This window comes from Thunnus maccoyii, chromosome 12, assembly GCF_910596095.1.
Source record: "Thunnus maccoyii chromosome 12, fThuMac1.1, whole genome shotgun sequence".
Classification (NCBI taxonomy): domain Eukaryota; kingdom Metazoa; phylum Chordata; class Actinopteri; order Scombriformes; family Scombridae; genus Thunnus; species Thunnus maccoyii.
The window spans coordinates 15,449,312-15,711,170 of NC_056544.1; the positions used below are offsets into that span (position 1 = coordinate 15,449,312).

General features: G+C 39.4%; 19 protein-coding genes, 1 long non-coding RNA gene, 1 other non-coding gene and 1 pseudogene across 49 annotated transcripts; 11 read left to right on the forward strand and 11 right to left on the reverse strand.

Annotated features, from left to right (window-relative positions):
- Positions 1-1,649: 1,649 nt before the first annotated feature.
- Positions 1,650-6,816, reverse strand: aire (autoimmune regulator). Its single transcript, XM_042428206.1, has 12 exons — positions 6,670-6,816; positions 6,164-6,338; positions 5,473-5,619; positions 4,997-5,212; positions 4,606-4,730; positions 4,355-4,476; positions 4,080-4,149; positions 3,633-3,743; positions 3,400-3,521; positions 2,736-2,814; positions 2,534-2,632; positions 1,650-1,819 (listed from the first exon to the last, which is right to left on the reverse strand). Exons 1-12 carry the CDS (start codon positions 6,814-6,816, stop codon positions 1,736-1,738), a joined length of 1,497 nt encoding a protein of 498 aa, XP_042284140.1. The 3' UTR covers positions 1,650-1,735.
- A 2,025-nt stretch (positions 6,817-8,841) lies between these two features.
- rab6bb (RAB6B, member RAS oncogene family b) lies at positions 8,842-15,391 on the reverse strand. Of its 2 annotated transcripts, none has more exons than XM_042429112.1 (8): positions 15,240-15,391; positions 13,297-13,355; positions 12,569-12,622; positions 11,997-12,102; positions 11,711-11,822; positions 11,455-11,548; positions 10,314-10,380; positions 8,842-9,924 (listed from the first exon to the last, which is right to left on the reverse strand). In XM_042429112.1, the coding sequence occupies exons 1-8, from the start codon at positions 15,307-15,309 to the stop codon at positions 9,860-9,862; spliced, it is 627 nt and encodes a 208-aa protein (XP_042285046.1). In that variant the 5' UTR covers positions 15,310-15,391; the 3' UTR covers positions 8,842-9,859. The 2 variants fall into 2 exon arrangements, with proteins under 2 accessions (XP_042285046.1, XP_042285047.1); XM_042429113.1 differs by lacking the exon at positions 15,240-15,391 and adding an exon at positions 14,394-14,464.
- Positions 15,392-16,443: 1,052 nt separating this feature from the next.
- On the reverse strand, positions 16,444-28,698 carry espnlb (espin like b). The gene is made up of 6 exons (XM_042428207.1): positions 28,579-28,698; positions 23,801-23,972; positions 23,447-23,565; positions 18,553-18,732; positions 17,671-18,048; positions 16,444-17,562 (listed from the first exon to the last, which is right to left on the reverse strand). The coding sequence occupies exons 1-6, from the start codon at positions 28,696-28,698 to the stop codon at positions 16,444-16,446; spliced, it is 2,088 nt and encodes a 695-aa protein (XP_042284141.1).
- A 2,692-nt stretch (positions 28,699-31,390) lies between these two features.
- On the reverse strand, positions 31,391-56,894 carry kif1ab (kinesin family member 1Ab). Of its 2 annotated transcripts, XM_042429055.1 has the most exons (48): positions 56,545-56,894; positions 55,201-55,377; positions 52,692-52,765; positions 52,222-52,401; positions 51,961-52,029; positions 51,601-51,779; positions 51,340-51,451; positions 50,992-51,069; positions 50,789-50,854; positions 50,682-50,699; positions 50,501-50,579; positions 50,327-50,405; positions 49,802-49,944; positions 48,321-48,451; positions 48,078-48,157; positions 47,406-47,481; positions 47,198-47,277; positions 46,991-47,097; positions 46,754-46,837; positions 46,296-46,476; positions 46,052-46,124; positions 45,840-45,930; positions 43,952-44,100; positions 43,041-43,219; positions 42,122-42,259; positions 41,875-41,993; positions 41,642-41,727; positions 41,268-41,403; positions 40,955-41,138; positions 40,524-40,614; positions 40,215-40,333; positions 40,064-40,119; positions 39,569-39,677; positions 39,359-39,425; positions 39,016-39,100; positions 38,802-38,907; positions 38,444-38,467; positions 38,175-38,289; positions 37,891-38,024; positions 37,691-37,752; positions 37,449-37,594; positions 36,981-37,172; positions 36,775-36,846; positions 35,256-35,365; positions 34,141-34,260; positions 33,767-33,959; positions 33,533-33,651; positions 31,391-32,759 (listed from the first exon to the last, which is right to left on the reverse strand). In XM_042429055.1, exons 2-48 carry the CDS (start codon positions 55,304-55,306, stop codon positions 32,693-32,695), a joined length of 5,064 nt encoding a protein of 1,687 aa, XP_042284989.1. In that variant the 5' UTR covers positions 55,307-55,377; positions 56,545-56,894; the 3' UTR covers positions 31,391-32,692. The 2 variants fall into 2 exon arrangements, with proteins under 2 accessions (XP_042284989.1, XP_042284990.1); XM_042429056.1 differs by lacking the exon at positions 38,444-38,467.
- Positions 56,895-62,695: 5,801 nt separating this feature from the next.
- On the forward strand, positions 62,696-67,033 carry agxtb (alanine--glyoxylate and serine--pyruvate aminotransferase b). Of its 3 annotated transcripts, none has more exons than XM_042429304.1 (11): positions 62,696-63,156; positions 63,606-63,798; positions 63,965-64,029; positions 64,200-64,300; positions 64,407-64,477; positions 64,565-64,649; positions 64,752-64,850; positions 65,044-65,113; positions 65,758-65,853; positions 66,064-66,192; positions 66,682-67,033. In XM_042429304.1, exons 1-11 carry the CDS (start codon positions 62,881-62,883, stop codon positions 66,787-66,789), a joined length of 1,293 nt encoding a protein of 430 aa, XP_042285238.1. In that variant the 5' UTR covers positions 62,696-62,880; the 3' UTR covers positions 66,790-67,033. The 3 variants fall into 3 exon arrangements, with proteins under 3 accessions (XP_042285238.1, XP_042285241.1, XP_042285239.1); XM_042429307.1 differs by lacking the exon at positions 62,696-63,156 and adding an exon at positions 63,205-63,275; XM_042429305.1 differs by lacking the exon at positions 62,696-63,156 and adding an exon at positions 63,434-63,519.
- A 403-nt stretch (positions 67,034-67,436) lies between these two features.
- Positions 67,437-72,052, forward strand: thap4 (THAP domain containing 4). Of its 5 annotated transcripts, none has more exons than XM_042429162.1 (6): positions 67,437-67,521; positions 68,385-68,520; positions 69,657-69,715; positions 70,205-70,342; positions 70,864-70,967; positions 71,175-72,052. In XM_042429162.1, exons 4-6 carry the CDS (start codon positions 70,258-70,260, stop codon positions 71,289-71,291), a joined length of 306 nt encoding a protein of 101 aa, XP_042285096.1. In that variant the 5' UTR covers positions 67,437-67,521; positions 68,385-68,520; positions 69,657-69,715; positions 70,205-70,257; the 3' UTR covers positions 71,292-72,052. The 5 variants fall into 5 exon arrangements, with proteins under 5 accessions (XP_042285096.1, XP_042285095.1, XP_042285094.1 ...); XM_042429161.1 differs by having other exon boundaries at positions 67,444-67,617; XM_042429160.1 differs by having other exon boundaries at positions 67,444-68,520.
- A 311-nt stretch (positions 72,053-72,363) lies between these two features.
- bokb (BCL2 family apoptosis regulator BOK b) lies at positions 72,364-82,269 on the reverse strand. Of its 3 annotated transcripts, none has more exons than XM_042429421.1 (6): positions 81,996-82,269; positions 81,711-81,867; positions 81,140-81,481; positions 79,519-79,647; positions 75,574-75,737; positions 72,364-73,551 (listed from the first exon to the last, which is right to left on the reverse strand). In XM_042429421.1, the coding sequence occupies exons 3-6, from the start codon at positions 81,360-81,362 to the stop codon at positions 73,426-73,428; spliced, it is 642 nt and encodes a 213-aa protein (XP_042285355.1). In that variant the 5' UTR covers positions 81,363-81,481; positions 81,711-81,867; positions 81,996-82,269; the 3' UTR covers positions 72,364-73,425. The 3 variants fall into 3 exon arrangements, with proteins under 3 accessions (XP_042285355.1, XP_042285353.1, XP_042285354.1); XM_042429419.1 differs by having other exon boundaries at positions 81,711-81,906; XM_042429420.1 differs by lacking the exon at positions 81,711-81,867.
- Positions 82,270-87,970: 5,701 nt separating this feature from the next.
- Positions 87,971-91,848, forward strand: elovl1a (ELOVL fatty acid elongase 1a). 2 transcript variants are annotated; one of them, XM_042429418.1, is made up of 9 exons: positions 87,971-88,306; positions 88,959-89,036; positions 89,125-89,231; positions 89,438-89,628; positions 89,750-89,830; positions 90,057-90,113; positions 90,203-90,308; positions 90,551-90,690; positions 90,777-91,848. In XM_042429418.1, the coding sequence occupies exons 3-9, from the start codon at positions 89,171-89,173 to the stop codon at positions 91,083-91,085; spliced, it is 945 nt and encodes a 314-aa protein (XP_042285352.1). In that variant the 5' UTR covers positions 87,971-88,306; positions 88,959-89,036; positions 89,125-89,170; the 3' UTR covers positions 91,086-91,848. The 2 variants fall into 2 exon arrangements, with proteins under 2 accessions (XP_042285352.1, XP_042285351.1); XM_042429417.1 differs by lacking the exon at positions 88,959-89,036.
- A 994-nt stretch (positions 91,849-92,842) lies between these two features.
- On the reverse strand, positions 92,843-96,585 carry cdc20 (cell division cycle 20 homolog). Its single transcript, XM_042430022.1, has 11 exons — positions 96,480-96,585; positions 95,845-96,046; positions 95,575-95,717; positions 95,367-95,463; positions 95,158-95,283; positions 94,747-94,943; positions 94,546-94,640; positions 94,195-94,432; positions 93,867-93,992; positions 93,635-93,752; positions 92,843-93,511 (listed from the first exon to the last, which is right to left on the reverse strand). Exons 2-11 carry the CDS (start codon positions 96,023-96,025, stop codon positions 93,339-93,341), a joined length of 1,494 nt encoding a protein of 497 aa, XP_042285956.1. The 5' UTR covers positions 96,026-96,046; positions 96,480-96,585; the 3' UTR covers positions 92,843-93,338.
- Positions 96,586-104,766: 8,181 nt separating this feature from the next.
- LOC121907931 lies at positions 104,767-110,060 on the reverse strand. 4 transcript variants are annotated; one of them, XM_042427494.1, is made up of 6 exons: positions 109,943-110,060; positions 106,838-107,014; positions 106,450-106,707; positions 106,121-106,219; positions 105,853-105,870; positions 104,767-105,447 (listed from the first exon to the last, which is right to left on the reverse strand). In XM_042427494.1, exons 1-6 carry the CDS (start codon positions 109,956-109,958, stop codon positions 105,395-105,397), a joined length of 621 nt encoding a protein of 206 aa, XP_042283428.1. In that variant the 5' UTR covers positions 109,959-110,060; the 3' UTR covers positions 104,767-105,394. The 4 variants fall into 4 exon arrangements, with proteins under 4 accessions (XP_042283428.1, XP_042283427.1, XP_042283426.1 ...); XM_042427493.1 differs by having other exon boundaries at positions 106,838-107,020; XM_042427492.1 differs by lacking the exon at positions 109,943-110,060 and adding an exon at positions 108,059-108,391.
- A 3,040-nt stretch (positions 110,061-113,100) lies between these two features.
- LOC121908296 lies at positions 113,101-116,343 on the reverse strand (annotated as a pseudogene).
- Positions 116,344-118,047: 1,704 nt separating this feature from the next.
- On the forward strand, positions 118,048-122,745 carry LOC121908779. Of its 2 annotated transcripts, none has more exons than XM_042429054.1 (6): positions 118,048-118,342; positions 119,434-119,613; positions 119,744-120,001; positions 120,232-120,330; positions 120,596-120,613; positions 121,967-122,745. In XM_042429054.1, exons 1-6 carry the CDS (start codon positions 118,276-118,278, stop codon positions 122,050-122,052), a joined length of 708 nt encoding a protein of 235 aa, XP_042284988.1. In that variant the 5' UTR covers positions 118,048-118,275; the 3' UTR covers positions 122,053-122,745. The 2 variants fall into 2 exon arrangements, 1 of the variants encoding a protein (XP_042284988.1); XR_006099314.1 differs by lacking the exon at positions 118,048-118,342 and adding an exon at positions 118,506-118,558.
- A 3,954-nt stretch (positions 122,746-126,699) lies between these two features.
- On the forward strand, positions 126,700-134,214 carry ppp1r7 (protein phosphatase 1, regulatory (inhibitor) subunit 7). Its single transcript, XM_042429620.1, has 10 exons — positions 126,700-126,790; positions 127,530-127,625; positions 127,891-127,946; positions 128,877-128,942; positions 129,153-129,283; positions 129,578-129,740; positions 129,914-130,030; positions 130,136-130,240; positions 130,378-130,464; positions 131,771-134,214. The coding sequence occupies exons 1-10, from the start codon at positions 126,751-126,753 to the stop codon at positions 131,945-131,947; spliced, it is 1,038 nt and encodes a 345-aa protein (XP_042285554.1). The 5' UTR covers positions 126,700-126,750; the 3' UTR covers positions 131,948-134,214.
- A 1,328-nt stretch (positions 134,215-135,542) lies between these two features.
- LOC121909178 (stonustoxin subunit beta-like) lies at positions 135,543-137,520 on the reverse strand. The gene is made up of 3 exons (XM_042429621.1): positions 136,806-137,520; positions 136,440-136,486; positions 135,543-136,287 (listed from the first exon to the last, which is right to left on the reverse strand). The coding sequence occupies exons 1-3, from the start codon at positions 137,000-137,002 to the stop codon at positions 136,025-136,027; spliced, it is 507 nt and encodes a 168-aa protein (XP_042285555.1). The 5' UTR covers positions 137,003-137,520; the 3' UTR covers positions 135,543-136,024.
- A 4,779-nt stretch (positions 137,521-142,299) lies between these two features.
- LOC121908963 lies at positions 142,300-146,350 on the reverse strand. 5 transcript variants are annotated; one of them, XR_006099336.1, is made up of 4 exons: positions 146,125-146,350; positions 143,843-146,003; positions 143,452-143,538; positions 142,300-142,342 (listed from the first exon to the last, which is right to left on the reverse strand). It is a non-coding gene; the product is annotated as an uncharacterized LOC121908963 (long non-coding RNA). The 5 variants fall into 5 exon arrangements; XR_006099335.1 differs by having other exon boundaries at positions 143,843-145,671; positions 145,943-146,350; XR_006099337.1 differs by having other exon boundaries at positions 143,843-144,228; positions 145,541-146,350.
- An 8,056-nt stretch (positions 146,351-154,406) lies between these two features.
- On the forward strand, positions 154,407-163,260 carry ubxn7 (UBX domain protein 7). Its single transcript, XM_042429662.1, has 11 exons — positions 154,407-154,513; positions 156,933-157,086; positions 157,442-157,506; positions 157,630-157,695; positions 158,340-158,452; positions 158,904-159,050; positions 159,340-159,430; positions 159,763-159,893; positions 160,448-160,952; positions 161,929-162,008; positions 162,149-163,260. Exons 1-11 carry the CDS (start codon positions 154,408-154,410, stop codon positions 162,308-162,310), a joined length of 1,620 nt encoding a protein of 539 aa, XP_042285596.1. The 5' UTR covers position 154,407; the 3' UTR covers positions 162,311-163,260.
- Positions 163,261-170,831: 7,571 nt separating this feature from the next.
- Positions 170,832-179,533, forward strand: tfa (transferrin-a). The gene is made up of 17 exons (XM_042429489.1): positions 170,832-171,027; positions 171,114-171,262; positions 171,987-172,089; positions 172,559-172,750; positions 173,345-173,474; positions 173,615-173,670; positions 174,495-174,658; positions 174,819-174,972; positions 175,073-175,236; positions 175,342-175,438; positions 175,540-175,569; positions 176,185-176,343; positions 176,999-177,149; positions 177,879-177,946; positions 178,063-178,244; positions 178,855-179,047; positions 179,174-179,533. The coding sequence occupies exons 1-17, from the start codon at positions 170,988-170,990 to the stop codon at positions 179,218-179,220; spliced, it is 2,079 nt and encodes a 692-aa protein (XP_042285423.1). The 5' UTR covers positions 170,832-170,987; the 3' UTR covers positions 179,221-179,533.
- A 4,237-nt stretch (positions 179,534-183,770) lies between these two features.
- eif4g1a (eukaryotic translation initiation factor 4 gamma, 1a) lies at positions 183,771-205,606 on the forward strand. Of its 6 annotated transcripts, none has more exons than XM_042427783.1 (32): positions 183,771-184,229; positions 186,196-186,322; positions 186,424-186,510; positions 186,737-186,769; positions 187,468-187,488; positions 187,821-188,000; positions 190,156-190,255; positions 192,464-192,615; positions 192,868-192,960; positions 194,394-194,469; positions 194,560-195,513; positions 195,605-195,693; positions 195,869-196,043; positions 196,883-197,016; positions 197,376-197,495; positions 197,635-198,027; positions 198,293-198,439; positions 198,550-198,786; positions 198,944-199,048; positions 199,271-199,567; positions 199,721-199,838; positions 199,926-200,028; positions 200,142-200,479; positions 200,635-200,759; positions 200,904-201,076; positions 201,188-201,313; positions 201,733-201,814; positions 201,935-202,033; positions 202,178-202,318; positions 202,444-202,525; positions 202,802-202,942; positions 205,154-205,606. In XM_042427783.1, the coding sequence occupies exons 2-32, from the start codon at positions 186,248-186,250 to the stop codon at positions 205,333-205,335; spliced, it is 5,178 nt and encodes a 1,725-aa protein (XP_042283717.1). In that variant the 5' UTR covers positions 183,771-184,229; positions 186,196-186,247; the 3' UTR covers positions 205,336-205,606. The 6 variants fall into 6 exon arrangements, with proteins under 6 accessions (XP_042283717.1, XP_042283720.1, XP_042283719.1 ...); XM_042427786.1 differs by having other exon boundaries at positions 200,638-200,759; XM_042427785.1 differs by having other exon boundaries at positions 186,200-186,322.
- LOC121909507 lies at positions 198,083-198,159 on the forward strand. The gene has a single exon (XR_006099465.1). It is a non-coding gene; the product is annotated as a small nucleolar RNA SNORD66 (small nucleolar RNA).
- A 2,557-nt stretch (positions 205,607-208,163) lies between the features above and the next one.
- Positions 208,164-214,391, forward strand: fam131a (family with sequence similarity 131 member A). Of its 3 annotated transcripts, none has more exons than XM_042427792.1 (5): positions 208,164-208,392; positions 211,256-211,367; positions 211,455-211,637; positions 213,042-213,176; positions 213,327-214,391. In XM_042427792.1, exons 2-5 carry the CDS (start codon positions 211,277-211,279, stop codon positions 213,899-213,901), a joined length of 984 nt encoding a protein of 327 aa, XP_042283726.1. In that variant the 5' UTR covers positions 208,164-208,392; positions 211,256-211,276; the 3' UTR covers positions 213,902-214,391. The 3 variants fall into 3 exon arrangements, with proteins under 3 accessions (XP_042283726.1, XP_042283723.1, XP_042283724.1); XM_042427789.1 differs by lacking the exon at positions 208,164-208,392 and adding an exon at positions 210,509-210,947 and having other exon boundaries at positions 211,253-211,367; XM_042427790.1 differs by lacking the exon at positions 208,164-208,392 and adding an exon at positions 210,510-210,947.
- A 3,614-nt stretch (positions 214,392-218,005) lies between these two features.
- On the reverse strand, positions 218,006-257,799 carry clcn2a (chloride channel, voltage-sensitive 2a). Of its 3 annotated transcripts, XM_042428595.1 has the most exons (25): positions 257,496-257,799; positions 241,076-241,244; positions 234,990-235,121; positions 233,693-233,821; positions 233,142-233,275; positions 232,693-232,773; positions 231,042-231,065; positions 230,411-230,489; positions 229,559-229,684; positions 229,134-229,218; positions 228,655-228,756; positions 228,228-228,312; positions 227,242-227,397; positions 227,079-227,148; positions 226,874-226,984; positions 226,085-226,298; positions 225,732-225,865; positions 224,558-224,793; positions 224,078-224,189; positions 223,898-223,944; positions 221,541-221,609; positions 220,387-220,425; positions 220,163-220,267; positions 219,220-219,306; positions 218,006-219,077 (listed from the first exon to the last, which is right to left on the reverse strand). In XM_042428595.1, exons 1-25 carry the CDS (start codon positions 257,544-257,546, stop codon positions 218,562-218,564), a joined length of 3,093 nt encoding a protein of 1,030 aa, XP_042284529.1. In that variant the 5' UTR covers positions 257,547-257,799; the 3' UTR covers positions 218,006-218,561. The 3 variants fall into 3 exon arrangements, with proteins under 3 accessions (XP_042284529.1, XP_042284528.1, XP_042284527.1); XM_042428594.1 differs by lacking the exons at positions 231,042-231,065; positions 232,693-232,773; positions 233,142-233,275; ... (2 more) ...; positions 241,076-241,244; positions 257,496-257,799 and having other exon boundaries at positions 228,228-228,330; positions 230,411-230,580; XM_042428593.1 differs by lacking the exons at positions 231,042-231,065; positions 232,693-232,773; positions 233,142-233,275; ... (2 more) ...; positions 241,076-241,244; positions 257,496-257,799 and having other exon boundaries at positions 224,543-224,793; positions 228,228-228,330; positions 230,411-230,580.
- Positions 241,813-244,441, forward strand: LOC121908520 (zona pellucida sperm-binding protein 4-like). The gene is made up of 8 exons (XM_042428597.1): positions 241,813-242,142; positions 242,244-242,431; positions 242,899-242,996; positions 243,085-243,242; positions 243,322-243,514; positions 243,615-243,762; positions 243,859-243,934; positions 244,222-244,441. The coding sequence occupies exons 1-8, from the start codon at positions 241,866-241,868 to the stop codon at positions 244,371-244,373; spliced, it is 1,290 nt and encodes a 429-aa protein (XP_042284531.1). The 5' UTR covers positions 241,813-241,865; the 3' UTR covers positions 244,374-244,441.
- Positions 257,800-261,859: the final 4,060 nt, after the last annotated feature.

Sequence of the window (261,859 nt, forward strand, 5' to 3'; positions counted from 1 at the left end):
ATTTAGAAAGTGGATTCATAAATAAACACACACACACACAGACACACACATACACAGACACACACACACACACACACACACACACACACACACATGCACGGATACACACTCTGGAGCGAACATGTTTCACATCCTCTGTTTTGGGCCTGTAGGAGCAGGGAGCCATGGCAACCAAATACCGAGGGGAGAAAAATCTGTGTGCTGCCTGGCGGAGCTCCATCCCTCTGGCAGTCATGCTAAAACTCCTGAATCCCATGACAAAAACAACATTCCACATCTAAGTGATAGTCTTCAAGGAATTCCTGTTAAACAGAGGCATTTCTCAGTGTGCATACCTCATCGTATTGAAACCATCTGCGCTAACGTGTGAATGTGAATTCTTCACCAGATCTGCACAGAGAGAGACAACGAGAAAACTGTCTTCATGTACACATGTGGAAGTTTGCATCGTCTCTATTATATCACTCAACATATGTGCATGTGTGTGTTTATTTGCCATGAATGAAACACTGATCTTGTCCAACATTCATGTGTTTATGGCGGGTTTACAGCCAAACTCTGCTCTGATCTGAGCTGTTAACCAGATAGTCTTACTTCGCTTTCCCTGAAGGTATAAACACATTCACACACACATAAAAACACATTTATCTCCATGTCTTGTACAATATGGCCCCAAAACACAAGTTTTCCTCTTTTAAAACAGGTGATTAGTGTGAGGATAAGTGACAGAAAAACCTGGAGTTGTTTCACCTTTGTAATGTCCTTTGTTATGTAAAAGCAGCCTCATAAAAAGTAGGCACAAGCATTACAGCAAGGCTGGATTACCAACTGGGCAAAGTGGGCAGTTGCCTCAAGGCCACAGACCCTCACAGGCGCCAAAATCCCCAAGTTCACTGCATTAGTTGGTTCTGATTAATTGCAAATTTGTACCATAGTATGATATCAACTGTGTCTTGTAGAGGGCATGGTGTCAGAATGTCAATTTATTATTTTAGTTTATACATTGCTCACATGGTGCATATTCTTCAATAAAATTGTGTTTTATAACAAACTAACACAAATTTAGTAGCCTATTATTCCAACACAGGAGTGCTGGTTGCACTGGACTCAATAGGAACTGAGAGGCGACATACACGCCGCACAGAGGGCAGGAGGATTAGTCCATAACATGTCAATCAGGCATGCATTACAGTACAATTTACACTGCTTGATATAATCAAAAAACATAGTTTTTTTTTTATTTGGAGATACTGAGGTATGTGCACCCTAAACTGCTCCTGTGTGCTGCTAGAAATGCAGCTAAGAAACTGGAAGAAGTAGTGAACATTTTATATTACTCATGTATGCATGAGTTCACTCATTTCAATTCAAACCAATCCAAGTTTTGCTTTTTGTGCCACAAAGGTATATTTTAGTGTAAAAGCCTCTGTGACAAAATGGAGACTGTGAATATTGACTTCTTGACTTCCTTGTTTGTACATGAACTGACAACCACCTCAGTACTCTTTATTTGAAAGCTGTTGTTTGAAAATGAGAAATAGTTGCACTCAAAATACAAAAATATTAATACACATAATAAAAAGTCTCATCTAAAATCAACCACTAGATGGTTACTTCAGGTTAAGCAGAAAACAAGCAAACAATCCCCACTAGAATCACTTTAATTAGCTCTGTTCATTTCATCAGTGTCACTTTACAATATTACTTCATGCATGAATGCGGGCACCATCTTCAATCACTGGTAGCATCCTTGAGAGTCTGGAAGAGGCCGAGAGATGTTGTGGAAGGCCCACTGCAAGATGCCATCGATGGAGGCCTGCTAAGGAACAAAGAACAGAAAAAAAAAAATCACACATGCACGCACACAGTCGACACAAAAGGCCGAGCCCTTGGTGACATCATTTGGTAAACATGCGTGTGATGTCATGTACAACAATGATATCATATAACAACAATCTTTAGTAGTTTATTACTGCAGTTATCAAGTGATCTGAGATTATGTATTCAATTTTGGAGAGAATCTTCATTTTTTTGGCTATTCTGTCAGGACACTAACTTTTCCTCTGTGTAAATTCAGCAGAAGTCAACTGAAAAGTGCAGCCCAGTAATAAGTAGAAGTAATATTTCTATCTTACTTTATGTTATGTATTTAACATTTGCAAATGAAAGTATAAAGATCCTTATAATCATAAATGTCCACCTCGTTGAGAGTTTCTCGTTCTTTGACGGCAAAATCCTTTTCACAACCAGTACCAACGTGCTGTGAAACACACATAGCACATACAAAATAAATACAAACATACACTACAATACGATGAAGTTAAACATCACTGGCAGAAAAGACAAACTAGACTGCATCACAAAAAATAACACAATGACATATCGCCCCCCATCACTTGTTTTGTCCTCTACGCTGCATTTCACCATGACAACTCATCTCGATCTATGTGATAAGAAGTGCAGTCATCTTGTGTCCGACATGCTTCATTTAGATCACATTGACATCTGCGGTATGTAACTGAGCCCCACTCACATCTCCCAGGATGGAGTCCAGGTCATCTTTATGGAAGATGGGCTCAGCGATGGAGGAGCTCTGTTCGTGACTGTGTGTGTTTTGAACCACCGGGGCGAGCTGAAAGAACACACACACAAACAAACACACACAGGAGATGTAAAAACTCAATCATATACACATAATCTATTCAAATTTGTTGTGTGCACATGTGCAGACACACCTGTAAACCTCTGGATTCAGCCTCCTTCTCTGCAGAGCCTCCCCAGGGCCTGGAGCAGGACCAGCAGATGGATCTCCCTCTAGCAAACAGGAACACTGTGAGTGAGTCTTTTCTGTGGTGTATAATGTTACAGTCAATCAATATCTGATCCCCAAACACTTTTACAGATTACAGAGGAAGAGATGCAGACCCTTAGAGAGACAAACCTAAATTAATTATTCTTGCTGTGGGATGTAGCATTTTATATCATGTGACACCTATAAAACATTGAAAAAACAGCAAACATTTGAGGTAATGATTTCTAATAAAATGAATTATTGTACAGAAGCATGCAGGAATAAGGTTGAATAAATGGTGCAACAATAGATGGAGCTTTCATTTGTCGTCTGTATCTCTGGTAACATTTGGTAAAAGTCATTGATCCTCATTTACAATATACATTATACTGCATACCCTGCTGCAGGCGGTCCATTTAAAGTCCATTAGGCACCATTAGCTGGATAATGGTCGTCGTAAGCACACACCCTTAGTGCACATTGTTGATCAATACTAACATCAAGAGCAATCCACAGGAAGTTCTTTGCCAAGAGGGAAGTACGTTCACATTTTGTGATGTATAGACATTGAGGCTAAAATTAGAGTTTGAGATAAGTAGATGTCTTACTTGGAGAAGTGGCAGTGTACATGGTAGCACTTCAAACACTGGAGGCAGTGAGTCAGGTCTACTCCTCCAAGGTGACAAACAGCACATACCTCCCTCACGCTGACCAGCTCTCCACCTGAGCACTGGCAACACGTTTTATACATTTTAGCAGACAAAACAATAGAAAAAAAGAGTAGAAATAACTGAGGGAGAGGATGTCATTCAAACAGAATTGATGGCAAAATGAAGTCTACCTGGTTTCTGCCACTGGTGAGAGAAGAGGACGACAGTGAGGAGAAGAAGGAGACGTCTATGATGGAGTTACTGGAGCTCGTGTTTGTCTGCTGAGGCTGAGGAATGAGTGGCTGTCATATAAAATATTATAATTATGGTCAATATTAAAACTTGTAGAGCATCAATGTCATCTAAGACCCTACAGAAGTTATACAGAAGGCAGGACTGATGAAATTTTATTGCACAACCGTGAAACATCAGCCATTTATACTGAAAACATGACAATTACTGGAAATGCGAGGGGTTTTTCAGGAAGCAGATGATCCATAGACACTCATTAAGTCATGAATCAATCACTATGATCAAAATACCAATTATAATCTAACAATACATTTATTAAAAAAGATTTGTCAATATGTTCAGTCTATTAAAATGTTCTTACTATTGATTTTCCTCCAGATACTTACTTGTAAAGGCTGTTGGGCTCTCTCTTTTTTCACTACGTTGCCACGGCACCACTCACACTGCCATGAGCCACTGCAGATTAAAAAAACTTCATGTGACATTGAAGCTTTTTTTCAGAGCAAGAGGTGAAAAAAGACACCCTTAAACCCACAAACTGTAATATATTGAGACAGATACAATGCAGATAGATAGATAGATAGATAGATAGATAGATAGATAGATAGGTAGATAGATAGATAGATAGATAGATAGATAGATAGATCTTTGGATTTGGCACCTTGGTATAGATATGAGTGGAGGGTCCAGGCAGGTCAGATGAAAAGCTTGAGGACAACCATCACAACATATCAACTCCCCTCCATCCTTACACACCGCACACTCGTCATCATTATAGTGAACCTACACACACACACACACACACACACACACATACATATACAGTACATATGATATACGAAAACAAATACACAAAGTCAGACATAAGCTATGTGACTATGGTTAGGATTGAGTGGATGCTGGGACCTCTACCTCTGTGTTTGTCTCCCCCTTGTGGCGAAATATGGTCCTGGCAGCTTTGGGTGCTCCATTCATGTCTTCTGATGTACCACATGAATAAACCTCCCCTCCAACTTTAATGCACTTTCTGGTATCCCCTGAAGAATGACAAAGATTTTTAAAGGAATTTGCATGAAGAGTAATCGCTATTATACTCGAACATTCAGTGCTGAGAAAAAAAATGTCAATACAGTGGCACATCTCAGGTCTGTTTTTGGCCAAATTTAACAATTTAACAAAGAAATACAGCTTGTTTTTTCTCAGTTAGTGTTTCAATAGTGTTTAATTAAAAAAAATCATATTCAGTTTTATCAAAGTTTGTGACCACAGACTCAGGAATGCAGATATTAAGCCAGTGGCTTACCATCTGATCCAAACACCTGCTTGATATGGATCTTCTCTCTGGATTCATGGCTGACTGGCGGCTCACTGGAGGATGACAGGGTGACTCCTCGCTGGACTGAGGAAGACATTGCCGCACCTGAGGCAGAATTTTGGTTCGATTTGTAATTACTATTTCCAGATGGTAACTGCAGGGCTGGAGCTTCACTCTTCACTCTGTACAGCTTCACTTTACTTCCTGGAGGAAACACAGAAAAACACAATTTACTGTCTTCTTTTTCTACAGATGGTCAGGCTACTTGTTCATGAATGCACAACTACATGCTTGTAAAAGTAATTGTTGCACTGCCTCCAAAAGAAATAGTTAAAAAGTTTAATTTCATTCTCATTGGCCACCAGGAAGTGAAATTTGTTTTTCTTTTTTCTTTCTTTTCTTTCTGTTTTTTAATCTATATTGTTGGAAAGCAGAGTCAAAGCAGATGTATTATGAGAGAAAACCTGGTCCGTCACTTGTCTTGGCATGATACTGCGTATGTTGATCATTGGAGTTTGTCCCTCTGTCCTCGTGGCTCCTCTTCTTGCTGTGAGGTGTTTTGTGACCTCCGGAGGATTTCTTCTCACTTCGGGAACCTGCAGCATCCCTTTCTATCAGCAATGATACATAATAATAAAGATTCAACTTAACATACAAATCATTCTGAATGTCCTAAATAGTTGTAGATGGATTAGTCTGCATTTGGGCACAACCATGGAGTTAAGGTTTTACTGCTGAAAAGCTGAAGCTAAAAAAAGATCTATCTAAACAAGGCTGACAGAAGGAAGATGGAGCAAAAACTTGTAAAAGCTTGTTTCTTTTCCCAACCAAATTACAGACTGCTTGAAACAATTTGAATTAAATATTCATGATTGTTCAGAAAAGTAACATATTTAAAGTAACAGAAATTGTTTGTATTGTATTGTCCGTTCGTGAGCTTATCTCACAGTAAACTCATGTGTCAAGTTTGGGTTCACTTGACTTTAGAAGCAGGTTTGTTTTGGTCGATTTGGTTGAAAAAAAGGGAATATGTGCAGTAAACTACTCAAAGTTTTGAGTAAAGTTCTGCTATATACGGTTCAGTCAATGATTAAACAGAAAGACATTTAAAAGTTTGACAGATATTTTGATGAAACGTCCTTGAACATCACGTACTAGAACGCAGGTTAGTGAGCAGCATCTGCAGCTTGGGGTAGCTGTCCAGGTTGTAGTCTTTGGTCAAGTTGCTCCAGAAGGCCTGCACGGTGGATCTGCTCTGCTCCAAGACCCAGGACAGGAGGGAGTACATGGCCTTGTGGATCCCTTCTCTGCCCTCCTTCTCCCGAGTGTCCTACAGATCCACACAAACAGAAAGAGGTTTATAACTCATATAAAAATCCAAATAAAACCATGTTGTGCATATCAGGGTTATACTGAGATGAGCAAACTGCCTTCAGTTGGCACAATTCTTGATAATAAAAATATACATTTCTTTGAGGGCTACAAAGGATTAATGAAGGAAGCTGATCATACTAAAAAGATTTCATTGCCTCAATGTTTTGTATGGATGCTTGTAAAGAAAAATGAGAAATCAGTAAAACTATTTTCATACAGTAACTTAAACTGATCAAACACGAAGTTCTTACTTCAGTTGAGATTTCCAAAGTGTTTCTGTGACTCACCTTGAGCAGTTGCTCAGTGATGATGTTTTTGTCTGCCAAACCATAGACAAGAGGGAAAGGGTCGTCTACAGCCATCGCAATGTCGGTACGTAACTCCTTCAGCAGGGAGCGAAGGTTTGTGTCTCTAAAAGCCTCCACTCTGGACATGATCCACTTTGAGAGTAAATGAGATCCAAAAAGACGAGGACCTGAGATCATACAAGTGGTATTTTGGACGGAAGAGGTGTGTCCTTCACAAAGAAGGAAATATTGTACAGGTGCATCATTTTATATTGACTGGGTATGTGGGATATCTTGAGTCATTTGTGTGTAAAAAATCTTGTTTCACATGATCCAGTGATTCCGCTTTTAACGGAAGCACACCAACACATTCACATTCGCACAAAGTCATACTAAAAGTGGAGTTCAGCTGTGGTGCTAATAATTTTCACTGGCTTGTAGCTACACACAGTGAAGGTTTCACACTTGAGGAAACCCAAGCGAGGCCACCACAACACCTCTTGTCTCTGTGGAGTTCATCTGTCCAGTATTAACTGCCTCTGTCCGTCTGTTGACCCCTGGGGGGATCAAATGACGTGGTGTCTGTCCAGGGGAATACCTGTCCTCTTACATCAGGAGAGCTGAGTGTAAGCGAACTGACACGCAGCGTCACAGTGACAGTTTTCTTCTTAAAAGGTTCTTTCCAACTCAACTTCCCCTTACCTATCAGGTTTTCAGACACTGACTCACCACAGGGAGCTCACAGGATTGGTGTGATAATTACAACTTTACAATAGAAAAGAGGAAATTAACACAGTAAACAATTGATTGATTGAATGACTGCGATGCTCTCAGGAACTGAGAATTGCTGTAACTGTATCACTTTTTTCTAATTAAGTAAAGGGTTCAATGAGGAACCACAGAGTTCCCAAATCAAATAATATTTTGCCTCAAAATGGCTCAATGTTAGATTTGTACAGAACATAGACCCTTTTATGTTCCTATGCTTTTTGACTTATAACTTCTGGAGAGATGAGCTACAGTACAGTGCCTCTGCATTCCCATTTTATGCCAACCTCGGTTGTTAGCACTCTTTTTGATTTAGATATCTGTCTTGCATTTTAATAGAATAGTTTTGGGAAATATGCTTATTAGCTCTCTTGCCAAGAGTTAGACAAGACGATGGATACCACTCTAATTAATGTCTGTCCATTCAACACTGAGTCAGGAGATGGTTAGCTTAGTTTAACACAAACACTGAAGAAAATCTGCCTTCCAGCACCTTTAAAGCTCACTAATTAAAAAGTTATATCTTATCTGTTTAATCAATATAAAAGCCAGAGTTTAAAAACAAGTTGTGGTTTTACAAGAGTTATGCATAGACTATTTCTATTTCTTGGTTGTGAGACTTTTTAGCAACCAACTGAGACTGCAGGATTTTGGACAGACATTAATTCTTGGCAAGAAAGTGAAAATCCAAAATATTTAACTATTCCTTTAACCATTTTTTTTAGCCTGAGCATTTCAACATATAGTATTATATGTGTGTGAAACACATTATGCTCTAGTGTTGGTTAGATGTCTGTAAAATGTATGCCTCATTGATCTAATTGATAACACTGATCGACACCTTGGTGGATCACAAAGCAGCATAATATGGGGAACAACTCCATGCGTATGCCTTCTCTTAGGTTTTAGGAAATATATTTAAGCAGCTTGGCCAATGAATAATGAACCAAAATTAAATTTTAAATATTAGCAGTTATGTTACTTTCCAGTATTTTATATTTGAATACAAAACAACGTGTTCTGCTTGTAATTCACAAAAAGAGCAAGGACAACTTTAGTTGTTTTTTGGAACAGATGGAATATTTTTATCCAGATGGTTAGAAGAAGAAATCCTTCAGAACAGCGGTGAATGTTGTTCAGTGAACCTGCTGGGTTTTTCAAAAATTAATGAGCTTTTTTTTTTTTCAGAAAATTGCTTAACTCTGTGACTCAGGTATAATTCTAATTCATGAGAGGCACAAACTGGAGCTAACCAAAACCTTTTTCTGTTTCAGTTTCTCGGTTTTTAAATGCCACAGGGATGTAAACCTTTGTATGAGGAGTAACATTCTTTATATTAAACCAGTAAAACCAGAGATAAAATGCAAGATAGCATTAAATAGAGTAGACCATTTTGCTACCAGGTAAATGTTGATGGTTAGGAGAGTGAAGCCCTTTAATCTGTAATTTATTAATCATTAAACATTATTACATTATTCATACTGGTGAACAAGGACCACTTCTACAGAGGGACGTTCACAACATACATATTACATATTATATACAGTGCAGTGCATTACAGTGGATCGTTATATGTGTATTACCGGGATGGAGGGATGGGAACATTGGAGGCAGAGAGGGAGAGAGGGAGAGAAGGAGAGGGGGGGAGAAGGAGAGGAGTGGTTGGAAGGAGGGGGAGTTGTGAGAGTAAGTTGTCTTTTTATTACTTCTTTTTTTTTAACCACAGTACAGTTTGTTCTATAAAAGTTAAACCCATAGAGAGAGAGAGTGCCACATTTTCACAGCTACTGTTAGGTGAACCTACTGGAAGTTGAACCTTGTGGGAATATCAAATGAGATAACGTTCGTCATGAGATGCTATAGAGAGATGCTATAAAACATTCTAAGATAGTCAACCTCCTTCCAGAGTGGGAAGACCCTGGAGGGCAGGCCAAAGGTCAAAGGTCAAAGATCAGATCAGCGTGCATGCGTGCTGCAGACATTCAAACATGGTTCGGCCATTTAGAAAAATGGCTGACCACCCCACACTATTTCTCCTTCTATGTTTAGGCATCGTTTTTGGTGCTTTCCCTTTTTATATATAAAAAATACAAAACATAACAGCGAAAAGAACTCCGTTGGTTGTCCCATTTTTCTCCCTTTTTCATTTTTCCAAAACTGTTTTTTGTTCGTTTTCGTTTCGACGTTTGTTTGTTTTTTGTTTTTTTTTGGTTCTTCCCTTCTCTCCTCCAGTCAGTTACATATTGACAAAGTATACAATATTTTACAACTGAACAAGACTGAAAGATAACATTTGATTTGTCCAATCAGATACAAGGCCCGGATGCTATATCCAATTAGAGAAGTCAACTGGAAGCTAACCAGTAGTAAGCAACACAACAAGCCTATGGTGTGAAGGGAGCTGTCCAATCGCAGCTCTGCATTAACATGAGCACCCGCCTTCGGGGACAGTCGGCTCTGCTGGTTTGTCGAGCTTGATGTCAATCACTGGGAGTTGTTCGGTTAAGGAAGAGGGTAAATATTATGATCTGACTATTCTACAAAACATAAATCTCATTTCATATTTTTGCGTCAATTAATTCACCTTTATCAATAAATTATTAAACATGCTCTATCACACATTCTCAGCATGTGTCACTTCCCAGACAACCACTATGTGGTGCTGCACCAGTACATCCACACAACCATCCTGGCTTGGTGCATTTCTTCTCTATTAAGCAAAAAAGATTAATTGGCTGATGCCTGAGTAGACAGTCAGTAGGCTGGGCTGTCTGTTTGTACTAGTGCCAACAACCACTAAGAGATTAAAAATAAGCTGCCTATTTCTCGTCTGTTTGGCTCTCGGCACAGTGAGTCACAGCGGCTGTAAAGGATACTGCCTTCAGGATTTGCATCGTCCAAGCTTTCCATTCCAGGAAGGGCTGCTGCAACCCGACGAAACAGCTAGAAGATGAGAAGAGAGGAGGGAGAGGACAGCAAGAGTAAAAAATGCAAAAATATGTATTTCATATGTCCTGTATAGACTACAGAATATCATGTGTGTTTTATGTACACAGTAAATTGTTTTATCTATGATGGGTGTAATTTTGTACCATGTGATCTCCTAATTGCAGGTGGAGCTGTCATTTTTTTGCATGTTCATGTTTGCCTGATGCAGACTTTGAATGTCGTAATGTTGCATCATTAAATTTTTGAGCAGTGAAGGAAGAATTCAGATACTTTACTTATGTAAAAGTAGCAATACTACCAAGTAAAAGTATGACAGTGTTATCTACAAAATGTATTTAAAGTATCAAAGGTAAAAGTATGCAATGCAGGAAAATGTTTTACACAATTATTTATTATATTATTTGATTATTATAATGTGTAAGTAGCACTTTACAGTTGGAATAGGTAGAGGTGCCACTAATTTTAACTATTTTATTTTAACTATCTGTAACAAATCATCATTTTGAACGTAAAATCTCCATCTGTGAAATAAATAATAACTTAAGCTGTCAGATAAATGTAGTGGAGTAAACAGTACAATATTCCCTCTGAATTGTAATGGAATATAAGTAGTAATATAATGTGGAATTACATGGAAATACTTATGTAAAGTACAAGTACCTCCAATTTTTACCTAAGTGCAGTATTTGAGTAACTGTGATTAGTTACAAGACGCCCCTGCAGCCTGCAGTTAGGACGTATACTACATTACCATAATTGCAATGTCAGAGCTTTGACTGATGCCAAATGAGGCAAAAATGCCAAAAAAAATCTTAAAAATGTACTTAGTCATTTTCCAGCTCTGCACTTTGTCAGCATGCAATGTTGAGTCCTTTTTATGCAACTTTTGTTCTACACATGTACCTAACTTGGGTTGGATGTGATCACTGTTACACATATTTAGAGATAGAAATTTTATTGATTCACTTTGGTCGCTCAATCACCTTGGAGAAACACAAAAATGTCAGAGAATCTGAGAGCAACTGAAGCCCACAATGCCGTGAAATATGGTGAAACTGCAGGAATCACCTGTTTGACATTGCAGCCTGTCTTGGCACTGGTCTCGATGAACATGACGTTCAGTTCTTTGGCTCTCTGCTCTCCTTCCTCGATCGTGATTTGCCTACAGGAAAATTGAGCCAGACTCAGCATCTCGACATTAAAAATGCTAATTTATTCTAGACTGACTTGTTTCATTTACTGTAACAAGACCACATTAACTGTAGCTATATCTTACAGTCAGCTATAAACTATGTCTATGCACCGTATGTCTATACATTCTCACCTTTTCTCCTCCAGATCTGTCTTGTTACCGACTAGCATGATTATGACATCACTTCCTCTCTCTGTCCTGACATCATCAATCCATTTGCAGGTCTGCTGGAAGGAGTTCACATCTGCAGAGGCCAGACATTAACTTTATATCCAGTGTTTTCTTTTAACCATTTTGTGCCTCTTTACTGCACTTTTACTGTATTTTAGGCAGAAAACTGGTAAACAGATCAACACAGCACATACATGGATACATAGATACAATACATTCATGCATATACAAGCAGGTTTCTGCTCACTTGTAATGTCGTAGACGACCACAGCTACTGTAGAGTCTCGTATGTAACTAGGAATGAGGCTCCTGAAACGCTCCTGTCCTGCAGTATCCCACAGCTGCAGCCTTACCTGCATTTGTGCACAAAAACACACACCTTCACCATCTGTTTCAATATCGTACTACACACTCACACACACATACATACGGATGTAAGGCCCTGTAAACACACTACCAGAAGGATAAGCCAGTATCAGCTTGTGTGCAGGCTGGCAGAGAGAGAGTATAATATCCTGACAAAGAAATAGTATTAATACTAGCTAAAGTAGATGATCCAGGGAAAGGCTATGACTTCTTAGGGCTAGAAAAGCCAGAGCACCAAGCTATTACTAGCAGAAATAACCTTTGGATAATCATGTTAGGCTGTGAAGAGAGCAGTAATTAAGCAAATCAAATCAAGGATTAGTCAAAACAGGGTTGAAATTGGGACATTCCTTACTCAGGATTTTGACTAGCAAAAAAGACACAAGTATACTATAATTCATCTCTACATGTGAATCTACATGAGGATTTTAAATGACAATCAAGGCTCCCTACTGTTCGGTCTTCCAGGTACATTGTCTTTGATAGGAAGTCAATTCCAATGGTCGCCTGTGGTAGAGAAACAATAAAAGAGGGGGAAAAAATAATCAGTAGAGTCCAGACCTTAAAAGCTAAATGTCTCTCTGCGCCATCAGTTGTTACCATCAGTGTTTAAGAGATGAAAAATTTAAAAAGCTGTTAAGAAAAAAAAAGGCAATAAGCACAGAAATTGAATCAGACTGAAAAACTAATTTCATTTGTATTGCCCTCAGGGCTCAGTCAGTCAGACTCGTTACCTAACTACTGCGAAAGGCAAGAGAAAGAATAATATATATTCTCTATTTAAGATCCTAATATCACTATACTAACATCTTCTTTTGCGCTGACAACATTCGAATTAGGACATCATTTATGCAAACGTGTTTTACATGGACCCTGACTGTAATTTTTGGCCCAAAAACACTCATTGTAACATTATTCAGTTGTTAATCAGTCACTATTATACCATAGAAGGCTTAACATGTTGTACAGTGTGATTAATCTCATTATTCCTTTTATTCAGACATTGGAGACAGTCGAGTTTTAATAAAATATGGCTTCAATCAAGGACAAGTGGTAATAGAGACTCCCCCATTGCTTCTCAAGCACATTTATTGAATATATTTGTATTCATGCATTACATTATTCTAAATATCTTTATGTCTTCTGATTTTTTTGGGTTCTGGATCTGGTCTGAGTCTCACCTGATATGTGTTGTCGAAACTGTCATACATGAATCTAGTGATGAGAGATGTTTTCCCCACTGGAACAGAGCACACAGATGTTGATTAATTAGTTTTAGTTCAGATTGTTAGACAATCTCCAAACACACAAATAAACAATCGTATGTTAATTCAACATAATGATACGGTATATACATATGTGTCACAGAATGACAGTAAAGAACAGACAAGATCATGCTATCCAACATTCGTCCACTGCTGCTGTAAACATCACTATCAAACTGATCAAAAATCAAATCAAAATCAAAAAGATGAAGGAAAATATCAATAGGAAGATCTAAAAATCCACAGTGATGTCTTCAAATGTCTTGTTTCATCTAAAAAAAAACACCCAAATCCCAAAAGATATTTAAATGATACAAATGATACAAAAGAAAAGCAAATCATCTCATGAAATCAGTGAATTTTGACAGTTCTGGTTGATTTAAACAAATGAATCATTTCAGTCATTAAATGTGTTATTGATCAAGTAATCAATCCTCCTTTATTCTTGGGAGCATGAGTAAGAAAAATGCTCTCACTGCACAACTGAGAAAACAGAGGTCTGGTCCAAAAATGATCCATTATTCAGCAAGACAGACATAAAATACATGATGATTTGAGATATTCAGCAGTTTTCAATAAGCCGGATTGGTGACTTCTCAGAGTATCAAGGTGAGTCTACAGCAGCAAGCCCCATTTTTTATTTACTTCCCACCCAGCACCATCTTTAGCACCATTTTATATCAGATCTACAACACAGGTGAGGACAGGACTTGTGAGGACAGACAGGCCCCGGGCTCTCGTGCAGACAGCAGTAGTTCTGAAGCCAAGCGATGGGCAGTGGCCACCACCAGGCCTCGATTCAGCACCATGGACAGCAACATTGCAGTACAGGCCACACAAACACACACAGGGAGGCTTTCACTGAGCCAACACACAGCCTTCTCACAAACACACACACACACACACACTCACACACGCACGCACACACAAGCATCACAATGTAAGACACAAGCACCAGTTTGTCACATTAGACCCTAATTATGTGCATTCTGCTCTTTGCGGTTGTATTTTACGGGATATGGGATCCTCTGCTGCCACTCTGGATGTCTGATGTCTGAACACGTATTCAGGCTGCTTTACAGCGCTAAACCATTATCGATCAGCACCTCCTGAATTTGTGCCATCACATCAAACCACAAACACAGCCATTCCCACAAAGAATAGATGGATTATTGAATATATAGTATAATGTTATGGCGCTGTCAAGACGTTTTTATTTGATTATTTATGGGACCGAACCGGAGACTGCGAGGTTCAGAAATGCTACAGACATCGCCAGCCTAGGGTGTGTCCCGAACTGACACATGGGGGACTGTTTATTATCTTCTCTCACGAAAAAAAGAGAAAACGAGTGGTGGAAAAAAGACAAGAGACACTGTCATGTAATGAAATAAAGGATTGTTCGTGTCAGAAATGAGCGATGTAAGTGTTATAAACGCGTTTTCTGAGGGCAGGCTGAGCATTATTTGTCGGTCACTGCAGCACATCAAAACATCCGAATTCATATCGCCTGCTATGATGCGAATTATGGCAATATGCGATAAAAGGATATGTGTTACAATGAGCATTCATTTTTGATTGATCATAATGGTCATTATGTTTAATCCGAGGGTGCAATTTATATATATTCGGGGTTTTTTTTTCCTTTTCTGTTTTTTTTCTCCCTCGGTTAATCAAATTTTCAGCCACAGATTGTGCCAAGAGCTACGTGGGCGTCAAATAACCCAAAGCCAGCCAGCACATCCTCTGGATTCAGTTGAAACTTTCAAAATCAACAAAGATTACATACATGGCCTTCAACATATACGCATGTTTGGCATCGGAGGAGGATAACTAAACCTCCCCAAGCTCTGACTCACCGCTCTGCTCTCCCAAAAATACGAGTTTAAATTTCCTCAGGGGGTTCCCCAAATCTCCTCCAGCTGACATGGTCGCAGATAAAGAGCTCAACTTGGATTATTTTATATGTTCTTATCGGTCGGCGGCTCCTCCGTTGTGGGTGCGCAGGGGATCCTCTTCTCCTCACAGACTGATGGGAATGCAGCTCAGCGTCCTCCTGTCAATTTATGGAGCTTCTGCGCCTGCGCGACCTCACCTATTTCAATCCTTCACCTTTCTATTGGACCTGAAACTAAATTCTGTTTTTTTATGATATAGATATTCGCTAATAAAAAAATATATGAATGTTTCGTTGAGGCAAACAAAATGTTTAAAAAGGTAAACTCAGTGGTGGAAATAACGAAGTACATTTACTGACATATTTACAATTTTGAGGTATTTGTACTTGAGAATTTTCATTTTATGCTACTTTATTCTTCTACTTAACTGCATTCCAATACATTTGTTTGAACATTTGTTTGCTGTAGTTACTTTATAGATTAAAATATTTCCTGTTAGATATATCATCATCTTCCAAAGTAAAATACATTGTTATAGATGAAAATTCCCACATATGAAGTAGTTCAAAATTGGAGCTGAAATTATTGTTAGTTTAATTGTTCGATCAAATTGTCGATCAACAAAACACAATTGTTCCTTGACCAACTGCAACATGACAATACTACTTATAGGTTTATCAATAATAATAATAGTCTGTTAATGTAGTAATATAACTAATATAAACCTGAAAGAGTATTTTTATTTTTGATACTTGAAGTACATTTTACTGCTCATACTGGGGTGTAAACAAACCACAAGAATCCTCTGAGATTTTCATCTTTTCTGTGACCCTGCTCTCAGATTACAAAAAAAATCCTCTCTGGTCACTGAAGCTACACACAGGCCTCTCTTGTGCACCTCGAGACCTGGGGAAGGGTGTGTGTGGGCAGACATGAGTTTAGGGTATTATAAGATCGAATGCATAAGTTAGAGGTTTTTGTGTGGTGATGAGTGGAATTTGAAAAAGACAAAACCTTTTTGAAAATAACTATCAATTCATTTTGCAATAATTCTACATCAATAATGCATTCTCAACAAAATTTTATTCAGCTCCTGTCCATTTGCCAAACTAAGCACACCAACATGTCATCATTTTCTGCAAAAATGTCAAATTTAACATTAAGACTAATGTTCAAAGTCAAACAGCTCTGCCTCCTTCTCTTTCCAGAAAGCAAAGCTGCGGTCAATATATTTACAAATGTCTTCATTGTTGAAACAGGCAACGTCTGTGTCACTACAACCCTCATCTGGAGTAGCAGTTTGAACTATAACCTTAGGTACAAGTCTGGAATCTGGCAACAGTGATGATGGCGATGATGATGGTGGACAGCGGCACAGTTTAGAGTCCCCAAAAAAGTGAACTTTGATGTCCTCGAAGCCATCACTCCACTGTCGCCTCCCGGCCTGGATTTCCTGGAGAACAGCCTTGTGGAAGTCCCGCACCTTCTCCCACGGGTAACTGCCGACATGGTCAAAAACTTCAAAGCAGAGGAGATGCCTCATCTTCCTCTCCTCAGACGACAATTCTTGCTCTAAGATGTGGAAGTATCCCAGCATGAATAGATCAAGGGTCAAGTTATCATGGGTCATTGCAACACCATCCACATCTGGCAGGAATTGCTCTGGGGAGTAGGTTACCTGAGGAGAAGGATTTTGCGAGGTGTTAGAGGAGGACAAACAAGATGTTTGTGCATCTTTGAGTTCTAGTTTATTCCTCCAAGAGTTTAGCATCTTGTCCACAGCACCTCGCTGTTGGCAGAACTGAAACATGGAGGTGATCCTCTGTTGAGGCGGTGCTGCTGTCACTGCCTCCTGTCCCTGTCTTTGCCTCGCTGCTCTCACTGAAATAGCATAAGCAGACTTCTTCCAGTGGCTCAGGAACAGCACTACAATACGCTCCTTCCTTAAGCTGGTAGTCTCCATCACAGGTACAAGTTTTTTAGGAGAATCATTGTGGCTAACCTCACAGCTGAGGCCTGTGTTGGCATTCTGGTTGTTTATTCCTGAAGCTCCGACCACTAATTGGTTCTTGAACCCCTGGCCTCCTTTCACAATTCCAGCAAAGGGATAAATACTTCCAATCTGACGTTCAAAGTTGGATCTGAGGTTTCTGACTGACACCCCAGACTGTTGGATCTCCCTCTCCACCCTTTCTCTCCGTGTTTTGCTGTAGCTGTTGCTCTCCAAACGATGGCTAAAAGCCGACGCCATCCCTATGTGAGGTATCCGACATCCACTAGAGGTCTCCCCGTGTACTGGCACCATCTCTTGGCCCTGTTGCACCAAACCCTGGCTTAGGTCAATTCCTAAGCTATCCCTTACCCCCTTCATCCCGTCCATCATGCCTTCCACTATGCTCCTCTCACCTCTTTCCTCTGTGGTTTGGTTCAGATTAGCCACCAGCACTGACATACTCTTGACAATCTCTGAGACACGACTGCACCACACTGGCAGGGTCAGACGACCTTCTGCATCCATCTGCTGTAGGACATCTTTGTTAAGAGAAATGTTTACAATAGGATCAGGTAAAATCGCTCTCAGTTCTTCGGTCAGCCTGGTCAGCTCCAGCTCATAGGCCTGGTAGCGCTTCTGCAGTGACACGTTCTCGATTTGTTGATGCAGGTACACCAGGTCATCTTCTGTTAGGAGCTCACCAAAGGGCCCCAAGACTGCATTATGGGCTTGGGAGTACTTCCATTCATCCACATCTGTGTAGCCATTAGGCATGTCCTGTTAGAGGGGAAAGTAGATTGTAGTGAACAGGCCTGAAACGTTTCATTTGGACAAAATCATCTAGGCCAGAGCATCATGTTTTTGCAAAAAAAGTATGTCTTGTAGAAGGAAGCAGGTTTCCTTTACAGTATCACTACTTTCTGTTTTGATTCACTACAACATGCACATTTTTAACCATGCTTGCTGTGTGGCTCTGTGGATGTCAATTTGACACTGTCAGCCAGTTAGTTGAAATCTTGTATACACATTCACGGCTCCCAGTGGAAGAATTAAGTGATTTTTCCTCCAGCACCATCATGATGGTGCACAGTTTCGGTTTTTAGTGAAATTGCCCCTCAGGATGAATTGTAATAACTTGTGATCACCTGAGTTATCCTCTAGTACCAGGTGAAATTTAATACTTTAGTTTATGACTAAATACTTGCAAAAGTAATGACACTCCCATCAGCCTCAGTTCTCATGTACTCTCATGTACAGTACAAATGTATAGCTGAGGATTACCTGTCTCCTTTGTTCCTCCTCATCCTGCAGTCTGACCTGCAGCTGCCGCACCATCACCTGTCGTTTCCACTCTGCTATGGGGCGACCAGCTTCATCGTGAGTGGGCACCAGGGAATCGATGTCAGCTAGGATCACATCGACGATTGGTACCTCCTCCAACATCTCCTCACTGTCAAGCCTCTGTCAGCATTCAACAATGTAAGACAGCCAGTCAATGCTGAGCTCTGCACCATGCCATTTTTTCAAGAATAACTTGATAATCATATCATACAAACCCCATAAGGCTTACAATTTTCTAATACTCTTTATGTCCTCTGAAGGATTACATGAATGATTATCAGCTATGCTAATATCATAACCCAAACACTATTGGCACCTAAAGGTCATGACAAAATGAGGCAGAATGATGCAAATGAAGCTCCACCCAATAACAACTTGAGCAGAGGCCTTTTAAGCCATTTTTTAAAAACCAAAAACACAAGAGCAAGATTGTCAGGAATTAATTAGAACAGTGTGTTTGTCTGTTCTAATGTAAGCTGCAAATTTAAGCATGCTCAGTTAACTGGCTTGCTACCTAACCTAGCATTATCATATTAACAATAGTAGCTCTGCAGCGTGTGCTGCTTTAGATTTAGTGATTACTAGGAAGGCTGAAACCTCAATGTTTTATGCTAAGCATAGATTTTACGAATTTGGTAATAAGCCAGGTCATCTCCTGGCCAAAGAGAGAAGGGAAATGAATATTATTCTATCCATTAAGGACAGTACAGGTAATACATACTAATACATCTCAAAATATTAATAGAATTCTGAAGAATTTTTACCAAAAAATGTACTCCTCCAAATGTATTGCTTCAGATGAAACAATGAATACTTTCCTGGATGAAATGAACCATGCCAGTATGTCTGGGGACCAGAGGGCCAGAGGGAGAACATCTGCAGGCCTGTTACAGAGGTCGAAGTTGTAAAGGCTATTTATTCATTGAAGGGAGGTAATGCACCTGGCCTGGATGGATTTTGCTCAGAGTACCAACATTCCTTTGATCAAGGTCATTTACCACCTTCTCTTAATATGGCTAGTATATCTGTTATACTTAAAAGGGCTAAGTATCTGATGAATGTGGCTTATACCACCCAGATAGCTTAATTGGGGTTGATAGCAAATTATTATCTAAGGTATTGGCCAAGAGACTAGAAAGTCTGCTACCAAATCTCATAAATCCAGATCAAACAGGATTTATCCACAATTGAATCTCGGCATCCAACGTCAGAAGGCTTATTAACATTATTCAGTTTGCTAAGCAGAGAGGAAGTAAGTTCCTTGCTGTAACGTTGGATGCCGATAAGGCCTTCAATAGGAAGGAATGGGGTTATTTGTTTAACGTCCTAAGGAAGTTTGGGCAGGGAGGTAATTTTTTGAGATGGATACAAATAATTTATTATGCACCAGTGGCTAGAGTAATTACTAATGGTCTAAAGTCTGAACCTTTCAGACACCAGACAAGGTTGCCTGCTTAGTCCACTATTATTCGCAATTGCTCTGGAACCTCTGGCTGCAGCTATCAGGCTGCATACTAAAGTTAAAGGAGTCACAATAGGCAACATTTTGCAAAAAATCGCCCTTTACACTGTTGATATTCTCTTATTCCTGTCATCACCTGAATTATCAATTCCAGCCATCTTATCTATTTTAGAAGAGTTTAGTACAAATATTGGGGTATAAGATGAATTTGGAAAAATCTAAAGCCATATTAATTGGCAATACCTCTGATGTCAAAATCATAGAGGGCTTTCTGTTCAGATTGACTAGGTTGGGATTAATTTATTTGGGTATAAAAGTTTCTCTGAACCTTAAAGATCTATGGAGATTAAAAAGAAAAGAATTTGACAACAATGGGTGGCCTGGGACTGCCTAATATTTTCTTTTATAATTGGGCATGCCATGCCTGATCATTATGGGGCTGGTTGCATTCATACCTTAGCTCAGACTTCTGTATACATTTCTGGGCATGCATACACTTCTCGCCTTGGGGCGTTCTTGTGAATATTACACAGAATATCCCTACAGAAATTAAGGCTAATTCAATGATTTATAATTCTTGTAAAACTTGGCAGAATATTACTCAGTTTACAGACAGAAAAGAATTTACATTTATGTTATCTCCGCCCTTGGGGCTTAAATCTTTGAGTACTGGAAAACTAAAGGTATCAAGATTGTAGGAGGAAATCTCATGACATTTTCTCAATTACAGGGGGTTTAATTTACCTAAGGTGCATTTCTTTGGATATTTGCAAATTCGCCATTTTATCAAAACACAAACTTTTCCATTATCTGATATTCTGAAATACAGTGCTATATAATCATTTCATTTGATCCAAAGAACCCTAAACATTTTATTTCTGTTTTTTATACATAGTTGTACACTGTCAACTCATTCTGTATGGACAATATTCAGTTCAAATGGGAGAAGGAATTGGACAATGTATACACAGAGGTTGACTGGAAAGAAGTTGTTGATTGTGTTAGAAGAATTTTCTATCTACATTTCACAATTTTAGAATTCTATAGCCAAAGAAGTTAAGAAAGAACCAGGCCTCTTTTTGTTGAATCTACCTGCTAAAAGTGCTCTGTTTAAATGGATTAAGGACACTCCTCCTACTGCCACAATGTGGTATAGAAAAGTCTTTAATGTGTTTCCGCATGAAAAAACTAAATCTGTACTCAAAGCAAATGTTCCGGAATTCATAAACTTGTGGAGGCCTTTCCTGGATCAGCTTTGTGTTGAAACGTACAATACACTAATGAAGGGACACTGAACTGTGACCAATGATGAACTGATGATGGGTCAAAAAACTAAAGTCTTCTAAGACAAGAATATACGGGATGGGGCTGGACTTTCCTGGATGGGTTTGTGCTGTGTTTTTTGTTGTTGTTGCTATTTTGTTGTTGTTTCCTTTTTTGTTGTTGGTGTTGTTGCCACCAACCCCCTGCCTCATGTGTATGTGAGTAACCCTTTTAGTGTTTTTTGTGCCTGTCAAGCAGCCTATATGGTCCCAAAGTTCAGCTGCTCCTTCCACTTCCTGGCTTCTTCCGTGATCCTGATTGGTGTGGCACCTAGTCCAGCGCTCTAATCCAGATGGTTTGATTGGGGAATTGAACCTATAAATGTCTGGCCAGCTTGTCAGGCCACCTGTGATTTGATGTGAGCAGCTCACCACTGTGTCTTTCGAACTGCCTTTACTAAAAAGTGTTGAATCTGTATAGGTTCCATTTCAATATTAATTGAAGTTCTAGTTAATTACCTGGGGACTGGGCCAGATAAAGTCTTTGCTGATTACTGATAACTCACACACTGAGCATCTTCAATGTTTAGACACACTAGGTGCAGGGGTGCTGTTTTGACTTTTTGGTCAAATAAGAGTTAGTGAGGTTTTATTTTTGTTTTGGTTTCTTTTAGATAAAGATAGGTGTAGCGCTTGTTTAAAGAGCCCTCTTTTGGTTATATTTGGTTATTGATTTGAACAGCACTCATGGGCCCTTTTCCTTTGTAATTTGTCTTGTGTTTTCGTATTCAGCAATCTAAGTTCTTTGTCAATAAATAAATGTATTTTACCAACTAAATCTGGTTTCATGTTGCTTCCCTTTCCCATAATGAGCTGGGTCATAACAATTATCATAAAAAAAACAATAGTAGCTCTGTCCTGCTTCTCATTTGATTTGTGGAAGTTTCCACTGCAGTAATTTGGTATACTAAGGTTTCATTATGTTTGCTAAAGTTATCGGTTATTCCTCATTCTCAAATCCCTTTTTCTTGTTAAAGTGAAACATTATGTTTTTGAAAATATGAATAATGGACAAAATCTAAAAAATGTTGCTTGTCCAAGTATGTTTGTCTGTTGTAAGCATCCAAACAGGGTTAGTTTAGAACATTTTTTACATTTTACCATTTGGCCTTTAGACACATGAGTCTAGCCGCAATCTTTTCATACTAAATCATGTATATAGTCATCAGGAGCATATCTCTTGCAGGGTTCTAGCTTTAAAACTGCTGGAGACATCAAAACTTCTAGTCCTCAACCATTTCTCAAAGTTAGCATTAAATAGCTAGCCTGCTAAAGCTAAAAACAAATCTGCCAGCAACACTCCTTTTTTAGCCGACAAACTAACTGAATTCTCATTGTACCGTAAACTGCATACAGCACATGTTGTGCTAGACTGGACAGCTCAGGCATAGCAGTAACTAATAGTAATTAGTAACAGTAACTATTAGGGGCGGTGCTAAGCAAATGGTAATTAGACTCACAAGTCAGTCTCTAAATGCTTTGCTCATAGAGACTGAGGACAATCTCCCAGGTTTTGTTGTTAAAACTGGGCAGAAACCATTTTAAAGAGTTTTTTAAAAAACCTGCATTGCAGAACTAATCCAAAGTCGTTGGGGTGTCCCTTCATATTGTGGCGGTGACATGCAATTCACTACAGAGGAGAATGGGGGGAGAACATCTTTTCCAGTAAGGCATGTCCTTGACAAAATGTAAGGGGTGAGGGTTTGTTAGCAGCCATTCTCGCCACCGTTCAAGCAACTACCATGCATTTAGTAATCCCCAGACTTCAGTAGACTGTCTGGTATCGTGAGACTAATGGTTAATCAGCCACAAACCTCTGCATGGGTGCACATGGTCTTTAAAACATAAGACACCCCATATTATGATGCAGTTTTTGTAGTTATGAGTATGTTACAAACTTAATACACAAAAAATCTGTTATCCATGTATGGCACACTTGTATGTAAACTGGCAACCTCAAGGCAATATCAGCTGTCTTTATTGTGTCAAAGTGATTTGTTTGCACCTTTTGCAGATTACTTTTTTGTCTTGAAGGCTGTAGCTGGCTCACCATTTGTCCAGTGAAGACTGCAGTGAAGCCGGCCTGCCTCAGTGACTTGATAGACTTCATCTGGGACATCAGAGTGAGATCCCTTTCTGGCGGCCTCAGATGGCTGAACGATGTCACCACTTTAAATATAATGTATCAACAAAAGTCAAAAGTCAAAACATTTATATTATAAACAAGTGAGTATTTCTCTGTTTAGACAGACAGTACCAGTTATGTTGGTTTACCTTCAGTTAAATTCACTCAGATGGACAGATGTGATCTTAGATCAAAAACTACATTTTCACTTTTCACCATCCACAACTTTGAGACATTGATACAATGTTGCACACTCTGGGCCCTCTCACTGTTAATCACCTGAGGAGGCCACCTGTACGTGCTGCATGGAGCCTGTTGTGTGTTTTTTTGAGGTGGCAGACAGAGTCTCAGCAGAGGAGGTCATTGCAGGAAGTGGGACAGGGTGGCGAGGCAGGGGGAGCACCTCCTTCACTGGCTGCTGGGAACACACATACAGCAGCTGTGAGCCATGCTTAAAGGGACAGTTCACACAAATCATACAGAAAACAATATAATTTCCTACCTACCACAAATAGTATATAGACATTGCTTTTGATTGTTGATGTTTTGTGATTTGGGTGATACAATCAGACTATAACAAAGTCTTTAGCTTTTATTGTTGTGTTGGATTAAAGAGTCAAGTCTAGACCTGCTCTATGTGAAAAGTGCTCTGAGATTACTTCTGTTGTGATTTGCGCTATATAAATAGAACTGACTTGACTTGATTGGTCACCTTGCTGTTCTCCATGTTGATTCTGCTCATTCACTGATGTTTCAAAGCAGCAGGAGCTCCTCTTTCTGAGAATGACAAGAATAAAACAATAGATACATATATATATATATATATATATATATATATGCGCAGAACCCTCAAACTCCCAGGCCTCTGATAGAGGACCCAAGCTTGAGGAAGACACACCACCACCCCCCCACCCCCCCACCCCCCATGGGAGGGGGTTGAGAGGGAGATTTTTTTTAAAAAATTTTTATAATTCTCATGTTGTCTGGCAGACGGTACAGGAGTCTGAAATGCAGGACCTCAAGGCTCAAAGACAGTTTCTACCCCCAGGCCATAAGGCTAATTAACACCTCCAAGTCCCTGCCCCCTCCCACATAACCAAACAAAGGACTTAATGCAACTTTGCACACACTGAGCAATTTGCACACATTTGAACAATATGCACACCTCGTTTGTCATTTTGCACATCCTTTTTATATTGTTCATAGCATAACTGTTATCATCTTGTCTTCCTCAGTGTGTATGGATGTACGTGAGTGGTGGGTGGATATGAATGCGTGGCTGTGTGTGTGTCTGTATATATTTGCCTACAAATACTTTTAAAATACTTTATTAAACTTAGTTACTAGTATATTTTAAATAGACTAATTGACAGCACTAGGTAGAGACATAGCAAACTGCAAACATTTATTTATTGTCTGTATATGACAATAAAACCTTTTGAATCCTTTGAATAACAACAACAACATACATGTAAAGTGAGCACCACCAGGAGAGCAATGAGACACAGAGCATCACCCAGCAGCATTACATAGCTACTGTATAAACGGTTTGAAAGTAATCTTCTAAGAGACTGAGACCCCCCTGATGACAAACACAAACACATGCTTAACGTAAAGAACACAGGCTATGGCTGCTCTTGGAGCAGAAACAACAAGTGGTGAAACAGGACCCTGGTCAGTGAATGCAGCGTATTGTATCCCACACGGAGTGCAGGAGAAAGTGTGTTAAAGTTTGGAGAGACATGATATCCTGCTTCAGGTAACATTACTGATTCACAGGATTTTTTCACAAGCTCCATGCCATTCAATAGCCAAGATACTACAAGGACAATTGCAATGTTTCACCCAATTAAATGTGAACCATAGCCCAAAAAGTCAGATGTCTTCTGAGTGGTAACTTTGTAAATGGTATACGCATAAAAATAATTACCACAATGTAGATAAACCTAATTTATTAAGTACACTAGTAATATCTTCAATTCACCTACAATTAGGGATAGCTTGCAATATATTTTATATATTTGTGTGCTTCTAATCCATTTATACCTCTTTATTCCACCTGTTACTGACAGTTATATGCAACATACTTGCAAGTAAGCCTATATAAGACATAAACACAGCATCACCTGTCAAATACATCACATAATTATGTTCATTTTGTTTACAATGCGTCATATGTGTATCTATGTATGTATTTTGGTATGTATGTTTCTCTAAATTCTAGGACTCCTAATTTTTCATTCAAACAAACTATAATTACAGCTTGCATTTACATTTCATTATAAATACATGCAATACTTACAATATGGTCACGCAGCACCAACAGTGTGACGGTAGATGAATGCTAAAAGGTTTCAAAAAACAAGGATCAGGCAGAAAACCCTGAAGCTGTTGTTTGTCTCTTTACTCTGGAGCAGCCAATAAACACCAAGGCCAAGGAGCAGCACCGCCTGGACCCAAACCTCAGATGGGGGGCCTTCTTACTGTGCATAATTAAAGAGGTGGGATAGGGTGACCTGCACCTGGAAGTATAGAACAGTAGCTCTGTGAATGTATGTAGGAGATAACGTACTGTAAGCTGATGTATGTGCACGCTTATGTACACCTTCTCACGTGCTCAAATGTGTGCGTTAGTGTGTTCACACTTACGACACAATACGACAGTCTCAAACCAAATGTGTGGCTTTGGAGTGATAAGGAGATTTTGTATTTGAAGTATAATTGTGCTTTAGAGGGTATAAATGGTAAAAATTTGGTTTGAAAATTGTGATGTAAAATGAGTAATACAGAGGTGAATAGAGAAGGACAAACATTGATCACATATAAACCAGACCTATTATACCAAATGTACTGTCTGTCATGAAGGGCATCACACTGCTGAATGGTTGGCTGTAACCCCAGTGCCTGACAGGAGGCAGCTGCCCCTCTCTCAGTGCACGGCCTTTGTATCAAGCCCAGTATTTCTGCCTCTGTTATTAGGGGATTAGTCTAACTGGCCTTCTGCAGCTGAGCACATGGTGAGTACATAATCAATAATGGAAGGCTGCACAAACGCAGCAGAACAACCTCACACAAGCGTGGCACATGTGTTCACCCTGAGCAAAAGTACAAAATGTTATGCAACAGACATGAGAGGACCATTATGTTACTTGTATTGGTAGAAAATTCATCCATTATGTTGCTCTGTCAGCAAAAACAGTCTAGTTGGGGTCATGTTTTATCAGACTTTTTTTCTTTGTTTATGCCAAGAGAAAGGTTAGATTTGGTGGCCCTGGACCGAATGAGCAAGACAGACAGAGAAAGTAAGCTTTATTTACAATGTATAGCATGAGAAACATAATGTGCTGCACAGAAGTAGTCAGTCAAGATAAATACATAATCAGATTTTTCTGCCTCCACCTGTAACAAAAAGACTACTTTAAAGTGACAATAGGGGGTTTTAGTTATGCTGCAGATATAGAAAAAAGTCAGAACAGAATTACATATATATATCTAAATCATGATTTAAGGAGAAGTGGCATTATTTCAAGATAGAGGGTATTAACAAAAAACACCACAGTTGATGAAAGTTTCATAAATATGACAGTAGTATATCAGGAAACTATCTAAAATGTGGAATTACAGATCCATACTTTCTGGGACTGATTTGGTTTGACATCATTTTGGTTATGTAAATTTCACGATACACTACAGGACAAATAGTATACTACAAGAGGTATGCAGGGAGCTAGATTGTTATTTTTTCATCAAATTTTTTCATGTTGGTTGATATACCTGTATATTTGGAAAATCAAAAGAAAAACTTTCAGAGACCAAGAGTCAAAATTAAACCATATTTCCCACCTTTAGCAACAATAACATCAATCTCTGCTTCGCCAATATTGAGACAAGAGTTATTTATTTAATTAGTGACTTATCAGTGCTCAGGATTCCAGGGTTATTAATAATTTGGATATATTCTTTGTGGGTGATGCAGCCCAGTGGCCCCATATACAAAGTGAACAGGGGACCAGAAATTGATCCCTGGGGAACTCCACACATGGTTTCAACCATTACAGAGACAAATTTCTCCAAAAATACAGAGAAATGTCCTCAGATTCTACAATTAAAAATACTTAGTAGATTTATTCCAGTATTTTTAGGCTCAATATGTTTACATTTGACTACTTTTAAGCCAATAAATGTAAAAAGGTAAAATATACAATATTTCCCCATCAGACTTTAATTTCCTGGCAGTACACAGAAGGGTTGAAAACTGCATTTAGATCTTCATGTTGGGAAAAAAATAATAACTAACAGTAACTATTGTGAGAAAAATCCATATAATTAAAAAAATTATATACGGGGGCGGGGGACTTTGACCCATGACCTAAGTATTTCAAAACCTTATCAATGCATCATGCAGACAACTGTGTGTTCTCATTGATAAGGAGGCATGAAAGCAGGATCGGGATTGAATGTAGGAATGCAATATCTTCGATATTGCATTAATATGGAAACTAAATTGACAGTTTAATATGATGCATATTGAGGAGACTAGAAATCTATAGCTGATAATAATCTTTAAGAAATATGACTGACACACTTGTAGCCAGTATTAACTATTTATGTATTATAGCATTTTTTTTCTTGTAGACGTCAATTTACAGTGTATCTGCAGTTTGGTATCTGCATATTGTCATTAGACAATATGGATGACAAGTACAACAAACTTGTAATTACCACAGAAATGCAAACATTGACTAGTGCATCTACCATAATATTAAGGTTCATGTTGTGCATCTCCTCAAGCCAAAAAAGATAAATGTGAACAACAAAAATTAAGAAAGACAACAAATAAACACACAACATGTTGCATAAGTTTCAACACTCATTTATTTATTCGCCTTATTTTTTTCTTGACAACTTTTGTTACGTGTCCACAGACATGGGAAAGAACTCCAGAACACTCAAAAGATAAACGTGAGCACTGAGATTAAGACTTCATCACAGGCTGGGACCTGTTTCTGCTTCTGTCAAGCAGCTTGGAGCAAGAGTGCAGACCTGGGGTCATCTACCTGGTCCACGTCAACCACCTCACCCACACTGAGCTGAAATGTGCAAAACCGATCCCTGATCAGCACTCTGAACTCTGGGGCGACTCTTGACACAGCAGCAGGCCAATTATTCTTATTCATCGTGGTATACTGAGGAAGAGAGTTAATATCATCTGTGTGATGAGACCCAACACAGAAATCTCCATTTATATACAAGACAGAGCCAAGAGGAAGGTTTCCAGTTAGTCATTACAAGGATCATGAATGACAATACTTTACAAGCAGCACTTCATGGGGGGAAAGCTGTTGTCATTAGCAAGCGGTAAGTCAGGAGAGAGGGACGGAGTACAGCAGAAGATAAGTGGACCTGCATGCTTCGATCCAGAGCTATGACGGTTAAAAAGCAGCCAAATATAAATAAACTCATTTACCTTTCAACAATTACTGGCCAGTGAACTAAAACTGCCTCACAAAGTGTTTTTTAACATGATACCCTTAAACTCTTAGGGTTGGAAGCATTGCAAGTCATCTGCATTTTGTAAACTAAAAAAAATCAATGCAATTTTGGTGCAGTGTTAGTTGTTTGATTGCTGAAGCAAAAATGGCACAGTTTCTCCTTCCTTCAGTACAGGACCATAACATTTTAAAACACAAACCAATCTTTTAAATACATTCTTAAAACATCATCTTATGAAATCATATTAAATAAAGATGCTTTGTGCAGTATGGACTTCAATAATAGTGCAATAGATTTTAAGAATTTTATAAATAAAACTTTCCATTTGTCCTTTGTTCCAGTAGGCAACATACAGTTTATATCTATGAGAATTTTACCAAACAAAGAAAAACTGATTATACCAAGATGACCCAAAACATTCAGAAATAACAAATGGTGTAATCCCTTTTAATTCATTCCTGACAGAGAAATATATAATTTCTTGTTTAAAAAATAACATTGGAAAATTTAACATGCCTAAATCAACAAAAATTTAACAAAGAAATAAAGTGAATACAATACACATTGTTACAAGCGTTTCCATTTAATATATGAAATGACAATTATTTAGCTGCTCAAAAGTGAATGAAATGTTTACATTGTGACATGAATTTTTTTGCCATTTTAAAATTAAATCACAACACAGAAATGAAGTGAAGTGTAGTTTTGTAGCTACATTGTGATTTGATTTTAATGTGGCATGGGCAATTCATGTCACAATGAAAAACAATTAATTCACTTATTAAAGACAAAAAGCTAAATAATTGTCATTTTAAAAATGTTCTTAATTTAATTATCACAGTAAATGCATACATAAAAAGAAAATACATATACCATGTATACATGTATATACATGTTTATTGTATTTCACTTTTTTTCTTTGTTTAATTTGTTTTAATTTGGGCATTTTAAATCTCCCAAACAAACACAACAAATCTAAAATTAAATGTAAAATACAACCTTCTTATTACTTTAGATTATTCAAAATTCACATCGGTCAGATTTTGAATGAAGTTTCACAGTTTTTGGCTACATTGCTCAACAGGTTGGCTGGCCTGTGGCATATAGAGTCCTCAGCACTTTCTGTTGACTGATTGTAGGTCAGATTTGATAAAAAGCTGATCACAACCAGTCAGACAGGAAACAGGAGGAAAACTGGAAAGACTGAATGGTTGACAGACCATGTCTTTGGTATAAGATGTAAAAAAAAAAAAAAAAAAAAAAAGAAGAAGAAGGTGTTCCTTTCAAGAATGGACAGAAACTAATATAATACAAACATGAAATTGTAATTCTAGCACTGACAAGATAAAGATTTTTGGGTTAAACTCACGTTCCACTGATAATTTTAAGACTGAAGTTTGGAGTCATCTTGGCACATTGCAGACAGACAAAAGCAACTAGAAACCATCATTGGACATAAAAGTCATAACAACACCAAGCTGATCATACTGTACTAGGTTCTGACACCAGCATCAGACTGTCAAATATCTAGCAGCTACAGTACAAAAGCTAAGAGGGGAATTGGCTTTTAAATGCAACATTTACAGTCAATGGTACAGTAGTGCTGTACTGTACTGTTACAGGCTATACCAACATACTATAGAGCATCATTGATAATATTCACTCTCCAAAACATTGACATTGATCATCAATATAAAAAAGATCCATAGCATCTACTATTACTCTACATAAAAGCTTCATCTTAGACACATGTAACTAATTTCTGTGTTGACATCACAGACAATGATAAATGAAAGACAGAAGGAAAAGAGGTGCAGAAAGGGAGGCACTAGCTGGTGCATGGACAACACACTTGCCCACTCAAAGCAACTGCCCTCAACAGATTACAGGTCCATTGTCAATTACAACATTGTCCTTTCTATTTAGCTACAAGAGGAGACTTAAATAGTCTAACTAACTTATTTAATGTAGCAACTCTGCTGGCCCATAACAGACAGAATAAGTGCTTATTTGATAAAAATTAGCAACCACATACAGTACAGTTGTCCTCCTGGTGTATTTACCATATAAAATATCTTCGGTCAATTTAGGCATATTGATTAGTTTAAAGGAATAGTTGTTATTTGCTTTCTTGCCATGAGGTAGATGAGAAGATCAACTGAAGCTGGAGCCAGCAGCTGGTTAGCTTAGCTTAGCATAAAGATTGGGACAGTCTGGAATCTGCACCTGGCCAAGAAATACTTCAGCACATAACCCTGTAAAATTGCAACTTCTCATTCTTACATTTTGTTTTTTAATAAACGTGTTAATTGGTGAGCTTTAGAGGTCTTGGTAGGTGGATTGTGTTGTTTTTGGACAAACCCAGGCTAGCTGTTTCTCCCTGTTTCCATTCTTTATGCTAAGCTAAGCTAACTAGCTGCTAGCTCCAGCTTCATATTCACCTTAGTATCAATCCTCTCCTCTAACTTTGAGCAAGAAAGCGAATAATAGTATTTCCAAAAATGACGAACTATTCTTTTAAAATCCTATTCTTCTCAGAAAATGTCAGCTAATACAACTGCACAGTGGAAAATGTTTTGCAACAGTTAAAACTAGAAAACATCACTTTGGTCAAAACAACTGAGTAAATGATACAAGACATTAACTCAATAAAGACAATAAAGTGCAATGCAACAAAACTGGTCAGTGGTCCCATCACAAATAAATAACAGTGCAGAGAACATACAAGAGCAACAATAAATATTATTATCCTTTATGGTAATATGCACGAGGGATTATGCAAAAAAAAAGAAAAGAAAAGAAAGCACATGCCCAAAACAAGGCAAGGACATTATCTCTCCTGTATTATTTTGCCTCAGTCTAGCCAACAGACTCAGTATTCAAAGATCCAGTTAAACAACTTTTAAAAAACTGACACAGAAACAACAACTTACCCTTTTGTCCTAACAAATCCCTCATGCTACTTCAGTGTTTTAAATGACAAGCAACAGCAATCTACCTGTTTGCTATCTGAAACTTCTGCAGGGAAACAAATACTCTATATGCTATAGAGCACCAAGCCATTCCAACCTAAGGTAATGTACAGTATATGAAGGATGTATGTGGTGCTGTCATCCCTGCACTTAACACACTTTTGCTCGAGATGTTTTCATTTCCCCCCGCACATGATGGCATTAATTAGAAATACATGATGGTTGGTTTACAGCTGGGACTTTTTTTCAGTGAAGATGAATAAACGAGGGGCCGATCACAAAGTAAACAGTTGTTTACATCTATCTTTTTTTACACAGGAACTTGTAGCCAAACAGGTTACAGCTCTACATGTACATGAAAACCTAAAACTAATCTGAACTAGTCCCAATGTCCAGCAGAGGTAAATTAATCAGCTGGTTTGGGTCGTTAGTTTGTCTCAATGTTTTCATCTAAAGGTCAGGAGGGATCACACCATGCAGGGTTCGAGGGAGCTACTGAGAGCAACTGCAAAAAGAGAAAAGGACAGCTTTGTTGGGTTTCAGGATGAGCGATCGAGTGATGTTTGGGACTGGGACGGTCATCATACAGGAAGTTATTTAAATGGTTTATGTATAAGTTTGTTTATGTGGCCTATGTTCAGTAGAGCAGGATGATGAGTGGAGCTTTTAGATTGTATTGTTTTGTTTGTTCATTGTTTTCCACCTCTCACATCCTCTGAGCAGACGGGACCGACTGCATGGACTGGACCGACTTTCTCCGGGAGAGCTTTGATCTGAGGAAATCAAAGGAAAAGTTACATAATTTCCAAATGATTTCCTGGGAAGTTTCCTGGGAAAAAAAACTTGTGTAAATTGGTACTAAATATAGAGAAAATAGAGACAATATTCTGAGACTATTATTTGAGTTTAGTTCATTGTGTTGAGAAGCAGTTGTTGATTTACAGAGAAATTTCTAGAGAAAGTACTACTAAAATCTTAATGACTGTGAAAATTGACTGAGATCCATTTAAATATATTTATATGCTGCACGGTTTATTGGCCATGTTTGATTAATGCCTTTCTTGTCTGTGGACAAATTCATTTTTGGATCTTCAGCTGGCCTGCTGACGAACTAATGTTTTTTTGTGATTTTTCCTTGTTCTTGTGAAATACTCGATAATTTCACCTCTCCTTCAAATGAAACAATCCTATATGAAAAATCACATCTCTTGTCCACACCAAGGCTATAACATGTGATGAGGAGTCACAGGAAGACACTGCTCTGTATTATGCTAATTGATTCATTGGAAATAAATTAATCACTGTCTCCATTTTCCAAATAATTAGTATCAAATTACACAGAAACAGCAGACCAGGGACCTTTCTAATAATTTACAATATTCAGTTTCTTTCTAGGAAAACATTATAACACTATGGAAACCAAAAAAGTTAAATTTTAAATGTAAGAGACCAACATAGATGGGCTCATCATGCCTTTTTTAACAGTTTTACATGATATTTTAGCTTGAATTGTCCCTCTTTATTACACACTGTTTCAACCACTCACCTAATGGTGCCGGCTAACAGAGGATTAAAAGCGTACAGCCAGTCATGCATCTCTTTATCATTGGTGGCCTGAAGCAGTATCCCGCGATGCTCAGTGCACACAGCAAACGTGTTGGGAGTCTAAAGACATGAAATACTCTAAGGTTACTTACTGTAAGTTCATTCTGGTTCATTGGGTTCATGTTTATTTACTTATTCAGAAGAGTTTTAATATTGAACTGAGACTGGGTCGTACCCGCAGTAAGGTCTGTTTGTCTTCACTGTATTCCACCTTTGCAGAGGACAGGTTGATGATGGCTCTCTCGACACTGTCCCTCTCGCTGCGGTACAGGTAGACGTAGGGCCTGCGCACTACCACGTAGCGCTTTACCCAGCCGCTGGTGTGGGGCTCCAGGAAGTGCAGGTAGCCCTTCTTTGATACAATGGGGCTGCAAACCATAATAAGAAAAGTGATGTGAGACAGCAACTAATAAAACCCGTCCACCGTCTTTGTTTAATTATGGATACAAGATGAAAAGGGTAAAATTAACTAAAGCCTTTATCTAAAGTGAATTAGTACAAGTAATCATCAGTCAGTGAAGTAATGAGTGTTGTGATGAGCAGCCTGACCTGACGCGAATCTCCTGTATGTCAGGAACAAAAGTGCATCCTCTGAGAGCTTTCTTTCTGTCCACTGGGCTGTATGGGTCCAGATCTGGTGTGGATGCTCCTGAACTGGGATCAGTGTGTCTACACAACATTAACAACAAGTTTTTATTGTGACAAGAATATACGAACGTACTGGGCCTGTTCACCTGCCACCCTTTTTTCAATTCAGAATGTCTAGAAATTAATGATACTACTTTAAGTAGTGATTTATCACATATAAAGTAGAGATTTTGTACTTCTGTACGTCTATTGTGCATTTAAGGCCATAATGTACATTATTTTGTGAATCAGGTAAGGCAAGTTACCGACAATTAACTAACCGAGAATAAGAACATTATATACTCAAGTACAATTTTGAGGTACTTGTATTTTAAGTATTTCCATTTTATGCTACTTTCACTTCTACTCTGCTACATTTATTTGACAACAATAATACTGTCAAGGATTAAACTACCCAGTAATATAGACAAGTAGTTGATCAGCTCCACACTGATTGCTGCTTACATTTTAACATATCAGCAATAACTATCCAATAATATGATAGAGATAATTATAAAACAGTGTGAAAGGGGCCAACTTGTGCAATGAGTTCTTTTACTTTTGATACTTTAAGTAGTACTTTAAGTATATTTTGTTCGGTAGTTTTACTTAAGAAATAATTTGATGAATTGTGAATTATTTTGGCACTGTGGTGCTGCTAGTTTTACTTACATAAAGAATTTGAATACATCTTGCACCACTGCCAGCTTCTCCTGTTTTGTTTGACACCACTCAAAAGTAATTCAGCCTGCATCAAATTCATAAAAACCATATTCGAAATATTTGCATTTCTAAACACCTACAGTATGAGGGCATCTTGAAAAAATCTTGACAGGGGCAACAACATTGTTTTTTCTAGTAAATATAAGCAAATGGAAGTTATGTTGCAGTATATTTGTGTCTAGTCACAGATTATAACTGATGCCAAATGTTCTTGACAATACAAGATATCTTTATTTATTCCGAAACTTGACAGACCAGCTGACTGTTTTAAACTGATACTGTGAGGAGTAACAGTATGTACAGTAGTTGCATACCTAATGTCATAGTGTCCTTCGACCAGTGAGGGGCAGGTGGAGGACGGAGTGAGCGTGCTCAGTCCAGAAGACGATGACTCTCTCATTAGCGATGCAGACATCTCAGAGAGCTAAAACAAACACACACACAGACACACACAGAGAAACACATTCACAACAAATCATGCACGTAGAAGCACACACAAGACAAGAAGGACAAATACATACACAGACAAAACATACCAGCAAACGATTAAGCACGAACAACACAGACATGCATTCAGAGAACACCTCAATCAGACAATTTGTCATTTTCTATACAGTAGAACCATCTCTGTACCATCGTAACACAATTCCTCATTATGTCTAAGAGCCCCTTGCTGGTTAACATGTTAAAGAGGACATGCAGGAGTAACATCAGGTTAGCAGAAGCCTTGCAGTCTCTACAGAGGGATGTGGTCAGGTAAGGAAGGAGGAGTAGCTAAATTATTTCAGGGGATAAAATATGGATGCATGAGTTTTGGAAGCCAGAATTAAGCGGCAGGCCTGAGCCAAACATTAACCAAAAATTAAAAACATTCTATCCATAATATCTCGTCAAGCTGGTTCAAACAAACTTAATATTATTTGTGTAAAGATTTATTTGTGAATCAGGGGTTCAACACTGTTGACCAAATTCAAATTCAGACTTTTTAAGACCATTTTAATGATAGAATGTAATTTTTTACTGTCGCACCGTGAAAAGAATAATGGAAAACCAGTAGGGACAATAAGTCCTACGATTATTTATTAAATACATAGAGTTACTTAAATATATATCATATTTTTGTCAGTATCTCACAGCTGTACATAGCAATAATTCCTAATAATATCATTAATCAATTACCATGACCTGGACCCAGATAAGTGGCAGAAAATTAATGGAGGCATTAACCAATAACAAAAATAATCAATTAATTTAAGCTAGCAAGCCTTACTTGTCCATTATGATTGAATGAGCTTCCTAGCCACTGTAGCTAGCAGTACTGACAGTGTTTGCTGCAGGTCTAATGGTGCTAACTGAAACTCCCCAAAAAATGATTAAACAGCTTCTTGACTTCTTCACAAACCACTGTTAAAACAATCCCACTTTTAATTTATAGATGTCTCCTGACAGCCCTATATTAACATTACTGTCTACGGCAGGCAAGAAAATATATTCAAAATTTAAGACTTTTTAAATACTTTCTAAGAGCTATTTTTGAGGGACCTGAATTCAGTGCTTTTAAAGATCTGCAGATACCCTGATAAAAACTGTTTAACTCGGGTCTGCTGAGTAGTTAAAAAGGTAGAACATATAAGGTGAAGATAATAAAAATCAGGTAGTGAAAATGTTAAAAGACAGACAGGAATCCGTTGTGAATAAATAAAATAACAATGAATGGATGCAGTGGCAGAGAGTAGGTGGAGTGCAGGGCTTCATTACTTTGTTATGGTTAAATAGCTCTAAAGGTTCAGAAGAATTAACGGGCCGGGTTAGAGGGCCTAGGCTGGGGCTCACCTTGCTCTCACTGGCACTGCTGCTCACCTGGCTGTACTCCCTGTTGAAGGTGTGCATCAGCAGACGCAGACACTGGAAGCAAGAAGAGTGAAAAACAGAAAGGCTTTTTTTAAACAATGCTGAAAGAAAAGCTTAAAATGACAGATAAGTTAAGACGAAAGCTGTGAAATTAAGAACTTGTGGAAGCGTCAAAGACAAGGAGTCACCTTTGCAGCCAGCTCCCTCTGCCTCTGGTTGGGGCTGTCAGGGGCTGGGCTGCTGCCAGGACTGTGACTGAGGATGGGACTCTTTGCAAAGTTGCTGATGTCGCCGCCGCTCTTGTAGAGCGCGTCCTGTCCTGCCTGCAGGGTCGCCTCCAGCTTCTCCCTCAGCAGCAGGTAGTGCCTGGTCTTCTCCACCTAAAACACAAGCAGACGTAAATTTTACTTCACTGGTTGTGGTCTGGAAAGACTTACAAGGTGTTTAATGGGACAAGCGACATTTCAAGTAGGTCGTACAGAAGATGATTTACAAGAGTATTTACAAAATTTTGTTTCTACATAAAGTAAATTGATATTAGGACACACAGTTGCAGAGTCATACCTGGTTTAACGCATTTGTGAGGCTAGTCAAACCCAAACTTATCTTTTCTAGGTGTCAGCTATCTTACGACCTCCTTCGATCTAAAAACTCACCTCCTGCAGTAAGCTGAGTTTCTCCAGCTCCCACTGGTGGTCAAGGATGAGGCTGTCGCTGCGAGGCCTCCATCCAGCCAAGTTCTCCTCTCCTCTGACGTACGCCACCGAGGTGTCCAGCACGCGCCTACGACGACGCTGCATGCCTGGAGGAGAGGATGAAAACAATCCACGTTTTTTAATCATAAAAAAACAAAACCTACTTTGTTTCTGATTGTTTTTATTGATTAACCTGATCTAACCTGGACTTCCATTGTCCGCCACATGGCAGAGAGTCACCTCATAGACTCCGGTGACACGGTTACTGAGAAGGAAAGGGACAAAATTTGCATTTGAGGGGGAAGTAACTGGTTCAACTAGCAATTTAACAAAAAAATACATTTTAGTCTTCTAATCAAGAATCAGTGTAAGATTCAGACTGTATGAATCCATTAATCTGTACCTCTCAGAGGGCCTGAGGCAACCAGTGCTGAAGAGGTTTCTGATAGAGCGGGAGGCCGGCAGCTTCGTGTCACGGGAGTAAAACACCATGCAGAAATCTTTGGTGATCACTGTCGGCTGAGTGCAGTTCTCCATCTAGTTAAAATATATAGAACATTAACAAATTATAATCCATAAGGGTAAAGCAAAGTGCCTAGTTACAAACTGCTTTCAGTTTTAAATAAATGTTCATTTTGATCATTGACAGGATGTTTTTTAAGAAGTCCACACAAAAAAATCTAGTACCTCTAGATAAGCAGAGAGGGTGATGTAGATCTTCTCCCCATAAGGAGTAACTCTGTTCAGAAGGAGAGAGTTGTGCATGGAGCTGTCCCATGCTGCCTCGAATCGGTAGAAAGTTCTGGCATGAGAAAAATAAACGTTATCATCTATCATCTGCATATCGTTGAAAGAAGAAAAGTGTGAACCTCATGAAAAGCCTGTGAGCAAAACTGACATTTTGTTAGCAGAAACAAATTGAAAGGATAAAAAAAAAAAAAAGATTGTCATTATACCTATGATCAACTCCCAAGGAGACGCTGCCATTAATGAAGAATAAAGAGAAACAGGACACGAGTTAGAAACTTTTAACTGTAAATGTTAAAAGTTTAAACTCAGCAAACTAAATTGATCCATGCAAACTTAAAAAGTGCATTGAAGCAAAATTATATTAGATTATAAAAGACATGTTGAAGCAATGTTAAAAAAATACCAAACAAAGCATCTAATCTGTTTAGATAATAGAAGTTTGTAAACAAATGAAAAGAGGAAAATATTATTGATGAGCTAAAATATGTCAAGAGGTAAATATAGAGAGAGAAAACAATAACATTTTAGAAATCAATTAATTATAAATCTGCCTAAAATGCATACTTGTCATCATGTTTTGGCCAGAAATATCCGGAGGACAGGATGTTGAGAGAAAGGATGTTGGGGTCTATGATGGTCTCATCAGCCTCAGGGGTGTTTCGAATGCGACCTGAGGTCAAACGAGTCATGATGAGATTGGTTTGGTTTTTGATTTCCGATTTCCTGCCACTAAAATCTGACAGACTAAAGATGCTTTTGACGTTTTCTCATTACTCACCAATAACCAGCTCCTTAACCTCTTTCCATTCAATATAATTTCCTGTTTCATGAGCGATGGTAACTGTGATCCTCCTCTGAATGCCCTGTGGAGTCCAGAAAAGGCAGAAAGTCGACTAGTTTGTTGGTGGTGAAGACAGGCTGAATACACATCATCAAGGAGAACAACAGCTTGGTTTTGCTTTAGTTTGGTTGTAATTTTTTTTCACGCTTTATGCTTTAGCACTACAATTTTGAAGAAATTTTAAATATACTGTATATATTTTAGTTTACGATATTGAAAAGAGAGTCTTTGAATACGTAATTAGGACACATGACGGTCATTATGTGAGATGTGGTCAGACCTGATGCAAGAGGAATGTGCCGTGGCAGGGCATCCCACCTCTGTGGTCAACAACAGCAGGGATGTAGCTAGAGACAAGAAAATAATCAGCACATTAAAAGTGAAAACTTCACCTTGTAGCTGATATGAACTGCCCTAAACAGTTTGTATTAAAAGGGTATTTTTTGTGTATGTGATCTACTGCAACACAATCCATAAAGATGCGACTCACTCTCCGTTTGCTTCCAGCTCGCAGATCTCAAAGAAGACCATGAGGTCGTATTTGGCGTGACAAGGTCCTGCGGTGGAACGAGTCAGAGTGCTGAGCTTGGTGGCCGGCACTGAGAGAACGAACAGAGAACAGATTAATGTGTGACAGACTGGAACAGTGTATATCAGACTGAACTGAGCTGAACAGAATATCAAATGATTCAATCATTCATCTTAAGCAAGGACCATTTGAACTGATGCTGAAATGATGAGTCGACTGACTGGCTGATCCTGACATTAATGGATGACAGATCTGAGTAATTTTTCAAGGGAAAATACAAGATTGTTCCAGCTTCTCAATCTGAGGATCAGCTTGCTTTTCTGCATTTAATATATTGTATATTGATTAACTTTAGGTTTTATGACTTTTAGGAGTCATAAACTTTATACACAACGGAATATATCACATATGATGATGCTCATGATGTTTTATGTACTTTTCGGCTCTGCTGCTAACCTGGTTTGGACAAGGGCATCACTCTGGGGAACTGCCTCCTGGTAGGTCTCAGTGGACTAAAAGATGAAGACACCAAACGTCAAGAAACTTTCTTTCCATCTAAAAATATATACTCATAGTTAACCATTAGCTGATTGAAAGTGCTTCTGACCTGATCAGGTCTTTGCAGAGAGGAGGGAAAGGCTGTTTCTGATAGTGGCCAAACACCTCGAAGACGATGGGCTGAGTCTTGATGTACTCAACAAAAGACTTGGTCACCTCCACCGTGATCTAACAGAAGAGAATCATCCAAACCTTCAGACAACATGTTGACAACTAGTTCATAACTAACCAATGTGACATAGAAACAGCGTTATCACAGTCATTAGCGATATTTAAAAATACGGTGGTAACAGATGTGTATGTAGAAATCAGTAATATTAACTGATAAATCGGACTGAATGTGTTGTTCAATTCTTACATTTTGTACATGGTAGAAGCCCAGCGGTGGTCCTCTGCCGGTGTTCTTCAGAGGCTCAGTGGAGAAAGCTTCATCATGGCGGTGGATGAAGCTGAAAAAAAAAGCACTTTATGTCACCTGAAAAGCTCAAGGTGACCAAATCATAAACATTTAAGATCAGTAAACATCTGAACACTGAAAATATAAATGTAGTTTGTAATTTTATTGCAGTCATTAAACTGTAAACTAGTGAGGACTCTTTCTGGTGTATAATGTGTCAAGATTATGGGTTTTTGGGTTGGGTTCACAGCATAGAGTGACATTGGTGAAAAAGACAGGGATGAAACCGACAGCATTTATGGCGTATACTGCACATTAATACTGAACAGACGGGATCAGTGTGTCAGACTGTGGTCAAGACACGCAGTGCTCCAGTGTTGCTGCTCACTCACTTGAACTGGCAGAAGATGTCGGCGTACTCGGCTGAGATGCTGGAGGCCTGTAAGACGGTGACTCTGAAGGTGAAGGTGCTGCCAATCTTCAGGTGGGACAGAGCCTTCTCTGGAGAGAGGTCCAGAGGAAGATCCAGACCCAGACCTAAACTCTTCACTGGGCTCTGGGGAGGCTCCTGGGTGGCTACACAGGACAGAGGACGTTTTTTTAGATGATTTCTTATGAAATTAAGACCTAATTTGAAGTGGCTTTGCATAGAGGGACAGATCATAAAGAATTTTAACACATAGTATAATTCCCGGTCCCCCTCACCTTCACAGGTGTTGTTGTTGACTTCATCTGCAGAGATTCCTATCTCCGTGTTCTGTCCTTCTCCCTCAACAATTCGCAGCTCCTCCTGGGAGGTGTTGGAGTGGGGGAGACCACCAGGACACGTCTCGGTCTGGAACTAGACATGAAATCAAGAGCTTAACCCTGCATTAACATTCAAGTGCAGGAAAAAGTTGCATCTAAGTTATGTATATAATGTAGAACCAAGTCACAAGTCCTTCTAAAAGATCAAATTCATATTCTGACTGTCATCTTTTTACCTCTGCAATTGTGTTTCAATGACAATTTACATTATCTGTAACTTCCATGAAGAAAGCAGTCAGAAAATACCAAAACAAATCACTATATATGAGCACCTTCTCAAACTGTTTGTCTTCAAATGAGATCTTGGCAGTGCCTGACTGCCTCACACCAGAACCATAATCAGGGGCCTCTTCATCAGCTGAAGAGAGACAAAACAGAGAACGAGATGTTGTCATCAATCATTTTCAAATACAAAACAACCTCAAAAAACAGCCTGAAGTCTCTTTTCAGAAAAGACATTCTTGAACAAACACTACAATGTTTTAAATTTTATTTTTAACCTCACCTGAGATGGCCTGCACAGCCACCCTGAGGAAGCCCTTCACCTCTCCCTTCTCACTGACGATGGCCACGCGATGTACCAGGGGCACCGGGTACAGCAGGTTACTCAGGTACACAAAAGCCCTGAGGAGAAGGAGGGAGGGGAGAGATGAGGCTTTTTCACTTTAACTGAGCCTTTATTGAGCAATAAAAGAGCAGGATTCAAATTAATTTTGGCTGCAGGAGGGAAAAAGTGTCTGCTGGTGACCGACCTGCCGACCAGACGGAACCAGGGGAAGCGGTCGTAGAAGGGGTCGCCTCCGGTCAGGGCGTGGTCGCAGTCCTCCACAGCGCTGCTGGGGAGCTCAGCAGCGCGGTCATACATTTCTCTCATCAGGTCCAGCCTCTGCCTGCAGGGGGCAGTATAAAAAGAACAAACATCCTGAGGGCCTGCTTGAGCAGTATTTGCTCAGAACAAAACAGGAGACAAAGGCAGAGCTGAAATAAAAAACAAGTTAGTAGTAGTAGCTACAAGAATATATTAAAAAAATTAAAATAAAAGTATCTGGTAGTAGACAGAAAGGTTGCTGTGGGGTGTGAAGGACAAACAGGAGCACGCTTTCATGGATTATTTTTAATCTGTATATAAACAGGACAACATGAATTGTAGTATTTCTGTAAAGCTTTGTGGATTATATTTTTTTTTCCAGGCTGGATTACAAGCTGAAGTTAACATATTCATATTACTTTTTTGTCTGACCAACAGTCAAAAACCCAAATATGTTGAGTTTACTATCATGGAAAACTAGAAACATTAGGAAACATTTGAGAAGCTGGTTCCAGTGAATTTTTTGGCATTTTTGCTTAAACGATTACTCGATTACTTACTTAATTTTCTGCCAATCATCTAATCATTTCAGCTCTAAAATACTACCATGTATAGTAAGGGTCAATAGGGGCCCAATAACAAACTTTTGCCCCGGGGCCCCATAGGAGTTTAGTCTGGCTATGTTTATTTTGCAAGTACTGTATCTATATTTGTACTTTTTATCTTATAGGTATCAATATTTTATAACCAGCAATGTATGATAAGAATATGAGATATGAAATGTTTTTATGGACAAACAACTAGAACCTTGACAATCAGCTTTAATCCACAAATCCACTTTCTTAATGACAAAACCAAAGTACCTGAGTTTCTCCAGAGTCCAGTAATGTGTGGCTCCGTTCTTTTGATCCTGTACTTCGACAGCTACGATGGTCCGAGGGAAAGGTCGTCTTTCCCTCTCTTTGGCCACGCTGGGAGGCAGCAGATCAGGAGGCAGTGGAGAGTACAGAGTGTCTGTCAACAGGACAAACTGGAACTGTACCTGTGGATGAAAACAACTCAAAACATCAGTAAGTGCTTGTTTAATGTCCCACTGTATCATATCTGCAATATCAAGTTAGGATTCTACTATTCTTAATTATTATTAATTATTATTTTAACAACAGCAGTAACATGTTGTTTGGAAATCTTTAGAATACATCTGACAGCATGCGAAAATTAATTCCTAATCCTTCAAAGAAGTGGCCTGATATAGTATTACTAGTCAAAATAAGTATTAACAGTCAAAATAATATCTCATCATATTTATATCCCTATTTACTAACTGGACTACACTCGATATAGAGCACTGTGCATTAGACTGCGATGACTCACGGAAATAAACCACTGTGGTGAGTCTAGACAATCAATGACTTTTCCAGAGACTCGCACTGATGCAAATCCAATTAAATTCACAACGGTCGACAGCTACCAGCAGACACTTCATATTCTGCACTCTGCTTCCAGTCTAGACTGAAGAGCAAAAACTCTTTATGAACTGGCATCACATTTAAATAAATTTGACTTTAAAAATTATTACTCTTAACTAGTGCAATGATTTTGGAGTGGGCTGACGCTGAGGTAAAACAAGCCAGATTTTAGTCAGTCAAATGAGCAAAGTGCATTGAACTAGATCTAGATTTAGTTAGAAAAATGTGTCTTCTGTTTCTTTTAATTAAGTCTAAAAGGAAATAAAATCTGTTAGAAATGCATTCATATTTTTATGTTTTCCCACCTTCTTCTTCAGCTCCACACTGATAGCATTGGCCTCCTTGAGGAAGATGGCATTGCCCCAAAGCAGATCCCTGAGCGAGGTGAACTGGTAGAAACGCCATTTTCTGAAAGCCCACAGAGCCAGCTCGGTCTCTCGCTTGGTCCACGGCACTGACAGGCAGGACAGACGATATGTGAATAAAACAGGATCAAATAAAGCTGTTAAGTGGAAGTCAATATCGACTTAAAGGATAAGTTCACAATTTTTCAAGTTTGTCTTAAAACAACAGTCAGGTTTCCATATAACAGTTAAAACAGGTGCAAAACAGGGGGTGCAATTGGTGGAGGTGGAGTGGGGGGGGGACAGAGGAGGATGGGTGCCTGCTGTCCTCCGCAGGGCGGGATCTCTTACTTTGGACTCAATGTATTTCTTTTTTTTTTCATGCTGATCTGTGATTGGCCATGCCACATAAAATGACGCTCCAAGGGAGGCTGTCCTCCCTTACCAATCAACAACCAGAATGCAATATTGACATCGAGTTGGTCCGATGATAGTTTCCAGATTTCATCTTCAATTCCCTCCACTGTAAGGCAGAGTAGCAGCAGTAGATAGCTCCTTGTGTTAGCCAATGCAACGGCTGGCTTGTTGTAGCAGCCTGAAGGACTCTTTATACATCCATGGAAGGACTGTTAAGGACTGTTGTTAAGCTAATGGGAGAAATTATCTGGATTGTGCAGTGCAGCAGCAGCAGGACGCTGCCGGGGAGGCTGGAGAGAGACGCAACCAGAGAAACAACCAGGAGAATTAGCTTGTTTGTCATTGTTGTTAATGATATCAGACTGTTAACTAACAAACAAGATGACCAACAGTCACAAATGGACGTTATGACATGAATACTTCATCTCCATGAAAGAAAGAAGAAGATGTCAGATAACAGCTTCTCTCTCTCTGTCTCTTTGATCGCTAATTTAATCTCTGATGGTTAAATGTCTCTCTGTGTGGCTGTTGTGTGAATTTCCCCCCTTTTTTTCGCTGATCCTAGTAATGATCTGATCCGTGACTCAAATCCATGATACGATCTGAAACCGTGAGTTTTGTGTTCATCTTAACACCCCTAGTGTTAACATGTCGGCTTTGTAGACTATATTTTGTATGTCATGCACATAGATCAGAGTGTGTAAGTCATGTATTTGATACATGCATTAATACTTTCTGATGTGAACCTATACTTTTATATCTGTGAATGTTTTTAGTGTTCAATCTTTCTAGTATTCAGCACTGATCTGAAAATATATAGGAAACACGTGTAAATGATGTGATATGTTGTCTGTTTTTGACAAGAACATAAATTTGTTGTCACAATAGAACAGTACTATAAATTTGAATTCACTTTGTTGGTAAAATGACACATTTGATCCACTCCATGGCTAAAATGAGCACTTTTTTGTTTAGAGACATTATGTATATGCTAAATGTCTTTAAAGAAGCAGCCTTTACACCACTCAAGCAAATTGTTTTATTGGCATATAAAATTGCCCCCCACCCCTCCGATTTCATCAGGTGGGACAATGATATAGTTTGATGCGGTTTGTTGTAAGATTCCATGTTGGTTATCCTCCTGTCCTCCCCATTTTTTTGAGTCACCAGCTGCCACTGCTTTAAAGGATATTGAATTGATTTGACTAATTTGGATGATGACAGCAAGAAAAACCTGTTTCAATGTTCATTTGGACTCCTGAAAGAAATGAAACCTAGAGTAAAGAAGATGTGTTTCAAGTGATCAGATCCCTCACTGGTCATAATCAGAAAAATAAATTGTATAATTGCGAATATAATCTAGTTGTAGCTTTGTTAAATACAAAAGATGAATGCTTGATAAGTCAGAAACAGTTAAATGTCACAGTATCACCTTCCTCTTCAGGTTCCTCTTCCTCCTCAGGTGACTCCAGATACCGAGAATCCACCTGCTTCTGAAGAGCCTCCAGTTTACTCTCATAGTCCTTAAAGAAAACATATAATCCAGATCAGGATTAGGGCACCTTTAATGGAACAATATATCAATGTCAAGACTGGAATGACATGTTTTTGAATCTGATGATATCAAATGGAGCATTAACTCACCAGCCTCTGCTGTTCTAGCAGGTTACTGGCTTCTTCTCTTTCTTTGCGGTACTGATCCTCAAGCTCCTGAAGCCTGAAAGGGATTCAACAAGACTTAATCCTAGTCAGTAGCAACATATTATGCTAATAACAACAATAATGATACTAATTATAACAGTAATCTTCAAAACAGAGTCCAAACTACAAATAAAGTATTACAATAACATCGATCATCCTCATTATTTTTATGTCGTCAGTCACACACCTCTGCTCCATCTCTTGCTTCATGTCGATGCCTTGTTTCTCCAGCAGCTCTCTCTGTGCAAACGCCCAGTCGACGGGCTCCACCGGAGTCTCGGCGCACGGCGTCCTCTCCCGCTCCAGCCGAGCCTGCTCCGGGTCGTTGAAGCGAAACACATGGCTCTTACCCATGATGATGCGGTTCCCTAAGAAAACATAAAAGTAAAAATGTCTTATCGTATCATGATGTTACACAGCCTTAAGGAGGACATAAAAGATGACATTAATTACAGATTACATCTTTATTATGATACATTTATGATTTAATTACTGACATTTTTTTATGTTTTCCAAGATGACTGAAATTCTTTGGTAGCATTTGCACTTGTTCCAACATTGTCATCTCCCAATACAGTTCTCTGTTTATTCTTCTAGGCACAATTGCTTTGTTTTCCACCTTTTTTATAAAAGCTGCACACATACCAGACCGCAGGACGATGGGCGTAGTCACTTTCTTTCCGTTGACGTACGTCTCTGACCCTTCACATGGCTCCAGGATGACACAGCCTGTTCCACAAAAGATTTATAAAACCGTTACAAATTAAATATATAATATAAACAGATGCTGGGTTTGATTTTTAATATATTTTAAACTTTAGTATATTTATTAAACATTTTAATTTCACATGCTAAGTCACAGAAAAAGCAGCCAGCTTTTACCTTCTCCCTGAGGACCTGTGGTGCTGCTGAAGGTGCAGTGTTCATCTTTGATAAAATGGCCGCTGAGAACAATGTCTTGGCGAGTCTTGGCATTTTCACGGCCAACCCTGACAGAAGATAAGGTAATTAAATTGAGACAAATCCCTTGAAACACAGACACACAGTATCTGAAGTGAATCTTAAAACTGAACACTTTGAAAAACTTACTTGGTGAGGCCATCTTTGATGTAATACAGCAGACACTCTGACATCAGCGGGTCCTCGTTCAGGTTCACCAGATGAGGAGTCTAAAAGGGTAAATTATGATGAACATGGCTGAGTATTTGTGTCAGTTTGGAGAGCTGGCAAGTGTTGTATATCTTTTAATGAGGTGTTTGAATGGTTTAAGTACGTGCAACAGCAATCAGCATCTTACCTTTTTCGGGGAGAAGACACCAACGGTGCCTCCATCTTCTCTCATGGCAACACCCATCTCAGCCAGCAGGGCCTCTCTGCAGAAACAGTCACACAGTTAGCATCATAACGTGTGTTCATACAGACAATATTAAGGTCAGAGCTGTAAAAAAGCAGGATTTGAAAATGTGAAGTGAGATGATTTTGACCTCATGGAATGATAACATAACACTGTATAGACTATTGATGGACTGCTAGTACTATGAAAAGTTACACGAATATGAACATGTACTGCATGTATCAACAGATAAGACATAGAATAATCTTTTCAGTCATTTCCAAAAAGAACACTGTCATGAAAATAATCCAGGTACAATGCACGGCAGGGTAGACAACTGAAGCCTTAAAATCTTCAAAGCAGTCCTGCAGTCCAACAATGTAATAAAACCTTGAAAAACTAAATTTATTGTAAGAGTCTAAGAGTCAAAAACAGTCCATTTGTCTTCATTTGGGTTGACTTACCCAAAAGTCAGGTTGTTAAATGGTTAAATATAATAATACACAATATAATAAAATAAGAACTGAGCATCCCTATTGCTATGTACATGAGGAGGTTGCGAGAATGAGAGTAGAGGTCAAGTCTTACATCTAAATCTAAATGCTGTAAAACCATGCATGAATATTTTTGACTGACCTCTCCATACGAATCGCCTCAGTGCGTCGCAGCTTCTCTTCCCAGGTCTCATTGAGCTCTGCGATGATTTTCTCTGTTTCCTGTTGGTCAAATACAGACACTTTGCTCATTCTCTTACTTACAAGGACCGCTCCCACCACATTTATCAACTTTCATCCCCACTCACCTTTATTTTGTTTCACTAACATATCCAGAACTCTACCTCGCCACAGTGAACATTTCACATCTCTACATCTCTCCTACCTTGAGCCTCTCAATGGCCTCTTCACTGGCTGGGCTGAAGATGCGATCATGGAGGTTGTTGATGGACCCGGCGCGGCTGGACAGGACCGAGAGCGAGGGGGAGGGGCTCATTCCCGTCATGGCATTGGTCACTGTGGAGAGATCACCCCCTTGATTGACAGCCTGGCGATTGTTCACAAAGTTCTTGTAATCGCACAGGTCTGCCAGAGAGAGAGGTGTCGTGTGGAAGAGAGCAAGAGAGAAAGAGGGGAGGAAGGACAGACGGAAGGTAGGAGCAGACGCCGGGTAATTGAGGAGAGACATCGGGGGATTGTGAGGTACACGCAGAGAAACGGATAAAAAAAGGAAACAAAATGGGGGAACGACAGGGAGGAGTACAAAAAAAGGAGAGAAAGCTCAAATAATGGATCAAAGAAGCAGAGCCATCGCAAACAGAGAGAAAAGAGCAACTTAAACAAAATGCCAAGGAGACGCTTTTTTTCTCAGACTACACAGACATACTCGACAAGCTCGCAAGCATGGTTATGAGAAAGAAAACTGAAAATATATACATCACTACAATGCATATAGACCAATTACAGGCTGAGGTTTTTTTTGATTTGGGGCATGTCCTCATGTCATGTCTGTGAGATGTTTAGCTTTTGGTTGCATGGCTCCTGGCAGTGCAGGCTACTTAGCTTCTGACTCAGCTTCAATTAACCCCACACACAGAGAACCAGGATGCAGAGAAAAGAGCTTCTCAGCAATCTAAAATGGCGTCCTCCCAGTCAGTCCTTTCTTCCATGATCACTAGTAAAGCAAAGTAAAACATTGCATGCTTTATGCCAACCCTGGCTTTGAATCTTTTTGTGCAATACAGAACAGAAACAAAGAGTCGAGCAGAACAGATTTTTAACGAGTTGCAAGATTCCAAACCAATTTAAAACTGTGTTATAACAATGAAATTATTTGGATGTTAAGCTTTTGTAATTAAAAAAAGAGAGAGAAAACATGGAAACCAGAACTAATGGGAAGAAAAAGGAGGCCATTTTGCAGAATTCCTGAGAAGAAGTAATGCATTACAGCAACAACGTCATGATTTTAGTGTTGCTCTAAATAATTATAATATATTTTCTATTTAATCTATGTTTTGTTTGACTTGACATATAGTCTCTTGGGCTTGTTAGTCAGGTCTCTGGTGTGGTGCAGGAGGAAGGCCAGCTCAGGATTCATTTCTATTAGTTTGCAAAGCGCAGGCTTGCAAGAGTTATACACACATTTCAAACCAGTGATGACCGGGCCGGGGCAGCGATACGCTGATAGGACAGAGGAGAGAAGAGACTGTGTGTGAGAGACACCCACACTTCAAGTTTTACTACCATCCTCTTTCCCGAATGTACAGAGAGAAAAACAAACCTGTACAAAAGCAGGTCTCAATGCAGGTTTGTCTGTGTAATTGTGTGTTTGCTTTTATATATGAGCATCTTCTATGTTTCACTCACTCTCTATGATGTCTCCCAGGCCCTGAGCGTACAGCAGGTCTTTGAGGCGAGCCACCTCCTCTTTCAGCTCACGCACCAGGCGGTTGTTGGGGTCCTCGTTGATCACAGCGTTACAGCGGATCTGTTTGGCACGATCAGCGTACCTGCAGGGACGGAAGCCACGGAGGTTAAGAAACAATTGAAAGCAATCCTCTGTCTCTCCATACAGTGACAGATTAAAGACAAGACTGTAAACTCCACATCTGAGAAGAGAATAGTACAGAAACAATGTTGTATGCATTTGATAAGATGCCACACAGTCATTGCAAAGACTGGAAAGAGTCCACTGTGCCACATATTGCCCATTTTCCTCAATAATATGTAAATTAATGCAGAAAAATGCTCCCAATTCTAATGAGCTCATCTTATCTACATGTTGAACCTTTGGTGTAAATGTGGCATTAACTTCAAAATGATGTTCCCTCCCCTCGAGAAACCTCATATTTAATGATCTTTAAAAAGAGAGGTCATTGACATTTTTCTCACCGGAGGGTACTGAGGGTTTCATCATAGTTAATGTCAGCAGGGCTGAGTGCAGCCACCATGGCTGTACGAGAGTTTCCTCCTAAAAACAGAAGATTAAACAATGCGTAAATTGTTGCGGAAAAGGACTTGATCTTGGTTTAAACAAAGGTTTATTATATTTCTTGTATTACAGACCTAAGTTCTCCCTCAGTAGCCAAGTCAGAACTGAATCTCTGTATGGAATGAAACTCTCCACCTTCTTCTTTTTCTTGTTCTGTAGACAAAAATAATGAAAGTTATTTGCGAATCGCCTCGGAAACAATATTGAATTAATCCTATTTGCTGTTTCAGATATGTGATAGATTGTTTTACAAACCTTGTTTGGTGCTGAGTCCTGTCAGGGTGAAAGAAAAATGCTGACATTTGTTATTTGAACAACAGGAAATAAGAATTGGCAGCAGTTTATTTTTGATGACAACTCACCAGTTCAGCTAGACCAGAAATAACTTTCCCCAGTGTGGTCAGAGATTTGTTGATGTTTGCTCCTTCCTGCATTACAAAGAAATAAACGTCAGTCATGTGAAGCATTGAAATATTCCTTAAAAAGAATCACTTTAAAAATATATTCCTCTCTCCCCTGTATGCAGAAATACCACAAACACTCAAAAACAACCGTCTCCGCTCACCTTCAGTCTGGTTCCTTTAGCTCCAGTTGAGTCGGCTCTTTCACTGCCAGCCAAGTCCACCAGACTGATCTTGCTGACCTGTGATAATACAGTATTTTCAAAAAAAAATTGCTCCGTATGAAAAATAATAAACACCCACCACAGCTAACACATTTCACCTGAAACTGCACTCGGAGGACTAGCGGTAAAGTGCTGGTTATCAATCAATACACCACAGATGGCCTCCACTCAGGTCATAAAAGCTGTAAAATCATTTCTGCCTCGTAACATCTCTCTTACAGCGGCGGCACTGCAACAAGGTAAACTACTTTTCTTATTGATTTGTTGAGCTGAGTTTGGTGTCTGAACCTTTTCTGATGTGTTGTCCGTATCCGCATCATGTTTCTTCTGTGTGAAGATGATGTTAAAGACAGCATGGGAGCGGCTGCTGGTCTCGTTCATGTTGGTAGCAGCCACAGTCCTGAAAAAAAAAATTCTGCTTTAGGTGCACAATGCTGATCAAAAATATTATGTCCATCTATCATTATCTGCTCTATCCATCCATAATTTATAATCTATCTATTGATCATGAGAGGAGTCCGTCATTAACGTTCAGTCTCGCTCTGTTACCTGGCCTTGTTTCCAGAGTCCATCAGATCCTGGATGTCATTGTAGGATGTGACGGCTAGTTTGGACAAATCCTCGACGTAGGGTCCCATCAGAGGGTGCTCTCTGACACGCAGGTTCCCTTTGTTCTTGGGGTTCAGCAGGTCACGCACGCGCTCGCAGTAGATTTCCATGTAGCTCACCTGGAGGAGGGCAAGAGGTGATTATCTAATTTTTTAAAGATTATAAGTATCTTATATGAATTATATATATTTTTTATCAGTCATAAAAGATTTTTAGAAGTTATTTGTTGGCCTTCTGTAATATCTGTTCACTGCAGCACCATCTGCTAGAGAAAGACTGCCAATGTAATGTTTCACTCACCTCCACAGAATAAGACATGCTGTTATCAATATTGCTGTCACTGATCTTGGTGAAAAGGTCCTCACAAAGCTAGAAAACATAAAAACAGATTGTTGTGGTCAAAATGTATTTGGATTACACTAAAATGCAAAATCTTTTGTCTTAGTTTATAGATATCTATTTTCTATAACTTCACTGTCTAGTTTATTGTATTCATTGATGAGTTCAATTGCTTTTAAAGTCATGTGTTTGGTTGTCAGTTGACACTCTATCCTATATTACCAGAGGTATGATCCCCTGCTGGTCCTTCTCCTGTCGTCCCATCATAGTGTAGCTTTTGCCTGCTCCTGTCTGTCCGTATGCAAATATGCACACATTGTAGCCTTCAAAGGCATGAAGCAGCATCTCCTCGCCGATGTCCTTGTACACCTGCATCTGGGTCGCATAGTTGATGTCCTCAGGCTGCAGATATGGAGGGAACGGAGTGGAAGTACAAAAAAAAAAAAGTTGGGAGAGACAGAAAGTCATCATTTTTAAATAATTTAACTGAAATAAACTGACCCAAAAAAAAGTTTGGACATCAAAAACACATTGGGTGCTCAAGCAAACACATTTTTACACCATGTAGTTGAATAAAAACAAATCAGATCAGCATTTCTCCTCAGTTATGGTTGAGAATTACTAACCTGACTAATAGTACATGTATTTAGTTGCTAAAAGCAGTAAAAACTGAATGATGCAGTGAAACTCACCGTGGTGTGTGACCAGTACGAAAAGTCAAAGTTGAAACTCTTGTTTTCTTTCGGCTGTTTGGGGTTCAGGATTGCTAAAACAGAGAAAAACAGATAAGTGCAAGTTAAAGGCGTCAAAATGATAATATTCACACTCAGACACTCTAATGTACATGATTTGATTCTAGTTTCCTCACTGTTAGCTCTCCATTAGGTGGAGGATGCCAAGGAGTGAAAATGTGAAAACATCTTTCAACACAAACAGGCTCTCTCACACAATTTGTCTCCTCACTCCTCGACCAAGCCATTACCATGTCCTAACACACACACACACACACGCACACACACACACACACACACACATCCAATTTAAATGACCACATTTTAAAAAAATGTTCCATCATGATCAGTTCAATCAAGCTGTGTCTTGTCATCTTGATTATCTAAAATTATTTTATGTGATTATTTCTAAAGAACTTATCCACAAAGTTCAGGCATCCTGGTGGACAAGTGGTCAAGATACAAACATATCTATAATCAGTATGACTAAACTAAAGCCTGTCCTACAGCTCAGTTTGTTTGTCGGTATCTATAAAGCAATGTACCACCATAAAAATGGTACAAAACGTCATCAACACAGAGAGAGGACAGACTATATTACAGTTAGTATCAATAGCAGCAATTTTAAATGCACCACTCATCCTTTTTAAAGAGAGGAGGGTGTAGCGCATGTGGAAAATGAAACAAGAACTGAGCATTAGCAGTCGCTTTTAGCTGTAAATTGAATCCACTGCATCTCCTCCTGTGGAAAAGTTCAACATAGCAGCAGCAACGTCCTGCTGATGTTTCTGGAAAGCCTGACAGAACAGGCACTCAAGCTGAACGACATAGTGTGACCATAATGCAGAAAAATATCTGAAGACAATCAGCGTTGGAAGCTGTGAGCACTCACATTCAGAGTCAATGAAGGTAATGAGTTGAAATAATGAAAGTTTGCATCTTTGGCTCTAATGAGATCATTAAAAACACCGACAGGCACAACGGGCTGAAATACTCGTCCCTTTCTCCTTCACTTGTATCAGCTGACTCTGTGTCTGGGTTCAACCAGAACAAGGAGGCCTTGTTGGTCCCTGCAGCTCCTATGATGAGAGAACAGAGCTGCAGCGGTCGCTACATCCTACACACACTGACAGGCTTCAGTCGCCAGGCTTGACTGAAGCTTTTGTTTCATTCCTTAGCTGCCAAGATGCTGCGTGCCTCCCTGCCCACTCTCTGGTTGCTGGAGGGCAAAGCTGCCTGAGAGACAAATAGCTGAGGCGAAATGCTAAACTTGCCTCAATGTAGGTCACAGGAATATGATCAAACCTGCATCAGAACAGCTTTTCACCTCTGTGTTTCACACTCTAAAATCATGAGTCATAAACAGGTCGACCATACATACAGCCATCATCTCATACACGACCTTACAGCCGTGTATCAATTATTTATATGAACATGTTGTGATTCAGGTTAGCAGACTGAAAAATCACCTCACTGGAGAACTTGTCAACAATTGTCATTTTCAGAATCTATTACAGATCAATTTAAGTTTAAGAATCGACAACAGAAAAAATCCCAATCATCTTTTTTACAATCCGAATGATAAAATGGTTTCTGTTATCTGTTTCCAATAATCAATAATCCCTTATTGGGAGTAAAGACAAAGAATCGTATCACTGCAATCCTTAAAAAAGGAAGCAACACATCACTGCAGTATTTTACACATTATATACAGTATGTATGGTTCATTGCATGTTTACATGTATCATATCACATTTCCTGATTCAGTCATCCAAATGTGCATTTTATTTTAAGTCTCTTTGTTTATATTTTTCTGTGATTTTAGTGTCTTTCAAATTATTCTTAAGGTATAAGGTTTTGCTGCTTTTAGTCCATTTTAGTCCAGCATCACTGAGTCAATGTCTTCTTTGATACGACCACTAGGGGCAGCAAACTTAAAAATGTTCAAATACTAGATATTGTGGTTTTAAATGAATTAGGAGAAATATTAAATATATTTACTGAAATTTTATCACAATAATAATAATACAGTTTATGTATATAGCACTTTTGTAACCACTGTTACAAAGTGATTTACACCCAGCAAACAACAAAAAGCAGAGATACACAAATAAAAAGGCAGAAACCTGTCAAGCAGACGGCAAGCATAAAAGACATAAAAATACGTTTTAAGAAGTGATTTAAAAGAAGAAAATGATTTGGTTAGTTTGAGCTCCTCAGGCAGACCATTTCAGAGTTTAGGTGCCATGACAGCAATCAATGTGCACCTCTTTTGCTCCCATTACAGTAAAAACAAAGTGTGCTGGTCAAAATGTGCAAAGCAGGATCCACATAATCTCTCAACACAATATGTAACATTTATTCACATCTTCATCCATCAATTAATTTATCTTTTACAGCCATACCATCAGAAAACAGTAGTCCAATCAAGTCAAATCATTTCTGAGGAAACATCTGGATTCATACTCACTTGTGGTGTTTCCTGACATCTGAATGATGCACTTGCTATCCTTCGCCATCTCTCTGGAGTTGAAGGGTCGGACCCTCACTGCCACTTTCACTGAAGCCCCCGCCATGTTACAGGTGGGTGTGGGAGCAAGCGAAGGAGCTGAAGATCTGTGTGGCTACACAGACACACGTCTGGCACCTGCACAGGTAGATGATGAGAAGGATTTAATACAGGACAGGCCTGACAGATGTTTTTGTTTTGCACTGTATATGAAGCACCTTATCATTACATCTTTATGCCATATATAGAATAAGGCTGAATATCTATATTATATCAAATTAACAGTGATAATTTCAGTTATGAATGGCTTGTTGTTGCTAAATATTTAAAACAGGGCCTTGAGGGGCTCAAACAGCTGACCCATTCTCCATTTTCAGGCCCAATAATTACAGTCAGTTTGGCTTCAGGCAAAGACTCGCAGCTCCTGAATCACGCTGAGTAAATGATGGACCATCTCTTGGCAGGAAGATCATCAGCATTCCTGTTATTATACAGTAAAATGGCTGCTTACTCTTTGCTGAGGCCTTGTGATAAACTGCATCTCCTCACTGCTTCACACCAAAACAAAAAAACACATTCCTGCTTATGGGCTACTTCAATTTTTTGCTGTGCTGTTGTTGTTGCTGCTTTTTTAGAATAATTTGCTGGTTTTGTTGGCATCTGTTTAGTTGTCTTCTATCTTTTTTCTGTGTTAACGATCATGCATGATGATTTTATAACGGTATGTTTGCTTCAGCACTGCGCAGCGCACATAACATCCATCTTCCCAACCTCAGCCGATGAAAAATACAATTCCTCTTGGACATCTTTATTAAAACTTATTCTCTACCCAGAATAAATGAGGCAAGGACACAAATCTGACATGACATCTGCGGTAAAGACTGTTAATATTTATATCCTAAGCCATGTAAATATTGTCTCCTCCATCTTCCTTTGCCTGCCGCACCTCAAAAACAGGCCGCGTAAACATGTACGGCACAGAAATCAAATCACCAAACACTGCGTCAGAAAGGAGGTCAGCACACATCATAAAAGCTTTAATTGCATTTAGGGCTTTTATCTAATTGATCTGGGGGACCGGGGGTGTAAATTTCTCGAAAGATGGATGGACAATTATTGACAGCAGAGACATCAAACATTAAAAGCCCCTGACGCATCGTCCGTATTTACCTGTCTAACATGTACAAAAGGCCTGAAAATCACAAACACAGACACAGACTGTCCTCCTCGAGGCGTGACACCCTTTGGCACCGATGCTGTGCCGTGAAAAACATCTCATCACGGAGCGGAGGAGCCGTATCTTACCTCAGCAGCTCAGACGCGACGACCGCAGAGGGTGAATCCTCTGCCCATTCACAACAGCGCCAGGATCCTCTCCGGTGCCTCCTTCTCGATTCTCCTCAGCAGCCTGTATGTTTTTTTGCCTTTCTCTGTCTTTGGTCAGCCTACAACATCCCCTCTTTGGGCGCATCCATACATGGAGAATCCGCCGGGGGAAGTCGAGAGGTGAGTCTGCCTGCGCTGGAGCGTTGAAACGCAGCGGTGCGTCAATGAGAGGAGAGTGGGAGACAGCAGGAGGGAGGAGCACCGGGAAAGATGTATAAACAGGAGGATGGGTGCGGGATGCTCCAGCGGCCCGCCGTCAGTCCGTCCGCCCGCCAGTCGGTCAGTCTGAAAATAGGGGAAATGGCGGTGCTGCTGTGCCAGGGATGCTGGGAGGCGGTGATGACATCAGCATCAGCATCATCAGCAGCGGCAGGCAGCCATGAGGCAGAGCGATGCAGTACAGAGAGGCACAGCACAGAGGAGGAGGAGGGGGGGGGGGGGGGGAGCAACAGGGGTATGTAATAGGCCTCAGACAGACAAATCATGGGTGATAATAACAGACTAGAGTAAGACATAAAGAGACCAGAAATGTGAGAGTCAGGAACCTGAGAGACAGTTGTGTTATTATTTCTTTCTTTATGAATTATGCTTAAATTGTGACTCTTGCTTTGTCAACATTACACTCAAGAAATGGCCATGCAATAAAGCAAATATGAATTTGAAAATTAAAAAGAGAAAGAGAGAGACCCATCACACCATAGTCACATGTTGATTGTTGGTTACATTAACTAATCTGCTTTTCTTAAGGGACAAACTCAAGATATATACAACTCACTTCTTTACAGCTAACTGAGTCTTTTGACTGTAGTTATGGAGGTCCATGATTTCCAATAATTTCTGGTGAAGTGTCCTGTAAAGAACTGTGTACAAATGTTGGGAAGACAGGAATCTCCCTAAAAGAAAAGCTTTACATAAACCCAAATAATTACTCACTCATTGTTCGTTTCATTAATGGTGACTCTGACTGTGGACAAATTTCACAATTTTGCATGTTCACCTGACTGCACATGGACTAACAGGCTCTAGGTTAAACCAGCATATATAACTGGAAGTGTACTGACTGAGCACTCAAGTACCAAATTACATACAGTAGGTGTCTCCAGGAAATGTCTTGGAAATTATAAGGAAGAGTTTCGTAAATTACAGATGTGTAAAGTGAGGCGGTATCCTGATGTGTGACTGTAGAGAGAAAAACAACTGACACAGTTAAAGTTAAATCACACAATCATGATTCCAGTTAGTTCATTATTTTCTACTATTAAAAACATTAAGGTTTGGTGGTTTCATCACTCTGCTGCTCCGATTTACTGTTCAGTCTCCCTTTATCAAAATGTGCTTCACTGTGCAGAATCATATATGTTCAGAGTTTGACACTTGATGGCTGGTACATTTAATGTGATAAGGATTGGATATCATTTTAAGAATTTTGAACACCTAAATTATTTTTTTCTATTTAAAAAAAACACATCAAACACAAATTATTTCAAGCGAGAGTATTTTTACACATCTTAAAACATGTCTGGAGGAGATCTTAAAATAAAAATCCACTACAAACTAAAAAAAAAATGTGGATGCTTATTTAAGAATTTGTTTTCCTTTTGAGAATTATAATCATAACCCAACATCTTAATCCTCCAAATAGAGCAACCATGTCTAAAGCATCTATAGTGACCACATGGGGAAACATTACTAGTGGTTAAACAGTTACTAATTAGTATGAGGAACTTTAGAGAATGAACTGCCATGATTGGAGTAAAAAATTTCTCTCCAAACTTGGTTACTATATAATAGATCATGGCCCAATCAGCCTTTTCCAAAACAGACTTTTTGACTTGTCATAGTGGCAAAAACACAGGTGTTATTAATAAAATATTAACGATGTTAACCATGAAAGTCATAACAGGGTGGCAGTGAGCCAGCATGCTAAATGCTGTTCAGCCATAATTAATTTTTATTTATTTTATTTGCACCAGTGTTTTTATTATTGTGACAAAATGTCTTCAGTGAAAAAGAACCTCAACCACTTTCATCTTAATTTCTATTTCAGAATTTCACATATAAAATGTTCAATTTTGTATGAAATATGTCTGATATATTAGATACTCAAATTTTCTTTCAAAAAATATATATAATTCTGTCATTTAAACTAGGATAAGATTGAGTGAACCTGGCCTATATCTATTTTTTCTGGTTTAAATGTCCATATGGCACCACAGTTGTTTGTTTTATGACTCCCCCTGAGGAGGAGCTTGTATGTACATCCGTCTCTCTCTCTTTTCCCTCCCCAGCTCCTCCTCCTGCTCTGTTTGGGCAGATTTGGAGTGTTCTGTCCAGTGCAAAGGCCAGTGAGAAGGTAAAACCAAGTCTCATTTATTTACCAGAGGTGTAATTATTTACCAAGTCAGACCAAGGCACCCTCTTCTGATCCTGATCTGATGACACAACAGTTTTTAAAGAAGCCAAAAGTATGAAATTCTCCACAATTACTAACAACAAGCAAAGAATAAACCTGACTTTTTCAGATTGAAAGGGAGGAAAAGCTTTTGTTTTCTAATCAGATTGTAAGAACATTAAAAATATCTGTAACATCACAGTAAAAATTTTGTGTAAATATTGACTGGAATTTGGAGTTTGGAGTTATTTTATGTTTGGTGCCATTATGACTCCTTTCAATCTTTAACATTTGTAAAAACACAGTTGCAATGATTTCTTCTACTTAATAACTTACATTCAAAAGGACAACTGGCTGACATTGATATTTATGATGTTGTGGTTGCAAAATACTTGGACGAAAACTGTCGTGTAAGGTCCATTTGACCCTGAACATAAAATGTAAGGAAACATCAAACTTTTGCATATTTCTTTTTACAGTAATCATAACACAATTATGCTCAGAACTCATTACTGACGGCAACTAAACTTGTGAATGCTTCCCTCTTACCAGAATGTTTTGTTTTGGGAATTACAAGCCACTACGATTCTTACATAACTGTTATCATGGCCTCTCTCCCTCTTGGCATGGACACACTTGGCACTAAAATGAACCTGGAGTGATCCGGTCACAGCAGAACAGCTGAAAATACAGACGTGAATGATGTGAAGCGCCCAAAACTGAACTGAACTGGGACACATTTAGATTTCATTCACAGGGTGTCAGAGAAGGACCACATAGCCTGAGTTCAGGATCATATTGTCAACTTTGTAGTGTTCTTTTATTATTGTAACAAATAAAAAACATTTGTATGGGAGCATGTGTCACTGTTGCTAGACCTTTGGGAGGGTAGTTACAGTTCTTTGAACTCTGGTGACTTTGTCAATAACACCAAAACAATGAAAGAGCTCATGTCAAACAACATGAACAAGATTTTGAGTTCCTATATATGTATATGTATACAGTTGAGCTCATAAGTTTACATATCCTGGCAGAATTTGTAAGATGTGTACCATTCTTTAAAGAAAACATGAGTGATCAGGCAAAACACGCCTTTTATTTTTAATGGGATTCAAATTAAATTATAAGGCATCACAGAATAGCACAATCATTAAACAAAACATAGCAATAAAGAAAATAATGAAATGGTTCCCATTCAAAAGTTCTTAATACTGTGTATTGCCCCCTTTAGCATCAATGATGGCTTGCAATCTTTTGTGATATTTGTGGATGAGACCCTTTATTTTCTCAGTTGGTAAAGCTGCCCATTCTTCTTGGCAAAAAGCCTCCAGGTCCCGTAAATTCTTGGGCTGTTTTATATGAACTGCATGTTTGAGATCTCCCCAAAGTGGCTCAATGATATTGAGGTCAGGAGACTGTGATGGCCACTCCAGAACCTTCACTTTTTTTTGATATAGCCACTGAAGGATCGACTTGGCCTTGTGTTTTGGATCATTGTCATGTTGGAAAGTCCAAGTGCGTCCCATGCGCAGCTCCCAGGCTGATGAATGCAAATTGTGCTCCAATATGTTGTGATAACATGCTGCATTCATCTTGTCATCAATTTTGGCTAAATTCCCTGTGCTGCTGTAGCTCACACACCCCTAAAACATCAGAGATCTACCTTCATGCTTCACAGTAGGGACAGAGTACTTTTCGTCATAAGTCCTTGTTGACTCCTCCCCAAACATAACATTTATGGTTGTGACCATAAAGTTCAATTTTGGTCTCATCACCCCAAATGACTTTGTTCCAGACGTTTTGTGGTTTGTCTAGGTGCTGTTTGGCATATTGTATTTGTATTTGGCATATTTTTTCTGGCAACTCGACCTTGCAGCCCATTTTTGTTCAAGTACCTCCTTATTGTGCATCTTGAAACAGACACACCATGTTTTTGCAGAGAAGCCTGTATTTCAGCTGAAATTGGTCTACCTAACCATGGCTTGGTATCAACAGAACCCCTACTTTTCCACTTCGTTATGAGAGTTTGAACACTACTGACTGGCACTTTTAAAACCTTTTTATATCCTTTTCCTGATTTATAAAGTTCAACTACCTTTTCTCGCAGGTCCTTTGACAGTTCTTTTGCTTTCCCCATGACTCAGTATCCAACAAATAATAATAATATTGTAATAATATATAATATAATATATAATATTTCATAAATTCTGCCAGGGTATGTAAACTTAAGAGCACAACTCTGTATACATATATAACAACCACTGTAATTCTCTATTTTAATTGTGAATACATGTGGATTTTTGTTCTGTTTTGTCTAAATTCACACTTTCCTCACGTATAAAATCAAACTTGTGACTTGTTTGATATTCAGTATGGAAAAAAGGAAAAAGGACGCTATTATAATTTTAACAGAACAAACTCTGATTTAACCTTTTTTAATGTACTGTATTGCATGGTTTTGCACACTACACAATAAAACGTGTGTGTGTATTGATGTGTTGATATGTGCGCACGTGTCTGCATGTGTGTATGGATGTGTGTGTGTGTGTGTTGTGTGTGAGGCTGTATATTTGCCTGTCCCCCTTCCTCCTCTGAGAGAGCAGATTGGCTCTCTGAGAGGAGACTCCTCTCTACAAACGCAATGCTGATGTGACTGCAGGGACACACAAAATCAACAAACCACTTGCCAGCTAACCTGAACCGGTTCTAAGCTGCCTGGTGCACGTCCTCAGTTTTCAACAAGAGTTCAACAGTCAAATGTTATGGATCAAAGCCAGAAATGATTCACAAAAACAGTCCCAGTGTATCCAAAATATAACAAAATTAACATGCACTTATGAGTCTTTGCAAGACAACATCTATTAAATTCAAATATTGGACCGAAAAAGATTAAGCACGTTTGTGTGTGACTTCGGGATTTGTTGTTAAGACAATGTTCTGGCTACATACTGTCTGGTATTTGTATGATTTGTATTGTTTGTGTAGGAGTGTCACATATAGTTTCATCCAACTGGGGAAAAAGGCCTTAAGAAACACACTCTGAGGGACAATTTGAGAACTTTCTAGCTTTGAAAAGTCTTAAAATATTAATGCTATTTGCAGGAGGTAACAAAAAATATAGAATATAATTAAAGCTGCAAGCAGCGATGAACGGGCCCTCGCAATCGAAGGTCTTCTGTCACGAGCATGTAGATGTCTTCAGGCCCGGGCTGTTTTCAGACAATGCAAGAAGGAGATAAACATCACTTCCTTTGTCCACTGTTTTGCCTGCTGCTGGGGCTGCTTCGCTGAAATTTCGTAGGGGGCGCTATTCAGTCAGTTTGCATCACTGATGGAATATTGTCATGTAGATGTGTTCAGGCCGGGAGCCTTATCAAACATTTAAAGTTTGGTGTAGACTGGAGCATGTACAATAAAGTTATAGCAACTTAATCTGTCATGGTGAAACATCAAATCTCAATGGTGCGAGGATGAGAATTTTCTGCAGGGTGAGACATGTCTGTCTTGCTCACACCTGTGTCATCAAAATTATGCAAGTTTTGGGCCCATTCACTTGAATTTCAATTAGAAACAAAACTCTTGATGAGTTTGTGTGTAAAACAAACTAATTACCTAATTTCATTAGGGTGAAGGCCCTAATAAAACTCAATATAAAGAACACATTAACTTTGCCTTTACTACAGTAAGGTGATATTACACCGTGCCCCAACCCTTTAGTCAAGTGACGCACACCGACCGTGGCCAACAGGTCAAAGACCTGTTTGTTTTAAATCTTCACCCAAAACTCCCACTCAGGCTCAGTCTCAGTCTGTCGGTTAGTGATCTGTCTCGGTGCAGGCTTCCCAGGAACCAGGACACCAGCCATGATGCAGCGGGCTTTGTTCAGCCGGAGCGCGCTGTTCGCTCAGCAGGCAGCAGCGGCCCTCGAGAGTCCCCTGGCCGCCAGGAGCGCGCCCCAACTACAGCGACTGGACCGCTCCATGTCCTCCGTCACCATCCCGCCGCCGGCATGCATGCTCCGGCCGCTAGAAGCGCCTTACCGATACCTGTTCGGACCGGGACCCTCAAACGTTCCTCCACGTATCTTAGCTGCAGGGTCCAAGCCGATAATTGGTCACCTGCACCCAGAAATGTATGAGGTAAATGTTTAGTTTGAGACTCAGACTGAGTGAGTTATATTCAAATTACTTTAAGGTGGAAACAACTTTTACTCAAGTAACAACTGCACTTGAGTTAAAGTTTGGAGGTGCAAACTTTGGTAGGTCAAAAACTTGGGATATAAAATCATTACTTTTATAGATTATATTATTATAAATATTGTATTTTTTCAATTTCCGGTATAATTGCTTGTGCTTGAGTGAAGGGTTTGAATACTCTTGGTTCTATCAGACTTTATCAACTGAAAGGGTTGCTGTGCTACACTAATTATTCATGCTAACCCCTTCATTTGCTACTTTTTAATATTTAATTTTAAATAGGCCTAGAGCTAATAGATATTTATGGTATGGATATAAAAAAAATAAAATGTTTTTTTAGAGTTTTTGCCGACAAATAAGTCAAAATCGTTGTTGTCACTTGTGTTTCTTAGATCATGAATGACATCAAGCGAGGGATCCAGTACGCTTTTCAGACAGAGAACAACATGACTATATCAATGAGTGGCTCTGGGCACGCGGCCATGGAGTGTGCCGTATTCAACACGGTGGAGCCCGGAGAGAGCGTGCTCGTCGCCATCAACGGAATATGGGGGGAGCGCGTCGCAGAAATTGCAGAAAGAATGGGTACGTCTTTACGCACGGTTTTACGCACGCACCCAGTGGATCTCCAAAGAGAATAAAATGACTATACTGATACAATATCTACGTATCTATTCATCTTTTAATTCATCCATCAATGTATTCGTTCATTTCTTTAAGTATTAAATCATGAATGGGTTTTTTTCTTTAGGTGCCAATGTACATAGAATGGTAAAAACACCTGGAGGATATTTCAGCAATAAGGAAATTGAACAGGTAGGCACAATGTTTCTGTACCAGCTCATAACTTCCTAAAGCTACTAAAATAAAAAAGTCAGCTCTAACTACTGTTGAACTATTAGGCCAATATATGACTGAAAAACTACTTAATATCAAGATCCTGACATCAATGTAATTAAACTCCTTCTTCTTACTCCTGTTTTTAGGCTGTAGCAAAACACAAGCCTGTCTTGTTTTTCCTCACACATGGAGAGTCCTCCGCCGGCCTCTGTCACCCAATCGATGGCATTGGAGACATCTGCAGAAAGTGAGTCTCCTACTGTATCTGCCTCAGAGCACACAAGACTTATTGCTACATGTAGTTACACAGCACAGTGTCACATTATTTCACACTATGTCTCATATCCCTCCAGACACAACTGCCTCTTCCTGGTCGACACAGTTGCATCACTCGGGGCAGCACCAATTTTTATGGACAAGCAAAGTAAGGCATTGATGAAAGATTAAATGGATTTGTCTGCCACTGTTTGCTTCTGTGTAATATAACCGGCCTCTTATTTTTTGCCACCAGATATTGACATCCTGTACACTGGCTCTCAGAAGGCTCTGAATGCTCCTCCTGGCACAGCACCCATCTCTTTTAATGACAGAGCATGGTAAGGAAGGACTGTGTGTGTGTTTCTGCATGCACATTTCCATAAATGGAGAACAAAAGATAAAAAAAACAATCTCTTTGTCTCTCTGTTACCCCCACACAGCCACAAGATGTTTAACAGGAAAACAAAACCAGTATCCTACCTCTTTGATATGACACATTTGTCCAACTACTGGGGTTGTGATGGCAAAACAGCCAGAGCGTAAGTTCACTATCTGATCTCATTCATGCAAGTGTGTATCATTATTCCCTTTGTAACCACCAAAACCATCATTTAACTGAGACTGTGACTCTGTTTTACTCCTCTGTGCTGTAAAGGTTCATAATTCAACAGCAAAAGGTTTTGGTACACTTGGTATAAAACTGTATTTAATCAAGTGTGGTTTGGTTTTTAGATACCACCACACTGGCCCAGTGTCTGGATTCTTCGCCTTGAGAGAGAGTCTGGCAATTCTTGCTGAGAAGGTAAAGGGACAGTTCACCACTGTTTGTAGTTACTTTACTGAAAGAAAAATCAGATTTTCTGGAATTTAAATCTTTATTCAGTTTGTCTTTAAAATTAATTCCATTTGAAATCCTTTGCTAAAGCTTTCTTTATGCCAGTACCTTATTGACACAATTGACATTTTGCAGCAGGGAGTTTGGCACTTTTAACAACCTGACACATTTATTTGATAAATTATGAACTGCACACTCACCACCCACTGCTGTTTGAGCAGATTACGTTTTTTTACATGTCCTACAGGAAGTGGTCTCTCTCTATTACTACTACCTAATGCCTTTATTCTGTAATGAGGTCAATTATACAAGGCAGGTCTGCTTTGACTTCTTTGTCTTGTGATATTTAGACTACAATTAATATGATTACAATCATCAAAATAGGTATTATTGTGCAAAATGTTTATCTTCTGATTTTTGCCTTAAATGAAGCCAATCACTCATATCAACATATCTCAAAAAGGAGGATAACAAGTTGCCGTTCTTTCCTCTTTTACCTCTTGTGAGTTGGCATTACTGTGTTGGCAGTTGTGAGTAGACAGGAACAGTCCTCCCCTCTTGAGTTTTTAACTAATTATTTTAGCTCAACATCAATCTTTGTCTCCCTCTAGGGGCTGGAGGAGTCCTGGAGGAAACACAAGGAGGTGGCAGCCTATCTTTACAGAGGACTGGAAGACTTGGGTCTAAAGCTCTTCGTCCCTGAGAGGGTGAGGAAGACAAACAAGAAAGCAATATGCTGTGTGACTGGAGTATTCAGGACATCAAGGATAAACAACACAGAACAAGAATATATATAAAAATAATTACTATTAGTTTGTAGCCCTGTATATCGTATATATCTAAGATTATAATGGGAGCATTCCTTACTGGTGTTGCCTTGTGTTGATCATAGACTGTTTTTCTGTAATGTTCTGCAGGATTTGAGGCTTCCCTCAGTTACCACCATTGCCATTCCTGACGGCTACGACTGGAGGGAGATGTTGGCCTACATCATGAAACACCACCAGATGGAGATGACTGGAGGCCTCGGCCCGTCTCTGGGCATGGTGAGTTAATGCGTGTATTTCAACACTGTACAGTGAACAAATGTATGCCTTTAACATTGGGGTCATAGTCATCAGCTGATCTTTGTGGTGAGTGACGGCGAGGGGGAGCAATCATTTATCTTTTCCCCTTTTTGAAATTCAGTTTCCCTTTTCCCTCAAATAAACACTTTACAAAGGGAAATACTCCTTTCTAAAATATATTGTGTTTCCATGAGGAACTGCAACAATTCACACATGGCCTTAAATTTAACCAATCTAACAAATATAGATATAATGTTCAGATTTATAGTTTAGAGCTCATTTCCTGGTACCTGAGATTGAGTTTCACACCAAATTAATCCAGACCAAATCAAATTAAATAGTTACTACAAGAGCAATGTCATCAATTTGGTGTTTTTACAGCTTTCTGAATCATCCTGCTGAGTCACTGCAGACCCAGTTTCACACACTACTCTGATATACTGCACTTTCTATCACTCTTTTCATTAGGTGATGCGGATCGGATTGATGGGATACAACTGCGAGAAGACTAATGCTGACATGGCACTACATGCCCTGGCAGACGCTCTCAAGAACTGCAAAAAGAGCAAGGCTTAAGAGACCAGATTCCCAGACCACTGATCATTCATTAGGGAATAAAAAATAAACAGTCAATGTCCCCAAGCGCAGGACATTTAGAGCAGTGCCTACATTTCAAGAATTTAGATGATATATCTGTGCTTTTGTCTGCAGATTTTGTAAAACACAGACCATGTGTTATTCCTTATATAAATAGGCTAGCTTTAAAATAAATAAGCAGATATTGTCATATGGTCCATTCTGAGTGCACTGAAAGATGTCAATAAAGTGTGCATTATTTTATCAAACACTTTGTCTGCCTCGTTGTGTTGTAACAGTACTAAATTGTTTCAGAAATAGCATGAAAAGTTTATCAATATTAGCCACAGTCACGTTAATTCACGGTTATTTTACATAGCTTTACAATCTAAACTACATTTCCCAGCATTCCCTATTGTGTCGGGCCGTCTATAAAAGTACGTCACACTAAATTGCCCTGTGATCATTTTGTTTTCTAGGATGGCGAAGTCATCACCCATCCTACCCTGCCTCTGATTGGCTTACCCTGATATTCTTACCCTAACTCTAACCAATCTCACTCCTCATGTCTAGTAATAGCCAATCAGAGGCAGAGTAGGGCGGGTCATGACTTCGCCATCCTAGAATAAAACAGTCAAGCCAGAAAGCCCCGCAGTTACAGACGCAGCAGCTCCATGCAGATCCATCGCCGTAGAAATATGCGTGCATTTTGAAATGCAGCGACATAAAATTGTATTTTAACGTTACTAATTCATTACGTTACTATTTGTCGCTGAAGTTATATCTAATGAGACGTCAGCTACTTTGAGTTTTAATGTTAACGTTTTGGTAACTCTACACAGTGGTTAAGTTTATGTTTTTAAGCTAACGTTAGCTAGCTACCATCAGTGAATAATGTCAGCCTGTCCTTTGAGTCAATGATCCTTTCTAGTACACTGGAAGCTAGTTTCAGCATGAATTCATGAATTTTATCAGTAGTTATGATATATCGGTAAAGATTTAACTCATTCACTGTTACATCTGGATGAAGAACTTTTAAAATGGCTTTTCTCTCAGCATCTCCCACAAATGCTGATAATCTATAATCATAATCTTTATTGAATTGCGTATTTCATTCATTAATACTTAATGAAAACCTACATTATTCCTACTTAATAATTAGCCCGGCATTAGACCAAATATATAGTACTCAGCTTTATACCTGTTAATAGCACTTATTCGAATTTGAATAAAAGAGAGATGATTATTATTATTATTTATTTGATCGGAGAGGGTTTAACTCCCTGCTTTTTCAAAATAGAAGAATTATTTTCTCCAGTGTTTGCAGATTCAAATACTTGGATTGTACTTCCAAATACTTGTCTGCAGCTTCTTTAAAGTATTAACATTAAATTCAATTTTATAAATATCAGATCTTAAAAGTCTATTATTAAAAGTTTATTTGAATGTATGAGGTTTTAATCTCAACACAAACATTTTATCTAACACTATGTATCCATCTACTGTCAAAAGTAGTCATAAATGCAAGATGCCACCTAACTGGTGAAATAATTGATAAAGAGAACGGTATTTATGCTGTTTTTAAATTGTGTCAGGGACACAGCATACCTGGTCATGTGCAGTTGAAAACCTGGGGCACAAATCACAACCTTCTGAACGCAGCAGGGGAGCATGACTGTTCCTCAGGAAAGGAGAGTGAGGAAGGCAGCGGTCCTGTACATCATCCAAAAGGTGCAATGTTGCAAGAAATTGTGTCGCACATTCAAGAGAAGAAGAAGTTTCCAACTATTCTTCCAGAAGATATTAAGCATCCAGTACTACACAGAGTGTACTCCAGGCACCTGGTCCCTGATGAAACCCTTTGTCAGAACTATGAGGGCACTGTACTGCTAGTGGCCCAGTAATCAGATCCTTTTCTTAAGTAAAAGTACCAATACAGCATGTAAAAATACTCCATTACAAGTAAAAGTCCTGCATGAAAAATCAAAAAGTACATAAGTATTAGCAGCAAAACGTACTGAAAGTATTAAAGTAAAAGTACTTATTTTGTCACTCTGACTGATATATTTTTATATATGATATCATTAGATTGTTAATAATAATAATCATAATCATAATCATAATCATAATAATAATAGTACTTCTTCCACCACTGACTTTGGAGGAATAATGTGTCAAAGTAAATGTTCTGTTAAAATATAAGTGTGTTGTTGTATAGACAAAATGAGATGTCATTGACAGTAAACTGATTATCTATGGATTGTTGACTGTTGGTTGTTACAAAACAAGACATTTGAGGACGTCTCCTTGGGCTTTGGGAAACAATTATCAGCATTTTTCACCATGTTTGGACATTATAAAAACAAAATGACTGATAGGTTAATTGAGAAAATAATCATTGGTTGCAGACCTAGTTTCTTCCATTTTTTCCCTGTTAAAGGGTTTTTTGGGGGAGTTTTTCCTTACTGGAAACAAAGGTCTAAGGATAGAAGATGTCTTGCTGTACAGATTGTAAAACCCCCTGAGGCAATGTGATCTGACATACTGGGCTGTACAAATAAAAACAACATTGACAAGTGTGCCATATAAGATAAAGTCATGTTTTGACAGATATTACCTGTCTTTAATGGCATATGACTGCTAAACAGCTCTCTAACATGATTGTAGGTATATTTGTACTCACTGAACATGTATTTACTTAAAATTATAAGCAAATCTCCTTTGACAGCACATTCTACATTCAGAGTTTTTTTTACATACAGTCCCTTTTATTACTTGGCGTGGATCAAAACCAAAATTTGAGCTACTGCCCTTCACTACCTCTAATGACTTATTCTCTTTTTGTGTTTTGTGTGTTTTACCTTTAGTGGAGTTGAACAGAGACGCTGCACTTCAGCCATGTTGGACAAGCAGTCATTAACGTCATGTAGGTTAACACTGGAGGAACGAGGCCAAATATCAGTAGATCTGATCTTTGCAGCAAAGGCAGTCCTTGGATGTTCTCCACTTGAACTTCTCTCCTATGGCTTAACTGTGTGAGATTTTGAAGTTGAAGGACTTTCTTATTTAACTCAGAGTCACATAAGATATTCTTACCCATAACAGCTTAAGTTTTGCTCACAAAAAAATTCTTCAATTTTATGGTAAATCTGTTTTACACAAAGGCACAGCAGAGACAAAAAGAGCAAGTATAAAAAATCTGAGACAAAACAGTCCAACAGTCAGAATAATTCAATACAATTTTAATACATTTCAGTAAATAATAAATAATGAAGAAAATACTGTAAGTGTCTCTGTGAGTTTCATGTTGACTGGTTATCACAAAGATGTTGCTGGTAGAGAGTAATGTTACATTTATTTATCTACATCTGTGTCTGGTGACGATTAAAAACTGTTCTTGTTTCTTGCCGTGTAGAAACTCTGTTGACAGTCTTCAACTGATTCCTCGCTGTGTTGACAGCAGAGTCTATGAAGCCACTGCACAGAGAGCGCAGCGTCACTCAAACACAGCCGGGAACCAGCAGAGTGGCGTTCATCATCGAACAGAACTCAGGTAGATATTACGTTTACGTCACTGGACATAACCCTGCTTTTATCATCAGGGCTCCTACATGTTGTGGAGTATCTGGAATATTTTTGCAGTTTTGAAATGATTATCAGAAGCTGGGAGTTTTTACAGTAGTATATGTACTCAATTTACAGCAGTAAACACTGTATTTTACAATGTGTTTTGCATTTATTATATGAGGTGTGACTGGCATTTATATTAGGACCATAGTGCAAACATATTCCACACAAAGACCCGACACGAGGCAGAAATGTAGATACCTGACAATCACACACATATCATGCAATTCATTATTTTGAAAGCTGAGTGTTTTAAAAAGATTTCAAATATAATTTTAGGGTTTTAAAGTAAGATATAAGCAAATAATTTCATTACCAGTATAAAATAAAACCTCCACAGTGTATATAATGTCCAAACAAGTATAAATGAACTGCTTTTTCACGCCTCACTTAATCAAACAGTGCAAACAAATAGTGTGTTGAGTCCCGGTGTGTGTTCTTGTGCAGGTCTGGTGGAGATTGAGGAGGGAGAGCTGACAGAGCAGCAGCTGAACCTGCAAAGCCAGACTGTGGCCAGAATCTCTTTTGCCAGGGAGCCACATGTACAGCAGGTATAACAGTGATGATCTGATGCTGAATCTTGCACAAATTGTCAATAATAGTTACTTATTTATTCACTAAAATCATTGAATCTTTATATTACTGTCCACAAAACACCACATAATATTAACAGGACTCCTCTCAGGAGGTTATTTTTATCAATAAAATAATTCACTGCTTTGAGGCAATGACCTCGCCTGCTCTCCTCCATCTTTCAGATTTCTCAAGCGTTTCATCTCCGACCAGATGGGAGGCTGGAGCAGACAGTTTCCATGGCAACAGACACCCAGCCACTGATGCAGCACTTGCACATCACCTACCGTTGGTCATCTTGACCCAAATAGGCTGGCAGGCTTCTGATACATACAGATACCTTGGACAAGATTGACAAATGTTGCTAAAAATGGCAAAACAGCTATACTGGTGGGAGATAAATGTTTAATTATTTAAATCAAGTTAAGTGTAACTAATAATAGAATAGAATAAATAATTATCTTCAAATAGATTAAATGCAGTAAAAACTGAAAGATGTTATTAACCAGGAAGTTTTGTTTGTATCTGAGCTGAGTCTCAGTTGTGCATTGTTTAAGCACTACAATGGATTTATGTTACAGTCAAATTTATTAAATTTCACATATTTACATTACATTGCTAAATTTGTGTAAAGGTGCTTGAATCGTGTTCATATTTATCATCATGATATTTAATATTTGAGTTATAAAGTTGATGAATTCACGTTAAGGACCGTGTCGTTTTATTTTTAATCTTCATAGCACTAAAATTGAAAGCAGAAGTACCTGCTGTTATTCTGTTTGGAGTGAGATTCATAGAGTTGCAGGGATTCGTTCTCACACTGGATGGCGTCATATGTAAGAGTATGATTTACGCCAGGAAATGTGACTTTTTGAGGTTTACAGAGTTTCTGTCATTTGTTTGGTTTACGACATAAGTATAAACTTTATTGGTTACATTAATGGATTACACGTAATTTAACCTCTTTTTTCTTTTGTTTTGTTGTTTTTTTCTCAAATCTTAAAAGGTTGTTTAACATTTTCTGTCCTGCTGGATTTTATGTTTCTTGTAAACTGCAATCAAGTCTTCCTTAATAAAATCAATTGCAATCAATCAAAATAAATTGCCTGTCAATGATGTTTTTGTGTATTTCAGGGCTACAGCATCTAATACTCGACTCTGCATCCTGCTGCATTTGTATTAATCTAATTCTTGAATGTGTTTCTCAGTTTTACACATAGCAACTTAATTTGTTCGTCACTGTTTTATTTTATTTACCCCAAAGGAAAAGTCCACTATTTTCAACTTTTAAGGGTTTGTCATAATCAAGTTGTCTGACGTTCATTCAGAAGGATAAAACATCAATAAAATCGACATTAATAATAAGTCAACAGGTGAAGATTTTGTTGCGTTTATTGTGGATTTTAAAAAACATTCAGACACACACATTTATAAATTAACACTGTGAAAGTGACAACCATCGGGCATACCAACACAACCGTTCTGAAGAGCCATCTTAGTGGTCGTCTTTATACTGCTGTGGCTTCAATTGTTAAAAGTCATAATCCAAATAAAAAAATAAAATCATAAATTAACTATTTACATATTAAAAAGTGAATCAATACCATCACAATCTGCACATACAGGATAAACCATTCCTCTGTCGTTAAGTTCTTTGGCCAAAAATGAACTGAAAGTCAACCCAACATTACTTAGTAAATCGTGTCTAAAATTGCAGCCAAGTTTTTGATAGTTCACAACATTTTGGATCATATTTGGACACTTTCTGTGCTTTGGTAAAGTACAGTAATATAGATTAAACCCATTAAGTGTAAGCAGTTGATACCACCTGGTATTGTTCTTAGGTGTAAACTCGCTCCTGAGTGAAATACATTTGCTTCTCCATCTGATGTCAGTCCTTTTCAGACTGAACTCCACCTTTATTTAGACAAAAACTCAGACCCAGCCAGCTGAGCAGATGCAGAGCATCAAATTTTATATCAAACGTACATAATAGCTCTCACTTCCATCACTCCTTTGGGTGTATTTGCTGAGACAAACACAAGCATTAAGCATCAGATGTTTATCTGAGGAGTGAACACCATCATACATTACAGTTACAACACTGGAGAGGGCTGACGCACTGCACTGGTGTATACAGTGTGGAAATATGTAGAAGAAGTGGAGTGATAAAGCTTGTTCCATTGCCATATATGCTCTTATGTATCACTGTGACAACTCTTTGGATGAAGGGTAATCACTCACAGACTCATCTGACACCAAGATAACACGAATATGATGCTGATGAAACATTCGCTGATGGCCCATTCAGCAACAAACCGATATCTGCTGGAAGTGTGACCATCTCCACTCCCTCTTTTATTGACAAGTCTGAGATTTCAATCTCGTATCAAACACGATGACGATGACTCCGGTGCTCTCCTGTGTCTCAGTTGTTCACGGTTCCTTCATGATGTAGACGTACATTGTGGTGAGGAAGTACTTCAGAGACTCTATGATGGAGGAGAGCCAGTTGTGTTCAGGGGTAAGATCCTTCTTCACCACACACTTTGTGATTTCCGCCTGGAAAAAGCAAATTGAGAAATATTTTTAAAATTACATTCCAATGAAGCTTTAAGTATTAAATATAATAAATACTTGACCAAACGCATTCCAGATATCATAAGCAGAAACCTCTCTCAAGGTTTTCAATTGGGTCCTCTGCTTAAAAAAAAAAAGTAGTGCAACAGCAATGTGTTTGTTTCCCCCAAAACAAATTCAGGAAAAGAGATCATGTGGTAAGAGTTTGCTCTCAAGTATGGAAGCTGAAACATGACTTACTGTCATTCTTAATTTGGTGTAAATATTGATGATTTATCAGGGAATAAATTGTATACATTTCTGTGATTTATTTGTGCATTTAATCTATAAATAAATCTACAGTTGGGCTACGTTCACATTACAGGCCTTAATGCTCAAATCCGATTTTTTAGTCAGATCCGACCGTTGAGGTACAGTTGAGGTCCTTATTTTTATTATAATTTATTTTTATTATAATTATAACTATTCTAATTACTATTAACTCTCCCTGCTCTTTCTTTTGTTTCTATCTGCAGATGTCTCTCGTTTTTTACTCTGTATTAAGTGTTTTGTCAGAGTGATTTCAGAGTCATTTGGCTTAACAATCAGCACGTCTACTTCTATTTATTTATGTGTATGTACTTTAATAAGATAAGTAATACTAACTTCTCTCTAAAGCAGGACTGGTCACAGGAGTGTGGTTGATCCTGCTCTCTTGTTAGTGATGTATACAGCTGAGCTGACTGGTGCACATGCTACCAATGTTAGCTAGCTGCAAGATCTTTTGCCTGGTTTGCTCAGCTGACTAATGTTTTGTGCTTTACAGGGAAGGTAACACCATTGAGCTCATTAACATACACACAACACATGAATACATTTGCAGAAATATCTAAATATATGTAACAAATGCATTATTTATTATAAATGATTCCCTGATAAATTACTAACATACCAACAACAATTACAACTTTCACTCGTTGACGTTCACATATGAAACAGAAATTAGCCAGTTACTAGGAGAAAGCCTGGGAGAAGAGAAAACAAGCCCTTTATCAGTTCATTTGTGATAGGCCAGATGTTTGACAGAGAAATAAAATAAAAACATAAAAAAAAAAACTAAACTAAAAATATTATATATATTAATTTTAGCATTTACATAATTATTCTTTATTGAATACAATATGTATGTATTTATTTATTTATTGAAAACTAAGTCATTTTTCATCTTCCACACAGAGTAAGGCATCACACAGAAATGTGTCAGCAATTTAGTCAGTAAATTAGTTGTAAAATAAGATAAAATGATTAAGACGTGAGGTTTTGCTCTCTTTTTTTTTTTTTTTTATAAACACCGGAGTTCCACATTTTTCCTATTTTTGGTTTGAAGAAACAAATACCAAGTATGCCTGACTGGCATTTATAAAACAAATCTATTTGAGTCAAGCATAACAAGACCTTATTAAGTCTTTTAACCAACAGAGGGCCACAGAATCAAATAATACCGCAGGAGATCTTTGTACCAGATCAGCCAACAGGAAGCTATTTTAGGAAGAGCACGACTGGGCCTTCCTGAGCAAGCTATCATCAGATTTCATGCAACTCCCCTCTAACTCCGGTTATCAGAACTTATGTAAGCAAACTGAGCTCTGATCCATCAACAAGATAAAGTATTCATCATGGCTCTGCATATTACCAGATTACTGCCATGTTAATCCCTAGATAAACAAGACGCAGGCAGTATTTTTACCCCTAATTGTCTCAAATATCCTCATGTTTAACTTCAAGTTCAAGTTTGTAATTTCAACGGTGAAAAATGCAGTCGAAATTAAATAATGTTTCTTATGGACCAGAATAAAACAAACACTGACCATAGGTCAGAAAAAACATGAAAAGCTTGAGACAAACTTTCATTCAGTCTTTGTCCAAAATGTCTCTTTGTAACACCAATCATGCTGCAACATCACAACGTCATATCACAGCCTTAAACAATCATTATTATCAGCACATATGGCAGTGGTCACTTACCCATCCTCCCCTTCTCTTCAGCCAGTGCACCAGGTACTTGCGGACAAACTGGCCCAGACTGTCCACTAAGATGTGAACTGTGCTCGGATGACCTTGTCTGACACAATCCACTGCAAGGGCTCCGGCTACTGCATACATGGATACCACCTTTCCCCATGTTATACCTACAGCACAAAAAACAGACATGTTTTATGTCCTTATTTATGCCTATCAGGCACTGCTGCTTGTTATTAGTGTAAAGTCAACAAAACATTACATCATAAAGCTTCAGCAATTCGAGCAGATATCGATTCTGTCTTGCAGTCACAGGGTACTTGTTTGATAAGTGAGAAACAAAAGTTACACTTCATCCGGAAGAGTTGAGCTTTAAGCCCCCATGGTAGCAGAATTTCCTGACCGGAATCGATAAAGTGTTATATTTATCCCACTATAAACACTCCTTTCCTGTTCTCATGGGTGCCAATTCCAGTCCATGCCAACCATTAATACCCAGTTGCACTATGGTTTCTGTTTCCTTAAAGTCTGTTATATATTCTGTGACCTGACACAGAGTATGTCGGTGGACCTTGTACTGCAATAAAAAGGCATTTAAGTCAACAAGCCGGCCCATTTGTGTTAAAGTAGCTGATAAGACATCTTACTTTCTTATGCGCCAGTAAAACAAAAAGGTCAGAGTGAGGCTGCCTTTGCCCCGAGAGATGGAAGAAACACTGATGCAGTTTCTCATGTGGGGAGTTCAAGAGGTTTAGGAAATGATTTTGCATTCAACACTCAGAGGGAATTGAGTCATGATGCTGGAAAAAAAAAAAAAAAAAAAAAAAAAAAAAAAACACAATTCTTTGTCCTTTTTCTACTTGAACTCATCTAAAAAGAGAGAAGAGCTGACCTTAAAACAATCTAGTTGGGTAATTAAGGGCAATTAAGGGCATCTGGCCATTTCTAGGTACAGTTTCCAGGGCAGCAGGGATTGTTAAAATGACTGCCATTGATGCACTGCAGGACGTAATGGCATTAGCCTGCTTTAGGTCAGCTTGCATTGTCATCGCTGTTCCTTAGAGCTGACCTACAGTGTCTGACTGCGGCTATAAGGGGATAGAGCTCTAGGCAAGCTTAAATGAGATAACTGTCCATGGAAGCTGTCAGACCACGTCATGTCTCACTCTCTACTGAGAGGCTGGCCAAGAATAGAGACAAGATTGTCAGGGATAAAGCTGGAGGAGAGGAGGGCGGAAAGAGAAAGAACAGAAGTAGGAGGCAGGATAAGATAGATGGAGGAGAGACGAGCCATGTTGATTTTACTGAAGTACAGATGGCCGTGTAACCGCCTCCAAAAAAATATGTGGTCATGATACATGCCGCAGTATGTATATACTCTTTAGGAACATTATCATTCCTTTGTGGTCATTAAATTCAAGTTAAGCACCTGAAGGCATGATAAGGAATGACAAAGACCTAAATTGGTAATTACAAAATTAATTCTGGACAGCAGGGAAAACAAGCGTACATGTGTTTTACTATTTATATCCAGTTTTTGACCCGTCCCAGAATGCTGGGGCAGCCCGGGTTCAGCAGTTTGTTATTCTTCAGGAGGAATCCCACGCCGTTTCCAAAAATTGCATCCTTGTGACGTCAAAACAAGAACAAGTTAAGCCAGAACACAGGCAGGAAAATTAAATCAAGCGAGCCTGTTTTTGATCTTTCCTGGAAATATGCCAGATTTGAGTCATTCATCACACTGTAGCCAGACTATTTAATCTATCCCAAAGGCTCATACAGAAGACATACAGTCACTCTTTATTTGGATACTTCCAAATGTCAATGCTGCTTGTGATGGCGTACAAAGCAGAGCTCTTGAACACAAGTTCAAGACCAACCCAAACAAGATCCAATGAAGACAAAAGTGTTCACCCAACAAGACTGAAGACGGATTTAACCAGAAATCATTTAAAACTTTTTTTACACTGTTTTATTATTCCCTCATTCCCTCAGGACAATCCTTCAGATTCAAAGCTGGAGTACGTTTGAAACAAACTAGTACAGTACATACAAGGTATCATCTAAACATGTGTTTAGATGATACCTACATAACAGGTAAATGTGTTTATAGCTAATCACAACAGTTACAATCTTAAAAGTCTGCCGTCATATAGAGGGGCGAGATGTGATGATTATTCAACTTTCAGACAGTCTCTCCTAAAGAGTCATTGTATTGCACTCTGCTGTGAAGTAACTGTGTAAAGAATGAAAAAAAAGAGAGCTTGAGAGAAAATTTCAAACCTGCTTACTTTCTCACCTCCACCAATCACTGTGTGCTTTGGAATGTTAAAGAAATTGACGGGACGCAGCCGCCGTCCAATTCCAACACCGGAAAGGTGTGTAGAGATGGTTTTATACACTGTTCAACTATTTGATAAACATTTTGTTTGACACATACTGACACCTTTAAGCTTGTCAGGAACATAAACCATACCACCGGTGTCGTCTACTCTGGGGTAGTGGGCATCGTGTTAAATGGAATTTGTTAACATAATTGCCAAAAAAATTCTGGCAATGAGTATGTGGCATATGTCTGATATCAGAACCACCACAGTAGAAACAACATCACCTTTCACAGACTGTAGCACAACAGGATTAATCTTTAAGATGCTCACGTCACACCTATTATCCATTGAAATAATCCCCATGCTACTTTATACTCTAAAAGGTTTTAGAACATCCAACAATGTCTACAAAGAACAATATGCCAAAACTCCTGACTGGACTTGGTCAAGAAGACACATAACCATAAGGCTGACACCAGTGGTGAAGACCAACTTCAAAGTACCTAAAAAGATCAAAGACATTGAGACCCGATTCATGACGAGAGTGGACAGAAGACAGACGGAAAAGGACACAGCCTGACCTCAAGACAAGCCACATTTTTGTAAAAGCACAATATCTGCATCCACAGTCAAGGTGCTTGTTCATTATGTGTGTGAATTTTATTTGAGTGAGATTCTGAAATGTCTCCGCTACATAATGCCCTCATAAATTCCCACAATGGAACCAAGAAAGTCGAGTCCATGGTATGTACACGACTTTCTGCTGACAATCCAACAATGCGATGCCTCACATTTTATAGATGCGAAACTTACGGTCGTGTAGTAACGTCACAAAATTATGAAAATTTATAAGTGTCCAAAAGCTCAGTTTACTGCTCACTATAGAGTAAACTACCGAGTGTCCATTATATACTGATACTATCTATCAAGCCAGTGGAGCCATTCTTGACACATTTTACGGTGTATTGATAACGAGGGAGAAGTGCATGAATGAACGAGGAAGTGATTTTAGGCACAGACCATGTTAATGATTCAAAGGTAATGACAGGCCATCAGCACCTTACAATCAGTTTCGCAGTCAACACTATGAGGAAATGACACATTATCACACAATTAGCAACTAGCTGCAAATCCAAAACAGCATCAGGCTGAAAAAAGGGGGATTTTATTTAAACCTGGTATTGTTTAGGCCTTAAAATGCCTCAAGTCAAACCAGACAGTACAGAAGGAATACACTTTTGTTCTAATAGTTCATAATCCAAACATCTCAAAACTGTAAAGTAATCAGTGTCGTCTGTTTAGGAAACCACAGAATGTCTAAACTTAGCTCTTCTGGATAAGTGTGGGAGCAATTATGTGTTTTGGATGAAGTTTCACTCCACCTACGTGTGATCTGCACCCACTCACTCTCAACTGAAAGCACCTCGCATCCAAAAGGACGTGATGGAAAACCGCAGAAGAACACCTGATTAATCACAGTAACTGCCTTCATCATCGCGGAAGTGTAAATGACTTCCTGAGCTGGCTGAAGACTACCTGTTTAGTTTCCAGCAGGACAGACTCTGGATCTCTTACAGCGTGATACATTTTCATCATCACCTTTAGGTTCAGAACAGCCGCATACCTGTTGAGAAGATCTCTGTTGCCACGCCAATAAAGGCATCCGAGACCATGTTCTCCATGGCAACAGAAATGTTGAGCTGCCGTGCCACGTTCCTGTACAGACTGGGCTGTATGCACTCCAGCTCGTCACCTAGGTAACAGAGGGAGAACGTACACAAAAAAAATAGAGAGAGGCAGGAAAAGTCTGTTAGGAAGATCACAGTTAATCTGAATGAATAAGACCAAAACACAGAGTCAGTTGAAACCAACTATTCAATCACTCTGGGTTATGAAAACAATCCAACTATTCAATCAACTAAAACAAGTGTCACTCAGATGTCACAGTTATAAGTAAAACATGTATTTCTCTACTGATTTCTCTAAAGAACAAACTGGACACTCATTAAGTCAAATAAATCCTCCAGATGTAATCACCTGGTTCAGGCAGTTCTCTCATACAAACACGTAATCCTCAACTCCCCATCTGCCCCAGTTTATTAAAATAGCTGGAAAAATATACACCTACAGTACAGCAGAAAATGATAAAGAAGTATTCAGTCTGGTTTCTGACGTGTATCAATTATCAGTTCCAACTCTGCTGAGTCATCACAGATCTCAAACCTCATATTATCTTAAAGTAATATTATCTCTCTGTCACAGGCTTCCAGTCCAAGTCACACAAGACAATGAAAATCTATCAACTGCTCCATGTTCACCATGTTAGATTACAGAACATTTCATTCACAGTGTGCAGGACTAGAAAGTCTTTCATTTTAACGTCTTGAAATCAAAACCTAGACCTGAAAAAAATAAATACAATAAACCTTCTTTTATTAATATGCATTTTTCGCTCTCATTAACCTTTTTCATTACTGGTAGGAATCAAATATGGAGTCTGTATTTTACCAAGTGGACCCTCCTCCTTTTTTATGGTATGTTGCAACAGTTGATACCTCCACCAAGATATCTCAAAAACATGTTGACATGTTTCAGTGAAATTTGGTGGAAAGTACAGCTGTGATTACTTTTTGGTGCTGATCTGGATCCAGAAACGTCCAGGATTTCTTCATATTGCAGGATGGAGTGAAAAAAAGAATTTTCTTGTGAACTACTGCATGTGATGAATCTGTTCCATGATTTCTATCACTATGTGCGTTTTAATTCAGATCCAGACGCAGATTGAAAAGGTCTAAATTATTTCTATGATCAAAAAATACATTTTGAGGGTTGTGCAGACACGGTGGAGATGTTTGCTCTTTGAGTTCTTTCTACTAAGAAATTCTGTGTTTAGGTTTTTTTTTTATGTAAGACTTTATGTAAAATATTAAGATTGAAATCATGATGAAGCCATGGCCCCATAGTTCACCCATGACTGTCAAAGATGGCAACTTACATGGTAAACTGGGGCAAATCAAAACCTAAAAGACATATAAGAATACATTGTAATGACCCTATACTCTCCTCAATTTATGAGGAAATGTCTCCACAAGATCAGGTTCAAAGTACAACAGAAGATGACAGCAAAGGCCTTGAATATGCGTACATGTTGCTAAAAGATGTCAATTTGCCAATTCAAGCCCCTTATTTTATCCATTTTGACGTTCACTAGTTTTCTATGGCTGTGTAGTTCAGATTTCTCTTACCGAGACAGAGAAGCACCAAAGACACCTCGGAGAGCGCCGCATTTGAAGGAGAGAGATTGAGTTCAGTTTTGGACCATCCCAACCCGTTCTGGTTGAGCCTGGAGAGGATGTAGTCTCTGCACAGCGCTTTGGACTGGGACACCAGCTCCTTCTCAGTCAAAGACCGATCAAACACATCCAGGACCTCTGCGGCAAACACAGAAGACCGCCGCAGGACCTCCATGTCCTCTTTGCAGGGGATCTGGGTCAGGGAGCGACTGACCTCTTCAGATCAGCTGTGCCTAAATGTGTCTCCTCTTTATCCCAGAGGAGCAAACTTTAACGCTGAAGGCAATATAGCAGCTGCGAGGATAATAAAAAGAAAACCCTCATTTAGAGACAGCCAGAGTTAATTGATTAGTCACAAAAACACATCAATACACCATTTGATCTTGAAATGAGACACTTAGAATCATCACAGTGGTGCAAAAAAATAAGCAGCTTGTTTGATTAAATTAATCATTTTTTTTACATCTACAGGAAATGTGGGTGTATACTCTCAATCAGGATCTAAATCAGACCAGAAACTTACATAAGAATATGATGGAGGCGTTATTGTTGTGAGTCACATGGTAGGGTGGTCCAGATATTGCTACACTTCTTGCATTATGCAAGCACTGATACCACAAGATGAGGGAAATATCTTGCCACTAGGACAGCAACAGCTCTATCTTCATTTGGGATCAAATCTATGAACCACACGAGGTTTCAGTGCAATCTTAGGTAACCTGATAAAAAATGGAACATTTGAATGTATGTGTTAAATTGTTTGATTGTCAATTAAGGCTGTTGCACACCAAGAACAAACCACGCTTACCTTCAACATTTTCATCCACACAGAGATGTCCTCGCAGTGACTTGTCCGATAATGGACCTCCAAGTCAGAAAACCTCTCAAACCAGCTCTCTGTGGTGCTTCCTAGCCAAAAAGAGTCCGACCTTCAGAGCAGCACAGCTCATCTAAACTAGTGCCACACAATCAGTAAGAAAACCACAGGGCGAAGTTCTGCCTCACGCCTCATTTCATAGTGCGGCTGATCCACTTGTTTCCTTGAAAAGCTCAAGCGGACTGAGCCGTGGGACGCAGTTAGAGGACGCCTACCTGTTGTTCCACCTTCCCATTGGCGCTCACTGGGTGCGTTGGATTTGTCGGCAGGAAAAGCCCGGAGGAGGAGTTTGACGCCTGCCTCACAGCCACTTAACAAGCCAACACTTAATACGGCAGACAATGGAAGACAAATCAACTGCATCTACATCTTCATTCACAATTTTCTGTTAATTAGCCTGCAGTGATACTCTGAAAGAACATGGTTTTCTTGTGCGTGTGAGCCAACAGTCAGTGATGACAGTTTTTTCTCACTGATGCAATCTCGTATGCGAGTAATTATAACGGGAGTTCCCGGTAGCTACAGGTGTGACCCTGCAGCTGATCTCCTGCCAAAGTTTATGTAAGTGTGCCTTCCTGAAGCCAGAAGTGGCACACCTTTAATCCCCAGCAGAGCTGATAAATATAGATGTCCTGCATTTACAGCGCTGACACAAAGCTCACTGGCCTTCATGGTGTTTCATGTATGAGATAGTCTTATTGTTTTATATATAAATTATATCAAAATACTGATAAATAAGTTATTATAAAGCTTATTTTCATTTATTTTTCAAGGATAGGCCTAATTGATTTCTCTTTCAGGGCTAATTCATTTATTTTTCAATGACTCCACTGGTTGTTGATGTTTTGAAAGGTTGTAGTGTCGAAATGTTTTATCATGTAATCCACAAAACGAAATAAACAAGGTCAGTCAGAGGAGACTAACATAAACAATGTCCCTGTTTAATAAGTCAGACGCTTTTCGGTTAATTTCTCTTTCACACACGTGTTTTTTTAGCTGCTATATCAATATTTGACAAGGAAAACATAAATCATAATGTGTCATATGCACATATTTTATCACAGCCTCACTCAGCTGTGTTAATGCAACAAACAGTGGAAAATTAATTAAATTAAAAATTAATCATAATTATTATGACTGGCCAGTGGAGAAAATTATTTTGTGCTATAAATTATGTTAACCTTATTTTATCATCTATACTAATTATATGGCTTATAGTTACATTAGGTATTTTTTATGTAGTTAACTGTTTGGCCACTGAGTGTCGCTGTTATTCATTTTGTGTTGTGACCATCACTTTATTCTCAGAAAGGTCAATAAGCGGGTTCATACAAAAAAAAAAAAGCAATATTGACTTGTGTGACAATTCATTCAAGATAGTTTCTCTCTTGGTTGATATTCGACTCCATAACAATATATAAATACAATTCAGTACACTATAATTTGCAGGTAGTGTTGATGATTAATAGTCTGATCCTTGCCATTAATATGACAGTGACAGGATTCATCAAAATTAAAGAAACAAATTAACCTGAAGTATTAACGCTGTTGTGTTACTAAGTGACACCTGCTTCTTCATGACCTTTTAGTCTTCCAGCAGCAGTGTCTGAAGTTGGGAAAACTAATTACAGAATGAAATCCTTGTTTTTGGACAAATATTCACACTGTAATTCAGTTCAATGTTAATCCTTCTCGGCCTGGTTTGTAACAAATCAATAATCTGTTTTATTTACTCTGCAACACTGGTAACAGACGTTCAACCTGGTTGTCTGCAAAGCATTTTGAACTACAGGTTTACTTTGGAAAAAGTGATAATGTTGTTGTTTCTTTTCTTGTGGAGCTACAATATATTTAAATAGACACCAGAAAGAGCAAAATAAAGTTGAATTATTGTTAACATTACTAACACCAACTTGTCCAAACTCGGGTGAATGAGTCTTACACTGAGAATAATGATTAGTAGATATAATAAGTAGACTAAAACCACTGAGGTTACACCTCTAATCTCTGTTTTTGGGATAATCCTTAAATCAAGGAATTGATACTTAATATTTAGGTATATCAAATGTCCGAAATAATAAGCTCAAATTCTGAGTGCAAAATCTAAGAACAAAAAAGCTAAAAACTGTGATGTTACCAAAAGAAAAAAAATCAAACCCTTTTTTTTCTGTCTTGGAGATGCTGGTGACCAGTTTCTGAACTGATTCTGTTAAAAACAGTCTGTTCAAGAAAGAAAATGTCACCCCCTGTTGACAATGATGAGTCAGTATTCACATTCATTTGTTCAGATGAGAAACCTGAATTTTCAAATATGGACACCGTTGTCTCTATGATCCAGCGTCATGCAGTTTTGTTATTTGTTAGTTTCTATGTACTAAACTTTGCTGTCGGGCAAAACCTAAGTCAGTCACAAGACCAAGAAGAACAGGGAGTGTGTTGTTGTAGTAATATGGCAGCTGTGAGAAACAGCTGACTATGCAGTTTGCCTGACTATAGAGACAATACATTCACATCCATTTTATGTCACTTCAACCTCCATCAGTCAGAATAATGACAAGTTTTAGTCACATTTTGTTCTTTTGCTCACAGTTTTAGTGACTAAACAGTAGAAACACATAGTAGAACTGTTACGTTAAATATATCAAGGTTCTGCACTTGTTGTTATTATAGATCCTTGACTGCACATGAATGACACTGCACATAAATGCAGCCAGCTTGAGAAGAAATGCTTCAGTGCAGCCTCTTCTTTGCAGAAACAACAGCTGCACTCCCCTCACACCCTTCAGAGGTCAATGGGTGAAACTGAGGTGTTAATTATATTAATGAGCTTGGTTTCTCTTCCATTTCAGATTTTGGTGACCTAAAGCAAATGAGACTTACAGCTACACCTTTAAGTGGCCACTGGTCAAGTTTTAGCCATACTCTTAATTTCAAAAAATCTAAATTGCATGACATACGCACACCAGATGCTGTTTTCCCTCCAGAATTAACTTTGTGACAAACTGTCTTTGATCTAACTTACAGTAAACCTCCTCATTAGTATAGGCAAATGTTTTTGACTAAATAAAACTCTTTAGTTTTTCCAATGAAAATGTACCTTTTTCATGTTTTTAGTTTGAATTTTGTGCAATAATCACAATTTTAATAATTTAATTTCTAGGATTTTCATGCCTGCACTTCATTGAAGGACCACCATGTGCTAAACTGTCAAACAACATGTAAACAGATGATGATGATCCCCCCCCCCCCCTCTCTCTCTCTCTCTCTCTCTCTCTCTCTGTCCTGCATGGATTCCTTTCATTTAATCTAACGAACAGTTGATGGAGGCGTAAATTTTTAGGTGCTATCACGGCCTCACGCCCTTCATGCTCGGGGAACAGGTAAAACCAGAGGCACAGGAGAGCTCGTCATAGTGGCAAGGGTTGAACTGGAACCCAGCCTCTTGTGCCGCAAAAATGGAAGGGATGGGCAACACAAAATGTGACGTTAGGTTTTGTGAATGTATGAGCATGGCTGAATTTACTTTTAGTTAAATTACTCAATCTTATGGGAGTGGTACAACTGTTAAATCTCTGTCCTTACACTGGTAAGAATAATGAATGTCTGAAATTCTGAATATGAAAAAGTCAAAACAGGGTTTTTTTTGGCGGGGTGGCATTTTAATAGACCGGTTTCCGAACTGATTCCATTAAAAGAAAGTGTGTCGAAGAAAGAAAATTTTACTCCCTTTTGACAATCACAAGTCAGTACTGACATGAATTTGTTCAGATTAGAAACCTGAACATTCAAATATGAACACTATCGTCTCCATCTCTAAGATGTCAACTCCAGATTATTCAAGACATTAGTGAGGGAGTAAAAGTAATGCAAGTTTTATATGTTTTTGCTCAGATAGTCTGTTAGCATGGAAATAATGATGCAAACTATTATACTTATACTTGTTAGAAAACTTTGCTAAACACACAAGGAATCCAGTTTCATATCATTACAAAACAACACAAAAGAGTGATGGACCAGATTTCAACAATGTCAGTGTCACTGAAAAGTGAATTTATGAGCTTTGGTGACCATGTCACTTGTGTTAGGCAATCTTAACTGCTATTTCATAAACAATCACACTGAGAAATGCATGTTCACATTCATGTTTAATGAGTCCATTCATTCATTTCAGCATCTCAAGCAGCCATGCTCGATCTCTCGCATCCAGAGGCATCTGCCCTGTCTTATTTTTCAAAATTGGCTAATTGAGGACAGCTAGCATCTCGAGGATGCTGTCTATTCTCCAGTTATTCAGTATAGCAGGGAGCTATGGTCCACAGACAACGTCATGCTGTTTTGTTAGTTGTTAGTCTCAATGTAATAGATTTTGGTATTGGGCAAAACCTAAACTTAAGTCAGTATTAAACAGTCACAAGACCGAGAAGAACAGGGACTGTGTTGTAGTGTTTAGTAATATGGCAGCTATGAGAAACAGCTGACCATGAAGTTTGCCTGACCATAGACACAATAACATCAATTCTCACATTCACATCCACTTTATGTCACTTCAACCTCCATCAGTCAGAATAATGACAAGTTTTGGTCATATTTTGTTCTTTTGCACACAGTTTTAGTGAATAAACAGCAGCAACACATGATAGAAGTGTAGATATATCGCTGTTCTATTACTGCCAATCACTTATAGATGCACTTGTTGTTATTTAACATCCTTGGCTGCACATGAATGATACTGTATATAGATGCGACCATCTTTGGAAGATATGCTTCATTGCAGCCTCCTCTCTGCAAAAACACACCCCTCACTCCCTTTAGAGGTCAGTGAGTGAAACTGGGATGTTAAATATGTTAACGAGCTCGGTTTCTCTGCCATATCAGATTATGGTGACATAAGGCAAGTCAGACAGAGAGCCACACCTAGAAGTGGTAATTTAGTGGCCACTGGTCAAGTTTTAGCCATTGTCTTAATTTCAAAAAGCAGTCATTTATTCTAACTTACATTAAACCTAAAAAAAAAAAAAAAAAAAAAGCACAATGTCACCTTGCATCAGTGTAGGCACATTTTTTAACTAAAATAAAACTGTCTCTTCAGTATTTTTAACTTTTCCAATGAAAATTTTCCATGTCATGTACAAGAATCACCTCTTTCATGGTTTAATTTCTAGGATTTTCCTGCCTGCACTTCATCATGTGTCAAACCCCATGCAGAGAGATGATGATGATCCTCCCTCTATCTCTCTCTATCTCTCTCACTCTCTCTCTCTCTCTCTCGTGCATAGATTCCTTTCATACCAGTCAACCTTTCTTTCTACCATTCAGATGGTGGAGCAGTACATTTGCAACTGCTCTCCAGGCCTCACGCCCTTCATCACCGGTGCTCGGGGAACAGGTAAAACTGGACTGGAACCCAGCCTCTTGTGCAGCAAAACTGGAAGGGATGGGCGACACAAAATGTGACGTTAGGTTTGTGAAAGTATGAAATCTGATTTCACCTTTAGCACATATCGTGTGTGTGTGTGTGTGTGTGTGTGTGTGTGTGTGTGTGTGTGTGTGTGTGTGTGTGTGTGTGTGTGTGTGTGTGTGTGGTTGAAATAACTTTAAGTGAAATTATTAAATCTTTTGAGATTGGTACAACTGTTAAAAATGTGTTTTGACACTGGAAAGACATTTTAGAGATTTTCAGTCTTTTTATTTCATTTTGGTTTCATCTTTCACATGTGGTTATTTTTTTATGCTTGTACGCTGATTAATTGATATTCTTTGTATAACAATGGGGCCATTCACTCCTGGGTCTTGGTTTCTTCAACCGGGGCCTGCAGCTCTCTGACCCCATCCCCTTCATCACCATTGATGAAACCGTCCAATCACAAACAGGCTAAGTGAGGATATGAAGGTGGAGCTTAGCATTGAAACAGGGTGTGGTCGTGAAACTAGCAAGGTCTGTAGTAGTGGCCTGGGGTTTAAATTGAGTGATCCTAGTGCCAAAGTTATCATTGCTGGCCTTTTACTTTTACTCATCTCTCATTTGCCTCCTCTCTCCCATCTCTCACTTGGGAGAGTTTCAGCTCTTCTTGGATTTTGTGTGTGTGTGAAAATATCTCGACATTACACATTGATCTCAGCCACAACCTAAGGAATAGCTTTGCATTTTTTCTGGTTTCCACCTGATCAGTCTGACCGATCTGTTGGATCCTCTGGATTGAGAGCTGCCTGCTCTGGCTGTGCAGCTGCTTTCCTCACAAACGGTGAGTGCTGTGCTCTGTGTGGTGAGTCACACTCAACACAACAGCTGATAATTTAACAGTTTCAGAGATGTTGCCATACTTGCTAAACTCATATCATTTGTGTGTGTTGTTGAGTGTAATGTTTATTGAATGAAAGGGCACATCTCTCTTGAATGCATTGTGGTTAGACAGGTGTGTTTTTTTTCCAGATACTCCTTTAGTTCGGTGGTAAAGTTAGCTTCTTCTGGATTAGGGGAGGGAAACATTAATCACTCTTAATCTTTAAACCTGTTCTTTGGGTTGTTTTGTAGTTTTATAGCCTGGAAAATCATGATCACCTCATATTTTGGTAGCTCAGGTGGTTTGTTAGTCTAGCTATATGGGCCAGGTTCTTTGCCTCACCTGTTCGACTTGCTCTGTAAGTCAGCAAGAGAGTATTTCATTGTTTTTAGACTGACAGCAGATTTCAGATGTTTCATAATCCCTCTTCAACATTGACATAAGGTGTCATTTTTAATACTGAAGCAGTGTTTTGTTTTTGACTAATAAAATACAATAATGAAGCTCAGTTTGTACTAGAATCACCATGATTTTGATCTCACATTAGGCTTTGAAAGGAGGTCCTAATGTAGATTTCCTCAACATGTTTTTTTTTTTTGTTGTTTTTTTAAAGGTTGTACCAAAGGGCACTCAGTGCTGTTTGATGAGCCGCTGCAGCTGTCTCCTGTTTATTCAGTCTGTGAGGAAGCAGGTGGACAGGTCGCTTTGTTGCTCACCTGCCCAGCCAGCCTCACTCCTGGCAGTTTCTGATTATTTGTCTTTACATATTTTTTGTTCAGGGGTTTGTAGAAGAAGAAGAAGAAGAAGAAGAATCAAACAGTCACCATGCTGCGAGAAGTTGTGTCAAACGTTTTAGAATTCTACAATTTTCTAGTATCAAGAACTGGTGAGTTTCATTTGTCTCCCTTACAGATTTATAATTAACACTTGATGTGTTTATCTCCAAGTAACCAGTGATCTATAGCAAATAAACTGATGTGTGGAGAAAAAAATTTGATTGAAAATGACACCACTAATCTGCTCAAAACTGTGGATAAACTGAATTTAAAGTGTATGTTACAGTGATGACAGAGATGAATGTGTGTTTTCCAGATGCCAGAGTCAAAGACTACCCACTGATGCAGAGTCCACTACAGATGACCGCCATCCTGTTGGGCTATGTCTTCTTCTCAGTGTATGCTGGACCTCGCCTGATGGCTAACCGCAAGCCCTTCCGTCTAAACTCAGCCATGATCATCTACAACCTGAGCATGGTTTTATTGAACGCCTACATAGTGTATGAGGTAAGAAAAATGATGACTCGGATCCCTCAAGAGATTTAGCAGTCGTGCTTCTCTACTTTTCATAAACCAAAGTGCTTGTGATGAAAATAACCGCCTCCTGCTGATGTCTTTTGGCACCTAGTTCATGATGTCTGGATGGGCTACTACCTATACATGGAGATGTGACCTTATTGACCTCTCGAGCAGCCCGCAGGCGCTTAGGGTAAGGCAGTAAATTACTCAGCATTTGTCAAGTCATCATTTTGCTCAGAGAGAGAGAGCACTTTTAAGAATTTAGTCATCCTGATGAAGCCTGAGAAGCATTTTTAGAGTACTTATGTTTACTTTTTCATCAGGAAATTAAAGATTAGTGTCCTCACCTCCTGACAACAGAACCACTGATATTTCACGGTTAAATATCTGACATTTTCTTCTTTTCCTTCCCCCAGATGGTTCGAGTGGCTTGGTTGTTTTATTTTTCAAAATACATCGAACTCCTCGACACAGTAAGGACATTTTCATCTTTTCCGGTGGCTTTTTCATTGTTTGACCTTTTTCGTGACATATCTTGTGTGTTATATTAACTTCTTTTCAGGTATTCTTTGTGCTGAGAAAGAAACAAAACCAGATCACATTTCTCCATGTATTCCATCACTCCTTCATGCCCTGGTCGTGGTGGTGGGGTGTCACCCTGACTCCTGGTGAGGTTTACTCTGCATAATATCCATGTAAAATACTTAATACATTACATACATACTTTAAGCATAAACAAAGTATTTTAGCTCCAGACGTGACTTGAAATCTTCAAAATTTATAGGTGATTCTTGACAGTCATTGCACCACTTCACATCCAAAAAAACTTAACAATAACTGTGGAGATTACTGTGCAGTTGTGTTTAAATGTCTTATGAAATATATAATTTCTTCTTTTTTTTCTCTCAAGCTGGAGGAATGGGCTCCTTCCATGCCATGGTGAATTCAACAGTCCACGTTATCATGTACTCTTACTACGGACTCTCTGCTGCAGGACCTCGCTTCCAGAAATACCTCTGGTGGAAGAAGTACATGACCGCCATCCAACTTGTATGTCCCCCTTTTTTACTACAGTTTTGAACCATTTGATATTTGTGCCGCCTTCATAAAAAACTATTTTCCCCGTTGTTTTACAGACGCAGTTTGTTCTAGTCTCTATTCACATCAGCCAGTACTACTTCATGGAAAAGTGTGACTACCAGGTTCCCATATGGATCCACCTCATCTGGATGTATGGTTGCTTCTTCTTCGTCCTCTTTTCCAACTTTTGGGTGCAGGCTTACATAAAGGGCAGACGGCTCCCTGCTGCAGTAGACAAGCCAAAACAGAATGGTTCAAGCAGCGAACCTATAACTGTGGTGGCCAACGGCAAACACCTGGAGAATGGAAACACGCACCACCACACTAATGGAAAAATCCTCCTGGGAAAAGTCAAGGAAATCTAACTCTGTGACTCTAAAAATGACAAGCAGGCATAAGAGGAGGCCACCTTGAATATGTTGGTCATCATATCCTGTAGCATATTGGAATGACTCAGATTTCACTATTCTACCCCTAAACTATCCGAGTCTCGTCTCAACTATAAGTCTCGTCTTTTTTTGAAAATATATGCACACTTCGTGGGATATAAATGGCATTTTTGTTATTTGCCAGTGATCTCTTCATGCCACATTGTGTTTGTTAGTTGTCAAAACTACTAACTGTGACACACACTGTATGAAGATTGGTGCTAATTTAGTCACTTATAGTATTCTTCAACTCAGGCTTCACCCACATGTTTAAACCGACACTGCTGTTTGACAGGCATGACCCTTGTTGCTTGGAAGTATCACACAGTTTCCACTGAAGAATAGCACATGTAAATAACTGCAAAGTTTATGCCAAAAAAAGAGTTTTCATTGTAAATGTCAAATATTTAGTTTTTTTCTGCTTTTATTTATCTTTTGAAATAAAACAAATTTTAGATAAAGGTCTCTGTCATTTGGAAAGTAGTTATAGTGTGCACTTTGTAAGAAATATACCACATCTAAGTTTTTCAATTTCAAGAATTTTGGAAAGGATTTTTTTTACTGTATATTACAGTATTGATGAATTTTGCAATTTTGCATAACAAGATAGTGACATACATGCAGCTGTGCGTGTTCATCCTTTTTTGTCCATTCTGAGTTTCATCATTTGTTGCAACACTGTATCGTGGTCTATTTTCTCAGCACACTGTGCGTGAAGTTAATAGAAATAGAGAAAGTTTACTTTCTATTAAATTTGGATTTAATAAAAAAGGTACATGGCTGTGTCTGAATTTCACTGCACAAATATGTGTGTGTATACACTGATTAACCGAACTAAAGTGTTAATGCTGTTATTGATAACGTGTGCATTGATGAGTTAGAAAATGTCACTGTGGAAGGATGTTCTAGTTTTAAATCTTTGATAGCCTTTTTCAAATTTAGATATTTAGGTGTATTCAGGAGTTGTTTATATTTTTCCTTTTAGCTAAATCTTCACGATCAACATGTTTCTGACTTAAACAGACAGAAAAGCCTACAATGTTTTGTTATAATCTCTATACCATGCAGATCTAAAGCCTCTGCTGGAAGACTAATTTTGTGAGTGAACATAAATGAGCATGTGTAGTTATTTCATGCTGTTTGAAGGAGTCGCTGGAGTGAAAACATGCATTGGACCAAATCTCTGTCCGTTCTAAATAACCTGCAAACTGATTATGTACTGATTACGTACTGATTACAAATGTTCAACGATATCCTTCCTTTTGCTTAAAATACTTTAGATCATGTCTGGTAGGTAATGAATGTAAATTTGGACCTGCAGAATGTATGTTTGTCTTGGTTACATCATAAAAACTGCATACATGCTGAGCAGTCAAAAGCATCTTATGTTTGTCACAGCCACAATTAGATGTTGAAGAAAGTAGTCAAGTGAGAAGATGTCATTTAACATTAAACTAGCTAACTGAACTGTTGAGCAGAGTGTTATTTTGGGTACCAATTTTTAAGAAAGAAAGCCTCATGTCCAGCAAATCTAGGGTCAAGTTTTAGGCTAGCGGGCTAAAACCAATTACTTGATCTGTCACCTCAAGACATTTCAACGAAAAAAATACAAATTAAGAAATGTGGAACTTGTCTTATCTCTTCAGTTTGCAACACTAAAATACAATAAAAGCCGATTAACTCTCAGAAGCAGATATAGTAAACAAATCATTTATTTCATAACCCAGTCCAATGTACGCAATACACCCTGATTATACAATAAAAGCTAACTGGAGGTCATAAATACATTTCAACAGGACTAGGTCAAAACCGTATGGCTGGCCCATGTATGAAACACTACAAGGCTTCTCATTTCAAACGACGGATAGAGGAAGTGATGACACTCAGCTGACAAATGATGTAACTTCACTCAGTCACAGACATTTGCGTTTATAGGGCTGGGCATGCTGTTGCGGTCCAGCCAAAAACAAAACTGCTTGAAAGCCAATAAACTACACTTGTACTTTAACCACTGTAGCAGACCTGTATACACAATTGATACCAACAACCCATTAAAACCACTAACATGAGCAGTTAGATGCCAGTTATGGCTAAAACGCTGGGTGGAAATCTTTATTGTGGATTAAATAAAAAACATTTGTACATAATTCACCATTGACCAAAAAACCTCAACAGCAAAGGCCAAGAAAATCATCTGATGGACTGATGAATGACACTGCTAGACACTGCCCTCTCTTTGGCCTTCTTCTTAACAGGGTCCACTTCGAAGCTCTTCCACAGACGAATTGTCTCATCTCCAGCAACAGTGGCGACAGTAGAGCCGTCTGGGCTCAGAGTCAAACTGAGAACTCTGTCTTCATGGCCTGAAATTAAAAAAAAAAAAAAAAAAAAAACAATGTTTAGACAAGCAAAAAAACATAAGAGCAGTTTCCAGTTCACTGGAGGAATGAAGTAGAACAGACCCAATCCACTAAACCGTTACGTACCATTGAGTTCTGTGACTTTGGTTAGAGAAGGGTACTTCCAGATAGTGACATTGTTGTGGGCATATCCATGAGCAGAAACCAGCTCCTTGTAGTTTGGTGCAAACACCAAGGAGGAGATCTGAAAAGCAAAGTTATGTTTAGTTTAAGAAAAGTCTTCACCACCAGGTTAAATAAAGTCTCTTAAAATCACTATTAACCACTGAAACTTTATGGTTTGGAACATTGTGTTTACCTGAGACTGAGTGTCAAGTGAGGTGATGCAGGAGCCGCTGTTTACATTCCAGATGCGGATGTGACGGTCACTAGTACCACCTCCAGATGCAAGGATGTTTGGCTGCCATGGACACCAGGCCAAAGCCTAGAATAATAGCAAAAAAAGAATGAGTCTCAAAACTTGACACATGCTGATAATTCATGAACTGTATTTATAGTTTATCCTGGTAGTTTAATATGCTTAATATAAGCAATGTCCAGGATATCCATATTGTCCTGGATATTTGGCAAGTTGTTAAATAGTTTATTCGAATTCTGTGTGCTAGTTTGAGTATGAAGCTGCTCACCTTGACAGCTCCTTGATGTTCACTCCAGCAGCGGACTGACTGGCTTTCGTTGCTGACGCTGCCCTCCTGCACGCGGGGCCATACACACACCAAGTTGTCATTGCCCCCGCTGGCCAGGTATCGCCCATCTGGGGACCACTTCAACCCACACACCTCCTGCGAGTGACCAGTCAGCGAAAAGATGTGATGGTCTGCCACCCTCACATCATGATGGTGGATATGTCCTGATCTGGAGCCACTGGGGGGGGTGGAAGGAGGAGAAGATATTACATTTGAGCTAAACAAAAGCAAAACACTGGAATTGTTAGTTTAAAAAAAAAAAAAAAAATCAGATGGAGGGAGCAACTGTACCTGGAAAGGATATGGTCATTCCAGCTCAGGCTACCAACTCTAGCAGTGTGGCTGGACATGCTGCGTAGACGCTTCAAATTCTCAACATCCCACAACTGAGGAAAATTTATTTAAAAAAAAAAAAAAAAAAAAAAATTGAAAGCAGTGTTTAAGGCTGTGTGTCGTTATGAAGTGAGGCAGGTGTGTTATTGGCACACTGACCTGAACTTTGCAGTCACTGGTGCCAATAGCAAGGTAGCTTCCTTCTTTGGTCCAGGACACTGAGCAGATGTAGTCCTCCTCAGAGTCCAGCTTCATGAGAAGAATGATGTCTCCTTGAGTGGCATCCCACAGGTACACACTGTTGTGAAGAGCAACAGCGAGAACATTTCGACTGCTCCAATCAAGCAGATTCAAATCTTGGGGAGAGAAAAGAGACCAAATAATTAGAGGTGTACAGGAATACAAGATCTATATCTATCTATCTATCTAGTATGAAAACTAATGTATTTATCATATTGGTCATAACCATCCTCAGTGGATTGCTGTGATTCTAAGACATGATTAGTTCCTGTTTTGACAAAATAAAAATACTAATGGTATTAGAAACAACCTCTAAAATGTACAACTTACAGAAATCATTTCGAAGCTGCGGAGCGTCCAAGATTCTGTCAGGAGTTGAAGATATATATCTTGTCTTTTTGGAGGAGGCTGGAGTTGTAACCTGACTGTAGAGGACTTTCAAGTTGTTCTGATATCCTGTAAATTAGACCATAAATTAAAAAAAAAAAACCCTCAGTTTCTATGTTCATACAGTATTGTTGGCACTCCAATGTTCTTACCTTCTGGAGCATTCAGTGGCTTCCCACCAAGATGCAAGATCTTTGCATCTTCAATGTTGTATCCATTCAGTGACATGGACCAGGCTTTCTGGCTTTCCTGAGAAAAAAAAAAAAGATGGTTTTAATAAAATGCTTTTAGTTTTAATAAGCTGATTAATTTATTTATTTATGAAGGTAGGTGTTTTGTATTAAAGTTCAAAATCCTCACTGATGTTCCTGCTGTGTTGTTTGTGTCCACTGGCTCATTCTCCTTTGTGAGCAGGAAACTTGCCACATCCATCTGTTTGCTGTTTCTGATGGGAATGAAACGGTCACCTCCCATCTTAGAGGGCGTTTGTTTTTTATTTTTGCCTAAAATATAAAGGGAGATCCTCAGTGGCTAACATTTCTTAAGATATAGTTACAAAGTGTTGTCCAAGAAGTCTGCTGCTGATCATTAACTAAGTAACACCGCATGAAGACAGTGTGTAGACATTACCTGGTGTTTTGGTGGGTGTTTTGGATGAACTCAGCGACACATTAGCACTTTTTCCAGGCGTCAGTGCGGTTGAGTTTGATGAGCTGGCTTTTCTCTGCCACCTCGCCATGGGAGCGTTTGTGATGGGCATATCCAGCTTCAAGATACTGTGGATGTCGTTCTCAAACCCAAACTGCGCCATCTTATTCAGGTTTCACACGACCTGAACAGCAAAGCACATTGAAAAAAATCTGATATGTTACAGTTGCTGGACAATATTTGTGATAAACTTGGTTTTAAGTCAAGAATGTGGCTTAAAAACGGGGTACTGTTAGTCGTTTGTTAGCTGGCATGCTAACTACGTGTTAACGTTAGCACCACGTTAGCCGCTGGTGTGAGACAGTTTAGTATAAGCATTCGTTTCATGTTAGCTAAACATACTTTACATTACATCCAATACAATATTACTAGCGTTAAATAATGAATGCAGCTGCCCTAACGTAGGTCAGAGTGTATGAGCACAAGTTAGCATTAATTTCACAGTATCAACCGCTTTAAAAGTTACAGCAATTACCGTCGAAAACTAAAAGAAGTCCCTCTGTCCTGAATCCTAAAAAATACTTATACAACTTCAAAAACAGACGAAATGGTCTCACCTCTTCAATAAAACGTGTCACACTGTTGCACTCCTGGCTTTTCTCTCTCCTTGCTTTGCTACAATTTTTTGAATTTCGTGACGATGACGCCAACACGGTTTAAATGCCAGAAAGCGCTGCGCCGATTGGTTCGTTCAAGGAGCTGCCGTTATCGCTATGGTTACGTTTACGAATGCGTTCATGTGATTGGTGGAAGGAACTTCCTGTCAGAGCAGCGGCTGAAAACAGGCCACTCTCAAAAAAAAGACCTATCGCCATCTGTTGGCCAAAAGGGGTTGTCAGAGCTTGATTTAGTTTTGTGAGATGCAAAATATTCCATAAAAACAAATTCGACTCAAAGTCCAGATGAAGTTTAAATGTAGTTTCTTCATTTTCAAATGTTAAATCCAGTTAAATCCATAAATCCACCTGATGGTTCGTTAGTATTTGCTTCCTGGGACACTGTGCCATCGTTTATGTTGTCACCACTACCTGTGGTCTACTCATCTGATGGGGGTCCCTAATGAAAAATCACATTTATAATACGTGTTTGTGGTGCACAGACGTTTATGGTGGTAAATGTATTTCAAAGCATTGAATATTCTTATTGTTCTTAAATTCATTCAGAAAATTCTGCCTTGAGTGCAATGCATCAGCATGAAAGCTATACTGCATGTTGCTGTGACAAAGAACTTGTGATGAGGGAGAGAGACGAAAGGTCTGCAATTCAATTTAGGGGTTTATTTCAAATCACGGCCACATTAGAACGTTATAACGTTTCCCCATGACTTTTCCACAGGCCTTCTCATGGAGCGGTAGACTTTTCCGTTAGACATGATTTAGCCCATGATGAGCCCCACTATTATGCTAGTATGTCATTGTTTTCTGCTCTTTCCATCATATTTACTTTTTCTTCAACCAGCACCTTATTTTTTTGCAATTTAACTTCAATTTCTTTCTAATTTCTTATAAACATGAGTAGAAATTGCCAAGTTATCCGAGTCAAATGTTTTGTAACCAGTGGGGTTTTAAGCTAACTAGTGCATTGCCCGTTCAAAATGTGCTTGTTCGGAACGATTTCTCAATACCTAGAGGGAAGAGTGCCCTTCCCCTATACACCTCTCATGCAAACTATGTAAAATACAATTTACCCATGTTCACTAAATGCCTCACACACAGGCTTTCAGTAAGTTCTATCATTTACCCATGTTCCCTAAACGCCTCACATGCAGAATATCTGGAGACTACAATTTTGAGTTGAGCTGAAGTTGATCAGATGAACTGTAGTGCCCGTTCAAAATGTACCTGAGACATCCTGTACTATGTCTTGAACATACATACAGAGTTCCCGTGCGTGAGGAACGGGAATAGAGTTTAGCACTCTAAACTTTTTCAATTCATTCTCTATGGTAGTTCTTATCACTACGGATGTAATCCCATCTCTGACCAGTGTGGGTTGCAATAGCAGTGTGGCACTGTCCGTATCTCCGCTCATTGACTCCTCGCACATAAGACGGAGAAGCAATGCTGTTTATGAGGTATTTTTTATATTTTTCTGAACGTACCTGAGACATCCAACACTAAGTCTTGAACGTACATGACAATTTCGTTCACACCACACAGTTCAATAGCAGAGTTTAAGTCTCTTAAACTTTTCAAGTTTAAGTGTAATCCCACCTCTGACCACAATGTGGGTTGCAATGGCAGAATGGCGCTGTCTGTATTTCTGTTCGTTGACTCCACGTGGAGAAGAAGAAGCAAATCATTGTTATTTATGAGGGTTTTTTTTAATGTGAATTTCTCGAGAACCACTCATCCAAACAACTTCACACATCAACATTGCACTTCCTCGTTTCCCCAGCAATCCACCTGCCAGGCATGAGGTAGATCGAATGAACGGTTCTCGAGATATGCGAAGGACAAACCCACGCACACACATAGATAACACAGACAGATAGACAGATGGATAGAGATTCCTTGCTTTAGTAGTGCAGTGCCCTTTCAAAACGTGCCTTTTACATGAACACACAATAGGCAAAAACATAAGAAAATCATAACAATTAACAGTATCCCAAATAAAAATGTATCCATAAGGAAGGAAGGTATTACATATCAAACAACAACACATCACAGTCACATTCATTGGATAACTGGACAAAATCCATTTTCATTTGCTGTTCACTTAAATAGCTTAGTCCAGAAGCAAAAACAAGCTTCTAAATTACTGCAGGCAGTGAACATATTTGTTTGTGTGTGTGTGTGTGTGTGTGTGTGTGTGTGTGTGTGTGTGTGTGTGTGTGTGTGCATGATTATTAATCAATAGAAGAACCAGTATTAAGTGCGACACATGTGGGTTAAAGTGCTTAAATGAATGTGGCCCAAAATCTAGATCACACACTTTGGGTTCATTCCAGTAAGCTGTTAGTAAAGGTTTGGCAAAGGTTTGGTTACATTCATGGAGTGACACTGTCCATACAGAGAAGCAAAACGGTTAAATCAGTTGTCCTTTTGTTTATGGGGGCTCTGCTGTGTTCGGGGGTAATGTATAATTGAGCCAATAACACCTGCAAAGAAATCAAAGAGCAAAAATTAGTCTTTAACAACAGGTCAATATAACTTTCACTGATTTGGGATCAAGCGTGTTGGATATCACTTCTAATTAACTTGTTTTTGTATCCATTAACTGAACTGTTTTGGATATTTGAACTGTCAATGGCTGACATGGCAACTGCAGTCATATTCAGTCATAATAAAGATGAGGGCATACAGTATCAGAGTCAATCAAGTTGTACACCTGGCACCTTACAAGTTAAAAGAACATAAACATGCTGTGTGTTTATTGTTCAGAGTTCCTTCAATATATTTTAATTTCTATCAATCCTCTTCTAAGATTGTTAACTGAGAAGTGTACAGAGACTAAAGAGAAAACATAGAGTGTTGTTTTCTTACCTCCAGGGTGCCGTATACCTAAGTAGAGAGTGAGATAAAGACAAAACACATGGCGCCATGAGTATGAGACTTCAAACCAAAATAATATGACATTACACATTTAAAAGTAAAGCCAAGTATTGCTGCATTTTATGAGTATGTGGATGATGAGCTAAAGATTAAACAGTTCCTACTTTTTGCTCACAGTATAAAGCACAAGACCATATTCCACTCTGCACAACTTGATTTATTATTATCCAAATAGAAAGTCAACATCTCATTTACTCACCCTGTCTATTGTAGAGGATGAAGTTGATTATAATAAGTCCGATAAAGATCAGCAGCGCCAAGAATGGGATCAGAAGCTGAAGCAAATTAAAATCTGGAACTAAGAAACATGCCAAAACTTGTAACCTGACCACAGCCACATTCAAGCATTTGTCTTCATTTTCAACCTTATTAATAGTCAAAAACTAGACAGCTACAGCTACAGATCCTGAATATCATAAATATAATAATCAATCAATCAGACTTTATTTGTACAGCACTTTTCATACAAATACAATGTAACACAAAGTGCTTTACACAATAATGCAATGCAATGAGGAAACACCAGTGGTAGGATAAAGGAATAATAATGAAATAAAATAATAAAACACTAAAAGAGAGTAGATGTGTTGAAGTAAGTAAAACCAAATAAAAAGTAGGTTATAAAAAGGAGAACAATCATAAAAAATAAATAAATAAATAAAATAGAATAAAAGGATATACCAAGTAGTATGTTATATGTTTCAGCCTGTTTTACTACTACTGTAGTTTTTATGGCTTTCAAATAAAATGGTTTTACGTTGTTTATGTGGCACTAGGTCCAACTATAAATGTTTGGTAGCACTGTGCATAGTGTATCTTTCATCTGTAATATAACTAGTCATTGCATTTGTCAAATAAATGCAGTGGAATACAAATTAGCATAATACAAATACACTGTGTTACCAGCTTGACCAGGTAAACTTTTAAAATCTAATACAATCAAATACAGAGGACCAACAACACTTGTTTTTCCTGTTACAGTCAGAGAGAAGCTTATTTACTTCTGTGGTGGTGTTGCACTGGTATGTTGGGAGATGTTTCCAATAAAATCCCCTTATGTTTGTAAATGGGGTGGATGATTATAATGCAGTCCAATAGAACACCATTAACTATATGGCCTCATATATAACCATAGAGTGGGTGTAACATCCCGTCTGACAGTGTCAACAAAAACTGAACACTGAGGCTAAAAGAAAAACAGGATTTACAGCAGGGCTATTTTACTGACATTGTACAGGTGTACACGATACTCTTCTTTATACTAATTCAGGTGTAAACTAACCTTTCCTGTCAAAGTAACGTCACAGCAGTAAAAGTATACAGTTATAGAGTTTTACTGCACTAGACTGAATGACAGGATATAAAATGCACTGTAAACTATGAACAGCAAGTTAACGTTAGCTGGTTTCTATAGTAACATCCATTCAAAGGCTACAGAAAGTCGTCCGTTTTCAGGTATTTTGTGTGTTGTTGTTGTTGTTATTGTTGTTTCAAAAATTTACGCTCAACTGCAATGCAAAGAGACAAGCTTCTTACCTACAGGGGTCGAGACAGCTCCTGACAAGCACAACATTAACACAAAAATGCCAGAGAGATGCATTTTTATTTCCAGCGTTACTTGTTTTCAGCTTCAAAATCCAGCAAGCGTTCAGCCGTCAAGGATGGACAAAACCGAAACGATGAGCAAGAGTAATTAGCAAGAGTAATTACCTAACTCCACCCTGCCTGTGCATCTCACATCCTTTCTGTTTCACTACAGTTTCTTGTCTTAAACTGACTCCACCGATTGGCTGATACAGGACTGGGAGGTCACCCTGACATTCTGAAAGTGTCTGTGTATTATGAACGAGTAGTGTTTTCTTTTAAGTCGCTTATTGCGTATATTATATTGGTAGTGGGGGTTTCCGGGGTTGTTTTTAAAGTGTAGTTGGGCCATTCCTGCAATTCGGTGCCATTTCAGCCTGGTTTAATTTCTAAAACAAATTAAAAATTGTATTATTTCATCTGAAGCAGGGCTTGTTAAACTATGAGAAAATGTAGCCTATTGGTCCAGCTCAGGATTTTATGGTCTAATGAGTTTGACCAAATTCTTTGCATGTGACAAAGGCCAAATGTCCACCCTTCTACAGGACATTCTCATCTTTATTGATAAGTGTTTTGAATGTGCAGTTGTATGCAAAAGTTTGGCCACCCCTTGACAAATAACATATTTTGGTGATTTTTTTTAATTGTAAAGATGTAAACACAGCCTGTCTAAGATATGGAGAAAAAAACACACACAATATTTTCACCAAACATTAATGCATAGTTACTTTTTATGACATAAATTGAAAATACATATATATATATAAAACAATGTGGCATGTGCACAAGTTTGGGCACCCTAAGAGTTCTTAAGTCTCAGATTCTTTTTACAAGGTCTCAGACCTTAATCGGCAGTTGTGTCAACAGTTGTCATTAGGAAATGTCAGTTGGTGCCAGTTTCAAAGCTTTACAATACTATGACTCTTCAAAACTTGTGCAAAAACTCAGCAACCATTGGTTCCTCTAAGCAGCTGTAAGCCCACAATGCAGAGGAAGGCTACAAGAAGATAGTTAAGTGTTGTCAGCTTGCAGTTTCCACAGTGTGAAATGTATTAAGAGATGGCAGTTTAGGGGAACTCTGGGGATCTGGAAGATAAAGAAAACTCTCAGAGAAAACTGCTCGTATGCTGGTCAGAAAGGCAAAACAAAACCCCCATTTGACTGCATAAAACCAGATTTAGCAGACTCAGGAGTGGTGGTGCACCGTTCCACTGTGCAGTGATGCTACAAACAAAACCTTCATGGAAGAATCAGTAGAAGAAAACTTTACCTGCATACTCAAAAAATCCAACATCAGAAGTTTGCAACAGAACATCTACAGAAGCTTGATGAGTTTTGGAAACAAGTGCTGCGGACTGATGAAGTTTAAATAAAACTCTCTGGCCACAATCAGCAAAGGTTTGGAGAGAAAAAGGAGCAGCACTTCATGAAAAGAACATCTTGCCATCTGTTAAGTATGGAGGTGGATCCATCATGCTTTGGGGTTGTGTTGCAGGTAGTGACACAGGAAACATTGCACAGGTGGAGGGACGAATGGATTCCATTAAATACCAGCAAATCCTGGAAGCAAACATCCCACCATCTGTAAAAAAGCTGAAGCTGAAAAAAAGGATGGTTTCTACAACAGGATAATGATCCTAAACATACCTCGAAATCCACCAAATACTACCTCAAGAGAAGCAAGCTGAAGGTTTTAGAATGGCCCTCACAGTCCCCTGACTTAAACATAATTGAAAATCTGTGGGTAGATCTTAAAAGAACAGTGCATGCAAGACAGCCCAATAATATTGCAGAACTAGAAGCCTTTTGCAAGGAAGAATGGGAGAAAATCCCAGATACAAAGATTGAGAGACTTTTAGATGACTATGAAAAGTGTTTGCAAGCTGTGATATCTACCTGTCTGTTATATTGTTGTTGTTATTATTGTTGCTGTTTTGCTTTTTTATTTTGACTTTTTGTTTTTAGTTTGTTTGATTCTAGTTCTCCTTCTTGTCTTGTCCTGTGTCGTATATGTCTTCATGTTGGTCACTTGTATTGCACTATAAACAATTTAAAAAATGTAAATGTTTTACATTTCTTACATAGTGAATTCAAATCTGTCAATTTAAGTGTAATACATTACCCTTGTTTTAATATTGCATAAGAAGAGTCTGTATCTATAATTACACTTCCTGGGTGGAGTATGTTTGGGTGGTGGTAATAGGCATTAGGCATTTCTTAATATCATAATCCACATCTGTTGCATGATGTGTTGACAGAGGTGCAATTTTGAAAAGGTTCAACCCACAAAAAATGTAACACTAAAGGTTTTCTGCACTGTGTGATTTAACAGAAAATGATTTCTTGTAAACTATATGACACAAAAATAAACAGACTTGTACAGAAAAAATACAAACACACCTTATAGCCTTAAAGGTGCTCAGCGGAATGATGAGAAATGCTTTCTCATTGATGACACTGCTTTCTCATTGATGACACAAGTGAACTGTAGTCAACATCAACAATATTAGCTAGTATTGCACTCTGTAGGGGGGCAGGAGAGAGACGAGGCACTCAGGAGTGTGCATAAACATCACATCATTTGGATTTTCCAAAATCATCCTGAGTCCTTTACATAGAAATCAGTCCACAGGCTGTAATAGGTGACTGAGAAAGTCAGGGAAGGTCTCATTTTTTAAGTTACGTTACAATCTGTTCACCCTACTTCACATAGCACCTTTAAGGCTGTGCTCCAACACCTCTGGGGGGATATGGTTTCTGACAAAAAAGAAAACTAAAGAAAGCAGCACTTACTTGAAAAAGCCTGGCTAGAATTAACATCAACTTTCACTTGAGGACCGAGCTGTTCCACTAACACAATTCAGCGGTGTCTAGTCAACGCTAATTCTAGCCAGGCCTGAATAATCTTGTAGTGCATGCATGCTCAGAGTACATAAGCAGCCCAGAACAGTTGATTGTCAAAAAGATACAATGTCGCAAAAAGAAGGGAAAACTAGAGCAGTGTTCTTCTCAGTAGTAGAACAAATCCTGCTGATGAAACTATATGAATATAAAGGAGTCATCACCAAAAAGCGCAATACTGCCACAGTTAACAAGAAAAATTAACAAACATAATCATCTATAGACTGACATGTATGAACAACAGCCGCCCCTCAGCAAACAATGAGCGTTAAGTTGTGAAAATAAAATAATGTTAGCACCATAAACAGACAAATGACACACTGATAACACTCAGCAGCTGAAAAGAGAACATTCAGTCTGTGACTAAATTAAAAAGATATTACATATATCTGATCCTTCATGTAATAGTGTCTTTAAGGTCTAGTTATGTGCTGGGAAAACAAGAGGATAAGGTGGCTGATGAATTTGTAAATCTGCTATTGTCATAAGGAGCAATCTTCCTTCACGTTAAGCCGTCTTATCAGTACTTTCTGAGGCAATATCCAAATACACTAAATAAAATGAGTAGGTAGTAGGAAAAATAGTTTGTATCAAGTCCACCAATTCAGATTAAAAGCTTTTTGACAAATTTTCCTCATTTCACTCACCACATAAGAAATTCCTTTTAATTTTCAGTTTGAGAGGTAGCCCTTCCCAAGCACCCCTTAACTTTCCAGAATAAAAGAAACAAAGTGAACAGCTGCTCTAATAATAGATTAAGGTAACCTTACACTAAGTGATAAATAAATGACAATATAACACAAAAAGTAATTAAAGTATTTTTAATTAAATATTTATGTACATTTTAGATGAACACACAATAAGAAAAAACACAAGACAATCACAATGAAATATTAATCCAAAAGGAAGGTATTACATATTAAACAACAACACACACAGTCACATTCATTGGATAACTGGACAAAATCCATTTTCTGTCTTAAATTAAATATTGTACTGAGTTTGCTTGAAACAGAATATTTCCATTGCACATTCACACTGTTTACTTAAATAGCTTAGTCCAGAAGTAATGCAAACGTCTGCCCTCACAGTTCTTAATTGTGCAAAAAGAAGCTTGTAAATTACTGCCAGCAGTGAACATATTTGCATGTGTGCGTATGCATTAATATTAAACAATAGAAGCACAAGTGTTAAGTGCAACACATGCAGGTTAAAGTGCTTAAAATAATGTGGCTAAAATCTAGACCACACACATTTGGTTCATTACAGTGAGCTGCTGGTAACACAGCAAAGGTTTGGTTACATTCATGGAGCGACACTGTTCATACAGAAGGAAAAGGGTTAAATCAGTGAGTGGTCATCCAACAGTAGTCATAAATTAGAGAGCTGCAATGTGAACCTGTTAATCAGTCCTAGCTTTGTCAGCCTTTTGTCTAGGGAGGCTCTGTCGTGTTCGCAGGGTAATGTATAATTGAGCCAATAACACCTGCAAAGAAATCAAAGAGCACAAATTAGTCTTTAACAACAGGCCAATATAACTTTCACTGATTTGGGATCAAGCGTGTTGGATATCACTTCTAATTAACTTGTTTTTGTATCCATTAACTGAACTGTTTTGGATTTTTGAACAGTCATCCCTGTGTCAATGGCTGACCTGGCAACTGCAGTCATATTCAGTCTAATAAAAATGAGGTCATACAGTATCAGAGTCAATCAAGTTGTACAAAATTACATGACTAGTACCTTACAAGTTAAAAGAACATAAACATGCTGTGGCTTTATTGTTCAGAGTTCCTTTAATATATTTTAATTTCTATCAATCCTCTTCTAAGATTGTTAACTGAGAAGTGTACAGAGACTAAAAAGAAAACACAGAGTGTTGTTTTCTTACCTCCAGGGTGCCGCATGCCTAAGTAGAGAATGAGATAAAGACAAAACACATGGCCCCATGAGTATGAGACTCCAAACCAAAATCATATGACATTACACATTTTAAAGTAAAGCCAAGTATTGCTGCATTTTATGAGTATGTGGATGATGAGCTAAAGATTAAATCATTCCCACTTTTTGCTCACAGTATACAGCACAAGACCATATTCCACTCTGTATGACTTGATTTATTATTATCCAAGTGGAAAGTAAACATCTCATTTACTCACCCTGTTTTTTGTAGAGGAAGAGGCTGATTATGATAAGTCCGATAAAGGCCAGCAGCGCCAAGACTGGGATCAGAAACCGGGGAAAATGAAAACCTGGAACTAGGAAAACATGCCAAAAATTGTAACCTGACCACAGCCACATTCAAGCATTTTTCTTCATTTTCAACCTTATTAATAGTCAAAACTATCAGACAGCTACAGCTACAGATCCTGAATAATATAAATATAATAATAATAATCAATCAATCAATCAATCAATCAGACTTTATTTGAACAGCACTTTTAATACAAATACACAAACAAACAACCTGTAGAAAGAATAAATATACCTGACTGATCCCCAGAAAGCCTTAATTCTCTCATCAGCTTGATGCATCCCTCCTGAAGGCGGATCCTCTCAGTCCTTGTGTGCTGCTCTTCCTGGTCCCACAGAGCTTTGAAGGCCAGTGCTTGTGTTAAGTGGGCTGTCCAGGTATCATTGTGATCCAGAGTCAGGTAGACCTCTCCATCATAGAGCATACGGTCAGTCCAGAGCAGCTGAGACCCCTCCAGTATGCACTCACGAGACCGAAGGACAGTGTGGTTTCCTAGGGAGTGAGATGAAGGCTATTTTTAAAATATTCAATAAAATATATTGAATAAAACATTTGACTGACCCTGAGATTTGATCAGGTTTGAGTCATGACATTCATTAATAGTACAGGATGATTTTCTTACTCAGTACTGCAATCTGGTTGAGACTTGTGAGTGTTGAAAGGAATGCATCAAGTGATATGGTCTGGATAATGCTGCTGACTTCCTTGCTTGTGCCAATAAAAGGGACTCCATTGAGAAGGACCTGCTCCACGACCCGCTGGTCCCCCACCACTCCCCACTGCTGAACCTGAATTATGACTGTATCTAAGGGGAGAAGATTGTGCTTATGTGGGAATGTTTTCAAGCAATGTAACAGGAGATGAGAAAAAGGTTCAAATGTAACTTGTAAAAAAACTCAAATCCTTAAATAAAAGTAGTAACAGGTCTGCCACAATGTTGAATTAGTCATTTGAAAATAGTCCTTCATTTAAATGTTTCTTTAGCAAACATGCATAAATAATAACTGTGAAATCAAAAGTAAAACCAATCATTCTGCTGAATAGTCCCTTTCAGTGTGATTAATTTTTAAGTTTTTCATATAAAATGGTTTAATGTTGTTTATTTGGCACTAGGTCCAACTATAAATGTTTGGTAGCACTGTGCATAGTGTATCTTTCATCTGTAATATAACTAGTCATTGCATTTGTCAAATAAATGCAGTGGAATACAAATTAGCATAATACAAATACACTGTGTTACCAGCTTGACCAGGTAAACTTTTAAAATCTAACGCAATCAAAAACAGTGGACCAACAATACTTGTTTGTCCTGTCACAGTCAGAGAGAAGCTGATTTACTTCTGTGGTGGTGTTGCACTGGTATGTTGGGAGATGTTTCCAATAAAATCCCCTTATGTTTGTAATTGGGGTGGATGATTATAATGCAGTCCAATACAATACTAGGCTATATGGCTAAAAACTGAACACTGAGGCTAAAAGAAAAACAGGAATTACAGCAGGGCTATTGTACTGACATTGTACAGGCGTACATGATACCCTTCAGGTGTAAATAACCTGTCCTGTGAAAGTAACTTACAGAAGTAAAAGTATACAGTCATAAAGTCTTACTGCAGCGGACTGAAAGACAGGATATAAAATAAACTGTAAACTATGAACAGCGGTAACCAAGCTAACGTTAGCTGGTTGCTATGGTAACGTCAGTTCGCAATCTATATAAAGTTGTCCTGCCGTTGACTTTACAGTCCATTTTCAGGTTTGTGTGTTATTATTATTATTATTATTATTATTATTATTATTATTATTATTATTGTCTTTAAGCTTCTTTAAGAGACAAGCTTCTTACCTACTGGGGTCGAGACAGCTCCTGACAAGTGGCACAACATTAACACAAAAATGCCAGAAAGATGCATTTTCGATTTCAAGCGTTACTTGTTCCCAGCTTCAAAATCCAGCAAGCGTTCAGCCGTCAAGGATAGACAAAAGGCTCCGGAGTTATAAATAGTCAGGATTGTTTTAAGACATTTAAGTGTAACTCGTGCACCAACTAATACATCCCGACAGACAGAGCCAAACAAGGGCAGTGACTTTCCTCCACTATGTCTGCGGATCTCACTTCGTTTCGCTTTCACTAGTTTCTTTTAAATGTTCAACGATTCGCCTCTGATTGGCTGCTGCAGCTGGCACGAGGACTGGGAAGTTACCCTCAGATCCTGTAAACAATCCGTTTATCGTAAACGAGTTGTTTTTCTGTAAAGTCGCTAACAAATATTGGTAGTGGGGGGGTTTTTGGGCTTGTTTCTACAGTGTAGTTGGATCATTCCTACAATTTGGTGCCATTTCAACCTGGTTTACTTTCTATCAAAAAAAAAAAATGTCCACGATTTTATTATTTCATCTGAAGCAGGGCTCGTTAAACTATAAGAAAAATGTATTGGTCCAGCTCAGGATTTTATGGTCTAATGATTTTGACCAAATTCTTTGCATGTGACAAAGGCCAAATGTCCACCCTTCTACAGGACATTCACTCATCTTTATTGATAAGTGTTTTGAATGTGCAGTTGTATGCAAAAGTTTGGCCACCCCTTGACAAATAACATATTTTGGTGATTTTTTTAAATTGTAAAGATGTAAACACAGCCTCTAAGATATGGAGAAAAAAAACACACACAATATTTTCACCAAACATTACTGCATAGTTACTTTTTATGACATAAATTGAAAATATATATATATATCATTGTGGCATTTGCACAAGTTTGGGCACCATATGAGTTCTTAAGTCTCAGATTCTTTTACAAGGTCTCAGACCTTAATCAGCTCGTTAGGCATAGCAACAACTGTCATCAGGAAATGTCAGCTGGTGCCAGTTTCAAAGCTTTACAAATACTCTGACTCTTCAAACCTTGTGCAAACACAGGTTCCTCTAAGCAGCTGTGTGAGACTGAAAATGAAAGTTACTGATGCCTACAATGCAGAGGAAGGCTGCAAGAAAATAGATAAGTGTTGTCAGCTTGCAGTTTTCACAGTGTGAAATGTATTAAGAGATGGCAGTTTAGGGGAACTGTGGAGGTCAAGAAAACTCTCAGAGAGAACTGCTCATATGCTGGTCAGAAACGCAAAACAAATTCCCCATTTGACTGCAAAAAACCTGCAGGAAGTGCATTCAGGTCTGACTCTGTCCCATAATGTCTTCCCCAGTTAATCAGCTCCCAGTCTGCCCATGTGTTGTGTCACCTGTTGTCTGATTACTTTAGTTCCTGTTTCATTTTGAAATGTTTTCTCCTTGTGTTTTGTTACCTTTACTTCCTGTGTTTTCAAAGCTTTACAAATACTCTGACTCTTCAAACCTTGTGCAAACACTCAGCAAACATAGGTTCCTCTAAGCAGCTGTGTGAGACTGAAAATGAAAGTTACTGATGCCCACAATGCAGAGGGAGGCTGCAAGAAAATAGATAAGTGTTGTCAGCTTGCAGTTTCCACAGTGTGAAATGTATTGAGAGATGTATTTTGTTACCTTTACTTCCTGTGTTTTCCCACCTTTGTTGATTGCCTCATGTGTTTCACCTGTGTCTTGTTTCACTCACCTGTGTTCAGTTTGCAATCAGACCCTGTGTATTTATTGTCCAGTTTTCTGTTGAGTCGTCTGTGGTTATTGTTAGTGTTCCCTGTTCGTGTTTCTCAGTGATTCGTGTTTATCATTAAATATTCTGCATCTGATCCTGCCTACCTGCTGTCTCCTGCATTTGGGTCCACCTGCTCCACTCAACACCCTGACAGAGTGAATTTGATGTCAATCCTGAGGTGTATAAGTGTGACTCTCACTCTCAATCATGGTGGTAATCTAATCCTGGACGGCCAGAAACAGTTTGGCCTCTGTGGTCTTGTACTGGCAGCCCTGCTCTTCGTGCTGCAGGGTTATAACGATGTGGCAAGACAGGTTGTGTATACAGCTGATGATGGAGGGGTCCACATTAGTCTGTACATACCAACGATAAGAGGGAGCCTCTTTTAAAGTTGTCATATTGACAGAAACATGCTAGTTATGTTTACAATTCAGTGAATACCATTATTACACAGCGGTTAAAACACAGATCCTTTAACTTGTAGTTCAGTTCACATTCGTGTCAGACATTAACAGTCTGTTAACTGTCAAACGTATTTTGGCCTTTAAAATTACTTGACTTTTACATGAGGGGAAGATCTAAACATGTCACTTAATAATGAAAGAATATTATGAATGAAATAATTAAGTAAAATGATCATGCTCTGCTGGGGTTTCAATCATTATCAGTAACAACATCATACAGAATGCTTGTCATTTTTCAAATATTTAACCAATGTCTATTGGGGCAGCTGTGGCTCAGGAGAGAGAGCGAGTCGTCCACTAATCAGAAGATCGGCAGTTCGATACCTCCAGTCCACATATCAAAGTGTGCTTGGGCAAGATACTAAACCCCAAATTACTCCCAATGGCTGTGTGCCTGGATGGCTGTGTGCTGTGTGCCCGGATGGATGGTGTGAACATGTGCGTGAATGATTAGATCCTACTGAAGCGCAGGTTGGCACCTTGCATGGCAGCCTCTGCCATCAGCGTGTGAATGGGTGAATGTGGCTTGTAGTGCAAAAGCGCTTTGTGTGGTTGGAAAACTAGGCTATATAAGTGCCTTCCATTTACCATTTATTGACAGAGTGAACAGTTCATTAGCTTTACCTGTACACTTACCACTTGTAATGCAATCCAATCCAATCCTGCAATAAATCCCATGACTGTGAAGTTTAAATTGATTTTAACTAATCTCTGTGGTAATTTCAAGGCTGCAATTTATCTCATTGATAACTCAGCATTGGCAGGAACGGACTGGGCCTTATTGGACAGCATGATAAAGTATAATAAATTGGTCTTTCCTCCCTCTTGACTTCCTATTCTCTCACAGATAGAATACACTGGAATATTATTACTCATAAACACCCCTCCCATTCAAAGTACAGATGAACAGGACATAAAATCTACATGTCCCATCTATAGTCAGCTGGCTTAATACCATCATTAAAAGTAAAAAAAAAAAAAACAATAAAACTGCACCCACACAATGTTATGTAACCCTGTACAATAGCTCTGCAATAAATCAACCTTTGTTAAAAACCGAAACGTTCAGTTTTTGATGCTGTGTCAGAGAAGTTTCGATTGACGTGCATGGTCATTTTCAAGTCATAAAAAGTACTGTAGTATTGCATTACAGTATAATGTAAGTTGTTCTTGTTACTTTCAATGGGGCCCCTTATAATAGAATATGTTTACATAAATTGAGATGGTAATGGTGAAATGAGAAATGGTCTTATAGCATAATCAAACCCAGATGGCTTGGATTGGTTTGTTCGTTACCAATCACAGATGTCCAATATAGTATATAATAAAAGACACATCACATGTAACGTTACTTATTAATTCAAACTCGTAAATATAGTGATTCTCCAAACAATATCACATCATCTCATTTTGTTGCTCCCCTATACTGAACACAGCTAGTTTAATCCACAATGATTTTTTTTTTCTTCCACATACTGTAATGGGAGAGGAAGAGACTATGATAAGCTGATTTTCTTAACAGTGGTAACAACTTACCTGGGTTTTCAGTAGGACCTGTTTTGTTCCTTACCTGAATGATGGGAGGATGCTAAGGAGAGAAGGGTGACCCAAAAATCAAACACTGTCTATCTTCAACTCAAACATCTTTCCACACACATTAGATTTGGTGGCCAGGATGATGTCAGAAAACCTTCAGGATGGAAGAACACACTTAATAAGGAAAAGTGGCAAGAGAGGTTACAGCACAGAAACAGTTGGGACAAATGAGAAAGTGTAAATTCGCTGTTGTTTGTTTGATTAAATTTTTCAATTCCTGTCTCAAAGGGGTTGCATTAATCAGATGCAGCTGCCTGCAATGTATTTCAGCAATCAGAGTATCAATAAAAAGCTTGTGTGGCTACTGGAGAGGAGAAATTAGTTAGATGCTTCCTTGCAGAAAAAGTGAAGTCTCTGTATGAATGTAGAATGTGAAGAGCTCTGCTGGTTTTACTTAAGTTACTCATGCTGCGATCAAAGGGATAAAAATCAGGGCAACACAATATTGACTTACCACACCGTCACAATTGAAAAAGAGCATGAAGCAGTTGCTTTATTGTAGTTTGCATTTGATTTGCATTTTGCTTTGTCATGGTGAGCCTACATGCCTACAGGTAATCAAATTAAATATGAATTAAAACTTTAATTACAGTTTTGAAATATTGGAATTTAATAGAACAAGGTAAACAGTACAGAGCAAAATGACACTGAAATCCTGAATTTACCAAAGCACTGATTCACTGGATCTATTACTGATAATTCATAAGGATTTTCTGAGAATAGGATTGAGGATCCATATAGAACATAAAATAGGGAAGAATGATTGACATAGATTGACAGACTTTGATTGTTCTCTGAAATGGGAATTGGGCCGAAGAAAAAGAAAAAAAAGTAAACAAAAAGGAAAATGCAATACACAGTTGGGCTGAATGCATAAAATGGACATCAACCCAATCCAAACAAACATGTGATACTGTGATGTGAAAATGCTGGTCTGCATGTTGATTATGCCCTTCAAGCAAATAATCAATTAACCCTGTGTACATCAACATGTTGTTAGTGTTGACAAATTAATTAATTAAGAACAATTTATACAGTTATAACCAACCACTTGACTATTGTAGGGCTGGAACTAATGATTATTGTCATTATCAACTAAGCAGATTATTCTTTTGATTAATGAGAGAAGAAATGACAGAAAACAGTGAAAATGAGTGTTAAAACATTCAAAAGTGACATCTTCAAATGTCTTGTTTTGTCCAACCAACAGTCCAAAAACCAAAGATAATCAGTTTACTATCATGTATGACAAAGAAAATGAGAACGATATTGGGGATGACTGGATCAGGATCAGAAATGTCAGAGGACTATCCAAGGGGCTTTTTATTTAGCTTTTATTTAACTGTCCTTGGTACCTTGTCTGTAACAGTTTCACCTCTTAGGGCTGTAGATTTGGCCAGGTGACCTTGCAGGGTTGGGCTAAGTTGGGTGAAAGCCTCCTGCAATTCTCTTTCTCCACCAATGAAGTTTGTACCTTGGTCTGAGATCAGTTCATAAGGGCAACCTCGGCAGCTATAGAGTTTGGCAGTCATATTTAAGTACAGTGCTCAAAAGGTCATGTATATCAATTTATGCATGCAGTACATGTATAGATTTGAGCAGTGCATGTATAATATAGGGAGAATCAAAGATCATGATTCCTTTATTTGTATGTAGTAACTGAAGAGAAAACTATCTGAAATGGAAAAGCACGAAAAAAATATACAACAATGGGAGTAATGTAGTTTCTTATGTCTGAGATCTAGTAAAAAAAAAAACAACTGAAAATTATGCATGCAGAGAGGTTGTTGTGTTTATGGTATCTTACTGCCATCTAGTGGACTATATATATGTACATCCAAAGCGCTTTCTTAGAAAGTTCCCATGCATGGTACAAGCTTTTATATTTTCCTTCAACAGCTGGTTTTCAGTTGCAAAGCATTTTGTTGTTTAGATTCTATTATTTCACATCATATATATTATTATGCACATTATTTTCCTTCTCAGATCTTTCAAATTGCAGCTCGTTTGGTATATTGGGGCAAAGCGATCATCATCTACCTACTGTGTGAGAACAACATCTACATGCTGTCTCCTCATGCCAACATCTGCCTGTGAGTAGCCATGATGTGAAGTAAGCCAGTTGGCTGTACTGGATAATGTAGCGCTAATGAACCACAGAGGGGCACAATGAGTAATGATCATTCTAGACCTCCAGCTACCTCTCTTCAGGAATCCCTGAGGAGAGGAGGTGGGGAGAGAAAGAGGGCAAGAAAAGGAGGACTCTAAACATCAGACAGGCTGTTTTTGTTTTGAGGGATGCAGAGCGTTCCAGACATCTGTGAAATCACTGAGAAAAGATGGAATGAGAAAAGGTACATTTCAGAGCAGATTTGTTTTTTCAGTGTAGGCATTGATAAATTGTGTCTTATTAATAAATGCTAAACCATAACTTCCCAGTTCAAATTTGCAGTTCAAATCAGTATCATCAAAATATGATGCCAAAATGTGTTGATACTTACAAAATGGATGAGAAATATTTTGTATGATTTCTGCGGATTAGAGTTTAGATTTTTGGAGGTTATTCAGCCATCTTAACTTTCTGAGAACTACAAAATTCTAAAAATATTAATGAACTTATTTCATCCCACTTGTGTAAGAAGTAGTGCATCCCAGCAAAGGAAATAGAAACTTCTCAAGTTTTTATACTCCCTAAATGGTGAAGTCCACAAAGGAAACAGATGGCAGAATAGTTTCAGGACTATTCCCAGTCTTTCTGCCTCCTTATTCATACTAATGCAGTGGTGCCCACTTGTTCCCCCTGGGACTATGCTACATCCTGGGGTTCTGTTGGATTTCTGTTGGGGTCCCTCTCCAGCCACACCTCTGGGTCTGAGGCAAGATCTCGACTGTCAAAACAGCGGAGTATATTCAGAGCCTGGCACAGCTTTGAAGGCCTGTTGCAGAGCTCTCTGTCTTTCAATTGTCAGGCTCCCACTTTGCGTCTGGCTGCTCTCAGCTGCCTCATGATGGACTGACCCTGCTGGGGCTCAAGAGAGCACAACAGCACAGCAGCACCCTCCCCTGTGCAACACAGCACACAATATGCATCAGTCAGCACGGCTCCACTCTGTCTCCTTCCTTTCACCCTATACCCACTGACAATAGAAAACACAAACACAAACCACTGTATAGGTTTAATGTCATATTAATGACATTAACAACACCTGGAGGTCATATTAAACCAAAAAAATGCATTATACTGTATATATTTTTCTGCTTGCAAGCATCTGTAGGCAAAAATGGCTAACTCCCAATGATCTCAACGTGGGACAGGTATTTCTACTTTACGTCACCCTGGGTGCTTTTACCTTGACTAGACACGTTCATACAGAGGTAGATGCCATAGACTGGATACACATAGATTGTGCCTGGCTTCATGAACATAGCTGTGTTCCTCTCTGTGCATTTTTGCCCTGCTGAGTGTGAAGCTTTGTCCTCTCCTCCGAGGTTGGCTTCAATCTCCTATTTGTCCTCTCAACTCAGTACCATCCTCACACCTGTGGACCAACACCTGTAGGGGCAAAGTACAAGACAGATTATCTTTTCACACAGCAGTCACATTTTAAGTAGATGGAGATGATTAGTCAATTAATTGATGAACATAAAATTGTTTGGCAACAATTTTGATAATTGTTTAATCAAAAACATTCACTGGTTAAAGCTTCTCATAGCCTCTGTAAATATCTTTTTTTTCTTAGTCCTCTGTAATAGTAAACTGAATATTCTCCTACAGTTCATTAAATCTGTGTGGTATTGTGGTACCAGCGCTGCATGCACGGTGAACTGCCGAGGGGAGACGAGCAAATAGGCAGCGCAAAGCGAGTTGTTGAGATGGTGTTTTTGTGGAAAATTAGACGTCTCAGAACCACGTCTGTTTCTGGAGTAAAGTTACTCCGCTAGCGAAGTGACTTTGGTGATTTTACCAACAAAAGCAAACTAAATAATTACTGTAAATGTGCTGCAATAACTGATTAATGTCTCAAATATAAATAAGTTATTTCAATTAAACATTCTCCGACCGAAATCGGCACGGAAAACAACATTTAATGTGGTTAAAGCATCTATACTGATCTATAAATGAATGTGTTACAGCATTCTTACAGTATCTGCTGTCCGCAGCTATTTTATACTGTATGAAACGCTTCTCCTACAGTTCATTAAATCCCTGCAGCATCTGAAGGCAGCAGGACAGCTATGTTGATAAATGTGCAGCCTCTGAGAAACTGCGACAGAGCACAGTGTCATTACACACGCTCGTTCACTGTGTTTACCTTCATTAAATCGGCTGAAAACGACGCCTGGAGCCAGATGCATAAATTACGCATATGCACAAAACCATACATACGCCATTCCCCGCACATAAACTGGTATTTATAAAAGCAGAATGTGCGCACCTTACGCATTCTTCAGACCAGGCGTTCACATGCTTGTGACATGTATTTTGCTGTTAATACTCCTTTTTATTTTATCAATAGTTGTGTCTCACTTTGTTACGTCGTTTAAGACGTGAGTGCCGCAAAATATGATTACATTTCTGAGATACCACTGTTGACGATGGTTTACAGGTCCATGTGATGAATTCACGATATGGACGCTGTCATTACGTGCGTAAACTGCACTTTTTATTTCCAGTTTGTTTCATTGACAGCTGTAGCTACAGACTGGTGGAGCAGGCATCATGTTATCATGTTGATATGAAAACCGCATCCATTTATGACTCATTATGGGAGAGGAAATGAGGCTTCCTGCTAACTTCTCGTCACTTACCATGTAATTTCCCGGGCAAGTTTCATCCACACCCAGGGATTTAAATGTCCTTACGTAAACTCTCACACGCTGCACGGACAAAATATACACACTGCCCCATTCCTTAAAAGGAGCTACGCCACCAAGAGTTTCCTAGGCAACGACACAGAGGTTAACTCACGTTTCGGAACAGCGCTGCACTACAGGCTCCCAAACGCTATTGATTTCCGAATGAATGAATAGTTATTATTATTATTGGCATTGAAAAAAATATTTTTTTGGCCTGGTGGGGGTTCCTCGTTGGCCACCACGCCTGTACAATTATAGGGGAAACATTGAACTTCCTCGTATGAATCAGGTCATATCTATATGCAATAAAAACAAATGTTTTTGCCCTTTGCTCATGGCATTTATGACAATCTTTTGTTTTTTGCATGTGTGTTTGGCAGGCAAGTTTCACTCACACTCCAGAGATTTAAATGTCTTCTACTTCATTGTATTAATTTGAATAAGAACAAGTCGAGAAATGGGTCTCTTTTAAAAATTAGCTCCTAGAGGGCATGTTGATCCAGCACTGCAGCACCTCATAACGGGTGAACTTACCTCTCTCAAGTGCACAGCTATGGAAGGCTTGTATTGTCATCCAAAGATGAAAAAATAACAATACAGTAATGTCATAATAGTATATCTTTAATTACACAGAAACCACAAGGTGTGTGCTGTTCTCCCAACATTACAGAACGTGACATGCCTTTTTATACTGAAGACAGGCTATGTGTTCGTGTTGCGTGACAAGCCTCATCCTGTTTTGTCAGGCTCTTTGGCACCCTCAAAACAAACGAAGAATGGGACATTTAACTTTGGACATATCCCAAATTTGAGTTGGCGTCTCTGCACTATGTGTGTGTGTGTGCGTGTGGTACACACAAACACATGTAAATGGGCGTCTCTGCATTAAGTGTGTGTGTGTGTGTGTGTGTGTGTGTGTGTGTGTGTGTGTGTGTGTGTGTGTGTGTGTGTGTGTGTGTGTGGTATTGGGTATTGGTAGTGGGTATATGACCCTCATTCCCCTACAGCATTTACAGATCGATGTACACATTTACAGTTCAATGTACACATTTACAGATCTCTATACACCTGCAAATTGAGTAAATAGAGATTTGGAGATTCTTTTACACATTTACAAATCTGATTACACACACATGGATTGAGATAGTTACACTACTCTCCAAAATATTTGCAGATAATTCTGCTACAATAATACCCCCATATATTTAACCCTGAGGATCTAAGGACCTCCCCGTCCTGCATCAGGAGGAGGCGTGTCTGTTAGACATTTAAATTTCACTAGTGAAAGAGAAACAAAGTGAGATACATAGGGAGAGAGGAGGGAAGTCACTGCTCTTGCTCGTCTGGTTGTATTCCCGTTTCGATTCTCGTTCGGGATGTATTAGTTGGTGCACGGGTTACACTTAAATGGCTTAAAACAATCCTGACTATTTATAAGTCCGGAGACTTTTGTCTATCCTTGACGGCTGAACCCTTGCTGGATTTTGAAGCTGGAAACAAGTAACGCTGGAAATAAGAAAATGCATCCTACTGGCATTTTTGTGTTAATGTTGTGCCACTTGTCAGGAGCTATCCCGGTTCCAGTAGGTAAGCTTGTCTCTTTGCATTGCAATTACTTACTTAAAGATTATAAATAATAATAAAAATAACACACAAATCTGAAAACGGACTGTAAAGTCAACAGCAGGACGACTTTATTTAGCCTTTGAACGGACGTAACCATAGAAACCAGCTAACATTAACTTGGTTACCGCTGTTCATAGTTCACAGTTTATTTTATATCCAGTCTTTCAGTCCGGTGCGGTAAGACTATAACTGTATACTTTTACTGCTGTAACGTTACTTTCACAAGACAGGTTATTTTACACATGAATTAGTATAAAGAAGAGTATCGTGTACACCGGTACAATGTCAGTAAAATAGCCCTGCTGTAAATCCTGTTTTTCTTTTAGCTTCAGTGTTCAGTTTTTGTTGACAGTGTCAGACAGGTTGTTACTTCCGAGTTATGGTTATTTATGAGGCCATATAGTTTTAATGGTGGTGTTGTATTGGACTGCATTATAATCATCCACCCCAATTACAAACATAAGGGGATTTTATTGGAAACATCTCACAACATACCAGTGCATCGCCACCACAGAAGTAAATCAACTTCTCTCTGACTGTGACAGGACAAACAAGTGTTGTTGGTCCACTGTTTTTGATTGCGTTAGATTTTAAAAGTTTACCTGGTCAAACTGGTAACACAGTGTATTTGTATTATGCTAATTTGTATTCCACTGCATTTATTTGACAAATGCAATGACTAGTTATATTACAGATGAAAGATACACTATGCACAGTGCTACCAAACATTTAAGTAGTTGTGACCTAGTGCCACATAAACAACATTAAACCATTTTATGTGAAAAACTTCAAAATTAATCACACTGAAAGGGACTATTCAGCAGGATGATTGGTTTTACTTTTGATTTCACAGTTATTATTTATGCATGTTTGCTAAAGAAACATTTAAATGAAGGACTATTTTCAAATGACTAATTCAACATTGTGGCAGAACTGTTACTACTTTTATTTAAGGATTTGAGTTTTTTAACAAGTTACATTTGAACCTTTTTCTCATTTCCTGTTACATTGCTTGAAAACATTCCCACATAAGCACAATCTTCTCCCCTTAGATACAGTCATAATTCAGGTTCAGCAGTGGGGAGTGGTGGGGGACCAGCGGGTCGTGGAGCAGGTCCTTCTCAATGGAGTCCCTTTTATTGGCAGAAGCAAGGAAGTCAGCATTATCCAGACCATATCACCTGATGCATTCCTTTCAACACTCACAAGTCTCAACCAGATTGCAGTACTGAGTAAGAAAATCATCCTGTACTATTAATGAATGTCATGACTCAAACCTGATCAAATCTCAGGGTCAGTCAAATGTTTTATTCAATATATTTTATTGAATATTTTAAAAATAGCCTTCATCTCACTCCCTAGGAAACCACACTGTCCTTTGGTCTCGTGAGTGCATACTGGAGGGGTCTCAGCTGCTCTGGACTGACCGTGTGCTCTATGATGGAGAGGTCTACCTGACTCTGGATCACAATGATACCTGGACAGCCCACTTAACACAAGCACTGGCCTTCAAAGCTCTGTGGGACCAGGAAGAGCAGCACACAAGGACTGAGAGGATCCGCCTTCAGGAGGGATGCATCAAGCTGATGAGAGAATTAAGGCTTTCTGGGGATCAGTCAGGTATATTTATTCTTTCTACAGGTTGTTTGTTTGTGTATTTGTATTAAAAGTGCTGTACAAATAAAGTCTGATTGATTGATTGATTGATTGATTATTATTATTATATTTATATTATTCAGGATCTGTAGCTGTAGCTGTCTGATAGTTTTGACTATTAATAAGGTTGAAAATGAAGAAAAATGCTTGAATGTGGCTGTGGTCCGGTTACAATTTTTGGCATGTTTTCCTAGTTCCAGGTTTTCATTTTCCCCGGTTTCTGATCCCAGTCTTGGCACTGCTGGCCTTTATCGGACTTATCATAATCAGCCTCTTCCTCTACAAAAAACAGGGTGAGTAAATGAGATGTTTCCTTTCCACTTGGATAATAATAAATCAAGTCATACAGAGTGGAATATGGTCTTGTGCTGTATACTGTGAGTAAAAAGTAGGAATGATTTAATCTTTAGCTCATCATCCACATACTCATAAAAGACAGCAATACTTGGCTTTATTTTAAAACATGTCATGTCACATGATTCTGGTATGGAGTCTCATACTCATGGGAAAATATAAAGCACAGTCATGTGTTTTGTCTTTATCTCACTCTCTGCTTAGGTATGCGGCACCCTGGAGGTAAGAAAACAACACTCCCTATGTTTTCTCTTTAGTCTCCGTACACTTCTCAGTTAAAGTCTGTGTAAAGGAAAATCAGAGATTTCCTTTGAAACACATTATACATGTTACAAAATAATTGTTGAAAACATGTGAAAAGACTGTGAACTATGTAGTACTGAAATGTGGAGTTACACCATTAAACTGTTTTTCACCGTTTCTGTGTTCAGGATTAGTTGGGCATGACTAAAACAGCTGCACCATGATGTAAATGGGTGACTAGAATGACCCCCTCCCCCCCAGCACTTTATAAGAACTAGAGCGCCTTGGCATCAGCTGGATGTGTAGTCTGTTGTTTGCTGATGGCAGCATGTAATACTTTCATTGCAAGCCTAGCATTAGCATCCTGAAGTTTGCTGCAGTCACAACAGTAGATGTAAACTCTCTGGGCAGGTAGAAAGGTCAACACTTAACTATGATATATTCTAGGTTAGCAGTGCCTCTCGATAATAGCATTGTCTGTGCACCAAGCTTTGTGAAGATAAATGCACAGTCCCCCCACTACAGACGTACTCCTGTGGCTGCTACATCCAGCCCCTCACCAGCGCTTTTTAAAGAAGCAAGTAATGTTTACACTGAACTTCATTGAAAAGAACAACAATTTAACATAACGATGATTGGTGGTGGATCACTTGTTAACTACTCATTTAAGTTACATTTACATTACTGAAGTGAATCCACATTTATCTACAAAATATGTGTCGAATTAAACAGTGGCTACTAGCGTTACTTTGTTTTTGAAATATCATCCATATTGCTTGTCTACGCCTATTTTAAATTGTTTTGTTTTTTTTAAGGCAGTTCGGCAGATGGGGGACACACCCCCAGCGTTTCAGAGCTCAGGATACTGCTTGTTTTTCCATGATTTTAAAACCTAATTTTATACACTTGGCATTTTTTTTAATCAGACAAATTTGGCTTGTTGGTGAATAACACATTTTTCTGTGATATGAAAAACTCAGAAGACATTTATTATTGCTTTACACAGACTTTAACAATCTTAGAAGATTGATAGAAATGAAAAGATATTAAAGGAACTCTGAACAATAAACCCTCAGCATGTGTATGTCCTTGTGACTTGTATGGGGCCAGTCATGTGATTTTGTCAAGCTGATTGACTGATACTGTGACTTTTTTATTATGACTGCAGTTGCCAGGTCAGCCATCGAAAGTTCAAAGATCCAAAATCACTTTAGATGATGAATACAAAGCAAGTTAATTAGAAGTAATATCCAACACATTTGATCACAGTTCAGTGACAGTTATCTTAAGCTGTTGTTAAAGACTAATTTGTGCCCTTTAATTACTTTACAGGTGTAATCGGCTCAGTTATACATTACCCTACAGACATGGCAGAAGTGCCTCCAGAGAAAAAAGGCAGTGGGTACCAGGCATTGTAATTCAACACCATGACTGATTAACAGGTTCACATTGCAGCTCTATAATTTATGACTAATGTTGGATGACCACTCAGTCAACCCTCTTCCTTCTGTATGGACATTATCACTCCATGAACATAACCAAACCATGACTCACTGTAATGAACCAAATGTGTGTGGTCTAGATTTTAGGCCACTTTATTTTATGCACTTTAACCTGCACATAACACTGGTGCTTCTATTGTTTAATATTCACACACACACAAACATGTTCACTGCCTGCAGTAATTTACAAGCTTCTTTTTGCACAATTAAGAATTGTGAGGGCCAACGTTTTCATAATTTCTTTAATTTATTTAAGTAAACAATATAGTGTTAATGTGCAATGGAAACATTCTGTTCTCAGTACAATATTTAATGCAAGTTAAGACTGAGAATGTCACAAATTGTCTCAATCTGTAGATAAAGCTCTTCTGAAATCAAGCATTTTGTTTTGTCACTGATAGACCAATCAGAGCGATAGTCTGCCAAACACTAGATTTTGTCCAGTTATCAAATGAGTGTGACTGATGTGTTGTTGTTTGATTTTTAATACCTTCCTTATGAATACATATTTCTTTGTGAGTCATTGTTTTGATTGTCTTATGTTTTTCTCTATTGTGTGTTAATGTAAAATGTACAAAAATGTTTAACTAAAGATACTGATATGGCTTGTTTGTGTTGTATGTCATTTTATTTTTCACGTAGTGTGAATTCACAGATCTGTCTACACATTCACAAATCTCAATGCAAATTAAATCTGCAAGCAGCGTTGGTCGGGACCTCGCACTCTGGTCCGTCAGGATCAGATCATTTTGCTTTTTACCCTGCACCACACCCGACGTGCACCATTGTGCACGTCGGGTGTGGTGCAGTCCAAGGGCTTCTGTCACAGGCATGTAGATATCTCCAGACCTGGGCTGACAGGTCTGACTTAACAAACATGATAAGTTTGGTGTGACCGGAGCATGTACAATAAAGTTATAGCAATTTCCTCTATCATGGCGAAACATCAAATCTCAACAGTGTGAGGATGACAATTTTCTGCAGGGTGAGACATGTCTGTCTTGCTCATCCCTGTGTCATCAAAATTATGCAAGTTTTGGGCCCATTCACTTTAATTTCAATTGAAAACTTTTGATGAGTTTGTGTGCAAAAGAAATTCAGTTCCTAATTTTCATCAAGTCTATTTTTAGAAAAGTAAAGACTTTTAACCCACAAGACCTGGTCAAAGTTTGATTGACATGTGTACTGTCAGGTGTGTAGAGACAATAAGTAACTGCAGCTGGACACAGAAAAATACTCATATATTTGAAGGGAGAGTGTGAGCGAACCTCTAGGTGCTCGGGCCTTAATAAAGGAAAAATTGCAGTACAGAGAGACAAAATTTAGTCATGATTTTATTTCTCTACTGCACTTCATCACTTAACAGTCACCCTCACTCCATTTTTTTCCCTTCCCCTCATAGGTCATCCCTACTACTGATTATAGATATAAGACCTACAATTATTGTAAAATAAATGATAATAACACCAAACTTCATACAAAGTTTGTATATAATGTACTGTAAGTATATAGACCTTTCTGCTATATCCTATAAAACTGAGCTACATTCAACTGTCACGCTCTTCCCCCGCCTTCTTCCCTCCTTCTCCCTGTCAGATTGAGAGCAGGATTTCAGAGCAGTCTTCAAGTGGAAATAACTTCATAAATCCCATGACTTTGGAAACTTTTGAAAGTGGTCTGACTTATAGTTTAGACATCAGACACCTCAGTTTGGCACAAAGTCCATGCCCAGAGATTGCCTCCCCATTGGTTTCCATTGTAAGGTGCGATGTGGCACTTCAACTTTCGGGGCATATAATATCCAAACCGTTCGAGTTATTACAAAGTTTTTAATAGCTTTTGTTCAGCATAGTGTGATAAGTCATGTATTAAAGTTTGAAGCCGATACCATTAACACCCTAGGAGGAGATAGCGTTTCTTGGGGGTCCAAAATTGGCGCAAAGTCGTTCTTTGATGGGCATATTGCGGACTTCCTGAATTGGATTAAAGGTTGGGCCTATAAGCATGATTTGCAACATCACAACTATTTTGGACGCCGATCCTGGTCCAGTATTCAACTTCCACAGGTGTGATGTGGAAACTTGAAGCCTCCAGTGTATAAAAACATTGAGAATGGTGTTTTCCATGAAGGAGGTGACATCTTGTGTGAAGAGTAGATGTAATTTTTAGAATTTCTAACCGGGTAATTGAACTTTTTTGTGGAAAAAACATATCAGACACAAATTACTATTCAAAGCAGAGTATTTTTTTTATATGTCTCATGTCTGGAGGGGATCTTTAAAGAAAATAAATATTTTCATAAATATTTTCATTACCTTGTGCAAATCTATTGCTCAGGATGAATTCATGAGGACAGAGACTGTCCACTTGGCTTCAACTTCAGTAATGTGTCAGAAACGTCCAGAAACTCCCTCAGAAGAGGGGGACTGGGTCAGGTTTAGAACGTCAGTTGCCATAGTAACTGACCAAGAGATAGTGTGTCAAGTCAGGGTTAACAAACTCAGCATTTCTGGAATAGGCCTCCACAATCTGTATGAGAACAGATCACCTCTGAAGTGTTTGGACAATATTACAAAAAAAAAAACTATCTACATGGTACTAAATAGTTGGTTATCTGACTTTACTCATTCGTTTACAGTATTATCTCTTCTGGAACAACTACAAATATTAAAGAACTTAAGGTACATTTGAGCTTGCTGTACAGTGACCATATTGTACTTCGTGGTATTTATTTTTAATTACATCCATACAATACTCGCATTATATTCCCATACAGAGCTGGTATTTATCTGTGCCTGCATAACATCCACACAAAAAGCCTATTCTGTTTTGGTTTTTTTTCTGTTAGGTATACTTTTGAAAAAAAGTTAAGAAGTGAATTTAACTGTTGTCTGGCTTGTCATTGATTCTGTGACACACAACTTTCAAAAATATTTAGCCATTCATCCAGTTAAGCTGGATTTTGTCGGCTATGTTACATCTTGGTAAGCAAAAAATGTGTGGTTCCACTTAGTGTCATCCTGGCTGACAAAGTCTGTTGTTTTTCATATGAACATTTTGTTTATCTCTATCTCTCAGTGAGCATATCTACACAATAGGTCAAGTATGAATTCTATGTTCCTGTTTATATCATACTTTAAAAGTTTATGTTATCAGAAACAAGTGACATATGTGCATATACTATGATTAGATATTTTGTACAAGTATCTTTCTGTGTCTGCTTTGTGAATGTGTGTTTACATAAAATGTTATGTTATCTTGTCTTATAACTAAAGGATAATGATTTGGGTACTGGTGTTGTCACAAGACTTTGAGACTAGGTGCCTCAATCTTATACAAGCACACTCTTAAAATGGAAGGTATGCGAGACAGATGGGAAGTGACTGTATAAACACTGTGCTGTGAGAGTGCAGGGTACTTCACGGAGAGATGGTATTTTGGGAGTAAGGCTGTTTTAAGCTTCATGTGATCCAATACAGCCAGCTTGCTGTGATATAAAGTAAAATTATTTAAACTGCACTTTTATAGGCTACGCTTTCATGTGTTTGTGTTCCTGCTTATTGTTTCTTATGTTTGTTTGTTCAGGTGTCTTGGATGCACATGTATTTTACAGTTCTTATAATCATAGTCTGACAACGCAGACAACAAGCAACACAATACAGGAAATTATGATGGACATTATGATAAAAGCATAATGATATGAGAATGATAATATTATTGCAATAAATAAACCAGTATAATTTCAGTATAACTTTAAGAGTTATATCAGTATATTTATTATTTTATTTGTTTATTTTGGTTATTGATGCATTAACAGGTAAACAGTATTTTGGATTTGAGCCACTTTATATAGTGTTTGATTGGTAGTTTGGAATCAGATCAGCTTTATTGGCCTAGTATGTTTCCGCATACAAGGAATTTGACCCCATTTTAGTGGCTCTCAATGTGCTGACACACAACAATCTTCAGAAAGACACACAAGGACAACAAGCCAAACAAAAATAATTAAACATAAACATATCACTATGATGTGTGTTTTATGGACGTTATTTGTATTCAAATGGGTGGGGAAAAAAATTCTGTAAACAAGATACAATTAGTGCAAATGTGTGAAGAGTACAAGGAGTACTAAAACAAATAATAAATGTTTTAAAAAAGTGATGAGTTACTATATATATATATATATTTATATATAGTAGGTGGTTATGTGTACAGTTTATACAGCCTGCTCAAATATACAGTAATGAATGAAATTTATACATGTTATTGCACATTTTGTATTTTAAACTAAATAAATGTATATAATTTCTAGGTACAGTGAGTATTACAGTAGAGTTACTGCACAGTGACTGAGTTAATGTGTCTGGTTGTTTTGGTATACAGTATTCATAAGTGATACTATTGTATTTGAGTACAGTGCTTGAGTACATGTACGTAGTTATTTTACTTATATATAAAACGTGTTTGTTATTAAATCTATATAACTACACAATATAATGTGTATACAGTTTGTTTGTTTTCAGCTCCTGTGACGTCAGCGCCCTCTTGTGTTCGACTGCGGCTAGTGCCTCCTCCTGATTGGCTGAGCGGTTGTCAGGAGTGTTTACAGGAAACATGGCTTCCCAGTCTATTGGAGATCTTCAAGAAATGGAAGGTGAGTACATTTGTAAAGATACAGCCTCGCCGCTGTTATATTAGCTGGGTAAACCGGCATTCACCCAGACAAACGTGTCTATTTTTCCATGAGCATAGCCGGCGACGCGTTCTCCTTGTTAATAAGCGGACATTCATGCTTGGCTTCGTAGCTAACAGGCTAACAACAAGACCCGTTAGCTAACGTTATTCAGCTATCTTAACGTCAACTCACGCTGTCCTGCTAATCGACACCTGGTTTCATTTTGTCCAGCTGCGTTGTGTAGTCTAGCGTGAATTGTCTGAAACTGTATTATTGTATATAACCTGTTTACAATTTTAGCTGGTAAACCTGTCTACTGTGGTCCAGTCAGCTACCGAGGCTAGCGAACATGGTTAGCAGTGTGTTGTTAGCTTGTGTGTGTCAATGTAAGTTAGCTAACCTTAAGCTTGCAAACTGTCTTTAAACTGGCATTCACAGCAATAAAATTAACTGATTTAATTCGGGAGGTAGGTGTAATATCAATTCGGCGCACTGCTGATCTAACTAATAGCCTTGGTTTGTGACAGCCCGCTGACAGCCAAACAGAGGGTAGATGCTCCACATGACTCCTCAGTGTGCGAGGAGGTGGAGCTGGGCCTTGTCTTTGCATCATATCACATGTGCCTCAGCTAAATGTGTCAGTCACTGACACTTAAATCAGATCACAGTTCTGCATCTTTGTGGTGAAATGCAACTCCTCTTTGCCTGCTGACTGTAGTGGACCGAAGGGGTGAGTCTGAGGAGTCTGGTGATGATGAGACCAGGAGGAAGAGTATCAATGGCGACGTGGACACCAATCAGCCTACTACCACAGGTACATCATCACATCCACATTCATGACACACATAAGGCGACACATGTTGTCATTGAGGCTACCAACTGTAATGTCACTTAAACATGAGCGATCATAAGTGTGAAACACAGCAATTAGTTTGTCTACATGACAACGTTACATAACTATCAATCTTCTCAACTGCTTTAAAACAAGCCTTTTTGTGTCGGTATCATGTTTATGAATATCTTGCTTTGGTTGCAATGTTCATATTAGTTTGTATGATTTGTTCTTGTTTTCAATCAAGGTAAAGAAGAGTCTCCTGTTGACATGGACACCATAACCTTGGACCCAGAGGAAGAAGTGAGCTACTGTCATTGAATGTTGTCAAGTTATATTGTTTTTAAGCAGAATTGAAACGATTTAATGATAAGTCAATCAAAAGAAAAATCAATCTGCAGCCATTATTTTTAAATTGACATAATCATTTAAGTCATTTATCATGCAAAAATCCCTAAACATTCTCTAGATCAGCTCACAAATGTGAGGATTTACCGCTTTTCTCTATATAATTTTAAATTGAATATCTTCAAGCTTTGGACTTTTGGTCAGACAAAACAAGCAATTTGAAGACATCTTCTGGGAATTTTTCTCTCTTTTTTTTCTTACAGATTAATCAATTAATTTAAAAAATAATCAACAAATTAAAAGTTAATGAAAATAATTGTTAATTGCAGCCCTACTTGTCAGTAAAATTACCTTCATCTCTAATGATTTGTTTTGGTTGAATGATTATAAAAGATTTGAGTTGTGTTTTAGGAAGGCAGCCTTTTTGTTCATGATACATTTTATCTGTAGAGTTTATACACAGAGTCAGTTTTTTGTTAGCAGTGCAGTTTTATATGTAAAAAGTTCCTTTCTTACAAATGATGTTTCACCACTGCAACAGTATTTTGCTGTGTTAACCTATGTGGGCTGGGCACTTGTATCTGCATTAAAGAATAAACAAGACTAGGTCAAACCCTAGTGTATGGCTGGACTGTATATGAAACGCTAGAGGGCCAAGGCAATCGAGTGCTGCCACTGGTATAACTTTAATATACCAGTGGTGTCCACCTTTTAACAATGGTGTAACTTCATCACTCATTCAACCAATGAAGTTACTCAGTCAGTCAGTCAGGGACAGACTTTACAGGTGTTTATAGAGCTGGACCAGCTGTTGTGATCCAGCCAACACTGATGACCACTACTTATAGACAGTATGTCACCTTACAGTGTCTGTTGTCTTTCTAGGATGTTGATCTTGTTCATTGTCGTATCGGAAAGATTGAAGGACTGGAGGTGCTACAGAAGGCTAAAGTAAGTAACTGGTTAACCTCAGCATTGTGCCAGTCTTTTCTCATCTGACATTTACTGTCCCTGACCTGAGAAGCACCAGATTCAGCTGCATATTGCTGGAAGATGCACAGAAAACCCCTTTCTCTAAGAAGAGTCTTTGATAAAATACAGCTAGTGGTATATCAGTTAATATCAATTAATTGCTTTCTTTTCATCCCTCTCTTTGTACAGACACTCTCCTTACGACAGAATCTCATCAAAAAGATAGAAAACCTTGACAGTTTGATCGCACTGCGGGAACTAGATCTCTATGACAACCAGATTCGCAAAGTGGAGAACCTGCGGCACCTCACAGAGTTGGAGTAAGTCGGAAGAAAACTGTATATGCTCTATTTGAACATCATTATTTTTTATGGCAATGTGCATTAAGTATTTATTAATGAAGGAAATAATTTGTCTTAATGTCTTAAAGACTGTATTGGCTCCACATATCACACAGATTCCATCAAGATCGGGTTCCTTATATCAGTCAAGTTGTTTATGATGACATCAATTTCTAGAGCATCAGTTGTATTTCTCATGAGGCATTATAGAAGAAAAAAACTGCTTTAAATACAATTTACACTAATAAGCACATTTGTTTGACTGAACCACAGGCAGCTCGACGTGTCCTTCAACCTCATAAGGAAGGTGGAGGGTTTAGAGCAGTTGACTCAGCTGAAGAAACTCTTTCTGCTTCACAACAAAATTAGCAGCATTGCCAACCTGGAACACCTCACAGGCTTGGAGATGCTGGAGCTGGGCTCGAACCGCATCCGGGTAGGACACAAAGGGTCTCTTGGGCAGTGGGAAATGTTGTTAAAACTTAGCAAATCTAAACGTGCTTCGGCAAAAATTATGGTGTAAAGTAAGACGTTATAGGGCATTAGTAGAATGTTTATGAAATTTTTTTGATGTTTATTTGTGACTCTTTGATTTTGTTGTGCTCACAGGTCATTGAGAACCTGGATACACTCACGTCTTTGCAAAGTTTATTCCTCGGCACCAATAAAATAACTATGCTTCAGAACCTGGAGGGTTTACACAATCTGACTGTTTTAAGCATTCAGGTATTCTCACACATGTCGTCTTCAGCACTTGATGGAATGGTAACCAAAAAAAGAGCCCTGTGTATTGAGATATTCCTAAATTATTTTCTGTGCATTTACTTTCAGAGTAACCGGATTACTAAAATTGAGGGTCTACAGAACCTCGTCAACCTGAGAGAGCTCTATCTGAGTCACAATGGCATTGAGGTCATCGAGGGCTTGGAAAACAATGTGAGTTGTAGAAATTCAACAGCTCGTTTCTGAAAGGACTGAACGCCAAACTGTTCATCATGTATTTTGTTAACTGTGAGAACACGTAACAACAAAGTTTGTTCTATACATTCAAACACTGTTGTTTTCCCTCCCAGAAAAAGCTTACAACCCTGGACATTGCAGCTAATCGAGTAAAGAAAATTGAAAACATCAGCCATCTGACAGAGTTGCAGGAGTTCTGGGTATGGTTATCAGTCTAATTTATAAAGTTAAACAAGAATGTTGCTCTGTTTTTATTATGTTTTCAATTATGCAATGTTGTTACAGAGGACGTAGAGCCTTACCAATAGACATTTTTCACAGCAGACTTTTTGACTTGACGCAGCAGAAAAAGCACAGGTTTAGCATGCACAATACAGAGCCCTGGAACAAATGGAAAGCAGTCATTATTAAATTAATTACACCTATGCTTGCCCTACCATGACATTTACAGTGCAACTAATACTTTAAAATAAATATATATCTAATTTGAGCAATCCAACTAAAACTAAATGACTAGTCTATTTGTCTGTGCAAGTTTTCACAAATAATTTCAGGTGACAGCTATTGAGAGTTCTTACGACAGCCGTTGGTGCTTCAACAAAGTTTGGTACAAAAACCTAGTGGGGCAGATCATTGTTAACACATGGAAAAGAAAATGGGAAACCATAAAAAGATCAAATGTACATTAAAATCAGTTATTGCTGTTTAATTCCTTTGTATTGTTAAGTTGATTTACAAATTCTACCACAACTTATTTAGGGTATGAATTATTGCGTTAAAATCTTGTGTCATTTCATCTACTTATTTATTACTTTGAAAGTGCAATATATGACAGTCAGCTCCACTAGATGTTGCAGTAGCACCAGCATCTCAAACCAAAACAAATGTGCACATCATTTTACTCAATAAAGTTGGCGGGAAAAATAACAAAGAACGCAGTCCCTGAACCAACAGCGCATGAAACTCAGATCAAACTGTCAAACTAGGAAGTGCTGATAAGATATGGATCAAGATTCTGTTACTTCCTGAAATGTTTTTAGAAACATATTTTAGTGTACTGTTAAGCTGTAAGGTGAGAAGGTTTGTGATGCGGCCGCCAACTTGGAAACGGACACAGAAGGACTCACTTGCACTAACATGCACACACAGCCAGACCGGCTATCAAAACAAAGAATAGAGAAGCTCGGCGTACAACACACATAGAGAGAGTGTGACTTCATTCTCTGCTCAGGTCACCATTACTTCACTACATCTTTACATAGCAAATAGTTGTTTGCTGACATCTAGTTGGGGCTGAATGTCGTGTATTGCAACTTTAACTACTCATTTGTGACGCCATTTTAATGTTAAATATTTATTGATTTATTCATTTGCAAAGTAACTTTAATCCTTCTTTTTATTCACTAATGAAACCTCAGTTAAGTTCAATTTAAGTTCCTAAATTTTGTGAACTAAAACCAATTGTGTTGTCTTACGTGATGTGTGATCTCTCACTCTCTCCCCCAGATGAATGACAATCAGATAGATAACTGGTCAGACCTTGATGAGTTGAAGAACGCCAAGTCTCTGGAGACGGTCTACCTGGAAAGAAACCCACTACAGAAGGATCCACAGTACCGGCGAAAGATCATGCTGGCACTGCCCAGCGTACGCCAGATCGATGCCACCTTCATCCGCTTCTAAACTGCAGTATATATATATACAATTCACCTGCCAACTTCACAATGTCCCCCTCTCGCCACCTTGCCTGTCCCACCTACAAATACAGAATTCATTTCAGAGCATATTGAACTCACCGAATCACATAGTCACTCCATAAACACAGATATACATTCCAACATTAAACTCACCCACGACTCACTCAACATACATGTATGCATGTATGCACTCACTCACTCACCTTGATCTATGCTATTGTGTGGAAGCTTATTTATTTATTAAGCTGGATATGAACTGTGAAAATGATATCAGAAACTACTCCCATTTCCTAATTTTTCCTCTTTTTTTTCCTTTATTGTTTTGCATGTTGGGTACAGTATGGAGACATCTATCTGTCATGTGCCCATCAGGAAAATAAGAAATAAGTCGTATTTATCACGGTTTTTGAAGATGAAATGCTATCATATGAGAGGAAAGAGTGGTATTCTTACCATTTTAGGTTTGTGAGTTAATTCCTTTGGTTGGATCTCACAAGTTACACAATGGGCAGCATGCATGTGGATAAAATTAAGAACAATTAAAACTCAACATTAAAGGGAAAATACATAATAAAATCTCATTTACATATTCTAATCCTCAGAATACTAATGCTGTAATTTGGTTTAATACGCTTCAAAACTCTCCGGAACCAGGTAACAAACTTTGCAGTCACAGAAACATCCGAAATGAACACGCAACTTTTTGACACCATGCGGGTTTAAATCAGTTCGGTGGCACTTTTTAAGGGAATCAAATCCTTTACAGCACAACCTGATGAATGCTTTTAATAAACTGGTATCATTATTGATGAAAGGCACATTTTGATGTCCAGCAGCCTTGTCTATTCCTCCTCCTCCTTCCAGATATTTTACAGCTCACAGGCCCATTTTCCAGTTAACAAGAGTGACCTCTGCAGTAAAATAAAGCTCATCAGAATGTAAAATCATTTAATGTGTCCATAAAGATGGTTTTGTAATCAGTGGTACATTACCCCCCTTTTTTTTGTTTTCACCCTGAATACATCACAAATCCAGCCTTGGTTCTCTTTTGACTTTAGGAAATGTGTTCACAATTTTATTTAAACAGATAACAGTAAATTGTAGGTTCTAAGTTTTTTTTTTTAAGTGAATTTCCTTCATGATGGCAGGACTGGTCTTATGTAGGTGTTGTTAATTAATGTAAGATAGATAGTTTATGCTTGTGCTGTTAGCACAGACAATTTTTAAACGCATTTTGAGATTTAAAAACGTCATGTGTATAGACTCAGCAGTGACACATTCATTATTTGGCCAAAAAAAATAAGTATTGATGTATATTTATAGGCTGCGTTCGCCATACAATTTCTTATGTCAACCACTCAGATGACCACCTTGATCAAAAACTGAGTGACCTATTCTTGTGGTCTCCTGTATATAATGCTCGAGTGCACTCGATTTACTCCCTGTTACAATCATTTATGTGAAACTAATCTCCCACCTCAGGGTTCAAAGGTCACTTGTGGATAAACTACAGAAGCATCTGATTTCAGTGCATTGCTGGTTGTAAAAAGTGTTAAACTAAATGCTTTCTGTGCAATATAAGAGACTGACCATTATCATCTAATCTAATTCCTGTCATCTGGATTTATATTGGAGCTTCAAATTTGTTAAATTGGCCCGTTAATAATATTGAATCTACGTTTGTAGACAAGAAAAAAACAGCATAACAGGTTTTGTATTTTAGAATAGGTTTCTTTAGCTGACAATTTGCTTTATTTCACAGGAATATAAAGCTGGTTTTAAATCAAATTGTTGATATTACTGGTCTTGACAATAACTCAAATGCAGGATGTTTATGAGCCCACATTAGAATATTTGCAAAACCGAAGGACTTTCTGCATTATTGATATGATTGTGATGTTATTTTATACTCCGCTGTAACTTAAGTCACCTTTTAAATTGGCCAGTTGGATCAGAAGTGTCACTTTGTGTATTTTTAAATATAGTTTGGTGATGTAGAAAGTCAGTACCATCATCACCATCCCTATGTAAAGTGAAATCTTTTTTTTCTTGTTTTGTTTATGCCAGGCAGCACTACAGATTTGTGTGAGATACAGTAATTAAGATAAATTGACCTTGAACAGTCGCAGAATGAGCAATTATTCTGATTGTTGGCTAATTGTTGTTATAACTGAGTCTTCAGGTTTTGGACTTGGTTGACGCTGTTTTGAAACTGAATGTATTATGCAAATAATAAAATTACACTACTGCTAAGTTCATGTGTATAATTTATAAGATACCTTATTTTGAAAGGCTGATACACATTACAGTTTTAAAACCAAATAGTCACATTGTCTTGATGTTAATGTTTTGTAAGAATGAATTCCTTTATTTGGTTCTTACAAAGTTGCACGAAACCGTAAAGGATTAACAAGAAAAGCAGAGAACAGGGGTACATAAATATACAAACTGAAGACAGGTTTTCAAGGTTATGTAGCTGTCTCAGTGGCTTTCTTTTTGTTAATGTCTCATCTCAGTCTTTAAGTGGTGTATGCTTGGTTTTCTTTGAGACTAGAGTTATGGATATAGTCCATAGTCCTCATAGACATATCTATAGGTCGTAAAGGAGAGGAGAAGGTAAAAAAAAAAGAAAGAGTGTAAAAAGAAGGAGAGTATAAGGGGGTACAAAAGAAAGTATAAGAGTAGGAGGTAAAAAGTAGAGTATAAGAGGAAGAGAGGAGGCGGTAAAAGTAGAGATGAGGAGAGTATAAGTGTCATTTAGGAGCCTCAACACATCTTTAGCTTCAATATTATCATTTGACTCACTTACAGGTCATTTGTCCTTGATATCATAACTGGACAAACACTTTAATGTGCTGATGATCATATTTAAGAGTGATTATTGATTAATGATCAGTACACTTATAATATATCTAATTTATGCATTAAATGTGGCGTATTACTCTTCATTAATGAAGCTTTGGCGCCCTCTGATGGTGAAAAGATAAACTGCATGCTATCAGTTTAATGAACACAGATGAGTGTTTTTAAATGATAAAAAATATTTAAGTATTGTTATTAGAATTGTACTAATGACTGCTGTTAACCACACTGACACCAACAGTGATGTCTTCAATACAAACTTTGATGCTTAATATTGATCTGGATGTAATTTGACTGTTAAAGTGACTCATAGAGAAACTCTCATGATCACTGCCCTCCAGTGGTAACAGTCAGTAACTACAACTCTCCACATAGAGCACTGTCAGTAATATTGATATTCAGACAGACATTATAACTCATTTACTGCATTATTTTGGCACTAATGTTCATCAGTCTGATTACGACACTATATATGTGAACATACATATTAAATTGCTACTAATACTGATGTCAACAGAGGAGTATGACATGCAGCAAAGTTCTGGACAAATCTAACCAGGGACATTTTGGTTACATGTTCTGCATCTGATGAGTCTGATGAGTTTCATTTGTTTATTCTGCTGTTACAAACTGTTGATATTACATACTGGTATGTACAGTATATATGTATATATATATATATATATATATATAGAGAGAGAGAGAGAGAGAGAGAGAGAGAGAGAGAGAGAGAGAGAGATCATATAACAACATGTACTGTATATGTACAGTATATGTGACTGAAAAACAAACTGCCACTCAGTCATGTGGAAACTATGTTGGGTTTAGATGTAACCTTTACACCCTGTGAAAGATCAGGTTTGTACTAATAACATGAGGAAGTTTCTCTAACAGGAGGAGACTCTAACCCTCCTACAGAGGACACAGAGACAGTGAACGAGACCAACCTGACCCAAACCCAAACCCAAGATACAGAGGCTGAGTGAATGTTGTGTTGAAGGTTTGGAGGTGGATCACTGTGTCAGAGGAGAGTCTGTAGAAGGACAGAATGCCAGCAGGACAGTCCACATACACTGCTACTCTGTTAGAGACCAAGGAAGAGGAGGAAGAGGAGGAAGAGGAGGGGATGGATGTTCCTCTCTTATTGTGCCAGACAGTAACCACGATCAGAGCAGTACAGATTCCAGGACTGATCATTCATTCAAAACTTGCAGTCATCACTGTCTTCTTTCCTGCTGATTCCTCTGTAATTCACTGATATGTAAACCCCTCCTTTCCACTCAACTTCCCAGTAACAGCGACCAGTCAGAACATTTGTACACAGCAGCTGAGACCAGAAGTCAAATCTGTCTGGGTGATCAGGATATGACCGATCCTCCTTCACACATGTCATCTTCCTGTTGTTGTCAGACAGTTTGAGATTTCTGTTTACTGTGTTTGGATCCAGTGTGAGTTCATAGAAATCTGATGGAGAGAAGGAGACACAATACAGCTGCATTTATTGATCTACCATCTGCTTGATGATGAAATCATCTTCATCCTCAGTAGTATGTGAATGAGTGATGTCAGTTTGAAGTTTGCTTTGTTTTCATGAATCAGATGAAAAACACACTTACACTTCCTCAGACCTGGTGTCAACCATTGGACTCCAGCAGACTGCACCCTGAAAGGAGGAAGGGCATCAGAGCAGTATGTTCGCTTTCAGCATGCAAACATGGACGTTACATCACTCTAGTCTACTGTTTTATTATTCCGTTCAAATGTGGGGTTGAGCTTTGATAGACTTTTATCCAATCTGAATCCAGTAATCCCAATCCTTCTGAGACCTTGATTGAATCTAATCAGGTTTAACTTTCAACATTTACAGGAAACTTCAGTTAGAAATAACAAAAACTCAAAGATTCAGTTGAGATCTGCAATCAGCGCTGACAGAGAAAATGTTTCCAGCTCTTCCTCCTCTATCAGATATTATCTCTCCATACTTGAGAGTGTCCAGTCTCCATTGTGGATCCTCCAGTTGAGCAGACAACAGCTTCTCTCCTGAGTGTCCTGGATGATTGTAGCTCAGGTCCAGCTCTCTCAGATGGGAGGGGTTGGAGCTCAGAGCTGAGGCCAGAGAAGCACAGCCATCCTCTGTGATCAGACATCCTGACAGCCTGCAAAAACACAAAATACACATGTCAGACAGTCTGAGAGTACTGCTGTGAGCAGTCAGATACAACAACAAACTGTCTCCAAACCAACTAACTAACAAACTAAAAGATGAATTGAATCAGGGAGTTCCAGAAAGTTGAGCATCCAGCCAGACGAGAAAAGTCATCAGTTGAGGGATGATTCAGCAGCATGTTTTTACCTCGTCATTGTGATCTAAATGTTAAAAAACACTAAAATGTGCTTGTGAAGATTGAAGCTTTTGCCAAAGAGAAAAATAAAGATGTACTTTTAGCAGAATGCTGTGTGCACTTTTCAGGTTTGGTATGCTGGTATGTTTTTAACCACACAAAATCAAGAAGCCTCCTGCCATAAAATGTGACTTCACAGTGGTTCATTAAAGTATCCACCAGACAAACTAGTCTGCTCTTTAGCCTGCAACTGGTGCTTGAAGAACCCCCTGTGAATACTTGTTGAATACTTAGCTGTTCAGGTACAACAGTATTTAGACACATTTAGTAGAAATGTGTAAAATCATCTGTGGTATTAAATAATTCAACAACAAAAGGAAAACAAAAGAAAACAATAAAAATCTGCATGGAAATGTTGGGCCTCAAACCATGAGGTCACACAGAGAAGGCCTATATGTAACCTGTGAGGCCTGACTACGAGGTGCTTTTTCCTTTGTTTCCCCCGAGACAAAGGAATAGCGCCAAAATGCTGCTACAGACAATGGGAGTCCATTGCAAACTCCATTTCCAAGGATACTTTGCGATTTTCACACCTTACCAGGGAACAGTCAACATACAGTCCCTCATTGGTGGAGACACTCCTGCACAGCGGAGCGTCCTGATGACGCAGCCATGACATCACCGCCCTTTTAAAAACTGAACATGCCCTGAAGCACACGCCTTTCCCATGTCACTGAGCTAGGGGTAACCTCTGTTCCTCTGCGAGTCAGCTTGACTAAAGGGGGTACCCCATGCATGTGTTTTCCCCTCATCGAAGACTCCCCTCGCCGGATGAGACGAGACTTCGCCCCATGATCACCCGAACACATTCCTGGATCCGAGAGAGACCGCTGCTGCAACCAGCGTCCTCAAATTCCCTCGAGAAGGAAGAAACGCTCCACTCTTCTTCACCAAGTCGACTCTTCTATTCTCTCCGCCACACCGCTGAGAGCCAGCTGCCATGATTTTTGCCGACCGTGCAAGAACGGCCACCATCTGCCTCTGAGCCAAGGACGAAGCCGGACAGAAAGACGGACTACACACACACCCTGCTCGCTTTCTGAAGCGACCAAGTAAGAGGCATAAGTCTGGGTAGAGGCAGTGTTAGTTGTGTGTTCTTTTCAGCATCAGTTGCTGTTGTTTAGCATTTAGTTTTTTAGCTTTATTGCTATTGTTTCGTTGTGAGTTGACAGACCGCCGAGTCCATTTTTCTCTGCTTTACTCTGAGTATTTTAAGTTTGCTGCCTGTTTAGTTGTGTTCACCACGCTAGACTGTTTTGTGTTTGTCCCGCTCAGGACTACTGCTGTGTTTGTGCCATCATGAGTGAGAAAGTAAGTTGCTTTGTCGATCAGAAACCAGACAACGTGCATCACAGACTGCCGTCCGTACGTGCACTCTCTGTGGACAAAGGAACCGCTTCTCTCCCTCTCACGATCGCCTTCTCTCCTTCTTCCCTCTCTTTTGACTAATACATACACACATATTTTTGCACATCTGATGGTCAGATAACGTCGGACAAAACTTTGCTTTGTCTTTCCTTATCCGCCATCAGACACATGTGTTTTCCACAGAATTGGGTGAGTGCAAGACACCGACCACCAGGCAGCACCATCTTGCTTCTGTCTAACCAAGACACCGCCATACTTCTGCCATCCGGTTCTCACGCTACGTGACTTCCTCCCATAGTCACGTCCGTGTCACAGACCGACGACATCATCACGTCAGGCCCCTTCACCATCTTGCCACACACACACACACATGCATTCCCCTGCATGTGCTCAACCCTGTACATAGCTGTTGTGTTTTGTTTGGTAGAATTAGATTTTAGAATAGTTGTTTATTGAATGAAGTATTTGTTAACTTTGTTAATTTTCCTAAGTTTAATAAACACTGTTATATCTTTAAAGAGAAGTTCTTTTGTCATTATTGTGTGTAACATATTGTAAAAGTGGCTGATTGAAGGAGTCAGAGCTCGAATTCAACCCTTCTTTGTTCACCCTCAAATGCTGATATCTCTCGGATATTAACATTCTGGGTGAACTCCCATTTATGAGACTACCTTGTTTGGTTATTGGTCCAAGTTTCCGGGTGGTGCCCCGTATTTGTTAATTCATATTAATAATTCTATTAATTGTTATAATTAGTTAATTATCTTTGATAATTGATAATTATTGCAAATAATCAACTGTGTTCCTCACAGATCCAACAGTTGGTGCCAGAATTATTGAGTAAGATTAACAATATCTTGATTTCATAATTCATAATTATCTATGATAATTATGAATTATTGCTAATAACCAAACTCACTACTGCCCGTCCCAACAGAAAGTAATTCTCTACTGCTTAAGTTTAGTAAAAAGTGGTTTGACAATTCATAGTAGCAGAGACAATCCTACTCAGGTTTAATGTTTATCCTGTAATATCATTCAGATTTTAAATGTTTATCTGTTGAGCAGGTTGCTGAATCCTGACCTGAGAGGTTCCAATGTACAGTGTGGACTCTCCAGTCCAACAGACAGCAGCTTCACTCCTGAATTCTGCAGATTGTTGTTACTCAGATCCAGCTCTCTCAGACTAGAGGACTGGGAGCTGAGAACTGAGGACAGAGCTGCACAGCTTCTCTCTGAGAGGTTACAGTCAGTCAGCCTGGAAAGATAATGACAACAATGAGAAAAATAATGGGTTAGTTATATTTTCCTCCTGTGGAAAGGACAGCAGAGTATTTATATAATGATGAATAAATCTAAGCATCTGTGTACTTACAGAGCTTTGTTTGAGGTTTTGACCACTGGCAGAAGCCTCAGAAGAGCCTCCTCTGAAGCAGAGTATTTCTTCAAGTCAAACACATCCAGATCTTTTTCTGACGACAGTAAGATGAAGACCAGGGCTGACCACTGAGCAGGAGTTTATTTGTGGAGAGACTTCCTGATCTCAGGTACTGTTGGATCTGCTCCACTAGAGAACTATCATTCAGTTCATTTAGACAGTGGAACAGATTGATGCTTCTTTCTGCAGACAGATTCTCACTGATCTTCTTCTTGATGTACTTGACTGTTTTCTGATTGGTCTGTGAGCTACTTCCTGTCTGTTTCATCAGACCTCGTAGGAGAGTCTGATTGGTCTGCAGTGAAACACCAAGGAGGAAGCGGAGGAACAAGTTCAGGTGTCCATTTGGACTCTTTAAGGTCTCGTCCACAGCACTTTGGTAGAAACGTGTCTTTGCAGATTCTTCTATAGTCTCAGACTTCTGGGATGTTGTTTGTTCTTCTGATAGCAGCTTGACTCCAGAGTTGATGATTGTCAGATGGACATGAAGAGCAGCCAGAAACTCTTGAACGCTCAGATGGACGAAGCAGAACATCTTGCTTTGGTACAGCCCTCTCTCCTCTTTAAAGATCTGTGTGAACACTCCTGAGTATACTGAGGCTGCTTTGATATCGATGCCACACTCTGTCAGGTCTGATTCATAGAAGATCAGGTTGCCTTTCTGCAACTGCTCAAAAGCCAGTTTTCCCAGAGACTCAATCATCTTCCTGCTCTCTGGATTTCAGTGTGGATCTGTCGCAGCTCCTCCATCATACTTGACATTCTTCAGTTTTGTCTGAACCACTAGGAAGTGGATGCACAACTCAGTCAGGGTCTTGGGGAGCTCTCCTCCCTCTCTGCTTTTCAACACATCCTCCAGAACTATAGCAGTGATCCAACAGAAGACTGGGATGTGGCACATGATTTGGAGGCTTCGTGATGTCTTGATGTGGGAGATGATTGTGCTAGCTAGCTTCTCATCTCTGAATCTCTTCCTGAAGTACTCCTCCTTCTGTGGGTCAGTGAACCCTCTGACCTCTGTCACCATGTTGACACACTCAGGAGGGATCTGATTGGCTGCTGCAGGTCGTGTGGTTATCCAGAGGTGAGCAGAGGGAAGCAGTTCCCCCCGATTAGGTTTGTCAGCAGCACATCCACTGAGGTGGACTTAGTAACATCAGTCAGGATCTCATTGTTGTGGAAGTCCAGAGGAAGTCGACACTCATCCAGACCGTCAAAGATGAACACAACCTGGAACTCTTCAAACCTGCAGATTCCTGCTTCTTTGGTTTCAGTAAAGAAGTGATGAACAAGTTCCACGAAGCTGTACTTTTTCTCTTTCAGCACATTCAGCTCTCTGAAAGTGAATGGAAATGTGAACTGTATGTACTGGTTGGCTTTGTCTTCAGCCCAGTCCAGAGTGAACTTCTAAGGTTAAGACTGTTTTCCCAATGCCAGCCACTCCCTTTGCCATCACTGTTCTGATTGGTTCATCTCTTCCAGGTGAGGCTTTAAAGATGTCTTCTTGTCTGATTATTGTTTCTGGTCTGATTGGTTTCCTGGATGCTGTTTCGATCTGTCTGACCTCATGTTCATCATTGACCTCTGCAGTCCCTCCCTCTGTGATGTAGAGCTCTGTGTAGATCTGATTCAGAAGGGTTGGGTTTCCTGCTTTAGCTAAAAACACGCACTGGAACTTATTCTTTAGGTTAGACTTAAGAAAGACAAGAAATAGGATCAATAGTTATTGATAATTAATAAAGAAAATATGACAATTTAAAGAATGCATATATAAACATATTTTCCTCCATCTCTTGAGACATCAGTAAATGTTATCCAGCATATTAAATATTTATAGAATTTCTCTTACTGTTCTGCAGACGGTCAGCCAGCTCCTCCTGCTTCATTCTCCTCAGGAAGTGCAGAAATGCAGAATTCAGATGTGCCTCTCTGCTGCTCCTCCTCTGTTCTTCCTCCTCACCATCCAACATCTCCTCATCCTCCCTCTGACTATCTAAGGTTTCTGGGTAATCTGGACTCGGAATCTTCTGCATCTTCTTCAGCTCATTCTTCACAAAAGTGACAATGTTCTCTTCCAGCAGCTGGAACAGAATACTATATGAATGACACATTCAACTAAAATCATGAAGCAAACATGAGATCCATGTTGGACAGACTGACAATCCACTGGTCTACAAAGTGCAGCATGGAGATGATTGTGAACAGAATAGATGTAAAACTAGTTGTACAGACCATAAATATGGAGTCCACGTATGTTTGATGCTGCTGGGCAGACTGACCACTGGGAACCTCTGAGCTCTCCTTGTCCACTCTGTGGAGGAATCATGAAGAATGAGCTCACATTATGTCTGTCCACACGGAGAAAAACACAAGCTAAAGGTCCATCAAGTGATATTTGGATGTGAACAGTAGGGTCGGGTTCTGTTCACATTTGAACCAATACCAGTACCTGGAATTTGGTAATGGTAACCAATGGTAACTTTTTTCGATACTTTACTCTCTCTGTCATCTCTATATAAAACAAGGAATCTCTCTGTCTGTCTGTCTGTCTGTCTTTATGTATGTGTGTGTCCTTCGCATACCCCAAGAACCATTTATCCGATCTACTTCACACTTGGCAGGTGTATTGCTGAAGACTCAAGGAAGTGCGAGTGTGAAGTTGTTTGGATGAGTGGTTCTCAAGAAATATATAAAAATACCTTATAAACAACATTGTTACTGCTTCTTCTTCTGCCCGTGGAGTCAACGAATGCAAATATGAACACAGTTCGTGCAATGCTGATTAAGCCTATCACCGCCAGATAAATTGCTCTGTAATTTACAGTATACAGAGTTTTTAAATCTAATGTCGGGTGCAACATTCCCACTCTGGCTGTTTGGCCGTTAATCATGCAGCTCTTCTAGACTTTCCAAATGTTATAGGACAAAATGGATCAAATTCTGATAGTGAAACGAGTCATTTTGTGGGGGTCATGTGAGGCTCAAAACAATTTATCCATCGTTTTACAGCCGCAACATTAGGTTACAGCCACTGGTGTACAGGCATACTGGGACAAATCCCGGTGAGCCGGTGAACTGTGAAAAAATACGTTTTTGGGCTGGTGGACCATCAAAACATATCCCTTTTTACCAGTCCTTTCTGTGTGCCTGTCATTCGGGGTGTGCATGAAAGTGTGCTGCAATCACAAAGTAATGCTACTTTGTTATTACAGAGAGACCATGCGTAAAATATGGTCTCATCTATATGTTTACTTGGTGCTTCTGTCAGTATTGGAGCCTCCATGTGAGACGTTCAGCCAGTAAATGTGTGTTTTTAAAACTTATTTCAGAGCTGCATTCACTCATACTCATATAAGAAATATCAATAAATGATCCAAGATTTTAGCTCATATCGTCCCATTTTAAATACTAAGAACTCACATTTTATCAGATGATTGTACAGATTCATGTTCAGGTCCAGGTTCAGGTTCAGGTCCAGGTTCAGCAGAGTCTGGTCTCTGATGGATTCTGGTAGGAAAACATCACTTATCATTTCATTAAAGCTCACATATTCAGCAGAATTCTTCTATAAAACGTGTCGAATTCAATAGAAACAACACATGCACACAGCACTTTACATAGCCCACATACATTCAAATGTTTTATACTCTTGTTGTTTATATTATTTTATATACAGTATTACTATTGCTTTTACTATTTTAAATATTTTTTCCTTACTGCCGTCATTTTCAAATAATTCAACTGACAACTGTTTATCCTGATTGAGATTTTAGTTAATATTGTCCCAATTTTAATACTGAGAACAACTCACATTTTATCAGATGACTGTCTTTGTTTAAAATTAATAACATTGTCCTTTGACTAGTCACTCTTTAAGGACACACAGCTGGGTTCAGGTTCATGTTCAGGTCCAGATCCAGGTTCACAGTCAGGTTCAGGTCTAGGTCCAACAGAGTGTGGTCTGTGCTGCCTCCTTGTTCTTCAACAAAACACACACACAGCTTTGAGTGTGAATAATGATGGTGTCATTCAGAGTCAGAGTCAGAGACTCTCATCTCACCTCTGAGCTTTTGTCTGGCAGTCATATTCCCCACACAGAGAGCTTATACAGGGAGGGACTCCCTTATCTCTGTCCTCACACTGATTCATGCTGCTGAAGTAACATCCACATCAGCCACACACACTCTCTACCTTCATCTGGAGAGGAAACACAAATCATCCTTTACGTCATTTCTCCTGTGAAATCGTAAATAGCAGCTGCTCCTCCTGTGTTTGACTGTTATTTTCTGTTAAATATATCAGTGTGAATGCAACCAGACAGAGCGTCAGGCAGAGAAAGCTGCCATCAGCTGCTGTACTTCTACTATCAGTCTACTATATGGCTTCACAAAGCTGCCGTGAAGTGAAGAGCAGCACACATGATGCATGGAGGAGGATTTACTTTCACTGACTCACACTGACTGAACCTGAGAGGAAGCTTCATTAATTAATTTATGGCAGAGCTGTTGTATTGGATTGCATTAGATTGCACAGGCGTTCCTAATAAAGTGCTCAGTGAGTGTACTTTTGGGTAGTTTAATCTATAACTGAGTGTTACTCTATATGTGCACTTTTATAATATAGATGGGTATGTGCAATTGATGGATGTATCTATTTTTATTGTTGTTGCTGTTGCTGTGATGTTATACTGAAGACACTGATGTCTGAGGTAAATATCCCACTGGGGCAACAAAGTCTATCATATCTTATTTTACTCATATTTTATAGACAGATAATTTATTTTTATATAAAATCTTAATCATAGCTGTGGAAAAAAATGTAGTGGAGTACAAAGTAAAATATCTCCCTCTGTAATGTAGTGGAGTATAAATATAAAGTAGTAAATAGAAGTACAAGTAGGCTACTTTAAGATTGTACTTCAGTACAGAACTGGAGTGAATGTACTACAAGTTACAAAAGCAGATGGATCCAAATTTCCAAACACATTTGATGAGACATTTCCATAAAGAAGCGACACTCGTTCATGTTGGAAGAGTGTCAATAAGATGAGTGCTGTCTTTATTTCTTTATTTAATAGAATAACTTAAGCTACTCACCATGGGTGCCTGGTTATATTTTAAAATGAGGGAGCAAACCTGGAAAGATAAATAATCCTAAACCCTAACCCTAAACCTGAAACTAAAGCAGTCTGTAGAAGTCTAAATGAGTCAGTTTCCACCACTGGACATTTGACTGTTAATTCGGACACTTCAGCGCTGAGAGGATACACTCCGCTCTGTCAGTCTGTCAATGTGCTCCGATCAACGGGTTGGACTGAACCAACTCAAAGGGGGGAAGGGGGGACTCTATGATGATAACTTACATTTTAAAAAGACAAAAAGTGGGGTAGAAAAAACATAACTTTGCTCCCCCTACTTAACTAATGAGGTGCATTTGCTCCAATCGCCCTGCCCCCCTGCTGTCTCTACATCAGTCCTGTAGTTATATAAACAGGTATATAGTCACCTACAGACACAGGAAAGTCAGACAGAGTTCTCCGGCGGTTGTTCGGCCGAGCGGGGCCGTACTAAGTGTCTCAGACAGTGGGGTGAGCAGCGGCTCATCTCTACCTCCTCCACAGGCTGATTCAGGCAGGATAACCTGCCGACAGTCATAAACCAGTGGTGGGACACAGTATTAATAACACTGTGTTCACATACTGAGGATCAAATCACTTCAGCTGCTACTCCACACACAGAAACTCCTGAAATACTGACACAAAATGGCGGACATATTTGATGGTGGTAGTTACTCCGTCGTCCTGAACAGTTAACGCTGGAATTCTGGCTAACAAACAACTGCAGTTATGTGCTGTAACTAAGCTAACAACAGCCAGAAGTAACGAGAAATCATTTAAAAGTGGTTACATTACCTTCGGGTGGATGTCTGAATGTAGAAATCTATCTGTGCCACGACTGTCAGATTAAGTGAAACTAAAATTGAACAGAAATACAGAAAGAGGGACGTGTGAGGTTAAATGGGTAATTCCTGTTGAAACCAAAGTAAACTAAACTTGAACAGAAACACCTAAAAAAAAGCCATGCAGCAACATACAACTCCTTAGCTGCATTCAGACTGAAAACAGCGCTGTTGAAAACAATACAAGGAGATGTTGGTGTGGTCGTGTTTTAAGTGCTGGTGACATAATGAAATATTCCAGCAGGTCCAGTTGGAGTAACAGACTGGACCAGTTGGAGTAACAGATTATTGATGAGAAAAACACTGATCAACCGTTTGTAACAATCACAGACTGATTTGTACTATTCTGGAAAGTTATCACGCTGTATTAATTGGCCTTTACAATGATTGCACGTGTCATTGAGAGTCAGAAAGTACTCAAAACAAAAGCAAAATGTTCAGTTAAAAGTTTGAATTTACTCATTTTAATGAAACAATTCAATTTAAAGTAAAAGCTTAAAATTTGAACATTTGATCTCGACCCCTTTCTTTTAAAATGTATTTATTTTACCACATTGGAATTGAAACTGGGAATTAATAAGTACCGGAATCGATAAGCAGATTTGGAATCGATAAAATTCAAAGGATACCCAACCCTGTTTAGGGGTCAGTATTGTGTGTGTTACAATACTTGACGTGTCAACATACTTAACAAGTTCAAAGCTTGTCAAGTATGTTCATTATTTTCTAAGCAAATCTAATAAAACCCCATTTTCTCAGAAGGTGAATTGAGAGTTGCAAAAGAGGAGCAGCGTCAGAGCTGTTTGATATTAAGATCATCTAATCTGCAAATGGATTTAGACAGCAGGCTGGGGAGGTCACATCGTCAGAGCAAGTGAGTTTTTAGTGACAGTTTTCCTCACGTGTATTTGTTGTTGACATATACATATATACACACACACACACACTGGCCCTCTAATATGTTAATATAACAAAATATTATGAACACTTTTCAATATAGTGCACTCCAGTACACCACCACCACCACCCACTACCACCTCAGTAATAAACATAAAGTAGAATTATCACCTTTCTGACAATGTCAATAAAAACTGAAAATGTATAAACTTCATAAAGTAGAATTTATGGCAGAGCTGTTGTATTGGATTGCATTGGAGCCTAAACACATCTTTAGCTTTATTATTATTACATGTAACTCACTTACTGCTGGTTTGTCTTGGATATTATAACTGGACAAGTTATAATATATAATTATTCTAAAGGATAATTATTGATGATCAGTACAGTTATAATTTAGCTAATTTCTGCATTAAATGTGGCATATTACTCTTCATTGATGAAGCTTTGGCGTCTTCTGGTGGTGAAAAGATAAACTGCATGCTGTCAGTTTAATGAACACAGATTACATTAAGTGTTTTTCAATGATAAAAATACTTGAATATTGTCATTAGAATTGTACTAATGACTGCTGTTAACCACACTGATACCAGTAGCGGCAGGTGACTCAAAAAATTGGGAGGACAGGAGGAAAACCAACATGGAATTTTACAACAAACTGCATCATACTATATCATTGTCTCTACCTGATGAAATCGGAGGGAGGGGTGGGGGGCAATTTTATATGCCAATAAAGCAATTTGCTTTCAAACACAAAAACCCCTGAGTGGTGAAGACATAGCATATACATATTTTTTCTAAACAAAGAAGTGCTCATTTTAGCGGTGGAGTGGTTCAGAATGTGTCGTTTTATCAACAAAGCGAAATTCAAATTTATAGTATTGTTCTATTGTTACAACAGATTTATGTTCTCATCAGAAACAGACAACATATCACATGATTTACACGTGTTTCCTATGTATTTTCTTAGTATATGGGAATATATAAAGTATCACAAAGCTTATAATCTGATACAGGTACAGATCAGTGCTGAATACAAGAAAGATTGAACACTAAAAACATTCACAGATCTAAAAGTGTAGGTACACATCAGATAGTATTAATGCATGTATCAAATACATGACTTACACACTCTTATTTATATGCACGACCTTCAAAATATAGTCTACAAAGTTGACATGTTAACACTTATTATTCTAGTTACTTTAAGCGTATTACTCAATATAGATTCAGCTTAAAAACGAACTGAAGAAATTCTCACAAGCCAGCAGCCAGACCTCCTGCACACTCATTCACTAATCACACATCGTCATCGTCAATTAAAACAGGATCAATTCCAAATGAATGAGTGAGTCCAGACAGCTCACTGTAACTTCAACAAGCAAACTACCCACAGCACATTATATGATCTCTGCTGCATTCTTGTTAAAGAGATAAATTCACACATCAGCCACAGAAACATTTAACCATCAGAGATGAAATTAGCGACCAAAGAGACAGAGAGAGAGAAGCTGTATCTGACTCACGTTATCTGACGTCTTCTTCTTTCATGGAGATGAAGTATTCATGTCATAGCGTCCATTTATAGCTGTTGGTCATCTTGTTTGTTAGTTAACAGAACGTTGTGGCTGCTGGTTAACCAGTCTGATACCATTAGCAACAATGACAAACAAGCTAACTCTCCTGGTTGTTTCTCTGGTTGCTTCTCTCTCCAGCCTCCCCGGTGGCGTCCTGCTGCTGCTGCACCGCACAGTCCAAATCCACTCTCCTGTTAGCTTAACAACAGTCCTTAACAGTCTTTCCATGGATGTATAAAGAGTCCTCCAGGCTGTTGCGTTGGCTAATACAAGGAGCTATCTACTGCACGTTATCTACTTCATCTACTGCCTTACAGTGGAGAGAATTGAAGATAAAATCTGGAAACTATCATTGGACCGATGCAATGTCAATATTGTATTCTGGTTGTTGATTGGTTAGAGAGGATGTCCTCCCTTGGAGCGTCATTTTATGTGTCTTGGCCAATCATAGATTAGCATGAAAAAAAAAAGAAGTACATTAAATTGATGTAAGAGAGCCCACCGTGCAGAGGACAGCAGGAGCCCGTCCTCCTCTGTCCCCCACTCCCCTTCACTCTCCCCCACCACCACTCCACACCATGGATGTATAGTAAGAGCTGGATACCGGACTAAAAATGGCACCCTTTCGGTCCTATAGGAATTACTCGCCTGGAGCATACGCCAAAAAAAGTTTCTAGCTTACAGGTTTGCGTCCACGTTGTGCGGCCCACTGAATATGAGCAGTAGTGTTTCCCCCGCTGGCTCTGCCTGTGAGTTCCTGCTCGGCCCATAGACTTTACATTGTGATAACGTCACAGATTTTTAAATTACTTTTCTCAGCTTGAGGAAAGTTTTACAAATATAAAACCTCCATAAATCAAAAATTCATAATAGAAATAGTCATAAATGTCCTGTCAACAGTTTTACAGACGTCTGTTACAATGGTGGTCTATGGAGAAAATCCTTTTTGGGCTGCAGGGGGATTTTTGCTGCAATACCGTGAGTGGCCACTGGGAAAAATTGGCTGCAAGGCTGAGCAGCGGTGCCCTATCCAGCTCTTATTATACGTCAGTGCTTCACACACGCTGCACTCTCTCCTCCTGCCCTGCAGGTGTCGCTGTTGAAGCATTTTAACTAGAATTTCAATAACGGATTTTTTCCAAAGAAGAGAGAAAAAATATTTTATGAATAATACTGAGATTTAGTAATGGTTTATTTCAACCAAATATTCTTTTTTATATTTTGATCTCCCTCTTGCCTCTCAAAAAATAGAGGAGGAGCAACCTCCTCTGCCTCTATGGACCAGCCTCCACTGACTAATACCAACTGCGATGTTTTCAATACAAACATTGATGCTTCATATTGATCTGGATGTAACTTGACTGTTAAAGTGACTCACATAGAAACTCTCATGATCACTGACCTCCAGTGGTCACTGTCAGTAACTACAACTCTTCATATGCAGCACTGACAGTAATACTGATAATTAGACTGACATTATGACACATTTACTGTATTATGTAGTAGCTGTAAAATACAGCTGAGGATAAAATATAAAACTGACTTGCCAGGACTCCACTATAAAAAGTTACAAACAGGGGATACATTATAAAAACATGAACAAAGGTAAATGCTCCATAAATGATTTCAACTAGTGGATACAATCTAAAAAATGAAGATGTTTGACTCTTTATCCTCCTAGTTTATTATTATTTATTATATGGTTATTTCTCCTGCTTTTAACTGATCACACTAAGTCTACTGCTTTTTGATTTTTACAGTGTAGTGAAAAAGACATGAAGTGCATTTTTGCAGGGGTGAACAGTTGGACTGGCCTAATGTTTAGAGAGGAGGCTTGTTGCCAATAGATCACTGGTTTGATCCACCAAATGAGACTATTTCCAATGAAAACTGTCTCACAGCTGTCTAACAGATAATGAATTCAATAATAACAGATTACTCATTCTTGTCCTTGAAACATTTTGTTGTTTTGTTGAACAAGGAGCTTTCTACCTTTCAGATAGCTGATTTTGAATGTCAGACATGAAGAGAAAATACTTAAAAGCTTTTAAGAAACAAGTCTGTCCAGGTGGTACAGGCTGTTAGAATGCTGTTCAGATGTTTTGAGGTTGTGGGTTTCATCCTCTGTGACTTTTGAAGTGCTAAATCAAGAGAAAAGACTGAAAGCTGTGAGAGAAACAGTCCCAGTAACAAAGAGTTCCAGTGGCTAATAGAGTAGGATTGGTGTTCTCAAATATGAGGGTACCATGTTCAATCCTCAGTCAGCAGATTTATTTTAGTCTGAAACCCAAAAGTAAAGACTGAAAAGCTCTAAGAAACTTTTGAGAAAATGTCTTTACTGGTTCAGGCTGTTAGAAGACTTGTCTGAGAGTTTTGAGGTTGTGGGTTCAATCCTTGGCGAGTTTTGAAGTCCAACATCAAGAGGAAAGACTGAAAACTGTGAGAGAAAGACACTCAATGACAAAGATCCAGTGGCCCAGCAGGTAACACTGCTTCATGGTGACTCTGAAGTTGTGGGTTCAATCCCCATGTGTAGTGGAAACCACTTATAGCGATGATGTCCATCCAGATCAAATTGATCACTATAAGTGAATGATTATTATAACTGTTTTTTTTCTTTTTCTGTATTTTTCATACAGATTACCATCTAACTGACATTTGTACATTTTATAACATGAATATAAAGTAATGAAACAGGCAGCTTTGCTATTTACTGAATTTTATTGACTGTTTCAAAAGACAGAACAGCTGTTTCAAACACTTGTTGTTTCACTGCTGCATCTCATTAGCTCATTTTTGGCAGTTTGTCATAACCTTCAAGAAGCTTCAGTTCCAATTGTGTTGAAAGCTGTTATACATTTTGGAGTATGAAAAGCTGTTGAATTGTACTTTTTCTTTACTTTCACATACTTGGTGTTCACAGAAACATTGGTCAGATCTTGTACCCTAGATCTTGGAGGACTTTTGGTGTAGATGATGTTCAGGTTAGATATTTCTTTAAATGATTCCACTGAACTGTATTTTTTGATTGTCAATCCATTGTTGAAAATTGTACATTGTTGACACCACAGAGCCAACCAAAGCAAGGTTTCTCAAACAACTGTGGGGTGTTTGTTTTGATGGTACGATGCTGGCTATTCAGTATACAGTATATTACATAAGTCCTTTTTTCTGTTATAACATATGAAAACTGATTATTATTATTTCTGTGCTTGTAGCATGCAAAGCATTCTTGTTTATTATTCTTGATACTTTTTGGGACCTATTTCCTACAGTTTTTTCACTACATACACAATTCATACATCAAAGTCCTGCACAGCTGGACACTGATGTGACAAGCTGTGACTTCTTGGGGGCACATCTTCTACATACTCAAATATATTGATGGGGGGAATATTTTGTTGTTGTTATTACAACTATCATAAACTGAACAACCAACTATTTCTTAACTTAAAGTACGCTCTGTATATGGTAATAGAAGCACAATGTGATTTCACTGAGGTACGTATAAATTATGAAATTATCTCATCACGAGTGGATAGAAGGTTTTTTGGGATACACATCTGATTGCATGATTTCTTTTTCAAAGGAAAACATGCAGCAAATTAGGCGATGGTGGTGCCTAGTTCTCCTGCAGAACTTTTCCATGCCGTGTCTTGAAGATTGTAAGAAAAACTCCTCAATTGCATCCTTACTAAATCACTTGTTTCACTGTAGCCAGACTGACCTGAATATATTTTTATATTGAATGTATATAACATGTCATTCACTCACCTAGGTCTGAAGAGGGAGTTGTCCTACAAGTAGGAGTTGTCATAGTGTCATTAGATGAGTGGTATAGCCTTCAATCAGTGTTTAAAAACTTACCACCACCCCCACATATATATTTTGGGATGAAGTAGAAGACATGTACAAAGCACATTCAGCTTGTCAGTGTGTCTATATGAAAGAGTCTGTCTCCATTCTCATGAGGAAAATAAACAGCATTTTAATCAGGATAGGTAGTAACTATATATATATATGTTCAATGAAATATAATTACAAAGTAATAGAATTTACCAATATTAACAGATGACCCATATTTCATAAAATAAATAATGCACTGGAAGCAAAAAAATTACAGGCTTATTTCAAAAGGCTGCAGATGAGGTTGGCAAGGTGGAAATAAGAATTACATTAAACAATTGTTCTTTTATTGAAAAAATGTACCAATTAACATGTCAATTTTCAATTGCATTCTTATTTCTTTATATGCAGGCAATGTTTATAATCCAAATGCACTGGTGTAATATGTTTTATAGGCTGCAGTGTTCATAATTTAGTACTTCATGCAGTTGTGATGTTTGTGAATGTGCTGCATAGCATCCACCACCAGGTGATGCCTTTGAGTCAGTCAAATCAAATCAAATCTTATTGTCATATAAACAGTCATATACAGTACATACAGTGAAATTCTTAGGTGCCTAGCTCCAGAACAAGTCTAACAATTACATGAATAAAATATAATAAAGGGTAATCTAACAATTGAGTAGAAAATGAATCTAGCAAATAGCTATCATAAAATAGAAATATATAAAATAGAATAAAAATGAACAGTGAAACAATGAATAATATGATCAGTAATGATTTTCAATGTTGAATATGTGTTTCAGAAAAATGAGACAATGAAAAGTAGCCAGGAATGAGTCCCAGATCAATGACACAGTATAACCAGAACATAACATAACATTCATCACAAGTCTATCGAGTTTTGAAGCAGAAGTAGTAGAAGAGCAATTATGTTCTGTTGTTCACTGCAACAATATGAGTAGCTTGTATCAAAGTTTGAGAGATGTACAGCATGGAGCAAAAACTGTTACAACTCTCGAGTGCTGATACCACTTTATAATAACTGCACACTGCAGTCAGGGGTACTTGGGGAAGAAAATCTCTGAAAAGGTTTTTTTTTTAAAACTGAAAAGCTCGCCCCCAATGCCTTGGAGAAGTGGAAGCAGGGGGTTATGGGACAGGAAACTACGAGTGGCTGACACTTTACTGAAGTTGAAACAAATGTATCTAAATATGTTGGAAGAGTTTCACTTTAACACGCATAATAAATACAGAAAGTAGCTTCTTGACTGTATAGGCAATGTTTTGTTTTGTTTTTTTATAGATTGATAGATAGATAGTGTCACACCAACACTGCTTTCCAAACACCAGTCGAGTAAACCAAATTATAATGTAATGTAAAGAAACCTATTCTGAACATTGGAAAAAGCCAAAGTAGATTAGAATGTTATCTGACCCTAAAAAGAGATTATGAATTAGTAGAATGTATCTCTACTGTTAGAGATAGAAAGCAGAGACAGATCCTAACCAAGTACAAGCCCAGTGACCACAAACTGGCAATCGAAAAAGGATGACACAAAAAATCATGGCAACCCAAAGAAAAAGATCACTGTTTGACAGGTGAGGTTGAGACAGATGCACTTCCTCCTGCAATGTAAAACATTAAATGAAATAAGGAACATTTACTTATAAAGTTCAACTCTGTAATTTCATATTTCAAAGAGCTTTATGACTTCTCAAAATTAAAAATACTACTAGGAGAAGGAGACAGGGCATATATTATTGCCCAAAATGTATCAACATGCCATAACCTGAGGGACAGTGAATGACCTAGACACACACACACACACATAGATAGATAGATAGATAGATAGATGGATAGATGGATAGATAGATAGATAGATAGATAGATAGATACTTTATTTATATTGTATATTAATTAAAAGATTGTACAAGTATTCCTAATAAAGTGCTCAGTGAGTGTATATTTCTTTACAAACTGCTTTGTTGAGCAAGTTGAAGTGAACTACATTACCCACAATCAGCAGGAACGTTTGGTGACGCATGGGGCTCGCGCCGCGCCAGGCAGGGGGGGGGAAAAGGGACGGCGTTGCGCATGCGCCACATTTATGTTGTTGTTTGTGGCGGTAAGATGGCGGCGCTCGGAGACACCTCAGCTCCGGGGGTGAACGGGTTAATACAACAATTCACAGCAATAACAGGTAAAAAATAACATTTTATTTTGCGTTTGATCCATTGAGTAGTTTTGGGTTACCACACAGAAAGAGCTCCGTTGCCTAGAAAACCACGAAATCACTGCGCAGATGAGAAAACGGACGTTAAGTGTTAGCTGTGGCCCCTGCGCTGTCAGAGCTGTGCAGAGGGGAAAAAGCACAGCCAGTTATCTGCTAAACTCAAAGAGAAAAGACTCACAAAAGGGCGCGCAAAAACCACCAGTTTTAAACATTATTTGTCACAGAAACTTCAAGTCTGATCAGATTAGCTCTCTGGTGCTCATTACAGGCGCTGTCGCGGTGGCGTTGAGCTGCTTTTTGAGCCTTTTTCCGCGCTGCCTGTTGTTCGATTATGTGGAATGGACGTCGGCTGTCCAACATTTCCCTTCTTCACCCATCAGCCAGGCTTCGTGTTGTGTGTGTGTGTGTGTATGTGTGTGTTTCACTGTCATCTCCAGCGTCACGGTGGCGTTAAGCACACTTGGCTGAGCGCAACTTTATGTCGCCGACCACACTTTTCAACATGTCCTCGGCAGTGCATGTTTCGCCTCGACACGATGAAAAGTGTTTTGAGTTTGAAGTTATTTCACCTCCCGCAGAAGAAGGAAGACATTCAGGGGGGCTGCTGCCACACTTGGAAAGTGAAACGGACATGCGCAGTATACACGGAAATATCATTGTAGTCAAACGGTGCTGTACACTTTAAAAAAAAAAAAAAAAAGACAAAAAGTTCATCATTAGATCGAGTGTTTTCACAAATGCACAATAGTTTTAACTGTTTTTGCAACGTGACGATTCATTATGTTAACATATTAAAGGACTATTCTGGTGTTTTTGCATGTTTTAGCCTATGTACACAACAAATCACGCAACCTATACTTCGCATTAGTGCCGATTATTTCTCTAATGATACCATAACCTTTTAAACTCTGACAGCTGTTTTGCTTTTATTCATGCTAGTACAGTGTTGCACATCTCCAGCAAAGACTTGTAGGAGATGTGATCCATCACAGATGACCTGCATTTCTAATGATCAATTAAGTTAGGCTTGTTGTTACATTTCATAGCATCCCATAATTGGGAAGTTTAACTCTGCATTTACACAGTGATGTGTACTAAATAACGTGCAGGATAATTGTGACAACATGATACAATTAATGGAAATCTTTGGTCGTCCGAGAGGCAAAGAGTCGAACAAAAAAGTTAAAGAATAGGCTCACAATTTTTCAAGTGTGTCTTAAAACAACAGTCAGGTGCCTATATGAACACTGACAGAGGGTTTTCCTCACTGTAATTATTCCTCCTGTTCATACTGGCTATTAAAAGATCCTCCTCAAATGTGCTTTCAATGTAAGTGATTGGGGACAAAATCCACAGTGTGTCCACACAGTCATTTTGTGCAAAAATGCTTTTAAAAGTTTCTCTGAAGTTTCAGCAGTTTGAATTAGTCATATCAAGTTGATATCTGCTACATTTACAGTCTTTTTAGCATCAAAATCCCTCCTTGTGTTTCCTTGGACAGTGTTTCCCTGTTGAGCTGCAGTGGAAGTATAGTAACAAAAAAAGGGACTTTGGCACTGAAAACACTGTAACGTTAAAAGATATCTAATTGATTTGACTAATTTGGACTGAAGCTTCATATTAGCTTCAGATAAACTTTTAAATACATTTCTGCACAGAAGGAGTCTTGTGGTTTTTGGCCCCATCACTTACATTTCAAGTGCATTATGAATGGATCTTCTAATGGTCAGTATGAACAGGAGAAATGATTATAACTAGAAAACCTATTTCAATGTTCATTTGGGCACCCGACTGTTGTTTTAAGACAAACTTGAAAAATTGTGAGCCCTTCCTTTAAGGAACTCTTCAAAAATATGTCTGGTAGTAATGTATAGACTAAATGATTTATAGTTAACAGGTTACAACATCAACACATATGTGATCTTTCTAAATAGGTTGTCACAGATGCTAAATATCAGCTGTCCATCATAGAGTTCGGCCATATGATGGTATATAGAGTGAGACAGTATACATTTGTTTTCCGTCAGAGATTTTGCCATGCTGCTTATGGCATCAAGGTGATTAAATACCTTGGTTTGTCATCTATTTATTTAGCAGGAATGACCAAAATCATTCCTGTCCAGTTATTTTGTCTACAAACAGTTCCTCATTAAACGTGTCTTCTATATCACACAATATATATTGATGTCGTAGTATGAAATGACACATATCGTGATAGAAGATTTTATCTATATTGCCCACTCCCATAAAACCAGTTGTATTGTGTGGTACATTTAAACTAAATGCTTTACATGGATAGTGTGAATTGTCATGCACACATATAGCTGTGCATTAAGGCTTTATCTGAAAATTTTTCTTACGATGTGTATGTTCAATACTCTGCCAGGGGCCACAGAGAGTGTTGGAAAACATATGTTGGAAGCATGCAACAACAACCTGGAGATGGCAGTCACCATGTTTCTGGATGGAGGCGGGATAGCAGAGGAGCCCAGCACCAGCTCTAGTTCGACAGCTTCGAGCAGCAGAGCTCCCCCCTCAGAGTAAGCTGATGTTTCTCCTCACAAACTTATGTCAGACAAAACTAGAACAAAGTCTTTGGACTTTGTTCAACACGTGGTCTTATCTTAAAGATACAGTCCATAGCTCCTAAATTTCTTGAAAGTTTTCCTCCAAGCTCACTGTTGTCTTTAATAGTGAGCTGGAGGGAAACTGGGGGATTCAGTGTGCTGCTATGATTGGGGTTGCTAATAGATGCTATAATAAAATCAGGGAGTGTACACCTGCTCACAATAGCTTAATTTTCTGTCTTCATCAGTCCTTCACTGATACTAGATGTTTTGCTCTACATCATTTTGCTTCCTAGAATAATATTGTATGTGTTGCCTTATGTCTCAGTGAAGTTCGAGCGCCCATTCCCCAGAAGCAGGACATACTGGTTGAACCAGAACCGCTGTTTGGAGGTATTACATTGCTTCTATTCTTACTTTATCCCATTCATATAGTTTTTAAACTAAGTTGCTGTTATTACTGGCAGTTGTTGTGATCATCTAATGTGACTTTTGGTGTGTCTGTTACACATTCAGTGCCAAAGCGAAGAAGACCCGCTCGATCTATATTTGATGGCTTCAGGGACTTCCAGACAGAAACAAGTAAGTATGTTAAAGCTTAATGCTGCATAATTACAACCAACATTTACTTTACTGTACATTTACATTAACTTACTGTAAGTAACCAGGTTACTCATATCGAGATCGACCTTATATGGACTGTAGTAATCAGCAGGTCAGATTTCTCCCTTACCCCTGACTTTATTTTTGAAGTATGGCTTTCTTATTTTAACTTTGGTAGTCAAATGTTCAGCTGTTTAAAAATAACTTATTCAGACTTCTGGAGGCTACTTAGTGTTAGTTTCTGTCGGACTTTAGATGGAATTATTTTAAATTCATGGATGCATCGCTCTGTAATTATCTCACCGATCATCCATGCACTCTGCTGTTACTTTGCCCATCTGCACTCTTTTGTTATGCACATGTGTACATATAAAAGAAAATTAGAAACTGTTTTTTTATATACATACACATGGCAGAGAAATTGTTGGTCTCCTGGGGAAACCAGGTTTCTCCAATCCCCTACCCCAATTACAATGACCAGGTTTCTTGTTTAGATGACTTACTGGAAAAATCCGATTGTAACCCACTTACTTAAGCGTATGTAAATGCACCATCTCTAGCAACTTTATAGTACTGTGTCTTTATTTACTACAATGAAAGGATTTTTTTCTTTCTTTTCCTAGTCCGCCAGGAACAGGAGCTGCGTAACGGTGGCACGGTGGATAAGAAACTGAGCACCCTGGCAGACCTTTTCCGTCCTCCCATTGAGCTCATGCACAAAGGCAGCTTTGAGACGGTGAGGAGTCACTCAGCGGACGCTTTACACCACACATCTTTATTCAGTGAAATTTCAGATGATGATTGTAGATCAAAGATGGGCAACTAGGTGTGCCATGACTGGAAGGGCAGGAGTATCCAGGTCATTTTTGCCAAACTGTTGTTTTTTTTTTTTTCTTTAAATGAAAAATTTCCCCTGGCTGGTTGAATGTACACTCACAATATTTGTAAAATCAGTCCTCCATAACATGTGGTCACATGCTACCAATGTAGATGGTTGTAACTGTTTTCCGTAAGGGGGACACCTTTTTATTTAGTGAATTTAAATTTGTCTTCCATCAAGCTGTTGATGTGCTTTGGCTCTTAAATCTAGACTTGCCAACTTAGTGATTTAATTATACACTAATTGGCTAAATCCAGCTTGATGTCCTGTCTTTACTGATTCTACATTTGCTCTTTTGTGCTTATAGGCAAAAGACTGCGGCCAAATGGAGAACAAGTGGTTAATGATCAACATTCAAAATGTTCAGGACTTTGCCTGCCAGTGCCTGAACAGAGACGTGTGGAGTAACGATGCAGTGAAGACCATCATCAGAGAACACTTCATATTCTGGCAGGTATGCTGCCTCAGAGCACGGGGTCGTATTTGATCTCTGATGATTTCACGTCCCAGCCCAGGCCAGCCTACTGGCTGACGTGGAAAAGTCGGCATAATAACAAAGAGAAGATGCAATACTTTTTTTTTTTTTTTCAAATAAATGATGATGTTTCAGTGGCTGCTTCTACTGCAGAAAAAAACTCTTTGAAATCCCCTTTTTGGCCTGATTTCTCAAAGCTAAATGCACGTTGTTCTTTCCATGTGTTTCTCTGCATCTGCATTGTGTTGAGCCTTTTATTTCATTACAGGTATATCATGACAGTGAAGAGGGACAAAGATACATCCAGTTCTATAAACTGAACAAGTTTCCCTATATTTCCATCCTCGACCCCCGTACAGGTGAGTGTTCATGTGAACTGAGGTAGTGGTAAGAGGACAGTGTATCTCTCCTGCATAACATTTAGAAGACAAGAAAATAGTGTTGAGAAGTAATTCAAAAGCAATAAAATGTCCTTGTGTGACAGAGCGAGAGATCTTTGTATTATTAAAATTGATGGGATCATTACAAGCCAGCAATAAGTTTTTCTCTAAATAAATAGGGAAGATAAATGTGAACTGCATGTATTGTCATCTTATTTATAGTGACTATTTCCTGCTTTTGCTGTCTTTTAAAAACTTCTATAAATTGATTTTTGTCAATGACAAGTGCTGTTCATTCACGTTCACTGTAGGTCAGAAAATGGTGGAGTGGAACCAGCTGGATGTGGCATCGTTCTTGGAGCAGGCGTCTGGCTTCCTGGCAGAGCACGGGCAGCTCGACGGACCGTCCTGTCACGCACCCCCTGCCAAACGAGCTCGCTCTGTGGGTCTCTCATCTCATGTGTCAGCTTTCATTCTCCTTTTTTTCTGCTCCAATAAGAGCCTATCTTTTCTCTCAGGGACTCTGTTGGAAGTTCCTCTGTCACAACTATTTATCAGTTGTAGAACTGCACAATATCTGGATATCTTCTCATGATATAAAACTAGATATGATCAGGTCTGTTACGGTCATAACAACTTGAGCGTTGCATCTTCCTAGTCCTAAAAGCTGCATTACATGTGAAAGATCATATTTCTTTGAATTTATTAGACTGTACTATGGTGAGTTATTCTACCTGCTTAGTCATCAAGCCCTTACAACTGATGATCAGTTCTATCCGTTTTATCCAGTTTTATCCTCTGAAAGCACCATATTCAACCCCAAAAGATTGTCACATTATCAATGGTATTGATAGACCTGATGGCAAGTATTGTGATATTTGGTATTTGTCAGTATCAATCATTTTGGCTGAGTGTATTATGTTCCTCTCCTTTGTATTATTCTTCCCAGCTCTTTGATTTGTTTTCAACAGCTACGCTCTCTGTTTTCTGTTCTAGGAGAGTCTGATTGATGCCAGTGAAGACAGTCAGCTGGAGGCAGCAATCCGAGCCTCCCTACAGGAGACCCACTATGAGTCCTCAAATGTCCCTGACGCCCCAGATTCCCCGCGATCAGATGACGACTCTGATGCAGAGCCTTTCTCTGACAGCGAGGGTCCCATCTCTGTGGATGGCTCGGACAGTGAAATGCCAGAACCCCAGGAAGAGAAAAGTTCTGCCAGCAAACACACCCCAGCCCCTCCCACCACTTCGGCTCAGCAACGTCTTCACCCCGATAATTCGTCTTCTTGCCACAGAAAGTCTCCCTACAAAGAAAACAACCACAATCACAAGAAAGAGGAGAGCAAAAAGAACCACCTGGAGCCCTCAGCTGCCGTTCCTCGTCATCCTCCGCCTGACGCAGATTCTGTGGGGAACTCCTGTACAGCAACAGCTGAAAGCGCGGGGCCTTCAAAAATCAGCACCACCAAAACCTGTGACGTAGACTGCCCTGATGACAACGGTACGGCAACGTGTAATTCTAAACCTGAAATAATTATAATGAGGGTATTAGAGTGTGTGTGTTTGAGTGTGAATGTCTACAGCCTGCAGGCAGACACGTCTCAAAATGTTTAACCACTCTAAATGAGCACTTAAAGTGTCAGTGCAACACTTTACACAGTGATTGGCCAGAATTACAGAGATCAGAAAGTAAGCAAGGTTTGAACTTCTCTCTCTCTCTCAAGACAATTCATTACACAACTATTTCTGGCACTTATCGTGTGCACAACTGAGTGCAACACTATGAATGCCTTCCAGGAGAAACACATAAAATGTGCACCGTTATCCACATATTTTAACATTTATCACATCTTGTCCCTCTCTATGACGGCCAACTTGTCATACCACCTTCAAGTGTGGACATTAGGAAAACTTTTACCTTCGGATGTGGTCAGACAAAACGTCAAAACGAACGAGTTCTTTTCTAGCATAACAAGTCCCCTAATGTGTGTCCACCAGTCAGCTTCTTGAGCTTTAAACTTAGCAGTACATGGTGAGCGCTGCAGCTTGCCCAGATGTTGTTGTGATACTCGAACACAGAGTTAAACTTACACTGCTTTTTGAGCTTTACAGTATAAAATATTCACCGTAAATTCCCAGAGGAGAATATATGATGATGAAAACAAGTCAACAACCTCTTTAAAGTAAAGTAAGTAAAGTAAGAAGTTTTGGAAATAACTGCAGGGCATTAGCAATTAGATACAACTATTATATATTTTTGACATTTGCAATGAATTCAAGGCTGCAGAGGATGGGGGCGATGGCTCAGTCTGTCTTTGTGCAAGTGATCTTACACTGATTAGACCAAAAAAGACATTTAGACAAGAAATTAAACATCTCATAACTACATTCAGGCATTTTTAGAGACAGTTATACTGTGGATACTTAAAACAGGACGACTACATAATTTCTGTTGTTTTTTGTTGTTGTTCACATAGGTCCCAAGGCCAGATTGATGCTCCGTTACCCAGATGGACAGAGAGAACAAATTTCCTTGTCTTCTAAAGCAAAACTTTTGGTAAGAACAATCATTTTTACTCTATTTTAAGTCAGCTGGATGTAAGGACTTTCTCTTCCTGCCCAGACACTGAATATTGTAGCGTAAACACTGACTGTCCCATAAAATGTGTCACTTATGCATTTTTCTCTTCCTTCCAGGCACTGGTAAGACACGTCCAGTCCAAGGGCTACCCTAACGAACGCTTCGAACTTGTCACCAACTTTCCCAGAAGGAAGCTCGCCCACTTGGACTATGACATCACACTGCAGGAGGCGGGGCTTTGTCCACAGGAGACTGTATTTGTGCAGGAGAGGAACTAGCCTTCCCAGACACACTCACTTTTTGCTTGTCTGTATCTCTCTGGTAGACCTCATCCTTTCACCAATGATCTGGGACGATGTTACCGGCCTTTATCACATAACCTTCTGTTCACCTGGAATTAGGCCCCTGTTTTTTTTTTTTTTGTTTTGTTTTTTGCCAAGACAACTGTTAGTGGATGGACTACTTTCCCCGCCATTTCACTATTCTGAATACTGACGTCTCTACTGACAGCCTAATCCTAATGTAGTGTTCTACATTTGGCCAGTAAGGTGTTACGGATGCCAGCACTCTGATTTTTTTAATGTGATATATTCTGTTCTGATGCGGGTCTCATGTAGTTCTGGTCGTTGAGGCACATCAGGATAGAATACATATAATATAGCTCATATTCAAATAAAAAAACAAAAAATGATGGATCACTATTTGATGATGAGGCACCAGGGACTTGTAAAAACAGACTTTTACCTCCCAGAAAGGATGTTAAATGTCAGAGTTTATTTTCTAGATCTTCTTGTTATCTTCTGTACCTGGGAACAGGTAAAGGGAGGCTCATTCTTGTTTATTTTGACCCAAATTTGGTCTGACATGGTCATTGTTTGAACAATTGTAATTATTTGGGAGGCAGGGATATTAAGAGAAAAGGTTCGCACATTACAAGTCAAGTAAACGAGTCAGATATCCGTGACACATATCTGACAGAATTGGGTCAATCTGCACATTTTTACTCAAGTTTCTATTGGTTAATAGGAGACTAGAAGATTGTTTTTGGATTTCAACTTTTGATACAGAAGGGAATGAATGAAGGGTGGTACATCTCATCAGTCGGACCTACACTGTACAGAGATGGCTTAGAGAGACTGATATTTAGCTGTAGTCATTGTTTCCTTTCTTTTTTTTTATATGCTGCCAAGAAAATATGCTGATGTTGAAATATAACCACCAAAACCAAGGGAGATTTTGCTTGGTCTTTTGTTACATGTTTATGTGAACTGGTTGAACCTCACAGCCATGATGTTATCAGACAAACATCATCGGTAAAAACCCAAACCTACATCAAAATAATTATTTAAAAACCTCATAGAAAGAGAAAAGCAGCGATGCCGCAGAATCAGCTGCAACAACACAAATGCAAATGTTTTGTGGGCTGTTGATGAAAAAGAAATGAAAGTAAATGATTAATCTGTTTTTTTTTAATGAAGATTTGTTTCGGCAAGCAGCTTGCTAGCCTTGTGTTGCTGCAGAGTTTTTTTTTTTTCACACGTTTTGATCAAATATTGACCCATTATGCTAATAGAACTGAGTTAAATTCATGATTTAATGTTTTTTGGACATTCATACTCAGGCTGTGAAACATCCTTTCAGTTATTAGCAAGGTCTCCATTTTTGATTGTCTGATCTTGTGTTTTTGGCATTTTGGTAAGCCTCAAAGACTGTCAGTGTCTGCTGAATGAAGCAGATAACAGTTGCAGTAACAGACCAGACAAGTAAGTCATGATCTGGGGTTATGAGGTCTAAAATACAAGGCTATTAAGTTTATTAATAAGCTGCAGTAAATACCATTTTGACATACAGGTTTTCTTCATCAATAGCTGTATACTGTGTCTGTATAGCTGCATCTCGCCACTTCATGCAATTATTCATATGAACAGTTGGTGGCAGTAATGTGCCTTAAAGGCAACAAAATGCATATAAATGAGAAGAAAAGTACTTATTGATATAAATAATGCAGGTTTCAAAATACTCAGATTAGCTTTACAAATGTTTCAAGAGGTTGGAAATGTATTCATAGACTGGATTCACATGTTGTAATGAAAAACATTCAGTGTGTTTATCAAGAAAACCTCAGAGTGTACCTTTAAGTTGTTGCAGCTGGTCCTGCAGAGGGGCTGCTTTTCCCTTCTCATGAGATTATTCTGTATTTAAAAGTTTCTTGCCAAGAACTCTCCAGTCCTGGAAGAGCTGTGCTGCCACATCACTTCAGTAATATTAGAATAAGCTATGAGGTGAAATGTCAGCTCGGATCACAAACTATTCAAATAGTTTGTAGATTAAAGAATTCAAGGTTCATTTAAAGGATTTGTTCACATGTTAGGATTTGGATATGTCACATTTTTATAAAGTCAAAACTTGTTCATTGTGAATAAGGGAATCACAGCGGCACTGAATATAAATAGTGTCTTGAATCTTACACCTGTGATTACACAAAGTGTGATTGATCTCACTTTGAAGTTAAAAAAACAGGGTCACGGTTTCTCTGTATCGTCCTTTTTTCAGTAGATGGTAGTGTCTTTCCTGAAAATCTACAATGAGCACAAAATGAAGAAGTGACTGGTGCTATTTTAGAAAGAAGTAGTCACTTCTCAGTCTTTTTCGTCACAGTATATCACTGTGAGTCATTTCTGTAGATCAGATTTAGTGACAAGTGTGCACATAAATCAGCATGTTCAAAAAATTTGAATTGATTTTTTTATATTCCCCTTTAGATGGAGGCTCCAACTGATAATAGTAACAGTGCCTGTACGGGGCAACGGTCAGAGTTGAAAGAAAAGGACTTGCAGCTGTACAAACAGATGAGGACACTGACTCTGTTTCACTCCCCCCAGCTGCGTGGATACTACAGTACTTGAAGGGCATTCCTTCACCACCTGTTTTTTGTGTAATGGACAGAAGGTGGGTGAAGGGAAATGTGCTGGCAAAGGGCAGTGTTGAATTAAGAAGGAGTACTGAACCCATTACCCCCTTTCAGCCCTGATCAGGTACCTCACATACAGAAACACATGCCAGATAATTTTGCCAAAGAAAGCCAGAGATGTACTGTAGGTCTTCTGTTCATGAGTGCATCATGCTGTTGTATACAATCACGGGTCAAAATGTCATCTGAAAATCAACAAACTATCTTCCTAAGGATAGTTTACATATGAACTAGTTTTGCTGATTTTAGACTTCTTATGGGCATGAAAAACTTTAAAATCTTGCTGGCAAAATGGTAACAGGCTAAAAAAAACAAGCTGATCTTGAGGAGACAAAATGTTTTATCACCTAACGGCAACAACCTGCAGTCCTTTAACACTAAAACCTGAATTTATATTTCTGTGTTGAAAGGTTAATAAGGTAACCAGGGCAGTGGCCCTCAGACTGGGCTTGTTTGAGGGGTTGTCTGTTGCATAAGAAGGGCGTTGACCCCACTCATCCATGGACCTGTCAGCTAGTTCTCAGAATGAAGTCAATGGAAGTTAATGTGTGATCAATGAGCCATGTGGGAGCGGAGTTTAAAGGGGCACTCAATCGATTTTACACATGAAATTCAGTTAACTCGTTACAAGGAGTACTACAGTACTCAGCCTGTGTAAACAGTTGTATCAGATCTCCTATGGCTGTAGATGAGCTTTACAAAGTTTGAAAAATTATTTTTTTAAATTTATTTTGGGCGTCAGGCATAAAAAACCCCCAGAAAGCCTGTGTTACAAACTGAATGTGTAGGGTTTGAAAGAAGTGGGAAGTTCCAATGAAAGAGTTGCATTATGGGAAATGTAGGATCAAGCAATAGGGACTAAAAGACAGGATATCTTTCCTCTCAATTTTTTAATTTGTCTCTCAACTTCAACAATCACAGTGCAATACTGAATCGCTGGAGTACCTGTTAATATATGCAGATGACAGAAGTTAGTTTAGAGAAGTAGGTTTGTGGATGGAAGGTTTGACTGTAAGTACAAATAAAATCGAACCACTTTTGTACTCAAATCCACATGAAACCTAATATTAGATCTTCATTTCTGAGACGTGTTGGATGAGTTTATTGAGGGGATGAACCTGATATGTTCCCCAGTCTGATATCAGCAACTGAGAAACCATACACCACCCTTCCCCCCTTAACCTACATAGGTGTGGTGAAAACTCAACACTGTTGTTACTGTGAGTAATGTGATAACGTCACATTTCCAGCAATTCAGACCAAAAGTGTCTGTTTCCTGATCAAAAACCCAGGTGTGCTCGTCTATTTTCAAAGGGAGTGTTATCATCATCAAGATGAGCATTATGTGACTGTTATATTCAACTTTTACCTCCTAGTCAAGTGCAAAATGCAAAATGACCAAAGTAGAAGCACATTTGAAGGTATTCTATACAATATTTCATCTTATGTCTGAAGGGAGAGTTGCCTCTTAGATGCAACAGAGTCTTTTAACCAAAGCCCACCATGAGATAAAAACATTACAAAATGTGTACTTGTCACAAGTTTCAGGAGAATAATCATTGATGTTGAGCTTATCTGCTCTGATTTAGCACAGTCAGGAGGCCTTGTGGACTATAATCACTGTCAAACATGCCGTCAGTAACAAAAGAGTCCCAGAGGTATTTTAGGAAGCTGGATTTCAGAGTTGTTCAGGTAATTTAAAGAATATTTGCTAGCATTGATCAGTGCCACTAAATATTCACAATTACAATTGCAAATATAAATCCAGAACATGAATGTGTAACCATGTCATGTTACCATCTTGACTTCTAAAAACTGAAAAAAATAACATAAATTTGCACAGGAAAAAATAAAAAACACCCAGTAAAAGAGCAACACAGATGTGGAGTAATACAAAAATAAATAGTGTATCTGATAAATGTCAACTTGTGCAACGAGCACAGGACAGTAGTGTTGTTGGCTCGCCGGCTGTGTTATCAGGACAGGAGGTGTCATCACACTAATGCTGCTGAGTGAAGTGTCAGTACAGATTGACAAAGGCTCAGTAATCTGTGAGGGTTCAGGAAACTGGCACAAGGATAAAGATTCAAATTCAGACTCAGGAGACAGAGGAGCGGCTAAAACAGTCTTTATTTGATCAAAGATCAATAATACAGTCATTACTGTGAAGGTAACCAGGTAGACAGATCAGATAAAAAACAGGAAAGAGGTCAAACACAGGTGGATCAAAATCTGGGCTGGAAATTTAAGGCCACATCAGGTGATGGGTTACAGTGGGAAACATACTGAAGACAACTGGAGGACAGGTGAGGAATGACGGGGACAATAAAACACGTTAACTAAAGAAATTCAGTGTAAAGCTGATGAATTAGATGAAACCATGACAGTAAACTGCATCCTGTTACACTTTATTCTGTCACAACACAAACTGCATATTACAGGTTATTGTCACCACAAAATACAATTGAGCATCTACTGGAAGAAAATTGTTCTTTTGCACTGCAGTCGCTCTTTTTAAGATCTCTCATCTTGATAGTTTATCCAGTAATGTGTCACTAAAATTACTAAAGTGATACAGAAGTTTATGTACACTCAGAGTTGTGGGTTTATCTTTGACTGTGGTCAAAATAAAGATTTAGTCATGGTAGGATTACGCTAACTCAGGGTTACACAGTCTGTCATGATTCAGCAAAATTGCATTTAGTGGAACATCAGCTTTTTCTCCTCCTGATCAACATTCAACTGTCCAAATAAAATGTTGCATAATGTGCCGGCTCCTCTTTTATTTCACGTTTTAATTTTGCTGATCAAGGCTGCTGTGATACTTTGATACTGCATACACTGTTAGTACTCGCTGTCATGTTTTCAATTATCAGAAATTTAAACATTTTAATAAAAGTTTTAACACTCAGAAAAAGGGAAGGAAACCGTGAAAAGCAACAAAAAAAAAAGGGTAGGGGATTTAACATCCTCAATATGTGCATGAAAAGAGGCACTAAATGGCATGAAGAACACAGAAAGGCTTGGATCATAAATTAAAGTTTAATGCAGCATTTCACACATTGTTCAATATTGAGTGGTGGAAGAAGTGTTCATATTCTTTACTTAAGTAAAAGTAGAAATACTGTAGTCTAAAAATACTCCAATACAAGTAAAAGTAATTAATTTAAAATTATACCTAAGTAAAAATACAGAAGTATCACCAGCAATTTATACTTAAAGTATCAAAAGTAAAAATACTCATTATGCAGACCGGCTTCTTTTAGAGTGTTATATTATTATAATATATTATATTGTTGTTTTTAAATTAATGGTAATTATAATAGTAATACACTTATAGCACCCACTAATGCAGCTTAAAGTGCATAACACGTTTTTAAAAAGAAAAATGCACACAATTAAAACAAAAGAATATTAGAATATATTATTTTATGTGAAATGTAGTGATTGTTTACAAATAAATGTAGTGGACTAAAAAGTAAAATATTTCCCACTGAAATGTAGTAGAGTAGAAGTACAAAGTTGCATAAAATAGAAAAACTCAAGTAAAGTACCTCAAATTTTTTCTTAAGTACAGAACTTGAATAAATGTACTTACTTATATTCCATCAGTGTTCTCTAAAGTGTCTATAAAGCATATTATTTTGATATTAATGGCATTGTTTTAGTGTTACAGGCCAGTTGATACTCCTACTACTCTGTATTTTTCCCTCAATCCACTTTCTTCATGCTGACAGATACATTTTTACCTCGACAGGTTTTGCAGGAACTCAAGTCAACTTCAGATTAACCAGCAGACAGTAAAGTACTCGTCTGTGCTACTTCTATCACATTTACAAACACAAGAGCAGTTACATTTTTAATCTGGAGGTAACGACAAAAGCAGTGGCCAGATAATCTGCCTCTTGTCCTCATACCTTTAGTCATTTATCACTTTCTCTACGGATAAAAAAAAACAAAACGTCAAGTAACCTCACTCCAAATGCACAGAATTTGTGAATCACAAGTTTTTAAAGTTTTTTTTCCTAATTGTGTGGTTCATTGTTGGGAAACTCAAACTTTATGTGCAACTATTGACTTTAAAAAAAAATCCAGACAGACTTAATAGTAATTCATCTATCTGCATCTCATTTATATTTCTGTTTAGTTTTATTTATTTTTTTAACCTTGAATCCTATCCTTGAAAAAAAGTCATTTTTTTAAGGGAAGTATGTGCGCAGTGCCAACACAGGAAGTTGCAGAAAAAAAATCACAAATATGAAGAAGTAATAGTAGAATACAGAGTGTACTGAATATTGTAACAGAGATGGGCAGAGAGAGAAAAGGAGATTATACACAATAATCAGTACTGTCTTACTAAAAGCCTTTGCTATCAGTTACTACTTACAAACACTTTGGCTTTGGAAGCAGGATGGTGCCGTCCTCTGATTTCCAGACGGTGTTGAGTCTAATAAAGAGATTTTATCAATTTATTTAATACACTTAAACCTGAACTGTAATTCAAACTTTGGCCCTTAATTCCAGTAACATCAAATTGCCCCCCAAAAATCCCCTTTTTCCATACCTACAGTAAGGAATCAGGACATGATGGGTAAAAGGAAGTGCCAGTGTCCTCACAATCAAAATGAAATCCATCCATTTGTCCTGTATCACGTTTTGGATTTTCCAAAGTTGCACCACCAAAGGCGCTTCATGAAACATGGAGTCTATTGTGAAATGTATTGGGTGATATTCCAATATTTGACAAATGAGAACAAAGAAGGAGGTGTTATTGGTTCAATTTACAAATCTACATGAACCTTAGCTCTTGTGTTGGGTAATATTGACTCTGTAAACACGACAACGTGGGTCATGCTGCAACTTTGAAAAATAAGCATTTTCATAAGCTTTGTGCCCTTATTCTGTATTGAAATCACATCCTTAATTCACTTTTCTGCCAGACGTGGCTGAATAATTTCTACTGCAATTTAAAGATTTGCAACACTTCAAAGCAGACGTTCCCCAAAACTGAATGTTTCTGTCACTACTTGATAAGTTGGTTACAGTACAAGGTCTCACTGTCAAATCATGTAATTTTACAGTGTTGGTTGGTTGGTAAAAGAGTTGGTTAATGCTGAGTATCAGATTACAGGATTAGAGAAGACACTTTCGTGTGCAGGTCAAACTTGTTGCCCATTATGTTGTTCTCTAAGACCCCCTTTATTATGCAGTGGCTCTCAAAGTGGGGTCCAGGGACCCCCAGTGGTCTTTGAGGGGGTACTGGGGGGTCCCCAGCAAAAAGGGGAATCATTTATTTTCACTGTAATTCCATCCATAAGTGACACAATGACAGAGTGTATGAATATTTTGGTCATGGGTTTCATATACTTTCTGTAATAAAACATCTCTAAGCAAAGATATCATCAGATGGGGGTCCGTAGTCTAATTTGTGTCAGTTTAGGGGCCAAAAGACGTGAGAATCAATGATCTAATGAACACTTCAGTCGATCAATCAATCCATTGCATTTTTGATAAATGGAAAATGTTTGCACAGCAGTAAAACATAAAGCACATTAAACATCACAAGTTAAGACAATTTAAAAAAAAAAAAAAAAAAAGTTAAACTATGAAAACAAATATAAGATCAATAAACATAATTTGGATCCTGATTGAATATTTGTGCTCATGTCACCTTTTGTTGTTTATTGTTCAATATGTGAATTACTGTTTTCTGCTCTCTGATTTCAGATAGTGCAAACAATGGTTAAACAGTTTACAGTGTCTGTGAATTTCCATCATGTGGAAATCTTTCTCTGCCATCTCGTGTACCAGTACACAAAAGTACACACGCACGCACGCGCCAACGCACGCACACATTAGGAAACTTGAGCAAACTGTTTCCTTCTTTTCTTTTTTTTCTGTGCAGTCAGAGGTTTGCTATAAAAGCCTGAGCTGCCTCCCGGATACTCTGCTGACCTGGAGACCCCCTCCCCTCAAAGTCAAACATGAAGCCTCTCCTCCTACTGGCGCTGCTCGGCTGCATCGGTAAAGACAGAAACAATTTCTGTAATCACTTTTATTGTTTACGTTTATTGTTTTAATGCATTTTGTCATTCATTTGCATTTGGCAGCCTCGGTGTTCGCGGCCCCTGCTGAAAAGGTGAGATGGTGCGTCAAGTCCGACCAAGAATTACTGAAATGTCGGCAGCTCGCAGCCAAAGCTCCTGCTTTCTCCTGCGTGAAGAAAGAAAGCACCATCGACTGCATCATTGCAATTAAGGTGAGGACGTTAAAATAAGAATAAAAACACCTCTTCACAGCTTTTAATTAACATTTAATGAGCAGTGGAGGTAGTATTCAGATCCTGTACTAATACCACGATGTGATAACCAGTAAAATGTACTAGGGTTGCAACCAGCGATTATTTTAATTATCAATTAATCTGTCGATTATTTTCTCGATTAATTGATCAGTTATTTGGTCCAGAAAATGGTGAAAAATGTCGATCACCAGTTTACTGTAATAGAAGACTAAAGAAACCAGAAGAGATTCACATTTGATAATCTGAAATCAGAGAATTTTGACCTTTTTTCTTTAAAAATGACTCAAAATGATTAATCGATTATCAAAGTAGTTGGGGATTCATTTAATAGTTGGCAACTAATCGATTAATCGACTAATTTGCTAGTTGCAGCTCTAAACTTAGAAGCCCTGTACTTATAAAAAATACTCATGTGTAGCCCCTTTTTTTACTATTAATGTTATAATTATATATTATTGAATCATTAATATGTAAGCAGCATCTAAATGTAGCTGGTTGTCAGATAAATGTAGAAGAGTAGAAATGAAAAAGAAATGTAGTGCAGTAGAAAGTATTTAAGTTAAGTACAAATACCTCATCGTTCTCCCACCAAGTTGTGTCACTGCATTTAATTCATTCTGCATGTTATTCTTGAGCTGCTGCTGCTGCTGCTGGTTGGTAAAGATCTGCGTTTCTCTTACAGGCTACTGAAGCAGATGCCATCACTTTGGACGGTGGCGACATCTACACAGCTGGACTGCACAACTACGACCTGCAGCCCATTATTGCTGAGGACTACGGTCCCTGTACGTTTACTCATCAGCTGGCTTTTCTCATGCAATAAATAGTCTTTGCTTTTCAGGGACAGTCAAATATATGTTTTACACCAAAATGCATGGAAAGAGGTTTTGGTTTAGTTTATTGACATATTTAAAAATACAACATGCCATAATTTCCATTGTTGTCCATGCATGGTATTTTTACACAACACCAACTTTTATCAAACAGACATGTCTGGCATTGAGATATATTAGTGTCTCAATGAGAACTAGAAAACTGAATGATATGAAGAAACTTTTTTTTCCAGAAAGCAGATTACACCCAAAAAAAAAAAGAAATCTCATAATAATAGTAAGACATTTTTATAAGATGCAAATATACATAAAAACACATCATTGTATTAAATATTCTAAATGGGAAGATTAGGGATGTTTAGCATTTTTTACCAACTAAATGTTTGAACTTTTTGCTCACAATCTTTCTGTATTCAACCAGCTTCGGACACCTGTTACTATGCCGTTGCCGTGGTGAAGAAGGGCACTGGATTTGGCCTCAGAGACCTCCAGGGAAAGAAATCCTGCCACACTGGCTTGGGAAAATCTGCAGGCTGGAACATGCCAATAGGAACTCTGGTGTCCTTGGGTATACTGCAATGGGCAGGCGTTGAGGACAAACCAGTGGAGGAGGGTGAGTGACAGTCAATGTATTGATCTTCTCATGTAGCCTTTTGTAACTTGTACATTATAATATGCGGTGTCACAGGTTAGACAATCAGACATAATATTTGACGGTTTTGTTGTACTTTTGGTATCATTAAGGGCACAAAGGTCATGTCCTCAGATTTCTTTTTTCTGGGAATATGGGGGATTTAGCAACCTGGAGGGAGTTAACAATCTACAATTTAAAAACCTGCACATGGTGGGTGTTTAATGAAAATATAATTTAGACCTTTATACCTTTTATGTTGAGTAAAACATACTAATGGACAGTTAAGTTTAGTTTCAAAAGTTGATTCAAAACAAAATTACTTGAAAGTTGTTTTAGAAGCTGTTCTGGAGCTACATTTTTTTAGTTTTTCTAAGCACTTTAAGACGTCTCATCCCTGTTGGCTTAAAAGTTAAGTTTCAAAGTTCATCTTTGACATCAGAAATAGCCAAGACATCCAAACAAGCTTCTATTTTTTTCTGGTCAAACTTTCCGAGGAACTGATGTGGGGCAGGGACTATGGGGTCTAAGGGGCTCAACATTTCTGATATCCTGGCCATGGCTCTGCTTTTGCAGCGGTGAGCAGCTTCTTCCAGGCCAGCTGCGCCCCGGGGGCCACAAGAGGCTCCAAATTGTGCCAACTGTGCAAGGGAGACTGCTCCAGGTCCCACAAGGAGCCTTACTATGACTACGGCGGTGCCTTCCAGTCAGTATCAGTCTTTCTTTGGTCCTTCTCAGTTCTACTATGACTTTTGTCTGTCTTTAACCTGTTTTCTATCACATGATATTGCTGCTAACAAAAAACCTGCTAATGTTGATGCAACTGTGGATTGATCTACTTTATAGGTGCCTGGTAGAAGACGCTGGAGAGGTGGCTTTTGTGAAGCATCTCACTGTACCTGGTCAGTATCACAAGATTATCGATTCCAATATTTGATGAATTATTGGCTCGTAGTGATTGCACCCAAGCAAGCTGGTCAATTACTTATTTAAAATCTGTGTTATGAGACGATAAAATACAAACTGTCTTAAGTTGTATGAAACGTATTTTTCTTAACTGCCTTTTTTTGATGCTTACAATTTTATGAGATTTTTTATATATATCTGTCAATGAAAACAAAACAAACAGTAGCACAGATGTCAGGCAACATCATCACAATCTGAATATTATTAACAGCAAGTTGTTATGTAGCTTTGCATAGTTTAAATATGATTATCCATGAGTAGGGGAGGAAAGAAAAGGGAGGAAATGGAAGAAGTTTAGAGAAAGTAGAGAGACAAACTAGCTGAAAGATAATGAATACATTATCCATTTTGTCCATCTTGCAAACATATAAATTATTTTTCAGTCTTAGTAATAAACTAAGTCTTTTCATCTCATCCATCTGATGATTTTAAGCCAATCATCTCCCATAGAGATCTCAATCTTCGATTATTTACAAGCAAATGCTTTTTGCAGTAGCAGTGAATACTTTCAGAAGATATCCTGGGTTTCATGAATGTACAGTGTGCTGTGATCAAGCCTTTACCACATATGTAGCTCTGTTTTATTCTTAAATTACACTTAGTTATATGTCCATATGAACAAGATTTGCTCAACCATGAAATGTTACCTTTTAAAAAACATGGTAGTGAGAGGATTGATAAGTGGTAAGTGGTAAGTATTTGAAACTGGAAAATTGAAAGAGAAAAAAGAAATGTAATCACTGCTGTGACACACTTTCAGAGTCTGAAAAGGCCCACTACGAGCTGCTGTGCAAGGATGGCACCAGAGCACCCATCGACAGCTACAGCACCTGCCACCTGGCCAAAGTACCAGCTCATGCTGTTGTCACCCGCAAGGATCAACAGCTGGCCGATTTAATCTGGACAAGCCTCAGCTCAGTGGAGGTAAAATACAGATTTTATGACTGATTATCTGTACAACATAAAGAGCAAGTGGTAGAGCTGCCAAATGATTCATTTAAACATGTAACTTTCAGTTGCCTCACATTTTCACAATATGTTTCACTGCTTCCATAATTAATTAGCTCATTTTGTGTCTTTTCAGGGCTTTGACCTCTTCTCATCTGCCGACTATGCGCCTGCCAAGAACCTGATTTTCAAGGACTCAACTGTGAAGCTGGTGCAGCTGCCCCCAGGCACAGACTCCTTCCTGTATTTGGGTGCCGATTACATGAGCGTTGTCCGTTCCCTCAAGAAAGGTATCCTGAAGTCAAATAAACTCAACAAAGCACACATATAAACATACAAACCACTAGGCAAACATGGACATTTATGGTTCTGTTTTACTTCACTTTCCAGAGCAGACCCCAGGCGCTTCATCCTCTGCCATTAAATGGTGCGCTGTGGGTCACGCTGAGACGGCAAAGTGTGACACGTGGAGTATCAGCAGTATGGGGGAAGACGGCACCGCCATTGAATGCCAGAGTGGCCCCTCAGTTGAAGAGTGTCTGAAGAAGATTATGGTAAAATATGATGGAAATATGGGGATTGGTCACTAGCTTGAGAATTTCGCTCCGTTTTGTGTCTCTGATCATCTGTCGTCTTCATTATCCTGCTCATTATTGTAGCGTAAAGACGCTGATGCAATGGCAGTGGATGGAGGACAAGTGTTCACAGCTGGGAAGTGCGGTCTGGTTCCTGCTATGGTGGAGCAGTATGATCAAGGTATTATGCTTAGATGGCACAGAAACTATGCCATGCAAGCCTGGGATTTGATTTGACCTTTTCTACATGAGTAACATTTGCATCTCTGTCTCTCTCCACAGCACAATGCAGCGCCTCAAGCCCCGCTGCAGGTATTAAACATGTCTTTGTTTCTGCTCTTTGTAGTTGTCACAGATGCATTAGAGCTCAGTGAGAAATACAAAACCAAAAGGCCAAATATTGAAATCACTATCTTCAAAAGAAAAGGCATTAGTGATAGAAACATGATGCCCAAGCAGGTTGAAGTATGTGTTATTATCCTGATAATTTCCCAGAGAGATCTATGTAATTTGGTTCTAATTATAGGAAAAAATAGGAATTACCTTGAAAGAAAATCATCATTTGAACCCAAGTCATTCATTTATTTACATTATTATTAAATTGTATGCTTGTCTATTGACAAATTTCACATCTCTGTTCAGTTGACCTGCTCTGCACTGACTGAAAGCCTCACTGGGTCATCGTAGCAGTTATCTGAAAAAAATTAATTGGAAATGTGCCGATTGAACAGGGTTAGGGTTCTTGGAAACTATAGCTCCATATTAACAGAGTTAGATGGGCTCAGCTCTCCCTTCTGTGATGAAACACTGTATTTGTAATATTAATAACTTTTAAATTAAATTTGACTAAAACTATGTAACTAATAATTATTTGCTGCATAGTTTTCCGATCCATCTCCTTCTGTACTTACTCTCTTGTATTCTCAGCTTCCTCTTACTATGCTGTTGCTGTTGTGAAGAAGGGCTCGGGTGTGACTTGGGAAACCCTGCAGGGCAAGAGGTCTTGCCACACTGGCATCGGCAGAACAGCTGGCTGGAACATCCCCATGGGTCTAATCCACAAAAGGACTACAGACTGTGACTTCAGTGAGTAACCACACCAAGACCATTAAGCTCCTGCTTTTCCTTAAACAAGTTTATATCCCACTAATTTGAAACCACAAATGTTTTGCTGCCCAGATTATGTTGTCTATCAATATAAGAATAATGATCGAATCTACCAAAGTGGTAAATACTATATTGAATTCATCTATTCATCATTTGTCTTCCTACAATATCCACTTGTGGCAACTAAAGCATGATTAATCTTTCATGGTTATGTTTTGGCAACTCAAACCATTTGATTAAATATTTGCTTTTTTTAATATCTATTAACCAAAACCAGAATCTTTTCCTAACCTTAAAACCAAAGTGTTTAAGTAGTTTAAACCTAACCAACCACTGAAAAAAAGGACACAAACCCCAGTCTGCAGTGTGAAAATCCTGTGCTTTGTATGTCCTCAGTCCACCTTTATCATCATTTTACACCTTCTGCACAGTAGATCATAAAATTTCCTGGTCTGGAAAAAAAAAACATTGCCAGCGAACACACAAGGCAGCAATTACGTTTCCTCCAAAACCTATGCAGCAAAACCATTTTTCTGCTAATTTATAAAGTGCATTATTTAGGAGACAGGGCTATTCTCACACCACTGAGTAAAACACCAAAGCATTGTACTGACATTGTCTCTCATCTTCTCAGCTAAGTTCTTCAGTAGCGGCTGCGCCCCCGGAGCAGAACCCACCTCTCCATTCTGTTCTCAGTGTGCCGGGAGTGGCAAAGCTGTGGGAGATGAGTCCAAGTGCAAAGCCAGTGCTGACGAGCAGTACTACGGCTATGCTGGGGCCTTTAGGTAGGAAGCAACAGAGCAGTTATTCTATACATAGAATTATATATTATAGAAATAGTTAAGTTTTGGGTATATACGCTTATTTGCTTTCTTTCAATACCGTTCTCATGTCTGTGCATTAAAGGGTAATTAGCCTAGCTTAGCAAAAAGACTGGAAGCAGAGGGAAACAGTTGGCTTTGCTCTCCCTAAAGTTTGCAAATACATCTATCAGCAGCTCTAAAGTGCTTTAATTAACACATTGTATGAAGGCAGTAATGTTAAAAACAAAAATTTGAGGTTTTAGGGTGATTTACATGCCACTATTTCTTGACAAACAACAGTTTTATCATTCACTCAGCACTTTTTTCCAGCATCTCAAATGGTTGCAGGCTGGCTTCTGTTTTCCAAGAGGTTACAGCACGCAACTCCCCCTAAAACCAAACATTGTCATTTTTACACTTATGCTTGTGTATGACTTTTAACAGCTTTAGAGGTGCTGGTAGGCATATTTTTGACCAGGCTAGCAGTCCTTATGCTAAGCTAGGCTAGTCACCTCTCCATCCAAGTCACATACTTAACACACAAACATGAGAGTGGTATCAATCTGCCCACCTAGCTCTTGGCAACAAATCAAATAAGCATATTTCCCCAAAATGATGAAAAATTATTCCCTCAATTACTCTTCTAGAGCCTTCTGTTAAGGGTGGAAACTTTTTCATATTGCATAAGTAATGTTCTGCGTATCATTGTAGATGTCTTGTTGAGGATGCCGGCGATGTTGCCTTCATCAAACACACAATCGTTCCAGAAAACAGTGATGGTAAGAAACTGACACTGACACTGTTTCCATCTTATCTACGACAGCGTTGCTTCATATACAACTACAACATTCATCTTCACTCTGTTCTTCTCTTCCATCCCATCTCTTCTTGTCAGGTTCTGGTCCAGCATGGGCTCGTGACGTGAAGTCAGCTGACTATGAGCTGATCTGCCCTGGGAAGGGTCCAGTTCCAATCAGTGAATACGCCTCTTGCTACCTGGCTATCGTGCCAGCACATGCTGTGGTAACACGTCCAGAAAGCCACAGTGACGTTGTCCGCATTCTCCAGGACCAGCAGGTCAGGAATGGTTTTGGTTGTTTGTATGGATTAACAATAGAAATTAAATATTTTCAGAGGGACAGAATATTATTACATATAATAATCAATTACATATTATCTATTTAGCACTCAATCTGTAGTGCCAGGGTAGTCCAGATAACTCTCTGTTCCTCAACCACGCCACCATTCATCAGCTTATCTTTTCACTGTTTCCTTATTACTGTAGTGGATGCTTTATTTTTCGTTGATGCTATGCTTATTTACTTCTCCCGCTGGCTGTGTGGTGCCTACAATTTCTACTGATTCAAGTTCTGTATTTAGTCTTTTAGATCAGATTGTTTCCACCCAGAACAAATGTGAAACAATTATTTTGTAAGATATTGTCAAACACCTACAGCTGAATATCAGTTACTGTTGTCCCAGTAAAACATAAAATACAGGGTAAAATGCAAAAAGGACAGTTTGGCAGACGCACTTAACAGGCATTTCCTTAACTTTCAAGAGCATTTTTTAACCCAGACCCCCTGTTGATCTCTGACTCTGATAAGGAAGTATAAATAACACCAATATGCCAAAGCTAAAAATGAAAAACTCTGTTTTAAATCAAAATTGTGTTCTTTATTTATAGACCAAGTTTGGTATCAGTGGCAGTGACGCTTCATTCAGAATGTTCCAGTCCGATGGAGGAAAAAACCTCCTCTTCAAGGACTCCACTAAGTGTCTCCAGGTGATTCAAGCTGGAACATCATATGACCAGTTCTTGGGAGTTATGTACATGGACGCCATGGGTTCGCTCAGGCAGTGCCCTGACACCGCCTCAGGTTTGTATTATTGTGGGTTAAATCAAGATAAACAGGATTTCATAGTACCGCATATTAAGTTTAAAATGTATTTCTCATAATCATTTTTTTTCCTGCTCAATTCTTGTATTTATCTCTTTCCAACAGATCTGGAGAAATCTTGCACTTTCCATTCCTGTCAGCAAAAAAAATAGTGGGGCCCGTGGAGCACGTGGTGCCTGAGTCGGCCCTCAGTGGTTCGAGCACCTTACCCACACTTCCCACACTAGATACAAAAATTGCATTGTGTATTTTCTTCCTGATCTTCTTGTAGACTTGCTCTAGGAGTACAACCAACGAACAGATCCATTGCAGTACCGCAGCCTACAAATCAACCATTTATGTGACCAATCATGTCCTCATGTAGCTATTTTCACGCTGTTGAAACATAAGTGTTACTCCTATTGGATCAACTACTGTATGTTTTGTTAACACTTACTTTTCTCAAATAAAGCCTTTTTAATGCTCTATTGTGGTGACGTTATGGTTTGTTTTTGTAGCAGTGTAATATCTCAAGTGTTCATCACCAAAAAGTAAATAGTATCTTGACTTAAATTGTAGAGATACAATACTAGAAAATTTTCTTCCTGTGCCAAAAACAGTCTAAAACTTTATAAGCATTAATTAATGGTTAATAAATCATTAACCAATGCTTTATAAATTCTTTATAAGCCATTAATAAGCATATTTTTTTTGCATTGCCAGGTTGTGAAAAATCCCCCTTTTCTATACTATTATCAAAGTCTGAGACTGTGGGTTTCCCCTCAGACAAAGCTTGGAAAAAGACACCCCTCACCCCCTCTCAGTTTACTTGCTTTGTTTCGTTCAATTCCTGGATGCCTATGAGATCATTGATTATGTTATTTGATCCCATAGACACTCAACAATTGAGCCAATATAGCCTAATATTGCTGTTTGACATAACTTCGGACTACACTAAATACATTAAAAAAAGTCTGTCCTGAGGCATTTATTAGTTTCTGAGAAAGTGGGAAAAACAGAAAAATTCCCCCAAACTACTGTATCTCTGAACTGTCTCTTTAACCACATCACACACATTCAGGCAATTCTATGTGATCTACTTTTGATAACTAATGTAATAATGCCTCCCCTGAGCCTCCCTTCAAACTGTTTGCAGCACCCCTGGGGAGACCCACCTCCCACTTTGAAAACCTCTGATCTAAGTCATCAGGTCTGCAGTTATATTTAAAAAGTCATTAATGAAAATAATCAAAGTCTGCAGTTATAAATATTAATAAATGGATTTTCATCTGGATGCCCTGTAGCCAGGTAAATGGTTTAACAGCACATCAGAAGTGTCTTCCCAAAGAATTAGATAAAGCAGATGTTATGGTGGTATAGAAAGGAGGGATTTTTCACAACCTGGCAACCCAACAATTATGCTTATGGTTTATAAAGCATTAGTAAATGATTTATTAACCATTAATTAAGCTATAAATCAATGTTTATAAACACTTTATAAATGGTGCCTTATCAGAAAGTGGTACCAAGGTTTCTTATAACTAAATAATAATTAAAATAACTGGTTAGAAGTAACCAGAGTCCACAATGTAACTACACATTGATAATTTATTTCACAAACTACTTTATATCTATATGACTGCACATTCAAGCAGTCCTCATAGTTTGCACTTTTAGCTGCATTTTCACAGACTTTAGGAAGGCAGAAATAATAAATATAAGAAATATTTTAGGTGGGGGCAAATTTGTTTGGGTGAGCCACTCAATTAATATGTAAAACACTGTTACAGGTACTGTGAAAAGCCTCCAAAAAAGATCCAGTCCAACCCAAATCTGCTCAAACGTCTGCGGTAGATATGTGGCCATTAACAGATAGATAAGATGCTATGTTGCTGAAAGAGTTTTCACAGCACATGAACCCTATCTGGATCATTTGTTGGGAATTTCAGAACATTGGCAGTGGACGAACACATTCTCATCGGCTGATTTTTGTTTGGTGTCCGGTCTCATACATGTCGTATTTCCGCTGTATATTCCCCTGTCCATTAACTGCTGTCAAGTCTATATAGTCGCTGTGTTTATAAAGCATTTTTGAAAACTAAATAAGTTGACCAAAGTGCTGAATAGTTTCCAAGGCAAGAATACATAATTGAATGCACACTTGGGACATACAGAAAATTATTCAGGTGCAAAAGCTAAAAAATAGAAATGGCCTTTGAGGCAGGTCTTTGAGGTTTCAGTGGTGCGGGCTCTTCTAATAATAAAGAAGAGGCTGTCATGACAACAAAGGTGCGATCTCCCTTCAGTCTAAATTGTGGAAGTGCCAACAACTTGAGGTCAGAAGACCTTGGAGACCTTGATGAGATTTGAGGCTTTAAAGGTTCAGAGGTATGAAGCGGCCAGCCCACTGAGCTCCTCTGAAACAAACGGTAAGATTTTAAAATCAATTCTATAGAAAGCAACAAAGAGAAGTAAGCAGAGGGGAATTATGTTCTCTCTTTTAGATGACAGTAACGAGCGAATTTCAACTGCTCAAACTTGACAAAATAAATGACAGACTTCAGCACTTTTTAAATAAGAAAAATTTTGTCACTTGACTAGAAAACAAATATATAGTCCTGTGGTTGGTAAGATAAATATATAATAATAACTATATAATATATAATATAAACAATAGCATTAACTAAGTAAATGCTTTTCTATCCAATTCAATACAAGGTCCACATATACAGTAAACAAGCCCTGTGCAATAACTATGTATTACCAAAACATCGACTAATCATATATGTGAATCACATTCAGTCTATATTCAAATCATTCAATAAACATATAAAAACTGTTGTAAATGACTGTACATACTGAAGAAAATGTGTATATATCCACATGTATATACTGTATATAACCCACTGTATGAATCTAAAGTAACTTATTACATTAGTATGTGCACTACTGTGTACATAGTTTACAGTGACAGTTTGACCTGTATTTAAACATTGTATGTATTGATTATTGTTGTGTGTGTGTGTGTATACTTTTTATGTATTTTTTAGATACAGTGGCAGTCAAAAGTTTGGACACACCTTCCCATTCCCACAGAAAGTGTGTCCAAACTTTTGACTGCCACTGTATATATATATATATGTATTTTTTTTTTTTCTTTTTCCACCTACTTGACTATACATAATAATGTTTATGTCTTATTATCTCTGTTAGCCTGCTGTACTTTTTCAGCTGTATGTGTTCTGAATGTGTATCTTTTGGTACACTGATGTGAGTATACTGAGAGTCACAGGAAACTGGAGTCAAATTTCTTGTGAGTTCAAACATGGCTAATTAAGTTGATACTGATATCAAGTACTTCAATAATGGGCTACTACTGTTGATCAATCCCAGCACAGAAACAAAAAAATGCAGAATATTTTACGATGCAGCATATTGTTTATGAATTTTATAATTTGTGTATATCATGTGCCTGTTGTGATGAAGCTTTTACATGCTAGAGAATTAAGTGGCCTTCATGATTACTTCTGTATTCTTTATTTGCTCTGTGTTTGCACTTTCAGGTCTTTTTATTGCCTTGTGTTTTTGTCCGGTGCTGTCTTTCAGACAAATGTTTTATCCTGGCTTTGATTGTCTTTGTTTTTTTCCCTCGTGTCATGTGTGTTGGCATGTCATGACTATTGTAGTTTGATATTAATATTAATTAATATTGATTAATATTTTGTGTCTGATATTAACCAATCTTGAATCATGGATGTATTGAATATCAGAGTAAGTAAGTTTGCGAAGTAAGTTTGTACATACAAGGAATTTGTATGTACAAATTTGGTGTTGTGGTGCATAACAGTGAAGAATATACACAAAATTTACAATAAAAAATATGTAAAATATACTCTAAGTGAGAAGAGCTGCAGAGAATGAAATGAAATGTACAAAATATTGACCAGGAGTAAACAGTATATGCAGTGTGCAATTAATAATAAGAAGAAGAAGAAGAAGAGGAAGAAGAAGAAGACAAGTTGCATTAATGTAATGTGCCATGTTAGATCAAAGATCACAGATAAGCAAATATGAGATTATGGGATTTTACATTAATATATCGTGTAATGTCCATGGGTGGGACAGAATCTGTGTCAACTGTTCTTGTGGTGTGAGGTTTTTGTCTTGACAGACCTCTGGGGAGCGATTCAATAGGCACAAACATTATTGTAATGTCAAGGTTGATGAACTTTACATTTATTGTTTAAACTTAATGCTTATTGATATGTAGACTTTATATCTTCTGTTAAATTTACTATGAATTTCTGTGTGGAAATTCTTGCCAAGGTTTTTCTAAGTAAATCTCACTCAACCTATTTTACTGCAGGCTGTTAGGTCTTTTGTATTCTTAATTTGCTCTGTGTTCGCACTAAGGTGTTTTTATTGCCTTGTGTTTTTGTCAAAGGCATTACTTATCCGTGTCTGTTTTGTTTTATCCTGGCATTGATTGTCTGTGTTGGCAGATGGTGACTATTGTAGTTTCTGTGGATCAATAAAGTATGTACAGTAGGGTCCAGAAGTCTGAGACCACTTTCCCTACTGTATCTATACTGTGTTCACATATGAACCGATCTTGAATCATGGATGTCTTGAGCAGGCATAAGCATTATTATAAAGTCAGGGTTGGTGAATTTGCCTGTATCACATGACCAAGGAAACGGCATCACATTGTAATTTCCCCGGAAGTTACCCATGCGACTTGGAGGCGCACCGGCTCCATAAACCAGAAACATCGCACTATGGCCTCTCTCTGAGCCGCCTGACGCGACACTTGTGTACATACCTGACCGGCAATCCGTCACCATCGACGCCTTGATAATGGACCCCCGGTCCAGAGGCTTTTTTCGGGGCCATCGGAGTTGTCAATAGTACTCCCAAAGTACTATATTACTTGATTTTGAGCGCTGTCACTTGTGCTCGCCGGGGATTTAAACCGAGGTGACAGCAGCAGCACTCGCCCCATCTGCCGGTTAGCTAACTGCTAACTATCTCGCTAAGTCAATAGCCAAGAAGGGCATCACTTTTCTTTTGGAGTAAAGGACAAGGAAAATACAATACCTACTGCTTTCATAAACAGACGACTGACCAGAGGCTGATTCCCCCCGAGTTCCCATCTTAACAACACATTCACAGTTGATTCCTGGTAAGAATAAAAACCAACTGACGGTGGGAGATGCTAGCTTGAATGTAGCTACACCCGAGCTTCATTTTGTGAAAGGCACACCGGCTAGCTACCGTTAGCTGGTTGAACAGGCCCTGCCGGCTGTCAGTTTACTGGGGCAGACAGCGTGCTAATCCCAGAATAGGAAGACAGCTAAAATAATTAATTTAAGTTAATGTTAATGTTATAACTTAAGTTCGGTGACTAGTTAGCCTGGATGTGTCGTTTATAACGGATGAGGTAACGTTAACGGCAGCTCTCGTGGCTAATCTCCACTCGGTGACCGTTACAACCGCAGGCTTCAGGAGCCTTAATGTCACCAGATTTATGGTGTAACAGCGGTTTTTCACTATTTCAGAGCCAACATGTCGGTGGTTACAACCTGACTTGAAGTTTGAGGTAATTCGCCCTGTTAGCTCAAAATAAATGTGAAGCAGCTGGTTTTATTTGCTCGCTGGGCCTGTAATTAAACACAGCTCATAGGACAGGACTGAGCTAACCCGCTAACGTTAACTAACAATAATGTAACCTAATCGGCATCAAGTGTTGCAACATTATTGTGCGAGCGGCGGATTATTTGCTGCTCTTTAGTCGTCGTCCATCAACACAGTCAAAACTACTAGGCTGAGCTGTACGTTAAGTACGTTTAAGGTTAAATGTGGACGTTCAGCCACGTAGCGTAACTAAGCAGAGTGACAGCGGGACACGTAACGTTAGCCGGCTGTTGGCTAACGATTTAACCCGCTTCGGCCTTTCGGGCCAGTGAAATGCCTTTTCATTTTAGCGATAACTTAGCCAAAAACACAACGGGAGTCTCTTCTGAGAGTCATATATTTAATGATTGCTCATAATACCGGCAGCTGTCACTGCCGGCGGAGCCTTATAGCAGCTTTGAGCGCTGATGTCCTGTCTGAAAGCAGCATGGCCCCGGCTAACAGCTAACCATAGTTCCTGTGTCAGCAGGTGGATGCTGTGTGTGACACGTCTGCTACAAATATTGATCCGGTGCTGTTTTAATACTATCTTTTATTTTTCGTAGATATTCCAACATCCATTCAAAAATAATGTATCAGTTAGTTTTTAAAATTGATATCGTTATTTGGATGGATTATTTGCACATGTAGCTAGCACAAGCAAGAGGGCATTGAAGCTGCTGGTAACGCAGTAAATGAACTTTGACCTGAGGTATCCATTTTCTTAAATTCACTCAAAACCCGGTCAGACAAGTGATGTGGTGGCATTCACTCATATGCTTGAAGTATAACTCTAAACCATTATAACTTAAGTAATTTCCTTTAATATTTGTCACCTATTTGCCTTTTTCTGTTTTGTCAAGTCACATTCATTTAGCTGTTTGTGTGGTTTTTTTGGTGGTGTTTTTTTGTTTTGTTTTTTTTAATTTTTTTTTTACAATCACTATCTGTCCAGTAGATGAGTTCACAGTGGGTCTGACACAATGGTTTCTAAGGAATCGAGTACAAATGCCCTTTTTTGCTTGATTTACTAGCTGTCCAACCCCTTTTCTACTCAAACAATAGATTGTTTTGGGTGGAGGTTAGAACAAATGAGTCGATTGCGATCTGATTTTGAGCAAGGAATCCGCAAAAGACATTACAACACTAATTGCTCATAAGACGGCACGAATTAGCCATGCAGTATGCAAGTGAAAAAGATTGTGGGAGGTGATGGCGTTATCATAGGCGAAACCACAAACCACACCCTCAGTGCTTGGTCAGATGTTGCCACACTTAAAAAGTTCATGTCTTCATACCGTGTTTGTCTGACGTCTGACCTGTGTGCCTCCAATTATCATGTTTAATGGAATAATGCTACGCCTCTGTCTGCTAGGAAAATTTTAAAAATCAATTTAGAACTGAAAGCAGTTTCATCTTGATGTTTTTGATTAATACTTTGCCTTTTTTGTATTTCTTGCTCCTCTCTTTCTCAGAAAGGCTGGCTACACAACGCCACCCTAATGCAGAACCATAAAAGAACGTGAAATGAACAAACCACCACAGCCTATAACGGGACCCACCTCTGTCCCAAACCCAGCCCCTTCCCCAGGATTGACACCGGTGAGTGCCCTTGACCCGGTGGATTCAAAGCTGTTTTGGTAGGTTAAATTTTGGTAAAGTCTATATAATTTTTATTTTTCTCTCCATTCTCTCCTCTGAAGGCCGCCTACGGACCTGGACAGCCCCCTTCTCTTGTTTTTGCAACACCTCCACCTCCACAAATGAACTCCGCACCACAGCCCAGACAGGTACTGTTCACAGCATGTTTTTTTTCTTTCGGATAAGGTTTTTTGCATTCAGGGTACCAGTACGTGTTTTTGCCTTGTAAGAGAACCTTCCTTTTCTTACTCTTTCACATAGATTTCTGACACGGCTTTTTCTGCTGTAAAGCTTTGGCTAAATGAGTGTATGTGCGTGTGTGTTATTGCCTATTTGCTATCTTGACTTCTTTCCTCTCTTCTGCTGTCCTCCCAGTTTGCTGCAGGGCCCCGTACTTTACACCAACAGGTACTAACACCCCTCACTCTTCCTTACATCCCCTCTGTCTCCGTAGTGTAATGCATGCTTTTAATTCCAAATGTCGGAGACTTAGAAGCTGTAGTGTTGATATTAGACAAATGTTCCTCCAGTCTGCTAACATTGATTACTGCATCTCTTTGTTGAAATACACATTTTTCATTAAGAAGTTATGACCTTTTTTAGCTGTTGATGAGTCGCAATATTTTAAAAGCAGATGTTCACCCAGGCATTATTTATTTTTTTGTTCATCCCACACAAGCCCATACCTTTTTCTTAAAAAAAAAAAAAAAAAATGCCTGCCACATTTGTCTGCATTTGCAAGACATAGTCCCAATCATGCCTCAATAATGATTTTTAATATTAAGGTGAATTTATTTTTGGTACCTGCAGCATTCTAACATCACTGCCCGCATGCGCCTGCAGCCCTTAAAATGATTCTTTTACGACTTAAAACTGGAACCCACAGGGCTTTTTAAGATTTCACTTTTATCCAGACTCGTGCAGATTTGCATGTGCAGCTATGGTTGTTTGAGCTTATTGTTCATGGCTGAGAGATACACTGCTGCCTGTCATACTCTTCTTTCTTACACCTTGTAATCTCAACCTTTCACATTGTCTCTTGTCCTCATTTTCACCTTAATCTCACTCCCTCTCTTGCTCTCTGCTCATGTGTTGCGCGGCTGAAGGGTGGATACAGAGCATTACAGGTAACAGCTTTACTCTTCGTCTCCCCCTCCCCTCCCCCCTTAACTTGGGCTAACCTCAGTGTGGCAAGGAGACTTGAATTTCAGTGCACTTTAGACTCGGTGTAACCCAAGAACTGATTTTGCTGTATACATTTGCAGTTGCTGTGAGTGTGTTGCGTCCAGCTGGGGTTACGGCTATGTGTGACTGGATGCACACACAAGCAAAAATGCTGCAACATTCTAACACTACCATACTTAAAACATCAAATGCAGACACCAAGCAACAGGTTTGCTTGCTCTGTGATACACTCTTCATCCTTCTTTCCCTCCATTCTCCCTTATCTGTCCTCCAGGGTTACTATCAGAACCGACCGGCTATGGCCGCCAGTGCTCCCAGAGTCCAGACAAGTAGTGGGCCTCGACCTGTTGGACCCGCTCATGTCTACCCACCCAGCTCCCAGATGATGATGATTTCCCAGCAGCAGCTTTCTTTTGCTGGCTCCCCTCAGGGCTACTTCATCCCCCCTGGACAGGTTGGTTCACATTAGTGATCACAAATTGATACTAATGATATGAATGATACTAATTCAGTGTATATGGTCATCATATTACCGTATTGGCCAGAATATAAGACAGTATTTTTTCTTCAGGAAATTATATTTTTGAAAGTGGGTTTGTATTATATTCAAGGACATTTACGTGTTAACAACAGCAGATGTTCTTTTTGACTGAAGTGAGTACTAGCTGATTACATGAAGAGTGTTGCGTTATGAGTTGTTAGTAGCTTTAATGCTGCTAGGCTAACAAGTTTCTTTGTCAGTTCTAGAGAGTCAAAAGTGTTTTAGGTACTCAATTTCACCTACGGAAGTTTCTGGTGGCCTGTTTAACAAGTTTTGATGTCATGCATGGAGGAACTGAATTCTTGACGAGCGAAAATGATTTGAAACCGTCTCCCAATGAAATGGACCAAATTTCTAAATAATCCTGCCAAGTTGCTGAGAATGACCAATGACGCAGAATGTCATGATAAAGACCCCCAAAAGGCCTAATCAGAGAAAATCCTGAACGGGAAACTTAGCCGATTTTCAACCAGCATTGTATCATTACAGTGTGGGTAGTATATGCAAATAAATAATGTTTAATTTCCCTCCATATTGGCTACACCCAGAGCTCCCCTGCTCATTTGCCAGCAAAAGAGACCTGCCTTAGACTACAAACTCCCTTTCTGCATTTTCTGTAGTGGAGCCTTCAAGGACGGTAAACTTTGGGTCTCCCAAAACACTCCCATCTACCATGTTACACTAGCAATAGGGGAAAAGCAGACACTAAAATATCATACTACTAAATACTTTAAAATATTAGTATATTTGGTGGAAAACTAGTTTCATGATACAAGGCCAAATATCAGGCTGTTGAATCAGACACAACAGAGTCTAGACGTGAGGACGTGACCACCAGAGCGATGTTACAGCCACAGCCTGGCCTCGGCTGTTTCTCTGTGATAATACAAACAAACAACAGCTTTACAATATAATGTCGGAGCAGAGATCTGGCACTACTATTACGACTTATGAGGCTGAATATTGCGCTGTATAATCAAAAGAGTAGAGTGGAGAAAGCGACTGCCAGACTCAATGAGGAAGAACGTTTTGTGAATGAAAATAAGCCTCAGTAAAGAGAGATAACGCTGCACTAACTTTGTCTTTGGTGCTAATTTGTCCGTGAACACACTGTCAGTAGAGTCAGTCAGTCCGATTGGACTAGACGTGGGCAGTGCATTCTGGTTGTTGTAGGATTCTCCCGTAACAGCGGTATGGAGAATCTACAGCTTTTTTCTTATTTCTACTGCATAAGTGACCTAGTTTTGAGAAATCATCATATTCACAGCGGTGAATTTTTCCTTTAATCCAGAAGGAAATTATGTTAAAGGTGGAGTGCAGGACTTTTGTCTCCCCTTCTGGCAGCGAGAGTAATTACAAAAACACTCTTGACTCGTGCTTACATCATAGACTCTGCCGTAGCCTACTTCGTCACTACTGTCGCAGCTGTAAAACGGTGAATAAATTGTTTTGAGCGTCACACAACCCCCGCAAAATGACTCATTTCACTATCAGAATTTGATCCATTCGGGCTGATAACATTCGGAAAGTTGCATGATTAAACCATTTTATCCCCATTCAAGTTAGCAGAGAGCTAATGGGAGTTAGCCGCTTGGCAGGCAGAAGTCTCTGGTGTACGTGCTCTGCCTGTAGAGCATGCGCAGTATGCATTCATCCGGCCAGCGCGGGAATGTCAAACCCGACACCAGATTAAAAACTCTGTATAGTGTGAAATACAAAGAGATTTACCTGGCAGCGATAGGTTTAATCAGCATTGTGTGAACTTGTTTCAACTCGGGCTTGAATGTAACAGACGTTCATTTATATGTAAAAGTTCTGCACTGCAGGTTTAATATGTGATAAACAGAATAAGAAGAATAAGGCTGGTCTTGAAAACATATTTGGACAAGCTACACAAATATGGGCGTTATCTTAAGTTATGGTCAAAAACGGGTGTTTGAATAGGAGGGTGGTATCTTATATTAGTATAGTACATTACTGTGGTGATGGCATAGATTGACCTGAAGCTCTCACAACTTAATTGTCCCTCTATTGTTATTGTTTCTGACTATTTATTTTGTTTCTGCAGTACCGGGCCCCATATATGCCACCTACTCAGCAGTATCCTGTGACCAGCGGTACAGCAGGCTTCTATCCGGGAACTAGCCCTGCTGAATACTCTGCCTATGGTAAGGGTTTTTGCCTGAGCTAAAAAGTGGTGAAATCTCTCACAAACATCAGAAATCCAAACTTAACTTCGATTTTTTAAGTTAAAGCATGTATTTTTAGTCCGTATCCATTAGCGCACCTCTTTGCCCGTAAGGTAATATTGGGTGTGCTGTGGTTTTGCTTGGCTGGTTGGTGTGTTAAATGTCTTTCTGGGTCAAAACACTGCTGTATGTGGTGATCTGCCAGTTGCATGTGGTCTGGCTTAATTCTGCTTTGGCCTGTGTTCTTTCTATCTGCAGTCTCACCTGGCGCTGCCTTACAGGTTCCATGAAATGGCTTTGAGACCAGAATTTTGCTCTTTTTGTTTGATGTGTTCCCACATGAAAAAAGATGTTTGGCTGGAATTTAATGTTAGGAGGGACTGAATTTGAATAATAATGTGGTAAAATAAAAACAAAAAAAAGAGCAAGACGAAGACTCCAAATAGAAGTCAAAAATGTTCAGTCGTGGCACTTCAGGAATTAGAAAAACATTTTCTTTTTGCCACTTACAGACATGCATCTGATCTGTTTTATGGCTTCAAGTACTCATTTGCTTTTGCAGGTTTCTTTTTATAAGTGAGGGGCAGGGTGAGTCAAACTAAAACCTAATTTTATTGGCTTAATACATACTTGTAGGTGCAAGATGGGTCTGTGAACAGAACTTTAAACTCTCCAAGAAGAGAAGTGTGATTTTGATTTACAAATATGCAAAAAAGTCAACATATTATGGCATATAAGAATAGGATGCAGCCAGGAACACGAGGTAAGAATACAAGCAAAGGCTTTGTTCATTTCATGGGACCTTTTTAACACCCTGCTTCCTCTGGATCCTCTCATTAACTCATTCTGCATCTCTCTTCCTGCCCTCTCTCCTTCTTTCCTCCCTCTCCCGTCCCTCACTCCCTTCCTCTCCTTTGCTGCGTTGGTTCAGAGCCCTCTCTTGCTGCGAGGGAGAGGCGGGGTGGTGGGGGGAGAGGGGGCGGGCGAGAGAACGGCCGTCTCTCTCTCCACGGTGCTCCTCTCACCTCCCAGCGCTACCCCGGTGAGTAGTGTGTGCTTGTGTGCTGGTCAGCAAGCTTCAGTGGCAACAATCTCTGTGGCACTTCTTGTCTCTGATAGTGTTGTAAATGTGTTTTTAATTTTTTTTTGTTTTTGTTTTTGTTTTGTTTTTTTCCCCCCTTTTCTTTTGGGTAACACATGTATATACTACATGCAAATGGTCTACAAGTCAATGTCGGCACAAGTAAACTAGCCACCAATTCTGCAATGGCATCTCTTGTAAATTCAAGCCATAACAGTGTAATGTATGTACTTTTTAACCCCTTTTGCCCAGATTTTTCTATGACATATATCCAGGAGATCTATTAAATGTTGAAAATATAATAAATATAGTCATCGATATCCTATTTAGATACGTTTTATCTTAAACTAAATTTCGTCTACTTTTAATCCATGGCTAGGTTGCAATTCACCACACTTACTGTGCTGTGTTATCAGCTGCTCTCACAATATCCTTCAACTTAGGAAAAAGCACAAAGCAAAATCTACAAGCTCCTGATCCATGAAATCAGTTTCACTTTAATTTACTGCTAAAGACGAGCAGCTTGCCACAACACAGCTGACGATGAGCTGAAAGGTCTTCTGCCTGCGTTGCGTGTTAGCTTATGATTTATAATCATAAGCTAACACGCAGCTACTACGCAGGACTGTCACATGCAGACTGTGAAGGTCAGACAAAAGCAGTACTTTTCCTAAAGCTTGTCATAACTAATTTGATACACACACCCTACATAAGCTTTGAGTGGAATCCAGCTTTTGTGTTACTTCAGGAATTTTTACTCCATTATTACAAAGTGTTTTATTTCCCTGTTAAAATGAAAGTATCCATATGGTCTCCAGCTGTGGAGAAACTGATGGGGACAACTGAATGAATTGAGTAAACACTGCAGCTGTCAACAAGCAAATGTTTATAGTTGCACCTTAAAAATGTCCCTTTTATACGTTTATACCTTTTAACACCCACGATTCCCACAAACTTAATTGCAAGGTTTTCAAAAACAAAGACTTTGGGTCATAACCACAAGAAAAAATATCTTGTGAATCCTGGATGGCTGGTTATTCTAGTGTAAAGCTAGTGTGAAGTATTGTTTTTAACAAATGTTTTTGTGTTTTACTCTGACCTTGCAGCGGGAGCATACTATCCAGCTCAGCCGCAGTACTCTCCATCTGTCCAGCCTGCACCGGTCATGATCAACCCCGCCCAGCAACAGCAACAAGCTCCGCCTCCTCAGCAACCACCGGCACAGTCACAAGGCCCACCAAAGAGGGAACGCAAACCGGTAGTGTGTCACAACAAAAGGGCAGCGGACCTCTTGTCTGAGGTCAAAAAAAAAAAAAAAAAAAAAATTGAATGGGGAGAAAAGTGTATTGTCTGTTGAATGTGGAACTTTCTCTTTTACCTCAAGATAACAATAGCATTTATCATGATGGGTTGCAGCTATACATCAGTAGTGGCAGGATAGTTACATACTGTTGCATTTTAATGTTGGATACATGTTTCGTGGACCAATACGTTCCCTGTCTCCTCATAGATCAGAATACGAGACCCCAACCAGGGCGGGCGTGATATCACAGAGGAGATCATGTCAGGTGGAAGGTCCACCTCCACACCGACTCCCCCACAGGTAAGAATCTAAAGTAAAGTACTGAATGCCATTTTGTGTGACTCTGAGTTAAAGTTTCCTTATTTTATGAATCTAAATTGTTGTTGGCTATTCTGCACTGACTTCAGATATGTGTGGAAACTGAAGGGAGTGAGAAGCAGAGACAGGAAGAGTGAAACTCGTGTTATATAAGAAAAACTTCAGTTTGCCGTTCTAACTTTTATTATGCCTCCGACAGCCTTGGCCGGAGGCATGATGTTTTCTGGTTGTCCGTCCATCCCTTTCTTGTGAACATAATATCTCAGGAACACCTTGAGGGAATTTCTTCAAATTTGGCACCAACGTCTGCTTGGACTCAATGATAAACTGATTAGATTTTGGTGGTCAGGTTAAAGTTGCTGTGACCTCACAAAACATGTTTTTGGCCATAACTCAAGAATAAATACACTAATTATGACAAAGTTTCACACAAATGTCTTATAGGATAAAATGATGAAATGATGACATATTAATTTGGACCCTAAGGTTTTTGTATGAGTCCACCCTCTTCACTTCCTGGATGACAACCAGGACAGGGGGCCTCGTGGTTCTCTGGTAGTCCTCTCGTAGTTCATTGGTTTTGCTGATGTTGAGCTTCAGGTGATTATCGTTGCACCATGTGACAAAGCTCTCTATCAGTCCTCTGCACTAAACTAAAAATAGTCTATTAAGTTAAGACAGCAAGTTTCTCACTGGAAATTATTCACTGGAATCATGTCAATATAGTGATGAAGTCCATTTTGCCAAAAAAGATGCTTAATGCCTTTTTTCATTAAATTCCTTCAAAGTCTTCACTACAAATATTATGAATCTGGACGGACATGGATGTAAACTGCAACTTGACTGGTTAGCGGTTACAACTGCAAGGCGGTATTTCTAGTTTTGTATGAATTGGTGGTAGGCTTATCTGAGAATGTAGAAATTTCAGTAAAAACAAAACAAATCATCAATCAAAACATGTAAGAAAATAACTAAAAAACACAACTTTAGGAGATAATTGCTGTTTCCCATTTTAAGAACAGACATTTGAGTTGGTTTGTGTGAGAACAGCTCACACTGTTCGTGGGGAAAAAAAGCACAATTTTGGAATTCTTTACACACCCAACACTTAAATATTTCAATGGGGTCATTGCATGTTGTTCACATCTCTGTGCAAACATTAGCATAACTCAAATCTAGCACAGCATTTTACTGAACAAACAGTACACTGCTAAAGCAAATGCACACAAATATGCCCTGAGGTCTTGAGCTGTAGTTGTATTTTAAGGCTGGTAAAATGCAATACAACTCAACAACAGGGTGCTGTAGCTTTCAAAATGAAATTAAGAGTTGAATCAACACCTTTCTGACACAGTAAAACAAAAAGGGAAAATAAACTGACAGCAGTTTAAAGATGACTCTTTTTGTAATCGTAGGCCTCCACAGCAGATGTAAGTCCTGCACAGACCAATGGTGAAGTTATACAGCCTGTCACTACAGTGACAAGAAGAGGTGAGTACATTTTCTCAGTTTTGTTTTACATTAAAAAAGTAAGATGGCTGTATTCCACAATTGTGTAATTTAATGTTTTTCACTGCCCAGATGAAAATGCGGAGCCTCCTGCTAGCGCTGAAACCCCACCTCCTCCTGCCACAGCAAACCCAGAGCCTGTGGTCGAGGCCAAACAGGAAACGGACAGCCAGACAGCACCGCCCACTGAATTAGCCGCACAATCTGCAGCCCCTACACAGGCTTCCGAGGTGCCAACCCCATCGATAAAGGACCAGCAGACTCCCGCTCCCCTCCCTCCAGCAGCAACACCTACTCCTCCCCCTGCTGAGGCAGTAAATAAAGTCGATACTAAAGTTAGTGACACAGTAGATGCTCCTGTAGGTCCTTCAGCATCACCGGCAGCGCAAGAGGTCCCTGTCAAAACAGAGGAACCACAGGCCGCCCCTGCTCCAGCTGAGAAGGCACCCGAAAAGGAAGAAAAGAAAACCGAGGAAGTGGAGAAATTAGAGAAAGAAGAGCAGGTGACCAGCACTAAGGTAGAGCCTGCAACTGAGGTTGCAGCAACAGTTACCCCTGTTGATGTGGCAAAAGAAGAAACACCTACAAAGACAGCAACTGAAGTGTCTCAGCCTCCACCCTCTGCACAGGAACCAGCTGCTCCAGTGACTCAGACTGCTGCCCCCAGCTCTGCCCCCGAACCTGAACCCACACCAGCTGAAACAGCAGAACCGCTTCTCCCCAACGGCCTTCCTCAGGACACTGAGGAAGTGCCTGAGGCATTTTCAGACACTACACCCCTAGACAAGCCCGACGCTTCTCAATCTCAGGAATCCACACCTGTGGCTAAAACGGCAACGCCAGCCCAGGAGCAGGAACAGGAGCAGGAGCAGGAGCAGGAACAGGAGCAGGAGCAGGAACAGGAGCAAGAGCAGGAGCAGGAGCAGGAGCAGCAGCAGGAGGAGGAGAAGAAAGAGGAAGAGGGGAAGGAGAAAAGTGAGGATGCCCCTCCTGTTAGCTGTCCTACAGAGGAATCTACTATGCAAGGTAGGGTGGAGTAGTATCTTACATGTATTTATGATCATCATGCTGTTTTTATGGAGGATTATAATGGCAACACTTTGTCCTTTTCTTGAAGCTGCTACATCTGTGCCAAAGAAGAGGAGGAACATGAAGGAACTAAACAAGAAGGAGGCCATTGGAGACCTCCTGGATGCCTTCAAAGAGGTGTGTATCAGTCAGGATGAGAATGTAAAAGATGAAGAGCAACACACAGCATTTAAGTGTCTCAGCAGTTTCAGCTGTATCAATAATATTTTTGAGGATGTTTGGTTGTCTGAAGAGAAACTGGGTTATTATAATACTTATTCATCTTTTCCTGTTTTGTTTGCTCCGGGAGCAGGATGCCAAGCCTGCTTCTGAACCCTCGTCCACTCAGGCCGACCCTGTCCCTGTTGCTCCAGCTGAACCTCCCGCTGAGGTCGCAGATGAGACCTGGGAGGAGAAAGAGGACAAGCAGAACACAGAACCTAGACCTTCACCTGAGGCAAAAGAGCAGAAATACCAGTACAAAGAAGGTAGGTTATGACTACGCTTCTTCATAAAAGGCTTGGTTTACATTTTTGTGTGCAGTTAAGTGGCTTCAGTTGTCGTTTTCATGTACACTCGAGCTGTGTTGAGTTTTTGCTGCCATTAAAAAAAAATCATAGATAAAAAATGGTTTTGCATAAAGGGTTACAGAAGCTTAAATTTATGAAACATCACATTTTTGGACAGTAAAATTAATTATGTGAATTATTAGATTGATTAGATTGTTTTCTGTCACAGTTGAGTAATAAGAGAACTTTTTTTAAAATATTAAAATAATAAACGGTGTGCAAAAGTACTCAAATATTAAGTCAATATTTCTACTTATGCTGCTCAGATCTGATTGTAGATGCTTCTTTTCCACATTGTTTACCTTTCACTGCTCTAGTCGAGTGTTGAATGAATTCAGTTTCACAATACATGAGGAGAGTATTGAACATGAGGTCACTTACAGATTGCATTGGGATTTAGGCGGTCACATTTCAAAGAAGTAAAATCAATACAGAACTATACAAGTGTTATTCATACACGGTGTTCCTCTTTTGTTAACAACACAATCGTTACAAATCAGTGTTGACATGGTGGAATCAAAGGAGGCGTATCCACTATATAATGTAAAAATGTTCATTTAGAGAGATTGTCAAATTTCTTCTCTCTTCAGTGTCCTGTTCAAGATTCAAGACACGTAGCCTCTGTGCAACCATGCTGCACCTTACTCTGTACTCTGCTGTAGCTATAACCTGTCTATGAAACAGAGAACATGAAACATTTTGCCCTTCATGCATCAGTTTTCCACATTACATTCAATCTGCCCTCACACATCTTTCAGAACAATGGAAGCCAATAGACCCAGAAGAGAAGAAGCGGTACGACAGGGAGTTCCTGTTGGGCTTCCAGTTTATCGGCGCCAGTATGAACAAACCCGAGGGCCTGCCCATCATCAGTGACGTGGTTTTGGACAAGGTAAGGGATGTTTAGCTTTATTCAGGTGTTTTCCCCAGGACTTTAACTTCTCTAGCCAAAGTGACAATCACTAACTGATGATGATGACTGCCGAACAGCCACAGCTACCCACGATAAAATACATAATGTGATTAGATTTCGGACCTCTTAGCTTCTTTTTTTGCAGAATTTTTCTGAAAACAACTTAATACCTTAAATTTAATTCATGTCTGGCATTAAGACAAATATGTAGACATTAAAATAGAAGCTTCATGTACTCGTTTTACTTCATTTATGACCTTATTAGCGTCACTGGTTGTTGTACATATTACACTGACGACTGTAGAAGTATGTAATCTCACCTCTTACTGTATCTTTAGGTGAACAAGACTCCCCTGCGGCCTCCTGACCCAGCTCGAATGATGAGTTCTGGCCCTGATTTTACTCCTTCATATTTGGGCAACCTCGGGAGCCGATCAGTGGGCGGACCACGAGGACCAGTAAGTTTGTACACCTCATTTCTGAATATTTCTGTCCCTTTTTTTCAAATTCTGTGTATGTAATGATAATTCAAGTCATGGGTTTTGTTGAATATTGTGGTCATGTTTGTTGTAATACCTGTATAATCCTTCTCTTTAGCCACCCGGACCACGTCGCTCCCAGCAGGGTCAGCGGAAAGAACCCAGGAAAATCATCAGCAGCATGTCCCTCAACGATGACGTGCAGCTCAACAAGGCCGAGAAGGCCTGGAAACCGTCTATGAAGAAGAGCGCTCGCACCCGCCCCGGGGAGGAAGTGGAGGAAGACGTCGGCTCTGACCAGGCCAAGACTCAAGACCTGTTCAAGCGTCTGCGCAGTATCCTCAACAAGCTGACACCTCAGAAGTTTCAGGAGCTGATGAAACAGGTGACAGAGCTGGCGATAGACACCGAGGAGAGGCTGAAGGGAGCCATCGACCTCATCTTCGAGAAGGCCATCTCAGAGCCCAACTTCTCTGTGGCCTACGCCAACATGTGCCGCTGCCTTATGGGGGTAAGTCAATGCGATTGTGTCTGAATCTTGTGATTTCACTCTTGGCATTCATTCGCTCCAATGATGACTCATATTTTGTGCCACGTGTCTGGGCCACTGAATGTTCATGATGGTATTGAGGAACTGAAGGAGCACATTTATCATTGTTCATTTTCTGTTTAACATTGTTACAGTTATTGTGCCATATAGATATTATTAAGATGAACATTTTATATTCACTAAAAAAAAAAAATACTAATTATATTCAACGTTTTCCCCTTTTCAGTTGAAAGTCCCCACCTCAGACAAGCCAGGAGTCTTTGTGAACTTCCGCAAACTGCTTCTCAACCGCTGCCAGAAAGAGTTTGAGAAGGATCAGGATGATGATGAGATCTTTGAGAAAAAGCAAAAAGAGCTGGAGGCTTCTAAAGAGGTAAGATATGTGATCTTTTACTGTCACTGTGCCAACCACTGCAGTATTTGTCATTTATTGTGACTAAACTGATCTTTTGACCACAAACACCCACTTGTGTTTGCCCTCAGGGAGAGGAGCGTGAGCGCTTGAGGGTGGAGCTGGAAGAGGCCAAAGATCAGGCCCGGCGCCGTTCACTGGGTAACATTAAGTTCATCGGTGAACTCTTCAAGCTGAAGATGCTGACGGAGGCCATCATGCATGACTGTGTAGTGAAACTACTGAAGAATCACGACGAAGAGTCTCTGGAGTGTCTCTGCAGGCTGCTCTCCACAATTGGCAAGGACCTGGACTTTGAGAAGGCCAAGGTAGTAAAACATGAACACACACAGACATGGGTGGGGTGAATCAGGAAGGGAGACAGTTCACCACTCATAAAGTCTCAGACTTATTCAAACACAATCAGTTTGATATTTTGTAGTCATGACTCAAAAAAGACGCCTTTTTTTTCTGTGTCCCTGTTAGCCTCGTATGGATCAGTATTTTAACCAGATGGACAAGATCATCAAAGAGAGAAAGACGTCATCCAGAATCCGCTTCATGTTGCAAGACGTGTTGGACCTCAGAAGGGTAAATATTTAATCATCCATAATAGTACGCAGCAATAAAGAACTGATTACAAGCATTTAAGGTAGTGGCTAATGCTAAGTGAACAGAATTATATTATACTGTTTGTACAAAGTAATCGACAGGCTTTATGAGTTGCATGGAAATCTAGAATGTACATATAAAATGACTGGTGTTGGAAGAGTTTCAAGATTGTTTAATGGCCGTCTTCCATCTGCTCCGTAGAGTAACTGGGTGCCTCGTAGAGGAGACCAGGGTCCTAAAACAATTGACCAGATCCACAAAGAGGCAGAAATGGAGGAGCACAGGGAACAGATCAAGGTCCAGCAGCAGCTCATGTCCAAGAAAGACGGAGGAGGAGGTGGAGGAGGCGGCGGCAGGATGGGAGGGAGCATGGGGGGCCGAGGTCCTCACACACCAGGAGGCGGCCGGAACAGCCAGCCCCAAGATGAGGGGTGGAACACGGTGCCCATCTCCAAGAATAGACCCATCGACACCACCCGCCTCAGCAAGATCACAAAGGTAACGTCTAACGTTTAAGGTTTTCACTTTTGATCCATCTAAAATTTTCTTCTATTTGACTCAAGGCCTTGTCCAAAATCCTCTACTAAAGTGATGATTTGAGAGCTGGATGAATGTGTGTTTAACTTTGTAACTTTTCGTGTTTCCTTATAGCCTGGTGCTCTGGACTTCAACAATCAACTGTTGGCTCCAGGGGGCAAAGGCATGTGGGGTAGCTGGGGTAAAGGCAGCAGTGGAGGAACAGGAGCTAAACCAGCAAGTGGAGACCAGGGTAAAACACCTCTGCCAAAAAGAGTCTGTGGTTTATGTTATTTTGGCTTTTGGGGTGTTAATCTGTTCTTTTCCTCCTCTTTTTTAGATTCAGGTCGTCCAGCCACCAGCACCCTCAACCGCTTCTCAGCCCTGCAGCAGTCTGGTTCGTTGTTGACTTCAGGCGACTCTGATCGCAGAGTTCCTCAGAGGTATTCGGCAACTGCAAATATTTCTTTACTCAACTGTTCTCCTAGTACTCTTGTAAATAACCCAAAAACTACATTTCCATAATAAAACTGGACCTTTGTCTCACAACCCTCAGGTCAAGCTCCAGCCGTGAGCGCGGAGGCGACAGAGACAGGAGCGATCGTGACAGGGACCGGTTTGACCGATTCGATCGCAGCGAGGGACGAGAAGGTCGCGACGACAGGAGCAGCCGGAACCAAATCACTAAGAGGAGCTTCAGCAGAGAGTCTGAGGAGCGCGGTGGGAGGGCCGGAGACAGCAGGGCCACGAATGAGCCTGTGCGTCGTGTGGCCAGCATGACCGACGACCGGGACAGAGGAAGCAGAGATCGGGGAAGCAGAGACCGAGGAAGTAGAGACAGGGGCAGCAGAGACAGGGGAAGCCGTGACAGAGGTCCAAGCAAAGATCTCACAGGTATAAAAGCCCATCGAGCAAAAGTGAACATTTAAACTGATTTAATCGGAGAACAACATCTTTTCTGATTTATGTCTGATTAAATGGGGATGCAGAATGTTTGAGGACTGCTGTTTACCTTGTGTTTTTTTTTGTTTTTGTTTTTTTTTTTTTAGCAGTTAAACGTGAGAGCGCCCCCACTCCTCCTCCCTCTGTTCCTAAATCTGGCATGACTGAAGAGGAGGTGGAGAAGAAGTCCAGCGCCATCATTGAGGAATACCTCCACATCAATGACTTGAAGGTACAAACATGGCAACCCTGCATTCAACAATGTGAATTCAGCACACAGGCATGAACATTAACATAGGAGACAGAAAACACTTGGATTATAAAACCGCTCTGATGGCTGTCATCTCTCCCTTTTTTCTTCTTTTTTGCATCATAGGAGGCGTTGCAGTGTGTGGCAGAGCTCAACAGCACCTCACTGCTCTACGTGTTTGTACGGAACGGCGTGGAGTCAACGCTTGAGCGCAGCACCATTGCTAGAGAGCACATGGGCCTGTTGCTGCACCAGCTCATAAAGGCAGGGACATTGCCCGCAGAGCAGTACTACAAAGGGTGAGAAATAACACTATCACACTGTTTTTCCAATGTCGTCTTAATGTGTAGCTTTCTAGTGCATCCTTTGTTTCAAGAGAGATTGAGTGCTGCGTGTTTTTGTGGCCGCAGGCTACAAGAGATCCTGGAGGTAGCAGAAGACATGGCCATAGATATACCTCACATCTGGCTCTACCTGGCTGAACTCATTACCCCCATGCTGCATGAGGGAGGCATCCCTATGGGACAGCTCTTCAGGTGAGTGCTGGAAATCGGTAAAAATAATAAAATTTTTGGATTAATGATAGAGCCTGTTAGAAACTGGCCAATATGGCTCTTGGTCTGTAAATTACTTTTTGCTTAAATGGTGCTGAATCATCTTAAGTCAGGGAGACATAAAGCAAGCAAAGCAGTCTGAGCCAGACAAACATACAATGTGTGTGAAATAAAATCCACCTACTGAATTAAAAGTTCTCAAATGAAATATAAAACTAGTAGGAAGCTTAAAAAGGGGCCAAACATGATTTTAATCACAACATTAACAATTCTTTATTATACTGCTTATTGAACTGCTTTTGTATGAATTGGTGCTACAAATAAAAGTTTAATTTGACAGATCAGATAGTAACTAATAATTTAGTTAGTGGAAAGCTTAATTCTGTGTGATGTGTCTTTAGGGTGATTTCGAAGCCTCTGGTGCCTCTGGAGAAGGCTGGTGTGCTGCTGGTACAGATCCTCAAGTTGCTCTGCAAAGGAATGGTATGTTTATCAGAACTAGAGCTTAAACCGCTCTCATCACATCCTGTTTTATTTTCTAATTTGTAGTATAGTTTAATATTTTAAATTCACTGGATTAACTGTGCTTCTTCCCCCCATTAGACTCCTAAGAAGGTTGGGGCCATGTGGACAGAAGCTGGGCTGAACTGGAGCGAGTTCTTGACCAAGAACGAAGACGTCAACAAGTTTGTCACTGATCAGGTCAGTAAGAGACAGTAAAGTAGGGGTTGGACTTTGAAGGGGCTGGATGGGACTTTTCTGTGCATTTAAGAAAAATAAAAGACTTGAGTAACAAAGTTAGTAAAGAGTCTCTTCAAGCTTTTTTTGTTTTGTAACGTATTTCAGAAAGTGGAGTTCACGACAGGAGAGGAGACAGAGTCAAAGGAACCCGGTAAGAAGGTCCTCAGTGGAGAGGAGCTCAGCAAACAGCTGGACAGATTCCTTCACGACAAGGCCAACAACCAGCGTATCAGAGACTGGGTTGAGGTGTGTGTCAGAGTGCTAGTTTAACTTTAGACTTGAATATTTCACGTGGGCTTCTGTTTTTAAATATAAAGGTTATGAATAGTTTCGATCCTCCTTTACCAACTTCTTTTTTTTAATGTTTTTAGGCAAACATGGATGAACAGCAGACTGCTTCCAACCAGTTTGTACGAGCATTGATGACATCAGTGTGTCAGTCTGCCATCATATGTAAGTATGACTAATCACAGCGTGAAGAATAAAGAACTGATTCTGGTTAAAATTATCTCTGTCATTTAGCTGCACAGTTATTAGTCATGACTGTTTGTCTTCTGACAGCGACAGCGAGAATTTAAAAGGGAACATCCCAAAAAAAAAAAGACTGATTGATTTTTTTTTTTTTTTTTTTTTTTTTTTTTTTTTTTTTTGAAGCCCTGGAAGTAAATATTTGTCATGGCACAAAATAAGTTTTATTCCAATTTAAGTCTTTGTTACTCCTCGTTTTAGGTGACACCCCGTACAGGGTGGACGCACGGCAGATCAACCAGAGAGCCAGTCTGCTGCAGAGATACCTGTGTGATGAGCAGAAAGAGCTTCAGGCCCTTTACGCCCTCCAGGCTCTGATGGTCCACATGGAGCAGCCAGCAAGTGAGTGTCGTCCTCCTGATCTCCCTGAAGGAGTTAAATGTTAGAGTGAAACATTCAGGGGTTGGACAAAATATCAGATACGTCAAAATACAGCACATCATTCTGAGGTTTTGTTGACTGTTGTAGTTGATTTTCATATGCAAAATAGGGTCATTATTGAGACCAGAGTTTATGGTGTTGAATTCATCTTTAACTATAAGTATTTCTCTTGAATATTAAGTATTTATCACTAAATAAGCAACAAAGTTAGTTAAACTTTTCTCACCTTTTTCAACACTTCAAAGCAGTGAGAATAAAAAGATTAAATTAAAAAGACAGTAGTTTGTTCATGTATGACTCCAAATATAATATAATAATATAAATATAATAATTAGATTGAGAAAATTGGTTTATGGTTTGGTTCATTTACAACATTCTTAAATATTTAAAAAATACAACAAATCAGACTTTCATTGTTGTATCGGGTGTTTTCATCGTCCACCAACCTTTATCGAGATGGAGACGAGGTTGCATCGTCTCATTTCAGAAAGTCTTTCAAGGCCTGAAAGTAAATTTTTGGTGTTGGACGTCCAGATATTAAAATGTTCATCTGTGACAGGTGAAAAGAATTTTATTTAATGATGTTAATGGGTTTTTTTAAAATCTCTGTTAAGTATCTTTATTTTGCCTTGAAATCTCTCATGAAGTAGTTTTATCAGAGCTGTCTGAATACTCAGCCTTTGTATTTATCATGGGTGCAAACTTGTCACCTTTCAGCAAAAATTGATGTTTTGAATCCAAAATAGGTGATTTATGTGATTCATGTAGCTCTGATGGGGAGAGGCAGTCTAATTTAAAGTAATGAAATGAAAATATATTTCTCATAATAACATAAAAGATCTCTTGTGTTTCGCAATGTCGCTTCAGCAAAACATCTCTCACTCCCAGTCAGTCATGTTGATGTCTTCAAATGTCATATTTTGTCTGATCAACAGTCCTGAATCCAAATATGTTCTTATTACTATCACGTATGACACAAAAAAGCCTAAAATCCTCATATTTGAGAAGCTGCAACAAATACATTGTGGGGCATTTTTCCTTAAAATATTTTTTTCACCAAAATAGTTGCCTATTAATTTTTCTTTCAATTGATTAATCATTGCAGCTCTAATTTTTTGTTTTCAGCAGACATACGTAGTGAAAACAAAACACTGTCAGAAAATAGTTATAATAGTTGATTATATTCACTGTTAATATCTTTACAACCAATGTGTTGATGATTAAATGTTTACTAGAGCACAAAGCTCTTCATAGATCTAGCCTCTTAATTTCTCAAAGTGCACCAGATTTTGCATTTAACTTTTAAAATGTACAAAAATTTTCTTCAGGGGTCGCGTACCCCTGAGCCCCCCTAGAGTGTCCAAGGTCCACCCACCATAGTCTCACAAAATCCTGCCGGGAAACACTGGAACTTTATTGTATAGTTGATGAAATACACTTAAATACAGTTTTGGACCCAAATCTGCACCGTCTTGACTGTTACCTTACTGTTGTAGCAGCAAGATTACATTAATCCTAGGGTGAGTTTTATCCTCCATACTGAAATTGTCTATAAATCCACATTTTAAAGCTGATAATTTAAACATTTTCCCCCGGGCGGGCATGCCTCGTATCTTTGTATCCTTTTGCACCCCTGATTATAATAAACTGTCATCTCTTCAGTTGTTGGTGCATCAAGATGTGATTTGACAAAAGGAAGTATTTTGCCATATAGAGCCTGATGGATAGAGGACATTTGAGGACGATAGGATGTAGAAATTTGAGTTTTAAAAAAATCCATGTAATTACAAGTCCTAATTGACCTCAGTCACATCTGTAGCGTCTCTGATCTGGAATTTTCTGTTCACTATCTGTGATAAGTGATTAGCTGTCCAGTTTATCAGTCTGGCTCAAACACAGGACAGAGGAAAATAACTCAACTCTGACTCAGTGATTCTTAATAAGGGAAACTGCAGCCTCACAATAATAATAGTTTAATTAACACCTCTGACTCTCCACAGTGTGAACTTTAGAGTTTGTATTTTCAGCAGGTTGTATTTTAATGTGTTCGTGGGTTTTTTTTTTCTCCTCCCTGCAGCAAACTGTGGTTAAGATCTAATTGTCTACAACAAAACCATCCATTTTTAAATTACTAATCCAGATCAACATTGACCTCTCCTTTTGTCCCTGCAGACCTGCTGCGGATGTTCTTCGACGCCTTGTACGACGAGGACGTTATTAAAGAGGAGGCCTTTTACAAATGGGAATCCAGCAAAGACCCTGCAGAGCAAACAGGCAAAGGCGTGGCTTTGAAATCGGTCACCGCCTTCTTCACCTGGCTCCGCGAGGCGGAGGAGGAGTCTGACAAGGAATAAAAAAAAGACTGAACTTTAAAAAAGCTGCCGCCCCCCTTTGGCAAGACGGGGGCTTTGCAGGTGGCTTTTGGAGAGTCATGGACAATATTGCCAGAGAAGCAGACTCAAAAATCAATCCTCAGTGAGGATAAATCTTTATTATTTTTCTTTCTTTGAGGGATGGACTCAGAAAACAATCATTTCTCTCTACCTTCCCTCTCTTGCTTCCTCATTATTTCCCCACCTGCTTGTCACAGCAAGTGTCCTCATCAAAAATAAACTTGAAAACTGATTCAGCAGGATTGCTTGTTAACGAGGTGTGAAGTATCCCACGTCACTACGAAACCTTTTTTTTTTTTTTTTCTTTTCTCCCCCACAATAACACAAACCGACAGGCTGCTTTTTTCTTCTTTTTTTTTTTATGGTTCTAGATAATTATATTGCCTAACATCCTATCTGATCTGCAAGAATAAACCGTGGGGCGTGCGGTGTAGTGGGTTCTCTGATCCGTGGGTATCATCATGCCATAACGTATGTTAAATCCAAACACAGCTCTTATGTCTTTGTCCCTTACTGGAGTGTGCAGCATGACTGAAGTGTGTTTCTATAACTGATACCGTGGGCGAAACGTTGATGGACAAAAATGTACATTGCTAACTAATCTTAAATAATCATGGGTGGAGTTTTTAAAGCAAAGGTTGTTTATTTTCTCTTCCTGTTTCCGGACATGGGACTCACAGAGGACAGAAACACGGAGGGCTGATGTTGACCTTTGACCTTGACTACTAGGGGGTGATCTTAATGCTTCCTCTAAGCCATCCTCTTCCATCCCCCAGTAGTGAACCACACTGACTGACTCTTCATCTTTACCTCTTCTGTACTTTAAACCTGAGCTGTCGGAGAGGGAGGGAGAGGGGGCGATCCCTGTAGAGGACACTTAATGACCCAATCACCGTTAAAACTTGAAATCTACAGAAATTGACTTGATGAAACATATAAAGTTAAAAAAAAAAAAAAAAAACAACACAGAAATGATCCGAAAGCCTTTTCTACTTAAAGTGGAAACTAATTTCAGGAGCATTCTGTAAATATATAATAATAATAATAATAATAATAATAATAATTAAAAAAAAGTTTTTTTTTTTGTTTTATTTTTCAGAAACGATGAATTGCTGATGTAATGCAGTGTTTCCTTTTCCAACAGACACCGCAGTTGTCCAGATGCAGAGAGGTGCTTTAGATAATCCATTGATTATTAGTTTTATTGGAATTTTGTAAATATTTTTTTTTGCTTTCTTTATTTAAGAAATTATTGCTTCTTTTGCATCGGAAACTGGAAAGATGAGGTAACGGAACATTGCAAATAAAGGACTTATTAAGTTGCTGTGCAGAGTTTTGCATCAAGTGTTTGAACCGTGTTCGATGTTCTCACGATTTTTATCGTCGTGTGTCGTCAACGGGTTTCATTCGGGACTCAACACTGGACTGGTTTCCGCGCTAATACTGATCTTTTTAAAGCTGAAACAGTCGCTCAATTGACGGTAATATAATTTACAGATGTTTTGACCCATCGATTTAAAATAGTTGCCAATTGGTTACAGCTTGGCAGTTCTGAGGATTTTGTGCTTTTCTCTGTTATAGATCATTTACAACTGAAAACCTGAAAACCGGACAAGACACCCAATCTGATGACGTCATCTTTGGCTTTTTTACACACCAACATTTTAAACACCAAAGGAATAATGGTGAACAGAGAAAATCAGCAGATTAATACACAAAGAAAATAATTGTTAGTTGCATTTCTACTGATTTTTAATGAGCAGACTGTGTATCGGACATGATGTCACCAACATCTTACATTAAAATAACTCCTCGTAGTGCCATACACAGATTTTAAAGTTGGGGGGGGGGGGGGGAGCACTGGTATGAGAGGTTGAGTTACTGGGAGAGAAAAAAGATCTGTGCAGCCGTAACACATACAGCACACTGTACAGCAGCGTTGTCACATTTTGTAAAGCTGCTACTTTTATTTGAGAATGAAAGTTCTTGACTTTGAAACGGCTGCTGGCAAAATAATCTCATCACAAGGGCCACTGTTGTTCTGGAGCTTTTGATCGAATTCACATGATCCTCCTCAGCAGATGAAGTTGCTCCTTTGTCTTCAGAAGTCTTTCCAGTGCTCAAAAAAAACCAATTTGATTCTGTGACAACTGAGCAACTCCACTTACAGAGGAAGATCATGGGATTTGATCAAAAACTCTGGGATAGTTACTCAGTGGACTTTGTGGTCAGATTGTTTTGCCAACTATTATTGATTATTGATTTAGGTGTTGATTTTTGACACATTTTGGGCCCTAATTTTAGGTAAAACAGCACCATTTTAATGTCCATATGATCATATTCAATGATGTCATTTTGTGATGCATATTCCCAAACACTTTGAGCCACAAACCAACACATACACTGGATCTGAGGTTGTATATCATTTAAATGTCACAAAATCCTGTCATATATTAAATGCAGGCTATACATCACTGAACAAATCAGGTCAATTTGCCACTGCACTCTTCTTTTTTTTTCTCACCACCTAATTTTGGGTTTTTTTGTTGATCTCAGACCGCAGTCATTTCCATCATGTGTCCTGTTGAATGTGTTCACACAGGATTGCGGATGAGTGGCTTTAAAAATATAAAAGATCACAAATAAATCAGCTGCAGTGGTTTCCAGGACTGAAGCTGTTACTGTATCTTGATCTTGGCTGCACGGCGAGGAGGAGGAGGAGGAGGAGGAAGGAGGGGGGGATAGATGGGATGTGACACCGCCTTGCGTTGATGACGCTTGCCATCGGGAGACATTTGGACAGCCTATGTAACCCATATACCGAGCAACAAATGGTGCGCCTGTGCTGGAGACCTAATGCTGGAGTTAGGAAGATGCTCGCGGCGACTGCGTGGCTTTAATGCTCCACTGCCAAATCTGCAGCACGAGGACGGACCTGAAGCGCGCGGTATATCATCTGTTGATCGGATTGGAGACAATTAAGCGCATTATCATGAGCCGCCGCGGCCCGACTTCCAGGTAAGACACCGGAGTGTCGCTGTGAGGGGAAATAATTGCACAAGCTTCGTCAGAGCTGTGAAGGTGCTTATAAAAGGCAGAGGGGCACTTGGCAGCCGCGGTGTTTATCCGATGCAGGTATGGAGCTATTGGTATGCAGATGGAGACTTCAGAGGTTGCCAGGAGACCCGCTGCGTGCTGCGTCCGCGCCTCTTGTGCGTTATTTTCTCCCCCCCTCCCATAATTGCAGGGCTTACAGGCCTGCACCCATCAATGGCGGGGTGATGTGTTATTCAGCCGTCAGCCTGTCGCTTCTGCACCATTTCCAGAGAAAAAAACAACTCATCAGCACTGCAGCTTCTTCCTTTCATGCAAGAGGCAAGCTCGGAGCTGCAGGTCTGCGCAGTCACACTGGCTTAACCTCCATCCCACTTGTTGGTCCTATAAGTCACATCTGTGACCCTGGGGGTGTTAGATGAAGCGATACTCCTGTTAGACACGCTGTTAGTGTCAAAAAGGCGCACCGCAGTCTGCAGGGAGGATACAAAATTATCCAAACAGCTCACGGAAAATGATTTAAAGCAACTTCATTACATTTGCAAACGCTGCTGCAGCTGCAGGTCTCATCAGGATAAATGAGGGCTGGCAACCAGCTCGCTGAAATGTGAGGTTTTTTTTTTTGTTTTTTTTTTAAAAAAGCAACATTACACATTTAACAACTCCAGAGAGGCTAAATCATGTGCAGGTGAAGTGATAAGAGAAAACGGAAATATCAAGGGAAACAGACTCATGTCAAACAGACCATAAGGCTTCGTTTTTTATCAATTAGTCTAAAAGGGTTAGAAAAATGTCCCTGAGCTCAAGGTGACATCTTCAAATTGCTCCAAAACACAAAAAATATTCAATTTACAAAGATATAAAACACTGAAAAACATCAAATCTTCCCACTTGAGAAGCTGGAACCAGTGAATGTTTTGCATATTTGCTTGATAAATGACTGTGTTCATGAATTATTTGTCAAGTGACTAATGAATTAATTGGTTGATGAACTAATTGTTTCAGCACTAAAACACTTATTCCATCAAAAAGCAATCACGCGTTTAAACCAGATGGCAGGGATGTGACCTACATACTGTATGCTGGTTTCCAGTCTGATGGGAGGTGAGATTGGATGGAAAAGAAGAAAAAAAACATTGTATTTCTACATAAATTCACATTCAAGTTTTGCCTTTTTCTTTTGAAATAGTGGAGGGTTTAATCTGGTTGCTAAAATGATCCAAAAGTAAAATTACTCTTTGAAAGACATAAAACATGTGGGGACGGATACAAACCAACAAGGTTGAGGAACGTTGGTCTACAGTGTGTAGGATGCTGCTAACTGGCGTGCATTTTAATATAAAACACATTTTTAACTGTTTCTTATTTTGTCTACGTGATTTATGTCTGTGGTGCTGAAACCCGAGTGTCTGGGTCTCAGGATGGCACCGCGCGGAACTCCACACGCTGAATATGTGCCGCGTTTATCAGTGTTGAGCATGAGTGACGTCTGCGGAGCTCACAGGTGTGTTTTGTCGCTGCAGCTTTCCTTCTGAGGAGCGCTTGAACATCACCCGGGCTGTGGGAGCTGTTTGCACCTTCATATCACCACCTCCCCGCCTGCCTGCCTGCCTCTGACACACATTTACTGTCATTTCTGACTTTATCTTAAGCATGAGCCTCCTCTCTCTTAGCTGCTTTGGGAGCCAAGCTTCTTAAGGATATCTGTCAAGTCATGCACGCGCTCAGAGTTTTGTTCAGGCAGCATGTTTTCTGCCTTCCTTCCTTCCTTCCTTAAAAACATGACATATTCCAAATATTTAAGATTAAATTATGCACGTACATCCAAACCAAAGAGGGCATGTACAGGACTGAAAGTGAGCAAATGTAGAAATAAACAAATATACAGCTTGCACAGTGCAGGGCTCCGTTGTCCGCTTATTATTTATTGCCCCAAGGTGACGTTTGGAGCACCATTGCTCTTCATCAGACTCAGAGCACCACTGCTCTTCATCAGACTGAGCCTGATGCTTGAAATGTCACCTTGGCGCAATAAATAATAAGTGGACAATGGAGCCCTGCAGTGTGCAAGCTGTTTATTTGTTTATTTCTATATTCTTGTACTGCAGGCACAGATTTCACTGATGCTCAACATCTGCTAGGTGCAGCCAAACGTGCATTTGTTTTGGACGTGGAGTTAGTTAGTTAGTATCACTTTTAATAGGGATCAACGGCTTTGAAGTGGCTGGAGCTGCTTACCAGAGCTGGTCACGCGCCATATGTTTGCCCGGTCGCATGGAGACTGTCACCACTGCCCTCGACCCCAACCATTCTAACCGGTTTCACCGGCTTACCGTGGCTTTAGCATCTGTGCAGTAAATTTAGGGCATAGCTGTTTGCTCGTCTGCCTGGTGGTTTAAAGCAGTGAAGCCCAAGCTGTGACTTTTAGTTGTGTTGGTCTGTCACACCGTCTCTGCATGTCCACGATGAGGCCGAGATCCAGGGGTAGAGAAAGAAGGGAGAGACAGAGAGATGAAGAGGTAGGATGGAGTCCTTTTTAAACAGCGTAGATCTCCATTTTAGATGAATCCTTCATTTAGACAGGGAGGTTACAGCGGTGTGTTTGTCCTGTGATGTGTAGGCTATTTGAATTTGAGCTTTTCTATTAGATGCTATTAGAAGGTTTTTCACACAAATTGGACACAGCAAATATTGGATATTTTTGGGAATACTGAAACAGCTCACCACTGCTGGATACAACACACACATGGAGACAAAACAGCTGATTTGCTGTTTTCATGCATTCACACAAACAAGGGTTTTTACTAAAATCTTTTCTTTCCTGCAGGTGAAGTTTGAGGAGACTGAAATGATTCCGAAGTCAGGAAAATCTCCAGCAGATTCACGAAAAACCGTCGGCATCCATGAGTTTGCAGCACTTGCCAGATCCTCCTTAAATGGTAAAACCTCTTTCTTTTTTTGCTTTTAACAATGTGATTAAATTTCTTGAATTACTACTTCAAATTCTGACGTCTCCCTGTGCCCAGGTATCTCTCAGGCAGTGAGGGACCATGTGACAAAGCCCACCTCGCTGGCTCAGGGCCGAGTCGCCCACCTCATAGAGTGGAAAGGTTGGCCCAAACCTGCGGACACGCCACCGGCTGCCCACTCCCACTTCAGCTCCTACTGCCATCTGACTGAAGGAGAGAAGGAGGCCCGGTTTGCTGCAGGTACTCATTACTTCCATTACTACCTTCACCGTCCACATCCAGGTTTTTATAGTTAAATGTTCTGTTAAAGCTGCAAGATTCAAGTCTAGTGTAACTAGCTGGTGTCTGTACGTCACTTGTGTGTTTGTGTCGGCATGTGCGTCCTCTTACTTAGCTTGGTTTAGCTCCAGCATCATCTCCCACCGGCTGTCTCCCACCTTCTGTCATGCACCTAATCCCCTAAAACTCCTGCATGTCAGTGGTCCGCTCCGCCTACTGCGCCGTCTCTCGGTTGACGGCTCGTCTTGGCAGCAGATGGTGGCCTATTAGACACTCTCCCAAAACACTTCACTGCCCACCAATGGTACAACAGCTCCTGTTGTTTTTTTTCTGTGACTCATCCTCTCTGGCACCGGTGACATCGGCGTGGTTTGATCAACAGAGAGAGTTGAGAGAGAGGAGGAGGAGGAGGAGGGACGAAGGGTACACAGTGACTCTACATAATGTATATTTTAAGGCTACAGCTTCACCTTTTACAGCCCGATCAATAACGTCATCCACCAATAACAAGTTTTCTTCCTGCTTAATAGATAGAGTTGAAATAATTAGTTGATCCAAACTACTATTTGGATAATTGATTGATAATTTGAGCCATTTTTCAAACAAAAACACCAAATATTTGCTGCTACCACGCTCTTAAATTTATTTAGTTAGTTTTATATTCTCAGTTTATAACAATTTTGACCTTTAACCTTTGGCTTTTGGAAATTGTGATGGATATTTTTCTCAGTTTTCTGATATTTTATAGACAAATCATCATCATGAAATTGAGAAAATGATCTGCAGATTAATCAACAATGAAAATAATCATTCTCATTGTAGCACAATGGCCTTTTCTAACTGATTGAAATGAATGGGGGGGATGTAGGACAGGATTAAAACTACATAAAAAACATCAAATGTTCAGTAGAAATTAGTAATATGGAAGCAGATTAACTCCCAAAAAAGAGGTGTAAAATAAGGTTGTAGTATTAATCTTACCTTAATTAATACATGAATCTATGAATTGTCAAAGTCACTGGAAAAGTCGCATACTCCTGTTCTCCTTGTGTTCGATATGTTAATTCAGTAGTTCCCAACATGAGGGTCGGGACCCCCACAAGAGGTCGCATGACAACTCTGAGATGATTAACATGATAGGAAAGCAGAAAAAATGCATCTCTGTTACATCTATTATTTTTTCAAAATTTTCTTCAATCCTGAAAGTAATCCACATAAGGATAAAACAAATCAATCTTTAGCTGAACTGGTCTCAGCTGGTAGACGCATACAGCCGCCAAACCAACCAATCTTTCGTCTTAAGGGGTCACAAGCCAAAAAGCTTGTGACCACGGAATCAATTAATTGGATTTGTTTTCCTGCCAGGAGTGGCTGAGCAGTTTGCCATCGCTGAGGCCAAGCTGCGTGCCTGGGCGTCGATGGATGATGACGAAGAGGAAGACTCCAACGATGAAGACTCCCATGCCAACGGACAGACTCACACTTCCAGCCAGAGCTCAGGTACCAACATTCAGTTGTTCATTTCATCTCATTCCACTCATCGTTTTCAGTTCTGCGTCATCACTGACAAAATGCCTCATCTTCCCCATCTCTCCCCCGATAATCCATTCATCCACCCCCAGGTGTTCTGACTCTTTGCTCCTCCCTCAGAAGCCACCACGTCCAATCCCATTTCAAGAGCGCCATGCCAACCTGAGGTCGACAGTGGCGAGCCTCCGCCCTCCGACTGTCCCCTGGGCTCCAGCAGCAGCAGCGGCAGCCTGACCTGTGGTCAACCCTCATCTCACAGTGACCCACATTCATCCCAGACCAATTCACTTACTTTACCCAGCGACTGCATGAGTCCGTTCCAGGAGGAGGAGGAGGAGGAGGAGGAAGAGGAAGAGGAGGAGAGGCTGGGTGGTCACGAGGAGCAGCCGACTCCTTTGCAGGAGGAGCACAGTGAGGTTTGCATCCACCAGAAGCCAGAGTGGAGGCCTCGAGCAAGAAGCAGCAGGTTCGACTCCTGCTACTCCACCTCTCACTCTGAATCTCCAGGAGAGGAGGACGAGGAGGAGGATGAGGAGGAGGAAGGCAGCGTGTTTCAAGAGGTTCGGGTGTGGCACTGCAGCCCGAGAAGCTTCTTCTCTGACCGGGCTTCCTCTGGAGTGGCGTCATTCGATGAGGAGGAGGAGGAAAGGGATGAAGTAGAAGAGAAGAAGGAGGAGAAAGAGTATTTGATGTGATGTGTTGTCTCATCTTTATGTCTCTTTGAGTCCGTGTTGATTCTGGATATGACATAATCTATTACGCTTTTACTGTAAACCTTCTCTCCTCCTCCTCCTCCTCTTCTTCTTTCCCTCCTCTGATCATCTCTCCTCCACCTGCTGCCTTCTGTCTCTCATCCTCCAGGCTTTTCATGTACTGGTGTCGCTCCACCGTTTATCGCTGCTGTAAACAAAACATATATATATATATGTGTATATATATATATATACATATAATATATATATATATATATATGTATATATATATATTGGGAGAGTTCAACCAGAATGTAAAGCTGTTGTTCAAACTGAGTTTTGTACATTTTTGTGAAGAGTCGTGTCACTATTGAATTGGTTTTCTATGGATATTTTGTAGTGTTGTTTTATCCTGGGTCATGCTGTGTCATGTGGGTTGGGCTATGTTTGATACTGAATGTCTGAATGTCCTGCATATATATATATAAATATATATATATAAATATGATTTTTTTTGGACAAACGATTCTTTTGTCTTTTATCCGCCGACACATCAGGAAGAAACACAATCTCTCGACTTATCTTTTCAAGGTGTTTTTCTTTAAATTTAATCATTCACTCATGTACAAAAACATGTTCATGTTCTCTGAAAAATAACGATGGCTGTTGATTTCAAATGCATAATTCTCCTATGTACATAGCATGTACGTACATATCATCCGTGTATTTTCATATGTACAAAGCATATACAGGCCAGTGCCATATAAAGGGAGATACTACAGACTTATTGCTTAACTAGATACGCTGCCAATTAGCTTGTACACTCTCTACATTTAACTCCTTATACGTTATCTTATATGGCGAGCACTAATTCACATTCTATATGCAAACAAAAGTTAAGACGTTAATAAATCGTTGCACAAATGTTCACACAAACAAAAAAGTGTGCTGCGTGATATCACATAAGATTGAAATATGGCTCAAAAACTTTGCATGAAGCTTAAAATACTTACATCCATTTTGATATTTGACTCGGGTTGTAACAAGGACTCACACACACTTTTGCTCTACAACAGTTTTTGGACTCATGGGGTATCACTGTGCTTCATAGGGTAGTTACATTTCTCAACATTGCATCGGAGACCAGGCTGGATTAAAGATACGTTTAACATATCAGGGTGTAAATATCTACAGGCCGCATACATGTGTGCGTATTTAAGTGTGTGTCTGTGTGCTCTGTACAACAGCCAGTATCTTCCTCCCATCTGAGCTCAAGTGTTGTTCCTTTATCATGCTAAAAAACACGTTAAAACACAGTAAATTCACATAGCAGATGATATTGAGGCAGTTCATACATGATGAAATATTCTCTCACACATGAGGAGACTGAAGAGACTATGTTGCCCTTATTGAATCAGCCCCTGTAAAGCCAAACAAGGCTACATGTGCAGTAAATTATATTCATGCTAATAATTACAATGTGCTTCACCATTATTTGGAGCCCTGTAGTACTACTAAGCTTGGTGGACCTTTGGAAGCTGCCTTTGTCACAAGTAATAATGGTAGATCCCAGCTGATAGTGGAGTTTTGGGGCTGATATGGACACTGATATTTGGTAGTAAAATTTAAAGAAAAATACTGCTAATGATATGCTGTGACATGTAACCCTGCCAGGACTGCAGAATGTTGTAAACAATGGAGTATGGGCAAACTAATGATGACTTTGTTGGTATTAAATCACCTTTACTGCATTATTACTGTAAATTTATTGCATATCAGCCGACATATAAACCAACACCTCTATATATCTTTAATAATAAAGGTCCTTAATTCTGACCCTCTGTTATATTAGTCCAGTGCTTGTGAATAGGTAGTTGTTTGAATTCATATCATTATGTGCTCATTAGAATAATTTTCCATTTCTTTGTTCTTCTGTGCTTTCTTCTCCCTCGTTCACTCCTTTTATTTTTACCGTCTCATTATGTGTATGTGACTTGTATTTCTCTCCTTGTGATGCCTGGATTCATGTTTACAGGATGTTAGTTTGGCATGAGACTCAAATGATGTTGGAGAGTCTAGATCGGACTTGAGCATGAAGGGAAAGTGTCAAAAAGTCTCTCTCTCACACACACACATACACACACATACACATGTAAACACACATTTAAAGAACAGGGCTGGTGATACTCCATATTTTACTTATTGTTAACAAATCCTATGACAAACTCAAAACAAGCAATGACTCAGTTCTCCTAACAAAAATTGTCTAATATATCTTATTCCTCTGTTCCATAGACCTCCATTAAAACATAAATGAGCCACACTGTTGCACTGAGTGATATTCCAACTAATATGGGCATTATACATATGGGCAATATCCCACACACACAGTCCTGGTGCTGTAAATAATAACTAGTGCAACAAATGTGCATTAATTTGCAGCTGAAAATAGTCCCCAACAAATGCACTACTTCCTCCTGTTTGAGTAACGTTCACTACAAACTACATTGCCCAGCTTTGTTAAGGGGACATAACACGCTTTTTTGTGATTTTCTGTCTTTTTTTTATACTATTATGATGTTGGATGTCTATGTTAAACTCAGTCAAATTTGAGGTGAACGTATGTAAAATTACTCCCTGAAAGTCAAAAGCCCAGGCTTCAGCTGCTCTTAAGTTATCTTAACTACTGACATGAACTGATGTCAGACAGTTTGCACGTGCCCACAAACAGCCGTCTGTACCCTAGTCTTTGTTGCTAAGGTTGTTCCATGAGTTGTTTGCGTTGTCCACTCACATATATCACATTGAATTTCAGATCAAACGTGTACAGATGTATTTGAGAAATTTACATTTTGACAAAAGAACAAGAAAAAAGTGAAATCTTACTACTGCTGTTTGTTGACGTAGCTTCCAGAAGTCTGGAGAGGGGCAACGTCTGGAGGCTAACTAATCAGAAGAGGAGGGGGGCCTTAAAGAGACAGGAGCTAAACTGGCATGTTTCAGACAGAGGCTGAACTGAGGGGCTGCATCAAGAGCCACTATAAGATAAATATGGAGTTTTTTCAATTGGAACTCATGCAAAGATATTCCAGTAGAGCCCCAGAATATAAATATAGACCTGGAAATGTGCATGATACGTCCCCTTTAAGGGAATGTCTCAGCCTTTTTCTGAAAATGAAACTACATATTTGTGAGTCGCTTATAAACATTTATGTTGTCAGTAGGAACCAATGAACAACAAACAGAGTAGGGAGGCCAGAAATTATTGAGAGATGGACTGAAGGCATCAATATGCTTCATACCAAGTACTTGTCAGATGGGTCAGATGTTCAGTGTATGAAAACCCCTCCCCCTACAGTTTTTCCACATCAGAACTGGACAGGCAACATAATTCTTTTAACTTTCCGAAACCAATAATCTGACAGTCACAATCACTTCACGCAGTGATGGGACAGGTGTGTGGAAGTGAGAAAGTAAGCAGGGTTTCAACTCTTTGTTTTCATTCTTTACACAACTATTTCTGTCACTTTTCATGTGAACAACTGAGAACAACACCATGAATGACTTTGAGGAGAGACCGTCCGAAAGTGTGCATCGTTCTTGACATCTTGCCCCTCTCTATGATGCCATTTTTTCTCCCAGTCTGTGTATGACCGTTCAGGACAGCCATAAACACTTCTGCCAATAGGCATCTGGAGCTCTACCAAGAACAGGCTGTTTTGTGTCTGTTTAATGCCCCTCTCTTCTGATTGGCTGACTGTTTTCTGAGTGATGCATGCCCAGGCCAACTACACGTAATAGATTGTAGCCTAGCCTGTAGTTTAGGTAAAACCAGGGCTCTGGATAAAACTCACTGGTAAACTGCGATGGCCACAGCTGAGGATAGTGTTATCCAACCTTTGGAAGGCTGTGCAATGACAAATTTGCTTCCTGACATCCAACAACTGCACAGAATTTACTCTGCTGTCTGTCTCTCCTCTGCTCCACTCCGTGTGTGTGTGTGTGTGTGTGTGTGTGGAGTGGCTAAGCCCCGCCCCCGGGTGAAACACAGAGAGCAGAGCAGAGGAAAAAAACCAGCGCGAACATTTATGACAGCAAAATGCAGTAGAGACTTTCACACTGAGCTGAAATTAAACAAGTGCACATAAATAGGTAAATAACATAATTAAACATATTTTGCCGTCCCTCTAAGGCAAACACTGAGCGTATAGTTGTGACAACACAACCTTACGGAAGTCCAAACGGCTTGTTTAAAGGCACAGTTTCTGAATACGGGCTGTGTGCATTTCTCTGTGGACTGAGCGTTTTGATACTTTCACAGTATTTATATAGCACCTAGACCTACTTTATATTTTAAAAAAATGAAATCTCCCTTTCTACATTACGGGAGCTTTAACGCACTGTTGATTTTGGTATTTTCATGGAATTTGTTGACAGCAATAAAAATATAGAATAACTCCAGCTCCATCCTTTCAACAGGCATCTAAACAGTTTGAAACACAATACTAAGTTGTCACATCTACTCATGCTCACTTTCACTCACTCACACCAGAACAACGTTATATAAACACAGGTATCTAGGCTGGACTTAGGAGATGAGAATGACCTCTACAAATGTAAGAAACGTCAACATTCATGAGGCGACAGTATGGATCCCCTCTGATCATTCTGGTTGATCCTCAGTGTGGCCTGGGCTACCATCGCCCTCAGGTTCTGATTGGTCCTTGTTCAGAGGTGGACTCTCCTGTTCTTGCTCTAATTCATCCGGCTCAGGAGTGTGTATGGAGGGGTCATAGTCACAGCCCAGCTCTGATTCCTCGGTGTGGGAGGGGCTGCAGTCAAAAGTAAATTCAGATTGGTCCTCGGTGAACGAGGGGCTTTCCTGAAGCACCAACTCCGACGACTGATCTGTGATGTCGCCGGGGCTGGTTTCAAACTGCAAATTTGATTGGTCCGAGAAGTTGACGGGCATCTCTTTGTACGGGATATCTGGCTGGTCCTCCACGTCAGGACGGTTGGGTTCCCGTGGCAACGAGAGCCCCCTGTGACGGATGCACAGCTTGTGGAGTTCTGTCACCTCGGATACGCTTGTTGTGTTCCCACTGTCACGGAAACTGGCCAAAGGAGGGCGCACTTTCACTCCAGTCACTGTAACTGAGCCCTCTATGGCCTTACGCAGCTGGAGATACACAAGCAGTAGCCAGCAGGAATAAAGAAGTAAAAGAGAAGAGGGAAAGAAAGAGAAGAAGAGAGAAGATGAGCATCAGTGATCACACATTCTCATACATCTAAGAGAGAGAGAGAGCTTTAACAATACACACCTCTTTGAGAGAGACGACTCCAACCAGACGTCCCATGCTGGTCACGTAGGCGTGATCCAAACCCAGCAGAGAGAAGATGGTATGAGTCTGTGGAGGAGAAGAGATGGGTTATGGCCTGAAACCAGACTCAAATATAGCAAGTGTATTTGCTTATTGAATCAAGGTAAAGGAGAGTGTAATGCTGGGATCAGACGACACAATCTTTTTGTGTTTCAAAACCAAAGACTTCCCAATCTGTAGAAAGAGGGTTAGTGAGTGGAGGATGTGCAGAGGGTGACATCATACCCACAGGTGTGATGACACTTGGTATAATTATTGTGCTTCAGTGAGTCAACAACACGGAGCACATTGTAGATGTTGTCAAACTAGGCGAGAAAAAGCAAAAAAAAAAAATTCAGGTGGAAGTGAAGTGTCCCAGATGTTGTATTGGTTGTCTTCTATGACAGATTACACTGGAGAAAGATCAGACTGTCTGTCTGATTGCGCCATTAACAGGCTGATATCATGTAGTCTGATGTCAGCATCAGTTGAAAAGAAAATACATCAGTAACATTTAATGTAGTGCACACATTGATTTAAAGCACCATTCAGTCCCATGGCTGTGTACTTAATCAACATTATTAGTGCCACGTTCTGCACATTAAGCTGTGTGATACCAGAGAGGTCATTCTAGCTATGGTTACATGGTTGAAGCCCCAATGAAAGGACATTTTGAAAGCACCTTGCCTGTATATTTTCCTTTTCTAACAAGAAACAATAACATAAATATTAAAAAACATGATCAGAAATTAAAGATAATAGGCAAAATACAAAAAGTTTGCACATTTTCTGCACATTTATTGTTAAATAATTAATATCTTGTGATAAGGAAAATTAGCTACCATGGTGAGAAAGTCAATTTCATTTCAAAATGAGTTCAGGGATTTTTTCGCTGATATTGTACCTTGTGCAGGGATGTTTGCTCCACCAGCTGGAAGGGGGCGGGGTCAATCTTGCAGTTCTTGAAATCCACCTGTTCATCTAGCTGCTGCTCCTCCCACTCTGCGATCTGGGATGAGAGGTATGACGGTGCTCGTCAGAAATCACATGGAACGATCACAAGACACTGAAACTTTTTTACCTTTTTATATTATATTTTTTTATATTTTGTGCTAGTGTGGGTCTCACGTCTGTTGGGGTCATGCAATCTTCTACTTCAGTGGAGTCCTGAAAAGACAAAATTCAGTTAGATAAACATTGTCCCCATAAATACACAAAAGTTATATACATTAAGTAATACTGTACACCAAACTCTATGATGTAAACAGAGTACCCACACATACGCATCACACAGCGGACAATCTGAGGGTACAATCTGAAAACTGTAGGCCAATAAATAATTTATATCTTAAAGATCCCCTCCAGACATGTTTTAAGATGTATATCAAATACTCTACTTTAAATAATAATTTGTGTCAGATATGGGTTTTCCACAAAAAAAGTTCAATTATATTGTTAAAATCCTTAAAATTGCATCTACTTCTTCTCCTTCATTAAAAATGCCAAATATGCATATGTTCATCTCAGAAGTTTAACTGACAGACGTAAGATGTCTCCTTATTCACCAGAAAGTCCATTCTCAATGTTTGTGCACTGGAGGCTTCAACTTTATATATCACACTTATGTAAATTGGCTTCCAAACTATTTGTGATGTCACACATCATGCTTGTAGGCCCACCCCTTAAATTGGATTTTCAATGAGCTCAGAGAAACTTTCCACTTTTCAGCAGATAAATGTGAAAACAGCCCTCTAGTGTCAACTCTGCACATACATCATTCTGCACAGTGAAGCTCAAACATTCAACTGTAGGAACAAGAAAAAAAGCATATTTTTGAGTGGAGGAGGACCTTAAGTCTCCAAAGAGTTTCTAAGGTTAATGTAAAAGTTTGGTTAATGGGTCAAACAGAAAACACCAATTACACCATTAACTTTAAGAATCGACCATGTGAAATAAAACAACACGTAACAAATACTCCAAAACACACAACTACATACAGAACAAGTGTTTAGACTGAAATCTGATTGAACATTGAAGTTAAAAAGGACAATTAAACCTCAACCACTTTTTAAAAAACTCCACCCCTCTCTCTCTCTCTCTCTTTCTCTCTCTCTCTCTCTCTCTCTCTCACACACACACACACACTTTCTCTCGCTCTCTCTGCAAAGCCACTCTAATGCTTTGGTTGGTGCACCACAAATATTTTGGTCCAGCACTTACTACGTGCGTGTCGCAAGGCAACGGTTACTAAGCAACAGTCTCTAGGCGGCAGACAATCTTACCGCCATGGAGATCCTCACACGTTTGGGCTTGGGCTTTCTTTTTTCAGGAGGAGCCGGCCCAGCCGGGCTCTTCCAGTCCAGGAGAGAAGCATCAACACAGCACAACATTAACACAGCGTCAGTGAAACTGGACAGTTTTACCCCCTTACATGGTGTCACTGCAACATTGGATCCCAGTCTGACTTCTACTGGGAGAAGTCTCTGCGATGTGAGCACAATGTTGCTGAAAGGGTATAATTACTACACCACAGATGGAGGTGAGGGCACAAAATCTGCACAAGAAACCCAATGTTAATACAACATTGGATGGTAGATACACTGCCAGAAAAAAGGCTTTTTGAACACTAGATTTTAGCATTTTTGTCAAATGTTTGAGCCCTAATGTTGTCTTTATAAGAAGCTTTAAGGTTGAAAAAAACATCTTATTCCATACTGTCTGACAGTATAACACACTATTAAATAAGCTTGTTCCAGCTCTTCATTGAAGCTATATAATTGGTTTCCAAAATGGGGGGTGGGCCCTCATAGGGGGGCACAGAACCATTGCAAGTGTTTATGGAAAAATACACAGTACCAGTCAAAAGTTTGTCCTAACAGCGTTTAGACTGAAACTGAAGTTAAACAGACCCTTTTCTCTGCAGACATTTGGACTTGTTAAACACAGGTGCAACTAATAACATTATTAATGCTGCATTGCATTGCGACAACTGCTGGCTGTCATTGATGTTATTAGTTGCTCCTGTGCTTTTGTGTCTTTTGTGGATTGTCGGTCAGTCTACCACTTTGGTCCAAACTGAAGTATCTCAACATTTATTGGATGGACTGCCTCGAAATTTTGTATAAACATTTATGTCACACCTAGAATGATTTGCAATAACTTTATTAATCCCTTAACTATTCATTTAGTGCCATGATCAGGTCAAAATTGAAATTGTCCAATAGTTTGGTTTATGATGAAATACATGCAAAATTAATGACATTCCCATCAGCCTCAGCTGTGATGTGTAATGTGTTTGGTGCTTATTAGCAAGTGTTAGCAAATTAGCTAACATGTTAAACTAAGATGGTAAACGTTACAACTGCTGAACATCACCATGTTAGCATTGTCATTGTGAGCATGTCAGCGTTCTCACATTCGTATTTATCTCAGCCAAGTGCAGCCTCATAGAACCACTGGTGTAGCTTTAATGATAGAGGCCAAACTCTCCAGAATAGTCAAACTTGGCAGTGCAATGTCAGGCTGTAAACAACACTTGTTAGCTTATCACTATGACAAAGCAGTTGAATGAATGACAAAATCTTGGAGCATTCATGCCATCCATCCATCCCCTGAATCATTACTTTCAGCTCCTGCCTTCAGGGAGACGGTACAGAGTCTCCTGTGCAAAGAAAGAAAAATCTATAAAAAAATCATTCATCCCACAAGCCATACATCAGTTAAACCGGTAATTAATGGACAAGCCAATATTGATCGGAATCCCATGTACCTGGCACTTTACTTCTTAAATTAGTCTTAAATTATTTCTAACAATTTATTCCTTTCTTTTTTTACAAAATTGCATCTAACAGTGCAAAATGTTTTTTGCTAACTGTTTTTTGTAACTTATGATGTGAATGATTTGTTATTGATGTTGATTGTCATGCAAGAGACTTTTGTGCAACAACAATAAAGTTGTTTTGATTGATAAAAGCAACCAATTTACAGAGCGCAGGTGCCTTAAAATTGTTTTTACTTCAAAAGAGGATTGTGACAGAAAGTTTGGGAACCACTGAGCCATAAGATGTTAGCACAAAGTAAACTATTTAAACCCATGATTTTTCTGCCTGCATCACTCCATCACTGTAAAATAAAATTCATCCTGACATATTTGGTTTTTTAGGTTTCAACACTGTTTGGCTGCACAGCATGAGTCTGTAGTGACCAGTCATTGCTGAGGTACTGGTGGACACAGGTTAAAGATAGATAAAACTTTTATTGCCACACTGCATGACACCAACGTATATTCTGAATCCACAACATTGATTGAGATTAAACCAAAAATGCTAATATGTAGGACGTTCAAAAACGTTTGACTGGCAGTGAATGTGTTGTGTAGTGAAGGGGGCAATGACTCACAGACGTTTTAAAACAAAAAGCTACGACCACAGCATGAGATCACACAGGAAAACCCTGCTGCCTGTGGGCGGATCCTGCCTGTCAGCAGCAGCAGCAGCAGGAGGAGGAGGAGGTTGACGGCATATGCGTGGACTCAGAGAGAGCACACACACCCTTGCATACAGTACGTGTCACACTCATACAGAGCACTTGCACCCAGACATGTATTATATCCTTCTCTCTTCCTTGCTCTTGCTCTCACCTCCAGCAGCTCCTTGTCTTGGTCAGCACAGGAGAGGGTCTGAGAGCCTCAGAGAGAAAACAAAAAAAAACTGTTTTTATATTGGATTTGGATTCAGATCTTTTTTTTAATAGTTTGTTCTCATTAATCAATCTCCCTACTGTGTGTGTTTGTGTGTGGAAAGTGTTGGAAAGTACATACTATTTGGTGTCTCTGTGTCGCTGATGGCAGACACAGTTTTCAAGGCAGATTTCAGAGGAAGCTGAACATTGGAAACCACTGGGCTGAAGGAGGAAGACTCCTCTGTGGAGATCTACATGGAAAATATATTAACAAAAGGCAGCCAGACACACACATGCCCGCAGAAAACACAGAAAAGACAAATACAAGCACGTGCACATAAACAAACAAGACAGCACAGGTAAGGGCACAGACGACAGAGACAGAGAAGACACGTGTTAATGTAAATATAGAAGTAATGGAAATTTATACAGTTTGTAAACAGACACTTACCACGACAGCTGTCAAAAACTCCATCTGTGCCTTTACCTACTGCTACATGCTTCACACATGCTGTGTCTCATCCACTTTTAGTCTACCGCTACAACCCCAACCCAAGCCAGACTTCGCCCCATCCCAGCCCTGGCGCCCCCGGACGCCTCACACCTGTTGGGTGCTCACCAGGAAGCGGACCCCTTGGCGAGCGTTGGTGTTGGTGGCGGCGTTGATGTGAGCGTGGGTGTGGGTGCAGGGCGAACTGGGAGTGCTGTCAGTGGTCAGGCTTGGCAGCTGATCGTGGGTGCCGTTGTCCTGGGCCAGCTGGCGGAGGTACTCCAGTCTCCGCTGGCGGCCCAGCTGAAGCGAGAGCAGAGACTGGAGCTGCAGTCGCTCTATGGAGCCGAGGAGGATCATCGAGTCTGAAGAGACAGAAAGAGAGAGGATGAAGGAATGAGATAAAGTGAAACGCAGGACAAGCTCACAGAGGAAAAAGTGGAATAAAGAAGAGATAGTAGTCGTGAAGTGATTACGACAGCATATACAGTAGTGCAAAACATGTACATATACACTCAATTTATTAAGTACACCTACATACGTCTCATGCGGTCTAAAACAACAGCTGTCACAAATAAATCCTACCTTCATTTCTCTTTTTTAGAGAGGAGTTGATTCAAGTTTATGGACATTTTGGAAGCTTTAGTTTGTGCTGCTGTTGAACTGTATTGTGTTATCCTGAGAGGTGTTTTGATATTTAGTCTACCCTCGTTGATATAAGTGGAGTGGACAAAATATTAGAAACAACCTTCATGAAGGTAGGATTTATTGCAGGACTGGACAGTTGCTGGACAGTTTTAGCTAAATGTATCTGATGGACTGTCAACTCAGCGTAGCTTTAAAGTGATAATTTTACTTAAAATAATTTTTAAACAATCACACTAAAGGGTTGAAGTAATTTCAACTAAATCCAACACAATGAAACTGTTGAATCGTTTGTCCTGAGTAGGGCTTACTATCATTATTACAATACATATAAATAATAAATCAAAAACTGTCAAGTACCAAAAGCTGGTGTAGACTGATTCTGACAACTCAGACTTTGATTTGATATAGGCAAAGTTCTTCTACAACTGCTTGTAAATATTATTTAACATTTGATACGTCTGCCTTCTTTTCTTTGCAAAAAAGGGTTTTGTAGAGAAACATGTTTATATTTCTCATCACTTGTATTAAAATATTAATATAGGACACCAGCACCAGCGCTGAAACATTACTGCTCCACCAGTATCAAGATGACAATTAGCACATTTCATTAGTTTCAAAGACTTATTATGACTGATATCCTTTCACGTGCACCTACCTCTAGATTCGACCAGGGCGAGTGTTTTAAGCTGAGCGGTCACCAACATCTCCTGCAGGTTCCGATAGGAAGAGGTAAGAGTGATGTAGCGTACATCCCTGACCATGATGTCCTCCACACGGATATTATACTTCCTGAAAGGTGGAGGAGGGGATTAGGGAGGAGGGGAGAGACGGAGGTTAAGTCAAGAGAAGGGAGGATGCAGGGTGATGAAGAGACACAAGAGAGCGAAGGAAATGAAAGAAGAGAGGGAGGGAGGAGATGAAAAGGACGTAGATCAACAGCGTAAAGAAACAAGGGACAAATCCATCGTTAGCATTCATTCAAACAAACAGGTGGACACACAGACTCACTCATGGTGCCCCATGCCCAGCTCGGGCAGATAAGGAAGTTTCTTGATGCGGATGATGGAGTCGTACAACGATGGTTGGAGTGACTGAGCCACAGCGTTGGCCAGGATCACGGCAATCATCACAGGCAGGATGTGGGAGATCTGACCAGTCAGCTCAAACACTATGACCGCTGTGGATACAGTGTGGGTGACTGCTCCAGACAACGCTGCAGCACCTGCGTAGGAGGGATATGAATTTAAGAAAAATCATTTATGTGTCTAGTCTCTTTGAAACCATTCATACGGTTTACAGAGGAAGATTTACTGTGTGATTTAACACAGTTTCAACAGGAATGAAAAATTAAACAGTTCGATACCTGACGTTAAATGTGAAAAGTAACTGTGTGCCATTAATCAGAAGAGAGTCCACTGAAAGACAGCAAATCCAAACAGAATTTTTTTTTTTTTTTTTGCAGGATGTCGTTCTAATTCATAACATTTAACGGCATCCTGTCGCACTGACCAGTGAGTCACGACCGTGGTAATTCTGTATTGAACGATTTTCTATTTTACTTCGGTCCGAAATGTAATGTTCAGCTTAAGTGGAATCAATTTTCATCAGTCACATTCTATAAGCTGGTGTGAAGTGATACAAATGGCTGCAGCTTAGCGGTGGCAGCGATTTCAATCATGCAGGAAGCGAGGAAGAGCAAAATCTGGCCTGAAAATTGGTTATCAAGGCAAATTAGATACAAAATGGTGGATTAAATTACAGCATAAATTTATAAAAAAAAACAGATTTAGAGCTCACCGACTACAGCATAACCGCCAGGAACTATGGGATACACACTGCCATCAGCATGTATACCATCAGGAAACATGGCTGCCATGATCTCGCCGACCAGTCTGCCAAATGCTGCACCTGTCCATCACAAACAGATACAGCAAAGAATTATTTTAAGGATTTTGTATTTAATAGCAGTTGAACTGAATAGAAAACAGGAAGTCTTACTCACCAATAAGGAAAACTGGCATGAAGGCCCCGCATGGAACAGGCATGGTGGTGGCCACAGCGGACATCCAGAACTGAGATGAGAATAAACAAGATGAGACGTGTGTGTGTGTTTAACTGTCATGAAATGCCACACATTTCCTAGATGTACGAGCAAAAACACATACCTTCATGATGATGAAGAGGATGAGCGTGATGAAGACGTTGACCTGGGGGTGTTTCCAGGCGTGATGGTGGCTGATGTAGTCGAACTCCTCGGCCACGCCCTGACGGCACCACGTACGGTTGTCAAACAGCGCGACCAGAGACTCGTGCTGTGTCAGCTGAGAGGTCGACACAAGGGAAAGATATCGTCAAGCTTACACTTCAATACCAGATGGACAGAACTGTTGAGGCTCCTGACGTTTACACAAAGTCTTTGGTGAGAATTTCTGCAAATCCCTGCAGCCAAAAATGCTGCGATTTATACTACCAGTTGAATTTAATGTTTGTTTTCAATACATGTGCCCATGACTCCTTTAATGATAGCATTAATGAGTGAATTGAATCAGTGAATTGATTAATTAAATCTTTTTTTTGTAATCTGTGCACTGCAAAGAAGTTCCATCTTAACTGCTCATTTTGGATAATGAGATCATTTCATTGTAACTGAGCCTGTGTCTGAAAACAACTCGACTCACTAGTGCATGTTTTTCTTGTTGTCAGAGTCTGAAAGGCTCTAAATAAGACTCAAGATTCTTTTATCCGGGACAATTTTGCAGTGTGGCAGGTGCACAGGCAGCGCTGGCACTATTGTGTCAGCTTTTCCATTATTAGTACAATGTGTCTGCATCACCTAGTCTGACTTACTTCTTGGTTTTATTTTTGCCCAGATACTGAAATGATATATTTGGCATTTCTGCCATTTCTGTACTGTACATTTATCAACTGACAAGCCTGGGTAAAAAAGAAAAAAAAAGAAAAAGAAAAGCTTAAATATAAAATTATACTAATATTATGACAACGAACAATGAACAAGACAAAATAAAATATAAAATCGTACTTACAGCTCCCAGATCTGCATACACACAGCTGTTGAACAGCAGTAAAAAAAAAAAAAAAAAAGACCTGCAACCTAGAAACCTGTCAAAGGAGTGTGAAAGTCTTTTCTCACCTGTCCAGCCATGAACTGCCCGAAGCCCGGAGGGAATGTGAGGGTGGAGACCAGCAGGGTGACGAGTGCCGGATACACCAGACGCCTGACAGGAAGAGAAGGACTGTGGGGTCATTAATGGGTGTGTTTGTAACCAAGTATGTGCATGCTTAATTTCTGGGTGGTGAGGACGGAAGGTCTATAAATAGCTCCCGTGATGTGTGAAATTGACCCAATTAATAGAAGGACTTTATGTAACTTCCTTAATACTACATTAACATTTTGACATAAGACACCAAGCTAATTTTAAACACAAGTTGAAGGGCACCTGAGCACAACTTTTATCCGTTTTGAGTGTATTTACACTTGAACTCAAATGTGGCTTTTCTTGATGTAACTCAGGGACAGTGGCTCTATGCTAAAATATGTAAAAGGCTCAGATACTCACTTCCTCAGCAAGAACTTGTTAATCGTCTTCTGCTTCCTCATGCACTCTACAATCAGCCGGTTCAGGTAGACAAAGAGAGCACCACCAAAACCACAGGCAATCCTACAAACAGACAGCAAATACCCGGTTTGGTCTGTTGAAGGTGAAACAGAAGAGCACCCTGGGACACATAAAACCAGCTACACTGAAAAACTGCTAAGATACATATGCCTGGGTTAGTTAGTCTCTTTCCTGAGGCTCTTTGAAACAAAAAATATTTTGGCATCAAACACATTTGGTGATCTGGTTACAGCCACTACTTGTAATCAGCAGAGTAAGAAGTTAATTTCATGCCCTGCTCATCGAATACAAATCAACCTTGAGACTGGCAACAGGAATGTAAATGTGGAAGGAGACCAGAGGGAGAAACTGAACGAGAGCTTAGATCTCCTGAGCAACTCAGCTTAACGTGACGTCAGTCCAGAGAGAAACACACTCACCCGAGGATGGCGAATGCTGGCAGCTCCTGAAGGTCGAATGGGAAGTCCAGGCGGAAGCGGGTCTTAAAGAGAGCAGTGATGGTCTCTGAGGAGAGGAAGATTGTTCTCACTCTGTGGAATCTATACAGTAGTATGTCAGCCACAGAATATAGTACAGTAGTACACATTGGCATTATATATTCTAAAAATGTAAAACTGAAATAGTAGTAATGTTTTTGTCCTTCAAATGTTAAATAATATTCCTTAACTTGTTTCAGGTCAGTGTTTATTAGAAGTCTTTATTCAAATTAATTTCAGACAACAGGAACAACAACAAAAAATAAAACATGATGGCACAAGAAAAGTTATAAAATCACACAGGATACTGTTATCAAAAGGTGGAAAAACAACATAGAACTTCTAATATTTTCTCTCTTGTCCTTTACCTTCCTCCTGGTTCCACACTGCCAACACTCTGAATATGAAAGCACTGAAGGTGGCAGCAAAGAAGCCCCTCCAGTAGTTCCTCACGGCAAAAAACGTTGAAGTGACCTCAATACTGAACAGCACCCCTGCAGGATACAATCATTCACACTTATCAGACAATCCCACCCAGAAACTTTGTTCAAGAAACGACGACTTAAACTTTAAAGCCTTGCTAGTGACCCCTAAAAACTGAAGTGTTTAAATCAAAAATGCAAAAGTATTGGACTGAAAGACATTTTGATGTTGTCAAAATGTTATTAAAAAACAAAGGCGTTTATCCTTAAATGTGCTCATAAAAAAAATCATCACACAATCGTCGTATTAGATCATGAGATATCTGTATTAATTAAGCAATTTGACCTCATTATGATGCGAGAGGAATGCTCAGGGAGAGCACAAACACAGAGAGGGTTCATCCTCTGGGGATCGTGAATGTGCTCAGTAGATTTCATGTCAATGTTTCCTTTAGATTTTAGCAATTTTTTGTCAAGAGGAGGAAACTTTAACCTAATGTGGTGCTTGAGGAAAGCTTAGGAGGTCATCACTAGGTTAGGCGGTCACTTTAAATAACTGAGAAATTCTCCTCTCGGCACTTTGAATATTTATTCCAAATATAACAACAATCTGGCCAATAGTTGTTGAGATACAGTATGATCTGAATCAAAGAGTTAGATGGACAGACTTGACCAAGATTGGCGTCCTTGGGCCCTGCTGCTCACACGGGTAAATATTCTGCTCATCTAATTAGGTCCTGTAATTATCTAAGATAATTATATACCGTTCAATCAGAGGCTGCAGTCATGTTGTTTTACCTCCAATAGGCGCAGCGAAGCAGCAGCCCACACCCACCGCACAGGCAGCTGACAGCATCTCTGTGTTCCTCAACTCGTTCTGTCCAAAACAGAGCCAGATATACACACAGAGAAACACACACACACACACACACAGAACACACACACACACAGAGCCATGCATTCAAGCAAATACACACACACACACACACACACACACACACACACACACACACACACTCAAATCCCAAAAGACATCCGTGTACGTGCAAAAGCCACAAACACCAAAAAATGCATTTCTCATGAAAAACCAACTCACCAACTGTTTACAAATGCAAAAGGCTCACTGTAAAGCTGCTGCTGTATCTTTTCACATTCGATGAGATTACATAGAACGGCGGTGGGATATGGAGAGACCATAATTGAAAAAACTGGGATTGAGTGTTGAAATCATGGAATGAGATGTTTGTATAGAATGAAAGGCAACAAAAAAAATCGATGCCTCGCTGCGACGGTTCACTGAACAGAATCAAACACAGGCACAGACGAATGGAAAGGCATCAATCTATCTCAGCCTCAGAAATGGATCACATGGATTATTAATGTTGATGGAATTGGCAATAAAGAAACTATCTGACTCGTGCATTCATACCTTGCTCCCCTCAAAGGCCTCTTCCTTTAGCAGTAAAAGTGGGGGAAAAAAAGGACAGAAATATATGTGAGAGTCATCTGTGCGGGTGTAGACGTTACCTTTTTTCCCCTCTTGGAAGACGTCCAACTTATTATCCAAACCACACAAAATCAAACAAGCAGCGAATGAGCAAACACAGTCTTGAATCCGCAGCGTACTGAATTAACATTTTCCCAGACTGATTATGTTTAATGGCCTCGCAGTCGACCCCTGGACTATTTGAGTCTAACTGCGCTGACATGTGTTTTCCTTCCTCCACATCACTGCAGTCTATCTTCCTCCGTACTGGGTGATGCTGCTTCTGCTGCTGCTGCTGCTGCTGTCGGTGAATGGAGGGAAGAAGCACAGCACACTGTCCAGTGCAGACACGGACACAAGTCCAGGGATTGGTCTCGCATGAGTGGAGGTGAGTGCGTGTCCTGGGGAGTGGCAGAAAGTCGAAGAAACGTCACAGACTTTTCGGAGAACAGCTCTGTTTGGGTTAGTGTGTTTTACTTGCAGCTTCGCACCGACAGAGATAAACACACAGAGACACAGATCGATTGAGGATACGGAGTGCAGCCTGAAAATCAAGTCTATAGAGAGCATGAACTAAGAAAGCGGTGACCTTTTGACTGGAGGGTCACTGCCTGGTTCTGAGCGGTGAAAGTAAAAGAGCATCGCTTGTCCTTTCCTCATTACCACCACTGAATTGGCCCTACAAGCCCCAAACTGCTCCACTGAAGCTGCTAAGTGATCAAACAGATCAAACTGTGGTTGTACTGGGCCACTTTCAGGTGTAAACGTGTTAAGTTTGAACAGGTTGTACCTCAAAAAGAGAGCTGTATAATTTTCCTGAACAGAAAAAGGGTAAAAATAAACATTTATATAATCTGGAAAAACTCCACCACTTCCTCTTCAGATACAATATAATTTATATGAACAGTAAGTTCTTCTCTGCTCTCATTCTGGGTAACTAAACTGATGTTCAAGTAGATAAAATGGGAAATCGGGTACAGAAAAAATCTAATTATAACACTTTATCGCAAAATAAAGATAGCCAGAAATGTAATAAAGATCATTGGATGGATTAGTTTGTAAAATATTTGGGTTGATTTTTCCTTTAACATACAGACATTAAACTGACATCTTTTCATCTCAATCTCAGATAAGCATATGTGCCAAAATGTTGAACTACTCCTTTAAAGCTGCAATCTGTGATATATAATGTTGGATTTGTGAAGCTGCTTCACCTGATTGTAGTTCATGTTCATTAAAATCAACATCAACATTTCTCAATGGTTTACAGAGCAACTCCAGCCCCATACATGTTTTACGACACTCCCCCATACAGATACATGGATGGATAATAAGCATAGATTCATTCAAAAAAGTATTTCGGCTCAACAAAACAAGACATTCAATCATTATCTTGGAGTTTAAAAAATTGCAACAGATATTTTTTCAGACTTTTCTGATATTTCATAGAATAAAAACATCAATTAATCAAGAGAATAATCTGCATCACTAGAGAAGAAAGCAGGCAAGCTTTTCAAAAGGTGCAGTTTGTATGTGTGATGTGATCAGCTAAGATAAATGTGTAACAAACGTATAATGCGGTTACCATTCTCACCATGTAAATCCCACCAAAAACAGCGGCCATGAATTTGCTCAGGAGAGCGGCGCACAGGCTGGCGACGTGAACGAAGGGTCCCTGAAGGAGGAGGGTGCGGAGAGAGATTATGATGTTAGTAGACAGGATACGGCTGAAAGCGCATTTTAGCACGTAGCTGTACAGCACGCCACGCTCAAGTTAAGGGGCATTATTCAAAACCCCCTTTTGCATGATTAAACCCTTCTCAGATTCAGATTCAAACAACTTTATTACCCTTCAAATGGGGAAACACAAGTGTTATTAGCAGTAAATCACATTTTTATTTTCACAGGCAAGACTTTAATGAGAGTAGAAGAAGCCAGATTATTATGTTCCCCCCACAGGAAACTTCAAACACTGTCCAGCAATCCGTCACATGTAATTTGTACAGCCAAGAACACATGAAGGAGAAAAAAAAAACCCTCTACCTCCTTTCCCAGAGGCATCCCGCTGCCCAGAGCACAGGTCAAGCCGATGACTTTGGCCACAAACGTTTTAAAAGTTAGATACTCCTTCAGGACGACCCCCCTCAGAATGGTCTTCATCTCAGGAATACCTGAACCTGAGAGACGGAGAGGAAGAGACGCCAGGTGGGATGACGGAGTGGAGAGAAAAGATGAGTTGAAAGAAAGCAATTACAGAGAGGGATGTGAAGAATAAATGAAGAGCAAAAGGCTGTTGGGGGGGGGGTGTGTGAAGGGAAAAAGCTGATTGATATTCATATAGTTGATTGATATTCATATAGTTTTCTGTATGCACATCTAATCAGAGTTATATTTTATGGATTTCCTGCAGACGTGACCATTAAAGAGACTTCAGCACATATCCTTGGAGGTCTTATGGTGCATTATAGAGCAAACTACATTATTCAAACACAGAAAAGTGGCCATGAATTAGGGGTATGAATACATGTTTGTGCATAAATTGTTTGAATTTGTATGTGTGTGTGTGTGTTAGTGTGTGTGTGTGTGTGTCTTACCCACAGCCTGAGGAGCCAGTATCTGTGTGAATCCTGCTGAGAATGTGATGAGCACTACGGGGTAGGTGACCCAGGCGATGTACTGTAGAAGCATGTTACTGTCCAGTCCACCATACATCCACTTCTGTGCTGCACACACAGACACACACACACGCACACACACACATTTAAGTAGCTAAATCTCACTATAATGCAGTAAAAAAAGATTTCAACAATTTAACAACCAGTTTCCTCTTCTATCAAAATGTTTCCCCTTTCTCTCTAACTTTCTCTACAATCCTTATATCTCTTCCTTTCATTCACTTATTGGTGGCCCTCCTCCTCATTCATCATTTAGCTCCGTTACTATCAAATTTTGTGTCTCACAAAACACAACAGATGAAGCGCTTCTTGGATTTGAGGAAAATATTTTGACTACATCCACACTATGCCAAAAAAAAAAATGCATCTACTTCTCTCCAATTTGGCTCTTTGGTTGCTGCAGTACAGTAAAGAAACCCACTTCATGAGACGACTTCATGATCATCAACTAGTGATTTAAGTGATGTCTCAGCATAGGGAATATCATTTGCCTGGTTAACTGGTTGTATTTACTGCATGAGCCACACCATTTCCTGCTCCTCCGTTTGTCTGACAACAAAAACATGTAAATGAGGATGACTAAACCCTGAGTTTGGCTGCTGCACTGAAACGCAGAGCAGGAGGGGACAGAGCGGACGTCCTGATCAGATGCTGGCTGTGATGCACAGTTTCGTTGTTTGCCAGCGTTTTTGGATTTAGTCCGCTTTGTAAAAGGTGCATCTGATGCAGGGGTGAATAATAAAGTTGAATTTTTTTCTCTTTTTTGTTACCATTTTATACTTCCTATTTCTCTTTGTGTCTCTCACACATGCAGAAACACAACTCTGTGGAAAGTTTGACACATATATTCATGGACGTTCATTCAATTTATTTTTTGCATTCAACACTGTCTGTATGAGTAAATTCGTTTTAAAAGCCAGAAGTCTCAGCACATGGTGAATGTATGAAGGAGTCACTCTTAAGATTGATGCATTTGATGCTATGAGACAGTAAAAATTGTATTAATTGACCACTTTATTAATGAAAGCCACTTTATGTAGCTACTACTGAAGATCAATATAACTTGGTATAAAAATGTCATTCAGTTTGTGTTAATATTTAATGATCATTCTGCCAACGTGCCTGCTGTTCATTATAAAGCTTCGAACGCTTCAGTTCTTTTATGACTTTGCTGCTCAGTCCTATAATTACTGTCCGCTCTGTTTCTCTTTCCTACCTTCTTGGCAGAAGGCGATGGCGTAGTCCATGACCCAGCTGACCAGAGCCATGAGCAGCCCCAGCAGAATGAGGAAGATCCAGTCCTCCCCCACCCGTGAGATCAGGAACTTTTGGCAGCGGGACGCGCACACTGAAGGCACAGAGGCAGAAAGAGACAGAAAAACTCAAAGGGAAAGCAAAAGTAAAATCTCTGAGATAAACCTTCAAGGTGAGATGGGACTGAAGAGAGATACTTTTTTGTGTGAGACTGAGAGAACCAGCACTGTCAAGAGGAAGGAAAAAAGAAGCAATACAGTAGGTATTGGCAGTCGAGAACAGCACATTTCATACACAAATATGATTCAAAGCACTTTCAAACTGTATAGCTTTAAAAAGGTCAAACAAATAAATACAGAATAAAACACTGAAACACAAATTAAACAAATAGAAACCTTAAAAAAGATAAAACCATAAATAAATACGAGAAATGATGTAAGTCTAGTATACAGCTGGATAATATGATAAAATATATACTGTAAGATGATATAAATTCAACCAAGGTCATCCTGAGATTTAGAACATAACACCATGTGAGCGTCCAGCACCTTCTTGTTTTATGGTAGCACACGGTAGCCTTGGAGAGTTTTTCTACCATGGCAGCAATCCATTTAATATTAAATTAGGTAAGTCATTGAAGAGGACTGATTTGTGGTCGTATTGGATTTGAAACTTTTTTTTGCATGTACGGTACCAATCAAACGTTTGGTACCATTCAAGAGGTGTGTCCAAACGTTCGACTGGTCCTGTATTTGATTAACTGGAGAAGACAAAAATTACAAAGCTCCCGAAGTCCTGAAAGATAACAATTTTTATTTTATTTTAATTCATTTTTTTTTAACTTTGTACTTTAACCATAATATATTGTTTGCAGAAGTTCCTGTAAGGATCTTATGACCCGTATCATTCCCTATGATGGCTAAGATAGTATTTTATGTGCACAATTATAGTAATAGTTAATATTTTGTGCACAAAAGAGAAAATAAATAAATAATATCTTGTGGGACTTTGGGGGCTCTGTAAAAAATAGATGTTAGTGTGTGGTTATTTTATTTACACGTCAATTTCTGCAAAAGCCAATTCCCAGAGAAGATACTACTATACTTATTTTATTTACTATATGATCTATAATGAATAACCATGATATAAAATTACACATACTAAAGTAAAAAAATAATGAATCCTTAACGTTTAGCTAAAGGCAGTGGGGAATATAAATGTTTTCAACCTGTAAAGACTCTCAAAGTGCTCAAAAGCTGCTTCTTCATGTTTAGTTTGAACTGGAATTGGTTAGAGGACCAGTATCAGATGACCTGAGAGGTCGAGAGGGTTCATATGAGACAATCATCAAACTAGAGGCCTGTGCAGAGACCTGAGGACTGGTGTGAGTTTGTCACTTCTGTTTATCTTCGTTCAGACTCACAGAAGCTTTCTGACATTTTGTTGGAGGAAATCTGAGAAAGGACTGTGACATTAGTCTAACCTACTGGAAATAAATTTGTGGACAAGTATTTATAAGTTGCGACTTGACATTAATCCTCTGAATATTTATGAGGATTATTTAAGAGAGGCTAAAAACAAACCGTTATTTTCATGCTGTGTAAATTAATCCAGTTCCTTATAAAAACGTAAGAGCAGGGAATTGAAACACAGAGAGTCGAGTTTACAGAGAGATATTGTGCATTTACGGGGATGATAAACTGAAGGAGGTTATTGGTTATGAATTTGATGAGAGTGAGAGCATCACTTTATCTTTATCCACCTCAAATATGAGACAAAACAAAGCTAGGTCATGGTTATAATTCTACCATTACGTTATAATATATAACTCTGGGTTAGGTCAGCTAAAAGAAGCATCACTGGACTCATTTCTTCTCTCTTGTCTGCGGACACTGCCAAAGCCTGGAATTCACTTCAATATCCAGAGCATTCATAGATGTGCTCGTCCCTTGAGAAGCTAAAAATGTGCTACTAACACATTTGCCAGATCCACATTTTATAAAAACATTACAGTCGAGATACCTTGAGTGACGTTAGCCATGGAGAAAACTCAACATTTAGGAGGAACCAGGAGAGCGACAGATGTGTGGATGACAGAGGGATAAGATGACGGGACAGACAGAGATAGTAACATCAGTGAGCCACACTGCTACAGTTTATGACAAGTGGGGCTGCAAATAAAAATTATTTTATCATCAATTATCTGTCAGTTATTTTCTCACAGCGAAAAACTGCCTGTCACAACTGTCTATAGCTCAAGGTGACGTCATGAAAAGTCCAAACATCTGTAAGATATTCAGTTTTCTATAACATTAAACAAAGAAAATCAGCAAAGCTGGAACCATCATGTTTCATGCCAGTTAAGATCCTCCAATATGTTGAAGATGAGCATTGAGGTACATTTTGATTCCACATACACCTGCCTTAAATACTAACTAGTGCAACAAATGTGTATTAATACACAGCTGGAAATAGTCCCCAAAAATGCACTACTTTCTCCTCTTTGAGTAACATTTGCTAAAAAATTAAAAAATATAGAGTTATGCCAATCTTATCATTTAAGGCTGAACTGATATCAAACTATTCTGTCTTGAAATGTTGAAAGACAAATAGTTCTGAAAAAATAAAATAAAATAAAATAAATAAATAAAAAATAATAATTTATCACTATGCTCCTTAAATGCACAACAAGTCATACTTAACCATCATAATCATGTTCACAAATACAGTATATTGTTGTTGAATTGACATTGCTATGTACATAATGACTGAACGGGAGAAGAGAGGCTCCGTGGTGCAGGATTCAGGCCACAGTGGGATGCTGAGTCTCCTGGGGGAGGTGGGGCACAACGGTGTGCATGATGTGGCAAGCTGCCCGGCAGTCAGGCCACCTGCTAAATGGCAGTTTGCCCACACAGAACATACACATGCAGACACACTCATGCACGTAAACCACACAGTGGACACACACCAAGTTAAAGAGAAACTTCAGGATTTTTCAACCTGGACCCTATTTTTGTTTTGAAATTGGTCATGTATTGTAACTCAGTACTGGTTACTCAGTAAATCAACTCTCAGGGCGAGACTTAGACACAATAACAAACAGGCTGGATCAAGAAAAAGGTAAAGAAAAAAGTTTTATTTCTCTGTATGGTCCTTTCCATAATGTTGTCATACACCTATAACGACAATCTGAGCCTGTCAGTGGTGGCAAAATAAAGCACTTTTAGTGGACATACATTGACAAGTGCTATTGCCCCATCAGATTACATTGCAGCCCATTTCATGGCTGCTGGCTGAAGCTCAATACTGGACCAATTTCGAGAATTGTTGTGTCCATTAGCCACTTAGACACAAAATGATGGGAAAAAAGGTTTCCAGGTTGAAAAATCCCAAAGTTTCCCTTTAGGAAAAAGGGACATGTCTCAGAGAAATATTTAAAGATAAATCTATCTGTGCAGATTTGCTGGCATGTTCTTCAATTGGATCTATAATTTTTATTTCACAGTTCATTAGATATTCCCATGTGAAAGAAGCTGTGGAAATTCCCATTCCCACAGCTGCTTTCTCTTTATGCCTCTCTCTTATACACACACACACACACACACACACACACACATCTTGTCTGGCACCTGCAAAGCCACATACTTCCGTGTGCATCTTGGCTAGTGATCACATCCGCAGGCTCAGTGGAGTTCACAGATGTCTTCTCCTGATCCTGTTATAAAAATCACATCCGTCGCCAGACATTTTCTCCACCTCTGCTAGTCCTGCATTGCATCACCTGACACCAACTAGCTGTAATCAGGATTAATACTAAAAACACAGGTGATTTTTCACACATATACATACATATATACATACATACATACATATATATGTATATATACACACACACACACACACACACACACACACATATATATATATATATATAGTATGGTTTGGCTGTGCGTTCAATGATTGTGCACCTTAAATATACTCTGTGTGTGTGTGTGTGTATATATATATATATATATATGCACCTTAAATATACACAGTATATTTAAGGTGCACAATCACTGAACGCACAGCCAAACCATAATATGTGACACAACACGTTGATGCTGGGCTTTGGTAGACTGGTAGACAGAGATCTGAGTAGCAAAAGATCCACTCCGTGAGTCAAAATAAACACAGTGAGGCAGTGCATGTTTTTAGCTCTCTATCACGACCGGCAGCGGAGCCTTTAGCTGCATGTGTAGGCTGCCTTGTTCAAAAGCTGCGGCTCCAGTTACTGATCTGAACCGAGGCAAACACTCGTAGTCCATCACCCACAGAGATGATGTTCCCACACAGATACATGAGAGGAAAACACTACAACTCCCACTTTCACCAAATTTGAAGATTCTCTCCTTACACATTACCTAACAAGACAACTGCAGAAACCAGTCCAGCCTGAGCGTCTCTCTACAAGATGAGTCTAAAAATACAAACACCTCTTGATCTACGAGCAAACACACACACACAGCACACAGACAGCGGGCGCACAAATCACTTTGGCTGGCTTGTGATCTGAGAGTGATTGTTTTAAATGGCTTCCATTACAGCCAGCGAGCAAGGCTGGGTTGATATAGTGTAGCTTTCACCTATGGCGCAATTTATCGAGCTTTAATCAGATCACTAGTCACAAGGGCAAAGAGACGGATCTTGGAAAACAGCCATGCAGGCTGTTTCACTCGTTCAAACACGTGTAAAAACAAACTGCATTTCCTTCCTGTCGCTTCTCTCTTATTTTTTGTGAGATTATCTAATATATGTTAAGACTTTATCTATTGACTTTGTATTTAAAGGGTAAGTTCACCCAAATCTAGGCATGGATATTTAAATATCTTGAATTGATTCATCATTTTGATAGTAAAAAATGCCAATCACATTGCTTGTTTTGTCCAACTAACAGCCCAGAACCTCAAGATGTTTGGTAAGAAAACCACCTCATATTCAGAAAATCTTTATGTTTGAGAAGCTGGTATTTTTTGGCATTTTTGCTTAAAAAAAATGACTTGACTCGACAAGAAAACATATTTTCTCACTCAGACTAGTAATATCTAGCCAGGAAGATGACTTAGGTTTGATGTATCCAGGTTTTAAGATTCATCTCTTGAGTTTTTTTTCCCACCACATCAATACAACAGAGGCGGGGGGAATTTAATTTGTGGTGCACTGAAAAATGACATTGCAAAAATTGCAACAGCGACATGTTTTGCCAAAAACAATGTTACTCTACTCTAATCCACAGAACTCAATGCGGATCATTTCAACAGCAGAAAAAAAATGTACATTTTCTAATTTGGGTGTACTGACCTGAAATGCATTTCTGCTCTGTTGACTTACAAAAATACTCCCTTTGATGTCAGTAACCTACATAAATGAAGGCTAAATACAAAGTGCAAATAAAAATAAGCACATTTAGAGGATGTACACATGCACACACTCTGTCACTCCATTATTGTTGAGTACATCAGTCTGAAGTGGAGCTCTCTTCTGGTGTCTTATCTGCAGTCATCTGGGACGATTAGACATAAAATAATCTGACAGATCAGAGTTCTGGGCACACAAACAAAAACACATACACACACTCAGCAAAGCAAATATCTCCTCGCGCACACACACACACACACACACATAGACGTATACGCGGTGGTCCATTGGCAGCCAGCAGAGGGGGCTGTCTTTGCCTGACATTGAGACAGCCCTATTGGCTGGAGGTCATTGATCAGATCAGTCACATTTAATCGTGTTCACATCATCTCCTGCTCCCTTGTGTCAGGTAGTCGCACTGCTGTACTTTAAGAAGTCTTTACACAACTTTCATGCTTGTCAGAGTGCTGCAATCTGCTCCACGAGGCTGCTTTAAGGCCGCCTACACACACCAGATCTGTGAACATTATACCGCTTTGGTTTGACCTTCAGAACATGTTTGTGTGTTTTATTACCTGTACGCTTTGTCTGTGGATCTAAAGCAGACTCTGAAGACGGTTCAGGGCTAGTTGAGTGATCATTACTTACGTTGGCACTTTGCACAGGGGTCTTTCTCATACTCCAGCAGATCCGCAGCACGGCTACGAACACTGGTGTTCCTCCGCAGTCCTCCGCCATCCCGCACCCCCCCATCCCGTAGGCGGGCCGCCTCCTCCTTGGCATACACACCCAGCTCCTGGGTGTACCGCCCATACATCTGTGTGTGTGAGTGAGAGAGAGAGAGAGAGAGAGAGAGAGAGAGAGAGAGAGAGAGAGAGAGAGAGAGAGAGAGAGAGAGAGAGAGAGAGAGAGAGAGAGAGAGAGAGAGAGAGAGTGTTTTTACACAGGCAGGGCAAGTGAGAAGGAGCACAAGAAATGTCTGTTTAATAAGATGTAAAGCAGCAGGATATTAATTTTATTTAAAAATAAAATAAATGTAATATCGGGTCACAGTAAAAACAGTCAGTTTCTGTTAACACGCTGAAGTTGAAACTCTGTCACACTCAGAGTAAACACAACCAGGTGTCAGAAAATGTACTGCCTGCAGCTTAGAACTCCAAATAATTCACAGCTTTCCTCGAGTCTCCTTCAGGGAAAAAAACACATCCACTCATCTTTGACTCATCAGTTATGTAACGACTTCTTTTCAGACAGATGAGAGACAATGAGCTCCACCTGTCAGCTCCGAGCTGATTAACTCTGCAGGGCTGGCAGACAATTGACTCTTAACTATGAGAGGCGGAGTTCTTAGGAAACTGCATATAATCAATCATGTATAAAGCCTGCATCTGAGTCATAGGTGCTGTTGTTGCAGTGTTGTGTAGTCACTGACACCATAATGGAGCTTTTCAAGTGTCTATTTGGTGTTGTTGTTTTGGTTTGTGATGTTACTGCACAGCATCGCTGGGCAGCGCCTCTGCAAAAACACCAACCTCCTCTTCCTTCTCAGCCACCTCAGCAACACTTGAACGTTCCAACACCTGCAGCTCACTTTGATGAGTGTCAGGTGGAGGAGGGTGAGAAGATCCAGTGTGGAACTCAAGATATCACTGCTGAACAGTGTGAAAACATAAACTGCTGCTTTAATGGGCGTCAGTGTTACTATGGGAAAAAAGGTAACTGTGCTCTCTAATGTAGTTTCTAGTGCCTCTTAAGTTTTATGGGGAGTGAGAAATATCTACTGCAGCAGAGAAACTCATCTATTTTCTCATCACAGTGACTGTGCAGTGTACCAGGGATGGCCAGTTTGTGCTGGTCGTAGCTCGAGATGCCACTCTGCCCCACATAGATGTGGATTCAGTCAGCCTGCTAGAAACGAATGATGACTCCTGCAGCCCTGCTGGCAGCACTTCTGCCTTTGTCATCTTTCAGTTCCCTGTGACTACTTGTGGTACCACAATCAAGGTGGGTGGAGAAGTCTGGGTTTAACAGATGTATGAAAACCTTAATATAATGGTTTAAGGCTGCAACTGATGGACTAACTTGTCAATACAATATGTCAGAGGAGAAATGTCAATTTTCTACAGCTCAAGGTGACAAATTGTCCAACTTGAAGGTTTTTTTTTTTTTTTTTTTTTTTTTAATTAGAGGATAGTGAAGTAGCAGACAGGAAACAAGGTGAAGAGATGGATGTGACATGCAAAGGTCAATGGCTGGGATCGAACCAGAGACGCTGCAGTTATGTGGCATGTGCAGTAACCATTTGGCTACCAGAGCACTTAGCTTTCAATTCTAACATGATAAAACTGGGCTGTCCTGGTGGCATCACATTACAGAATTTTTGGCTGCTTTACTCAATTAGTGACCCAAATTGTCAAAATTTGTAACTTCTCATCAGCTAACGTATCGAAACACTGGTTCTTCTCCTGCAGGAGGAAGAGAGTTACGTGGTATATGAGAACCACATATCTTCCTCATATGAAGTGGGAGTTGGCCCCAGAGGATCAATCACCAGAGACAGCCATTTTGAGTGAGTTCATATGAAATCAATCTGCCTTATTAGTTTTGTGACCTACTGAGGTTTCCTGATATGTAAGTCCTCTGATCTCTGCACACAGGCTGCTGTTCCAGTGTAGATACTCTAGTACAGCTGTAGAGGCTCTTGTCATGGAGGTGAACGCTGTTCCTCCACCTGTGCCGGTCGCTGCTGCAGGACCCCTCAGAGTGGAGCTCAGACTGGGCAACGGACAGTGTCACTCAAAGGGATGTGTGGAGGGTGAGTGTCACTAGAGCCTTACAACACCAGCTTACTGCAGTATTTCAAGTGTATAATAAATGACTTATTTCTATTCCAGAGGAGGCAGCATATCACTCCTTCTACACTCAAGAGGACTATCCAATCACTAAAATGCTGAGAGAACCGGTGTATATTGAGGTGCATATCCTGGAGAGGTCGGATCCAAACATCGTCCTGAACCTGGAACGCTGCTGGGCCACGACCACCCCAAATTCTCAAAGCCTGCCACAGTGGGACCTTCTGGTTGACGGGTATATAAAACACAAAGATGACTGGAGAACTGAAAAGCACTATATATAACTTTCTGCTATTAGTTTGTTGTGGTTATGGATGTTTTGTCGCTGGTTACAGGTGTCCCTACAATGATGACCGCTACCTGACCACCGTGGTGCCTGTGGACGGCTCCTCTGGCCTTCATTACCCAATGCACCACAAACGTTTCATCATTAAGATGTTCACGTTTGTGGATCAAAACACCTTTACTCCTCAGAAGGACACGGTACAGTTTCTCAAAACTCATGAACATTATCATTAAATGACAAACCTAACTGTAGTTTCCTTGAACAGTATGCAATATACAACAATCTTTTTACAGGTGTTCATCCACTGTGCTACGGCAGTGTGCTATCCAAGCAGCACAAACTCCTGTGAACAACCGTGCCACCGGCAACGTGAGTAAATCCATAAAAATGCTAAACAGGGCTGCAACTAATTTCTTTCTTCTTAATGACTCTTTGCCGCTAATAAGTCTACAAAATGTTAAACAGCAGACTGCTCATCACAAGTAGCATGATGTATAACAATACCTGTGGTTTACAATTGTATAAAGAAGTGGCAAATCCTCACATGTGGGGGGGGGGGGGGGGGGGGGGGAGCTGGAACTATAGATTGTTTGGCATTTCGGATAACTTTATCAAATTTGATAATATAAGCACTAATGTAAACAAATCTCTTGCAGGAAGAGCTGCAGCTGCAGCGAGGAAAGTCTCCTCAAGCCAGAGGACTCTGGTCTCAAGCGGAGAAGTGATCCTGACTAAGAGGACTTTCTCTGCCGTCCAGCGGGAAAATGACTCATCTGCGACTGCTCCTAACACCAAATCGAAGAGATGACAGTTCACTGGCAGCCATATGTGGCCATGACTTTTAATAAAGGCTTTTTCAAAGCTCTCGCTTACAAACTGGGTCTTGTCTGAATAGCTAATCTGAAGGTCCCTAGCTATACGTTTCTTGCTGAGGTTTTTTGTGCAGAGGCTGTCATTTGATGGTGGTAATGTAACACTCTCTGGTTTGTGCTGAGAAATCACAAGATTACATTACAACTGGATACTCTGCAGCAAGTCTGTGCTTAACTGTGAAGACCTGACATAATGGCACAATGAACAGAAGTATGCTTTGTCAATTTTTCAACTGAAAATTACTCTGCCGTAGTGAGAAAGATGTCATACTGTAGAAATGTAACTAGCAGCAGTACTGATAGTATAGCATGAGGTCAATTTTTTTTTTTTTTTTTTTTTTTTTTTTTGTACCTCCCACCTCAAACACTGGTCTCTAGCATACTACAGGTGCATTAAGATGAGCATCATGACGACACCAGACTCAAGTCTGTCCCTGTTCTCCCCCTTTTTTTTTTTTTTTTTTTTTTTTTTTTTAAAATAACGGTCCCTTTTAGGTTTCTGCATATTCCTCAACTTGCTATATCTCTCCTCCACTGCTCTGTGCACCACCTCCCTTTTTATCCCACTAAACCCCCACCCCTTCTCATTGAGATGGGCATCACGATTCCTCCAGACTCGCTTTTTCTGCTCGCATGAACAGGGAGGTGCAGAGGGAAAGCAGAGCAGCCGTATAGGTTCAGTCTGACTGACGAGCACAGAGGACCATGCTGTCAGGATGCTCATCTCGCTCCACTTTAACCTCCAACCTGCTGGGGAAGCCTTTAAGCAAGATACAGCTATACATCACATTCACATGGCAGTGCTGCCTCATTTATAAGCCACAATAAAATCCCAGAGGGAACTGCAGATAGGTGCCAAGCTGACAAAACACTAACATCTGCTGTGTGGAGAAACATATACTGGTGGAGGAGAGATGTAAACAGGTTGAAAAGTTCTGTCAATTAAGTGAAATTGGTAGATGCAGAGGAGACAGTGTGTGCATGTGTGTGGCGTGCTAAATGTTGGAGAAAATAAAGAATTGAGTGAGTGTCAGAGTGAAAAACTAAATTATTCAAGAAAAAATGGGCTCTCAAATCTTGACATATTTGACCAAATGTCTTTCTGCGCTATCGTAAATGTTCTGCTTTCATTCTGACATAAAAAGGTAGGATACAAAATAATTGAACTACGTCAAATTCAACTACGTCAAATATTGATCAATTTTGCTTTCAAGTGTTCCTCTGTCTGCCTTTCTTCAGATCTATTTATTGAAGTGTATCCCGTTTGGTCTTAAAGCTGAGATGAAAAAATGCATTGGCGAAAATTAGTATTCCAGCGCTGTGTGGCTTCGAGACGCAAAGTGAACACGACCTTCACACTGTGGCGGTCCGCCTAATTTCTAAAACTCAGTAAGTCATTATGTAATTTCTGATATATTTTCGATTGTAAAAACAAAATGACGGTCAAAACAAAGAATCCAGACAGACTGTAAAAACCCTGAAAATGACATTACAGTTTAGACGAAAGGTCTGCTTCATCTTCGTCAAAAGAGAATAATGTTAGTGTCAACTTCTAAAAGTCTTGACCAATGAAATACTTCAGGACAATGACAGACACTGTTGGTTTTCCTGATTTGTCTGCACATTCAACATTGGAAACTGAGTGACAGTAACATCAAATCTCAACTTTCTTACCCAATCTTGTGTGCTGGCAAACAAAATTTTCATGCATCCACACATACAATATAGACACACTTAAACCAAACACCAGCACCAGACAAACGCCCACTAAGTGTATAAATGGGGCCTGTTAGTGTTTCTTTCTTGGGCCTGTGAGAAAGCAATCACTGGCCATCTGGAGCATGGCCACCTGGGAGAGCAGCAGGTGGGACCCTGTGGGTTAAATGAGCTGTTATCTGTAACTAGTTTACCTCCCACAAGAGCAACTTCTGTATCTACATTAGTCAGTTTACCTCCCACGTCGCAACCCTCTTTACCAGTTCAACTCCTGCCTCCCACTGGTTGCTATTGAATGGTTTTTCATAGACTGTAATGCCAACAGTTAGCTGTGTTCCAGTTTGGTGTGAAGTCATTTCATGCTGTGTGAAACGATGTGTTTTACTGCAAACAAATTGGTGTCAAAAACTGAGAGATAATTTAACATCCATTCATCTAATGTATTTGTATCATTTGGGGCCAATCTTTGAATCAAATCCACCCTGGAGCCAGAAAAGCCAAAAACAGGCACAAAAATAAAAGGAGAGAAAATCTGAGTGGAGCTGAGAAGGAATGAGCAAGTAGGAGCCACCATGACTGACTGTGACAGGCTAAAAAAGCTTTTAATCACTCACAAGTCTTAATATCTCCCTTAAGGAAACGTCTGATGATGTTCTTGATTAAAAGACCACACTACCAAGTATCATCTGTGCATCCAAAGTTTGATATAGCATATTCCTCTGTGCTGTAGATCTCCACTGGTGTCTAAAAACTATTGAAAACACATCAATGACCCAATGAGTCAATCCAACATACTATATACACTGTCCTGCTGCTGTAAATACTCACTAGTACTATAAATTAGCGTCTTAATTGAAGGAACAAATGGGCAGGTAAAGTAGGAAAGTATTGACAGAAAGACTAACATGTTGTTCGTCCTCCGCCTAAAGCTTTCAACAAGCCACAACTTCTGTAGCAAGCTGTCAAGCCCACACATGTAAACCTATGCAGTTAGAAACTAATCCTGTGGGCTGTGTTTAGTTTGTCTGACTTGGAGATAATTCATTCTGCCAACGGACGCAAAATGGATTTCAGTGTAAGCTGACAATACAGTTGTATCGTAGCATATCATATCATGCAAGTGCTGGAAGTTATTTATGAAAAACTGAAAAGTTTTTGGAGGCTTGCCCTGATAGCCTCTGTGAAAGAGGTAGTAAGTGCAAAGTTAGCATGACCCACAGTCAGAATGGCCACAATTAATGAGAATAAAACCAAACATGGGTCTTATTAGCCAAAAACAGACATCTGCTTATTTCTCAGGTTATATCTGGTTATTTTATCTTTCTCAGTTGAGTTGGCAGAAAATTAACTAGATCACAGTTTATATCAATGTAGCAAAACAAAACTACATACAGTATACCATGACAGATGATGTCATGTGATACTATTTTCACCCCTCCAGCCGCTCTACTGCAACTTACTCTTCAGTACTACTTGCTGCACAGTTTCACCCACCAGATGAAAACTTTCCAGTCACATTGAAAGAGTGCTAAACTTTCTATTGCATAAGACCCTCCACTTGAATGCTGTGCCTGCTACATCCCTCTCTTTTGCAACCTCTCTAAGTCAGCCCATGTGCAAGCCTTGCACAACAGATGAGATAAAAGTTCTTTAGTATTCAGCTATTCCCAAGGCACTGCAGGATAATTTATTCACTGTGGGGAGACAGCAAGGACAAATATTTGACATTATAATACTGAAATCTCTTATCCTTGCTAAACCTTTTGTTTTTAATACATATTCATATGACGTTTTTAATCTCCCCCTTTTTTTGTCGCATGTGAGAGTGGCAGCCCATCACTACTGAGACACAACATACCATTGTAGTGTGATTACTTCTATGTGTGCTGAGTGTGTATTGATGAGACCAGGGAAATAACAGGAGGACTAAAGCACTCTGGGTAATCTGGGCCCTGTGGCCTCCAGGGACAAGACTGAAAATTGAATTAGAGGAGGAAGTGACAAACTTGACTCATCCTGCTGTCTATGTTTGCATTAATATAGGTAGCAAAGGCTGCTTTTAGAATAGTTACCTATGAGTCACAGCTCACACACACACACTGAGGTAAACATGGAAAACCTTGATGTTGTCGAGCAGATCCGTGCATGCGCGTGACACCCAGACAAGTGAAAACACACCACCACACACTCCTCTTATATTAGTAGAAAGCAGCACAAAGGATCGGGGAGGGGTTGGCGGGTGATGTCAGACAGACTGAAGGATCAAGCTGAGATAGTGACATCTTGTCAGAAATAGACTTGAGGGGGGAAAGCTGGTTGTTCGCATACACCATGACACTCATCCACAGAGATGACGTTTGCAACAGGTTTAAAATGAACATTATCTGGAGTCAGAGGAGGAAAATACACCAAAAGACAAACTGAAATTGTAACATGTTGTTTTGTTAACATAAACCATGCACCAATGGCAATATTTGATTCAAAGAGACCAAAGAGTTGTCATTGGTGAAAAGTAACTAACAGAAAAATATTCATTAGTGCAATTTATATGTACAAATTGCACTAATGAATATTTTTCTGTTAAGAAAGGATCAAATGACAATGTGTAATGTAAAAGGTAGTGATATCATCCAACTCTGCAGCTCTCCTCCCCTCTACGGAGCTTTAAAGCGTCTTTCAGCTCCTTGTTGTGTTTTTTACAGCTTTGGTTCACTCTCCCCACTCTCATCAGCGTTGTTTACAGTCACAACAGGCAACTGTTTTGAGTGGAAAAGCTCTGACAAACCCACTGTACACCACCTGCCCACCAACAGCAGACAAAGTTAGCAACGAGCAAGTGAACATAGTGGAGCATTTAGCTACTCACCTGAAGAGTTGGTGGAGACTACAAAAGAGCTAAAAGGAGAGTGAATACTGGACTGACATTTATCAGGTGGACAGAAACATGACTCCACGTCTGTTGGATGTGCAAAAAAGCAACTGTTTCTTCATATCAACTTTATTAGGGCCTGAGCCCCAAAGGGGGCTATCTCCTCCTAGGGCGTTAATGGTATCGGCTTCAAACTTTAATACATGACTTATCACACTGTGCTGAACAAAAGTTATTAAAAACTTTGTAATAACTTGAACGGTTTAGATTTTTTAAGCCCTGAAAGTTGGAGTGTTACATCGCACCTTACAATGTAAACGTTACTTAGTGTTTCTACACATCTGACAGCAGTGTTCAATGCTTACTTTTTTTCAAGGAGTACATGTGCTCCTAAATGAAAAAAATTAGGAGCACACATAACTTTAGGAGCACACTGAAAAATGCTCAAGTAACAGTTTCAAGAAAACAATTCATTACATTCATTTTTACAATTTATCACATACATATTTAAACTCTTTGTGTGTGTGTGTGTGTGTGTGTATGTAAATCAAAATTTATGTTGTTTTTAGAGGTGCTCGATTATGGCAAAAATCATAATCACCATTATTTTTGTTCAATATTGAGATCACGATTATTTAACATGATTACTTTTTGCCAATTGCCAATGTTGATATATGCACATATTTTTTCCCACTTGGCTGAGGAGACTATTACACATGCAATCATATATTACTAATACTAATACTAATACTAATACTAATACTAATACTAATGATCAAGAGAGACTATAGCCTATATGAAGGAAGAACTCAGGGAGACTGGAGTTCCGGAGCACAGCATTAAAACTTTAATGGACCTGCCAAGAGGGTGGAGCAGCAGTTTTGTTTTTTAGTTTATTAGACAGACAGGATTAATGTGTAGGATTTAATCATTGGTTCATAGTCCAAAGCGGAGGGTGGCAGTAATGCACCTAATATGCTGGTTGCCAACCGCTGTTATAAACCAAAAAGAGGAGAGTAAAATATTTTTCCAAACAGAGTGGTACATCCTGTCAGCTGAGGGATTTCCTATGTGTGCAGCCGAACACAGCAGCTCCTCTACGGACTGTTTCTTCTTGATGGTCCCGGTGTTTCTTCCACGGGTTTCACTTCACTCAGCTGGCCGACAGACACACTGGTTCTTCCCACTTTCACCTGAATAACAAACCAGGGCTTGGTGGTCCGGTTGGATCCAAACAGAGAGCCAGGGCTAGCTGAGAGGCTAGCGGAGGCTAACTGGTTTTGCTTCTTTCCAGTCATGCTGCAGCTTACGCTCCGCTAGCCTTAGGAGCGTCACCACTTTCTGTATCCGTTGTTTCAACTTTAAATCCCTTTAGCGTTTCATATAGTGTTATGGTTGTAATTTGTAGTCGCACAGTGTGCGAGTAAATTATTTCTCCACTTCACACATATCTATTTTTAGGGGCAAATGCGAGTGAAATACTCACACTGTAGAGCCCAGTGACAGTACACATTTCAATCAAACTTTGACCAGATCATGTGGGTTAAAAGTGTTAACTTTTCTAAAAATAGACGATGAAATATAGGAAATGTATTTGTTTTACACACAAACTCATCAAGACTTTTCAATTTACTGATTGAAATTCAAGTGACCGGGCTAAAACTTGCACAGTTTTGATGACACAGATGTGAGCAACTCAGCCTTATATGACAAACATCATCTGATTCACATGAAATTTTCAAGGTGTGCTCTACAGTTGATATACAGCGACATGATGTTCACTTAACGGGTGTTTTAGCACCATATAGTGGGCTCAGGAGATGATATTTAACTCCTTCATGCAATGTTAGATGACAGTGAAAAACTAAAGTTACATGTCTTTGTCCAGCAAGTAGTCATAACAATATACATTTAAACGTACGCCACATAGAAGTGCAATCAAACTGGCTGAATAGCGCCCCCTACGAAATTGCAGCAAAGCAGCCCCAGCAGCTGGCAAGATAGTGGACAAAGGAAGTGATGTTTATCTCCTTCTTGCACTGTCTGAAAACAGCCCGGGTCTGGAGACATCTACATGCCCATGACAGAACCCCTCGACTGCACCAGGGCCCGAAGTGCACAAAGGCGCGAGGGCACATTCAACGCTGCTTGCAGCTTTAATTAGGGCCTGAGCCCCAAAGGGGCAAAGACCCTACTGTATCTGTTGTGTTTGTTTCTTTCTTATTCTTTCTTTCTTATTACGCCACTTCAACCCATGCACATCAGGTCTGGTGAAAAATTTGATAAAATGTAAAAATTATCCCCCAAAGTGCCAAAATGTGCTCGATAGCACCACCTATGTATCTAATATGGCCGCCACGGCCCGTAGGAATGTCGTAGAGAGATCGAACCAAAACTCAATTATTCGTCTCATCAAGACCTACAAATCATATGATGACACCCCTGACCTAAATCCAACAGGAAGTCCGCAATATGCCCATCAAATTACGACTTTGCGCCAATTTTGGACCCCCAAGAAACGCTATCTCCTCTTAGGGCGTTAATGGTATCAGCTTCAAACTTGAATACATGACTTATGACACTGTGCTGAACAAAAGTTGTTAAAAACTTTGTAATAACTCGAACAGTTTAGATATTGTAAGCTATTGTAAGGTTGAATAGAGCTCATTGAGTGAGAGTGACAGTTTAGTGATAAAGTGCTGCAGAAAAATAAAATCAAAACTAAAATTTGTAGCTCTGTACTGTAGTTTTTCCTTTATTAGGGCCCAAGCACCTTGCGGTTCGCTCACACTCTCCATTCAAATATATGAGTATTTTTCTGTGTCCAGCTGCAGTTACTTATTGTCTCTGCACACCTGACAGTACACATGTCAATCAAACTTTGACCAGGTCATGTGGGTTAAAAGTCTTTACTTTTCTAAAAATAAACTTGATGAAAATTAGAAAATTAATTTGTTTTACACACAAACACATCAAGAGTTTTGTTTACTAATTGAAATTCAAGTGACTGAGCCCAAAACTTGCTTAATTTTGATGACACAGGTGTGAGCAAGGCAGCCATGTCTCACCCTGCAGAAAATTCTCATCCTCGCACCATTGAGATTTGATGTTTCACCATGACAGAGGAAGTTGCTATAACTTTATTGTACATGCTCCAGTCTGCACTAAACTTTACATATTTGATAAGAGTCCCGGCCTGAACACATCTACATGACAATATTCCATCAGTGATGCAAACTGGCTGAATAGCGCCCCATACGAAATTTCAGCGAAGCAGCCCCAGCAGCGGGCAAAACAGTGGACAAAGGAAGTGATGTTTATTTCCTTCTTGCATTGTCTGATGACATCTACATGCTCGTGACAGAAGACCTTCGATTGCGTCGTGGCCCGACGTGCATGGAGGCACGAGGGCCCGTTCATCGCTGCTTGCAGCTTTAATTAGGGGATATTATTACAATGATTACAGCTTAATGTTTACAGCTTGCCCCACAGCCCCAAAGTGGCCAAAAATATCTATATATTACCTACTGCTTTAAACAGAAATTTGAGCTACTTTAACTTAACCTGAGTATTTCCATTTTATGCTAGTATGTTATATCTCTACTCTGCTGCATTTAAGAGGAAAATATTGTACTTTTCATAGTCATCTGACAGCTATAGCTACAGTGCTAGTTACTATATAAGCTAATATTTTTAATACACAAGAAAAAGGTCACCTTGTAAAGCAAGATACATTGTCATAGATTAAACGACCAAATTGGAACCAAATATAAAGCAATAGCTCCAACATTAAAGTGCTGCTTACATGTTAATGCATTAGACATAATAATAAGACAATAACACATACATATGCAATAATTTTACTTTTGATACACGCATTTTGCTGATAATACTGCACTTCTACTTGAAGGCCCCTCCTCACCCACACAGGTAAGGAACAAATAATCACATTATTTGTTCATAAATTAAACCAATAATGAAATGAACAAATAGATAACAACAAGACGTCCCTCCCTAAAAGGTGCGACAACACAAAAAACAACAACAAAAAAGAGAGTGAAAGAGATGTTAATTAACTGTTAGGAGGCAACATGAGTGAAAACACCTGTGTGGGTGGACTGTAGTAACATTTTGAATGCAGGACTTGAACTGTTTTTGCATTGCGGTATTGCTACTTCTGTTTTTACTCTGAATACTTCCACCGCTATTTTAAAAGGTTATACATTTTGAGGCCCTGCATCCAATGTTTTCTAACAGAGTATGTTAGTGTTTACTGTGCGAGGCAGCTGGATTTGCAAGATCACGCGAGAATCCATCTTGTCAGGCTTCAAGTCATGTGCTTCAGCGGATTCTCGCGGGATCCCGTATTCTTGTGAATCCAGCTGCCTTGCAAGGTAAGACAGTGATAGACAGATGGTTCATCCAATCACCTGCCAAGTATTTTTTGACTCCTTTTCCAAACAGCTTCCAAGGACGACTTCTCAGATGGTTCTGTGTAACAAACCATCTGGCGCATCAGATTATGTAAGTGTATAATGTTTCTCAAATGGCGGTTATTCCATTTTGAAATGAAACTCTTTAGTTTGTCAACACACCCTTTACAGTACAAGGACTGGGGTCTATTTTAAGAGTCAAATGAATTGAGATAGATTTTTTTTCTTTCTGCAGTTTCTGCAGTGGCCTGTTCTGTTGTGTGCAGGTAACAGCACTGTTTGGAAGTGACAGGACCTGAAATGGACTCAAGCCAGCTTCTGTGTGGGAGAGAGGACAGAATGCTGACTATGAGGAACTGGACCCCCCTGAAGAGGCAGCACTTTTATGTGTGTGTGTACAAAAGAGACAAAGAGAGAGAAAGATGCTGCGATACTGGGAGGATATACTGTATATGGTATTCAATCTATATTGCAGTATCTGAATTTTCTTTATAAAGCACGTGGAAATGTCTCATGATAGCTGCATGAGACTGTAACACTGTTTAATTCCAAAACCAACTAATCCTTTAAAGTGATGGAAGTAAACTGCCAACAGCATGCTGATATTTACCAACCCAACTGGTGTGTGACACTTTACAGCAAACAAAACAAAAGAGAAAGAGCGAGGCAGCAGATCTCACTCTGGTGAGTCCAGTTTTCTGTGGACAGTGTGATTGCACACTGCTGTTCAGGAGACAATCTGTGTCCGAATGCTGCATAGCATATACTGACAATGGGGAATATCGATGTGTGTGCACAGTATGCACAATTCTATCCATCCTACACACTGAAAGGCTCAAATTCAGCATGTAAAAGAGCAAATGATTCAGACACAAATGTTTTGTGTTTTCTCTTTCCTGTGCCTGGAGACACGTCCATAATCAATAGCAGAATAATCGGCTGCCAATATTTTGTCTCAGTGAGGGAATATCACAGTCTTTTCTTATCCTGCACCATTATATAGTGTGTATTTTTATGTAAAAACATGGCAGTAATGTGGTTTTAAATATTAATCCACCCTAGACATACAGAAAGAGATATGATAAGAGAGAGAATTGGATCTTCTCAGTGGTGTGTCGTGATAGTCACTGCAGCTCAGAAATAAACACACACATGCATACATTCATAAGGACCGACAGCATGTGTACTGTATACTGTTTCACAGGTGCTGCAGTGCCGTGTAGAGGGTGTGTGTGTGTGTGTGTGTGAGTGGTGGGGGGATGGCGGATTTTCCTCTTCAGGTGGATCATGACTTCCCTTCAGAAGCCAAATCCTGAGCCTCCTGCTGCTGGAAGGACATGAGCATGCTGTCTCTAACATCTGCTCCGGCAGAGACTTACAACACACTCGTTTAGACACATAGGTGGGCACATATTCGTAGGTATAGCGCGTACCCACTTGCAAAATTTGCCTACGCTTCTGGAAGACAACACACACACACGCACGCAAACCCTATGACACATCCAGACCTCCCACACCTCTGAAAAAAGCTTCTGAAAAGGCTTCAGATGGAGGGCTGCAACACTTTGACACCAAGGCACCACAACTCTGTATGTCTCTCTTTTCTCATCAGTCTCTGACCTGCCTCTTCTCCGCTTCACCTGCTTCATCCATCCATCTCGCGAGACGGTGAGGAGGCAGACAGCCACTGCACCTGACAGCAGCAGTTGTAGGAGCTAGTGACCCATGCGCCCCAACCCTGGTCGCTTTCCAACTGTCAGCCACTGTTCACAAGATCACTCCCGCATCACCATACAGTTCCCAGAATATAACAGATGCTGCCTAAAATAAAGACTTGGAGCTTATTAAGATGAAAACACACACTGCTTTATTCATGAAAGCCTTAATTGTTATAAATAGCTTGTTTATTCCCTTTGGAGAACAACTTCAGAGAGGTTAGTGATGATTGTGAAATGCTTTCCAATAAATTTCCAAGAAATCTGTGCGGTGCAGTGGTGGAAAAGTACAGCATTAATTCTACTGTACACATTGTATGAATGGAAATAATTTACATATCAAATAGTCGGTTGGTTTTACGCGGCGGGAAATTAGATCATGGCCATTTGTAATGTAATTATATAACTTATTCAATTGTGAGCTCGTTTACATGATACCTTTATGACACCCACATTATATCTAAATAGAATATCACAGCAATGTTCACTGATAGTAAAACTCAACAACCAACAGTCGGCATAAATTAAAGGGTTATTTTTATACCACTGTCTTGGTAAACACTGCAGTCTAACAGCTGCTGATTCTAAAAAAAGATTATGGCAAAAAAAAAATGTTTAAATACTTGAGGGAAAATGTCATTTTTAGTACAATAGCTGTGAATGAGGAGATGACATTTCTGTGCCGCTTCCTCCTGGAGAACTTATCAGACAGATCTCTATTTGTCTCTATCTGCTCCATGTCATCTGCTCTGTCCCGCTACAGTACCAGTGTTCCAGTGCTGCCAAAAATTCAAGCAAACGCCTGCCTCTGAAAATCCTCTGAATCTTACTGACGGCAGACAATAACACACGGAGGATCCCTTTGTCAACATTAGAATCCAATTTTTAGACTGCGGATACACCTGGAGGAACCTCTGCGAGCGTTCATTTATCTGATCAAAAATTCGTAGTCATCTATCTCTATGTGTCATTCAGTTTTCCAAGAGGAGAACACAGATGCTTTGTTTCACCTGAGGGAGGCTATTTGATGAATTGTGCTGCCACTCTGTACTTAGAAACGATCAGGACACAAAATGCACAATTGCTTGCATGTGCAGATACACACACATGGATCTATTTTTGGGCAATGGACCGGGAGGCAGGGAGTGAATGATAAAGCCATTGATCGGAGCGTTGTGGTCAGAGGAGAGGGAGAGAGCAGACAGCACGTTCCAATCCACATTGACTCCGACTGCCATTTTACATTACTATTGATCTTTACACTGAGACACACAGCATGGCATCGATCTTCACACCAACAAGAGCAGAAAAAGCACCTCTGCACGTCTTGGGACCACAACAGCTGCATGAAGACGGACTGACTGACGTCCTGCACTCACACAAACACACACGTGCACAGACACAAAGAAAGAAGAGAAGACAGAAGAAGAGAGAAAACTGCAGTCACAGCCACACAAGTCAGGCTGAGACGACACTTTAATCCACTGGTTTGCATGACTGCCTGTCAATCTGTCTGTCTGCCTCTGCAGATATAGATATCCCTGTGTGAAGTGCTCCAGGGTATCACTGTCAGCCCTGCTATGACATGAGTGGGGAAAACTGGTGCATGCAGCAATTAATATTCAGAAACACTCCAATTTTAGTTCATAAGAAGAAGGGGCTGCTCTAGCAAACAGGAAGGGGCTGAGGGGAAGATAGATGAGGGGCACGAGGAGGGACAAGATCTGCAGGAGAAATGGGGGAGATAAGGAAGACATGGGACGTGAGCGAAATACATCAGAGCTCAGCATGCAGAGTCAGGCTCTAATCTTATATCTCAAGGATATTAACATCTTCATAATGGTCCATTAGGGCATCCATAAAGTGATCAGAGATAGCGCTACATGCATTTCTTCAAGCTGAACAAATTCATCTGACGTGGTTAGGTGAAATCTAAATTGATAAGAATTAATTATGAAGGTGGGTGCAGGCAGAGGCTGAGAGTGATGCTACACCTGTGGATCAAGGTGAATGAATGGAGAGGAAGCTGTGATTACACACACACATACACACACACACACACACATACACACCATACACACAGCAGCTGAACAACTGAAGGAAATCAGACCAAAAGACCCTGACAGCCAGTAAAGATTATCTTTTTGAAATATTTTTTATAGGAATATTCATTAAAAGCTGCACTCAGTCTCCTCCTGTGGGACACCAGCGAGCGACCAGCAGCTGTGTCTCCATCCTGTGACCAAACCGAGCATCCTTTAGACCCCTACATGACACACATACACATGACTGAAAACATCATCTATGACCTCATCGAAAACTCACCAAAGTTTGCTGGTACTGAAGCGTCCGGTTTTCGGCCTTGTCCTTCACCATTGCCGCAATATCCTCATTAAGACACCCGATCCGAGAGTAGGCCGCTAATTAGTCTGCGGAGGAGGACTCGGCGCGGCTGCCTGCCATCTCATGTGCGGTGTGTAACAGGTTTCTTATCATGAGCCCCCCTGCATGACGCAAAGCGCCGCCGCTGCGGTGTGCATGTGTATGTGTGTGTGTGTGTGTGTGCCAGATGAGAGTATAGCCGGCTATCGTCTGGCAGCAGCAGCGCTGGCTGCGGTTTGACTGCAAAACACCGCCTCCCTCCTCTACTCTCACTGTGCTGCTGTCTCTCTCTGGAGTTGCTGGACTTGATGATGTTCGGAGGTGCTTTTGTGCGGGAGGAGGGGAGGCCGGGGTGGGGGGTGGTTGCGAGCAGGTGCAGGTATAATAAATAGATAAATTATGATGTGTAGCGTATGTTTTTTTTTATTCTTCTGCAAAACCGCAGCTGTCCTTTGAGTCATCACTGGATTGCTCAAGTGTGATGAGTAATTCACAAGGGTGAGGCTTGTGATGGGTTTAGTTATGGCTCCATCAATGCCATAAAAAAACTTTCCTATAATCTTCCTTTAGTAAGTGAATAAACAATGGTATCTATCTAAGCACTCATTAGTGCCTTTGGCCATGTATGTCCTAATTCATGACGTCCTTGGCTGCCATTAGTACATCATTCTCACATGTTTAATGTTGGTTTGTGTGAGAGCCCAAAATATTGTCCAGATTTTAAAATACTTAATCTCATCATTAGTTTTATATAACTCCTTTATGACTGGTTCAGTTTTAATAAAGCCTGATTTGGCTCTTTAACATCATGACTGTACTCTATGTAACATAAGTGGCTCCAGTATTTTGTATTTTCAGTATATAGTTTTATACATTTTGCAATCTTTCTAAATCTCATTACAGGATTTTTGCTTCATAAAGAGGGGGGTCTCATACAAAAGACACATTTTTAAAAGAGTGCTCAAAATTGATGCAGCAGTGGACGAGATAGTCCCCAATATGGCTCAAGCTCCAAAAACTTGATACTGTATTTCACCTAATGCAACTTAAGTCTATTACCTGCCAGGTGAACATCTGCATCTTTCAAACTCCACACATCCAGTTTGTGTCTCAAAACTAGAAAGCTACACCGGTGGAGCACCCTTTATATATTTTTTAACATTCTCCTGTTGATGTCATTTGAACAGAAAAAAACAGTAACTCTCTGACAGGCTTTCATCACTTTGAAGCATGGAAGCAATAAGCATTCAGCGCCTTGAGGGGGGATTTTAAGTGATTACTGAATGATGGTTGCGATGTAGGATATCACAAAGAACAGCAACACCACAATAGAAAAATGTGAAGACCTCAAATGTTCCCCATTTACTTCCTCTGTGTTCTCTGTGTCGCCCCTCTAGGCTTCCAGTGAAGAGTACATTAACACTACTTACTGTCAATTTATCTAGAAAAAAATTGAATAGACATGAGCATGAGAAGATGAAAATTTGTGTCATATATGACCTTTGCAGTCAGCAGGCACTATTTGTGAGATTTTGGACCAACTTGTTAAACGGCATTCTCCATCTAAAAGACCAAATGAAGCGCTATTTTTTGCACAAATAGATTCTATATCAATACTGTAGTGAGAATCTACGCAATGCCTCATGTTCAAGTTTACCCAGTCTTCTGTTTGGCTGCCAAATAGCTCCATAGGGAGCATTTCACTGTCAAGTGCCTTGCTCATGGACACTACGACAATCACTTGAGTGTGTGTTACTTGTTCATAGCTCCTCTCATATGTCATAAAACTGAATTGTGTGTTTGTGTGTGTGTGAGTGTGTGCATTCTTGCAGAAGCGCTCCTCAGGGGAGCTTCTATCCAACACTAAAAGCTCTCACATACGGGCTTGTTGCACTTTCAGATCATTTCCTTTCCTCAGATGACACAAGTATTATAATACTGCGAGCTCATCTTGCTGGGCTTTTACTGAAGGCTTTTGAGAGGTGCTACTCACTGACAGTGAAATCTATTGCACTGAAAGATGCGGCGCCAAGTGAGACTCACACCTGAAAGATAACCACTGTTTCAAGGATTCACTGCTGCTTTTTCAGGAGCCAATATTCATGTTTGCCAATATGCTCGCAGTCAGATGGAAGCTTAAAATTTTCAGGTGTTTGGGAGCATTCTCAAAGCAAATGTGCTATTCCGAGAATCGTTTTAAAAATGCACCACCAAAGCAGCTGCAGGACACTAATGAATTCAAGCTTTAAATTGATGGCATCACATTAAACAATGCAGGCAAACCTGTATTTGAATATCAAACTCTCTGATTTTTCACAGGTTAAAAGACTAAAAGTCCTCTGGGAGTCAAAGCTTCTGACTAGCTGACAGATAAAACAGTCCTGCATAAGACTGCAGCTGATTGGCTGTTAGTAAAGGCAACCAGTTCAAAGCACTGGACTACAAGCACCAGAATGAACCAGGGCCTCTGAGACCACTGAGTGATGGGGTGGATTTCACCCAGAAACACACATTCACAAACACACTCGCTGTGTAAATTTCAATCTAATTATTCATGCACTTCAGGTTGTTATGTGCGTTGGGCCTTGAACTTGTCCTCACGTCATCTCATAGGTGAGACTAAAGAGTGTCACCGACTTCATTTTATCAGGGAGCTGGCAGCCACACACAGGCAGAGGTATTGTCGCCCCGACAGCAGAGGAACTGGGTGCTCTGCAGCCCCGAGCACCAACACACTGACCCACATCTCTCCATCTCCACAGGATTCTTTAGAAATACACCACCTACCTCTGCATGGAGGCCAGTTTGGTAGCAGCATAAGAGGAAAAATATCATGTTTCCTAGGGCTACAACTATTTTCATTGGTGATGTCTTCAAATGTCTGATAAACAGTCCAAAATCTAAAGATATTCAATGTTCTATCAAGTATGACACATAAAAGGTTAAAAGAATTATAAACAATTATTCGATTGTCAAAATAGTTGCAGATTAATTTTCTGATGATTGACTAATTGATTAATTGACTAATCATTGCAGCTCTAATGTCTCCTGTCCTGCCTGTGTGTGTGAAAGTAAAGAAAAAGTTTTCCTGTCCTAAGAGAGCTCAACATCCACATGATGATCTGTGTGCTGATTAGAAGTAACTCAAGCACTGATTTAGTGTATTGTACAGCTAAAGTAACTGTACAAACGAGCTTATGCATTTCTCATTTAAAGGGAGATCATAGGAATAATTTCAGACTATTTCTTTTCTTTCATACTTCTTTTTAAATTATAAACCAAAACGTAAATCGTTTAATTTGACACACTAGGCAGAATTGTGCACGTTTCCCACACATTCATTCTACTGCAATACATCTACAGTATTACAGGGACCTTCAGTCCTTGATGCGCAACATTAGGATGTAAAACCACCTGTGCCCCTTTCTGTTTTGTGTGGCAAGTTTCTCAATTGTAAGTAATTCTTGTTAGCTAGAGCTTGTAGAAAATACTCAAGCTGTCGGGAAATAATGACAAAAAGAAACCAGAATACCAGAAATGATACCATAACCCGGTCAGACCTTCAATTGCCATTTGCCCTTGAGCCAGATCTGGCCAAAGTTAGAGACACACATGGATTTGACACTCTGAAGAGAGAAAAGAGACAGTGATCCATCTCGTCAGTACGCAGCATACTTACGGTTTCCCCAGGGGCTGCTTTCCTCCTCTTTTTCTTCTCTCCTCCTCGGGCTACGGATTGAGAAGCGTCAGCTATGTCCCTCCATTGCGCCTTGGCGGAATAATGACTTAAATAAAAGGGCACACAGCTACAGGTTGCAGCGCACACTTAATAGATGATGTGATAGGGCAGCGGATGACTCCCGGGCAATCACACTTTACACCAACGGAGAAAAATCTCCGTGGATCCCAAAGACTGGCCTGTTGCTGATGCGCAATCCATACAGCACCGCGCCAAAGTTGTCAACACGGCGCGTAATTACCGGTTTTGCGCCTCCAGAGCAGCGCACAGCGGAGCAGGCAGCTACTGGCTGGTTTTGGAGACCAGGAGCGACAACAGCCAGCCGCCTGAGAGCGCGACTGCATGGGATTATGAGGCAAGAAAACTCTACGATAAGATGCTACAGTCTCCTCATCGGCTCCAGTTGAGGTGGGAGGGAGACAGCGGGGTACCGGGTGTCGTGTCCGTGATGCAATGCGGGTACTGACAGTGCCATGGCCCGCAGTTTCCTTCTTGTGTGCAGAAATCCAGGCGCTCCGGTCATTATCTGCGGAGCCGAGGCGCACATTCGTCTTAATTAACGGCGGTC

Coding starts and splice junctions, on each gene's coding strand:
- bokb (XM_042429420.1), bottom strand. CDS start 81,362: ATGGAGGTCCTGCGGCGGTCTTCTGTGTTTGCCGCAGAGGTCCTGGAT. Junction 79,648..81,139: donor TTTGGTGCTTCTCTGTCTCG/GTAAGAGAAATC, acceptor TCTGTTACCTAG/GTGACGAGCTGGAGTGCATA. Junction 73,552..75,573: donor TGAAGAGAAGGGGAGGATGG/GTAAGTGACCAC, acceptor TGCTTTTTCCAG/GCGGAAATCACAAAGTGTGT.
- eif4g1a (XM_042427783.1), top strand. CDS start 186,248: ATGAACAAACCACCACAGCCTATAACGGGACCCACCTCTGTCCCAAAC. Junction 199,839..199,925: donor ACCAGCAAGTGGAGACCAGG/GTAAAACACCTC, acceptor CCTCTTTTTTAG/ATTCAGGTCGTCCAGCCACC. Junction 201,077..201,187: donor GCAGAGCAGTACTACAAAGG/GTGAGAAATAAC, acceptor TTGTGGCCGCAG/GCTACAAGAGATCCTGGAGG.
- ubxn7 (XM_042429662.1), top strand. CDS start 154,408: ATGCGCCACATTTATGTTGTTGTTTGTGGCGGTAAGATGGCGGCGCTC. Junction 159,894..160,447: donor CTGCCAAACGAGCTCGCTCT/GTGGGTCTCTCA, acceptor TTTCTGTTCTAG/GAGAGTCTGATTGATGCCAG. Junction 162,009..162,148: donor CTTCTAAAGCAAAACTTTTG/GTAAGAACAATC, acceptor TCTTCCTTCCAG/GCACTGGTAAGACACGTCCA.
- elovl1a (XM_042429418.1), top strand. CDS start 89,171: ATGCTGCGAGAAGTTGTGTCAAACGTTTTAGAATTCTACAATTTTCTA. Junction 89,831..90,056: donor GCAGCCCGCAGGCGCTTAGG/GTAAGGCAGTAA, acceptor TCCTTCCCCCAG/ATGGTTCGAGTGGCTTGGTT. Junction 90,309..90,550: donor GGGTGTCACCCTGACTCCTG/GTGAGGTTTACT, acceptor TTTTCTCTCAAG/CTGGAGGAATGGGCTCCTTC.
- LOC121907931 (XM_042427491.1), bottom strand. CDS start 108,125: ATGCATCTTTCTGGCATTTTTGTGTTAATGTTGTGCCACTTGTCAGGA. Junction 107,021..108,058: donor AGCTGTCTCGACCCCAGTAG/GTAAGAAGCTTG, acceptor TTCTCCCCTTAG/ATACAGTCATAATTCAGGTT. Junction 106,708..106,837: donor CAACCAGATTGCAGTACTGA/GTAAGAAAATCA, acceptor CTCACTCCCTAG/GAAACCACACTGTCCTTCGG.
- fam131a (XM_042427789.1), top strand. CDS start 210,885: ATGTCCACGATGAGGCCGAGATCCAGGGGTAGAGAAAGAAGGGAGAGA. Junction 211,368..211,454: donor TGCCAGATCCTCCTTAAATG/GTAAAACCTCTT, acceptor CCCTGTGCCCAG/GTATCTCTCAGGCAGTGAGG. Junction 213,177..213,326: donor CACTTCCAGCCAGAGCTCAG/GTACCAACATTC, acceptor CTCCTCCCTCAG/AAGCCACCACGTCCAATCCC.
- cdc20 (XM_042430022.1), bottom strand. CDS start 96,025: ATGGCGCAGTTTGGGTTTGAGAACGACATCCACAGTATCTTGAAGCTG. Junction 95,718..95,844: donor AACACCCACCAAAACACCAG/GTAATGTCTACA, acceptor TTTATATTTTAG/GCAAAAATAAAAAACAAACG. Junction 93,753..93,866: donor CACTTGACACTCAGTCTCAG/GTAAACACAATG, acceptor TTTGCTTTTCAG/ATCTCCTCCTTGGTGTTTGC.
- rab6bb (XM_042429112.1), bottom strand. CDS start 15,309: ATGTCAGCTGGAGGAGATTTGGGGAACCCCCTGAGGAAATTTAAACTC. Junction 12,623..13,296: donor GTTTCGACAACACATATCAG/GTGAGACTCAGA, acceptor TCTCTACCACAG/GCGACCATTGGAATTGACTT. Junction 11,823..11,996: donor GGTCGTCTACGACATTACAA/GTGAGCAGAAAC, acceptor TGGCCTCTGCAG/ATGTGAACTCCTTCCAGCAG.
- aire (XM_042428206.1), bottom strand. CDS start 6,816: ATGTCCAGAGTGGAGGCTTTTAGAGACACAAACCTTCGCTCCCTGCTG. Junction 4,150..4,354: donor CCACTCATATCTATACCAAG/GTGCCAAATCCA, acceptor TTTAATCTGCAG/TGGCTCATGGCAGTGTGAGT. Junction 3,522..3,632: donor TCACCAGTGGCAGAAACCAG/GTAGACTTCATT, acceptor ACGTGTTGCCAG/TGCTCAGGTGGAGAGCTGGT.
- ppp1r7 (XM_042429620.1), top strand. CDS start 126,751: ATGGCTTCCCAGTCTATTGGAGATCTTCAAGAAATGGAAG. Junction 130,241..130,377: donor TCGAGGGCTTGGAAAACAAT/GTGAGTTGTAGA, acceptor TTTCCCTCCCAG/AAAAAGCTTACAACCCTGGA. Junction 130,465..131,770: donor CAGAGTTGCAGGAGTTCTGG/GTATGGTTATCA, acceptor TCTCTCCCCCAG/ATGAATGACAATCAGATAGA.
- LOC121908779 (XM_042429054.1), top strand. CDS start 118,276: ATGCATCCTACTGGCATTTTTGTGTTAATGTTGTGCCACTTGTCAGGA. Junction 119,614..119,743: donor CAACCAGATTGCAGTACTGA/GTAAGAAAATCA, acceptor CTCACTCCCTAG/GAAACCACACTGTCCTTTGG. Junction 120,002..120,231: donor GCTTTCTGGGGATCAGTCAG/GTATATTTATTC, acceptor ATGTTTTCCTAG/TTCCAGGTTTTCATTTTCCC.
- LOC121908520 (XM_042428597.1), top strand. CDS start 241,866: ATGGAGCTTTTCAAGTGTCTATTTGGTGTTGTTGTTTTGGTTTGTGAT. Junction 243,243..243,321: donor CTCAAAGGGATGTGTGGAGG/GTGAGTGTCACT, acceptor TTTCTATTCCAG/AGGAGGCAGCATATCACTCC. Junction 243,515..243,614: donor TGGGACCTTCTGGTTGACGG/GTATATAAAACA, acceptor CGCTGGTTACAG/GTGTCCCTACAATGATGACC.
- espnlb (XM_042428207.1), bottom strand. CDS start 28,698: ATGAATAAGAATAATTGGCCTGCTGCTGTGTCAAGAGTCGCCCCAGAG. Junction 23,973..28,578: donor AGGTGGTTGACGTGGACCAG/GTAGATGACCCC, acceptor TGTCCCTTTAAG/CATGGCTCACAGCTGCTGTA. Junction 17,563..17,670: donor AAAGAGGTGAGAGGAGCATA/GTGGAAGGCATG, acceptor GTACACGGGGAG/ACCTCTAGTGGATGTCGGAT.
- tfa (XM_042429489.1), top strand. CDS start 170,988: ATGAAGCCTCTCCTCCTACTGGCGCTGCTCGGCTGCATCG. Junction 174,659..174,818: donor CAAGCCTCAGCTCAGTGGAG/GTAAAATACAGA, acceptor GTGTCTTTTCAG/GGCTTTGACCTCTTCTCATC. Junction 176,344..176,998: donor GACTACAGACTGTGACTTCA/GTGAGTAACCAC, acceptor TCATCTTCTCAG/CTAAGTTCTTCAGTAGCGGC.
- LOC121909178 (XM_042429621.1), bottom strand. CDS start 137,002: ATGTGTATTTTGTGTTTTTGCAGGCTGTCAGGATGTCTGATCACAGAG. Junction 136,487..136,805: donor TGGAGACTGGACACTCTCAA/GTATGGAGAGAT, acceptor TCCTCCTTTCAG/GGTGCAGTCTGCTGGAGTCC. Junction 136,288..136,439: donor GACACCAGGTCTGAGGAAGT/GTAAGTGTGTTT, acceptor TCTCTCCATCAG/ATTTCTATGAACTCACACTG.
- kif1ab (XM_042429055.1), bottom strand. CDS start 55,306: ATGGCGGGGGCTTCAGTGAAAGTGGCAGTGAGGGTCCGACCCTTCAAC. Junction 44,101..45,839: donor AGAGGAACCTGAAGAGGAAG/GTGATACTGTGA, acceptor CCTGCCTGTCAG/TGCCGTGGACCAAGCGAGAG. Junction 32,760..33,532: donor CTGTTAGCCGGCACCATTAG/GTGAGTGGTTGA, acceptor TGATTTCCTCAG/ATCAAAGCTCTCCCGGAGAA.
- thap4 (XM_042429162.1), top strand. CDS start 70,258: ATGAAGCCACTGCACAGAGAGCGCAGCGTCACTCAAACACAGCCGGGA. Junction 70,343..70,863: donor CATCATCGAACAGAACTCAG/GTAGATATTACG, acceptor GTTCTTGTGCAG/GTCTGGTGGAGATTGAGGAG. Junction 70,968..71,174: donor GGGAGCCACATGTACAGCAG/GTATAACAGTGA, acceptor TCCATCTTTCAG/ATTTCTCAAGCGTTTCATCT.
- agxtb (XM_042429304.1), top strand. CDS start 62,881: ATGATGCAGCGGGCTTTGTTCAGCCGGAGCGCGCTGTTCGCTCAGCAG. Junction 64,650..64,751: donor TCTTTTAATGACAGAGCATG/GTAAGGAAGGAC, acceptor ACCCCCACACAG/CCACAAGATGTTTAACAGGA. Junction 65,854..66,063: donor AGCTCTTCGTCCCTGAGAGG/GTGAGGAAGACA, acceptor AATGTTCTGCAG/GATTTGAGGCTTCCCTCAGT.
- clcn2a (XM_042428595.1), bottom strand. CDS start 257,546: ATGGTGAAGGACAAGGCCGAAAACCGGACGCTTCAGTACCAGCAAACT. Junction 241,245..257,495: donor TTCAGTACCAGCAAACTTTG/GTGAGTTTTCGA, acceptor TCACACACACAG/ATGTATGGGCGGTACACCCA. Junction 229,685..230,410: donor CTTCGCTGCGCCTATTGGAG/GTAAAACAACAT, acceptor TGTATCCTGCAG/GGGTGCTGTTCAGTATTGAG.